We start from the raw sequence: 288358 nt of genomic DNA, 5'->3' as shown, positions 1-288358 counted from the left end.
TTTAATCTATGGTCCAATTTTGTGCCTGGACCACAATACTGATAGCCTGGAATGTGTAGTTCAAATGGCAGCTTGTTTATAATGTCATTAACCAACCCCCGACCCTCAGAAATATTCCAAAATTTAGGTGGTAGGGTATTAATAATTTTTATAAGATATCCAATGCCCTTAGTGTCATTCACTATAAAATTAGACAATTTGGTGCTTATCATGTCCATAATTCCAACTTTTTCATTGTAAAAATTGTGGTTGCCAGCATTTTCCTCCCCAGCTATCACCAATAACCTATCTACAAGTTTCCTGACATCATCAACCCACACAAATTCTTTGGGCAGGGTGTTGTATTGTTTGATTCCACTGCCAGTCTTGATCTGTGACCATATGGGCTTGATTAAATTGTTGTATTTTGCTCCACTGCTAGACTTGACTCTTTTTTGTGTGGGATCATTGTTCTGGTATAGAGCATCTGATTTTATTAATATTTCTTTGTAATGCTCATAATCTTGATCTGTATAGCTGCCAGGTCTCTTCCTAGTCATCAATTCCCACAATCCAGGTGTGCCAAGATATTTAACAAAACCACCTTTTTCTCCAAGATGAGATTCTGAATATACAATAAGATCATCTCCCATAAATGTTATTCTGAAATTGCCAATTCTATGTATGATGCTACCATCACGCTCTGTGTCAGCATATAAGCCAAAGACCTCATCTTTGTTGTCTTTAGGTGTGCTTAAATATTTTTGAGCAAGAAGACCCAATTCAATAGGATCCTGAGTAGCTTCAATTCTTCGAGGAGCAAAAGGACTAGGTGTATGAATACTAGAAAGTGGGGTGAATGGATAATCTAATATGTTCCTAGCAGCTACAGGTACAAGCTCTGTGATCAAATTTTGATTTTGCTCTGTAACAGTTTTGATATTTTTACCTAATTCACTAATAGCATCAATAATAGGCTGTTCTGTTTGTTTGTGTTTTTCATAGATTCCTCGGTTCTCTGATTTCCATCCCTTAAATCTTTTTACAAGATAATCTCTTAATTTAAGATCATCAATAATTGGCCTTTTCATGGTTATTTATATATGTTTCAATGTCTAGAAAATTGTTAATTTTATTTCTATATTTACCAGTATTAGGTGTTCTTGTCATATCAATTGTGACAAACCCATAGCTGTCCTGGTTCCAGCACCTACTGCAAAACTTATTGTAGCTCAAGTCCCCACCTACATATTCATCATGTATGTGTTTGAGGTTGGTATGATCTTGATGAAACACACATATAAAATTGCTGTTGTCTCGGATCAGCTGCTTCGGAATTTTAGAAAAAGTCTGTGCCAGGTAGAAACAATCTATGTTTTTGTGTCGGCCCTGTGTAAAAAAATTTCTAACCTTGTTTTGATTATCCAGTATAATGTCATCACACACAACAACAGAATTATTGAGACATTCATTGAGTGGCTTAACATCTGGTTCAAAAGTGGCAATATCCAGTCCATCATATAGCTTCATCAGCTGCTGATATTTTAATTGCTCCAAGCTCTTAGAGAAGACATACAAGTGCCTGTTTTTCCAGTCTAACCAGTTGGGTGCCAATAAAAAAATATCAATCATTAGTGTAGTTTTACCACAAGCCGATGGCCCAACAATAAGACATCTAATATTATCAGGCAGCAACTTGCCATTTCTCTTATTCTGCTGTTCAGGTTCTGGCAGCCTCTTTATAACATCCCAGGTGTTCATATTATCAGTTTGTTTGCCTCGATCCAGCTGTGTTCTGTAAGTCCTAGCCATTTGACAAGTAACTTGTTGCTTTTTTGCGGATGATTTTTTCTATGAGATATGTATCAGGCTATTTAGTTTTGGTGAGTTTCATAAAACCTGCCTTTGAGAATTTCTCCTCGGTGGTCTTTTATTATATAAGTGTTAAGGGTCCCAGGTTTAACTTGAACCACTGTAAATAATTCAGTGCTCCAGTTTCTTGTAAAGCCTCTTTTGAATAAGTGCTTATATTTGCTGATTCTTACTTGATCACCAATCTTGTATTTGGCTTTTCTTGTTGTTGGCTGGTATCTAGGATAATAAACAGTGCTGATCAATTTTTGCTCATCAGATGAAGTTACTTCAGAGGGTTTCATGTTGATTGTGGAATGGACCGAGTTGTTATATTTATGTAGAAGTTCTGGAAAAATATTAATCAATTTATAATTACCTTGAAGTGTAAATTGTTTATACATATGATTTTTTAGGGTTTTGTTGAATCTCTCTACAATTGAGGCCTTGAGATCACTGTAACTCGAATAATGTTGTATTGACTGGCTTTTAATAAATTGTTGGAACACAGAATTATAAAATTCTTTGCCATTATCTGTTTGCAAATAGCGCGGTGATCTTCCACTCTGATTGATGATTGTACTGATGGCTTCTGTAACACATTTTCCAGTCTTGGATTTGAGTGGCACAGCCCAGGCAAATTTTGAAAATGTGTCTATTACAGTGAGTAGATACTTGTAGCCCTTGTTGATTTTGTCTAAGTTTTTCAGCTGTCCACTTGCCATCTCAATCAAGTCGCTCTGCCATAAATCATCTATGCCTTTTGTGACTACTGGCAGTCTCTTATAATTATGTCTGGCTTGTCTGTGTAATTCATCAACAATAATTTGTCTAGACATAATATGTAAACAAGAATATTGCAACTATAGGGTGTTCAGCAGCTGATACTACAGGATTTTCTAAATATAATTTGTCTCCTATTTGTATATTAAATTCCAGAGAGCCATCATCTTCAGCATAAGATGTTTCTAATTTATTAGGATCTGTAAAATCCTCTAACTCTACACTGGTGATTTTTGGTTTGTTGTCAGCATTTGTTATTGGATATTCTTGATATCTTCTGATTTCAATATGCGATTCACAGCTCTCTTAATATTTTTAAGTTCCTGTGATGTAGGCAGATTTCATACAGTATTTTGCAAAGATTCAAGTGCCAATTTCACATCATTTAATTCAGAAGCATCAGCCACATTTTGTATAGCATTTTGGAGCAGGGCTATATCTGCCTGAGTGGGTGTTGATTGTTGTAAAATTTCAAGCTTTGTTTGGATATCATCGATCAAGTGATGAAAATGAGATAGCTCAGATTCAGTGTTGAGGTTTTCAAGTTTTGTGATCTGTTGCTGGACACTGACAAGAGTATCTACAATGCCAGGCAAGCGGGATTCTAGAGTTTCTTGTACATTTGCCAAATCACTTTGCACTGCTGCTATTGTACCCTCAAGATGGGTTATGGTACTTTGAATTTTTCCAAAATCTTCATATGTTTCAAGTTGCAGCTTAATATTGGCAACACTCCGAGTTATTGCACTCAAAGCATCAGAAGATGGCAAGTTGTTCATAAAATTTTCAAGTGTCTCAATTTTTTCTTTAACCTCGGCTATGGCATTGTTCAAGGGGTCCAGATTAGGTATCTGGAGTGACTGAATCTGTTCTTTTAGAGTGGAAATCACTAGATCAAAATCTTCTTGTGATTTTATTGGAGCTGTGCCTGGACATTATTTATTTGCTCTTCCAATTGTTGTTTCAATTGCTCAGAGTTGGTGGCCTGGGTCTTAAATTTGACTTGAAGAGCTGCTACAGCTTCTTCTAAACATTGAAAATTATCCAATGTGGCCAAATCAGTATATTTCTGAAGCAATAATTTGAGTTCAGAATCAATTTTAAGAAGAGGGTCCATGCATTGTGATTGCAAATTTGTAATTTCTAGTTGAAGACTGGCATTCAGTGTGGTTTGTAAAACTTGTAAATCACTTCTTAATTTCTTGACTCTGACATCAAGCATCAGAATCTCATCACTGTGATCTTCACGTCTTGTATAGCCAAATATATCATTAGGCATTTTTGTTTTAGTGGTTATTTATTATTGAATATCTAATTCTTAATTCTATAAAAAAGGGTATAAGCTTGTCATAGGATCCCGGGACCTCAATATATAAGCAGTCACCAGCAGAAACAGTATAAACAGTGCCAGAAATCATGTTTGAGTGCTTAATTCTATAAATATTTCTCCCTATTGAAATCTTGACATTACCCTCAGGGGTTGTAATAAATTGCAATTGTCCACCTACAGGTAATTGGTAATGATTTAAATTATTGTTAAATATGTACAATGTTTTACCTGTTTCATCATCAACATCTGTAAGTATGCTGTTCAGATGAATAATTAACAAAGCACTTAGTTTAGATATTATATCAGAAGAGGGTTGTGGTGTTGGCAGGTCCATAATAGCCTGTTTTTTGAACCCAAATAAGTTCATAGGCATGTTTATTTATTTCAAATCATGCTCTGTCATTGGGCATTGATTGCCATTTTTCAAATCACAATGACCCCATGGTAGAGTATGTATGCCACATGACAAAATACATCTCTTATCATCATGTGTTTCCAGAGCCACTTTTCTTACAATATTGCTAGTCAACAAGTGATCCACACTCTGAATTCTATTTTCTGATGTTCTGATTGTGCTACATGATTTGAGGCAATTTTTGTAATCTTCAAATTCAAGCTCTTTGTCTACAGTCACTCTGCCAATGCCCTTGGCTTTTTTTGCAACAACACCACTACATGTTTCAAAACTGTACATCTTGGCCCTTAACCCAGCAAATGACACAATAACATCACCAAGTGTCTCATCTTTTAACTTGCCAGGCATCTTTTTGTTGTGGTGTTGAATCTCTGTATGTTCACTGGTATCAAAGTATTTAAACAATTCAGGCTGGGACATATCTTGATAAACATCTTCTGTTTGAATATCAAGAACAAAACTATCTGTGTCCATGTACATCAGTTTTACACGATCCTTATAAAAAGGCTTCAACACATCATAATACAATTTTAACATGTGTAATTTGGCCAATTCCAATATCACAGCCCCTACATAAATAGGCTTATCAAACTTAATCTTTGTTTTTTTTTCATATTAAAAAGTGCCATATTTTCATCATAAATTCTTCTATAATTGAAATTAGGCTTTGCAATCAATTTTTTGCTCCGGCTGGGGTCAGTAATTATTTTAACATCGGTATGTTTTCTGACATTTTCAATTGTTTTGCCATACACAGAATTGACCATCAATTTAAACAAGGCCTTATCAAATTGGCTCATTGCAGATGTTCGAAGCTCTGTGTTTGTATCAATGTATGGCTTCAACCATCTTGAGTGCCTGAACCTCAAAACTTTGCCAACTTTGCTCACTTGAACACCATGTTTCATCAGGAACTGGAGGTTTTTGTAATATATGACATAATCCTGTTTCGGCTCTAGAGTCATCATCAATTTCTTCTGTTTAGAGCCAGGTGAGCACTCAACCTCAGAAATTGGGGGCAGATCAGAAAATGTGTTGTGTAAATTATCTGGAATTGTCAGATCAACCTCTAAGAACAGACCGTAGTTACTGTCATCAAAATCCTTAAGATTCTCAATATTAAAATCTTCAACCCACTCAAGCCCTGCATATGGCAGTTTTTTCATCATAGCATAACCATAGAGGCTGTTGGCATCCACATACAGTATATAATTTGATGGCAGTGCTGGATCATAATCAGGAATATATTTGTTATTAGCTCTGGCATATCTCTGAGAGCATTGCACCATGCCCCCTCTTATACATTGTTCCATAAACAGATACATGTCTTGATCTTGGATCAGATCCAATTGCATTTTAGTGTTTAAAAACATTGCAGACCATGCTAGGCCCGGCGCACTGTAAAAATACATTGGATCCAGCTTATAATTTTGCATGGAAGATTTTCTGAATGCTTGAAGTATATCAGCTAAGAGGGTCACATCAAGTTTTAAATATGCCTTGTGATAATCACCAAATGTCTGGCATTTTAAATTGTTCCACATCAACTGGGCATGGTGATAATCATCATCAGTGATTCCAGATCCTATGATTTTGCTGTAAAACTCTTGTTGTGGTGGCAGAGCACACTCATCAAATTTAGAAAAATCTGTAACATAGTCATATGGATATACACCCTTCCGCCTAATTAATTTCAGGTCCTGATTTGGAAACAAAGCACATGTGATTTTGAATTGATCATCAGATAATTGAGTGGCCAGTGTAGCCAGGCTAGCCGATAAAATTCTGTATGAATCAAGAAATCTTAAGTGAATAGGAACACCATTAACTTTAATTATTTTGCTAATAGCAATATATTTCTCATCATTTTCTGCTAAAATATTTAAATTCTCCTTGTCAAACCCCTCGTACCTGATCAAATGATGAAAATCATAATTGGATGCACCATGGCAAAATATAGGGACAAATTTTGGTCTCTGGATCTTAATATTACAACTATTACACAGATCCATTAAGAATTTACCATCTGTATGAGAATGGTGATGTACCTTGTTATTTGTATCTGAAAATTCAGAATCACATACCGGGCATTTTTCTGCATTGTTGAAATCTTCATTCTGTTTCTCTGTTAAAGGCAACATGGGTTCTGATTTTAATAAAATATTAGATGCTATGTCATGGCACTCATTTTCTATTCTATGTGCAAATTTTTTGATGGCATCTGGTCCCATGTATAAATATTCTTTACTAACAACACCATCCTGTACAACCACATAATAAAAACTAGAAGGTTCATTTAACTGGTATGGTGTAATTGAAGATTCATCAGGATCTGGGCTGCAGAATGCAAGGGGTTTGAGATTTGATTCAAAATCACAGACTATATATGCTGGGTGTTCCAACAAGGCTTCAAATTTTTTGAATTTGGCATTTTCACTTGGATTAGGCATTACCACATGAACAGGTTTATAATTGCCACAGTATTTTAAATGTTCAATTAACTTGTTTTTAGCAATTTCTGCATTTTTTCACGAACCCCATTCACCATTTTTTGACCATCAAATACAGTTAAACATCTTCTGCACAACTTAAATATTCTATTAGATTTGTCTAGTTGTGTTCTGACTAAAGCTTCAAGATTATGTATCAGAGTGTAATGGTGTGTGCCATCCCCTTCAATTAAGAGCAGATCAATCGGAACAGCAGAATCATCATCAAATGTACTGATTCTGAGAGGTGCTATCAAGCAATTGCCACGGCCAGTAGAACAAATAAATACATTAATAGATAATTGTTTACCATTGATATCCCGGGCCTTTTTTTCAAATTTATCAATATTCTGAACAGACATTGAATATTCTAAGCCCTTCATTGCTTCATCAAAATCATTTTCATGCTGTTTATAATAACTTATTCTCTCAGGATTCCTTAAAACTGGAAACAAAGCAGCCAAAATACACCACAAAAAGCATTTCTGGTCGGTATTTTCTATGTTAACCACGGCTTTTTTGTTTTTAATATTGGAAGGTAATGGCAGATATGTAGATCCTTGTAATGGGTTGAATTCAGAAATATTAACATAGAGCTTGTGTGGAGAACCGCATAGGCTCCATCCAGACTCTTTTGCAGCAAATTCAGAGTGTTTAATATTCAATTGATCTATCAAACTGCTTATTATTTTGTCTGAATTTGTATTTGAATATACAGGTACAGTTTCTGTTATGTGGGGCTGTGTAAATTTTGTGCCATTTGGTTTCTTATATTGTGTAAACAATTTGAGAGACAGCTTATAAGAGCCATTTTGTGCATTTAGAATTGCCTGCACATCAGGATTTATACTGTTCAAAAAATTCTTAATACCACATCTTGGCTCTGATACAAAACAGTGATCCCTTAATTGGCCATTAAAACTGCTATGGATAGGTGGTGCATAGCGTGGCTGCTTTGCCGGTCTAGCATTAACAGGTGTTTCATGCTTTCTTTTCAGACCAGATGTAGATGGTTGTGGGGGCAATGTTGATGACTGTGCAGAGCAAGTATCTTTATGTTTATATAAGAAATATTCTATGCTATATTTTCTATGGCATTTAGGGCATATTTTAGTGGGAGTTCTGCATTTGTCTGGGTTACAATTTTTTTGGTGCCTGGCCCAATTGGGGCTGGATATATTTTTATTGCATTGATTACAATATTTTTGATTTGGCATTTTTGTTGTTTATTATATAAGATTTCCTGGGGTCCAAATCAAAACTTTATACTTAATAAAAAATATCAATTGGGTTCAGCAGTGTGATTTGTGTGTGTGTATATGTGTGTGTATGTGTGTTAATATTTTTGGTTTTGGTATTTTTGTTGTTGGTTTATTATATAAAATTTCTTGGGATTCAAATCAAAATTCTATGCTTAATAAAAAATATCAGTTTGGTTCAGTGCAGACAAAAAAAACTGCATAGCTCTATGTCAATTAGTTCTTGAGATATTAATTATTTTGTATTTAGGAACCACTTTGGCCCCCCTGCCAAAAATTGGCTTTTATTGCATCAGTGTATATTGTTTCTATGACCTTACTTGGGTTTTCCGCCAAATTATATGCTTCAAGTCTCTGGTGGAGCCTGTTCAGGTTCTATCCCCCGCGATGTGGGTTCCTCTGCCGATCCAGCAAAGGTGAGGAATCTGCACTGTGCTCTGGCTTATATAGATTTATAGAGCCAATAGAAACCTTGCTTATTTAAACCAATCAGAAAACACCACATCATCACATTATGTCATAACCAATTAATCAGAAAACAACACATGCCTAATAATTTATTGCATAATATTATACAACATGATGCAATAGAAGTGTACCGGGAAGTAAATATGTATGGATGTGGGTGGGTGTGGGGGTGGGTGGGTGTGCATCTTGGCTTAGTTTTAAGTGCTGTGTTCAAAATAAAAATATAGTGGCTGGTAGCTGTATACAAGCCAGCAGAATGCCCTTCTTGTTGTATCCAAGCCCTATTATAATTTTTGTTTCTGCATTCTGTCACTAGTTTTGATCCTAGGACAGCTATATTTATGGGGGTGACTCTGCATGGCCCCCAGAGCAACATACTGAAATTTTGAAAAAATCGATTATTTTATTTTTGCAATTTTCACTAGTTTTGATCCTAGGCCAGTTATATTCCTGGGGGTGACTCTGCATGTTCCCCAGAGCAACATACTGAAATTTTGAAAAAATCGATAATTTTTTGAATTTTGATTATCTCTGGAACCATGAATCCTAGAGACATGGGGCTTGGTGATTTCTCATGGGCATTTCAAGATGCAACTTTTTGATCTCTATAAATTTTTCAAAATATCTTGTTGTTCTCTAGATCTTGAATAACCTGCCTATTTTTCAAGATAGGAGCATGGGGGTTGCATATTTGAAATCTAGGGGCTGTTTAGAAGTTTTGTTAAAAAATCGATAATTTTTTGAATTTGTGATTTTTTCAAAAACTATCAGTGTTGGAGACTTAAAATTTTGCAGGCATATTCTAGGCATGATTCTCTACATTTTTGTCTCTATAATTTTCCTGATATATGCAATATTTAAGCTGTAAATCTCTGATTTATGTCTGTTCTATAAATAGAATTTTCTGAAAAATGCAATATTAACAATAATTTTGATTATCTCTGGAACCATGAATGCTAGAGACATGGGGCTTGTTGCTTTAACATGGGCATGCCGAGATGCAACTTTTTGATCTCTATAATTTTTCAAAAATCTCTTGCCGTTCTCTAGATCTTGAATAACTTGCCTATTTTTCAAGATAGGAGCATGGGAGTTGTTTATTTCAACTCTAGAGGCTGTTTAGAAGTTTTGTTAAAAAATCGATAATTTTTTGAATTTGTGATTTTTTCAAAAACTATCAGTGCTGGAGACTTGAAATTTTGTAGGCATATTCTAGGCATGATTCTCTACATTTTATGTCTCTATAATTTTCCTGATATATGCAATACTTAAGCTGTAAATGCCTAATTTTTATAAATAGAATTTTCTGAAAAATGCAATATTAACAAAATTGTTAATATTTTGAAATCTATACATGCTATTGGTGAGCCCAACTTAAGAGTTCAGTATGGGGCTTATGGGGACAGTGTTGCCGCATGGTGCGCAGTGGAAGAAGACTCCGGCGTGCATCGAACTTCTGCTGTAGTACACGCCGCAACAAAAGTTAGTGATTAACGGAACGGGTACTGTTCAATACAAGAATACAAATCCTTTCGCCATGATTTGATGGGAAGCTGTTCTTTCATGCGGCTGTGGTACAGAGTAATGACGGTCCATGGAGGGAGATTTGCAAATAACTCTTCCCGAATATACTTGTCATACGTCTTGCTGTCCATTTCATCGTGTACGTTGGCCGTGTTTTTTCCCTTTAAGTCCACTTTTTGCACAGAAAGGCTAATCGGGACTGGACCTACAGTTTAAACTGGGATCCGAACCACTATATGCCTCCAAAGGGTATCAAACCAGGACGTTACCACTGTGCCATCGGAGAGGCCTGTTTCACATTTCTCGGCACACTGTCTCGTTTAAGACAAAACCGTGTTCATTACCGGCATGCACCAAAGCAAATCTCTCCCCCCGACCTGTAAGTGCTCGCAAGCAACTCGTAAGGCCGCACAGAAAGTCTTGTTGTGTCTTTATTGTTTTGTCCCTCTATTCGTTTTGCACAGCAGCAGCTCGACAGTCATAGGCGGGTCTAGATTATTTTTTTCTGGGACGTGCACAGAATATGCTGTAAGTATTACGTAATATTGGAAATATAATGTGCAGATTTGCAACTTATTCGACACATCAAAGAGTGCCCTTATATCAGTGTTGTGCCCAGTGTTTTCGAAGGGGGAGGGTGTAGTACGTATACTTTTTAGTAGCTGGTCCTCATATGCCATCTTCTCCTGCTGTTGACCCTCTTCTTTTAGGAATACTTATCCAAGGAGGAGTTATGACCAGCATATATGCCCATTGGACACGTCACGTCATTCACATCAATATAATTGCAAGGGTTCGTTCTAGGTGTAATTTGTGGTCAGATGAACTAATCGGAACTGAGCCTTCAATGTATAATTCATCGTAGAATGTACCTCCACCAGGAAACTGAACCCAGGGTCCTTCGATTCTAAGGGGATAGCATTAGCAGAATTTCCGTCGTCGCATTATAATCAAGTGATCCAGGGTTCGATACCTGCTGGAGGCACATAGTACTTCGTATCTCACATAAAACTGTAGGTCCAGTCCCAACTAACCTATCTGCGCATAAAATTGGACTTAAAACTCAATCAATCAATTATTAGTAGAGGTGTGAAATAAAAGGAGTTCTATTGTATTTTTACTCATATGAAGGATACTTACAGAAAGGAGACTGACATTCTTTTAACTATCTAGGAAAAATGGCTCGATCATTTTTTTTATATCTTTTAATATAACGCTCTCAATACTTTTCATAATACTTAGTCATCATTTTGGGAGGGGCAAGTGAACCTCCTCCCGAAAAATCCGGCAATGTATTATATACAATGTGCCTGGGAAGTTTCGCCGCACATCGCCTCGTATTAAAGTTATATTCGAAGTCGTTGGATTTTGCGTACCTCTTGACGCTTTTTCTGCTCGTTTGGTGTTGCAAGAGGACCTTTAATCGCTTCGCTATTAATTTTGTAAACAGTTTTGAACGAAATTCCAGTCGTTTCAGCATTTTCGCTTGCAGTCCAACTAACACTTTTACCGGGATTTTTCTGCTTGAAGTATATTTATATTTATTACAATTTGTCTCTCTTTACTTGTAAGACTCTGGACACTTTTATGCTTGATAATACCACCCCTTGCCATTTTCCTGTTGTAGAATAATTATAATAATAAATTCCTTCAAGAAATACCCAAAATGAGAAAGCGCGTAGGCAAACAACAAACCACTTGACCCCCGACAGGAGCCGCCTATTCACGAACTTTTGCCTGGCCATTCCCCGCCCCCTTCCCTTTTCCCAACACGTGTTTGCAGCAAGTGGCAACCGTCGGACGGCTGTTAGTTTTAACTCCCCAAATCGCGGTAAACACAAGAAAGGAAAACGTCTTTTTTTGATGGTCCGAATTGCAAAAGAAGGTGTAAACCATCAAAGCCTTATATTTCCTCTGGTTTTTGCTTATTTATTATTTTCTCTTCGAATGATAACGACTTTTGTTTCTGACAGAAACACACTTGTTTAGGGGTGGTGATCTCAAAAGTAAAAGCCCATAAGGGCCCATACTGAACTCTTAACTTGGGCTCCACTATAGGGCACTATAGCAGTCACTATACTTAAGATATCAAAAAATATCAAGAGGGGTATATTTTTGACAAGTTTATGGACAAAAATCTCACAGATGTGGCTTTTGTAAGTAAATGTAGGCAAATCAATCTGAGGGGCTCATCATTTCACGGGAAATTCCCGAGGGTATTTTTACAAAAATCTTGGATTAGACAGAGTTCCACACTTGAGCAAAAAGCTCATATGGGCATGTTGAGCTAGTTTTAAGTGTAGGCAAATCTGCCTGAGGGGGGTTCATCATTTCTCGGGTTTATAATAGCATCAATTACACTACTATAGGCGGACTCGAATCCATGCCGTCCTGCAGTCGGAGGTCACGGAGGAGGACTTTTCTTATTTTACCTTTGGCTAATCGCGACGATGAGGATGAACAACGAATAGAAAAATCAAGAAGGTCACGCAAAATTGAAATTTTTACACATCCTTGCATCCTTGCATTGAACTCAAGTTTGAAAAAGGGTAAAATTAGCATGTTCTGAATTGCTACACATATAAATAGTTATTTCATTAATATTTGTCAATGTCTTTGAAGCAGTACACAATTATCGCTATAGTATCATAATTCATGATCTTATATATAAAAATATCCCGTTGAACGTGTGTCAATTCATTTATTTGTTTATTTTTTTTTATAAATTCCATGTGCAGAACAATGTAGCCACTAGGCTATATACTGCTATTACAAATAATGTTACCATGCTCTTGTTTAATGGAAGGGATCATCTAGTATGGAGGATCGAACGTGCTTTCAAGAACTCTAACCAATACATTATGCCCTTTGTTTTCTTGGAGCTACTGTTCCTAATTATTCTGTAGCCTCAATATTGTAAACGTTATCTGCAAAAAAGAAGTTAAATACTCAGATATAGCTCTGTACTTCTAGAATTACTTTATACACATGCATTTGAAATTTAACTCTGAATTTCTTTCTTCGTATTAGTATATCTAAGCTTGTGAATATATTTTATTTGTAATTTTATAACGGTTTCATGAACATCTACGAAATAGTTCCTTATAACTTGAAATATGGTGAATAGATATGAAATGTCTTGAAATTAATTTTCGACCACTAGATTTTGAATTATGTGTGATCCGTTTCCAGTTATTCATTGCTTAAACAAACGTTTTAAAACTATGTGGAATTTTCATTCTGGGATAAGTTTCTTTACTTGCTACATGTATCCGAACTACACTCTGTCCCACTTATCTCTGGAGCAGGTGAACGAAAACAAGTATCTGAGCAGCGATGAACACGTGAGAGGAATGGGATTGCGTGGAGGGAGGAAAGCCACTGCAGTTACCAGCCTTCCCAGCAGCATGCACTGATTCGCTCTGTCCACTCGATATAACCTCCGGTTGACCAAGTTGCCAATATAAATAAATGGAATACAGATTGTCTTCGAGCTTACATTGTTAAAAAGGAGCGGAGACACGTATTACTATCCCAATAATTATTCAATACGGTTTTTTGTTTGTCAGGAATTATCACTTAAACTATTGCATGTTGAGCTGGTGCCTACCTAGCCGCCTCTGATGAAATCTACCATTATTCAGAGTCTCTTTAAAATTCGACTCTGGTCACTTGTAACGTGCTGGATGCAGACACTATGCATCGAAGCAGTGTTTTGCGATAAGAAGCGGCCTTGAATAGCGTGAGTGAGTCACTTTGATCGCGAGCAAGCTAGACTACCAAGCTTGTCTGCCTTTGAAAACCAAGTCATTTTTTTCACGGTTTCCGAACGCGATTGCTATTGTAGAAGTATACAGGGTGCTCGGAAATTCCCCTTACAAACTCCAAGGGCTAGTAGAGGGGACTGAGTAGACAATATTTGGAATAGCAACCCATGTCCGGAAACGTTCCGTTTCCGTGCTACAACCATGACAATGTGTCGGATGTGCCTGTGTTGGTATGCAACCGGGTAGGCAGTACATGACTTCAGAAGATCACCTGATGACCTAAAGTGTAATCACTTATTACAACCATGTCAAATGAGGTGTTACGTAAGGTACAGAATTGAATGATGTGTGACAGTACATAATACAAACAAATTTATTTGGTAACAATGCCAAGGGAACAACAAAGAAACGTACTATTCATGGATCACAATAACACTTGTGTCGACAGTGAAACGCAACAATTTGTTTCTGTCTTCTGCACTGGATGTGTCGCATACGGCACTGCTCAACTACAACAGTGGCTCGATATGACGACCACCAACGTCGTTACACACATTATACAGACGAATCATTTTCCGGTACAATCGCTCCATCACACCGGTGTCTCGTTAGTCTCTTGTGCAGCGACCAGAACTCGTGCCAGCAGTTCTTCCTCTGTCCTTACATGAGTCTCGTACACCATACTCTTCATACGTCCCCACAAGAAATAGTCCAATGGCGTTAAATCCGGCGATCGGGGGGACCACACGATTGGATCACCTCGGCCTATCCATATTTGCCCGAATCTTCGGTTAAGATGTCTCCGAACGTCACGTGTAAATTGAGGCGGTGCGCCATCGTGCTGAAACAACAGTTCCTGACGGACGTTCAATGGTACAGCATCCAAGAACAAGGCCAATACTTCCTGTAGGAAGATCAAGTACGCGGCCCGTTAGCCTGGCTGGATACCGCGGCAGGGTAGACGTTACGTGCCATCAGGTGATCTTCTGACGTCATGTACTGCCTACCAGGTTGCATACCAGCACAGGCACATCCAACACATTGTCATGGTTGTAGCACGGAAACGGTACGTCTCTGGACATGGGTTCCTATTCCAAATTTTGTCTACTCAGTCCCCTCTACTAGCCCTTGGAGTTTGTAAGGGGAATTTCCGAGCACCCTGTATATTCTCTCAAAAGAGCAAGAAAGGAAATTCGACTAATGTTCTCCCGTCGTTTAAAAGCAAATATTATCTATTAAACGAAAAGTTCACGATTGTCAATAAACGGTTTAACCTATCTGAGCATAAGGTGAATGTAAATACTAAATTTAATAGAAAGGTTCTCCAAAATTTCTCTTCCACTGTCTACGTAAGGTCAGTACCCAGGGGAGGGGCCATGATGGGCCATGCTTCCCCCTCGAACCCTAAAATATTTAACTGTGAACCTATAAATAAATAAATTCGAAAATAACATCGTCGATTTTTGAAATGTGTAAAAATTTCAATTTTGCTCTTGTATAAATGAATCTGTTTCTTGCGCAAACGTCTTCAAGCTGCAATATTGGGTGGTTTTAGTTTTATGATCATTGATGCAAGGCTACCAGACGTCCGATTCACCGATTTAGTCAGGACAGTACGTTACTTTCAATCCCTGTCCCGACTTTTTCGAACTGCAGTCGTGATGCGAAAATGTCTCTTTATTATTGTTTTTTTTTTTTTTTTTTTTTTGTTAACTCACAATTAGACATGTTCTTTATTGTATGAATAATTCTAAGTACGCAACATAGAATTATCATGACTTTTTAATGGCGTTCGCACTATTTGAACTATTTTGTAATATCTGTCTGTCTGTCTGTCTCTCTCTCTGGTCTACGTCAATGACAGAAATGCAAGCAATATTCTTATTTATTTTTAACCCAATTAAAGGAAAGTGTAAGGATTTAAAAGAAATAAGAAAGATCATCACTGTTGCTCTTCCTTAGAAATTAGAAGGATTTAGTCCAGCACCTTAACACAGTGTCCCACGAGTCTCTCTTGACTAACACTGTCAAATGTGAAGTGAATAAAATTTTCCGCCTGTTTACGTATAACGTTGCACAGATTTGGTAGTTCGCAAACGGTGTAATTATTTCGTGTTATCTTACGCAACAGCAAATACATTTCATAAGACTGTTCTGGACACAAGACTTGCATCAGTAAACAAGCATTTTGTCTGTTACAGTATCACAGGAAAAGAAAATCGTCCTGTAATATTCAAGCCTCTAGATATTTTCTATTAGTAATGTCTAATCACAATAATAAGTTAGACGAAATAACTCGCATTTTCACAACTACCAATATTCTCGTTTTTAATTACTTCGAAAATTATTTCTCGAAGATATCGGTTATACTACAAGAAAGCAAATCAAAATTAAAGTAAAAGTTCAACTACACGTATACCAAACGACATTTACAATATTGGAGGGACAGAACACTTAAAAGAAAATATTGTTTCATTCGAAGTTAAAGGCGTAGTGTAGTGGTTATTCTACCTGGTTTAAGGAGCTAAAGGTTGTAGGGTAGTGGTTACCGTTCAGGATTGTCAATCTGATGGTCGTAGGTTCAAACCCTTCCGCTGGCAGAAAATTTTCGTAAGTTTTAGACATATCCCATTGTGTTCATTGTCCACGCCGTGTGAAATGGAAGGATTCAGTTTGGAATTAACGATGGGGAGAGGGGAAATATTGAATTACAAAATCTCCATTTCAACGAACCGAGAAGTGGAGAAAAATTGAATAATTCTTATAAATATTAAAAATTACGTTCATTTTTTTAGTGGTGTAATCGCAGGTAAAATCAAAGATCTTACATGGAAGATTTTAATTTGCTCTGAACTCAGCCAAAAAGGCATTTCGCACCGATCTAATATATTCTCCAATACATTTCAAAATGTTATTGAATGTTTCATGTCGATAATTTGACCAATGCATCCATTCTTGACGCTCAGACGATATTTTCTGCAACTACCTCTTCTCTCCAGTTCCTTCTCCTTCTTCTCTCCCCTCTTTCCGTTCTGCTTTTATCTCATATCGCCTTCCCTATTTTTCTCGCATCTTATCTCCATCCCACTCTTCTCCACTCCTCTTATCTCCTTTCCTGTCTTAGATTTCCGACTCCACTGCACTATTCTCTCTTTTTCGTTCTTCTCTTTTTCTCTCCTTTACTCTACTCTCCATTTCCCTCTTCTCGTCTCCTCCTCTCCTCTCCTCTCGTTTTCCTCCTCTTTTCTCTTCTTTGTTCTTTTTTCCTCATCTCTCCTCGAATCTTTTTCCATTCTCCTCACTACATCTCCTCTCCTCGTCTATCTTATCTTTCTTCTCTCCTCTGCTTTTCCTCTTCTCCTTTCGCTTTCTCTTTCTCCTCTCCTTTGTGACCTTTCGTTTCCTCTCACCTCTTTTCCTTACTGTAGACTCATCAGCGATGAAATACTAGAAAACCTATTTTTTTCTTTCAGAAAGAATTTTGTCATTTGCGATATAATAGTTATATTTTTAATAATTTTATACAATAATACTTGTTTATATTTCTTTCGCGTATTTTATAAATATCTATTGTGCATGTGGCAACCCTGAAATTGAGCCTAATTCTGCACGCAACCCACCAACGGCTTGTGTAAATTGGGTTGCCTAGTTTAAAATGTCGTTGTCCTAAAACTTTTGAGAGACACTGTACCACAGCCGCATGAAAGAACAGCTTCCCATCAAATCATGGCGAAAGGATTTGTATTCTTGTATTGAACAGTACCCGTTCCGTTAATCACTAACTTTTGTTGCGGCGTGTACTACAGCAGAAGTTCGATGCACGCCGGAGTCTTCTTCCACTGCGCACCATGCGGCAACACTGTCCCCATAAGCCCCATACTGAACTCTTAAGTTGGGCTCACCAATAGCATGTATAGATTTCAAAATATTAACAATTTTGTTAATATTGCATTTTTCAGAAAATTCTATTTATAAAAATTAGGCATTTACAGCTTAAGTATTGCATATATCAGGAAAATTATAGAGACATAAAATGTAGAGAATCATGCCTAGAATATGCCTACAAAATTTCAAGTCTCCAGCACTGATAGTTTTTGAAAAAATCACAAATTCAAAAAATTATCGATTTTTTAACAAAACTTCTAAACAGCCTCTAGAGTTGAAATAAACAACTCCCATGCTCCTATCTTGAAAAATAGGCAAGTTATTCAAGATCTAGAGAACGGCAAGAGATTTTTGAAAAATTATAGAGATCAAAAAGTTGCATCTCGGCATGCCCATGTTAAAGCAACAAGCCCCATGTCTCTAGCATTCATGGTTCCAGAGATAATCAAAATTATTGTTAATATTGCATTTTTCAGAAAATTCTATTTATAGAACAGACATAAATCAGAGATTTACAGCTTAAATATTGCATATATCAGGAAAATTATAGAGACAAAAATGTAGAGAATCATGCCTAGAATATGCCTGCAAAATTTTAAGTCTCCAACACTGATAGTTTTTGAAAAAATCACAAATTCAAAAAATTATCGATTTTTTAACAAAACTTCTAAACAGCCCCTAGATTTCAAATATGCAACCCCCATGCTCCTATCTTGAAAAATAGGCAGGTTATTCAAGATCTAGAGAACAACAAGATATTTTGAAAAATTTATAGAGATCAAAAAGTTGCATCTTGAAATGCCCATGAGAAATCACCAAGCCCCATGTCTCTAGGATTCATGGTTCCAGAGATAATCAAAATTCAAAAAATTATCGATTTTTTCAAAATTTCAGTATGTTGCTCTGGGGAACATGCAGAGTCACCCCCAGGAATATAACTGGCCTAGGATCAAAACTAGTGAAAATTGCAAAAATAAAATAATCGATTTTTTCAAAATTTCAGTATGTTGCTCTGGGGGCCATGCAGAGTCACCCCCATAAATATAGCTGTCCTAGGATCAAAACTAGTGACAGAATGCAGAAACAAAAATTATAATAGGGCTTGGATACAACAAGAAGGGCATTCTGCTGGCTTGTATACAGCTACCAGCCACTATATTTTTATTTTGAACACAGCACTTAAAACTAAGCCAAGATGCACACCCACCCACCCCCACACCCACCCACATCCATACATATTTACTTCCCGGTACACTTCTATTGCATCATGTTGTATAATATTATGCAATAAATTATTAGGCATGTGTTGTTTTCTGATTAATTGGTTATGACATAATGTGATGATGTGGTGTTTTCTGATTGGTTTAAATAAGCAAGGTTTCTATTGGCTCTATAAATCTATATAAGCCAGAGCACAGTGCAGATTCCTCACCTTTGCTGGATCGGCAGAGGAACCCACATCGCGGGGGATAGAACCTGAACAGGCTCCACCAGAGACTTGAAGCATATAATTTGGCGGAAAACCCAAGTAAGGTCATAGAAACAATATACACTGATGCAATAAAAGCCAATTTTTGGCAGGGGGGCCAAAGTGGTTCCTAAATACAAAATAATTAATATCTCAAGAACTAATTGACATAGAGCTATGCAGTTTTTTTTGTCTGCACTGAACCAAACTGATATTTTTTATTAAGCATAGAATTTTGATTTGAATCCCAAGAAATTTTATATAATAAACCAACAACAAAAATACCAAAACCAAAAATATTAACACACATACACACACATATACACACACACAAATCACACTGCTGAACCCAATTGATATTTTTTATTAAGTATAAAGTTTTGATTTGGACCCCAGGAAATCTTATATAATAAACAACAAAAATGCCAAATCAAAAATATTGTAATCAATGCAATAAAAATATATCCAGCCCCAATTGGGCCAGGCACCAAAAAAATTGTAACCCAGACAAATGCAGAACTCCCACTAAAATATGCCCTAAATGCCATAGAAAATATAGCATAGAATATTTCTTATATAAACATAAAGATACTTGCTCTGCACAGTCATCAACATTGCCCCCACAACCATCTACATCTGGTCTGAAAAGAAAGCATGAAACACCTGTTAATGCTAGACCGGCAAAGCAGCCACGCTATGCACCACCTATCCATAGCAGTTTTAATGGCCAATTAAGGGATCACTGTTTTGTATCAGAGCCAAGATGTGGTATTAAGAATTTTTTGAACAGTATAAATCCTGATGTGCAGGCAATTCTAAATGCACAAAATGGCTCTTATAAGCTGTCTCTCAAATTGTTTACACAATATAAGAAACCAAATGGCACAAAATTTACACAGCCCCACATAACAGAAACTGTACCTGTATATTCAAATACAAATTCAGACAAAATAATAAGCAGTTTGATAGATCAATTGAATATTAAACACTCTGAATTTGCTGCAAAAGAGTCTGGATGGAGCCTATGCGGTTCTCCACACAAGCTCTATGTTAATATTTCTGAATTCAACCCATTACAAGGATCTACATATCTGCCATTACCTGCCAATATTAAAAACAAAAAAGCCGTGGTTAACATAGAAAATACCGACCAGAAATGCTTTTTGTGGTGTATTTTGGCTGCTTTGTTTCCAGTTTTAAGGAATCCTGAGAGAATAAGTTATTATAAACAGCATGAAAATGATTTTGATGAAGCAATGAAGGGCTTAGAATATTCAATGTCTGTTCAGAATATTGATAAATTTGAAAAAAAGGCCCGGGATATCAATGGTAAACAATTATCTATTAATGTATTTATTTGTTCTACTGGCCGTGGCAATTGCTTGATAGCACCTCTCAGAATCAGTACATTTGATGATGATTCTGCTGTTCCGATTGATCTGCTCTTAATTGAAGGGGATGGCACACACCATTACACTCTGATACATAATCTTGAAGCTTTAGTCAGAACACAACTAGACAAATCTAATAGAATATTTAAGTTGTGCAGAAGATGTTTAACTGTATTTGATGGTCAAAAAATGGTGAATGGGGTTCGTGAAAAAAATGCAGAAATTGCTAAAAACAAGTTAATTGAACATTTAAAATACTGTGGCAATTATAAACCTGTTCATGTGGTAATGCCTAATCCAAGTGAAAATGCCAAATTCAAAAAATTTGAAGCCTTGTTGGAACACCCAGCATATATAGTCTGTGATTTTGAATCAAATCTCAAACCCCTTGCATTCTGCAGCCCAGATCCTGATGAATCTTCAATTACACCATACCAGTTAAATGAACCTTCTAGTTTTTATTATGTGGTTGTACAGGATGGTGTTGTTAGTAAAGAATATTTATACATGGGACCAGATGCCATCAAAAAATTTGCACATAGAATAGAAAATGAGTGCCATGACATAGCATCTAATATTTTATTAAAATCAGAACCCATGTTGCCTTTAACAGAGAAACAGAATGAAGATTTCAACAATGCAGAAAAATGCCCGGTATGTGATTCTGAATTTTCAGATACAAATAACAAGGTACATCACCATTCTCATACAGATGGTAAATTCTTAATGGATCTGTGTAATAGTTGTAATATTAAGATCCAGAGACCAAAATTTGTCCCTATATTTTGCCATGGTGCATCCAATTATGATTTTCATCATTTGATCAGGTACGAGGGGTTTGACAAGGAGAATTTAAATATTTTAGCAGAAAATGATGAGAAATATATTGCTATTAGCAAAATAATTAAAGTTAATGGTGTTCCTATTCACTTAAGATTTCTTGATTCATACAGAATTTTATCGGCTAGCCTGGCTACACTGGCCACTCAATTATCTGATGATCAATTCAAAATCACATGTGCTTTGTTTCCAAATCAGGACCTGAAATTAATTAGGCGGAAGGGTGTATATCCATATGACTATGTTACAGATTTTTCTAAATTTGATGAGTGTGCTCTGCCACCACAACAAGAGTTTTACAGCAAAATCATAGGATCTGGAATCACTGATGATGATTATCACCATGCCCAGTTGATGTGGAACAATTTAAAATGCCAGACATTTGGTGATTATCACAAGGCATATTTAAAACTTGATGTGACCCTCTTAGCTGATATACTTCAAGCATTCAGAAAATCTTCCATGCAAAATTATAAGCTGGATCCAATGTATTTTTACAGTGCGCCGGGCCTAGCATGGTCTGCAATGTTTTTAAACACTAAAATGCAATTGGATCTGATCCAAGATCAAGACATGTATCTGTTTATGGAACAATGTATAAGAGGGGGCATGGTGCAATGCTCTCAGAGATATGCCAGAGCTAATAACAAATATATTCCTGATTATGATCCAGCACTGCCATCAAATTATATACTGTATGTGGATGCCAACAGCCTCTATGGTTATGCTATGATGAAAAAACTGCCATATGCAGGGCTTGAGTGGGTTGAAGATTTTAATATTGAGAATCTTAAGGATTTTGATGACAGTAACTACGGTCTGTTCTTAGAGGTTGATCTGACAATTCCAGATAATTTACACAACACATTTTCTGATCTGCCCCCAATTTCTGAGGTTGAGTGCTCACCTGGCTCTAAACAGAAGAAATTGATGATGACTCTAGAGCCGAAACAGGATTATGTCATATATTACAAAAACCTCCAGTTCCTGATGAAACATGGTGTTCAAGTGAGCAAAGTTGGCAAAGTTTTGAGGTTCAGGCACTCAAGATGGTTGAAGCCATACATTGATACAAACACAGAGCTTCGAACATCTGCAATGAGCCAATTTGATAAGGCCTTGTTTAAATTGATGGTCAATTCTGTGTATGGCAAAACAATTGAAAATGTCAGAAAACATACCGATGTTAAAATAATTACTGACCCCAGCCGGAGCAAAAAATTGATTGCAAAGCCTAATTTCAATTATAGAAGAATTTATGATGAAAATATGGCACTTTTTAATATGAAAAAAAAAACAAAGATTAAGTTTGATAAGCCTATTTATGTAGGGGCTGTGATATTGGAATTGGCCAAATTACACATGTTAAAATTGTATTATGATGTGTTGAAGCCTTTTTATAAGGATCGTGTAAAACTGATGTACATGGACACAGATAGTTTTGTTCTTGATATTCAAACAGAAGATGTTTATCAAGATATGTCCCAGCCTGAATTGTTTAAATACTTTGATACCAGTGAACATACAGAGATTCAACACCACAACAAAAAGATGCCTGGCAAGTTAAAAGATGAGACACTTGGTGATGTTATTGTGTCATTTGCTGGGTTAAGGGCCAAGATGTACAGTTTTGAAACATGTAGTGGTGTTGTTGCAAAAAAAGCCAAGGGCATTGGCAGAGTGACTGTAGACAAAGAGCTTGAATTTGAAGATTACAAAAATTGCCTCAAATCATGTAGCACAATCAGAACATCAGAAAATAGAATTCAGAGTGTGGATCACTTGTTGACTAGCAATATTGTAAGAAAAGTGGCTCTGGAAACACATGATGATAAGAGATGTATTTTGTCATGTGGCATACATACTCTACCATGGGGTCATTGTGATTTGAAAAATGGCAATCAATGCCCAATGACAGAGCATGATTTGAAATAAATAAACATGCCTATGAACTTATTTGGGTTCAAAAAACAGGCTATTATGGACCTGCCAACACCACAACCCTCTTCTGATATAATATCTAAACTAAGTGCTTTGTTAATTATTCATCTGAACAGCATACTTACAGATGTTGATGATGAAACAGGTAAAACATTGTACATATTTAACAATAATTTAAATCATTACCAATTACCTGTAGGTGGACAATTGCAATTTATTACAACCCCTGAGGGTAATGTCAAGATTTCAATAGGGAGAAATATTTATAGAATTAAGCACTCAAACATGATTTCTGGCACTGTTTATACTGTTTCTGCTGGTGACTGCTTATATATTGAGGTCCCGGGATCCTATGACAAGCTTATACCCTTTTTTATAGAATTAAGAATTAGATATTCAATAATAAATAACCACTAAAACAAAAATGCCTAATGATATATTTGGCTATACAAGACGTGAAGATCACAGTGATGAGATTCTGATGCTTGATGTCAGAGTCAAGAAATTAAGAAGTGATTTACAAGTTTTACAAACCACACTGAATGCCAGTCTTCAACTAGAAATTACAAATTTGCAATCACAATGCATGGACCCTCTTCTTAAAATTGATTCTGAACTCAAATTATTGCTTCAGAAATATACTGATTTGGCCACATTGGATAATTTTCAATGTTTAGAAGAAGCTGTAGCAGCTCTTCAAGTCAAATTTAAGACCCAGGCCACCAACTCTGAGCAATTGAAACAACAATTGGAAGAGCAAATAAATAATGTCCAGGCACAGCTCCAATAAAATCACAAGAAGATTTTGATCTAGTGATTTCCACTCTAAAAGAACAGATTCAGTCACTCCAGATACCTAATCTGGACCCCTTGAACAATGCCATAGCCGAGGTTAAAGAAAAAATTGAGACACTTGAAAATTTTATGAACAACTTGCCATCTTCTGATGCTTTGAGTGCAATAACTCGGAGTGTTGCCAATATTAAGCTGCAACTTGAAACATATGAAGATTTTGGAAAAATTCAAAGTACCATAACCCATCTTGAGGGTACAATAGCAGCAGTGCAAAGTGATTTGGCAAATGTACAAGAAACTCTAGAATCCCGCTTGCCTGGCATTGTAGATACTCTTGTCAGTGTCCAGCAACAGATCACAAAACTTGAAAACCTCAACACTGAATCTGAGCTATCTCATTTTCATCACTTGATCGATGATATCCAAACAAAGCTTGAAATTTTACAACAATCAACACCCACTCAGGCAGATATAGCCCTGCTCCAAAATGCTATACAAAATGTGGCTGATGCTTCTGAATTAAATGATGTGAAATTGGCACTTGAATCTTTGCAAAATACTGTATGAAATCTGCCTACATCACAGGAACTTAAAAATATTAAGAGAGCTGTGAATCGCATATTGAAATCAGAAGATATCAAGAATATCCAATAACAAATGCTGACAACAAACCAAAAATCACCAGTGTAGAGTTAGAGGATTTTACAGATCCTAATAAATTAGAAACATCTTATGCTGAAGATGATGGCTCTCTGGAATTTAATATACAAATAGGAGACAAATTATATTTAGAAAATCCTGTAGTATCAGCTGCTGAACACCCTATAGTTGCAATATTCTTGTTTACATATTATGTCTAGACAAATTATTGTTGATGAATTACACAGACAAGCCAGACATAATTATAAGAGACTGCCAGTAGTCACAAAAGGCATAGATGATTTATGGCAGAGCGACTTGATTGAGATGGCAAGTGGACAGCTGAAAAACTTAGACAAAATCAACAAGGGCTACAAGTATCTACTCACTGTAATAGACACATTTTCAAAATTTGCCTGGGCTGTGCCACTCAAATCCAAGACTGGAAAATGTGTTACAGAAGCCATCAGTACAATCATCAATCAGAGTGGAAGATCACCGCGCTATTTGCAAACAGATAATGGCAAAGAATTTTATAATTCTGTGTTCCAACAATTTATTAAAAGCCAGTCAATACAACATTATTCGAGTTACAGTGATCTCAAGGCCTCAATTGTAGAGAGATTCAACAAAACCCTAAAAAATCATATGTATAAACAATTTACACTTCAAGGTAATTATAAATTGATTAATATTTTTCCAGAACTTCTACATAAATATAACAACTCGGTCCATTCCACAATCAACATGAAACCCTCTGAAGTAACTTCATCTGATGAGCAAAAATTGATCAGCACTGTTTATTATCCTAGATACCAGCCAACAACAAGAAAAGCCAAATACAAGATTGGTGATCAAGTAAGAATCAGCAAATATAAGCACTTATTCAAAAGAGGCTTTACAAGAAACTGGAGCACTGAATTATTTACAGTGGTTCAAGTTAAACCTGGGACCCTTAACACTTATATAATAAAAGACCACCGAGGAGAAATTCTCAAAGGCAGGTTTTATGAAACTCACCAAAACTAAATAGCCTGATACATATCTCATAGAAAAAATCATCCGCAAAAAAGCAACAAGTTACTTGTCAAATGGCTAGGACTTCCAGAACACAGCTGGATCGAGGCAAACAAACTGATAATATGAACACCTGGGATGTTATAAAGAGGCTGCCAGAACCTGAACAGCAGAATAAGAGAAATGGCAAGTTGCTGCCTGATAATATTAGATGTCTTATTGTTGGGCCATCGGCTTGTGGTAAAACTACACTAATGATTGATATTTTTTTATTGGCACCCAACTGGTTAGACTGGAAAAACAGGCACTTGTATGTCTTCTCTAAGAGCTTGGAACAATTAAAATATCAGCAGCTGATGAAGCTATATGATGGACTGGATATTGCCACTTTTGAACCAGATGTTAAGCCACTCAATGAATGTCTCAATAATTCTGTTGTTGTGTGTGATGACATTATACTGGATAATCAAAACAAGGTTAGAAATTTTTTTACACAGGGCCGACACAAAAACATAGATTGTTTCTACCTGGCACAGACTTTTTCTAAAATTCCGAAGCAGCTGATCCGAGACAACAGCAATTTTATATGTGTGTTTCATCAAGATCATACCAACCTCAAACACATACATGATGAATATGTAGGTGGGGACTTGAGCTACAATAAGTTTTGCAGTAGGTGCTGGAACCAGGACAGCTATGGGTTTGTCACAATTGATATGACAAGAACACCTAATACTGGTAAATATAGAAATAAAATTAACAATTTTCTAGACATTGAAACATATATAAATAACCATGAAAAGGCCAATTATTGATGATCTTAAATTAAGAGATTATCTTGTAAAAAGATTTAAGGGATGGAAATCAGAGAACCGAGGAATCTATGAAAAACACAAACAAACAGAACAGCCTATTATTGATGCTATTAGTGAATTAGGTAAAAATATCAAAACTGTTACAGAGCAAAATCAAAATTTGATCACAGAGCTTGTACCTGTAGCTGCTAGGAACATATTAGATTATCCATTCACCCCACTTTCTAGTATTCATACACCTAGTCCTTTTGCTCCTCGAAGAATTGAAGCTACTCAGGATCCTATTGAATTGGGTCTTCTTGCTCAAAAATATTTAAGCACACCTAAAGACAACAAAGATGAGGTCTTTGGCTTATATGCTGACACAGAGCGTGATGGTAGCATCATACATAGAATTGGCAATTTCAGAATAACATTTATGGGAGATGATCTTATTGTATATTCAGAATCTCATCTTGGAGAAAAAGGTGGTTTTGTTAAATATCTTGGCACACCTGGATTGTGGGAATTGATGACTAGGAAGAGACCTGGCAGCTATACAGATCAAGATTATGAGCATTACAAAGAAATATTAATAAAATCAGATGCTCTATACCAGAACAATGATCCCACACAAAAAAGAGTCAAGTCTAGCAGTGGAGCAAAATACAACAATTTAATCAAGCCCATATGGTCACAGATCAAGACTGGCAGTGGAATCAAACAATACAACACCCTGCCCAAAGAATTTGTGTGGGTTGATGATGTCAGGAAACTTGTAGATAGGTTATTGGTGATAGCTGGGGAGGAAAATGCTGGCAACCACAATTTTTACAATGAAAAAGTTGGAATTATGGACATGATAAGCACCAAATTGTCTAATTTTATAGTGAATGACACTAAGGGCATTGGATATCTTATAAAAATTATTAATACCCTACCACCTAAATTTTGGAATATTTCTGAGGGTCGGGGGTTGGTTAATGACATTATAAACAAGCTGCCATTTGAACTACACATTCCAGGCTATCAGTATTGTGGTCCAGGCACAAAATTGGACCATAGATTAAACAGAGGTGATCCTGGTGTTAATCTCCTAGATGCTGCTTGTAGAGACCATGACATAGCATACAACACACATTCTGATCTTGACAAGAGACATGATGCAGACAAGAAATTAGAAGAAGCTGCATTTGGTAGATTTGTAAGCAAAGATGCTTCTTTAAGTGAAAGAATAGCAGCATTGGGAACCACCATAGCTATGAACACCAAACAAAAACTGGGGTGGGGGTTGTGAATATGTATATAATAAACCTAGGATGAAGGCCAAGGGTGTTATGTATCAGGTACCTTATGCAGGTCTTAAATCTCTTAAAACTATTGATAGCCTTTTAACCAAAAAGCAGCGCAAGAAAAAAAGTTCTTGTATTGCCAAGGGCCATGGTATGAAATTGTTGCTTAGCACCCCCAATTAAAAAAATTACAGCAATCTAGAAAAAATCACATGTGGGTGGATTTATATTTACTATCCCGGCCATCTTAGCTGCTCTCGGGGCTGTGGGGAGCTTGGCTGGGGGATCAGCTGCCATAGCAAAAACAGTAATAGATGCCAAAAAAAATAAGGCAGAATTAGATGAGCAGAGGCGCCATAACCTGGCCATGGAGAAACAAGGCAAAGGTGTTAAGAGAGCCATGAATAAGTTTAAAAAAACAAGAGCCGCTTCCAAACCAAGATATTGAAGCTTTAATCAAGCCACTGGGCATCAAACATTTTAGAGGTGTGTACATGTCTGATTCTTTACCAGAACAACCACTCAACAAAGAGTGTGGCATTGTTAATTTGGATAAGTACAAAAATCAGGGCACTCACTGGATCTGTTATCTTAAATATTTAAAAAATGAGGCATTTGTGTTTGATTCATTTGGAGGTATTCCACCTGAAAATTTAGTAAAATACCTAAATTCAGCTAATCTTTATTACAATAATGCCCGTGTTCAAAATTTCAAAGATGTTAATTGTGGACATCTGTGTTTATCTGTTCTTAGATATATGTCTCAAATAAATAAACCATCAATTGAAAATTTTCAAAAAGCCCTGTGGTATCTGAAACATCATGGGGGTATTCCATCTCACCAGCCAAAATTCAATATTGAAACTTAGATTACATGATGATATAGTGTATCCCAAAACAATAGCTCTCAGAGCATTTTATGGCATGTACTTGATCCCCAATATTACACACCACAACAACACAATTGCAGTTGGGGATCAAAAAATTGTCATCACTCCAGGGCAGTATAATCTGTCTACTCTAAATGCTCAATTACCCAGAGGTATAGTATTAACTCAAAATTCTGTCACTCACAGAGTAGAGATTTTATCTGCTACAGAGACAGTGGATCTGGGTACTATAGGAGAGCTGTTAGGCTTTGAGAACAACACAAAACTTGAACCAGCCATCAAACACACTGCTATTAATATACCTAAATTCTTAGCCATAGAGACTCTAAATATTCACTGTAATGTGGCCGAGGGTATGATCACCAAATCAAATGGCATAGGCACTCACAAACAAACTGGCATCATTGCAACATTCAAACCTAATTCTGAATTTATGGAGCCCATCATCTACACTCCATCCCCAACATTATATTTTCCTGTGTGCCATAATAGAATAGATTACATTGAGTTGATGGTCACTAATGAAAAAGAAGAATTAGTTGATTTTGCTGGAGCCACAACAACTGCAATCATAGAGATTAATATTTAAATAAAAATACATACAAAAAAAATGGAAAATATTGAGAGTTATGAGCTACAATCATTCCCTCCAAACAGGAGGACATTTGCAAATTTAAATCAACCCAACACAGAGATTGAGGTTGATCTTGATGTAGGGGGTGGCTTTATACACCCCACAGAGCGGATCTATACATTAAGTTTGATGTTGTAAAGCTCGATGGTACAGATTATCCGGCAAATTCAAATATAAGATTGGTAGATAATTTTGTGCCACATCTGTTCTCTGAAATTGAGATCAGAAAACATGGTGTTGTTATAAACAGAGTAGATTATCCCGGCATTACCTCCACAGCTTTGGCCACACTAAAATTATCCAAGACCGAGGCTTCTTACTACAAAATAGGTGGATTTGAGGCTGGTGATAAGATATTATCTAAAAACCACACAGTGCTGTTCCCCATGCGCCTGTTGCCAGGATTCTTCTCAGATTACAAAGATATTATGTGGAAGGGTGGTTTAAGAATCACATTTAGAAGAGCTGCCAATGATAATAATGCTTTGATGAGGTACAGTGCAATAAACTCTACAGGGGAAGCTCTGCCTAATACCCTACCTGATGAGGGCAAATGCATTATTCAGACTATGGAGCTAAGAATCCCAGTTGTTGAATATGAAGCCAGTTATGCTCTTAAATACAAAGCAGATATAATAAAAAATCCACAGATTCCTTTACAATTTTATACATATCAATGTGTACAGAAGCCCGCAACTGGTACCTATTATGAGTTTGATGCTACAAATTCATTCTCCAGTATACAATATGACATGCCAGATTTTGTGGTGGTACTGTTTCAGACTGGAAGACACAATAATCAGGAAAAAAATTCAAGTAAATTTGATAGCTACAACATCAAGAACATATATCTTAAAAATGGCAGAAATGAGGTATTTCCTAGAGAAAATTATAATTTAGACATGTCCAAGGATGATTTCCTCAAATTATATGAAGCATTTACAGCATACAAAAGGGTCACTACTGGCAATACTGACATGTATTACACACCAGATGAATTCAAAGCACAGAGACCCATGTTTGTCATCAACACTTCAAAAAGGAAACAAGTTGTGGTTAATGACAGGACAAACATTAAAATTATCTGTGAATTCCACGATACACTCCCTGATGACACCATATGTAGTGTTATTCTCATAAGGGAAAAATCATATGTTTATGATGTAAGAAATGAGAGAGTCACAGAGCAATTCTAGAGGGGCTCTGCATATTACATTGTTTTAATATTAGATAAACAAATTGAACCTGGTATCCAATTGAACTTAAACCGGAAGTAAATATGTGTGGGTGGGTGTGGGATTTTGGTTTAATTTCAAGTATATCCAAAACAATATCAAAAGAGGCATATTTTTGACAGGATTATGGACAACAATCTCACAGAAGTGCCTTTTGTAATTGTAGGCAAATCAATCTGAGGGGGCTCATCATTTCACGGGAAATTCCCGAGGGCATTTTTACAAAAATCTTGGATTAGACAGGGTTCCACACTTGAGCAATAAGCTCATATGCTCATGTTGAACTAGTTTTAAGTGTAGGCAAATCTGCCTGAGGGGGGTTCATCATTTCTCGGGTTTATAATAGCATCAATTACACTACTGCCTATGCTCACTCTCTAGGTTCTCGGCCTGTGTATGGGACCGGTGGCAACCCACCATCGTGAAGAAATCGGGGAGCTACGAGTGAGTAGCGTAACCCGGTCTCGGAAATCTCCTATGGGGCATGTTCCTGGGTAAACAAAAAATAATCGATCAGACAATTCGATTATCGAAGGCATTAAAATAACCTCCGGTTGACCAAGTTGCCAATATAAATAAATGGAATACAGATTGTCTTCGAGCTTACATTGTTAAAAAGGAGCGGAGACACGTATTACTATCCCAATAATTATTCAATACGGTTTTTTGTTTGTCAGGAATTATCACTTAAACTATTGCATGTTGAGCTGGTGCCTACCTAGCCGCCTCTGATGAAATCTACCATTATTCAGAGTCTCTTTAAAATTCGACTCTGGTCACTTGTAACGTGCTGGATGCAGACACTATGCATCGAAGCAGTGTTTTGCGATAAGAAGCGGCCTTGAATAGCGTGAGTGAGTCACTTTGATCGCGAGCAAGCTAGACTACCAAGCTTGTCTGCCTTTGAACACCAAGTCATTTTTTTCACGGTTTCCGAACGCGATTGCTATTGTAGAAGTATATATTCTCTCAAAAGAGCAAGAAAGGAAATTCGACTAATGTTCTCCCGTCGTTTAAAAGCAAATATTATCTATTAAACGAAAAGTTCACGATTGTCAATAAACGGTTTAACCTATCTGAGCATAAGGTGAATGTAAATACTAAATTTAATAGAAAGGTTCTCCAAAATTTCTCTTCCACTGTCTACGTAAGGTCAGTACCCAGGGGAGGGGCCATGATGGGCCATGCTTCCCCCTCGAACCCTAAAATATTTAACTGTGAACCTATAAATAAATAAATTCGAAAATAACATCGTCGATTTTTGAAATGTGTAAAAATTTCAATTTTGCTCTTGTATAAATGAATCTGTTTCTTGCGCAAAAGTCTTCAAGCTGCAATATTGGGTGGTTTTAGTTTTATGATCATTGATGCAAGGCTACCAGACGTCCGATTCACCGATTTAGTCAGGACAGTACGTTACTTTCAATCCCTGTCCCGACTTTTTCGAACTGCAGTCGTGATGCGAAAATGTCTCTTTATTATTGTTTTTTTTTTTTTTTTGTTAACTCACAATTAGACATGTTCTTTATTGTATGAATAATTCTAAGTACGCAACATAGAATTATCATGACTTTTTAATGGCGTTCGCACTATTTGAACTATTTTGTAATATCTGTCTGTCTGTCTGTCTCTCTCTCTGGTCTACGTCAATGACAGAAATGCAAGCAATATTCTTATTTATTTTTAACCCAATTAAAGGAAAGTGTAAGGATTTAAAAGAAATAAGAAAGATCATCACTGTTGCTCTTCCTTAGAAATTAGAAGGATTTAGTCCAGCACCTTAACACAGTGTCCCACGAGTCTCTCTTGACTAACACTGTCAAATGTGAAGTGAATAAAATTTTCCGCCTGTTTACGTATAACGTTGCACAGATTTGGTAGTTCGCAAACGGTGTAATTATTTCGTGTTATCTTACGCAACAGCAAATACATTTCATAAGACTGTTCTGGACACAAGACTTGCATCAGTAAACAAGCATTTTGTCTGTTACAGTATCACAGAAAAAGAAAATCGTCCTGTAATATTCAAGCCTCTAGATATTTTCTATTAGTAATGTCTAATCACAATAATAAGTTAGACGAAATAACTCGCATTTTCACAACTACCAATATTCTCGTTTTTAATTACTTCGAAAATTATTTCTCGAAGATATCGGTTATACTACAAGAAAGCAAATCAAAATTAAAGTAAAAGTTCAACTACACGTATACCAAACGACATTTACAATATTGGAGGGACAGAACACTTAAAAGAAAATATTGTTTCATTCGAAGTTAAAGGCGTAGTGTAGTGGTTATTCTACCTGGTTTAAGGAGCTAAAGGTTGTAGGGTAGTGGTTACCGTTCAGGATTGTCAATCTGATGGTCGTAGGTTCAAACCCTTCCGCTGGCAGAAAATTTTCGTAAGTTTTAGACATATCCCATTGTGTTCATTGTCCACGCCGTGTGAAATGGAAGGATTCAGTTTGGAATTAACGATGGGGAGAGGGGAAATATTGAATTACAAAATCTCCATTTCAACGAACCGAGAAGTGGAGAAAAATTGAATAATTCTTATAAATATTAAAAATTACGTTCATTTTTTTAGTGGTGTAATCGCAGGTAAAATCAAAGATCTTACATGGAAGATTTTAATTTGCTCTGAACTCAGCCAAAAGGCATTTCGCACCGATCTAATATATTCTCCAATACATTTCAAAATGTTATTGAATGTTTCATGTCGATAATTTGACCAATGCATCCATTCTTGACGCTCAGACGATATTTTCTGCAACTACCTCTTCTCTCCAGTTCCTTCTCCTTCTTCTCTCCCCTCTTTCCGTTCTGCTTTTATCTCATATCGCCTTCCCTATTTTTCTCGCATCTTATCTCCATCCCACTCTTCTCCACTCCTCTTATCTCCTTTCCTGTCTTAGATTTCCGACTCCACTGCACTATTCTCTCTTTTTTCGTTCTTCTTTTTTTCTCTCCTTTACTCTACTCTCCATTTCCCTCTTCTCGTCTCCTCCTCTCCTCTCCTCTCGTTTTCCTCCTCTTTTCTCTTCTTTGTTCTTTTTTCCTCATCTCTCCTCGAATCTTTTTCCATTCTCCTCACTACATCTCCTCTCCTCGTCTATCTTATCTTTCTTCTCTCCTCTGCTTTTCCTCTTCTCCTTTCGCTTTCTCTTTCTCCTCTCCTTTGTGACCTTTCGTTTCCTCTCACCTCTTTTCCTTACTGTAGACTCATCAGCGATGAAATACTAGAAAACCTATTTTTTTCTTTCAGAAAGAATTTTGTCATTTGCGATATAATAGTTATATTTTTAATAATTTTATACAATAATACTTGTTTATATTTCTTTCGCGTATTTTATAAATATCTATTGTGCATGTGGCAACCCTGAAATTGAGCCTAATTCTGCACGCAACCCACCAACGGCTTGTGTAAATTGGGTTGCCTAGTTTAAAATGTCGTTGTCCTAAAACTTTTGAGAGACACTGTACAGGCTTCCATGCAACGAGTTTCAACAATCGCAACCCGAACTATGATTTGAACAATTGAAACATGGTGCAAATTAATGTATTGTTATGTTGGACATATTTTAATGCAAATTTACATCACGTCTATGAACTGGGAGAAATATTAGATCGATGGATTTACGGCTTCAATCGTAATATTTAGCAACGTCACTAAGGATTGAAATTTACAATATGATCATTCTAGTGCTAGTGTTACTTTTTGTTACATTTTATTCGAGAAATGCGATGTTTCCATCCATATGTCTATTTCGGTATATCTGCACGAGAGCCAGAATTTAACCAAAGAGAAGAAACTTTTATTCCTTCTGTGATTGCGATATTGAGATACGAGCTTCCCATGCCGCAGACTCTGAACTAGCCAATTGATCATGGCCGTATATACGGGGAGGATTTAACGGGTCCAACACCCTCCATTTGTTTAGTAAACATTATGCACTAATTGTATTATAAAATCTGTAGGCATTTGTTTGTTTCCTATCTATGTCTTGTCATGTTTTTATTTACCTTTCTTGTTTTTACCTAAAACCATTTTGTCTTGTTTTTGTTTGTTATGTATTACAGTTTTCAGTGTAAAATGGCCATTACAAGTGCTGTATATGAAACTTGGAATAAATAAATAACATCTCAAAACATTTCATTAATAGGTGTCCTCAAAAAATAAAAAATAGTAGAAGCTAACATACGTAAAATAATGAAAATAGTATCCATGTTTATAAAAAGTAAAGAATACCATTTGAGATGTCCCGCTTGCTCTCTCTCTCTCTCTCTCTCTCTCTCTCTCTCTCTCTCTCTTTCTCTCTCTCTCTCTTCCTCCACTCCCCTTTCTCTCTCCCCCACCTACCTCAAAACAATGTGATATTGTTAACTATAATAATAAGTAATCACGTAGTGAAGATGGTGTTTTTCACTTTGTAAATCGCACAGAACTCGTCCACAAATCGGCATTCACTGACCCCTCTCCCGAGCACAACCTCAAATGCTAATGCAACCTACTTCAAGTCATTGTAAATTTATAAAGTGATAATACTAGAGGTTTGATAAAGGCAAATAGTAAGATCAGTTAAGTTCCTAGTGGATTATAATACAATCGAAAAATTGATAATTTAAATATATTTTAGCCACTCTCAGTGGTATTATGTGACGTCATAATAAAATAAGACAACACTGTATTAACCATCAAGTGGCCAGGTACATTCACGGACGCAAATGGAGTGAGTCATACATCCCAGAAGTGTCTATGAACTAATGTGCGTCAGAAAACGTTAAAAAAGACTGTACCTACAGATTCATTAATGAGAGGGATTCAGTTGATATCACCTGTACAGATATAGCCTCCTATTGTATTGCATTTGTCAGAGTTGGTTGATTTTCAGTTGGTTACTTTTATTATTTAAGTAATATAAATATCGTCACAATGATAAAAAAACCTGTGTAATCAATAGTCAGACACTATTAATGTTAAAATTTCATGTTACCATACCTAATAGTTTGTTTTTGTGAAAAAAAGGAACATGATGTTACGACAATTAGGCTATCATTGTCAAGATAGCCAATTGAAATTCCCCTTAAGGCACCCTCAAATAAATTTGTCTGCGCCCACCTATGATCACATGGAGCTAGAAGGCTGGTCATTGAAAGTAGAACTACAAATCTAGAAAGATCTAGTGCTGCTGAATCTAACATGTGATTCATACACAATTTCCGAGTATCATTATGCTTGCATAAAAATTCTAAGAATTCCTCACGGAATGGAAATTACATAATGCAAAACACATTTGTGTGTTAAATATAGTGTTTTAAATTCCTCGGTATTTCTTCCAGGAAGTGAGAAGAATAAACACCCCTCATACATGCAGGAGATGAATGTTGTCGACTTATCTCTTGCAATCATGAACTTTTTGTCACATAGGATATGTGCAACGAAAAATATAACCTTGTAATGAATTCTAATACTGTACTACATTTCGAGAGAGCACCTCTTCTCTCGTCTTAAGCGAACAAATTTCATCTAGTTGGCCGGTGATGGGGATCGAACCTGTAATTTTATAAAAAATCCGTTCCGAAATCAAGCACAATTTTTTTAAATGCAATTTCCTTCAAAAGAACCAAGTTATAATCATAACAATAATATTTTTTTATTCAGCGGGCGAGGTTCAGCCACTTGCTATTCTACTACCTAACCATTGACAGTATATCATGCAAAATAATATTGATTAAAGATAATACAGTAATTAAATGATAATACATACACATGAGGAGATCTGAAGATAATTCAACTTACCATATGTATAGGTTTGCATAAACCCTCTAAGACACTTGAAGCTGAGAATAATGATATTAATATTAATGTCATTTATGAGGTAGGTTGAGGGAAAAACTTGAATTTTCTTGGTAGTGTGCCAGTTCTACTATTCTGCCTGTTGCTTGCTCTGAAGTCTTGCAAGATTCAAAAAGGAAAGAAAGAAATCATTTTTCCTGCAATCAAGGTGGTAGATTTTTTTTACCGCCATTCATTCTATCAGCAGCTCAGGTCCAACCCAGAATAACTAGATCCAAAACAATGACCTTTTTTCCTGTTAGTATTCAGGTTACCAATAAAGGTCTTTGCCTAAAGCGCTTTTCCAGCACGTGGTGGAAAGTTGCGAAGAATTTCCTCCTGAATAACTGTGCAAGTAGACCAATGAGGATGCAGTGTATTCCTTTATACAGGGTGTCCACGCTAGAGGGATTGAGAAATAAGGGATAATTTCTAGTGAACATAAATTTTTACTTTTACTTGATACAAAACTCACCGAGTTTCAGATGATGTTCAATGCAACTCGATATGTGCACCTTTGGTGGCTCTGCACACATGTAAACGGTTTTCAACTTCCCGCCAAGTGTTCTCTAGCATTTGGGGAGTCACAAGCGCTACTGCATTTGTGATGCGGCCCCTCAGTTCCTGCAAATTTCTTGGTCTGTCACCTTGATAAACAACGTCCTTAACATATCCCCAGAACAAAAATCCAAAGGGCCAAATCGGGTGACCTGGGTGGCCAGGCAAGGTGTCCTTCTCTTCCGATCCACATATCGGGGAAACGTTCATCCAAGAAGTCACGCACCTGTCGATGATAATGGGCCGGTGCTCCATCTTGCTGGAAAATCGATCCTGGGGGAAATTGGTCTATGGCGAAGTTCTGCAACATGTCCAGATACACATGTCCTGTGACTGTAGCCTCTAAGAAGAAGAATGGTCCTATGACAGAGTTCCTCGTCAATCCACACCAGACATTCACTTTAGGCGTGTCTCTCTCATGTTCTTGAATAACATGGGGAATCTCTGAACCCCATATCCGGCAGTTGTGCCTATTGATTTTGCCGCATAAATGAAAGGTTGCTTCATCCGAGAAAACAATGTTGTCCAGATACGAGTTGTCATTTTCCATTCGCAGAAGCATTTCAGCTGTAAAATGTGCCCTAAGCGGACGATCATTTGGTTTTATGTGGTGATGAAGCTCGATCTTGTAAGCAGTCAAATGGAGTCGCTTGTGTAAGACCTTGTGAATAGTCGATCTAGGAATTTGAAGTTCGGAACTAGCTCTTCGGATAGACTTCCTTGGACTCCTTGCAAATGCCGTTCTCACACGTTCGATTGTTGCCTCATTCACAGACACTTTCGCATGTTTGCCGGTTTGCGGTAGTAAAGAACCTGTTTCTCGGAGTGTTCTGTCCCATTGGAGAATCGCTTTATGACCAGGTGGATCCACATTCCACGTACGACGAACACGGCGTTGAACCCGAGTAACAGATTTCTCTTCTGCTAACCATAACACGCACTGAACTTTCTGTTGCGGTGTCCACATGTTTTCCACTGCGCGATCGACTACTGAATGGCGCCTGGCTTCCTTTCGAGACAAAAGCTATTGACGCGCATGCGCGACCGTGTAGCTGTCTGAAAACAGTGTTGCACAATCTCGGAGAGTTTCCCTTTCCTGTCATATGAAAAATACAGCAATATCCTTATCTGGTTTTAAATGGCGAGCATTTATTTCTCGATCCCTCTAGCGTGGACACGCTGTACAGGTGTTATATCTAAATGTTCCTTTAGTTCTTCATGCCAAGCGTCCAACTTCTCTACCTCAGAACTTCAGGAAACTTAAAAATGGGTAAGTATGTTATGTCAATTTGGGTGCGGAGTGCAACAGGGGCTCGACCTTACAACCGAACCAGGAAGTTGTTATCTTTGAGCAGTGACGTCATCAGAGAATTATGGAGTTGATGAAATGCTTTGATGGTCATGAGGCTACCACCAGTTGCGCCTACTTATATGGGTTTGTAGGGCTCGAGCACACCCAATAATTTACCTGCTATTATATTTCATTTTGGAAATGAAGTCCCCGAGCAAGTGAAAACAAAATGTTTAATCATTTTACACCTAAAGAATTCTCACTAATTACTGACTGACTGTTATTAAAATGTTCCATAATAATTTGTAACTTGTATCTAATATAACACTTTTCAGTGTCCTGTATTATTTACACTATTCCGCAGTCACATCGTTATTAGAAAAGTAAGAGAGAATAAGGGCTTATAACCAAGATGAGGATTGGTAGGACTAAGAACGCTGACACCGAAAATAAAGAAAATAGTCACTAAAAGTGATGAAACCAACAGATTTCTTATTTCCCCGAATTAGGCCCTCACAAATCAGGTATCTGTAAAATAGGCACTTATGACAAAAATAGGCACTGTATAATATTCATATATTACTCTCAGAAATAACCTGAAAAGGCTTTTAAACCTAAAGGCTTACATTTTCTGGCCAAAGGAAAAAATAATGTTATGTTAAATCCTCAGACTACTCAGGACATATATATTATTGCATAAAATTATAAAACAAATCTCAGATTTCAGCCCACCCAATGGTTTTTAAAAGTTGGCGCCACTGTCTATTTCTTTCTACCTCTGAATGAGGGGAAGATAAGAAGGGAGCTGGAATTGTTTCATATTTCCATTCTAGATTATTTTACCTTGCTTTCATCTTGCGTAGGTTAATAGTGACGGCGAAGGTGGGCAGTGCATTTATGAAGTAGACATATTACTATAAGAACGTTGAAACTCTGACTTCGTAGCGCACTAAGTTAAACACACCCTCACAGAGCCTGGCAACTGTTTCGTGTACCCGCCAAAGAAACTAGCGTTTGAAGATAGTTATTTGTAATGCAGTTACTTTTTAAAGTAATATTGACTCTGTTACTTCTCCAAGTAATTAGTAGCGAAGTTATGAATGACTTTTACCGTTACTTTTCTTAAGACATCAGCATGGAAGTAAAAGTTCTTCTGCCAGATTTTTTGCACAATCTTGGACAAAATGCTCGCCTGAGAGAATGTGTGAGAACAATGTCATACGTTTATTTCCACCATCACAACTGTATGTGCCTCAAGTATATTTATTTCAAAACGCATAGGACAGCACGAGTTAATAAAAAATAAATATAATTTTAATCTTAATATTCCAGGTAAAAGAGTTTACTTTGAATCTTATCACCTATAATATTTTTATATTTAAGGGCATCAATTTTATTACCAATTCATAAAATTAACATTATTGTTTTGGTGGCCACATCACTGAGAGAGATTTTCTTGAAATCAATGCACTAAACAAGTAATACGAGTTTTAGACTAGATTAAAACAACTCTAAAAGTAACTTAGTTACTTATTAAAGTAATAATAACCGGAGTTGCATTCCATATGAATGATTATTTTTTTAGTTAGAAAGCTGTACAGTCCTCAGCGTTTGCAGGATTTTTCCATAGTGAGCAAGCATATCAATTTTCACCAAACACTGCTTGATATTATAAGTGTAATATATAATTTTAGCCTGACATTGAATCTCCCTGGGGCAATGACCCATATTGCACCCTTCGGTGCATCTGTAAACTTACTCTTTTATACCTAACTTTCCGAACACAGTATTGCCTTCTGGTAACAAAGGAACATATTTTTATAATCTTCTACATATCTCGTCTAACGTAACGAAGAAAATCAAAACTTTGGAGGAATTCTTCTTGAATTGAAGCAAACTTTGCCTGCATATTCGTGCCATTTTGTTTCAATTATTGAACTACGTGTTTGCGTAAACGGAATAAATTAACATGGCGGTGGGAAATTTGTCTTATGTTTGTCATTGACATCCCATCACACTTCACTATTTCCACTCCAATTCAAGCCCAATTACCTCCCCTGCGAAGAAACCACCTTCCCTTGTAATGTTTCACTTAGTGTATCTGTTAGTGTAGAATGCTGAAATGTCGGGTTGACTGTAATCTAATCGCATTCAATTCACACTGTTAAGATTAACGTGAAGAATGAAAAAGCGAAAGAATGATGATAAGGAATAGCAAATCAACATAAATTTGTTTCACATGTCAATATTAACACACTGTTTTCTTTGTTGACAGGAAAGCTTACGATAATCTGTTCGCTTCTCATTGTGGTGATTGTGATATCACAAGCAAGTCCCCAAGGAGGTAAGTATTCGACAGCTACGATAGCATATTGTGTATTAATTCTACTGACAAATGGTACTTAAATTATGGCTACCATCCTTTCAGAGCGCTAGAGATGCCAAAAAGTTATTTATTAGCATGCAATGTTAATTGTACATTAATCATCGTCTTCTACAATATGTGCATGTTCTAACACTACGTTCTCAGATAGTGCATACACCAGTATACCCTCGACTACAGCCCTGAATTATGAAGACTGCATTGATTCATATTGGTTTCCAATTTGGTTCTTTGGTATGGTACTATTATGTTGTTCCACTAAATTCTCTGTTATTCATTTAATAACTGTTCGTCTATTCTCGGCCATTCAATTTCTTCTTTCCGCGTTAATTTCTTGTTTTCACATGTGCTCTTCTCTATAACGTATCCAGATTCTTGGTGGTTACTTCGTTCCAGTGGTACAGGAAAGTTTTTCATTAGAAGGGGGGGGGGGGGACAAAATTCAGCCTCCCATACGTGTATATATATATATTTATTTATGTATTTATTTACATACATACATACTACTTCACAGGCAGTGACGTGCACTGAGGAGTAGCTAGTCTAGCAGAGATAGATCAATCAATCTCACATCTCGAATTATATTCAAATCACAATATTTATTGTCTTGTTAAAGCCACCACAGCTCATATGCAACACCTTCTTTTCCACGCACTTCTCGTCCATCGGTGTTCTCCGCGGGCAAAGCAGGCTGGATACCCTAGCTCGCTCTTCTTCAGCCAGGCCAGTTTCCAGGTAGAAACGGCCGGCCCAAGGAAAAGGAAGATTTCTACCTCTACTTCCCTTGCCCCCACGCCCCCCGCTGCAATGGTTGAAAGCCCAGGCTTTCAGGTCCCCCAGTCTATCTCCTATAGGACAGATAGGGGATTGGTTTGTCATAATTTTTTTATAAATCCTCTAAAGAACACAGGGTAAAATTTTCTGCAGTACTTATGTTCTCTGTATTTACACAACCTTTTACACGTTGTACAATATGTGTGTATGTATATATGGGATGTAGTTTTATTATTTATAAAATGGGAACGTGTTATGTGCAGACAATAATGTTATGCTTTCTTTCTTTTTTTCTTTTTCAAATATGGAATATATAATGATTAAATTACAAATATGTGCTCAGGCTCTCTCTGACTCTCGTTTTAGTAGTATTTTATTTAAATATACTAATATATTGGCCTGTAACAGTCATAAATACGGATGTATTTATTTGGGCAAGAGAACGCGTGTTCATATTGTTGTTGGTTTGGTTTATTTTACTTCGCTTTTCTGCCACATTTGGTTATCGCGAAAATGAGGATTGAGTGATGATATGATGAAATTGGTGAAGGGACCTCATATGAACAATCCAAGCCAGGATTCGAACCCGTGATGAGTGCGCATTTTTGTCCTATGTGTTGCAGTGAATAATGAAATAATTTGGAATGAAAAATGTATCTCAGAACTCAAAAGTCAAATGAATATCATTGAAGAAACTACAAAAAAGTGTGTTGTGTTTTGTTTCCTGTCACCAAATCAACCAAGCGCGGGGGAGTGGTTATCACAACGCGCTACGACACCAGGCGTTCCGAGTTCGAACCCCGACCCGGGCATGGGCGTTCCCTGTGCTCGTCCCTTCATCAGTTTCATCGTATCATCTTCACAATAAACCAAATGTGACAAGAAAGCGACGCTAAGTAACAAAAATGAAATCAAATCATTGATTGATTGCTCAAATTGGTTTATTTTACTTCGCTTTTCCGCCACCTTTGGTACAACAAAATAGATGAAGGAACACACACAAAGAACACAAATGGCCAATCCGAGATTCTAACCCAGGATCTCTGGCTTAGAGTCAAATCAAATAGTTTTTTTTTTATTTTCGAATGTGGGTGGGGGTTACGTGTACTTTTTTCTAGTACTCATTCATAATTTTGCAATCTTTTCCTGTTATTGACATTCTTCTGTTTTGAAGGAATACTGGCCCTAAAGGGAGGAGGGTTGTAAGGACATGGTAATGTAGATTAATATAAGTTGCACAAGATAAAAACCAGACGGTGAACAATTAACATATTTAATATAAACTGGACGTTATGTCCGAAACATTCAAATACATTGAACCCATGATATAGCAAGAATTTCACAGAATACATCTGCTTATGATTTATCTTCTTCTGGCCGTGAAGACCAAGCCTTGTAGCCATACGCTTAATACCTGGACCGTATCATCCCTCCAGGTGTCCCATAAAAAAAATCAGGTATGCTGATGACCGTATCGATCTGGTGGGCGGCGAATCCTGGTAGACCTTCTCGGAGATGAGTGAGGTGAGCTAGGACCTGGTCCTGGGTATCCGGCTCTGCCTGGGGTAGGTTTTGATACTGTTCCACCGGGGTTGACTGAATTTCTATTTGGTATTGTAACGTTGAAGTCGTCGTCGTGTCACGTGAAACACGTCTCTTCAACCACCTGGGATGTACCACTCGTTTGATTCCATCTTCCAACATTATCTCGTAGAGGATACTATCCCCAATTCGACGAATGACAACTCCTGGGATGTAATTTGGAGTACCGTGCTTAGGTGATTGAACCCAAACTGCTGAGTTGATGGCGAAAGTACCATATCTCGATGAAGAGTCGTTCTGAAACTTTGCTGACTTCCTCGGCTTGAACGGAGATTCACTCGACAGAGGCACATGGTTTGGTTCCCACCAAAATCTGGGTCGGTGTTTCAAGACCGAAAGTGCTGGTAGGCTTCCTTTTCCACCCAGTCGCGTGTTCCGAAGGATGAAAAGAAGGTTGGCGATCCCCATATCAAGTTCAAGCGTGCTCAGATTCGGTTTGTCAGTTATAAGCTTGACAAGAGCGGTTTTAACAGTACGAACGTATCGTTCGGCTACGCCGTTGCTAGGGCTGTGATAAGGCGGTGAAGTAACATGTTTGATGCCATTCTTAAGACAGAAGTTACGAAATTCGAGAGAAGTGAACGTTGGGCCGTTGTCGGATACGATAGTATTTGGTATCCCTAGCGTGGCGCAAGATTGCATAAGCCAGCGGATCGTTTCCTTTGTGTCCAATGTGTGTACAGGCCACACTTCTGTCCACTTGCTGAAGGCGTCTACTATCAGTAGGAACTTACGTGCTGCAAAGAAAAAGTGGTCTATATGCCATCTCTCGTTCACGTACGAAGCGAGAGGCCATGAAGAATCGGGTCCGTTGCGGACCTTAGGAGCATTAGCTCGGCATGTATTGCAGCTCGCTACAAAATCCGTAATCTCTGCTGACATGCCTGGCCACCAAAATCTGGATAGACACAACTCTTTCATACGAGTTGAACCTATGTGTCCATCGTGTAAAGCTCTAAGAACTCCATTCCGTTTAACTGTGGGAATGATAAGTCTACCCGACCACATGAGCGTTCCCTGCTCGTACGTAAGATGAGCTCTTCTTTCGAAGAAAGGTGCGAGCTTCTTCCGTTCGGTAGACGTGTCGAGTTTATCTGAGACAACTAATGAGAGAAGTGGGTCTTCTGAAGTGGCGTTCTGTATTGAGTCTCGAGAAAGAGGAGTTACAGCGTCTTCAATGGACCCGAAATACGCATTAAGTTCTTCTTCTCCGGCTGGTATTGTGTCACGTGCTTGCGTAGGCAACCTGCTTAGCATGTCAGCTACTTCTACCTTGCTGGAATGAATTATATTATATCGGTATGAAGATAAAAGGAGAGCCCATCTCATCAATCTATTGGACGAATGTTTCGAAATGGCTCGATCCGGAGAAAAGATAAACTTTACAGCACGTGCGTCTGTAACAATCTCGAAATTAGATCCGAGTAAAAATTTGTGAAATCGCTTGATTCCGTGAACTATGGCTAGAGCTTCTCTCTCTACCTGGGAGTATCTCCGCTCCGTCTCACTGAAGGTGGTAGAAGAGCAGGCGATGGTCTGTAGACTGCTATCAACCCGATGACACAATTGCGCGCCACAGCCGAAAGGAGAGCCATCAGTGATAAGTACAACTGGCTTTGTTGGGTCGAAAGGCACAATAGGATTTACCTGTCGAAGTTCCGCCATGATGCTGTCGAACTCGTGTTGACAGTTATCGTCCCAGTTCCAAGAGACGTTTTTCTTGAGTAAAGAAAGCAAAAAGTGAAGTTTCGAAGCTAAGTTCGGTACAAACTTTCGATGAAAGTTGATCATCCAGATGAAGGAACGTAATTGCGATTTGTCTTGAGGTGGTGGAGAATTTAGGACGGCCTCCAAGTTCTTGTCTGACGGCCGTATACCTGTGGCGTCAATCTTGTATCCTAGGTACTCGATAGATGAGGCTAGGAATTGGCTTTTGCTGGCGCTCGCTTTCACATTGTGTTTGGCCAGACGACTCATGACATCACACGTGCGTGTGAAGCATTCTTGCAATGTTTCACCTCCGACGATGACGTCATCAAAGTAGAAGGAAACTCCGGGAATGTCATCTAGAATCTTCGCTAGGACCATTTGAAACAGATCTCCACTTACGTTTATGCCAAAAGGTAGTCTGTGAGGTTTATATAATCCCCAAGGTGTGTTGACGACAGTGATGCGTTTGGCAGCTTCAGAAAGTTCCAACTGTCCGTAAGCCATTTGAAGGTCAATTACCGTAAAGTATTTACACCTGGCCAACTTAGAGAAAATATCCTCGACTCTAGCAATGGAAAACTTGACGTTTTCAGTCATTTTATTCACCGTTCCTGAGAAGTCAGTGCAGAGACAAAGTGAGCCATCTTTCTTGGTAACCACGACAAGTGGTGAGGCCCAATCAGAATATTCGACCGGTTCCCATAACCCTGCTTTCACTAGATTTTGAATAGAATCCTGAACACGGTCTCGAATACCGTAAGGAACTTCGTAATGTCTACGAAATATCGGTGCAGAGTTGGATCTCAGTGGTATATCGACCAAGTAAGGTGCAATTGGCTTGGACAAATCACCATCAAAGATTTTCTCGTATCTAGAAGAAATTTCTCGCCTTAGGTCGTCGGCACCAACGTTAGAAATAGTACCTCGTACTGTGTTAGTTGAAAGAACACTGGCTGTAACTAATAATCGCCTCCAAGATGTTTGAATAATGTCCAACCATGTACGACCCATCAATGGATATAAAAGTTTCTCCTGACAGAAAGACAGGTAAAGTATAATCCCTATTGTCTAAGTATAGTTTGACGGATGTTTGTGCTGTAAGACGTACATATCCTTCGTTTACACCTCGTAATCGTAGGCTAGAATTACATTTAACATAGTGTGGAAACAACTGATCAAAATACTTCTCGTTGAAAAGAGTAACAGCAGACCCAGTATCTACTTCACATTTAACAATACACTTATTGATTTCGAGATTTATTATGAAGCTATCCGAACTGAATTGTTGCTCCAAAATGTGTTGAGTAGAAGTAACCAGTGAGGAATGATGCCTGAGCGCATCAGTGTTGAGATGGTTGAAGCTGAACGTAGACAACTCATCGGATGTTGTGCTCCGTGAGGTTGAACTGGACGTTCTATTCACGGCTCTATCTTTCTGCTTCTTTCTGCATCGTATATTCCAATGACCTTGTCGTTTGCAGTAGCTACAGATTGCGTTTCTTGCCGGACATAGACCTTGTGAGTGATTCTTTGTGCAGTTGCCGCACTGGGAGTGAGGATTATGCTTTGTACCAGTTGAGTTCTGAGGTTGATTGCAGCTGTTCTGCTTCATTTCTCCCGGGCGTGAACTCGTCGAAGGGTCTGTGTGGCGATCTGGATTCATCCGCGTCAAATTTCTTGAGCTGGTGACAAAAGTCACAGAATCTGCATTGTACTTATTCGAGAATAATTTAATTTCTCGTTCTAATAATTCCCAATGCAAAGCAATTTCTTGACATTTAGCAAAGGAAAGATCACTTTCAGCTAATAATCTTTTTCGAGTACTGTCAGATTGTACACCAACAAGAAATTGTTCAACAAGTGCCTCATCTAAATACTGCTCATACGCACATTTGGCTGCTTGTTGTTTGATTCTCACTACGAATTGAGTAACGGATTCTCCTGGAGACTGAATACATTTTCGAAACTTGAACCTCTCTGTAAACTTGTTTGTTTTGGGCCTGAAGTGCTGAACCATTTTGTCGTGAATGACAGCATATGTTAGATTATATGGCATTTCAGGAGCCGTAATATTGCGAAGTACTTGGAAAGCCTTAGGACCAATGACTGCTAATAGAACTGCTGCTTTTCTTTCATTTGCCACATTCTGGGCAAGGCAGAGTTGATCAAAACGCATGAAATAACTCTCGATATCTTCATTTTCTTCTGCAAATTCGCTGAATGTAATGTTGAGAGCCATGTTGTTGAAACGTCCAATTACGTTAACTGATAGAAATCACTGGAAAATATAAAAGTTACGATGTGTAAATGAAACTTGCTTTTGTTTAAGCGTGAACAAAATTAGCAAACTGAATGTTACCTGTAAAACACCGTCTTGTTGATTTGCTACATGAAATCGTACTTGTCACTATCCCGTGCCGATATGATTAGAATCCTTCAAATCTTCTGTTCACTGTCCGCAGCGCCAAATTGATAGGTTCGGAGTGAAGGACATGGTAATGTAGATTAATATAAGTTGCACAAGATAAAAACCAGACGGTGAACAATTATAGCAAGAATTTCACAGAATACATCTGCTTATGATTTATCTTCTTCTGGCCGTGAAGACCAAGCCTTGTAGCCATACGCTTAATACCTGGACCGTATCAGGTGTGGTACTATTATGTTTTTCCACTTCTAAGTACCGTTGGTAATTAAAGGGTATATATGTTTAAGTATAGTTTTCCAAACACCCTCTAACAAAGTTATGGAAATTATGGGTGAGGTACAAGAGTACATTGTACCCCCAAGTTGGTGTGTCGTGTCTCGTCTCGTTTGTGTAAGTATTTCGTTTCGAAAAATTCCATTTGAAATATTCAAAAGAAAGGAGGCCAATCATATACTCTTCTGATGAAGATTTGTAACTTCGATTCGACACGACCACTTCTCTTAGTTCTCTAGAGAAATGTATTTCCCTTAAAAAGGTGCATTCTCTGCAGGGTGATTTTCTGAGAGTAAATTTTATCTGATTCCATCGTTCCACACACATTTTAAACAATTTTCATCTCCTGAAAGAGGTTTCTAAGAACACAGGTCAATGAACTATAACTAGTAGTAACAAGCAAAATGCAGTAGAATAAGTTTACAATGATTTGAATTTCTGTGGTAAGGAAGATAATGGTTATAAGTCATAAACAATATACACTTTTTTATTGAGCGAATTGAAAATAGGTTATTTTAACAGTAGCGCCTTGCGTCTGTCAAATTATCCAAAGGGGGTACAGGGGGTACATCTGGATTTACGGATTTAGGGGTACAGTACCCTCTTCAAAAATTTGGTGATACAATGTTCCCCAGTACCCCCACCCCCGTTCCTGCGCCACTGGTTCTTTCACTTTCACATGGAATGTCGAATGTGCAGTTTTTACTGGTTCTATGGGGACAAGGATTGAAAACAAAGAGCTAGAATGAAATGTTAAAATTCTTCTCTTGTAATCCTTGTAATAAAATATATTTTCATTCACTTTCTTAGAAGTTGTATGTTTGGGTCTGTACTTGAAAGCAACATGAGAGTTTTATATATTGATATTCTCGGTCATCCTGTGTTGTTACAGGTACTTGATTACGCATTCTCAGCAGGACTAAGTGGAAGTTTCCTAGACCCTTGCATCAGGGTACATTGTCCAGCATGCCAGCGCACAGTGATCCAGAGTGCCGAAAAACATCGGCAAAAATCTGAAGTTTGCCATTTGATCCCTAAATCCATACAAATCTGTAAGATTCATACTTTTAAGGAATATGGACACTTTGGGTCCCCACAATTTACGCGAACTCGATTACTTACATTTTTATACAAAAAGTATAGTTCTGGAGTAATCCATTGTCACGGGTGGGACACACGGACTTCATTTTTTATATTAAAGTAACTATTCTACTGATAGTTAAGCAACATTTTTCTTACAATTTCTGTGGAATGAAACATGAAAGTTGATTAAACATAACTACCCTAAAATACTTTCCCAGAATTGTAGCTACAACTGATGATGAAAAATAAATTATTTAGGACAAAGAAAGAAGGTAATTGAGCTTTGAATATTCTAGTGGAGTTGAAGGGTAAATGTAACAGTTAAAGGAGATATGAGTTGTGAATTGGATGGGGCACAATATACAGCTATGTAAACGAAAAAGTTAAAATAAACGAATACACTGGTTGAACACTATTTTGGAACATATGTAAAAAACGTACTACCTTATAACTAAATTAAGTATCAATTTCTATGCAAATGACAATTTTAGATTGTTCACTCACAAGATAGGATTGCATTTAATATCTAAAATTTAGGTTCAGGTGCACTTTCACATGAAATGCTCCTTCTAGATTTTTGTACAATACTAGGGAGCATATCACTTAAACAGTTCAACAAATAGATAAAATAACATCAATATTAAATATAGCAATACTAATAATAATAATTAAAAGTATTGTTAAAATGTATGTATGCACAATGCATGTCTTTACTAGGAAAACACAGGCTTCATGCCAAATTACTTTCAAGATAAATTAACGTATTTTAAGCCATTAAATAATATTTATTCACTAGTTTCGATGACTTTTCTACTCTTTCCTCCGTGAATTGCACTTTGGGCAAATGTGAGTTCATTTGACTTTTTTTCTAGCTTGGTTCTTTAGTTTTTCGCTTTTTGCTTCTCTCATTACTTTCTTCTAACTTAGCACTTTCCTTTTCAGAGTTCGTACGAGTAGAAGAAAAAGCAACTGCAATTACCTCATTCTTTTCAAAAAAATTATCTTCTATTCGGCGACTGTTTTTATTTTTTGAAATACTTTGCTGCAGAACCAACTAAAAGTTAAAATATACAAAAGAGTAATTTTGCCTGTAGTATTATATGGATGTGAAACTTTGACCCTTACATTGAAAGAGGAACATAAATTGAGAGTATTTGAAAATAAGATCCTTAGGAAAATATTTGGACGTAAAAGGGATGGGGAGACAGGTGAGTGGAGAAGGTTACATAATTTAGAACTACATAATTTGTATTCATGTCCAGATATTATTAGAATAATTAAATCAAGAAGACTTAGGTGGGCAGGCCATGTGACACGAATGGGAGAGGAAAGAGGAGTTTACAGGATTCTTGTTGGGAAACCTGATGGTAAGAGACCTGTAGGAAGGCCAAGACGAAGATGGAGGGACAACGTTGAGATGGACCTAAAAGAAATCGGTAGGGATGGAGAAGAGTATATAGATCTTGCTCAAGATAGGGACAGATGGAAGGCCTGTGTTTCTGCAGCCATGAACCTTTGGGTTTAAGAAGGCTAGAGAGTTAGTTAGTTAGTCTTAGCTGCAGAACCGCGACACATCGACACCAATTCTTAACATAATTTTCGGAGATATTATTAGGATCTATAGAATCTAACACGAATGGGTAAAAAAAAAGGCTTAATTTGATCACTCCTGTCTTCACCAGATTTTTCACACAAAGAAACCCGTTATTTATTCACACATTATAAAATAAGTTGCACCACACGAGTGGGAGGAGTTCGTATTTAGGAGAGTGTGAGAGGCAATTTAGAGCTAAAATAACCATTAATTGCGCCTTTGTGAAAAATTATAGGGAGGATGTTGATGAAATTTTGGAAAGTATTAGGGGAATGTTGGGAGCCTCTCCCCCAATCCCCTTGCTGAAATATTTTCAAATATCGCTCTGTTACCTCTGTGGCCAAAGTCGAGGACTTGACATCCGTGTTGCCCGACCCTGTGGCCGAGTAGTTAGCACATCGCGCTGCGACGCCAAGGGTCCCGGGTTCGAATCCCGGTCGGGCTTGATTGTTTGTGAATGTCCATTCATCAATTTCATCATTTCATCACTCATCCCCATCTTCGCAAATTAGCCAAGAGGCACAAAACGCGAAGTAAAATAAACTAAATCAAATGAAATCAAATCAAAATTGACATCCGTGTTCCTTTGCGAGTGTCTCCATCAATTTCACAGTGGTACTTATCCTCATAGATACAATTAGTCAGAAGAAGCAGATAAGCGGTGTACAAGAAGAAAAATTAAAATGCAAAATAAGGGATAAAAATTGAACATGGATTCAATAAAGCCATCTTGTGATAGCTCTTAACTAGAAGTTTACATATTTCAGCTACATCTGAAAGGTTAACGTGGTAAAGGTATGTACTGTTTTAGTTCAGTTCACTACACCTTACTCGTAGAGAGAAGAAAGAAATAATGTAATAGTGCTCACAGGCCTCGCAAAGAGCTCGCAATGCAGCCATCATTGCAATCTATAAAGCCAGCTGGGAAGTTAGCACATTCAGGTGTTCTATATGTCCAACTAACGGTAATTACTATGGACGGCAATCAATCTGGAAAGATGGTGAAAGGCTTGAAGAAAGTCAATGCTTGTCCGGAATATCAGGATGAAACCCAGCAAGCGTGTAAAACCTGAACTGCGTGTAGGATACGAATCCTGAAAAATCTCACAACAAAGGGGAAGGCAGAAACATTTAGGAGGTTGTTGACCTTTGGGGTCCCTCTCACATGTTGCTGTGTGCACATACGGGAATGTCCTGAAATGAATTTTAAGAAGGAAGCATTTGCTGAAATTGAAATTATTTTGGTAATTTCAGCTTTTTGACCATGGCATGCACAATACAGAAACTGTGTATTTCTCACCAGAACAATTCCTCCCTGAAATCCCTTTTTCAGTATTTGCCTTAGCGGCACTCATATCAATTATCTTTGCAGTGAAGTCGGGTTTCTGTCGTCCTGTGGGACCAGAGCAAGCAGGCATCTGCATCTCAGAGTGCGTTGGAGACGGAGACTGCCAGGGAGACCTGAAATGCTGCAGGAATGGCTGTGGAAGGACGTGCGAAGCTCCTTCTGGTGACACAGGTAATAAATGAGACAGGCTGAGGTAATTATGGCCTGTGTTGAAAGTTTCCTGGTAACAAATGATGGAAGGTTCTTTTTGGTGAGATGATGTCTTTCGGGAGCTAACTTCACAATCTTCATCACGGACTGAAGATAAAGGTGAATGAATGTTATGCAAACAGCTGACTTCACTGTTTCTTAAACTTTCTAAAACTTTAAACCCTCTCACAAGTCTTAATGAATACGACTTTCGCTCCGGAAGACGGTCTTGGTATTCAATGGATAGACACTCTGTTCTTAGTGTAATAACTTTTTCCCGTTTTCCGACAGATAGTCAAACTGTCTGTGACAACCGTGAAAATGTACTGCATAGCAGCATGCATAGAGGATAAAAATTGCATCTCTCGAGGGTTCGTAGTGTTGAAATGAGGCCTAAGCGAGAAAAACGTTTTTGAGAGAAGTAGGTCCTTGATATCCTCTGCACTCTGTGAAAGTTTACTTGCTGTAGGGTGATATCCTGTGTATATTGTTTTGAGAATGAAATCCCTCTGAAAACCTGTTTTATTTCTCTTCACGTCCCTGCTTAGGCATATGTCACCTATCATGTAGAATGTAAAAATGTTAAGAAAACTATTTTGTTGCCATAAGATAATTACATTACATAATATTTATTTCAGTAAAATCAGGTTCCTGCCCCAGGGTGCCACCAGGCCAGGTTGGAGACTGTCTCGAAGCCTGCAGATCCGACAGCTCGTGTCCCGGTGCACAGAAATGCTGTAGTAATGGTTGAGGACACACGTGTCAGAATCCAAGTAGATAAATTGTACATAATCATCTAACATTTACATGTATAGCTGTACTGTGACAACACTATTCTATTTGACAAATATATGCAATATCTATCCATAAAGTAATAAATACTGTATTGGCATTTTCAAAACGAGTAGCTCGTGTTAAAAGGTTGTTCCTAGATGTTAAAAGGTTGTTCCTAGATGCATTATGATTAACAAGACATCTGTATTTACATAAAGTCAGTGTTGAAATAAACTTCAATATTGATTTGTACTTTTTGTTGCTTTTTTCCTATATTGAAATATTCTGTATAATACCAACTTGTTCACAGTGTAGAAGAAAACATTGAATAATTAAACATTGGAAACTTTGTTGCCAAGAAATGTCTTTATAATGTCGGAGAATATTTTGGGTGAATGTAATTTTTGTTCAAGCACAGGAAATATTCTTCTAATCAGCCAAGCGTAATGATAGCTTACACTCTACAAAAAAGATATTTGTAAAGAATCGTAGATATTCAGCTAAACTACAAAAGAAAATCTAGTAATTTTTAAGTTAAAAGTACAGAAATAACACAAGTTATTGCTTTGTACTACGTACTTGTATATATGTATCCTGATTTTTTATAATTATATGTCCAATTTATTGTATTATATATCTAAATTTTATTTTGATATATCACTGTATGTTTGAATTTGCCTCCATCGGGTTGTGGCTTTAAAGAGGAATGACCACAAAACGTTTTAGTATTTTCATATTTTCATATTTCTTCCCGGATGGTGACTCTGTTGCCTTGTAATCAAGGATTCCAGGCTTGATCCTGCTTGATGAGACTCATTGAACAGGATTTTGGGGACCACTGTAAACTGTAGGTTAAGTTCCGATTAGCCTACCTGCGCATAAAATGGAGTGAACTACAAATTTTGACAAAACATAATGTCGGAATTCGTTGTAATTGTTCTTTGATTAACAGATTAACAGCTAAATCACGTTGAGCCTCCAAGGTTGGTTAGTGGTAACATCGTCGTTTTATAATCAAGGGGTTCCGGGTTCGATATCATAGGTGGAGGCACATAGTGATTCTGATCCAACTTTAAACTGTAGGTCCAGTCCCGATTTGCTAACTCCAACCCAATGCACAATCTTGAGAAAACGTCCCAGTCCTAGCCACATGTAAGCGACTAGTGACACGTACTGGTTGTCGTGTCACTTTGGTGCGAAAGGTTGCATTGATATGAAGGTTAGCTTCAACTGACAAGTGTCGCTTCAGTCTGGAAACTCCCTTACGCAGAAGTAACTACACGGGACCATTTTGTCTGTTAAGGAAAGACTTCACTGGTTAAGCGCTATGGAAAAAACGGCCCAGTCTGAGTGGCACGCAAGCGACATGTGAAGCGTGCAGCTTCTCGTTTTTCTTGGGTTCGAAAAGTCGCTTTGGCCTGAAAGCTACCCAAGTTACATGACAAGAGTGTCAATTACGCACTCTTGCGACAGACAGACAATTGCATTAACAGAATATTAATAGCAAATGAATATTTTATTATATTATTACATCTGTGTACACAACATAACGATATATTATCGATGAATTGAGACTCCAGCGCTTGTGTCTTGCAACTCTGCATCATGAAATAAGCCGCCTAATTGCGGGTGCTTGCATTCTTCAGGTTTCTTTCCTCGGATTTTTTTGCATAGCACGGCTTTGAAGTTGTATTGTGCTTGGTCCTGGTCGTCATCGTAATAAACCTTTAATTATAAAATATATAAAATGTTATTTTGTGGTCTAATATAAAATAATTTAACGCTAAAACCTACAAAAAGTAACTTTGACTGGAATATTACATAGATGGGAAACATGGTTGTTTACAAAGAGAGACGAAAAATAAATTAGAAGAATTTTTTAAAAATCAAATTCTTTGAATCGTATGTAGACCCTAAAGAGATTAAAAAGCAGGTTATTGAAGAAACGTACCTAATTGTAAGCATATTATTATTAGAATATTTTTAAATGAAGAAGAATTACACGAGCATGGTAAGCAGTTGTAAGAGTTTACGGTGGTTTTGATGGGAAATGCAATAGTAAAAGACTCGTCGAAAGGCAAAAATTAATATCGTTGGTCAGTGTTGAGATTGATCTCAGGAAAATTAGCTGATGTGATCACAAAGGTTACTCTGCTTAGGGACCAATCCTCTATCTGCAATTATTTACCCAATAGTTAGTTATTTATAAAGAAGATAAGAAAATATGCTGAAAGATATAAATAGCCTTATGGAAAGATAGGCAGCACAAAGACATGTATTATCAAGTAAGTAGCTGTTCGGTTCATTATTTTATTGTATGTCAGAAGAGCAATCGCAACTTGAGGAAACTCATTTAATTGCTTTAGCTAACAGCAAGACTCATAACTGGGACTGTCAAATTGTCAAATAATTCCAGTAATATGATGTTATTGTCCAAAAAAGAAGTTGGTTTTCAGAGACACAAGTAGATGGATTAAAATTATAAACGTAGCCTATAATAAATTCCAATGCCCAATGAGAATTTCCGTGGAGGGCTATTGTATGTCATGTTGATCTCCATCGCTTCTGTTTTTTTTTAAATTCAACCTTAGACGACTAAAAGGATGGTTGAGTCTAGAATATTTAGTAAGAAGTGTAATTTAATAGTAGTCTGAGCCATACCAAATGATACACGCTCGCTGATTGCACATTGATTCCCCAAATACACGAACTGGAAGCGAAGCTTACCCCATTGAATTCTACCCTTGGCACGAATGCTAGAGGTGGGTTCAAGCAATGTGTTCTTCCACCATTGGCAGCCAGTAAATCGTCCGTCTCGTCGCAAGATGCACATTCTTCAGTCTTATCGTAGTTCAGACTCAGCTGTTTGGCACACTGGAAAAAAAGTTTTAATGCTTGAAAATATTTTTCTTATTATTAAGCAAAGTTTGCTAGTATACAAGTAAATCTTCTAAAATAATTTGCAACAACTGTTTATTCTAAAGAAGAAACAATTGGAGTTGCTTTCAACATAACTGGAGATTACGTGTAAGTATATGTGTTTGGCTATAATTGTAGTATTATTATAAACTATGATTGTTTATTTATATATTAATAGAGATCTCTTTAATTTTAGTATGATCTGTGTTTATTATGTCTATGAAAGCGTTCAGTTAAAGATGATAAATGGTTAATGTAATCATGTTATTTATGGTGGAGTGGTTATATTGTCCCTTAATCAATATCATCACATCCTCACTCATCTTTATGTTCGCAATTAGCCAAAAGTGGCAGGAAAGCAAAGTATAATAAACGAAATCAATCAATCAATCAAATACTGTTATTTACATGGAAATTAGATATGAGCAGAGGACTTTATTTTGTTAGGAGGAACCTGGCCCGTAGTTAATGTTCCACGTTATACGAGTATTTGCACTATCATTGTAATAAACCGTTTGGATACGACCGTCAGTGGCGTTTCCTTGCGTTGACAAATAACAAAAATGTTAATCATCCACCCCTATCTTTTCTGTGAAATACAAACTATAAACTAAATTTGTCAAACCTATCTTAAATGCCTTCTGAAGTACCACGGAAGGAGATAAAAGTCAATATATTTTTTTATGGATGATCTAACTCGGCACTTGTAATAAGGAATTCCACATTATTGCCTTATACAGAGATTCTGCATTTCCCTATGTCATAGGAATTACAGTTCTTGTTTTGCAAAAAACAGATGACAATAATCAAGCTGTATAATATTTCCCTATCTTTTCTTACCTTTCCATTGCACTACTCTATTTCAGTCTTCCGTTGAGTATTCAAGAGAAAGTTAATTATACCAGGGGTGGCAAAAAATCTGTTAAATTTGAAGAAACTAGAAATATGCTCTTCAAACTCATAGCTTTTCACTCGAGCCTCACAAAAGATTCAAATCAGATTTAGTTCAGAATAATAAGTGTATCCAACAGTAAAATTCGATCAACACATCCACCCGCAAATCCAATCTGAAATTTCGTCGAGTTATTTCCTTTCCAAAATGTCTCTCAAAACTGTTTCCAGTACATTTTTTTCCTTTAATACGCGTACATGTGAACATTGTGAATTTAGGACAAAGTCGACCATTGTTAATCCCTTATTTCTTCTCCACATATGAAAGCAAAGGAAAGCACATATTTTTTGCACTGCCATCTTAAAATAATCGTAAAACAAGTTTAAATGTCAAATAGTACCGACGCGGAGTGGAAAAAGACAAACAGTTCAAAATGAACACAAATTCTTAAATAGCTTAGCACATGGGTTGGAGGCACAGTGCTCATGGCAACCATTGTCTCAAAAAGAGAGAAAGCGTTGGATATACACGTAGAAAAATGACTGTACAGTCACTTTTCTTCGGAGAAAAATGAATATCCAAAGAATACCAAGTAATTGAAAGGGCAGCCAAAAATGCCCTTACAAAAATGACTCCCCACTTTATTTACTACTAACTGAGGAGGGATTCACTATTCCCCGTAAAGAAATAAATGCCAACTTAATTTACTGCTAACTGAGATGAGGAATGACTGCCACTAAAATTATTATTAAATGAGAAGGAAGTTACAATTCCATCGTAGAAAAATTACTGTCCAATTAATTTATTATTATGTGGGAAGAGAGTTACAATTCCCGGTAGAAAAAAGACTGCCCACTTCACATCTTATTAACTGAGAAGGAAGTCAAAATTACCCTTAGAAAAATGACTACAAACTTAATTAACTACTAACTGAGGAGGGAATCCCAATTCGTCGTAGACAAATGACTGCCCAACTAATTTAATATTAAATGAGGAGAGGTTTACAATTTCCCCTAGAAAAATACCTGTCCACTTCATTTACAACTAACTGAGGGCGGAGTCGCACTTCCCCGTAGAAATATGACTGCTCACTTAAAATCCTACTACCTGAGGATGAAGTCAAACTTCAGGGTAGAAAAATGACTATCCACTTCATTTACAACTAACTGAGGAGGGAGTCGTACTTCCCCATAGAAAAGTGACTGCTCACTTTAAATCCTACTATCTGCGGATGAAGTCAAACTTCTCCGTAGAAAAATGACTCCTCACTTAAATTCCTACTACCTAAGGATGAAGTCAAACTTCCCAGTAACAAAATTTCTGTACACTTCATTTACAACTAACTGAAAACTGATTCGTACTTCCCCGTAGAAAAATGACTGTCCAGTTCATTTACAACAAACTGAAGAGGGAGTGGTACTTCGCCTTAGAACAATTATTGTCCACTTTATTTACAACTAACCGAGGACGGAGTCGTATTTCCCCGTAGAAAAGTGACTGCTCACTTAAAATCCTACTACCTGAGGAGGAAGTCAAACTTCTCCGTAGAAAAATGACTGCTCACTTAAATTCCTACTACCTAAGGATGAAGTCAAACTTCCCAGTAACAAAATTACTATACACTTCATTTACAACTAACTGAAAACGGATTCGTACTTCCCGTAGAAAAATGAATGCCACTTAAAATCCTACTACCTGAGGAGGATGTCAAACTTCTCTATAGAAAAAGGACTCCCCACTTCATTTACAACTAACTGAGGACGGAGTAGTACTTCCCCGTAAAAAAATGAATGCCACTTAAAATCCTATTAACTGAGGAGGGAGTCAGACATCACCGTAGGAAAATGACTGTCCACTTCATTTACAACTGAGGACGGAGTCGTACTTCCCGGTAGATAAATGACTGCTCACTTAAAATCCTACTGATTGAGGAGGAAGTCAAACTTCACCATAGAAAAATGACTGTCCACTTCATTTACAACTAACTGTGGACGGAGTCGCTCTTCGTCGTAAAAAATTACTGCTCCTTTAAAATCCTACTACTGTGGAGGAAGGCAAACTTCACCGTAGGAAAACGATTGTCCACTTCATTTACTACTAACTGAGGACGGAGTCGCACTTCCCCGTAGAAAAATAAACTGATCACTTAAAATCCTACTACCTAAGGATGAAGTCAAACTTCCCAGCAGAAATATGCCTGTCCACTTTATTTACAACTAACTGAGGACAGAGTCGCACTTTCCCGTAGAAAAATGACTGCTCACTTAAAATCGTACTACCTGAGGATGAAGTCAAACTTCCCAGTAACAAAAATGTCACTTGATTTACAACTAACTGAAAACGGAGTCGTACTTCCCAGTAGACATATGCCTATCCACTTCATTTACAACTAACTGAAGACGTAGTCGTACTTCCCCGTAGAAAAATGACTGCCCACTTTAAATCCTACTAACTGAGAAGGAAGTCAAACTTCAACGTAAGAAAATGACTGTCCACTTCATTTAGAAATAACTGAGGACAGAGTCGTACGTCGCCGTAGAAAAATCACTGCTCACTCAAAATCCTACTACCTGAGGAGGAAGTCAAACATCTCGGTACAAAAATGACTGCCCACTTTAAATCCTACTAACTGATTAGGAAGTCAAACTTCACCGTAGAAAAATGGCTGTCCACTTCATTTACAACTAACTAAGGACGGAGTCGCACTTCCCCGTAGAAAAATGACTGCTTACTTAAAATCCTACTACCTGAGGATGAAGTCAAACTTCTCCGTAGAAAAATGACTGTCCACTTAATTTACAACTAACTGAAAACGGAGTCGTATTTCCCAGTAGACATATGACTGTCCACTTCATTTACAACTAACTGAAGATGTAGTCGTACTTTCCCTTAGAAAAATGACTGCCCACTTTAAATCCTACTACCTGAGAAGGAAGTCAAACTTCACCGTAGGAAAATGACTGTCCACTTCATTTACAACTAACTGAAGATGTAGTCGTACTTTCCCTTAGAAAAATGAATGCCCCCTTTAAATCCTACTACCTGAGAATGAAGTCAAACTTCACCGTAGGAAAATGACTGTCCACTTGATTTAGAAATAACTGAGGACAGAGTCGTACGTCCCCGTGTAAGAATGACTGCTCACTCTAAATCCTATTACCTGAGGTGTAAGTCAAACTTCTCCGTAGAAAAATGACTGTCCACTTAATTTACAACTAACTGGGAACGGAGGAGTACATCCTCGTAGAGAAATGACTGTCCACTTAAAATCCAACTAACTCAAAAGGAAGTCAAACTTCACCGTAGGAAAATGAATGACTGCCCACTTCATTTACAACTAACTGAGGACGGAGTCGAACATCCCCGTAGAAAAATGACTTCTCACTTAAAATCATACTAACTGAGGAGGAAGTCACACTTCACCGTATGAAAATTCCTGTCAACTTCATTTATTAATAACTGAGGAGGAAGTCGTACTTTCCCGTAGAGAAATGACTGTTCACTTAAAATCCTACTTCCTGACGATGAAGTCAAACTTCCGTGAAGAAAAATGACTGTCCACTTCAGATACTACTGAGGAGGTAGTCGTACTTCCCAGTAGAAAAATGACTGCCTACTTAAAATCCTACTAACTGAGGAGGAAATCAAACTTCACCGTAAGAAAATGACTGTGCACTTCATTTACAACTAACTGAAGACGGAGTCGCACTTCCCCGTAGAAAAATGACTGTCCTGTTCATTTACAACAAACTGAAGGGGGAGTCGTACTTCCCCGTAGAAAAGTGACTGCCCACTTTAAATCCTACTAACTGAGGATGAAGTCAAACTTCTCCATAGAAATATGAATGCCCACTTCATTTACTACTAACTGAAGAGGGAATGACTGCCCACTTAAAGTATTATTAATTGAGGAAGCAGTAATAAATCTGTGATAGTAAAATAACTAGCCACTGAATTTATGAGGAGAGAGTTACAATTCTCCTGCAGAAATACACTATGTGTATGAGTGCACTCTTTATTTACGATACTAACTGAGGAGGGATTCCCAATTCTCGTTGAAAATTGTTTAATTCTGAGGAGAGTGTCATAATTCCCCGTAGAATAATGATTGATTGATTGATTTAGTTTATTTTACTTTGCTTTTATGCCACTGTTGATTAAATGCGAAGATGGATGAGTGATGATGATATGATGAAATTGACACTCACAAACACGCATGCCCAGACCGGGATTCGAATCCGGTACCCTCTTGCGTCCTAGCGGGATGTGCCCATAGAAAAATAACTTCGCAATTAATTTACTGATAACTGGGAGCAAGATAAGTTTGAGATCTATTTTTTTCACAAACTGATAATAATATATATTTAATAGTACCCTAATGCTATAAAAGGGTGCCTGGATGATGACACCTTTTTGCAAATTTTGCTCATTTTGTTCGTTCGGCACCCTGTTTGACCTTCTCCTCCTCCCCTCTTCCATTCATGGTTCTGCACCTGAGTGCACTTCAAGAAACGCTTGTTTTGGACTAACTATATTAACATGCAAGTGCCATAAACTCATAAGATTAGGAAGTAATGCATATTGAAAGTTACCAGGGAGTCAAGTGACACCCCTCGACTTAACTACGGGTCCACATGGCTACTAGACTCATCTCATGTAAGAACTGTTGACTACCAGCAAGTGTACTTCACGAGTCTTTAAGAGTGAGACACAATAATCCGTTATGATTTTCTAAGTTTAACAGGAGTACACGTCCCCCCAATTTTCCGTATCTTTGAATTATTGAAAAGGGACGCGTCCCCCGTTACGCCCCTTACAGTTGGATCGTGGTAGTGCATGTTTGGGAGCAAGTAACATACACATATATAAATTGAGATAAGAGAGCGATGGGACTCAATGCGCTCATTATACGTATATGTCACGTTTATGTGTATGTCATGTATGTCACGTATTATCTCGATTGATCCATCCGCTCGTTTATGTAAGTAAACAGTTGAAAGTTAACAATCGATATAGCTTCGATTATCTATCCATTTAAAATGTGAGATGTCGCCGAAAAAATCGAGCTATTGAAATGGAAGTTGGGTAGCTGGAAATATGTGAAGTTCCAACTAGATACATCATTAACATTTCAATCCAGCCGAAACACATGAATTACCAAAGAATATAGCATAACATTAGATGAACGAACAATCGTCAAACCTGCAAATTGCTTCCCTCGATTCCGTGCAACTTATATGCACGATACCCAGGTTCATGCGACTGGAACCACAGGGTGTGGATTTTTATCTTTCACGTCTGTCCTCTATATTAGTACCGTTGTGTGCTAATGACAGACAGTTTCTTTAGATCAAAAAGGCTAATCGGGATTATACTTGCAGTTTAAAGTACTATCTGAACCACTGTTCAATGCACCTCCACTGGAAATCGAGCCCAGCATCACTTGATTACAACAAGACAGCAGTAGCAACAACAACGGAGAAGCCACAGCACAAAAAGAAAATATAAACTTGTGTTACAGAAATTGTGGAAATTTTTTAAGCTGAAGCATTTATGGAGTAATTTTTAAAAAATGCTAGAGATAATCTAAATGAGCCGAAGTGAGATGAAAATACATAGTTTTGTCTCCACCTCTCATAAACCGTTTTTCGGAACGTTGACCGTCTTGTGTGCCGTTGAAAAAACAAGAAACTGCATATAAACTCATGTTCATTTCCCCCACATGGTTGAAATTTAGCAACTCCATCTCGCACTTTGACTCCTGTTTCAGGTAGTAGCAACTAAGTCTGCATTGACTTTTCTAGGGGAAATTTTGACTCGCTCCTCAGTTAGTGGTAAATTAAGTGGCAGTCATGTTTCTATGGGGAAATTTTACTCCCTCTTTATTTAATAGCAAATTACGTGGGCAGTCATTTTCCTACGGGGAATTTTGGCTCCCTTCTCAATGAGTAGTAAATTAAGTGGCAGTCATTTTTCTACGAGGAATTGTGACTTATCCCTTATTTATTTGTAAATTAAGTGGAAGGTCATTTTCCTACTGGGAATTGTAACTCCTTCTCATTTAATACTAAATTACGTGGGCAGTCATTTTTCTAAATGGAATGGTGACTTCCTCTATGTTTAATCGTAAATTAAGTGAAGTCATTTTTCAATTGGGTATTTTTACTCCTTTGTCATGTAATAATAAATTAAGTAGATACTCATTTATCTTCTGACCATTGTGACTTTTCCTCATTTAATACTCAATTAAATGGACAGACATTTTTCTACGGAGAATTGTGACTCCTTCCTCATTTATTCGTAAATTAAGTTTGCAGTTATTTTTCTATGGGAAATTTTGACTGCTCTTGACTGGACAGTCAATTTTCTATGGAGTCAGAATTACCCATTACAGCGGGAGCTCAAAGCAGAGAATTAATAAAAGTCATCTAAATACTGATGACTAGTTCTATTTATAAAGAGATAGGTACGTTCTTCTATTTTTCAATTTCCTTTGGGCGTTGACATAAGACTTACACACCCAGAGAAAAAGCCACTCACCGCAGTATTAGGAATATTTGGAAAATATTATCTTTCTTGTATTAAGGTGTTATTTGAGATCGAAGTTCAGCTTATTAATAGGAGTAGATAGGTTACAATGTGTTGATTTTTAATACCATGTTGTCATATAACATTGAAATTGGATTTGGATGTAACTTTATTTCAGGAAGTTATTTTGATTATTGGTTCAAATGTATTGTATCGACCTTCGCTGTTATTTAACATGACATAAGTCGTAACACAGTGTGTGTACTGTCAAAATAGTTCTATTAAATGTATATTCCTTTGACCGAATAGTTGGATGCGCGAATCTGGATATTGATTGATTGATTGATTTGTTGTTTAAGTCCACTTTATGCTCAGGGAGGCTAATCGGGACTGGACCTACAGTTTAAAGTGGGATCCGAACCATTGTGCCTCCAGAATCTGGATATTTTAAAGGATTTTATAATCCAATATGATCCATGGGTACGAATCAGTACATATCGTCCTGTTATAAGTTGCTTAAGAGTTTCTATATCATAATTATTTAGCACATAATTTAGAATTGATTTCACATAGTTTTCTCTTTGTAACATTTAAAGTTTCCTAAATAGCCAAATCAATATAACCGATGTTTATAAAAAATAGCCATCATCTTATAAGTTAGGTAGATTACCAACAAAATATATTTCTACTTTTATTGGTTAGGATAGGTCACTATAATTTTGATTAATGTAACTTTTAACTCCCATTGGAAGTCATAAAATAAAAACTCACTATACCAACACCTGCTATCCTTTCAGTTCACTATACTATTTCTTTGTATCTGTAGTAATTTCGTAACAATAATCAGATATCAGAAAGCTCAATTGTTGACATGAACCAACAACCAATTGCGAAAATTTTCCAGAATTAAATTGATATTTTATATTTTACTCGATACTTTTTTGTAGCTTTATTAACTTCTGAGTTATTCAAAGTTAAACATATATCGATTGTTGAATCTCGATTATTTGCTTCCCTTTAATAGTTCATCATATCAACATTCATTACATCACTGTACGTTGGTATTAGGTATATATTTCTGTACACTAAGTTTTATGTTTCCGTCTTTAGTATTTTCCGACAAATCGATAGGTACCAATCGATTTCGATTGTTAACTGAAACGAACAAACGAATAGGCCGATCGAGAAGTTGTACGAGCGCATCATATTGAGAATTTAGCAATTCTTTGGACCCACCAAATTTCTTATGTCTAGTTTCGGAGATATCGAATATTGCATATTCTACCCATTGAAATGGTGAAGTATAATTATGAAAATGTGGGAAGGAATTATAATAAGGTGATATTAGTTATTTTAATTATTTTTTCTACATCATAAGATATTTATATAAGTTAAATGCATATATAAACCATACGAAACTAATTATGCGTGGTGGTCAATCCATAACAAATCAACTAGTAATCTTGTTTGATGTCAGAGATGTATTCTTTTTGCCGTAAACATGTACGAAGATTAGCAAAGAATCAATATTTTCAATTTTATTGGGTCAACCATTGTTGAGTTAGATTATGGAGTTTAATTCCCACGTAGGAATTTTTTAATGCAATTTTCTCTATGTCCATCTAGCAGATACAACCATCAAAATTTAAAATTTACTAGGGCATCAAGCCAATATTTTTATTCCTATATTACGTCTGGACAAAGGGAGCGAATAAGATGAGGGACGGGAGAGAAAGTGCCTGAGAACGGTGTGCAGAAAGCTTCTTGCTGATAATAAAACCCACTTAGGTTGATAGATTATAGTGAGGGTAGAACACACAATTAATATGAAAGGTACATGTGAGGACATAAGGAGAGAGGCTATGGAAAAAGCTTCATTGATGTATGGAAATGTGAGTACAACCTCAAAGGCTCATACTGAAATAAACCTATATTCTATTCTATTCTATTAATTTTGTTCTAAATGAAATGTTGTATGGCTTAATTTAACCCTATTGAGATAATAAATGATAATAATAATAAATAATAACCTTTCTTGATTTGACTATTTATGAAACTGTAAATGCTACAAAGATAAAACTTTGTGTAATTAAGTGGATTTGAAATGATAATTAGTTATGATAGAAAGTACGTATCTTCATTATTTAATATTAAGAAATGTGCAAATACATAAGTTAGTTTCCCAATGTGTATGTTGTAATGAGTATTCTGATAAGTTAAAAACTGTAAAGAATGAATGTTATAGATTTTGTGATTTTATATGTATTTACATAATATATAAAGGCCTATTCTTTTACGACTTCTCCTGTTGAGTTAACTGTGCTTACTCACTCTCTTTCCTGCCTTGGTGGGGTCCTTCGCACTCATCACACAATTAACGAACTCCACCTGCTCCCTCTCGTCCCTGTTCCAAGCCAGGAAGCAAGCCTGTACTTTGTTCGCGGCGCACTCCTCCGGGCCATGCTGGCAGCTGAACGACCACGAGCCGTCTCTGTACACTTGCTGAAATTAGAAGCATTCAATGCCATCGTCATATATAGAGCCAAACTAAAACTATTACCAGTTTCGTTCTTCTGATATGATGTAAGGAATGCAACATACAAATGAAAATGTGTCCATAATTTCAATAAATACATTATTCCTGCTAATGTTAAATATAATGTGAAATTCACATTTGAATGTTTTAAAATTAATATTAAAAGTGCACATCTCCTAGGTTCGATTACGAATATATGAATTCACTGCAGGAATTATATATTCTGTCAAAAGCTGATGATAGAAAAAAATTGTTGTTAATATGCAATTCTCTTCTCGTTTTGACAAGTTACCCTATCACGCGATTAGAATTTTTTTAGTTTCAAATGATCTTCTTTTAAAGAAAATTCTTGTTCTAGAAACTTCACTTGAATATTATATTATAAAATTAAGTTCAATAATTCCATTATGAATTATACTATTATATAATATGAAAGAACATAAACATTTTCAGAAATAAGGCAAGTACCGTTTTAAGTAGTAGCCTATATTCAGTACTCAAATATCGAAAAAATCTTAAGGTGATAGATATTATCTTTATTCTGATTTAAAAAATAATTAATATCTCACGTTGTAACTTTTGATTACTGTAAGTTTAAAAACTTGATTTTAATGTCTGGAAATCTAATGCACTACTGTCATTAATTAGTCTAAAACTTCATTATTGTGTATTCAGCGTCAAAACACTAAATTAATATTAAATTACGAATTACTAAACGAATACGAATGCTAATTCCTTATAGGGTCATAATCCAAATATGTATTATATTATATATTAATCTGCAAATGTACCATATTGCATACCATCGAAGTGCTTATCATGCAATAGAATAACCGTTGTTGAAGATGATAAACACAGCGCGGACACCTCACTGTTTGTGTTTATATAGATGTAAAAATATTGTGCGCACTCCTTGCCTTTCAATTAAATAAATCCTATGTAAAAAGTGCTTTGAATTATCACGAATGAATATTAACTTGAAATGATTAATCTCATCATCCAATTCTTTCTTCTTCACACTTTATCCCGAGTAGAGAGAAAATGTACACTCTCAAATTTATTTCAGGTATATAATCGGTCTTTTTTCCCATAAGTTTTTGACAGGTTAGACTGTGAGATATTTTGTTACTGGATCAGAGCATTACCTTCTCTATCTGTTACCTCAAGATGGTCTTGATCAGAGGCGGCAAGACCCCAAATAATCTAAAAATCACTGAACAACTACTAATATACTTACGCTGGCTTTGCCATAAGGTATGAACTGCACGATCATATACCTATTAAGCTGCTTCCACGTTGGATAGAATTGCTTTCTGATGAAGCGTTTGCTATCTGGACATAGGCTCTCGTAATAAATGGAAACTAATACCTTTGACTGAAAGAGAAAAAGAGGGACTGTTAGTGTAATTCCTTTAGGAAATTCATTATACAATACTTATTCTAAATTTATATAATCATGGAAGGTTTCCTATAGTTACCTCCGACATTTGACCAACAATGTATTTTTTGTTTTCATGGTAATTTTTGAAGGATCACAATCTATTTTCGCTTTGGAACTTGTAGCTTTTGTTTCACAGTTGGAGGAGCAAAGTATAAAGAGAGTTTACATATGATCATAATGCAAATTTATCACACAGCTAGCACTAAAGCGATATTGTATTGCGCCCTTTAGAGTTGTAGCAACATTTCCATAAAATAGATTCAAGTGGGTTCCCCCTGGACATCGTTTAACAACTGGAATTTTTTATCCCTGTCTCTGAAAGTCAGGTTAATTCGGCAGACATTGCGATGTGTGACGGTGTACAGGATACGATTCCTTCGTTTTCAACTCCTTGTACACTTCCTAATTTTGGCTACCACTTAAAATTCTCCGGCTTTCTTTTTTCAATTGTGATTATTTCAAAAAAATATCGTGATGCATTTACACCTATTTTGGAGTATTACTTTAAAAAGGAACTAACAAAAATTTGTTCCAGAGATAATTGTGAACTTTCGTTAAATTTATGGTGGTGTGAATCCTGTACTCATAGTTAACCTCATTGTTTTATGTACATAAATTACTCGATCATCTTAGGAAAAAACTTATTGTTTCAAATGACACCTTTCAACACTAGAACTGAGAATCGATTGACTAAATTTATTAACACATTATTTTTACAAACACACACAGAGAGCTGTAAAAATAATATTTACACTGGCATTTAAGAGCACAATAAGAAACTCGCATCACGCAGAGGTTTGCATTTAATTATTTCTAATTGAAACATATAATTTTGATGCAAATACCAACATTATTTTGCTCAAGCATATAGAGATAAAATATTCACTGAAAGGATTAATAAAAACTTTAACTTTCCAGGAATACTCCGTCAAGTGTGTCTTTTAAGAACACTAAAAAATATTCACAACGTAAGTAACACAGATACAATAGCAACCTGAAATGACCTAAGATAACACACAAATATGCTAAAACAGTTTTGATAATTGTTAATTGTTGTAATCAAAATTGATGTTTCATACTTCATATATTCTTACTTCATATTTTACATACACTTCATTCTTAATCTTTAAATTCCTATGTAACTCTTTATTAATGATTATCTCTTTACTTCATGTTCTCTATGGTATTAACTTCTTTTGAAGATAAAAACAAAGAAAACTATCGTATTAGCAGCACTTTTTATCCAAATCTCAACTGTGAAAAGTTAAGGTTCAGCTTATATTCGCCATCTTGGCTTTTGCGTACTACGTATCATCATATCGCATGCTGTTTAAAAATGGTGCTTATTTCTCATTTTCAAGTTATATTGTAAAGAAAACAGTGAGAGTTATGAAGTGAAACGAAACTACCTTTCCTAACTAGAAAAGGAATGCGTTGAAGGGAAATTCTATACGTGCATATTCTTTTCCAAATACTAGATACATAGAATAAAACTGCTATTGGTAATTTTACTTCCCTCAATCTTTCTGATTATTGTATATTTCCATTCCCCCTCGAACTTTACGGGTGCCGCTTATATCCAGGTCTTGTCCCCCTCGAATTTTTAGGGTGCAGCTTATATCCGAGTTCGGCTTATTTTCGGGACAACACGGTAAAATTATTTTATGGATTAAGAACTTTGATATTATTTACATATTTATTACCACCAAGATATATTTCACCACTTCCGTATAGTCCCAACGGATTTCTTCATTTTTACAGAAGAAACTACTTAAGTGAATGAGTTTCTGTAGCATTTTGAAAGTTCGTGTAGATATTTTCTTTCGTCGTGGAATGTATTTGACCAGGAATTCATGTGTTTTTCAAGAAAAATATCTCTCCGACGCACAAATGCTGTTGCTCTTATTTGCTTCCGTGAACTGGATGTTGCGATGACGTAACCCCCTGTCAGTGTTTCCAACCACGCCGTTGTTTTCCAAGAAGATGAATAAACGAAATATACATTCCTGATATTACAAGGACCGAAAATGTTAACTATGTTTGCTTAACCTCACCTAACCTAACCTAACCTTACCGTGAATGGTTTTTGGGGCTACGCGTGAAATGGTTTGTGGGGCATTTTTCTGTTACGAAGGTTGGAAACGCTGCATACCCACTGATTATCCACTACGCTAGTCAAGCTCCGCTCGCCATATTGTGTGTTATGGAAGCGAAAAAAGGAAGAACAATAATTACTCGTAATGTGAAAAATTGAAATTATTTTCGTGAAAGAAGCCAAATCCCACCTTCAAGAATCTTTCGCAATGCAGAATATGTAAGTACGAATGTTAAAAATTACAAAATAAACGACTGAGAGGTGTTGGGACCATACGGAAGTAGTAATAAAGTTTATTTCTGCAGTTATGCAGTTTAGTCATTAGTTTATAGTTATGCCTTTATATATTTAGATGTATAATATTTACATGCACAGGATTTTACTTTAATTTAAAAAAAAACTAAATTACTTCCAGATTATGTGTTTCTCTTAACAGTCTCTGACAGCCTTGTTTAGAATGTGCTGTTCATCTTGCTACAAGAATCACTGCATGTAATTGAAAATTAAAGATCAAATTACATTTCTTCTGTGGTATAGTTTTATTTTCTCGACGTTTCGATAACACTCTTGTATCTTAATCAAATGCCAGTAATATGTCATGATGGGTGACATGTAAGCATCAAAAATATAAACACTACCAGAAAATCAACGTACACTAATGTATAATATTTTTTGCAAATAACTATTCTCGCAAATGTAGAATTTATGCCAAGCTGCTTGAGTAACATCGTGAAAACTAGAAAATGTATTGTAATCTTTGTTGCAGTAAAATTAAATGCGTTGCTACAAAAACGTTAACAGCAGAAAAAAGGCTTTTGTATGTTTTTAATATCTGTAATTGGGTTGTGTGCATTATGCTTTCAATTAATATAATTTCTAACATAAATTTCTCACTGTCGGCACAGAGTGTACTTTTTATGCACCATCCCGCGCACACACACACAAACAAACACACACATCGTTACGGTAAGTTGGGCACGACTTTGTAATTTAATTTTACACACGATTTACCTATAATAACATACTTCACACACCCATTAGTCTCATTGAAACAACCTTAACTAACACACTTACCTGAGAAGCGGCAACCAAACACTTGGCGATGACTGCAAGGAAGAAATACAGGCTTATCATTACCACCATTAGTGGGACACGAACGACGTGTGTAAAATCCTTGCTTTTCTTTCCTTCCTGCTTCCACGGCTTGATAACCCAAACGGGTTTTAGAGGAATAACTACACGACACTCAGGGGCCTGAAATGATAACAATTGTGATAAATACGCCACATGTTAAATATGGGAGTCTCTGAAAATGTATATATTTTTTTCTTTTCACAGGGCTGCACTACAAGCACCGGGTTCGTGAAACTATGGAAGTGCATATAAGGGGATCGATGTGCAGTTCATTGAAACAAATACAATTGAAACTGCTTTATACGTAACTTAGTTCTGCGTAATTCTGTTTTATACATAAATTACTGGAGGTCCCGGCAAAATATAATTAAAGAACGTGTTACTTAAACTACAGCGCCTTGAATAACGTAGTGTGGAAAACGACCCAAGAAACTGGTTCCCCGAGACGATGACAAGTAGATGGCAGTGCGATCGACCCAGGTGCTAATTTTGTTATGAAAGTAATGCGGCTTAGTTAGTTTTTGGAATATATTGTGTAGATTTGTTTCTCTAGAAAGGCGGTAAGTGAATTGATGGAAACAGTTATATTTGTGGAGTGATTTGCAGTCTCGAAATGGCATTAATTTGGAAAGAAAAGTAAAATAAAATTAATCAATAAATAGCATGCATAACACAAGAAGAAACGTTGCAATGTGATACCGGACGTCAGGTCTTGGACTGTGTATTAGATTTGATATGAGTTGGTGTTTTAAGTCCACTTTATGCACAGTAAGGCTAATCGGGACTGGACCTACAGTTTAAAGTGGAATCCGAACCACTTGTGCCTCCACCGGGTATCGAACCCAGGACCCCTTGATTACAAGCGAGGACGCTACCACTGCGCCATCGGGGAGGCACTGTGTATTAGAGTTTATTTTTCTATGTTATTAGAATATAAATAGTATCCTGAGAGATATTTCATACCGAGGCGACAAACCACAAATGTCGCTTGAAAGCGAGCAGTCGGAAATCAATGCAGCCTTTCGAACCGTAGGGACAAAAGCTCTGACTGCACCGTTTCCTCAAGGAGATTTTACACCAAAGCGACACGCGACAAACGATACGAGGAGATCACACCAAAGCGACACGGGTCCTTCGGTCCAAGGCAACTTTCACACCGAAGCGACACATGTTGCTTGGAAAGGAGCCAATCAAGAGCAACATTTCACATCGTAGCGGCATGACGGGAAGCACAGGCCAGCGTTCGGTTGGTGAAATCCTCAAGCGATAAGTGTCGCGTGCCGCTTGTCGCTTTGGTGCGCAATCTCACTAAAGCAAGACACTCATTGCATCGCGTATGTGCGAACAACAAACCACGGCAACATATTGCAAGCTATTGAGGAAATGGCCCAGTTTGAGCGACGCAGAAGCGACAAAGCGACACGTGTTGCTTATCGTGTCGCCTAGATCTGTAGTTGTAATGTGCGGTTTATCGTGTCGCCTATCTGTTGTTCGCAAGCAACGCTTGCTAATAGACTGAAGGCACCATGTCGCTTGTCACTTAGTTGGGAACTCCCCCTGTAGCGCGTCGCTTCAGTCTCAGCACCCTTCCTTTAAGGAGCTTTCCGACCGAAGTAACAAGTAGCACGCGAATACGCCATATGAACGTGTCGTTTGCTGTTTGGAACCTCATGTGAAGTGTGTGTCACTAGTGTGACAGTGTGAACATCCCGTGTCGCTTTTCCCATTGGTTTGAAAGTTGCCTTACAATCATGTCGATGGCACTAAGAAAGTTTTGTGGGGTTCCCCTAGTCGTTTCATGCAATCATCATTATCATCATCGCCGCGATTAGTTTAAAGCGGAAGAAAAGATACAGTAAATATCAAAAATACAAATGCTTCAGTGTGTATATCTTTAAAAGAAATGATGATGATAATAATAACGAACCTAATTCATACACAAAAATTTAGTTGCCAAGAGCATTCCACGCGTATTTTTTCTCCCGTATTATTAACGAAAGTATGACGATAACAGGACGTGGTCGACTGTCTAGAATGTTCGTTAATATCTTCGCGACCACTGTACCAAATATCATAACAATTATCACATTCATAGAAATGCTTCATGTAAAAGAATCAGACGTTGCAGCGAAAACTCCATTTACTTCCATTATAAGCAGTCGAACACCAAGCACCGGGGTCAACACCAGCGCCTCTAGCGGATCCATTTCGAGGTGGAACCATCCAGAGAGCGCAGAAGCATGCCGTTTTCCACACTACGTTATTCTAGGCGCTATACTTAAACCTTATTTATACGTAATGCGTTTATACGTAATTCGGTGTTATACGTACTAATTTTCATAAAATACAGTTGATTTGTACGAAACCAAGCTACAAAAGTGTACATTTCTTGTGGTTACTAAAACACATGGCGATTTTCAAATACGAAACAAGGTAGGAAGGCATGGAGGCGGTCGATCTCGAGTTGCGAGAAAGATGAGTGTTACACAAAGTTTAGAAGAGGCGAGACGAGGCATGAAATCAGTGGAGAAAGATTTGCCTCACTCGTCGAGAACATGAGACGCATTTTCTTTTGCAAGTAATCGCGATACGAAAGTACACACTATAAAAAGATGCAGATAGCTGACGTTTGCAGTGTTCCATAATAAAAACAGAACATCAGCACCTTGAGTGAACCATTTCAGTTGCAGCTAGTCGGCTATGGCAAACAGAAAGATAAAATATTACACGCTTGACCCAGAAAGTAAAATTTACATGCAACGTGGACACTAATCTACATAAAACTTAAGAATCTATCTTTTAGATTCGTTAATTTGCCACTTTATGACAGAAATAGCCTGTATTACGTGAGTCTTGTTTCTCAAAATAGATGCAATTACAGTATTTTAATAATAATATGGCATGGTATCTAAATCTGATTTGTAAGTAATTCTGAATTATACCTATTATTTTCTCTTCACCTTGACATACGTGTAACTCAGGTTCAACTGTAATATCATTTATGTATCTATTTATTTTGGTAGGTATAATGGCTCATAGGATGTATGCATACATACATACATGTATGATGTGTTTGTGTTTGCTCTGTATGTGTCAACTTCTAATTAGAAATTCTTGGGCTAGGTGTTCCAACATGATGATGAGCTTAACTTTGAGTTTCCATGTTGTAAATATATGTGCGATTGTAAATCATTTTGCTCCACATGGTTGTAATTTTTTAGTTTAATAACTATAAAGACACCATCCCCTCATTGTGTTTCCTGGAAACAGCCTCTTGTAAAAATGATAGTGAAAGTTTTTCGGTAACAGTAGTATAAGCCGGAGACGGATTTCTTAAAATTTACAGGAGAAAAGACGAGAAAGTACTTACAGAATTGTGTTCTTGAGGACTTTCTGAAGCCGGAGATATTGTTTTTTAGAATCGTGCTACGTATTTTGCCTGTAAATAAGGTATTTTTCGTCAATCATGCATCTCCGTTGTGCGATAGATTGTGCCACCATTACCGTCGACTACGTGAATCAAATGTTCCGTGCGTTCGGTTATGTAACCCCCTCACAGTGTAGCAACCACGCGGTAGTTTTACAAGATGACGTGTGAGCGGGTTTTTTGTTCCAATTTAAGGTAACAATGTAGTTTACGTCCTTTTCCTAAGGAATACGTGTCATATATCGTTGGAAAGCTTATTTTATAACGTATATCGTACCCAAGGTATTGGGTAGGATGTATAAATTCTTAGCATAGTAGGAAACAGAGAAAGGAATGCTGAATAAGTAATCAGGCAAAGGTCGGGTGATTGACTTGGAAGTCGTATGTGGCATGAGGGTTGGAATTGTCAGGAGGTGTGATCAGTTGGCGAGAATAGGAGAGAGAGCAAGGTCTGCGGATTGTGAGAGAGGAGCAAAGTGGAGAACGATTATTGGACGATGGTGTGTGATAGATTCGATGCCTGACAGGGAGGTCAGACAAGTGATAGTTGAGAGGACAAGCTAGAAATAATCTCCATATATTTGTAAGGCAAGTAATATCTTTTCTTAACCAATCCATATCGGTTCAGTCATGGAGAATATAAAACCCATATCTAATCTAAGCTAATTTCTATCACCATTCCTTTAAAAGATAACCTCTTGCATTTATCACATTTAGGCCAAGCGAGTGATAACCATCTGAGAGATGAATGAGGAATAGCTACATCACCCAATTAAATCTAGAGGTTCTAGGTTCGATCCCAAACGCAGCATGGGAGTTGCGTTACGTGGTGGAGGCTGCTTAGGGCTTCTCATCCATTTTTTTGCAAATGCTATGCGAAAACACTGCAGTACGTGAAATACTGCGATTTTCATCTATTTCATTCCGAAATATGATGAAAATAATAGAGCCTTCTAGCTTTTATAATTATGTACGTGCGATATGGCGCCGGAATTTTCACTTGTTATCGCTTCACGTTGTGTTAATAATCAATTATTACCAAATATCAAGAAAAGAAAGCAAAAGGTAGGCCTAGCAATATGCTACGCGGTAAGGCGCAAATAAATAAGAGTAGAGTTTTGACTAGGTTATTCGGCGATTGGCTTGTGAAAACATAAGAATTGACATTAGGATGTTGCATAAAGGTTGGTTAAATATTTTAAAGATGTGTTCGGTACTGTCGTCACTCTGTTACGCGATTGTTGAACCTAACTTATCAAATTTCCGGGAGAGTAAATAATTGCTAATAATGTCCTGTCAAAGCCACAGGGGGGTGAGAAAAGAAAACAAGCAACTTAGTGCTAATTTTAAGCTAATCAAGCATTTTTCCTGCACATAGGCTATTCATAGAATCATGGCGCAATCTAGATTTATCCACCCCAACATTCTCGAAACTATCCAGTTTCAAGGTAACATTCACGAGAATGTATTAAAATTCATTGACAAATTTGAAAGTTTAGCTATTCTTAATGAGTGGAATGACTTAAAGAAAAGGCAATTGCTACCGGCATTTTTGGCTGATTCAGCATTGGAATGGTTCAATACTTGGAGTCGAACTCAGGAAGCACAGGATATAGATTTTGTAACTTTAAAAACTAAAATTGTGGAAGAATTTACGGAACCGGGGGATACTTTTCAATTAGAAGAACAAATCAGATTACGCTTCCATCAGGAAAATGAACCTGTTTCAAAATATGTGAGAGAAAAACAGTTATTGTTATTAAAATTAGATCCTGCCATGGACATTAGTGAGCAAATTAAGCAAATAAGAGGGGGTTTACAACCTAACTTTATGAAAGAAGTTTATAACAGGGAATATGATTCAGTGCATGAAATGTTACGAGTCCTGAAACATGTTGAACAATTCAAATATCTCGTGCAAAAACGTAAAATTCTAGAAAGTGAATGTGAGACAATGAAAGCTCTGTCGTGTTCTGAATCGAGTCGAGCCTACATGCCGACTCAGCAAGCTATCACGTTGCAGCGCACGGTCAATGGTCATGTTGACATAAGTTATTCTCAGGCTAATCGGGAGATCGAGGAAAGATTAAATGCACTACAACAAGACCTTGATCAATTACAGTCGAACACGGGACTCCAATCTCATGAGTCAGATTTAGTTTTGCAATTCCAGAATCTTGAGGCTAAAGTAAATGCACTTGCTGAACATCGGAAAAAACATTCATTCACTGAGTCATCATTCTCATATCCACTTAGAGAAAATGTTCCTAGAAATAGAAAGAATAGGAGAACCTATTATCATAATAGTAATCATAGAGCTCAGAACATAAATACTTGGCATAACAACCACAATAATAATCTCGACACACAGTCGCAACGTTCGCATAGGGGGCGATGGCGCAATGGCGGTAACCCTCGATTTCAGCGTTCGCATTTTTCATCCTCATCGCCGCGAACATTTTTGGAGCAACAACAGGGGCGCGAAGATCCAAACAACCATACTAATCAGGTTGTTAATGCAAATCATTCTACTTTTCGTAAGAACAGAAGCAATTTTAAACGAGTAAGACCTGCATATGACGGGGACCTAGGTGCAGGGCTATCAGGGAAAACTCTAACGGTCTCTACTTTTCCTTCTGAAGATCTGATTTACATCAATGTGAAAGTAGATGGAGAAATTCGACAGTTCATCCTGGATAGTGGAAGTCAAATTTCGGTAACTGGAGATAAGAACATACCAGTCAATGCCAAGCGATTTAATATAAATACTGCGATTAGAGGGGTCACTAATAGTCAACTGACGGTTAAGGAAATTGTGTTACTACCATTTTCTATACATAACCAAACATTTGTTCATCCATTTAGAATTGTTAAGGATTTTAATCAAATTACTATATTAGGAAATGATTTTTTGAAGGGACAAAAGGCTAAGTTAGATTTTGAGGAAAATAAGCTTACATTGCATAGATTCGGCACACCTCCTAGAAACCAAATTAAAAATGAGAATAAGAAAGCCTTTGACGTGTCAATCAAAGTTTCCCATTTGTTACATCATGTTTTGCAACCAGAATTTGTAGCTGCTAAAAAGATAAAAGTGAAACCCAGGACGCATTTGTGCGTTCCATTGAAATTGGCTAATTCATATGACAAAGATAGGACACTCTTGGAACCGGACCTACAGTTTCAAGAGAAAACGGGATTGATGGTTGCCAGAGCAATTATTAATCCGGATTCGAATCTTATTTGGATCACAAATCCTTTAAATTATAATGTTACTATTAAGAAAGGCACTATTATCGGGAAAGCTGAAACATGGGATAGGCCAATCATGAGTAACAATAATGATGAGAATAAGGATGAAATTGGTGAACAGGCACAGGTTTTTGCGACGGAAGAGTCAGGGAACGTCAGTGACACACGGGCGGACCCTAGTCGGTTTGATGTGAATCCGAATTTAGAAGCCCAGCAAAAGGAGCAACTTTTGGCTGTTTTAATGAAATATCCACATGTTTTTGCGTGGTCAAAGGATGATATAGGTAGAGCCACGAATTATAAACATAGAATTCAACTAAAAGATGACACAGAATTTCACTTAAAATCCTACCCGATTCCAGTTCACCTTCGTGATGAAATTAAAGATCAGATTGAGACTTTATTAAAGCAAGGTGTTATTTCACCTACACAATCACCCTTTAACTCTCCAGTTATCCTTGTAAAGAAGGCAAAGGGGGGTTATAGATTATGCCAGGATTATCGCAGATTGAATGTTTCGTCTGTATTTGACGCTCTGGGTGTGAATAACATCAATGAAATATTATACAATATGGGGGGCAAGAAATACTACTGTACGGCGGACTTGAAGAGCGGATTCTTTAATATTCCTCTAACCGAGGACAGTAAGAAATATACAGCATTTACAATACCAGGAATGTCACAGTATCAAATGAACGTCGTGCCACAGGGCCACGTCAGTTCATCAAGTGCGATGACTCGTTGCATTCACCTTGCTTGCTCAAATTTGGATCCCAATCATTTTGCCCATTATGTGGACGATTTATTTTGCTTCGGAAATACCTTTGAAGAAATGCTCGTAACTCTGGAGAAAATGTTACAATGTTTACAGGCTGCGGGATTAAAACTTGCGATAGAAAAATGTCACTTCGGCTACACTGAGGTTATTGCTTTAGGACATAAAATTTCAAAATTTGGCTATCGGATCAATGACAAAATCATTGATTCTATCAAGAAATATAAGACACCGACAACCGTGAAACAAGTTCGCACATTTCTCGGATTAACATCTTATGTCAGGAAGTTTTTAAAATCATATTCCGAGATGGCACTTCCCTTGCAAAAATTGATAGGAAAAAAGAAGAAATTTCTCTGGGGGGAAGAACAGCAAACTGCGTTTGAGAGGTTGAAAGAGGCTTTACTTACAGCTCCTGTATTAATGGCATATGATCCATCCAAAGAAGTAAGGGTATATACGGATGCAAGCAGTAAGGCTATTGGCGCGGTGATTTTACAACCGAATGGGAACGGTGATTTTCAGCCTATTTCCTACTGCAGTAGAGTTTTAAAAGACCATGAAACTCGACTTTCAACCATCGAGCAAGAATTGTTGGCAATCATATACGCATTTAAGTCATTCAGATTCTTTTTACTTGGGAGACATTTCGAATTATTTACCGACAACCAAGCAATCACATTCATTCGCTCCTCAACGCAACTTTCAAACAAATTGTTTAGATGGTACACGTTGATGGCCGAGTTCGATTTTACGCCCATTCACTGTAAAACTACACAAAATATGGCGGATGCTATCAGCAGAGAAACAGAACATGATCCACAGGGAGAAGACGAGGAGCTTCCAGAGCCACGTACATTGTTATTATTAGATGAGACAATTGATGTTGCTATACACCAACGAGAGGATTCTTTTTTTGGAAATATTATTAATATTTTGGAAGGAAAAGAAGACGAGGAGGGCAACAACCCACCCAACCCCTCCCTGCAGAGGCAAGCCTGCTATTATGTTATGGAAAATGGACTTCTTTATAGACAACATAAACTGGGAGCTACGACTAAAAAATTATTATGCATACCGAAGTCACTTCGCAACACTGTTATTGAGACATTACATAGTTTACCAGCTGGAGGAGCGCATTACGGCTTCACTAAAACATACAAAAATGCGTTGGATAGGATTTACTTTCCATTCATGAAGAACCATATTCAGAAAATGGTCAAGGAGTGTGTAATTTGTCAGCAGAATAAGCGCATAAAAGGAGCACCATATGGAGAACTTTTAACGTTCAACTCACAGAAACCATTCGATAGAATCGCTTTAGATTTTAGCGGACCGTATCCACCAAGTGGTTTGCTCCGCCATAAATACATACTAAGTGCAATCGATCATGGTACTCGATTTTTAATTGCTCAATCAGTAGCAGATACTTCAAGTGAGACAGCAGCTAACTTCCTTTTTGAAAATGTAATTTTACGCTACGGATGTCCGTCTCATTTAGATACAGACAGAGGTACTTCATTCACAGCTAGTTTATTTAAAGAACTATCGGAGAAATGTGGAATCCATCTAAAATTCGCTCCAGCAGCTAATCACAATTTAATTGGATTATTGGAACGATCACATGCTATTTTACAGGGACTTATGAAAAACTTCGTGAACTCAAAACACACAGACTGGCTTTTATACTTGCAATCGGCCGTGTGGTCATACAACGTTAATTACCAGGAGAATTTGAAGAACAGTCCATTTTTTCTTCTTCATGGATTTACGCCTAGATTAGTCTGGGAGAGCGGACTACATTTAACGCCCAGTGTGAATGTAAACAACGAGATGAGATTCAAGATTCTCGAAAAAGCACGAGAAGCAGCTTATGAGTCTCTACAGAAACGCCACCGACAAGCAAAAAAGTACTACGATAAACGTCATCAGTCCATTGAATTTACGCCAGGAGAATTGGTTCTAGTATACGATGGCAGTCATCGTATACACACCGCTAAATGCTTTTCAGGAGTATATAAAGGACCTTGTAAAATTATAGGAAAAGAAAATCCCAATGTTTACAAAGTGGAATATAAGACAAAACGAGGACAGACAATCGTGGACTCAATTTCGGTCCAGAGATTGAAGAAATACTATGCTTCGGAATACGGTAGCGGCGATGACAATGTAAATGGTGATGAGACTGAAGAACAGCAACAGCAGGAGTGAATGAGTGAGAACATACCTTTTACCCTGTACGTAACTTCCTTTTCAGTACTCTGATGCACTAAATAAATTTTACATCTTGCAAATATTTTCTTTAAACTAACAAACACTAAAATTATGTGAAATATTATTGTTTAGCCCTTAATAATTGCACGGCAGTGTAAAACTAGTTATTACCACACTAAAATCATTAGTTATAAATCGTAGTCATCGAGGTTTCATAATAATGAACAACAAGTACAGTAACGCGCAAAAATAATAATCATTAATATTATTGTATTCACGGATAGTGAACAAAGGGAATGAATGTAAACAGCGCGCAAGAAATTTTCCTCAGGTTTCTGTAGGCCTGCAGAGAACTGATGGAAATAATCTTTTGTGAACTACAAAAGATAAATAGTGTAAGTCAATAATAGACTTTAGTATTTTTTATGAATAAAATGTGTTAAACACATTCGATAAGGAAAATGAGAATTAAAATTCTCTATGATTTAGCGTGGTTAGTCAAAATAGGGTTTAAAGAAGTACATATTTTAATATTTCAATTGTTAAATTTAAGTTAATTACATTTATAATTTTAATAACTAAATAAATGACAGAAATATGAGATTATCAGTTTTATAAGATTTAAATAACGTTAAATAAAGAGAACAGTTATAATAAGAGCTGACTAGGCATACAGCCAGTAAATTATTCAATTAAACGAGCTACAGATCAATAATAACTAAATAAGTATTGCGATAATAATAATTATAATATAGATAATAATAATACGAAGAGAATAGTGAATATTTTGGTTCTTGGATAATTATAAAGCTCAAATGAAATGTATCACATGGAAATAATATAAATATTAAGATTACTTTTATAATTTTATGCATTCTATGTTAAGAGTTAATTATTTTTTATATCTTTCTTACATAACTTTACATAAAAGCTAGATTAAAAAAAGCTTTCATTAAACACGTACATTACATTGATCCATCTGATTTGGGATATTTCATTCCAAATATCACTCTACAATTATTGAATGTTATAATCAAGTTGCTTAGAGTACTTCCTAAGATATTTTCCCGTATTGTAAAATCCCACTACCATAAAATTTCCCTCACATGTATTTCACATTCTGAAAACGATATCGCAAATCAGCGTCGAACGTCTTCATGGTAAATTATCTGTCGTCAGCAAAAGGATAAAGTTCAACCGGGATGCAACGGAAATGTCCTTCCTCCTTAAGCAATGGGGAAACTTGAGTTACATTCAGAAAGACAGAATAACAGAAGAAATATGCAAGTTAGGCATTCTATTCGTTTCTTGCGGCCACGATATCTCCCTACATCGGCAGGAGCAAAATTCTCTTTTGACATGTAGTAACCAACACGTTGCAAATTAAACAGCAGATATCTCACATTCCACATTAGCGGGGAACTGAATAAACTGCCGGCAGAGCATTCTTTCAACTCAGGTTATCAACTCGAAAGATACGAGGGAACATGGAATTTTATGTCTGTTCAGAACGCTATTTCTTTGTGAGACAACATTTGGAATCTACATTGGAATTAACTTTTCATTTTTATATCATTTAATGTTAGGTGCATATGCATATAGTTACACACTACCAATTGTCAACTTTCATTGTTTTCTCTCCATATTTTTTTTTGTATTCTTAGGCTGATTGCAATATCATTAGGGGAGAAAGAGTCTATAATGGACAACGAAATTTCGGATTCTTAGAATATTATTTTACGTATTCCAATTGTCATGGACACTATCAGCAAGTTGTGTATTTTACATTTAATCTTTATTAATGACGATATTTTATCAATATTATACAAACAGAAGGACGATCATTCGACACATTATTTTTTTAGGTAATATTTGAAGTATTTCATTTCATTCAATTGTTATTTATAGATATTTTCAGTCAATTTAAGCGTTCATATATATTCAGAAACCAATTATAATTTAAATTTCGCAGTAGTATACAGTATACACTCATAACATCTTCAAGAGTATTTACAGCATTACATTCAATTCATATGTAAAGTTCAATTTGCTTTTAGTAATTATTAGTAGTTATATTTATTTATTTATTTTCTCCGGATTGTAATTATATTTGGTGTGTAAAGGATGGCATTAATTAGAATTTGGGTAATTTATAGTAAGAGTAAATGTTATGACTGAATCGGTACTCCTTTTCAAATTCCATTTCCTAAAATGTAACAACCCTCAACTAAAAGATTTTTCATACTTGTAATATTTACAAACACTATTTTTTTAAAAATAAGGGTGACTTAGAGGCGCCCTTGTCTCAACAAAACCTCTACACATACCGACATATTAAGTTCTCTCACACACACAACATTACACCAACGATCAGGAGGAAATGCCTGTTCGGTATATGAAGCAAATTTCCTTTCCAAAACCTACCTGAATTGCCTCACAGATATTTCAAATTTTAACGGTGAAATGAACATTTTAACAATATTATGAAACCATGTTAACAGTCCTCAGTTCAACTTTTCCACAGACGTCCACGTCTAGAGATGGTCACCAGCTAAAACCTTGGAGAAATAAGAAATCAACACGATTTACACCTGAAGGACGCAGAGAAATTATTTTGATATACGAACCTTCTTAAGATTTTCTCAAGAGTTTTATTTCTGAGATTTTTCTTTTATTTTTTTCGACACGTGGAAACAGGAATTACAATTAGACCTTTCATCAATTTTAATTACGCAGTTCAGCGAAATCAGTCGATAAGCACCAAATCGTTTAACACGGATCTCCTTCATTCTATTCTAATTAACTCCTACTGAAGTCAAGTAGTAGTGAGACCTGATATTCAACGCTGATAATACATACATCGATTTGAAAGAATATTTACATACAACTAAATACTTCACATTCACAATTCGACGATATGCAGTTCTCTACTATACGTTTTTCTTCAATGACAATATTTGTAGCTGCAAAGTTAATGCATCAAAGTGAAAAACATTTTTCACGGCCACAAGGAACTAATATATACATATATACGTGGTTTAGTTCAAGAAGAAACTTCATTGCTATGCGCAAAGACTATTAAGTGATGATAACAAGAGTAAAATAATGGTATTTTACTTGAACTTTTTGTGAGAATCAGGTTAACTCAAGGATTATTTTATGGACAAATGTTAGTGCTGTGATTTTATCTATCGAACACTATTATATTCTTATTTTCAAATACATAAATTCATGTACATATATTATTATTCAAGGACAGTTATTGATACAGTATATATATTTTGATTAACTTCAAATTTTCTAATTAAATATTTATTGTGATAGTTGACATATATTATAAATAAAAACGACAGCGATATTTAAATGATACAATAAAGTAAGAGACGGTGAAATTTACATCGATAATGACATATGTGTGCAAGTGTAACTCGGATGAGTATCACAAACGTTGCTGATTTTGTAAATATTAACTTCCAAATACATAACAGTGTTGTACAGTGTCAGTGCTTGCAGGATCAATTACACTACTTCGCTAGTGTGTCATTGAGACATAAATTTTGACAAGATCCATTCTTGTGGAACAATGCTTTTATAATTTTCTCACGTGGTGTCAGAGTGTTGCATGCTTATGCACGGACTTCGCTACGTCATCATGTAGTATTGGAACTCAGATGTGTAGCGTAAGCCTCTCAATGAATACGCGCACGAGCAGATTGTCAAGTTAGCATAACAAACTCACGTGCCAGTGTTTACCTTTTATATGCTTTACGCAGACATGTATTTTTTCTTCTCTTTGTTTCTATCGGGACTCGTGATATATCTATATTTTCAGGACCTATATTATTCCATTTACATATATTCTGGGTAATGGTATGTTATTACAATATTTTTAGTACACTATATTTTATAATAAAAAAAAATCTCTCCATAGAAAGGATCGATATGGAATACAACTTTAAATCTTTCATCTTTAGGTGAAAATCAAAGGATTTTCTTTAGGGGGTAGAGGAGCGTATCGTACCCAAGGTATTGGGTAGGATGTATAAATTCTTAGCATAGTAGGAAACAGAGAAAGGAATGCTGAATAAGTAATCAGGCAAAGGTCGGGTGATTGACTTCGAAGTCGTATGTGGCATGAGGGTTGGAATTGTCAGGAGGTGTGATCAGTTGGCGAGAATAGGAGAGAGAGCAAGGTCTGCGGATTGTGAGAGAGGAGCAAAGTGGAGAACGATTATTGGACGATGGTGTGTGATAGATTCGATGCCTGACAGGGAGGTCAGACAAGTGATAGTTGAGAGGACAAGCTAGAAACAATCTCCATATATTTGTAAGGCAAGTAATATCTTTTCTTAACCAATCCATATCGGTTCAGTCATGGAGAATATAAAACCCATATCTAATCTAAGCTAATTTCTATCACCATTCCTTTAAAAGATAACCTCTTGCATTTATCACATTTAGGCCAAGCGAGTGATAACCATCTGAGAGATGAATGAGGAATAGCTACATCACTCAATTAAATCTAGAGGTTCTAGGTTCGATCCCAAACGCAGCATGGGAGTTGCGTTACGATAAGGAATTGAACAACGTAAATCCCAAAGGTGGGAAAAAATTTCCTGAAAGAGTAAATCGAGAAAAACCCATGTTGTCCGGATATGCGTAATTGAACATACTAAGGAATTTTTTAGATAATGAAGCACATATTTAGGGGTGAAATGAGTGCTAATGGAACCTAACCTAACAGGCCTAACCTAACCTCGTAGGCATACCTCGACCCCGTGAATGGATAGTGGGGTTATCGTGAAAAGAAAGTGTAAAAAGAAAAAGGTACTTACCCGAAGAGATGCCGGGTGCCGCACCACCATCGCGCACCGCGAGCGCAAAGAAGCAATCACCATGCAGATAAGGACGTAAAATAGAGTTTAGCCTCGATTTTCGCTTAAAAACCTTTTGTGAAAAGTTTGTGCGGCATTTATCGGCGCACCGCGAACGCAAAGAAGCAATCACCATGCAGATAAGGACGTAAAGTACAGTTTAGCCTCAATTTTCGCTTAAAAACCTTTTGTGAATAGTTTGTGCGGCATTTATCGGTTCATAAGTTTGGAAACACTGCACATCAGCTGACGATACTGCATATCAGCTGACGATAAACAACGTGAGTCAAGATTTGCCAGCCGAATTAGCAACGACCAATAAATGATGATAATGTTAAAAGTAACGTGTTTTTCATGGAAAAAAAGTGATCGCCAGCTTCAAAAATCTTCCGCTATGCATATGAGGTAAGTAGCAATGATTTTTATTTGAAAACAAACGAGTTTAATGTGTCTCCGGCTTATCTAACGAACACTTTAATTTAATATGCATAAAAAACTGCAACCTACGATGGAATTTAGCATTAAGAGTTTTTGAGCTGTAAGTCCAATTCATGCATTGAAATGCCAATCAAGGCTGGACCTACAGATTGGGATCTGAACCGAACGGTGCCTCCACTGTGTATCGAATCCCGGAACCCTCGATTAGAAGGCAAGGACGTTACCACTACGCCGTCGGGGAGGCAACGAATTTAACGTTAAGAGAAAACTACTCCCAACATGTAGAATTTTACTGTCATTGTGCATTTACCAGTACGGTTGACTGGTCACCTTGCGAAAGCCTAAAGGCAAGGGGAGAGGGAAAACCTTCTCCCCCACCCCTTCATTCTCATCCTTGCGCGCAAAGGTACGTATTTTTAACTTGCTCGGAAATGCTCTGCGCGGAACTGTCACGAACCGAAAGTGGTATATTTTTTCGAATACCAAAATCGAGGATTGATGAAGGTACGGTGTTCGTCAATCTAAGCGAAATGCTGTCCCATTAGTTAGTTGACACGTTCTAAACTTTTGATCTCTCTTATATTTTAAAATATAAATTTTCAAGCACATGTAATCGTGTTCTGCTCTAGAAAAAAAAACTCTGACGCTACAACTGATCAACAAATTGTGGTCTCGACCTACAATCAAACAGAAATGTAAATTATTATGAAAAGTTATGTAAAAATGCTGGAAATGCTTAGCTACCTTTGAAATGAAGGCGGTAACATGATGTGTGCTATGGGGGATTCCATTTCGTACAGTAGAAACAATAATATAACCATGGTTCGTTTTGCTTCTTTGAATTGCTCTATTTGACTTCGCTTTTCGTGCCACTTTTGGCTAATTTGCGAGAATGGGAATGAGGGATGATACGATGAAATTAATGAATGGACACTCACAAACATCCATGCCCAGGCCAGGATTCGAACCCGGGACCCCTAGCGCCGTAGTGCGATGTGCTAACCACTCCTCCACAGGGGCCGGCATGGTTCCTTTTGCAATCTACTTGGAATTATTATGTGAAAAATGTTGAGATTATCGAAAGGAGAAATTAGAAAGTTAATGGAAAAGAAAACGCAGTTCATCATTATTATCTGGTAAGAAGCAATACGATACTCACATGAGGTTTCTTGATCTAATCCTATCTTCCAGTATCACGGGATTCAGATAACTAGACGATTACAATACTGTGTGCTGTCTAAATTACTTTATGTGTCTAATGAAAGAGATTTCGCTACTTACGTCGTAACAGGTGTCAGCTGTTGTATATGTGTCATAGCCCTAATGTCGACTGCAGAATGAACAGCACAAAATTGAGCGCGTTTTAATAGGATAACTACGGTGCATCCGGTGTTAGGAATGGAGCTGTGCCAAGGGAGCAAGGTTGCAATTGTCACCCTACCACCCAGAGAGCAGAAGCATAGTTGGAAGTAAGATTGGTCAATAAAGCATATATATATATATATATATATACACACACACACACACACACACACACACACACACACACACACACACACACACACACACACACACACACAGCACAGAGTGTCATTTTAATGGCGCCCACGGACCACGGAAACGTACAGAGGACATCAAAACAAACAACTTTTCTCAGTAACATTTTTCTCGTTGGTGCGTCGTTTCGGCGCTACAGTCGTTCCAAAAAGCCTGTTTTACCGCCATGATGCACCAAAAAGAAAAATATTACTGAGGAAAGTAGTTTGTTCTGATGTCCTCTATACGTTTCCGTGGTCCGTGGGCGCCATTAACATGACACCCTGTATATATATGTTATAAGTAGATAGAAGAAATTCAAGGGGAATTGTTAGTCCCATTCACATGAAATGTAGAAGACATGCATGACACAAAGGTTTGGAAAAGATTATGTCATTTCAGAATGATTCAAAAAGGTTTAAAAAAAATTAAGAAATATTTCGAAAATTTAATGATAGATTCTAAGAGACAATTGAAACTCACAATCGGCAAGTGTCTTTTCATTGAGTAAAAATTTTGGACAAGCTTATAAAGACTAGGAAATTTAGCCTTCATTCTCTTATCTGGTTTACTTTGCTGATCGGCATCTAGGTTAGCATACAGAAAAAAATATTTTTGGAGAATTGCGCATCAGTTTTTTCTATACAAAACATATTTACATTCGTAAGTGCAAAAGCATTTGTCCATGTGCTGTATACATGTTTACGTTCATTGTAATTTTCATCTTAAGACCTTGTAGGGAATGCACACTATTTGAGTATTGCAAACAACGATACCGATTGAGCCAATGCTTCCAAAATATTTTAACATTCTCGTTGAAATTTGCTTATCCTTGGCCTCCCTTTCTTCCAGTTATTGCGGCCAGACACCCTTTCATATTATCCTAAAGAAATGTTGTAGCAATGAAACCCCTATTACTGACATATGTATACTGTCATAATTTCATGAAGTGGTTCAACTTTGAATTTGAAAAGAAACATATTATGGGAGGTATTGATGTAAGTGGTCCACTCCGAAGGAAAGGTTTTCCGAATGTCTACTAATACAAGTGAGTTGCATCAGTCCAGAACATTGACGAATACTAATTTTTGTTATTCTGTAAACGTTCAACGTGTATATAACATTTATCTATTATGAGGACTACCAGAACAGAATGGAGCCTTTCAGATAGCGTAGTGGTAACGTCGTCGTCTTGTAATCAAGGAGTCCCAGGGGTTCGATACCCGATGGAGGCACATTGTGATCTCATCCTACTTTAAACTGTAGGTTCAGTCCTGATTAACCTTTCTGTGCATAAAGTGAGCTTAAAAGCAAACGGAACAATTTTACAGCTAAGATAAAGGAATTCGTAAAGAGAATGAAATCGTCGAAAGTTTGTTTAATTACCGTCGTTCTTCTTCCAAGTTTGACTAATCGTGACGGTGAGGATGAATTATGATTTTGGTGAGAACATCAGAAAGAGCATGAACATGAAGATAACTTAATGGTGTCTCAAACAAAACATTCATTCTTCTAGACTAAATATGATGATTCGAAAGGGACATTCTGAGATGTTGGGATGTTAATAGACCAAAACCTTTTTTGAGACGAAATCGTGGCCAGATTGTTCATACCTTACCTACAAATATTAAGACTGTAAATCAGATAAATATTACATTTTATTAGGAAGTATTATTACTGAGCTGAGATAGCTTTCTCTAATCATTTTGTAACTTGAATCAGGGAGGAGAAATAGTGGTCCAAAATTCTATGGAATTATCAATCAATTGTCTCTTACAAAAAACAACAACAAGCATACAAGAATACATTCCTGGCACTCGATAAGGAGATATTGTAATATCCAAAAAGTTAATAGAGCATGAAAGGGACCTATTCAACATATCTTACCTTAATTCTAGCAATGCATATCTGACAAGTCTTCGTAAGTCCAGCAAAGTAAAAAAATGAGGGAGATTTATCTAAAAGCGTTTAGTTAAACACACCTTGGAGTTTCACATGTGCAGCGCCTCATAGATACACATGGAAACATTTCCATGGTTATGGCAATTGTTAAAGAAGTCAGATAATTACTTGTTTTTTTAAAAAATTGTTTGGCATTGCCATGGATATTGGTATCATATAAATTTACTTCTGAGTCAGCTTAGTTCTAATGAATACCGGGTATAAGCAATAAAGTGGTCATATCAAATATATTGTAGGATTGCAGAAATATTTAAAATAGGAGTGAATACTTGTTGCAATTGAAACAAAGGAAGGATATTAATAATACAAGGTAAGCAGTTAGAGTATAGAACAACAACTAAAATAAGTATTAAAGTAAAGAAAAAGATCTATCGTAGAAAATGCTGGCAGATATTGATTAAGATAATAACATGAATCTACAGTAGCTAGGCTAGACATTCATGGGTAGAGGGATAAGCACTATGGATTATATACAGGATTCTAGACTTTATTTCGTTCTCAACCGGGAAATAATGTCCATCATTGAAAATAAGTTGTCCATCATAGTTATTTAATATTCTCTCTTATTAAATTTCAACATAACTAAATTTTACTCGTTAATTGTAATACTGAAGTGGCAAATGTTAGTGAAAATGGTGGAAATTGGAATTGCAAAATGATGTTTTTTGAAATTTTAATACATAAAATTTATTATACAGGGTGGGCCAAAAGTCAGGTGACAGCATAGGAAAGGCTGGTGTGTTGGAGGTCCACTTTGGCTACGTATGATGTTTGGGGGGAGGGGCAAACCCAAGGACACATGTGACCACCCCGGGCGCCATCTTGGAATCCGCCATCTTGAACGCAACTTAGGTTTCTTAAATGGAAACATAGGCATGTGGCATATCATTTCCAATTGTTTTTTCGTCAGGAGTTCAATGCCGCAAACCGTTTTGTCCTATCGTGACCCTTTTCCTAATTATCGCCTGTTTTATCTATGCAGGTATCACCGACTGAATAATATTGCTGACGACCGAAGAACGTGTAGGGATCATCCTCATGTGTGGAAATCGGAGCTCGCGTTTGGTGGCTGCAGAGTTTAATGCATTACACCGCGATAGGGAGCCCATTTCCCACAATGGTGTTGGCCAAACTCATCAGCATATTCTGAAAGACGGGATCTGTGGCCGATAAAGCCCGCAGTGGTTGCCCGAAAACATCAACAGATGAGGCAACCACTGTGGCTGCCCTCGCATCCTTCTCCAAAAGCCCCAAAACGTAGCAATAGACGTATCGCCCTTGAATCTGGAGTTACCAGAACGTCCATACGGAGGATACTTGCCTTTAACAAGTGGCACCCATACAAAATTCAAATGCACCAGCATTTGACAGAAGCGATCCTGATCGTCGGGTACAGTTTGCCGAATGGGCGACGGAGGAACTGGAGACCAACCCGGATCTCCCCTTGCAAGTGTTGTTCTCTGATGAAGCACTTTTTTACGTAAACGGAGAAGTGAACAAACAAAACCACCCTTACTGGAGTGACAACCCACACAGGATTGATGCATTGCGGATAGTTGGTTCCGAGAACGTTATGGTATGGTGTTTTATTTTTGGCACGATGATCATTGGCCCATTTTTCATCTTCGGCACGCTGACCGCCGACCACTACCAACGACTGTAGGATGAGGAGATTTTTCCGTCGGTTTTGTCGGAGGACGGTTCATACCCAACGTTCTTCCAGCAGGACGGAGCTACTCCCCACTACGGACATTGTGTACGGGACTACCTGGACCAGCAGTTCCCTGGGAAGTGGATCGGGCGTCGGGGACCGGTAGAATGGCCCCCACGGTCACTGGACCTCACGCCTCTCGACTTCTACCTGTGTGGTCACCACAAGGCCATGGTTTACGCCGTGAAAATCCAGAATTTACAGCATCTGGTGCAGCGGATTGTGAATGCCTGTGGTGCTGTGCGTCCGGAGACATTGCTGGCTGTGCATGAGGACTGGAAGAGGCGTGTGGCACAAACCATTGTGCACGAGGGTGGTCATTTCGAGAATGTGTTGTGAGGAGACACAAAGAGGGAAAGACAGGCCATAATTAGGAAAAGGTTCACGATAGGACAAAACGGTTTGCGGCATTGAACTCCTGACGAAAAAACAATTGGAAATGATATGCCACATGCCTATGTTTCCATTTAAGAAACCTAAGTTGCGTTCAATATGGCGGATTCCAAGATGGCGCCCGGGGTGGTCACCTGTGTCCTTGGGTTGGCCCCACCCCTCAAACATCACACGTAGCCAAAGTGGACCTCCAACACACCAGCCTTTCCTATGACAATGCTGTCACCTGACTTTTGGCCCACCCTGTATATTATCCCTTAACAGTATACTGTGTAGTTATTGTTTATTGTACCCTCTGACAATAAAGTTCGGTGAATGATCCTGAATATCGAAAGTAGACGAATTCTTAATGAAATCTACCTTACTGTCCTTCGAAGTAGTGCCCTCCCATGGCTATGCACCGTTGAGAACGGCTGTTCATGTTCTGGAAACTTTTAGAAAAGTCTTCTTTTGGGATGGTGTTCAAGACCATCGTCACGTTCCGTTGGATGTCCGGAATATCCTCAAATCTCTGACCTTTCAAAGCGATTTTGAGGCGTGGGAAGAGTAAGAAATCTGGAGGATTCAGATCTGGCGAGTATGGTGGATGGTCATTTTACACCAGCCCCTTCTTAGCCAGAAACTGTCGGACGATAGTGGCTGTGTGAGGGCGAGAATTGTCGTGTACGAGAAACCATGAACCTTGTTGTGAGTACTGGGGTCGTACCCGTCGTAGACGTTTCATGAAATGCCCCAGAATTTCAACATACCTAGCAGCATTCATTGTTGTTCCCTCCGGTAGGAATTCCTTGTGGATCATGCCACCACTGTCAAAGAAAGTGATGAGCATCGTCTTGATGCGTGATTTTTGCGCCTTCCGATGGGGTGATGCAGGAGAACGCCATTCCATGCTTTGGCTTTTCGTTTCAGGGTCGTACCTCACACATCAGCTCTCATCCTCTGTTTCTTTGACTGTCTTTCCCAGCTTAAAACAAAAGTGATTTTTTGATCTTTTGTTCGTTAATTTTACTGCTATCACTGACTTGGGTTTCACAGAACCGGACGCGCTAACAGGCAGCTGGCAAAACACGTGCCACACGGTACACCTTTGACTCACAACTAAACACCTCCAGCCTCTTACTGTCGACACCTGTCGCTACCTGTGCACGGCGGCTCGTTCCACCAGTGTTGCCAAGTCGAGCCCAGCGCCTTCATTCACCGTACTTTCTTGTCAGAGGTAGATAGATTATGACACTATATTATAACAATCCTTTGGTTCCCCCAAACCACCACTCCTTCTGATTCCTCTCCAAATCAAGCATTTGAAAAACACACCCTTGCATAGGCCCTCACTGTGGAATCTGAGCCCAGGACCTCATTTTATGCTTCTATCTCGAGATATTGAACAGGAATAGGGTAGGTTCCTATAAAAGTACGGGGTCTTGAAAGAGTACGCAGTGCCAATTTCCAAAGTTGGCAGCAGAATTTTTGATGGTAGCTTCTACGTTAGCAAGCAGCAGTACGAAAGGTTGTGTATGAGCATAAAGGAAGTAACAAGCGGCTGGCAGGGACTTAGTAATTAACAGGTAAGTACTTTCATTCCATGTCAGTGTAATATTACGCTTGTAGACTATAATGTCTGCCCAATAACGCTAAAACGAGAAGACAGTGAGTGTGACCTGTATAGTAAATATCTGTGCACGCCTTGAGAATACATAGGTGTGGATTTCACATGTCTAGTCTGATTGATTCTGCCATCTGGTGACCATGCGTTGTCCTCAAAGAGTACGCATTGAACAGTACCCAAAGAGTTTGCATGCGTACTCTTGAGGGACAGGGCAGTTTTTTCGAAGTAAAATTTCTTGAATCTGTAATATTTTTTAAAAGATGTCTGAGGTCACAATTTCTCAATACTTTTCTGTAAAATTAGAAGAATTTACATAGATTGAATCACAAATAAAATGAAACTACAGTATCCTATGTGCATAAACTCATACGTAAAAACTTTGTGACAATAGTTATTATTTCATCTACAGAAAATATGCCAGGCTACAAAAGGAAAACAAACCGTAAGTTGGTGGAATTCCAGGAGAAAAACAGTCAGTGCTCAGATATTTCAATTCAGCCTCTTGAGGATGATGTTCACTGTCGAAGTGACAATGGCAGCAACAGACAGTCAGAAGTTGACCTACGAGTATCTCCTTCTGAATTGTTCCCCCTGCCCAAAGCCAAGCATAAGTTGAAGCGCAGTAGATCCGAAAATAAATCCGAAATGATGACATCATCACCATATCGAGCAACATTGGAGTGTGCATCATCCCAAAGTACGGAGCCAAGTAAAGGAGCCAAGCGTTGCAAAGGGAATAAGCGCTTGAAATTTGATGCTGCTGTACCTTCCACATCTACAGACCTTCAAGAAGTTATCAACTGCCCAGGATGCCACTAAATCTACGGGGATCCAATTACAGAAGACTGGATTCAATGTGGAGGTTACGAGCAATGGTGGCATGAAGCTTTCCTGTCAGTGTGACATGTGTTAGAGGTTTTATTTCCTTCATCTCCACAACACTTTGAAGTGCGTATTTTAAGTGCTTACTTTTAGAGGACGTGTTGCGAACTCTTTAAGGACTAGTCCCCTAAGAGTACTATTTTGCATCCATTTAAAAAGATAATTGTATATCCTATATTTTGTTTCCATTCATTTTATTTTTAGTTCCATACGAAAGTAAAGATACTACTTATGAAGTAGGTGCAGTTATTTTGTGTTTCTGTTTGTTTACGTTCCCGTAATATGACTTTAAACACTAAGTGCGTACTCTTATAGGATCCTACCCTATACATGACTTTGAAAATAGTTACAGTCACTGCAACGATACATATTTCCATTTCTCAGTCATTTTTTGTAATGTTCAAAATCTATGTAGGCTACTTTTTAATATACATATGTAACAAAACTCATCAGAGTTTTACTGTGTAATATTGGCTATTATTTGGCAATACATTGAACTGTGTCATACTTTAGAGCCGGATATTTGCGTGATCTCCCCCATGATCATTAGATGATCTTTGAGCGGGTGCTTAGCATTTTTTCCAATTTCTGGCAAATTACTCGAATTACCTCCATTTGCTCCAATGACCGACAAACCCACACAAGAACTATGTTCTCCCAGGAAGGAAAGCAGTACTTATTTCTCTGTTTCAAACCATTTTCATCATATCATTGCTGAATCTCGTGAACGAATGATTGAACTAGAAATCCATATGTGGAAGTGTATGTCGAAACTACCCGGAACTTTGATCTTCCTTGCTATGTCGCTATGCTTGGTATGTATGTCATTAATTTATCTATATTCATTAAGGCTCGGCTGGATCTCTGGCCAACACCAGGGCAGCTGGTTTATTCTCCTTTCGAAAAACCACTATGGTATTCCAAAATTTTAAAAAAAATTACATACGCTTAGAATTTCTTCTAGAGCATTCTCGTGAATATTCGTGTGCTTTGCTTTCGCTGTTGTCTAGATATTATCAATAGTTTAATAGACTTACGTAGCCACGAAAATATTGAGAAACTTATACCCTGTCCCAGCTAACTGTGGAGGAAGGCCGCGCATAGCGTCAGAGAAGCGAAGGAAATCGAGTGGCCAGAGCGAAGCAGTAAACGCTGCTGGGAAGGCTGGTAACTGCAGTCGCTTTCCCCCACTCCACGCAATTCCGTCTCTCTCGCGTCTTCATTGGTGGAGCCGTCTCGCGTCACTACTTGCGCAGAGACTTGTTTTAATTTTCCTGCTCCACAGTTAGCTGGGGCAGAGTATAATCACATAGGCTAGTAGATAGAAATCAGAGGACACTCACGTGTGATGCTATCAATGCCAATTTTAGGAACTTCGTTATTTTTTTTTAATTTTTCAAAAGTTAAATTAGTTTTAAGTCATCTTTACGCTTAGATCGGGACTGAACCTACATCTGAACCACCGTGTAACGTAACTCCACCAGGGATCAAACCCGGAACCGCATGAATACCACGCAGCGTTATCACGACACCAAAGAGAGGATCTTAAGATTTTTAAAGCAATTCTTTATAACTCATGACACGTATAATGGTAACTATGAATTGTGCTAGGCACGTGTTGCATTCTTCTTCATTTGAGATCTACCCGTGTGTGTTTCTCCCCAGGAAATACACTGTTGCGGAGACGATTGTAGTGTAATCTTAGACATACCGTCGTAGCTCTATGTGCTAAGCACTCCGCCACGGATGCCGACGGACGCATATTATAGAGGCGTAGAGAGATTTACAAATTTAAGTAAACTACATTTCCTGAACTTGAGGAGCAAAGCTTATACTTTTTTTTCAGCATCATTTTTGTTACAATTGGCCCTAACTGCATGATTCAGGCGGTGCAAGAATGCAAGGAGACCAAGTCACCATCCTGTAACCACAATAACTACCCCTTATTTATAGTAGGTCGACTTTGTTTTTTGTGCACAGATACCTTCGAGGTACGAGTTTGGTATCTCATTCTACGAAAAATCAAATTTCCCCATGGCTACTCGTTACTCGGCACTTTCATTTAAGTTTTTAATAAATACATTTTATAGTATAGTGCATGATTTAGGAGGAGCAGGAGAGAAATATGGTCACAAATATTGTGATCACGATAAAAAGTAAACTTAAAACTCTTGAGCCGAAAGTTTCGTAGTTGCTAGATAATTCTAAGGACTGTTCTAGTCTTGCATTTGAGCGAAATCGGTAAAAAGATTTCAATATAGCAAACTTTAAACTTATATTAACAAGCTTCGAAAAATTTAGTTGGCTGCACACAGAATCGTAGCATATCCGCTCGGTTTGGGAATAACGACCCTGACAAAACTTGTAAGTTATACAAATAATTTTATTTCAGATGTCAAAATATATTCCTTGGTGTTTGTGATCCGTGATAAACGTGGAGAAAAGGAGGGCGGTAACGAGCGAGAGTGCGAGGTAAGAGGTTTCGTAGGTTCCGTTCGTGCAGTGGGAAACCTCTAGTAATTTGATTAGTGAGTCACAGTGCAGTTTGGAACGTACCATACTCATGCCAGAGAAACAGGATATGGTTCAGTGAAAGGTTCTGTCTTATCGCACAACACTACGGCAACCTTACGTTCAGACGTCAGACGAGGAATACCTATGTTGTTAGGTTAGGCTAGCTAGGTTTAGTTTTATCAGCATACATAATACAGTTGCAATGTATTTATGCTAATAGAACCAAACCTAACAGACCTAACCTAAGAACAGAGGTTGCCGTAGTGTTGTGCGATAAGGGAGACCCTTCAGTGAAACAGATGATCCCTTCTCCTTCTGTATTGTTACCCCTCAACGCGCACGACTGCTCCACTCCCGCTATGCAACTGACTGGCCTTGGGTGCACTGCACAGAGTGGTCGCTGGCCTCCGCAAGTGCAAGCGAAGTGCTCAGGCCTGAAATACGGAAAAAAGTAATCGTTGAAATAGAGCCACGGAACTACAACATTGCTTACTACGTGTACATAGTTCCTTTCTAAGATTTGCGCATACAATGCAGTTTCTTTCTACGAAACACTCCCCCTTGTTCTCACTTTTTTTGTTGTTTCCGCTCGCTTTTTCTGTCCGGTCTATTTTAATGTGTGCTTGCATGTGTCTGTGTTTTTTAACCATCCAACCCTTCTAGTACATGTTCGCAATCCAATTAAATCAAATGATTATTTGTGTGTAATGGAATATAATTAGTTATTTTCGAGGATATTCAGTATTAGACTATCTTAAGAGGCATTACTATAAAAAATAGCCCTGCAAGAAAAATAATGTTTGTGAAAATATAAACTATACATTTTCAAATGGCAGATGAATGTCTTAGTATAAAATGTGCCAAATTCGTTTTATGATTATGGTCCACTGCTGGGAAGGTTGGGTTCAAATTCCTATTACCTTTTACGACATTGTCCAACACATGAACCTTAACCTTCATCTGCTAGTGAGCGTACGTAATAATATACACAATTCAAACTCTTACATATCTAGTAGGCCCGATTAAGACGAAATTGGGCCTGATGCTGCAAGTGGCAACAATCGCCAAGATATTGCAAAAAAAACGCAGCTAAATTACTAAGTAAACTGTTTAACGTAAAATTAATAGCATTAACTTGAAATCTTCGGTGAACAACAAACACAACGACGTTATAGTTACGTCACAGCGCAAAGAATAATAGTAACTGTATAATAAGTAACGCTGTGTCTAGGCGTCCGAAACTGGGGCTCCAAATTTCATTCTAAGATTTATTTTCAGGTTAATATAGCAAAAGAAAACTGTTCAGCTTTCGGAAAATTCTCGTCTGTTTTCATCTGGGCCTATTTCAGTAATGGGCCTAATGCTGCAGCATCAATAGCACCCACCTTAAGCCGTCACTGCATGGCTGTATATAAGGGAAGGGTTTGACGAGTACAGTTCTCCCGCATTTTGAATTAATTATACATTCAAATCAACGAAGTGTAAAAACATTTCATTGATTCAAAAGTTTCATACTGTAAAAATAGTATACAGTCAAACTTGGATAAGTATATTTTAATCAAGGAAACTTATTCACTTCATAATAGCTGTTTAAGAAATGTTCTTGGCAAAGAATAAACTGTTATCGGCAATAAACCACATTTTATTTCTTAATTTTTTCAAAAATTGTAATTTTAATAGACATTTTGTAAAAGTTTTCAAATAAAATGTGCATTTAACACAAAACTATAAATATAAACAATATTGTTAAGTATAATATACTAATTAATGTACATGAAGCTAATATTTACATTAAAGTCTTCTATAAGTTTATTAGCTCCCTATGAGACCCATGAACTTCAAGTGAATAATTCAGATTGTGCACTAGTGTAGCAAAACAAAAACGAATAAAGAACCTTATGTGTGAGAGAGGAGACAGATCTAATATACTATAGTTTAGCAGGTAAATCATATCGTAAAACAGAGTCTATATAAGGAAAATACTAAAGATTGTGAAATAAAAGAGAGAGGAGGACACAACAAATAGGAATATTAAAGGCTATGTATTTCAAAAAGAGATGATATATCTGTATTATATAATTTACGTAATTTTGCTCTTTCATGACACGTACTTTACAGACTAAATGGGTTGCGCTAAGAGTTAGGAATAAATGCAGGTTGATTTGATAAAATCGGAAAACTAATACTGAAAGATTTACACAATGGAGAGGTCCCGTATAAAAAGAAATGTATGAAGCTGAAATTTAAAAAATGGTGCAAAGTGGTAAATTGTGTTCGTGAGTATAATGATGTAGAAGAAAATATAATATTAGGAAACGAAGTAACCACTTCACCACTTTTATGAAGTGATCAAGTGATTACAAGTACAAAACACACCTAACTTCTTTTTATGTTATTATTGTATGTACAGGACTTCCAAATTACTAACAGATTATTATTCAACTTTCCAGTTACGTAGCAGCAATGGCGAAGAGGATCATGGGAGTTCTCATTCAGAAGAACATGGTATGTATAACATGAAATACGCAATAACCAACATAGGCCTACTGTATATTTGAGGTCCTGAGAAATTCAAACGATCCTGGAATAAGAAATTTAAGTACATTTTTTGACCCCTTATAAGACCTAGGATTTTTAGGTTCTAAAAAATGTGCTTTTAAGTTCCTAAAATAGGCTCTAAAAATCCTAAAATAGGTTCTAAAAATCCTAAAATAGGTTCTGAAAACCTTAAATTAGGCTCGAAAAATCCTGAAATAGGTTGCAAAAAAATTTAATTTGGTACAAAATTCCTGAAAAATACTGATTAGATACAAAACAAAATTTCACAAGAACCGTAATAACCAAATATTAATTCTCTAAACTAATTTTCATTTCTTTATATCATTTTCAAAATTATCTACAAATTATTATAATACTGTACTTGTGCTGTTACAAAAAGTTACTTGTTGATTTGAAAAATGAATTACGTATGTATAATTTGCTGCACAATATGAGGGTGGCTACTAGCTTGGAATTCCTTAAATTCCGGGAATTACACGTGAATTATTGGCTCCGTAAATTATGCGTGAATTATTGGCTCCGGAAAATATTCATGAATTTTGGCAAAACATAAAAAAAGTATAACCGGATGTTTTCCCTTTTCCAATTTTTTCTCCGTAGACGTGAAAAATTGCAATTTGTTATTAATTCAAATCCCATTAAATGTATACATGTTTATAAATGTCCTGGGGCAAGTTTCTCTAAGTTTAGATTTTATTTTAACTTTGTTAGTGTCTATCTGAGAGACGGAATATTATTACAAAATAATATATCTTGAAGTTGATTAGGTAAATTTTTTGGTACATTGGAATCATACAAACCCTTTGCATTGTCTGTGTAACGGAGGGTGTGAGTTGGTAATACGTAAGGTTGGAATAGAGAAAACATCTGCTTGTATCCTTGAATTTTTGGAAAATTCACCTTGAAAACAAAGAATTTTACTTGAATTTTATAATGGTCCTAGTGACCATTCTTTTTGCATTATCCACACTCAAACTCCACCTTTTTTCTGTGAGGATCATTTTATGTGCTGAAAATTATCTTTCAATAGAAACATATTCAGTAGTGCAATTGTAATCAAGGGGTTCCTGGTTCGATACCCGGTGGAGGCACATAGTAGTTCGGATCCCACTTTAAACTGTAGGTCCAGTCCCGATTAGCCTTATTGTGCATAAAGTGGACTTAAAACACCAAATCAATAAATCAAGGCAAATTTGAATGCTGAAACATTACTTTGCAAGGCGTGAATGCCAAAAACGATCAAACTGTCACGAGAGTGAGCAAGGCCGCACAGATCAGAAGTTTGCACTTGGGACTGTGCAGGCAGTAGAGACGACTGGCTGCCAAACTGAGAAGGGGGGGGGGTCAAGAACAGTTTACTTTATCTTAGTAGGCAAGGCTTAGCATTAAAATGTATAGTACAGGGGTAAAAAGTAGGGGGAACTGTTCCCTTTCGCCGCCACTGTCCAGGTAACAGTGACGTCAGACATTTTTTGTTTTGTTTAAAGCTTTGATAAACATCATATACTTGGAGGGAGGGAAATCGACAGAAAACATGTTTCAAACACTCCAGTCATTGAATAATTTCGCCACCAAACCTAGTAAATAAACACATCTGTGAAATATAAAAATCCTGTAAAACCTAAAAAATATAAAAACCTAAAAAAAAGGTTTAATTTAGGCACATATACCTAAAATAGGTTCTAACAAGCAAAATAGGTTATTTTAGGCACTATAAAACTTCGTCAGTTGTTTCGTTTTTTCATGAAACGCTGACGTAACTTGATATTTCTTATTTACCTGCAAAGGAAAAATAGGTTAAAAACCTAAAATCAGAGGTCTACTTATAAGTAATATAAATTCATGATATAATGGTAAGAAAAACATTTTTGCTAAACTATTTATTTTAATCAAGTATGCGATCTAAATATCATTATACATTAAAGAATGACATGATAATAAAAGTGTGTATTCTGAAAGTATATATGATATCCCCTTTCTCGCCTAAATAAATTTTGTTAAACCCATTGTTTATATTTTTGTATTAATTTCTCTTCGCATCTGTTTCAATATATGTATATCAAAATTATTTGATTGAGTAAGGAAAATAAGTGTGGTCTTCTGTTTATAATACTTCGATATTACAGATTTCGATGTACACAGAGTATTGGGCCAATTAGGAGTATTAACCGAGGAAATGAAATTGCATGTAACGATAATTAAAAAAAATAATAACCATTATCAACATGTCACTCATTGACGGACTTGGTCAACACCCAGCCTTAGATCCAACATAGTAATTGTTTCAAGTACAGTAACTATACATAGAGACATGCGTGTACAGATGAGTTAGGAGAGACACTCACTTCCACATAGCCCTACAAAAATTAATCACGAAATATGTTCATTTCATTTGATTCAAAAATCTGAATATGTTTTTAATGTTGCAGTAAAACTGCTCGAATAACATTTTTTTTGTTAATTTAGTTCTTAGTAATTGATTTTTACCGAAATTATTGATTTTGCCTCCATATACTCACTACATTTATTTACTGCTTTGAGTTGTTACACATGATGTAAAGCCTTCACACTGAGTAATACTACAGTTATACAGGTATAATTAGATATACATCATTACATCATACATCCGCATCGAGTCCTTCACTCACACGACTTCCATTTTCATTTCTTGTTCTGACCCTGTCAAACAATAGACTGTCGACTTTCTGTTCCTGTTCCTTGTAGGATTTCAGTTTTCGGTTCCTGTGTAATGTCAATGGATTCATGAGATATACGACACTATTTTGTAAATAAATCCTTATTCCTGCAGTTTTACATTTCATGGTCTTTTTATATTGCGAATTTACATTTCCGTGCGTATCCATATAAAATCCAAATTAAATTAGTGGCGGGGATAAATCGGATAACAGGGAAAGTAGTGAAATAGGAAATGGAATTTTTAAGCGTATCAGACTCTTATACAGTGTAATGCCCTGGATTCTTAGTTATTTAGTTAAAATGTGTTTGTTCGTTTTTTAATTTGACAAATATTTATGATGTCATAGACAACTAGTGCCAGATGGACAGATAAACTACTCTAGATGTACCAGGACCTGGCAACATTAAAAAAATTGAGAGATTGATTAACAAGCTAAAATCACTATAGAAACGGGTGAATAGTGGCAGAAAAATGTCGAAATTATTATAATATGAGGTTTAAAGTTCATTTGATTGCTGTAAGTGTGTGTTTTCAAAAATATACCTTACATTAAGATGAAGTAGTACGTTTTCATTTCCACGCCTTGTGATCGCTGGAGTCTTTTGACACGACATGAGGAGCGAAGGGAAAATTCCAGGTTAGACTGAAAGGTACGTAACAGGAATTATTTGGCGCCCAACGTGGGGCGTGAAGTGAAAAATAATTTCGATCGTCGATTAGTGAAATAATATTCGCGTGTGGCTTGAACTTTTTGATTCGCTTGCGGTTTCAGATTGGTGATTTAGTTTCTGACTGCTGAATCTTCAGAGACTTTCGCGGGTAGCTTCAGTTTACGTTTTGTGCGTCCCAAATTCAAGAAGTATAAGATGGCCCATTTGATATGCTGCCAAGATGTTAGCAGAATGGAGGAAGAAATGGCGCAGTGTTACAAGTGTTCAATGGAGTTTCATTTGAAGTGTGCCGAGTTTCTTTAGCCTAAAGAGTCGTATTCAGCAGAAGAGATGAAGTGTAAGAAATGCCATCAAAAGGCAATACCGAGCACTGTAGGAAAGGAGATTACATTGAGGATGTGTTACGGCTATTGGAAGCGCAAAGAGAGGAAAGGAAGATAGAAATGGAAGAGAGAGCTCGGAAATTAGAAGAGAGAAATAGGAAATTAGAAGAAAGGAAAAATGATAAGGAAGATTTAGTAGGAATAATTGAGGACGGAAGGATGAAAGATAGGGAAGAGAGAAAGGCAGATAAAGAAGATCAAGACCGTAAATTATCAGAAATTTATCAAAAGATAAGTCTTCTAGAAGAGAGTAGGGAGCTCGATAAAGAAGAATTAATTTCTAATTGTAAACGAAATAAGAACGACTTAAGCAGAGTAATAGATGAGGAAAGAAAAGCAGATAAAGAAGAACTTGATAAAAGGTGGGGAGAAATTAACCAACAATTAAATGATCAGAGAGATAAGCTAGGTAAGGAAATAGATGAAAGGAAAGAAGAAAAAGAAATGGTCTTAGGAAAACTTCGAGAACATGAAAGGAAGGAAGAAGAAAGGAAGAGCAGATTATCGGAGTCCTTAGAACATTGGAATTGGATAAAGAAGAAAGGAAAAAAGATAAAGAGGAGCGACAATTAGAAAGAAGGAGAGGTATAGAAGAAAGGCAACAGGAAAGAGCTAAGGAGAAAGAGGAGAGAGAATATGAAAGAAAGAAAAGCAAAGAAGGCAGAGAAAACGGGATTAGGAAGAAAGAAAAGGTAGTATTATATGATGATACGAATTTCACTGAAGATAGCTCTACATCCTCTGAAGAATACTCACATGCCAAAGGGTCCGATACTCGAAATTACACCAAATACACTACGTGGCACCAAATCGATGAAGTAGACTGCTCGGTGTTGCACTTAGTAACCACCTAGACGAGAGAGTGCAAAGAGAGTCAAAAAGTGCAGCGAAGTAGACGGGGCTAGTGTAGCAGTCATATTTACAATAATAGAATTGATCAGCCAACATGAATTCGATAGCATTGAATGGATTCCCTACCATCTTCGAAGATTGTTTCCGAGAGCTTGTAGCAAAAATTCACTCAGTCGTTGCGAGTGTACAAACTCATTCAGCCTTGAGTCTGTCGACTCATTGTTCACGTGCGAATTGGTTACGTGTCCAGTTACGCCAACCTCCTTGGCGGAGTGTTTAGCGAAACGCACTACGGCAGAGATCCTTTGCTCTAATCTCGGCCTGATCATAGGTGTACTTTGTGAGTGTCCCTTCATCAATTTGCCCATGTTCGCGATAAGCCAAAAGTGGCAGAAAAGCGAAGTAAAATAAACCAAATCAATCTTCATCAACTTCCTGGACAGACATCGTATCTACAAACACTGTATTAATACCATAAGGTTGGAAATTTTTAACCTTCTATTTCATATCCTGTTATTTTATTGCCTAAAGTTTGTAAATTTAGGCTACGAAAACCCTGAAAATAATAGTCTTATACAGGGTGACTGGTAATTAGATGTATTCCCTGAAAGGGGTTAAAGTAGAGACAATTTGCAATAAATTTGACCATATGATACCCCGTCCGAAAATTAGTAGTTTTCGAGATAATCAAGTTTCTATTGTTTTTTTCTAAAAATGACAATTTTCCACATAAAAAGATGAATTGAGAAAAAACTGATAATTGTAGGGAACTTATTTAAGCGTTTTCTGATAGCTAACAAATAAGTGGTTCGTTTAAAAAAAAGTTTTTCCCAAATAACAATCACATGTAAGTACCGGGTGGGTCTAAACTTACAAGTGATGATAAAAAAATGCACTCTTAGTTTACTTGGCAACGTATTAATAACAAAAATGGTATGACACGAAGCGTACAAATTACTTAAATTACTTCCTTGAGTCATCAGCTATCCAACAAGGTACAAATGTTGCTAACATTTACATTTGTGTACAAGAAATAATACTTCATTCATCTTCATGTGTATGGAATCAATGAACAATACAATTAAAGAACATTACACGTCTTGCTCAAAGTGGGCACCTCCGTTACGAATGCAGGCACGTAAGTTTTTACGGGTCATTTGGTCTCTTAACTCGTGATGTGATGGTGGCCTTGACGTGTTGACCAGCTGTTAAGATCCTCTCCCTGAGCTCTTCTTGCGAGTTTACCGGTGCCTTGTCATGTGGCTCCAAATGTAAAAGTCGCAAATTGTAATTTTTAGAAAAAACAATAGAAACTCGATTATCTCGAAAACTACTAATTTTCGGACGGGGTATCATATGGTCAAATTTATTGCAAATTGTCTCTACTTTAACCCCTTTCAGGGAATACATCTAATTACCAGTCACCCTGTATATTAAATAACTATATGTACTGAAATGTTCAATATTTAGTGCGTTGTCATGAAAATATACCAGTGTCATACATTTTACGTTAGATATGAGAATATATTTGAACTTGAAAATGTAATCTTCTATGATCAAATTATGGAAAAGTAATTTATGTGTACAGGATATCAATAATTTTAAGTATTTCATACATATATTTCAACAAATACTTTATTCAAAATGTGTGTACTCCTGATATATTTTCGTTACATTTATATTGCATGCAAATTCTTGAAATACTTCAAAAATGTATTGTTCAGGTAAGAACCTACGAAATGTATTCTATCATCTCATATTTGACTTAGTTTATTATCTGTTCTGATCTTATAATTTCCTTCATTTCTAAAACTTATACGTAAATGATACACTGATTTATGAATATATACAGTGCCGGCGATTAGGGAAAGCGAAAGGGAGGGGGGGGGGTCAATCGCCCTCCCACTTTTTGTCACTTTTAGCCCCGCACTGTGCTAAACATTGTCTACCAAGGGAAGTAAACTGTCTTTCCCCCCTCAGTTTTGGAATCCAATCGCCGCCACTGAATATATATATGTATATGTGTTTTGTGTTTGTGTATGTTGCTTAGGCACATTCTCTTTGTGTCCATAAATTTGTCATCAATTACAAAATAAATCTTTTGCTGTCGGCTTCCATTTTCAGAATCCAAAGATGGTCATAGCAATCATGGAGATGAAAGCGTAGAAAATGTCCATATAAATGTAAGTATAATTTTATATAAGTATATAATTTAATGCTAATATAAATATAGTTTGTTGTATTGCATTTATAATTTAACAACTGTAAAGTTTTGTTATAGAAATCACAAAAGCATCCGATAGAGGTGGCTTACGCATTACTAGTCAATTCATTCAAATATTTGTAACTCCCATAATAGACCTCAGCATAAATGCACTATAATTTGTTGTAGTTCAATGTATGCAACAATATTGCCGACAATTTCTGTCACTTTTATTCAGTTGTCTGTAGCGATGAGATGGATGACGAATGCAACGATTATACTGTGTTTTTGTCTTATTCTTTACTTTACCTGATGTGAAAAGCAGGAAACTGAAAGTAGTTTGTAAATTGCCAATATGAAAATATGATGCTGCTGATGATAATTACACCATTACTATAGTGGGTTAAAAAAAAAACAATAACATACATATCGCCTAAACCATGTCCTCTGTTTAACATAATAATAAACAGAAAATAGCTTAAAATATCGCAGCTGTAAAAAATATAAAGAATGATCTGTATTTTTTTATAATACCTACCGGTCTTGAGTGTTCTTTAATGTTACTCTGACCCAAGAAGCTGCTACAAATATAGTACATGCCTTGTGACACAAGGATACCTGGACAAGAGCAAGTAACTTCCCTGATGAGTTGGCAGCGCTAGGAATACGTTCTTGCAATGGGAATGTACAGTGGGATCCATGAGTATTACCATGTAAATTGTCCATGACTATTTTCATTAATTTTTCTCTTACACCCTATGTGTTCTTAAGGGATGATTTTTTATGTATGCTGGTGCAGAAGTTGTCAACAGCTTGTTTTGAGTTTTCTTTTAATTCTTGAAGCTGTTATTGGGTCAGATAAGGTGCACGAACATGGTGATGGACAATTTGCAGGGTAATACTCATGGATCCCACTGTACGAGTGTCCAACATCACAATCTGTGTAAAGATCCTTCGTATCTTTGAGGTCGGCAAACAACTATTACTGAGAGATAATAATAATAATAATAATAATAATAATAATAATAATAATAAAACCTCGGAGTGATGAACAGAAAACTTCAGTCAAGTAGTAGTAAAAAACTCTGAATTATCAGGTAACCTAGACATGAAAAGTTATAAATCACCTCTCCGTAAAGACCCTTATTTTAGCTTCATTGACTAAACATTTTTTAAATGTTAATTCGAATTTTCATTGCAGTGTGCTCTAATCAGAAAATGCAGAATTTATCAAAACTACAATTGATTTAATACAACGAAGTACAAAGCAAGTGTTTGGCAGACTGACAAGAACATTTAAATTATTTGGGATATACTGAAATTAATACGCCAAGTTTCAGTGAGTATACAAACGAAAGTTGTAAAAAAATACTTCCCAAGCACAAGTCATAGTCGTATAAAAATTTCAAAGGGACAACAGCCGTTTATCTTAATGATTCCATAATAGTAACGTCACTCAAAAGGTCAGATTTTTTCTACTTTCATTGAGCGAAGCAGAAATTTTCCAGAAAGTCACGTCACCGATAGTATTATGAAGAAGTTTAAACTGAATGAAACGTGCGATGATTAGCTACAAAGCATTTTCTCTGACGATGAACTCGTATAAATTCGTCTTCAGAATCTCCAAGATGCAGAAAAAGGGTGAAAATACGGCTGTGATTCTAATTCTAATTGGTTCTAATAGCACGATTTGTAGCAAAACCTGAAAAAGAATATTGAAAACAGGACCCAATAACTGATTTTATGATATTTCAAGCTTTTCAAATTTTGGTTTTCGATATATACACTATGAATTAATTTTTTTGGATCCCCTCATAATTAATTTTTCCAAGGACACGGTCAGGGCTATGTTCACTGACAGCGCCTTTAACAGAATGAATTGCACACGAAATAACAAAAATACGTATATGTCTTGCTTATTTACGAAAATAACTTGTAGTGATATGAAATAACCAAACGAAATTGTGCGAATCACATCAAGGTAAGGCAATTTTGACACCACAAATTCTTGCGCCCCTAAGCTCGGATATACTGGGCCTAGACTTACATCTGGTCTGCGTGTGTGTATGTCTCTGACGCGATTTTCTCTCCACTTTCCTCTCTATCAGTAATTTATCTGTCTCTTTTATCCTTCTCGTATATTTTTAATATCTCACAAGATTCTTCCTGTGGTTGAATTCTGTATTTATTCTAGAATGATTTTATATCATGGCCAATGATATTGGCCTGAAAATGCTATACGTGAAATTAACATATATTTCCACCAAGCTTTCTGAAACCTCGGAAAATATGCGAACTAACCGGCCTCCCCCACCCCCTTCTCTCACTCCCGGTGTTTGCTCTGGCGCTGGTCGGGCAAGGACCTTCCCACTTCCGCTGACACAGTGTTGCTAATTTTACTCTCTTCAAGAATTCGAGGAGTGTTGTTGATGTGCGTAGACGTGTTTTTGAGTAAGTGTAAAATGTCGAAAGTTGTGCACAGCAGTGAGCGAAATTTGCTACTACGAATCATCGAGAAGTGTGAAGAAGAGAAAAGAGACGGGTGGAATTATCCTCGCGATCAACCCCTAAAGAGAGCAGTATATCTAACGGGACGGTCGGAGTCATTGCTTAAAAAACTGAAAAGAGAGAAAAAAGATTTACAAACCCCTGACCAGAAATTGTCAACTCCTGGTAAATGGAGACGTGCTCGACAAAATAAGATTGTCATTGACGAAATGGATAAGTGTATACTGCGAAGGAAAATCCATGAAATGTACGTAGTGAAAAGAGAAGTTCCTACAATATTGAAACTTTTAGCTATTGCTAAGGAAGAAATTAATTATCGGGGGGGGGGGGGGCGAGAAACATTACGGAAAATTATGAAACAGATAGGCTTTAAATTTAAAAAATGTAGAAACTCTCGCTTAGCTCTGGTTGAACGAAGCAACATTGTGGTTTGGAGAGCAAGATATCTTCGTGCGATCAACAGATTCCGCAACGAAGGGAGGCCTGTTGTTTACATTCATGAAACTTGGATTCATCCTCATTGCAAAGTAAAAAAATGTTGGCAGAGTGAAGATGTGTCAGGTGTCTTCACAAACGACAGTCCGGGACAGAGACTTATCATAAGTCACGCCGGGGGTTCCATGGGGTTTGTTCCAAACGCCCTTAATATATTTCAGGTCAAAACAACTTCTGGCGGTTACCATAACGAAATGAATTCCGAGAACTTCGAGAAGTGGTTGGAACAGAAACTTATTCCGAATCTCCCACCTAGATCTGTCATTGTTATGGATAATGCCTCCTACCACTCAATTCAAACCAATAAAGCCCCGAACACAAAAAGTAAGAAACTAGAGATTCAAGAATGGCTATTAGAAAATAACATCACTTTCGATATCGAACAAACAAAGCCAGAATTGTTGCTGAAAGTAAAAAATAATCTTCCCGATCCGGTATATCGAGCTGACACAATTTTGAAAACCCACGGCCACCACGTCCTTAGACTTCCACCATATCACTGCGACTTGAACCCGATCGAGTACATATAGAGCACCATAAAGCGTAGAGTTGCCTCACGAAACTTAAGTTCAAATTTGAGAGAAATAAGGGCTCTTACCGAAAGTGCAATTGACAGTGTCACAGTGCAGGAATGGGAATGTATGTGCCAACATGCCATCCGTTTGGAAAAAGAATACCAGAGGAATGATGGAATTCTCGAAGATGAAGTTCAAACGTTGATTATAAACCTGGAATCGGGTTCCGAAAGTAGCGATGTAAATAGCGACAGTGACAGCGAAAGTTCGAATTCGGATCTCTCCGGCATAGACACCTTATAATCTGCCTCCAGGCCAACTGGAGGCAAGAACCCAAAAGTAAGTTGTTTTTTTTTTTTACATATTTTTTTTTATACTTTACATAATTTAGAATATTAATGTTATGTGTTTAAATTGTAGATATCCTTCTACGAGACAGCTGGCGTTTTTAACTTTAGTGTCCCCCTCCCTCCTCTCTCTTATGCTATGTTATTTGAATTACCACATCTAGAAACGAAACTTAATATTCGGCCTGCATATTTGTTTACTTGCAAACCTTTCACGGCACACGCCCACTTCTAGATTTGGCAACACAGGGGGAAAACACGTGTTTCTGCTATCCCTTCCCTTGCCCCAGAGTTCCCGAGCTCCCCTCCTAAACATTCGACACTAGCGCCACTTGTTTCTGGCCAGGGTTTCAAATAAGTTGGTGGATCTATATATATGTAACTTCTGTTTCAGTAAGGAAACTGGCGCCTCTTTATGATAATTTTTCAGAAAAGAAGTGAGATTTGTTCAAAGTTTGCATCACCTATGTAATTACAGGAGTACTGCTGTGTCGAGCCTCCTTATACTGATATAACTAGGGCCATTGACGAGTGTTCAGGAAAGGATGTGCATACACCGACCACGCCAAGGAACTGGGGAGGTAAGCGTCCACTATTGCTTCATTGGATATCTGGTAAACATCTTTTACGCAACTTCCTTCCTCTACCACTGGACCCTTATCTTACTTCAGCACGCCTGTCCACGCTCGAGTCAAGTGCTTGCGTCGTTGATCAAAGTTAAACCTTCAATTAAATATGTCTATAGAATGAGACTCCTTAATTTACTCTGGGCTAACTGGATTCAATTGATAGTCGTGGGTAAAGATTAAAGCACATTTTACTTACTGACTTACTTAACTGACCTTGTTAATTTACTATGTTAACACAGGTGACACAATACTCTAACATGGACACTTTCACTAAGTCGTTCCCGAACCTGGAAAATAACAGAAAGAAGAGGGAAATAAAGTTCTAATTTACCGCGTAAGCATCTCCTTCTCCTTCGGTGGACTGCTGTGTCAAGTACGTACAGTAATAAAGGAAGCGTTAGGAAGCGTATCTCAACCAGCCGTAGCTAGGAACGGGTCGGGAGCACCCGTGTAATCCATATGACGAGAGCCAGTGGTCGAAGTCTCGGATATTGTGTATTCTTGTGTACCCCCACACACAGCACTAAGGCCAGAATCGGGTCAAGGTAGAATGGGTAAACGGTCGGATAGAAGATGGAATCCGAACCAAGAAAGCATGAATGTTTCCTCACAGCTGTAGAAGGCTATTTTAGGAAGGTTTTTTGCTGCTATCCCAAGGATTAGTCTGCTTCCTCTGGACCTCTCTTTGAGAGATGCTCTCACTTCAAAAACTGGGCACCGACTGAAAGCTGTGCTGGGAACAGCTGCTCATATAGAATCTGATTGGCATGGCTGTATCAAAAGTCAGAGCATTAATCGAAGCCTTTCCTTTTTAAAGTCGTATGAAGTCTGCCCAGCAAGCGTGATTTACGAACAAAGAAATCAGGGTTGTGATGAAGTTTTTGTTCCTCCATGGCAAGTTTCAGAATAAGATCCATGGTGCACCCAACAGGACTCTGCTCCTTCATACGTAGCTGTGAACAAAGTGGGTGGCACAGTTTAAACGTGGTGAATTATCGACAGGTGATACCTCCTGGGCAAGAAGACCAAAAACAGTAACCTTTCCCCAAATCTTACTTACTTCTTCTTCCCCTTCGTGCTGTTAGGTGTCGGGGTCCTTCAGCCATCTACTAAATCTCTTCTTATCTTGTGCCATTCTCTTAACTCCAATTAGTGTCTTCTCTCTTTTAGTAACCATCTCTGACAGGTATTGTTCCTATTCTATCCGAAGTCTTCCTCTTCGTCTCCTTCCTTCTGGTCTCGTTTCCATTACTTATTTAGGTTTTCTTTCTTCTCCCATCCTCATGACATGGCCATACCAGCCCAGTGCTCTTCTCTCTATTATCTCTTCAATCGATTCTAGTTGTAGCTGTTCCCTGATTTTAATGTTCCTGAATCTATCTTGTTTGATTTTTCCTACGACTCTTCTGAGGCATCTACTTTTATGCTTATTTTGGAGCGTTAAGCTTTCTATGCCATAGAACATTGTTGGTATAATTATAGTTTTATAAATCCTTAATTTAGTATTCTCTTGTACCTCCTTTTTTCCTACTATTGTATTGCTTATTTGGTAATATATTTTATTTGTTTTCAGAACCGTGCTATTTATTTCTTCTACTACTTTTCCATCGTCTGTTATTATTGTTCCCAAATATTCATATCTATTCATTTGTTCTAGCTGTTACCTTGACATTTTATTTCCAATCTCTCTTCATTTCCATGCTTTGACACATGCATTACTTTACTTTTCTTTGGGTTTACTATCATCTCTCTATCTTCTATTGAGCTGGCCCATTCTATTACTGCATTTTGTTGTGATTGTACATAAACTGGTTTCAGTTTCCTATTTCCAACCTTACATTTTCGAGTTTTTCTTGTACATTGCTTATATATTTGATCCATTAGAATTATAAATAGTAAGGGGCTGAGGCTATATCCTTTTTTAACTCCTTTATTCATGTTAAATTCTTTTGATTTCTCGCCTCCTATTCTCAATATTCCTTTAACTGTCTTGTAGACACTTTGTATTCTTCTTACTAGTTTTTCTGAGGCACCTTTTTTCTGTAATGCTGACCATATTTGTTATCATGGTACTGTGTCGAAACCTGCCTTTAAATCCAAAAAGGCTACAAATAGTTATTTTTCTCTGCTAAGGAATTTATCTATAACTTGTCGTAGCGTGAAAATGTGATCTTGCGTTTGTCTTCCTCTTCTGAAGGCTGCTTGTTCTTCTTTTGACTCCTCCTCTACTTCATCTCTTAAAAAGGTAAAGGTAAAGTATTCCCCTGTGCATAGCACCACCCCATGAAGGCGTATAGGGGGTGTGGGGGTAACGCCCCACACTTTCTTGATCCGGTCGTGAGTGGGGGTGATGTGATCAGCATCACGCCCCTGACCGCCTTTACCCCCCAGGGTTTCCCCCAGGTACCCATGTTATTCGACGCTGGGTGGGCGCCGGGGCCGCTTTCACCGTTAGAAAAGTTCCCGGATTTGAACGGCCGGGGATCGAACCCGGACGCGTTACCGACTGAGCCACTAACTTACTTTATAAGATTCTTGTGTATATTTTTAGAACTACTGAACATAGACAGATTTCTCTATAATTTTCACATTTTACAGTGCTACCATTTTTATGGATTGGTATGATCATGTTTCTTTCCCAATCTTTGGGTATTTTAATTCTCTTAAATGCTTCATTACAAATCTTCCACAACCATTCCATAACTTTGTTTCCTCCAATCTTTATTAGTTCTGAGTATGCCCCGTCTGCTCCTGCTGCTTTTCCTAATTTCACTCTCTTTATTGCATCCTCTACTTCTTACATTTTTATTTCATATCTTCCATCCTCTTCTACATTTGAACTCTCTATTGAATCTTATTCATTAATCTTCCCATTTTTATCTTTAAATGTGTTTTCGTAATACTTATTCCATGTCTTCAATATATCTTCAGTGTCTGTTTGGATCTTTCCTGATTCATCTTCTATGTTTCTTATTCTCTTCCCATATTTTCCTTTCATTGCTTTTACTGTCTGCCAGAACTTTCAACTATTCCCGTGATACATGTAGTTTTTCTCTATTTCTAACCCAAACTCTTCCCATGATTCTTACTTTACTTATCGGACTGCTCTTGCTTCATTTCTTCACTGAACATACTCTATCCATTTCTCCTCTATTTTATTTTCCATGTACCTCTTCCATGCTTGTTTTTTCCTTTTAACTATGTCTCTGACCAAGTTATTCCACCATTTTGATCTTTTCTTCTGATTTACTACGGTTGTTAAGTCAAAAGTTGTTAGCTATCTTAATCAATATTCTCTTTAGAATATTCCATCTTTCTTCTAATTCTTCTTTATCTTGGTCCTGGATACTTAGCTCTCTCTCTCTCTCTCTCTCTCTCTCTCTCTCTCTCTCTCTCTCTCTCTCTCTTTTGCTCAATTCTTCCTTCACTTGCCTTTTAAATTCCTTTTACTTACATTCTGTCCTTAGTTCTCCTATTTCAATGTTTGTGTACTTTACTTTTTTTATAGTTGTTTAATTCCTGAAATCTTGTTTTCACTATTAATAATTTATGTTCGGTGCTTAGTTCTGCACATCTGTACACTCTGGCATCTTGTATTGCGTACCTTGTATTATCTGTGTAAGTGAAATAATCTATTGCACTTGTTGCTCTTCTCCCTTCTGCTACAAATGTTATTTTACGTGAAAAAATGTATTTCCTATAAGTAAATTATTGTCTATACAATATTCAATCATTCTTTCTCCATTGCTATTTTTCACTGTTTCTACTATATGCTTTCCGCTTTCCCATACACTCGTTTCCGCACTTTCCGCAAATCATTGATCAAATTCATGACCTGATTTTTGCGGATCGCCAAATATCAGCGAAATGCATGACAGAGACTCTGGTCATTCACGGGAATGCGATCGTTGTCATAATTCACTATGATCTGGGCATAGGCAAACTCTCAGAGAAAAGGGGAGCCAAAATGACCAAAAGCGCGAAAGAGTGGAGGCATCCAGGAGAATCGTGTCCCATTTTGAACTCGCCAACAATTCCTGTCAAGAATTGTTACCATGGACGAAATCTGGTTGTCATCTGATACAGAGAGAATGCAATGGATGTCGATGGAATGGCGGCACCTAGCCCCAAAAATTTCAAAGCACAAACGTCTGCAGGGAAGGTTTTTTGCTTCATTGATAAGGACGGCGTGTTACTTATACATTAACAACTCAAGGACCAGGCAGTTAGTAGAGAGTACTACACATCCTTTTTCACCCGACTGAAGGAGATTCGGAAGCAGCAAGGCCGTGAAAATCTAAAAAAAAATGAGGGCCTTATTCCTCCACGACAATGAATCTGCTCATCGAGCATTGAAGACAATGGCACAGCATGACTCCTGCTTTCAATGTGTTGATGATCCCCCTGTTTCCCCGATATAGCTTGGTCAGACTATCCTCTCTAACCCCAACTCGAAAAGGACCTGACGGAACGCCATTTTGCATCCGATCAGGAGGTGATCGCTGCCGCGCATCGTTGGTGTGAGGAGCAAACTTTCAGATTCTTAAAATGGTCTGCGAGCATTGTGGCAAGAGCTATGAGCTATGAGATGTGTACGTTGAGTAACTGTGAAATTTCATCATTCCCACTGTATTCCTTCTAGGTAGGGCCACGAACGTTTCAGCATCCCCTCGTATACACATATACACAGGGAATCTAAAAAATAAGCGGCATAACTTCAGGAATGTGGTCCTCATATGCAAACAACGAAAATAGTTTATGTAAACATAGGTCCGGAAATGCTTGGTTGGAAAGCTATAGGCTTTCACAACACGTGCTAATCGGAATGTCTTTGACTCCTACAGGTGGTTGACTGCAACACAGGTACTGTTTAACACAATCTGGTAGTTGTCTGGTTAGTGGTACATGTTGAATGGACGTTGTTGAGACCATGTACACAAATCAGGAGCAATGGTAGAAGATTCTGGATATTGTGAATGCGATTCCTGAAATCAGCGCACGAAGGTTAACAACGCAATGGATATTACTCGTTCAACAATGTGGAGAGTGTTTCGAGAACAACAATTGTAATCCTATCATCTGTAACGTGTACAGGCGTTGTCACGAGCAGATTACCCTGCGCGAGTAGTTTTCTGCCAATGGTTCTTGCAGCAATGTGCTACGACATCTAACTTTACAGCCTTAGTACTCTAAGTCATATATATGTATATGTCTGTTTGAGACACGTGTCGCTTGGAAGCCAACACTCAGTAATCAATGCAACCTTTCGAACCGAAGAGACACGGCAAGATGCACGTGTCGCGTGTCGCTTACGTATCTCTCGGACTGTCCCGTTTTCTCAATACCGTGCAGCGTGTCGCTTCAGTTTGTTGTTCGTGTATGCGCAGTGAATGCTTCATTGCAACGAGCTATATTTATACTCTGGAAGATAGCCCAGCCGGGATCATATTTGAACCTCTAATTTGCTGATATAATATAGTATCGATATGCACAATGTTTTAAGATTGAATCACAACGTTCATCTCGCTTTATCAAGTTTTTTGATGCAGTTATCGACTGTAATTTGCCTTCAACATCGTGTAAAGATGCCGTGTTTTGGTTATTTACGACGTGACTGCTTTTATTTGAAAAAGCCAGCATATGGAGGCACTTTAGTCCAAAATATATTAGTCAACATGGTAAAGTACTCTAGTGCATCATTTCTCAACCGCCGGGCCGCGACCAGTGCCCTCGTATCAACTATACTGAGCTGCGAGAGGTTCTGTTGAAAATGATTGACAACTTTCATAATCCCAATATCATATTTGAGTTGTGAATTTTAGTTTTTTAAGTCCATTTTATGCACAAATATACTTATCAGGACTCGACCTCCAGTTTAAAGTGGGACCCGCGCCACAATGTGCCTCCACCGGTTATCGAACCCGGCATCACTTAATTACAAGGAGACGACATTACCACTTCGGCATTCATATTTTTATATTTGTCAACAATTCTACAATCAAACTATTATTACTCTTTATGATTATGCTCGAACTAATTTTTCAATATTTAATTTCATAGGTAAATGTTAATTCATGCATAAAATCTTAAATACTGTAAAGATTTACAAGAAAAATTCTTCGACTTAAAAAAAATACCGTGACATGGTTTCACGAAGGTTGAGAACCATTTCTCTAGTGTTTAGGTATTCCCTTTATTCAGGCTGAAAAGTCTAGCGTTTACAGTTTGAGGTCAGTGCATACTATTATTTCTCAGTTTTGTCATGCACAACATGCCTCTCCCTAGTTTTAATAACTTGCATACATTTTACAACGCAATTTACATGCAACAATGTATCTTGTTACGTTTTTTTCGGGTGACTAATAAACTAATTAATGCAATTATATCGGTACAATCATGCAAACTGAGCAATGAAACCAGTGTCGCGTGCATCTTGTCTCTTCGGTGTGAAACTCTCGTGTCGCGTATCGCGTGTCGCGTGTCTCTTCGGTATGAATTCTCCCTTACAGTACGTCTTGTTTGCGCATGCAAGACGTAGCTTGTGGACCAGAAGAGTGGACAAATTTTAGAACTGCGCACACGCGGAAATTGTCAACCAAAGACTGAGCCCCAGAGCATAGATGTCTGCGCAAATCTCAAACATCTTCGCAAACAAGTCTGTAAGTGTGAATGCTCCCCTCAGTCTTTTGTGCACCTGTTGCTCAGTTTCCCTTCTACCCTAGTGCTGAAACACTACTAACGGAATTCGAAAATCTTTCTTTCTTTCTTTCTTGATAAATTCGTTTTTGTACAACGATGACCAATCTTCGTCAGTATTGACGCCAGCTTTTGGCGGAGTTCATTGACCTCTACAATAAATGTCCGTGTTTGAAGCGAGTAAAATCAAAGAACTACAGTGAAGAATTAGGACTAGGAGAGCTTAATACAAAAAATACATAGAGGTCGACGCTTCAGCGAACAGAAATACAGTAGTAAGGAAAATCAAGTCCATGAGGACTGTTTACCGAAAACAGTTGGCTAAAGTGAACAAACCAATCAGTTCGTTCTGGCGCTGGGAATGGTGATGTTTACAAGCCAATGTTAAGGTATTTTCATTTATTTGGATTTTTGACTGATCAAGAAACTACGAGAGAGTACGAATTCTTCTCTGCCTTTCCAGGCTATTCGCAACGATAAGATGTTGATTTTATTAACTCTGTCGCCATATAATCAAGAGGCTCCGAGTTCAATCTCTGGGTCGGGGCACATTAAACAGTGGTTCGAATCCACTTGAAGTTATAGGTCCAGCCCGGATTAGCCTAGCTTATCACATCGTGCTATGACTCCAGATGCCCCAGGTTCGAATCCCGACTTGTTCATGGGTGTCTATCAATTTGATCATACATCACCCAGCCCCATTTTTGCAATTAGCCAAACATAGTGGGAAAGCGAAGAATAATAAGCCAAACCACAAATGATAAAAAGGTGGTACTTTACCTACTTTACCCGATCTCCATGGCAATACTGTCAGCGTTACGCGCTAGAAAGCCAGAAGTTCCAATTTCGAACCATGATCATAATCACATCACCATTTAATCACTTCGTCATCCATTCTCATCGTCGCGATTAATCCAAGAGGTAAAAGAGCGGCATAAAGCAGTGCAAATATAAATAACTTGTACATTGTTATTAATTTATTATTTATAATATAAATATTTTTAAGCAAACTGAATTATAAATACATTTTCATAATACTCGTGGAATCATCAAGAAAGGGTATTTATGTTAACTTTTTATTTTTGAGCATTGAAAAGTATTCTACAGAATTAGGAAAACTAATCTTTAGTGAACTATTGGAATAGTTTTTAGGTAGTGTTAATATAATATTAAACGTTTACAAAGAAGGTTTATTTATACACCATATTTATAAGAGGACATGGGTGATAAAGCACAATGTTCTCACTTGTTTCTCACCACGCAATTCACGAGGTAGTAACGTCACATGAGAAAATTGGTGCATTTTCAGTAGTAAATGCCTGTACCATCCTGAATGTCTCGTGCTCTTAAGGCTCGGCTGGACCTTTGGCATGCAAATGGGCGAAATTTTTCAAATTTTCCTCTCCATTCGAAAAACGTCTTGGATATTTCAAAATATGTAACATTACATCAGCTTAGAATTCCATCTAGAGCATTGACGTGAATTTTCATGTAGTTTTCTTTCATTGTTGTCTAGATATTATCAATAGTTTAATAGACTTATGTCATCACAAAACTATTGATAATATCTAGACAACAGTGAAAGAAAACAACACGAAAATTCACGTCAATGCTCTAGAAGGAATTCTAAACTGATGTAATGTTTCATATTTTGAAATAACCAAGAAGTTTTTCGAATGGAGAGGAAAATTTGAAACATTTCGCCCATTTGCATGCCAAAGGTCCAGCCGAGCCTTAAGACGTTTAATTTGCCTACTTTTTGGAAGACAAACTGCGAAAATTGACAAGAGTAGCACTTCCTCGATGATTGACTTCGAGGAACTGAGTATGAAGAACTGTACAGCAAGACGTAGCGTGTGGACGCACCAGAACTGCATCTTGTCCTGTACAGTTTTGAACTGCGCAAGCAAGACGTACTTGAAGACGTAGCTTGTGGACCGCCCTTTAAACAGCTGCCGTCATTGTTCGGGAAGATCGCCGAATAACAATAGATGAACTGGCGGACGTGTTACACATTTTCTATGGTAGTGCGTTCACCATTCTGCACGATCGCTTGCACATGAGACGCGTATCTGCAAGATGGGTGCCGAGATTGCTAACGCCTGAACAGGAGCAGGTGAGAGTGGAGGTGTGTCGGGAGCTTCAGCGTCTGGTAGCGGAGCATGGCGAGGCCTACCTGAATTCCATCATAACTGGTGACGAGAGTTGGCTTCACCACTACGATCCCGAAAGTAAACAGGCGAGCACAGTCTGGAAATCACCGAGTTCTCCGACGCCAAAGAAAGCCAAAGCGAATAAGGTAATTTCCTTCTTCGACTACTGTGAAATGGTCGGTCTACCACGGTAACTGGGCAGTATTACGTGACAGTATTGAAGACCCTGGCTGAACACATCCGTCGAAAACGCCCTGAGCTGCATCCATCTGGTTGGCGGCAACACCAGGATAATGCACGCCCTCACGTTTTGAACGGTTGCCCAATATCTGGCTCGACAAAACATTGAATTTGTCCCGCACCCTCCATACATCTTGCTCCATGTGACCCAATTTTGTCTTCTCGTCTGAAATCGGAGCTGCGGGGAAAGCGTTTCGATTCACCAAAGTAGTTCTGATGAAGCCGGAGGCGGTTCTGAAGACGATGTCAAAAGACGGGTTCCAGCACGTCTTCCAAAACTGGCAGACGTGTTGGGCCAAGTGTATACAGCTCGACGGGGACTATTTCGAAAAAGACCAAATCAACTTGGACCCTGCCTAATGTTTTTCGTAAGTAAAAAATGCATTATCATTCTTTTTTTACAAGCCCTCGTATATACAGGGTGATCCGTTTGAGATGTCAGTAAAGTAATCTGTTATGTTCAACAAAATATTTGAATTTATAGACTGTTAATGGTACACATGTGTAGGAGAGTCACAAGTTTTGTGTCCCTGCACATATGCATATTAGCTCTGAACGTGACGTGTAACACTCGAAAATTTCGCATACCATCCGACACACTGTGCACGCTGTTGCGGAGTGATCACCCTTACCACCATCTCTGTCTACCTGTCTTTCATCGATTTCATCTAATCATCATTTAGAGAAGAAATACAGAGGGCCCATAGTACTAACATGATCGATGCAATTTCACCTGTGTCCCCGGTTATGTGTATCGCCGAGAATTTGTAGAGAATTTGTACAGGGATGTTTAAATTTCCAAGAACAGGTGTCCCTGTTATAAACACCTCGGTATACGTTTACTGCTACCTTTAGACGTGCATACGATCTGAAATGGAGAAAATCTGTCTTACAGTAATGAGTAAAGTACAAAGGGTATATACTCATCGGGAAATTGGTACCTCCATGATAACTTACTACCGAGGGGGGTTACAATTACGAGAGTGGTTTCTTTTTATTACCAGGGTGAATGTGACTTTAAATCAAATATTTATCACAGAGGAGAAGATACCCCCCTGTAAGCTGTAAATTTTGTACCGATCCTCATTTGCAATTTGAATGATGGCACGAGAGTAGTAAATCATATAAAAATATATTTCTTATTCTGTAGATATCAAGATTTACGATAGCACGAACATCAACTTACAATCTGATTTTAATACAATAAGAAACTGGATGGTTAGTAACAAACTTGAAATAAATAGTCACATCCTTTTCGGAATTTCGCACGCAATAAAAACATGAAATATAAAATACAATAGAGAATGTACAGAAAAGGTTCACTTCATTTTCGTATTACAAATTCAAACTTTACAGATATAATGATGATTATAATGATATATTAGATGAATTAAATATTGAGAGCTTGTTAGAAAGAAGAAACTTTCGTAATAATAACTTTGTACATACATAACTGGATATTCCATATTTACACTCTATGATAATATATACGGGCTAAACACTATTCACTTAGAAAAATTACTATGTTACCAGTATTATACCCAATTATGTAAACAATAGACATGTTAATGGTATTTTATCAGAATATAATTATTATAGGAAGAATGGTAAATAATGTATATACTTTATGTTACATTTTTATTGTGTGACCTTGAAATTTGTGTCTTTTATGAACATATTTCAGTATGTAGTTGTCTTCATAAAGATATTTTTTGTGTAATTTGGATAAATCTGTTGTCCATATTTTGTATGTATTGTACAGTGTCTCTCAAAAGTTTTAGGACAACGACATTTTAAACTAGGGAACCCAAATTACGTAAGGCGCTGGTGGGTTGCGTGTAGAGTTAGGCTGAATTTCAGGGTTGCCATATGCACAATATATATTTATGAAATACGCGAAAGGAGTAAAACCAAGTATTATTGTATAAAACTCTAAAAAAATATTAGTATTACATTTGTCGCAAATAAGAAATACTTTCTGAAAGAAAGAAAATCGATTTTCTAGTATTTCATCGCTGATGAGTCTACACAAAGGAAAAGAGGAGAGAGGAAACGAAAATTGACAACAAATGAGAGGCGAAAGGAGAGCGCGAGAGGGGAAGAGGAAAAGTAAAGGAGGGAAGAAAAGATAGGACAGATGTGGATAGGAGAAGTAATGAGGAGAGAGGGAAAAGATGCGAGGAGAGATGAGGAAAATGGAGCAAAGAGGAGAAGAGAGGAGGGAAAGAGATGAGAGGAGAGGAGGAGAGCAGAAGAAGGAGAACATGATAAGAACGAAAAGAAGAGGAGAAGAGTGCAGTGAAGTCGCAAATCTAAGACAGGAGAGAAGATCAGAGGAGTGGAGAAGAATGGGATGGAGACAAGAGGCGAGAACAGGAGGGAAGGAGATATGACATATAAGCAGACGAGAAGGAGGGGAGAGGAGAAGGAGAGAAGAGAAAGGAGACGAGAGGAGAGATGAGGTATTTGTAGAAAATATCGTCTCAGCGTCAAGAATTGATGCATTGATCAAAATATCGACATGAAACATTCAATAATATTTTAAAATGAATTGGAGAATGTATTAGATCTGTGCGAAATGCCATTTGGCTGAGTTCAGAGCGAGATAAAATCTGCCACGTAAGATCTTTGATTCTACCTGCGATTATACGAATAAAAACATGAATGTAATTTTCATATTTATAAGAATTATCCAATTCTTCTTTATTTCTCAGTTCGCTGAAATTGAGGTTTTGTTATTTAACAATTCTCCTTCCCCCATTGTTAATTCCAAACAGAATCATTCAGTTTCACACTGTGTGGACAATGAACATAATGGGATATGTCTAAAACTTACGAAAATTTACTGCCATCGGAGGGGTTTGAACTTACGACCATCAGGTTGATAATCTACAACGGTAACCACTACCCTACAAACTTTCGTTCGTGAGAACAGCTAGGAGGAGCTGACCAGTGTGAAATGTAGATGCAACTCTCCTCCTACACGTAATGTGCAAAGAATACTTGTTTGTAACAAAGAAAACGAAGGTAGTACGAATCGGCGCAAACATTTAATGGAGAATTGCGCATGATAAAAACTTTTCATTCGACATTTGCGGAGGTATCCTTGCATTGAACTGGAGTGGGTAAAGGGGTAAAATTAGTATGTCCTGAATTACCATAAATATAAATAGTTATTTCATTAATATTTGTCAATGTCTTTGAAGCAGTACACAATTATCGTTAGAGTATCATAATTCACGATCTTATACGTAAAAATATTAATTTGAACATGTGTCAATTCATTTATTTGTTTGACCCTCCCGGTGGCGCAGTGGTAGCTTCAAGGTGTAGGTAATCAATCAGGTAATCAAGGGGTCCCGGGTTCGATACCCGGTGGAGGCACATGGGACAGTGGTTCAGATCCATAGGTGCCGACTCCATGGGGCTTGGGGGGCTCGAGCCCCCCCCAATGTTAACGATGTGGGGACAGAGCCCCCAAATAATTGAAGACTAAAATTGGTAAACGCTGTAAGTGCCACAATAATTCAAACACCGTTTTCCACGTTAAACTGTGAAATGTGCCATGCTTTATAATGTGGTAAACGTGAAATGTGGCTGGTAGCCCTCTAAGTAGTTCAAAGGGGGTGTAAAGAGGTTACTAGTGTGCACGTTCTTACGGGCTGATGTGCGGAACGATGCGATTTCCCAACACTTTCGCTTTTGGCACTTACAACGTTTACCACTTTTAGTCCTCAATTTTGCTTAAGAGGATCTAATGTATTATTTTGCCTCTCTTGCAAAGTTTACTCTGAATTGCACGAAATGAACTTAACTTTAAATACAAATTTGAAATGTTCTAGACCATCAAGTTTGGGGGGGGGGGCTGAAACGCTAAACCATCAACTCTGGGGGGGGGAGGCTATGACCAGAGACAGCAAAACATATGACTTATTACTATATACTAAGTATGTAATTACGAGTATTGTTAAAATTTCTACTAAAAAGAGTTTCAAAAGACGATGTGCATGAACTAGGAGAGTGGATGGGATGGCTACAAATGGCACTTACATGACATTCAGAACGAGATCATTGATATATTAGGGAGATCTGTATTGCGTTCCGCGGTAGCAGATATTAAAAATCGCGAATATTTTCCTATTATGGTTGACGATACTTGTGACATATGCAACCGTGGACTATTAATATTCCGCATTCGAACTGTAAATAAAAATTTTGATATTTTTGAGGAATTCATGGGCTTTTACGAGATTCCGAACACTGAGGCCAAAAGTTAAGAAAGGGAGAGAGTGAGTCATTCATTAATATATATCAGTGATCAGAGGCCCCCCCCAATAATTTTGACAAGTCGGCGCCCCAGTTCAGATCCCACTTTAAACTGTAAGTCTAGTCCCGATTACCCTTACTGTGCTTAAAGTGGACTTAAAACACCAACTCAAACCAAACTCATTTATTTGTTTAATTTGTTTTAGTAAATTCCAGATGCAGAACAATGCAGCCACTCTACACTGCTATTACAAATAACGTTATTATGCTCTTGTTGAACAAAAGAAGAATTAAGAAAAAAGAACACGTCGTTCACAACAGCTACCAATATTATGTTTTTTCTTCATCACTTCGAAATTTTTTTCTCGAAGATAGCTGCTAATACAAGGAAAGCAATTCAAAATTAAAGTAAAAGTTCAACTACATGAATATCCAACGACATTTACAATATTGGAGTGACTGAATATATAAAATTATTGTTTGAACAGAAGGTAAAGGCATGGTGTAGTGCTTAGAGTTCTGAACTGGGCATCTAGCGGTCCCAGGTTCGAGTCCCTTTACGTAGTGTTCTTCTTTTTTTCTTATTTTATTAAACAAGAGCATTATAACATTATTTGTAATAGCAGTGTAGAGATGCTACATTGTTCTGCATCTGGAATTTATTTAAAAAAATTAAACAAATAAATGAATTGACACATGTTCAAATTAATATTTTTCCGTATAAGATCGTGAATTATGAAACTCTAACGATAATTGTGTACTGCTTCAAAGACATTGACAAATATTAATGAAATAACTATTTATATTTATGGTAATTCAGGACATACTAATTTTACCCCTTTACCCACTCCAGTTCAATGCAAGGATACCTCCGCAAATGTCGAATGAAAAGTTTTTATCATGCGCAATTCTCCATTAAATGTTTGCGCCGATTCGTACTACCTTCGTTTTCTTTGTTACAAACAAGTATTCTTTGCACATTACGTGTAGGAGGAGAGTTGCATCTACATTTCACACTGGTCAGCTCCTCCTAGCTGTTCTCACGAACGAAAGTTTGTAGGGTAGTGGTTACCGTTGTAGATTATCAACCTGATGGTCGTAAGTTCAAACCCCTCCGATGGCAGTAAATTTTCGTAAGTTTTAGACATATCCCATTATGTTCATTGTCCACACAGTGTGAAACTGAATGATTCTGTTTGGAATTAACAATGGGGGAAGGAGAATTGTTAAATAACAAAACCTCAATTTCAGCGAACTGAGAAATAAAGAAGAATTGGATAATTCTTATAAATATGAAAATTACATTCATGTTTTTATTCGTATAATCGCAGGTAGAATCAAAGATCTTACGTGGCAGATTTTATCTCGCTCTGAACTCAGCCAAATGGCATTTCGCACAGATCTAATACATTCTCCAATTCATTTTAAAATATTATTGAATGTTTCATGTCGATATTTTGATCAATGCATCAATTCTTGACGCTGAGACGATATTTTCTACAAATACCTCATCTCTCCTCTCGTCTCCTTTCTCTTCTCTCCTTCTCCTCTCCCCTCCTTCTCGTCTGCTTATATGTCATATCTCCTTCCCTCCTGTTCTCGCCTCTTGTCTCCATCCCATTCTTCTCCACTCCTCTGATCTTCTCTCCTGTCTTAGATTTGCGACTTCACTGCACTCTTCTCCTCTTCTTTTCGTTCTTATCATGTTCTCCTTCTTCTGCTCTCCTCCTCTCCTCTCATCTCTTTCCCTCCTCTCTTCTCCTCTTTGCTCCATTTTCCTCATCTCTCCTCGCATCTTTTCCCTCTCTCCTCATTACTTCTCCTATCCACATCTGTCCTATCTTTTCTTCCCTCCTTTACTTTTCCTCTTCCCCTCTCGCGCTCTCCTTTCGCCTCTCATTTGTTGTCAATTTTCGTTTCCTCTCTCCTCTTTTCCTTTGTGTAGACTCATCAGCGATGAAATACTAGAAAATCGATTTTCTTTCTTTCAGAAAGTATTTCTTATTTGCGACAAATGTAATACTAATATTTTTTTAGAGTTTTATACAATAATACTTGGTTTTACTCCTTTCGCGTATTTCATAAATATATATTGTGCATATGGCAACCCTGAAATTCAGCCTAACTCTACACGCAACCCACCAGCGCCTTACGTAATTTGGGTTGCCTAGTTTAAAATGTCGTTGTCCTAAAACTTTTGAGAGACACTGTACATTCAACAGCTGTTTTAGGCACGTATGCTATTTTTCAATAGTATAATCTAATTACATAATTGAAAATTATCTCTTTAACCACAGGGACATAATCATGGGAGTGGTTTCTTTTTATTACTTCAATGTTGTCGTCGTAATTGCAAAGTTAATCTCTCGGTGGTTGAGTGTATACAAGATTAAATGTGTATTTAGACTGGCCCCTATTGTTGAGAGAAAGACTTAGAGAGAAAACGTATTACGCCAACCTTTCGATTTTATATTTCATGTCTAATTTCCATTTCTTGTTGTTAATGGAGTTGATGAAATATAAAATTGATGAAACGAGAAAAATTATACATTCATTGAGTGCTACGATGACCAATACATCAACAGGGTCGCGAGAAAAGAACATCTTCCAAAAAAATCCGAAGGCGTTAAGTGGGTCGCTATTGGATATTTTTGTTTGGAGGGTTATGAAATCCAAGGCGTACGCAACTAAACTTAACCTACTTGACCTATAGAAATGTATTAGTTGCAATGTTGAAACTGTTGCAATCATTAATCCAGCTATGCTGCAGCATGTGTTTCGTGCAACAAAGGAACAGTGCAGGAAAGTGAGCTAAACTAAAAGATATTGTAATGAACATATTCAACAGGATGATAAACGTTTTGTTCCATTGTTTCACCTTATTCACAAAAATGGATCTGAACTTTATAAGCACACTGTTTATTTTTTGTTTACCTTTTCAGGGAGACCACAATGCCAGTCTTTGCCAACCTATCACTAGACTAGAGCACCTATACTATATCTGTGGAGCAACGTAGGGGAGGGAGGGGATTGAGTGGGCAGAGCAAAGCAGTACACAGACAAAGTAGCCTATAATCATTTCTCAATTTTTTGGAGCACGTACTCCATGTTGTGCGAATATGTGGAATCTACTTCTGTAGGGAACACACACTCCCGATTCAGTGCTTGCTTCCCTGGTGAACAAGTGCTCACATTCATTTTTATGTAAATAAAAAAGCATTTGTAAGAGTCTGATCGCGAGCACATGTGCACATGTGTTTCTAAAAACGTTCATAGGGTGTTTCTAAGCCTCAAAAAAGTTCATAAGGTATATGACAAGTCGGTAAGATACGAACTACATCCTTGAGCACATACTACGCTTCTGTTGAGTGCATGTATGCGAGGGTTACATGGAATATGCATATAAGCAATATTCGTGGACTTTGAGTACAGGGGCCGGCCCCCGTGGGGGAGTGGTTAGCACATCCCGCTACGACACCAGGGGTCCCGGATTCGAATCCTGGCCTGGGCATGAATGTTTGTAGGTGTCCATTCATCAATTTTATCATATCATAATTCATTCCCATCTTCGCAAATTAGTCAAAAGTGGCACAAAAGCGAAGTAAAATAAAGAAAATCAATCAATTTAAGTACAGGGGAAAATTTGGAGGGGTGGAAATAATACATACGATGCTAAAAGTAGCAAGTAGCGTGGAATTTGCGTGCAGAGTATATAATACCAGAAAGCAGGCTAGAAATTGGAAAGATATAGTATGTTGGTGACCGTGTAACTTTAGCTCTGTGAGAGATGGCGTCAGGCCGCTATTTGCCTGTATTATTTTTGGTGCAAGAACTGAAAGCATCCCCCAGAATATTCAACTTTGCTTCTTACAAAGATGGAACTTGGCGAATCGGCAGCCAAAAGGAAGATGATGTACATTATCAAGACTAGAAAATTAAATGTATCCTGTAATAATATAGGAAAATGTCCTCGTCCACTTGCGTGTAAAGTGAAGCTGTTATGAGTTATAATTTCAAAAACTGTTTAACATTTGTAACAATGAACTATCTGAAATAATATGTATGAAAACATCTTTAAATAGAAATAATTGAAACATGTCCTGGTATAACAGACTGTCTTTGATCAATTCGTGTATATTTTTCCAAACGTAACAATGGAAAGGAAACATTTGAATCAACGAGTTATGATCCACACAGGTTCAACGCAACTGCCAGTCCTAAGTCTGGAAAAAACGTGACAGTAAGATTTGTAAAATGATAAGTAGAAAAAGACATGTACAGTGAGTCACATAATTATTCGGACACACAGTAAATTTCTAACGTTTAAGAGCGGGAAGGGAGTGAAATCTGTGTACAACGTTGAAGTTGATTTTCATTTAAAAATGTCATGTTTAGCACAAAATTGGACGATAAAAAGTTAAAAAACGAACAGCAGCAACAATGTAACGAAGGACGAATCCCTACCGTTGCAAAAATAGTGCCACAAAATTATTCGGACACATAGTAAACGTTAACGTAAGTTTGCGATACAGTGACAATTTCGATTTACGGATTGATTGATACTCTGTTCATATATATTAACTCTGGTTTCCTGTAGGTTTCTATAGCAATTACAATCGCGTTTTGTTTAACAAAGTTGTGATATAAGAACATTTTCTATGTAGAAATGGGGCGAAGAGGAAAGGAAAGTTCATTTGAACAATGTCAGTTAGTGATATGGCACCACGCTAAGGGTAACACTTACCGTGCAATTGCCTCAATGTTGAAAATGAAAAAAGTACAGTTGCAGATATTATTAAGCGATTTAAAGATGAAGACAGGATCGAGTCCCACGGTCATACAGGGAGACTAAGAATTTTTTTCCCCCAGAGAAGAGACAGTAATCGTGAGGAAATTTTTAAAAAAAAACAAAGATGAGTGCTCCAATGGTGAGGTAGCTGAGGAGTGTGGAAAGCATAGTCATCCTGAAACTATACGAAGAGTGCTCAGAAGGGCAAACTATCATGGCCGTGTAGCCAGGAGAAAGCCAATTGTAAGTAAGCCAAACAGGACACAAAGACTGGTGTTCGCAAAGGAACACTTAGGAAAGGATCAGACATGGTGGAATCGGGTAATTTTCACTGACGAGAGTAAATTCAATATTTGTGAGTCAGATGGGAGGGTAACAGTGTGGCGTAAACCAAATGAGGAGCTCCGAGGGAAAAATTTGCAAGCAACAGTGAAGCACGGGGGTGGTCACGTAATGGTTTGGGGCTGCATGTTGGCCCAAGGCTTTGGTAAATTGGCTTTCATCGAACAGACAATGGACAGGTCCGTTGCCTTGACATTCTGAAGTCAAATCTAAAGACTAGTGCTGAAATGATGGGCATTCTCTGTAACTTTATGTTTTATCAAGATAATGACCCGAAGAACACTTCCCGCGTAGTACAAGAATGGTTATTGTACAACTGCCCAAAAGTGCTCCATCCTCCACCGCAGTCTCCAGACTTGAACGTCATTGAGCACCTCTGGTGTAAGTTGGAAAAAGAAGTGAAGAAAACACCTATAACCTCGAAGGCAGACCTCAAGAAGAGACTTCAACATGAATGGGCCAACATATCGCCAGTGTACACCAGAAAATTGGTAGAAAGTATGCCAAATCGTTTATCCGAGGTGTTAAAAATGAAAGGGATGCCTACCAGATACTGACATTTCTGTTCGTTGCTTTTCAAGCGTGTTTTCCTGTTTCTCCTTCCATGTGTCCGAATAATTTTGTTTAACCCACAAAAAATGTTTGTTTTGTTTAATGAAAATATTTTACTAATATATTATATTAAACATAATTGAAGATAATTAACAATGTGCTCATATTGTGTTTTGTTTGTTAAATAAATATTAAATATTTATCATCGTATTATATCACGACTACGTCAGTAAATATTCAGAAATCTTATCTGTCCGAATAATTATGTGACTGACCGTATATCAAGATTTTTTTTTATTTTTTATTTTTTTGCATGTGTAATTAAAGGAGGATTCACATTCTTAGTTCGTGACGGTTATTCTAATAAAATTTGTGAATGTTATTGACTGAATATCTGGTGAAGTTGTACGTACTCAGCTAAGTTCCAAATTCAATAATTGACATTTTTAATTGCTATTTTATCTACTATTAACTTAAGCTAAGTGGATGGCTAAGTGAATGTATATTGTCTCCACAATATACTTGAGGAGCATCCTTATAACATAGACAATTTCTTCACATTTTTATCTTTCATATTATTCCAATATAGTTTACATTTCCACAGATTCAATCAGCACACTGTTCCCAAACGAACTACACAGGATATTAAACATGGAGACATGATCTCCAAGAGTGAAATAAAGTTTGTATGAATTTTAATTGGAAGTTGGAATGATCATGCAGTAATTTTACCTGCATGATCATAATATGCACAGCAAATGTGCAGCAATAGCGTAACATTATTCAATCAATTGCTATGATTTATTTCTAATGTAAAAGTAAGATGCAGACTTGAAGCTGTTGTTTCAACATTATGTTTCGGATATTACTTCATTATCATTGTTCTTTCTTTTTCTAATAGAATATAGTCTTACCTTCAAAATAAACCTTCAGCTGAATATTTGCAATGACTTCTCTTGTGCACGCCATTTGCCTAATTTAATCTGTTGAGAATGTAACTATGGAATTGTTTAAAAATTGATTTTGTGTATTCGTCCGTAATAATATTTCATTGTGATTGACTGTGTCAACAATGATCAACATGGCTTGAAATTCTATAGATAGTAACGTACACGAGTATCCATTAATAGTAATTAAAATTGTAGGATCGTTAGAGTTGTGTTTAGTATTGTACTACAAGATATTTCAGTTGTATTAACTCGACTTTGATTAAACCTGTATTAAATTTCAGTGGTTGTTTTGACAGTGACTCATATCCAACCAGATAATCACACCACAGTCGATTTCCAGGAAGAAATACAGGCAGCATCCAAAATTCAGGAGCCACAGAATAAAACTTTTGCGTTGGAGGTGTGTATAAATATATACAATTATATTTTTACATAAACAAAACTGACAAAAACAACACTGAATTTGCTAAAGTGAAAAGGTTCACAACTATGCCTCACTAATTTGAGTATTGTTGAATTGCATTAATGCTTGATCAATATTGAGGCGAAAAATTCAGGCTTGACTAGAGACCGGGTTCGAGTCTTCGAAGAACCTGCATTTCTAGCTTAAATATCTACGTCGATCAATGATAGTTGAACTGCAGTTTGAAAAGAAAATCGGGATATATTTGAATAATTGATAAACATTTTTAGCCGAAATATGTATTTTTGCACGGTACCATGTGGTGTATTAAATGTGACTACCCCACAAAAAAATAGTTCCGCACTCTGCCTCCCCATTCATTTTTTTTCTGGCCCCAGTGCAGTTTGAGGTGGAAATTTTTGAATAAAGTGGGAAAATTTCATATTAATAGGCTTATCAATTTGAAGATTTTTTTATCAGGGGTAATAATTTACTTCTTCCTGGGGATGCTTTTCAAGAGGGAGGAAGTTTACAATGTGACACCGGCATGAATGTTTTTCATAGTGTTTGGTCTTTCTCTAATATACATTCACCTAAGCGGTGTGATATTATACAATGAATCAAATACACACAAATATGAGTTTCAAAGTGTGTTAATAGACATTCTAAAAATAGTTTTCTTTCAATTAAAAAGCTTACTAAATTATTAATTAATATGTTACATATTTTTTTCGTAACAACATATTGTATTAGTTTTTAATTTTATTTTTATTTTTACATTAGGTATAAAATAATTAAGTTCAACTTGTATTTTTCTTCCTTGCAGTGTGTTGCCAAATGTGCTTTCACCAAATTTGGAGTGGTAGGTATAGACTATGTTACGTTCCTAGTAACTTTCCTCACCCTTTACTCCTATAGCCGGGAGCATTGAGGCTCTAAGGGTCTACACTGAAACCTATATTCAGGGTAGGTGCAGAACAAATCCAACCAAAGTCGTGAAATTTTAATGAAATGTTTATTTACTGCTTGAGTACTTACAGCCAGTGGTTGGGTAACTCATTACTGGAACTTGGAGATCAATTGCTAATAGATAATTTCAAACTTACTAGAAAGGTCAAACTAGGGTGGCCCAAACCTAGGTTTTACAGAAGAGCGGCACACACCTATTCACTTCTTCCTAGATTAGACCGTTCCTATTTGGCCAGTCTAGGTTTTACAGAAGAGCGGCTTCCACCTATTCACTTCTTCCTAGACTGACACCAGAATAGACCTCCTTACGGACCAAACCAAGGTAACTTAATATACTATAAGGTAGCGCCATCCGAAAATTGCCGATCATGCACGAGCGCGTGACGTCTTATGGGAGGATCGGTTATGCTCGGTGCCCCTTCGGTTATGTTCGTTCGGGGCTTGGCCGAAGCAAACGGCCGCTATAATTTCTATGCAAGGTTCAGAGAGGGAAAGTGTTTTATTACTTTGAGGAGGGGGAATTATTAATTATCGAAACTTCGGGATGGTATTGAGGCATTCCTTTAATGATTAGTAACATGACTGATTGATTGAGTTGGTGTTTCAACAAGTCCACTTTATGCACAGAAAGGCTAATCGGGACTGGATCTACAGTTTAAAGTGGGATCCGAACTACTATGTCCCTCCACCGGGTATTGAACCCGGGATTCCTTGATTACAAGGTAACGACGCTACCATTGCGCCATCGGGGAGACACTAGTAGTAACATAATTGAAAACTCGCAAACGTATTGTGAAAATCCATACTTTTCAAACTTTCTGATCGATGTGTTACAAAGATAGTTGCGCATGTTCTCATTTACCATGTCTTCATTCTATAATCATAGTATACTATAATTTTAACATGCTAAAGAAGAATTGCATGAATGAAAGAGTTAAAAAAGAAATGATCGTTTCATAGATTTATTTTGTTTATTTGTTTCACTCCGCTTGTCTGCCACTTTGGGCTAATCGCGAAGACAAGATAGTAAAATGTCACGTAATTGCCTTATAACGACAGTAAAGGAAATTATACTTCTTGAATAAAATGTATATTCCGGTTTTATAACATTATGTACACGATATTGAGCATTGTATGAAATAAATACAATGCCCATTAATGAAGTTTTACTACATCGTTCAATTTAATATTTCACAAATATAATGTGGATGATTTTGTACCTTTCTACTCAGTGTAAACAATGGATGTCATACTCTCCTTTCGTGGAAAATTTTCTTTAAAACAGTAAGCTCTTTGTGGTGTAGTTGACGAACTATATACTTGTGCCACGAGCTCGGCATATAGAATAGTTTTTCCTTGTTATAGACGACTAAAATGTATTTGGAAATGTAATAGGAAAATCCAAGGCAAAGTCCAAAAATGAAATTTTACTATTTAACGATTCATACCCTTGTACAGTACTTCATTGTGATTTCTTGTAACTTATTTGCTATATTTTCATTTATGCTTCAGATATATAATATTATCTTAACCTGTTCTAAATGTCACATGTACAAGGGAGAAATATAATTATCAACATTATTACCCTAATGTCAGTGAACATCAAGTTAAATCTAATTAATGATTATCAATTAAATGGACAGAGTTAATAGAAAAACTATTCTCTGAAGAATTAATTATGTCCTTTGAATTCGTAATTTGGCCCAAGTTTAGATTGCAGGGTGATAATCTCTTCATTACACACTTTCCCCAAGATATTCGTGAGTTTTCTTGTTACATTGTCGGTTAGGTTATGTTGAAGATTTTGAACTTGTTTAGTTTTTTTGGTTAAAGCAAGTTGCAAGAGCTTGTTCGTAATCTTTAACTTATTAATTTCTTTATGTAAACGTGTGTTGTTCTTCTGTAAGCGATGAATAGTGTTTTCCAACAACGAAACATTGCTAGCAGTTTATGTACCTACGTCTATTTTTATTTTTTTCGGCGACATAGTATTTAGCTTATTTAAGGAACGTTTCCTTATTTCACACCTTTCGTAGCGTACATTTCCACAGTCTTTATCAGCACATCCTAAAAATGATTCATGTTTTGAAGAGGAAGGTTCAGGAGAATTTGCTACACCACATTCTCTATTATTTTGCACTGAAGTAATATGGTGTAATTTTAGTGATGGCACTGCAGTTGGCTTCAGTACTTTTTTTGTTGGCAAACACAGAAGTTCTGCTCTTAGATCTCGCACATAGTCTTCTTTACAAAAATGGGCACTGCACACTCTCGCATTTTTAATATTAATATTATGTTCTCCATCACAAGCACGAATCCACTGTTTACTTACACGATTATCAACTGGAAATCTATGATATTTTATATCACTTCCTTTAGTTTTTTGGTTATAATTCTCACAGCTTGTTACTGCACAATTAGGCATGATTATAGGTGGAATGAACAAAACAATCTCATTTCAAGAGAAATAATACAATAAAAATATATCGAATGCGACAAAATCAATAACCTGCTTTTTCCGATTTTTGCGACGTGTTAGTAGCTAAATGTGCCCCGCACCAAACTTACTGCACATAGCAACGAGCACCGTCAAACCCGATCCTCCCAGATGACGTAATGCATACGTACTTCACATAGCAACGAGCACCCCCTGGGACCAAACTGCTTCGTATTTATACCCAAAGTTCCAGCCTCGAACACCTGTCTTTAGGTAATTTCTTATTACAATACTCCAAATTAGAACGGAAGAATATTTGAAAAATACATAGTTTGGCAATTAATAATTTACAAAGAAAGTTTACATATTCATTTGAGTTAACAATTATTTCTTTAACGCTGATAAAATCTTACATTTTGAAAATATACAAATTTAAATGTTCCGCCATTATTTAATTACAGTTAGGTTAGTTCATCAAACATTGATAATCTTTGATTGGCAAATCTATATTTACATCATAATAAATGCCCGTTGTCTTAAGCGAGCTGACTTCATTAGATTGTTACAGAAAGATGAATACATTATGTCAACAACGCATATTTGCGTCACAACCCGAGCCATACAACATGTAGTATCATGGACATTAACAAGGACTCGAGGTAACACTATATAGATTTTTCTTTTAACATAGAATCTCAAAGTTACAAAATAAGTAACAACTAGGATGCAAAAAATAGATCTTTTTGATAAGAGCCTATTACAGCTTACTTTTTTATATTCTCAACATAGCCGTATTTATACGATTTATCTATTAATTGTTTATAATGTATTACATATTTGTTGTTACATCGGAATATAGCAACATAGAAAATTTTCACCCCCTCTTTAAAATTCTAATTAGTTTGAATGCACAATTATTTTGTTTCCTATTCTAGAGAACATATTGAGCAATGTCATTTTACTATCCACGCGTTTGTGAAATTCACTAAGATTTTCATTTTTAATAAATTCTTTGCACACACAATTCTTTCATTTTGTCTTGGTTAAATTATTGCCTGTTCGATACATAATTGTAATTTTCTTGAATGCATTTCTATTGTTACTTAGATGTTTCCTTAACACTCCACATCAATTTTCAGTTTCAGCCCAATAAAACAGGCTTACCTGATAGCAAAGAATTGCTAGAATTTATGGTGGAAAAGTACGACAAGCATGTCAATTGGATTCCTGTAGTGAAGAATGTTACAGAATTCTGCCTTGATCAAATGAATGTAAAAGTGAAGAAAGAAGGTGTGTATGTGCTGTATCCTGTATATGTTTATTCATTTTATATGCTCACACTTAACATTTACGAGATGTAATACTCAATAAATAATTTCTCCAATATACGCGTACATAATATATTATGCTCCACTTCCATTGACACAAATTTTTGACATGAAGGAAACTTCAGGCTGAGAAAATGTTTCATTACAATCGTCTCCTTCTGAAATTGTCTAGAGAAAAGAGAATTTCCCTAATTTTCTAAAAGTTTTCACTATTTTTTTTTTTTAGATTTTTTTTCAGCGTCACCATTTCTGGCATCATCGCTAAGTTAATGATTTATCTTTATACAATTTATAGACATGTTTTAGTTTTGAACAAGTTAAACCACCAAATCTTATACTATAATATTATTTTGAAGAAGGTAAGAAATTTTGAAAATATATTAGCAAAATATTTTATTGCGAAATTTCTGCGAGGTTATATTTGTAGGATATTTATTTCGAAAGTAGGAAACCACGAAGCCGATTGATATTCAATACTTATCTTCGTAAAAGACAGAGACAAATTATTTCAGGTATTGAATATCCCATTAGCTATACTGCAATCTTTCAGTCCACTATATAATCTTTGTATTTCTAGAAGTTTTAGAGTAATCACAGGTTCAACTGTTGACACAAATAGACAAACTTACAGACCAATCACGAATATTTTGTTGAAGATATTTTGTTAGTAACTACAAATGGCCTAAATTGTGAATGTGTGGGGCTCTATTTCCGCATCCTGTAATATGTCTTCACGGTCTATTTGCAATATGTCGCAGAGAGTAGCTTCACCTTTACCTTTTACTAAGATCCACACTACAGGGTAAGTCAAAAGTCCCTTAATACCCTCTATAAAATGTAAAGGAGTTATGCTAGGTACCCTGATATAGGCATGCAGCATCTCATGTGAAATAGCTTTTTAAAACTTTTTCAATACAGTCTGTATCACTTCTGTAGGTGCCCTAATTTCAGAAATATTGTAATTTAAATTAACAAGATGTTAAAAATGGTCAAAATCGCACATTTTGTACTCCTATAATTTCGGAAATACAAAAGATATGTATCTGCCACTTTGTATAAGTTGCTACATCAGGTGACCCTTTCAGTATGCCAAATTTCAAATGAATCAAAAATTTAAGATTGATGACCTTGATGATTTGACATAGAATGACTCGAAGTAAATTGTTATTGCCCAGTTTTGACAGCCAATCCCCGCCACTGCACACACTATATGGCTGTGTGTGTGTTTGTAATAGAAGTAGAGCAGGCCACCCAAACTATGGCAATAGTACTGAGAAAACTTATAATTTTATTTTGAGGCATTAACTTTGCAGAGGAACCCCTACAATGCATTACGCTGTGAAGGAGAAGAAAATACGGTCTATATGACATGCGTATATGGGTTTGACGCACTAATCGGTTTAACCAACAGATTCTTAGTAGCTTCAGCTTCAAAACATTTCATCCTTGCTTGGTACAGTGGGATCCATGAGTATTACCGTGCAAATTGTCCACCACCATGTTCATGCACTTTATATGACCCAATAAGAACTTCAAGAATTAAAAGAAAACTCAAAACAAGCTGTTCACAACTTCTGCATCAGCATACATAAAAATCCATTGTTTAAAAACACACAGAATATAAGAGAAAACTTAATGAAAATAGTCATGGACAATTTGCACGATAATATTCATGGATCCCACTGTACGAAACACAGTTATTTGGGTACACGCGTTTCAATGGTATCCGTATGAAAGCAAAGGTCCAGATTTTGGATCAAATCACTTTCCTTGAGCAGAACTACCACAATTAAACTTGTAATAATCATTTGTTTTTCTTTACTTCTGTTTCAGAGTTTACAGAATGGGAACATTGCTTCCTTGCCAGGGCTTTGTATAAATGTCTCACAGAAGAAATTAGAATGGTAAGTGATGTCTACTTTTGCTATTAGGGCGATTCCATTGTGACGGGTGTGATATTCAGAAAATTTAGTCATTATTTAATTATTTTCTTAGCACCCTCAAATATGCAACTCTATCAATTCATGTAATTTCATTTTCCTTCATGAAAGTTATTAAATTTCAGAACATTCCTCCTCCATCACAATTTTCAGCCACAGACAATACATTTTTTGTAATTGTGACGGGTGTGTCACTTCTGAGACTTGACTTCCTTAGTCTTTCAGAAAACTCTGTGAAATATATGGGTTTACTGAAACAATATTATTTTATTTTCACAAAGAAAACTACTCGAAATTTAGATGCTTTTAGTTTTTTTTAAAAATATTACTACATACCTTTTCATAAACATTGTTTGCCTGTGACGGGTATGACAAATTTTGTGACGGATGTAACATCATGCACATTATTTACTTTGTAGGATTATGAAACAATAAAAATGATCATAAACAGATTCTTCAAACTAATGTTTGTTTCAGATATAAAGTAGGATACTTCAGAGCTTAAGGTATAGAAACAATAAATGACACAATTAGAACGAAATTAGAAATAATTAATTTTTCTTGTGGTATAATGCTAAGTATGCCATAATGAAACTAAATTCAGTGGAAACACCACACATAAAATCCCACTTCTACTACAAAAAGTAATAGGTTTGAAACAAAACGTTATTTAGAAGCAATAAAACTAATATTTGCATTAATAATTCCAAATTCTGCATAGTTTCCCCATTAATTTCATACGTAATAAATGATACTTTCAATAAAAATAAATTAACCTTGTTTGTCCACTTTCAAATGGAATGGCTTATTACACTGGGGAACAAAAAAAAGATTTTATTTTGCGGCATAAAGTTTAATAACAGTTTCAGCACACAAAACAGCTGTTATTGCCAATTGTATGATTGGTTCAGGTGAATTGACTCCAGTTATCAAAATAAACACACCATGGAAAATGTAGGAGGTAAAATTACTCTACGCTTTTCTCGGTAATATCAAAATTTGATAATGGGCTGAAATTCCCACAATAAACTTATTTATTTATTTGCAAATTGTTGCTAGGCAACTTATGAAGCATTGCTAGGCAATATATCGGACACTCAACAAACCTTAAGGAAGAATACCAAAACATAAGAATGGTTTTAGAAAAAAATTGAATATGGTGAACATAAGTGGCTCGTGTGTGTGGATTTGAAGATGGTGATTTTTTTTTACTAGGACAGCAAAGTGGGTACACAAAGTATCCCTGTTTCCTATGTTTGTGGGATAGTCGTGCTAGAGAAAAGCATTGGACGATAAAAGTTTGGCCTCCAAGGGAAAATATTAGTGGGAAAAGCTAATATCATTCATGAACCGCTGATAGATAGGGACAAAATCATCCTTCCGCCACTGCATATTAAACTTGGGTTGATAAAACAGTTTGTTAAGGCCTTAGATACAAGTGGTGATTGTTTCAAATATATATGACACACTTTTCCAGGACTAAGTATTGAAAAATTGAAGGCAGGAATCTGACGGACCACCACAAATTCGTACACTTATAAATGATGCCAATTTAACAACTTACATGTCTTACATCGAATCTGAGGCCTGACTGAGCTTTGTGTTTGTCGTCAAAAACTTTTTGGGGAATCACAGAGCAGAAAAGTACCCCGATATAGTTGGAAATATGTTGAAAAATTTTGAGAAATTGGGAGCTAATATGAGTGTGAAGATACATTTTCTACATAGCCACATTGACAGATTCCCTGAGAACGTTGGTGATTTTAGTGAAGAACGGGGAGAAAGGTTGCATCAGGATATAAGGATAATGGAAGAAAGGTACCAGTGACGGTGGGATCGCCACGTGATGGCCGACTACTGTTGGAGCTTACAGAAGGATTGTCCTAAAAAGCAATACAGCAGGAAATCGTATAGAAAACGTTTCACATAGTTTGTTACTTCATTGTGTACATATTTTCTTAATTATTTTGATCATAGGCCTATATAAATCTATTTTTATAATAATGATTGTAATCACAAAAAGAAATATTAAATTGTTGTTGGAAGTTCATTTATATGTATGTCTTATGTTTCCGCCATTTTGGTTTAGTTGCATTTATTTCATAAATTAGAGCCAATTCAGGAAATATATCATTATATCATTATTCAGCAGCATGAAATTGCCCTAAATTAGCTCTGAAACACTGTGCCGCAATTTCACTGTTCCCCAGTGTTATTAATATAGGAATTCCATTTCTTTCTTTGTAACTTCATAACATCTGTAAGATACATTATATCTGTGTTGCGGAAACTACCTCCTTCTAAAGAAATTATACATACCTTCACAATCAGTATAATTTATCACTAAATTGGATTCGTAATTCTCAGAATTCAAAACACGCGATGACTTGAAGTGCGTTTACATAATGTAGAAATTTAATGTATGCAAAAATTAGTTCCAATAAATAATTATCAGAGTTCCCTTCTGGATTTAATATGGTGAATTTGTTTAATTTTCACATCTGAATATGCTAAAATTTAATTTACGATTATAAGAATTTAATTTATTTAGAACTATCCGGGTGAAAAAAAATATATCGTATTTTTTACAGTGGAGGCAGCCTTCGTTTGCTTGTATGAACAGCATTGCCTTCGAATATCAAGATACCTAAATTTATACATTAAAACACTACTTAAAAATAATTTTAATGACATATTTGACTAAATTTTCAACAAATATAAATTTACTCAGGTTAACAGTTCGGTTCAGTAAATCAATTGTCTTCTAATTATGCTAACGACACGATATAAATGAATGATTAGGGACTTTGATTTTTCGAAATACTATTGTTTCTCAAAAATACTATATTTCAAGGAAGTTTTGGGTGTGTTCAACGATCAGCCTAATCAAATGTTGCATACATATTAAATCACCATATAACCAAAATTGGACGAAATATGCAATGTCTATATATTTGTTAAACCTAATTTTGCGCTTGGGGAGTGGAAAATTTCACGTTTCAATGTTCTTGACTGCTCATTTGAGTTCCAATTCTTGCCCAAACATTAAAATTGTGGTTGTGCTTCTGGCTGTAAAAGAATATACTTTTTTTAAATGCGTAAATATTATTAAAAGTCTTCCTTGGAGTTGATTGTCCTCCTGGAAAAAAGTTTGTCACCTCAAGATTCGCCCATGGAAATAACCTATGCCACCAAATTACCTTACTTACTCTACCCTTATTTCTCAATTCAATTCACACCGATATTTATGCACTTATCCCATATTCCGTTACCACCACCCTTACCTCGACCAAATTCTCATTTCGTCATTTGCAAAACGCTTGCCGCCAATGTGAAGGTTGAGAGGATCACTTAATGTGACAAATATTTCTCACCGTTAACAGGAAGCATCTATTTATATTTAAGAGTACAGCTGTACTATGACAATATTTGTCATGGCTGTGACATTTGTAAAGTGAATTAAGGCCGATTGTGCCGAAACTGCCCATAGATGGCATTTGAGTGCTGAATTTACCTTGAACCGAACATTAGTATAAAGATTTGACAATAGATGGCCTCAAGGTACTTTATGTGAAAATTAACACGAATGTTTGTATAAGTGTTATAAATAAGATTGTATTGTGTATACTACAAAAAATAATATTTAAATTAGATTTTGAACATTTAAAATATATCGCATTAGTAACGTACGTTGTGGTATTGCAACAAAAGAGAAACTTTCGTCAACACCGGAAGACTGCACAATAAAAGTGAACTGGTTCGAGGAACGGGTCATCGCACCCGTTACCTGTGCATAAGCGGTGGATTGGAAAGAGCAGGAATCGGAATCGAGGGAACTGTTCAGGGACTCGGTCCAGGAGAGAGGAAAGAATCTTGGTGGATGTAAAAAGGAATTGGACGAAGCATCAATGGAAATCGAAGATAATGGGAAGTGTAAAGCAAAGGCATTATTCATCATGTATTTGTTCCAGTTGGTGAAACTGTAATTGACTGTTACTATCGTGTCCGACCTTAGTATCCTGAACAGAACAGTTGGTTTCTGCTCTACGATAATGCATGGGAGCGAGCAGTGGTTGTTTATTTAGGTTCTAGTCCAAAAACAAGTGATTGTGTTGAATCGTCTTCTCTACTCCTAAGATTCATCCCCTGTGATTATTTCCTGTTCCCGAAAGTGAAACTGCTGTTGAAATTACGCACTTTTGATGAACACCTCCAACAGGTTGTGACGTCCAATCTCCAAGTCATACCACATGAAGTTTTGCAGATGTTGTTTCAATAGTTGGCCAACTTTGTGTAATAAACAGACAATGACCAAAAAATGTGTTTGCCTTTTATTTAATAACGACTGCCTCATTACTTAATTGTCGAACTGTGTAGGTAACTGATTAGTATAACCTCATTTTTTTAGTTAAATATTTCACTATCACATGGCAAAATAATAAACTCATTTACTTTTCTTTTTCACTTTTGCAGAATTGTCCACTAATTTTTACACACATGTGGGGTAAGCATATTGAATCATACATATTGAAGGATATATTTCATAACTATACATATAAACTATTGCAAGTCGTATTTTAAGAGTACCAGAAGTATTTAATGTTAAAAGAGTTACATTATTTATAAAATAAAATGCTCTTGCCTCTTTGAACACATTCACATTTTAATTATGTTCTTCATGATTCTTAAAATACGATTTTTGAATTTACTTATACAGTGCGTCCATTTCGATCTGCAGCCGAGAGATCGGGAGAAACGTGGCGGGCGGCGCTGACGGAGATGCCGACATTTGAGCCCTGTAATGCCCGCTTATTTTTGTGGACATCTTGCAAAACGAGCACTAACCTGTGTTATAACACGCAAAAGTTCTTCTGTAATTCTTCCAAGTTCCACCCTTATATACACAAATAAATACGCTTTAGAAATTATATTAAGAGCCACAGATAATACTCTGTAAAACATTTTAATCATAGTTTTGACCAGTAACGTCCTGCTTAAGTTTATATCCTTGAAAGAGTTTTGTGTCGATGGGGATCGTTTGGAGGTTTCGAATGTGCAACACTGTATCAAGATTACGCTGCAGACGAACCGTTAAAAGCTAATGGTGTTCGTGAGCTTCCTTGCAATCCGAAATCTCCTAGCTCAAGTTTTTTGTTCCTTCGCGACTACAGAGCTGTGAATATAGTGGCAGGCAGATGTAAACCAAGAGCGTGTTAATTTCGTACTGTGCGTAAGAGTGTTATTCTTGGTTACTTGCCGTTACTTGTTTGTGTTATTGCAGTGTGTATGTGTGTTGTGTCAGTCAGACGATTGGAATGCCAGCCGCAAGGTTCACGTTAGAACAAAGAATTTTTATGTATGACACTTACGTGAAAACAGACTCGTGTCGAGACGTGTGTAGGAAATTTGTACAGAAATTCCCAGGCGTGTAGGTGGACATCACTTTGAACAACTCTTATAACACAGGTTAGTGGTAGTTTTGCAATATTTATATAAATGTCTGCATATGTCCATAAAAATATGCGGGCATTACAGGCCGCAAATGTCGGCACCTCCGTCAGCGCCGCCCGCCACGTTTCTCCCGATCTCTCGGCTGCAGATCGAAATGGACGCACGGTAGTTACACCATAGGCGAATAAATAGAAATCTCCCAAGATAGTATGAAGCTAATATGGCATTTAAAAGTTTTAGATTTTGTATTTTATAACAACTCTGGGATGATAATAAAAAAAGATAATTGTACATGCTTCTTCTCTGCATTGCCTCCCCGATGGCATAGTGGTAACGTCGTTGCCTTGTAATTAAGAGTTCGCAGGTTTGATACCTAGGGGAGGCACATAGTGGTTCTGATCTCACTTTGAACTGTAGGTCCAATCCCTATTTGCCTATCTGTACAAAAATGTACTTCAAACTTAAAACACGTTCTCTTCTTATACCGATCAATATTTTGAAAGAAAAAAAGACGTATTGTCTTTATGTTTAGTGTTCATAATATATTAATATTATCACTTGTGGTATTATTTTAATCAAATAGCTAATTCTAAGAATTAACATATGAAATCTTTACACTTTAATAAAGTGTATCGTTGAAGAGCAGGACGACTTTGGTTTTAATTCTTCACATAATTTCCCCAAAGACAATCGTGTATATTATATTTTTTTATATTGTCTCATATTGCAGAAAATGATACGTGCAACCCATGGCTTAAAGGTAAAGTATAATCACTTATAAATTACGTTCTAAATAAAAGTTTTACCATTGCATATTGCTAGATCACACTTTTAATATTATATATTGATTTGTAAACATGTGTCACAACAATAACATATATTTTCATCAGACATTTGACATATAATAGTTATTTTATGTAGATTATATTATTTTTTTCATTAATCTCCAATTTCCTCAAACTTGAAAAAACTGTGGACGGTGATAGGTGAAGTGTTTGCTCCTAACCTGAAAAAGAAATTCAAAATTTTGCTATGAACAGAAATATGTGAATCTATTTATTAAAAATTCAGTGTTCTTTTACGTAGGTGAGAAAATTATGCTGTAAAACACTGACTCATGCTAGAAATCAGTCAGATATCAATATCTGTGAGCGTTTGTGGGTGTATTCCTCATGGATACTTAAAATAGTTTTGAATTATTTTGGGGATATTTAAAAGTTGCATCTAATATGTAAAATTGTTTATAACTCTTAATTCCTCAAAATTCTAGAGTGACTTGGCAAGCAATTCACAATTGGAAAATACGAATAAAACACAGCGGTAAGTGAACATTATAATTAACATTTTTTTAATTGATGTAATTTTACTTTTTCAGGTGATACGATTCTAAAATCCAACAGGCCTGATTAAGATTGAATCAACTTTACGAACTATAAAATATTATGGGTATAGACAACAATGTCTGACGAGAATTAACTCAACATGTATGTTAATAAATAATTTGATTTATCTACATGTTTTGATTCATGAATTCGACTTCCTAGCAATAGTTTTTTATATTCCAGGTTATTTTCCAAATTTGATATGAAACATTAAATATGGAGAACTGTATGCTTTTAGATCATGTAAAATAAAGGAATTGCTATTTAGATACCTTATCCTTTAACTTTATTTTTTAAAACTTCCACATGAAAGTCATTGGTTTTATGATTACAAAAATTGTAACTGAAAGAATTATTAATCTGTTTTATGTAATCTTAATTTGTTGTAAATAGACAACCTCTGTGATGGAGTGGTTGGCACAGTGTACTACAGCGCCAGAAGTCCCGGGTTCAAATACCAGCTGGACATGGATGTTCTTTGTGAGTGTGATATCCTCACTGACCCTTATCGCCGCGATTAACCGAAATTAACATATCAAATTAGTTTCTTCAAAATATTTTCTTGTGCTCTTTAATTTTGAACACCCTATATTTAATTTAACATCCTTATCCATACAAAGGAGGAAAATATATCCTACGTAATTAAATAAACCTTTATTTGTACAATATGTAAATGTATAGTATCACAGTTTTGAATGTTTTGAACTGTATACTTCATTGCCATTTTTAGTTTACTCTTGTGTTTCATTTCTATAGAAATTTTCAAATATATTGTACGTCCCAATTAAATTTTATTTATAACTGGTAACATCTATCTTTCTTATTGCATTTTGAAATATACATAACTCCCCTTACATGACCCCTCTCCCCTGGGATGAAAAATATATAATTTTATAAGGTTAAGTATGTCATGCGACTGTTATCTGTTAGTTTTCAGATGTGGGTTATTTAACTTTCGCAGTAAATAGAAAAGGCCAAAGAAACGGACTGAATCTAGAATCAAGTTACTCACCAGCAATTTTTTATGTTTTCTATTTTACCCTGAAGGTTCAACGGTCTATTTAATCATTACTTTTGTAAAATGTTAAAAAAAAACTCGGAGAATTTTTTTATTGATTTTCATCGTCGAAATTCATAAATACATGATCTACATGAAACCAGTGCCGTATTCTATAACGCACGAAAATAGTTTTCTTGATCATTCAAAGCTACCGTAACAAAAATCAATTGAACATACATAACAGAAACTAATGAAAATACCTATTTGACATGGACAACGACATAATACAAATTTTCACATCTATACTTTATTGAAGAGAAATTGTACAGGGAAATAGGACAAAACTAGTTTATTTATTATTAGTCACTCACGACTGGATCAAGGTGTGGGGCGTTACCCCCACACCCCCTATACGCTTTCATGGCGTGGTGCTAAGCACAGGCGAGCACTTTTTTAACTTTTTTTAGTCAACAATTAGAATGCAAATTGGAACAAGAATGTGGTATTCAGAAACATTCTCCATAAAATAGACTTTCGTTTCCAAGGAATGAAGAGTACGCTTTTGATTTGAAGTCAATACGCCAGTAACCATTGTCGATATATGATGTGTTGATAACAGAGAACGACGGACGGCAGCTCGGACCTAGAATGACACTAAAGGCAGCGGATGAGCGAGCTGAGCCAAAGATGATCGATCATCTTGACGCCTCTTCGTCTCTGAGCAGTTTCGTTGAAATAACTTGTTTCTATGTGTCTGTGCATCTGGAATTATAGGTCATCTTTGATGTGCGACGTCTCATAATCATCAATTACCCGGAGGTCTAAGAGGACGTGCTCTGGCCAATCCAGTAATCCAGGTACTCTCACAGCATGAGATTTTGTTGTTATTTCTCGGGCATGTACGTGGCGGGGATTTTCAGCTCCAGCAGCAAAAATGTGTGCGGACATCTGACGGCGGTGTCCAGTACCGTGCTCGTCAAGGTCCACCGAGGGTTCAACTCCTGCCATCACTGCATCGTGGAAGTCCATGAACGGGAGCGTCACGTTGGTGGACATTGGGCTCTATAAAGAAACTGTACTTGAACCTCCTCTTAATCACTGATGTCAGTTTGACTTTTCCCTCGCGAAAGTTAACCTCCAAGCATGGGCCATGTAGCTCGTCTCACGCAACCTCAGCCTTCGAATTCCAGTTGACCTCCGGCTTCACACGTGCTCAACCTCTGAGTTCCATTTGGGAATCGGCCGAACAAGTCCTCAGCCTCTGAACTCTATTTAGGAATCTGCCTAACACATCCTAAGTCCCTGAACTCCACTTAGGTATCGGCCGAACACATCCTCAGCTTCTGAACGCCATTTAGGCATCAGCATTACACGTCGTCAGCCTTTGAACTTCATTTAGGTATCGGCCGAAGACGTCATCAGTCTCTGAACTCCACTTAGTCTAACAGGTCCTCAGCCCCAACTCCACTTAGGTATCGACCGAACACGTCCTAAGCCTCTGAACTCCATTTAGGCATCCGCCGAACACGTCCTCAGCCTCTGAACTCTATTTAGAAATCGGCCTAACACGTCATCATCTTCTGAACTACACTTAGGTATCGGCCAAACACGTCCTGAGCCTCTGAACTTCATTTGGGCATCTACCTCACACGGTCTTAGCCTCTGAAGTTCATGTGAAACTTGGTCTCACACAACCTCAACCTTCGAGTTCAAGCTTAACCTTCGGACTCACACGTCATCAACCTCCGATCTACATTTGGACTCCGGCCTCACGCAGCCTCAGCTTTCGAATTCCAGGTCGATCTCCGACATATCCAATACATGTATATATATATATATATCTGATGATATCTAATCCTATCTAGTAGGTATACATTGGATATCCATATGTCTGTTCATGGGACATCAGTACAATGTTTTCACCTGAACAGAACGTCATATGGTTTTTATTTGATTCAGATATGATGTGGATAAGAAAAGTATATATTCTGGAGTAGAACTGGTCCTAATGCGGACATTATCTAAACACCCTTTGTAATTACCAGTATATTTTCAATTCATATTTATGGAAGTGATTATGCTCTAGCTCTCAGATCCATCTGAAGTAGAGTATGAACCGATTTCAAACTTATTCAATTACGTAAAAACACTACAACATCCTCTATGCAAACAGAGAGACAAAAATGACAACTTTCTGCTGGTTTATTTCGTCACTCACTGGACCAAACAATGCGCCTATGAACAAAGTTATCTTCGAGCGATGTTTTTGGAACTTGTGATTTAAGACACTTTGTGTCACGATGATTGAAGCAAAGGGAAATGTGTTTTAATACATTTCTAACTCATTGTAAAATGTCATGTATTATTTTGATAAAAACCCCGAAACTTCGGATTATGATAGTGAGAAAAATTTAATCTTCTCTTCCCTAAAATTAGTATACTCACGGAATTGCCTCTTTAATTGATATCTGGAACATTCTATAGAGAATATTCAAAATGCAAGTAAGCTTTTAAAAATATGCCAAAGGACGAGTGTTGTTCCCAAAAGTTGTTGTGGCCTCACAAACGTAATTCCTCCCAACTTCCCTTAAAAATAGGAAGAAGAATCCAAACTATTTGGAAGATAAAAAAGCAAGCCGAATTATTTTTTTAAAAATTACATTTAGGGAAAAGGAAACTTTGACATTATGCAGTATATTTTCCATTTTCTAAAAACAATTTTAGTACACTTACATGTTTACCGTGCCCCAGTCGCGTATCCAGAATTTCCGCTGGGATTGGTTGTATTTCTTCCATTGTTGTTGTCTCCGTTTCCGCGATTTCTGTTATTATTCTTTTCTCTCCTTCTCTTCTGGCACTGCTCTGAAAAAGCATATTCATTTGAGAGCCTATGACTAGAACTAAAATGAAGTATACTACAATGATCGAAATAATAATGTTTATTAATTCTTATTTCGATGGGCATACCCATTTCTAATAAGACTATATAAGACTGTACTATTTAAAGAATTGGAGTTTGGTGTAAGTTTAAATGTGATACCCATTTTCTGACCAGCTACGAAAAAAGTGAGTGTAAACAACTACACGTGACTTCTGAGACATCCTAATGGTTGTTCCAATGGCAGCTTGCAGGATTCATGCGCGTAGTGTATATTGAAGTTGTGGGGCCTTAGACAGTGCTTTTCACGGTCGAGTTGTCCGTGGATCGACGGCTAGCGCGGCGGGCAGTGAGAGCGCGTCTGCCGGCATTTAGACCCACAGCTGTACGCTGACGTTGGCAGTGGACGCGACAGTGATTCAGTGTACAGATAGCTGCTGTCCAAGTTTCACATGTTTGTGAAGTGTTAAGGTGTTAACAATTTATTTAGATTGTCTTATTTTAGTTTACGTATTACTAGTGCTTTTCTGCAGTCTAGGGGTGCCCATGGGTGGGTTTGCGGACGCAGGTTGCCTCCACACAACGTTTGGGAGGAATTTTTTCATTTGCTCTTTTTTGTGAAGGAAATTTGACTGAATAAAATTTTCAATATTGGACAGAAGTTGAACAAAGTTAAGTAAGTAGAAGGGAGGAGGGGGGAGTGGGTAGTGCTCAGCACAGGCGCAACCACAAATTTTTGTCTGGGGGGCAAGTACCAGGATAAACATACCAATAATTTCTTGTGGGGAGATTATTAATTTTGGGGGGACAGCATAAAACTCTTGATCATCAATGTTAAGTCTTAAATTATCACGGTAATTCTACTGGGGGAGATGAGCATTGAATTGTAGGGGGGAACTCTCGAGAAAGGGGGGTCATTTCCAGATATTGGATATCAATGTCAAGTCTTAGATTGGCACAGAATTTTTGTAGAAAGGAGGGATCGAACTTTAAAGTTTGGGAGGTGCAAGATTTAGCGCTTTGGTATACATAATTCGTATGCTGATCATTATTTAAACTGTCAGTTTTCTATACCATTTGAAAGTCGTATGGATTGATTGGATTTGGTGTTTTAAGTCTAGTTTATGCACAGTAAGGCTAATCGGGACTGGACCTACAGTTTAAAGTGAGATCCGAACCACTATGTGCCTCCACCGGGTTGAAATTCCTATGGTATCAAGTGGATTTTACTCTGGATTATTAGCTAAGCAGGGTGGCGGCGGGTGTCATAACCATCCATCCGCTTTTGTTCTTTCACTCCTAAAACAAACATGGGATACATGAAAAAGTACATGTATAGTACATATATAAATACATATATAGCGTATAAAGTTGCGTCCTTTGTTAACGACCATTTCCATGTGTCTAAATCTTTTTCTATATGAAAGGTCACAGCATGATGAACTCATCTCCTTTCCCTCAACTTCTTAAAGAGGGGGAAAATCGGTAATATTCATTATGCCTTTAATGTGATTAATGAATAAGTGTGATATGACTCTCTTCATTTAGTAACACTTACTTTTATTATTCCACAATAATAGTTGTTCTTTTCTTTCTCTGCTCAATTATGCAGGAAAATTTACTTTTGCAAAATTGACAACTATTAATTTAAGTTACTATATTTGTGATCAATTAATATGTACAGTCACATGGACATTGTTAAAGACTGTTCACTTTCAATCAGGATTTTACAGTGCAAAAGTGTTTGTAACTCGAAATGTTTGCATTGTGTCAAACACTGTTTATAAGGTACAAAATAGGATCTCACAACTATGTTTATTATAAATTAAAACTAGTCATATGTATTAATTTTCAACATTGCAAGAGTTCTTAGTGATTTGTAACAATTATATCTGTGATATTCCACACCATTTCAACAATGTGGATACTGCTGAATCTCATTTTTGTATAGTAGGTGCTGGCCTTAGCATCAAGAGTATATGTCACGTATGATTGTGTAAATGATGTTACTTTTACATAGCTGACATGTGATATGTGAATGTTACACATATGTGTGTACACTGAAGCTAATATTTTGTGCCTTCTTCTTCAGTGAGGCATGTTTTTTGGTGAATGATTGTGTTCATTGGTTTTTATATTGCTCATAAGATTTGGTTAAAGTTTCGTGACACAAAGGTGGCAATTTACAAGTCATTTTGCCACAGAAAAGAGAATGAAAGTTTGCGGTGGGTAATATAATCCAAATGACTGCTCTTCTCTTTCCACAGACAACAAATTACACATTATTTCATGATCATGCCTTTACATGGACTAATCACAATAGGAAGAAATACAAAAAGGGGTTAAATGGTAAACAAGTTGTTTTTACATTTTTCTAGAGACTTAGAAATTGTACTAAAGAGCTCATGGAACGAGTTGAAATATTTGTCAGCATTAAATAGTATACTTGTTTGTTTTTTTGTCTTGAAATTTAGCCATATTTGTGTGTGTGTATGTGAATGAACTAGGAACGAGGTTTTTCCTTAAGTTGCTTTTATAATTCTCTATTCTTTTATTTTACTATGCTCTTTGTTTCATTTTACTGTGTTCTTTGATTTTTATATTTCTTCTATCTTTTAAATTGGTATTATTTTTTATATTATTATCTAGCATTTGCTTTTCTCTTAGGTAAAAATAAGTTGTGTAACATTTTAGAAAGTTTAATCTCATTGATTACTAAATATGCAATGTGTAAAAGTACCCTTTCCTATTTCAAAAACCTGATGGATGTTGAAATAAAGTTAATATATTTTGTCATCAGTGCATTTGTTGGTTTGTGTTAGCATAAGCCCCAATAATAGTAACAATTTCAAATATAGTGTGCTTTTGCTTTTGTCCCTTTTTTCAACACGGTATTTGTTGATTTGTAATCTGGAATTACAACTTGTCATGAAGTATTTCAGTATGCTTTTCTTCTTTTCTGAAAGTTCATATTTCATTTCAAAAATAATCCTCACATTATTTGCACTTACTATTTTAATATGGTTTTGTTTTTCATAATTTGCATATTTGTAAGAAAATTTGTGTAGCATAAATATTCATTTCATATATTTGTAATGTATTATATTTTTAAAAAAAAAAAATATGTGTGTGTATTTATATTACTCTGCTGTGGAAACTATTGAGGAGTGAAACTGTTCCTACAGGAAAGTTTAGTGTACAAGCAAAATAACTATTTTTATTTTACACATTGTTGTTTGTTATTCTCTCTTCTAGAAACAAGTCATATTTTGTGTACATCTGAAGGTTATGATAAAGTATCATTCTTAGTTATATGTTATATAAGGTATTGATAGATAGCAGAGATAAAGTTTAAACTTGCAAGAAATGCTTCATCAAAAAACAATTTATTTTGTAGATTAAATAAAGATGAAGAAATAAAATTCATACACTCTCATTTGCTTTTATCATGTAATAATTTATTTTATTCTTGAAAACAAAAAACTTTCCAATGTTTCATATTCAGAATCTATGTAGCTGAGTTGTTGAAAGTTTGAAGTAGATTTTCACTTTAGTCAATGAAGCTGTGGATGTGACTGCACTCTTTTACTCCCCCCTTCCCTCCCTGCCCCGCACCTCCACCACATATAAAGTCTAAGAGGGAGATCGTTGATGGGCTATGACTGCCTTTAGCCACTCGCTTGCTAGGCGAGAGGAACGTTGTAAAAGGAAAGGGGGGTAGCTCTGGAGAGCAACGTCGACACACAAACTGCAAGGGGACTAGCCCCGTAAAGAAGAACACACGGACATATATTTAAAAACACTACCTTTGACTGAACAGGCAGGGGAAGGAAAGACTAGGAATGTTCGTTACCTGGAGTTCTACGGCGATCTCTTCTCCGCAGGTCCTTGGATCGACGTGGTCCTACTCTGTAAGAAAACGGACGAGGGAGCAACTCCCGGCTCCAAACTCTGTAGTTTCGTATACCGATAGTCTAAATGATACTTTAACTTTCGATCGTTCGTTTACTCTTTTTTCTAAACTTATGATGCTTGTGGAACTCTCTCGCGATAACCGGATTCAACGTAAACTGAAAACAACTAGAAACGGAGTTCTTTTGTAACTACTTCATCTGACGGAAAACGGAAGACAACTAAGACTGATATTTTCTCACGCGACCTATTTAAATGAAATTCGAAATATCGGCCGTTACGACGGTTGACTCGATCGCGTCCTTTGGCAACGGCAATTCTGAGGAAGAACGCTGATTCCTGATTTCATTTCTCTAATGCCATGTCAGCGGAGTTTTTCCAACTCCGCTGAAGGACGCTGTCGCGGTGAGCTCTTTTTCAATGCTTCAGCGGGACCCTTTTTATAACGTGATTAGCTTATTTATTTATGATGCCCGGGTCCTAGGTTCGATTCACGTCTGCGGCGTGATACGATAGTACATATATAAATATAGCACCGACTACTGAACAAGAAGCACACCGGTAACTATTCGTTCTTTGTGTTGCTTTTCTGCTACTTTACGCTAATGAGAATGAGTGATGGTTAGACACAGCATTAGCTACGGGGGAAGACAAAGGTGCGACACAAGCCCAGAAACAAAGTGGGTGCTGAACATGGGCGTAGTTAGGTAGGGGCTAGAAGGGCACTTGCCCCCCCCCCCCAAAAAAAAAAATTGGGTATATTAAAATTTTCAAGTTAGGGGACCTGAGGAACAAAGTAATAAAGAGTAATGTTTGTAATTTCGTAAATGTCACAGTTGTTTAGCAATTAATCCCGGACGATATTTTAATGGGATGGAAAACTTTTCGAGTCTCTTCCCCCCAAAGTTAAGCCTGAGGTTTGATTCTGCTCCCTCAAAATTAGGTTCCAAGTTACGCCCATGACAGTGATGATTTCTTTAATGATAATGACATGAATAATGTTAGCCCCAGTTAGCCCCCTCCCCCAAGTGGACGGGCGAAACTCCGCCTATGGTGCTGAAAGAGCAAGAAAAATATAAATTTGAAGGAGTAAAGATCGCGGCCCCTTGTGGCAATATAAATACACGAAAATTTTTTTGATCGCTTCGCTCGCAATGCTTCTTTCGTTGTACAAGGCTAAATCGAAGGATCGCTGAACAGCATGCTGGATGTGACCTTTTCTGAAAACCTGTATATATTTTTTTTTTACCGTATCATGATGTATGTGATGTATTTTCATCGAATTTGAAAAAGTTGAATTCAAGATGGCGGAACCAAGATGGCGATTCATAATAAGCTTAGGGGGGTCCCTTGTGGAGTATGTCACGGGGACGATCGCCATCTTGGTTCCGCCATCTTGAATTCAACTTTATTATTTAAAATGATAGGTGGGTCATGTGATACATGACCATAGACTAGAATTTCGTCAGGATATCAAATCTGAAATGAGATATCAAGTAACTTCATTTTGTGAAAAGTTATTGGCAACTGAAAGTGATGTTTACCTGTTTGTTGCAGCTGCTGAACCATGCCGTTAACAACTGAGGAACGCATCCAGATCGTCAAACTGTGGGGTGGGAGAAGTGCCCTTGCAGTGGCTGCCGGTTTCAACCTGCGTCACATCCAGAACGTCACCCTGTGTCACATGTTGCAATGGCACAGTTATTAACCAAATTCGAGGAGACGGGCACGGTCTTGGACAGACCGCGTAGTGGACGACCGCGGACAGTCACGGATGAAGCACAATCTACGGCAGTGTTGGCCCCTTTGTCAACGTCACCGCAGCGAAGCACACGTCGTATAGCAATGCAATGTGCCATAAGTCACAGTTCAGTGTACAGAGGCACAAGTGGCATCCGTATAAGGTGCAAATGCAGCAACACCTCTCCGAGGACGATCCAGATCGCCGCGTGCAGTTTTGAGAGTGGGCTATCGCGCAAGTACGGATAACTCCAAACGTCGCTATGCAGATGGGATGAAGCGAACGTCAACGTAAATGGGGAGGTGAATAGGCAAAACATGCGCTATTGGTCGCCTGACAACCCCGCATGGACAGATTCCTCAAAGAATGACCGGTGCAGGGAAGATCATGGTGTGGGCAGGTATATGGGGAGCACGGATAATCGGTCCTTTTTCATTCAAGGAAATTTAAATGCGGAACGATACCTGGGGATGCTACAGGAACAGATACTGCCAGCGCTGATGTCGGAAGATGGTACATTTCCCAGGTTTTTTCAACAGGTGCGTCAGTACCTGGATGAACAATTTCCTGGGGCATGGATTGGTCGACGTTGGCCCGTTGAATGGCCTGCCCGATCACCAGACCTAACGCCAATGGACTTCTACCTTTGGGGTCACGTTAAGGCTATGGTGTATGGTGTGAAAATTCGTGATCTTCGTAATCTGGAACAACGTATCATGGCTTCCTTTGAGCAAATTTCACCAGATACCTTGCTCAGTGTCCACAGACATTGGGAGAAGTGTCTACACACGTGCATTGCTCAACATGGACAACATGTGGAGCACATTCTGTAACAGGTAAACATCACTTTCAGTTGCCAATAACTTTTCACCAAATGAAGTTACGTACATGAAATCTGATTTCGGATATGACATCTGACGAAATTCTAGCCTATGATCATGTATCATATCACGCGGTTCCAGGGGGCCCTCAGCCATTGATATAATAGAGGGTTCGTATATACGTATGAAAGAAACAAACTTAGTTACTCAGGGGTACAGGAACGAAAACAATATATAGAGGTAAAAGAAAAGTTAAATTCCCTGTGCATATAGCACCATGTCATGAAGGCACATTTATGGAATGTGGGGGTAGGGGCCCACATATTTTACATGTCGGCCATCTTGGAAGGAATGTAATCAGCACCACGCTGCGGCCACCTTTGCCCCCCCGATACCATTTGATATGAGGCTGGGTGGGCTCTAGAGCCGCTTTATGCTGGTCAGACAAGAATCAAATCAGGCTAGAATTTCACGAGAGATGCAGGGGTGAATGTTTCTTCAGCCTAGCTTTAATCAGGAAAAAAATATGACTGCATGATTGTAACAAATGTATCATTTTCCAGAGGTGAGATAACAGTGTACTACTATATACAGAAGGTTGTTTCACGTTGATGGTAACGATTTCGATCACCAAGGAGCAGCACGTAGGCGTAGCAGAGAGCAGCCAGAGCCAGTAGGACGAAAGTACTGTGTGTTGACTTGCAAAAACGATAGTTGGTGTGTGAGTGAGTGTTTATATGGCACCAAAAATTCCAGTATTTTGGGAGGGGTACATCTGTGCACTTTCCGACGTTGGTTATAGTTATAGCCAGATAATTAAACAGTGCCACATGAAAGCATTCCATGTGTCAAAGAAGGGCATCAATGCAGTATTGAATCGCCATAAAGCTTGCACTGTACCTGTTGCTGGAACCAGTCAAAGTGGGCCTCGGACATATCATAAGCCCAAGCGTTCCTCCGATGTTGTGCGGAAAGTGAGATCCTTGGTGCGATGTGAAAACCCTGCAACGCAAAGAGTGATTGCACAGGCAGTGCAATGTTTCCCTGCAACTGTAAATCGCATCATAGCCCAAGATTTACAACTTGTGGGGAAGCAGAAGGCTCAAGTTCATAAGTTGCGTGCCTCACATGTCCAGGAGAGGAAGACCAACAGTCGAAAGCACAACGAACGACAACTGGCAGGGGACCGCTGGAAGTATGTGGTGTCCCTGAATGAATCATGGGTGTATCTGTCGGGATGTGGTAAAAGAAGGGCCATCTACTATCGTCCACATGATGCAAGAGGTCGATCTGAGTGGGTACGTGAATGTGCTGAAAGTTTTCCACGAGGGTTCATGGTTGTTGGTGGTTACTGCCATAACGGCAAACTTCCACCGCGCAGAGTGGTAAAAAAGGCTAAAATAAATGCAGCCTATTACCAGACGAATATTTTGGAGCCACTTTACAGACATGAAATTACTTCTCTCTATGGCAGCGACACATTTCGTGTTGTCATCCACCAGGACAAGGCTTCCAGTCATACGGCAAAGTCCACGCAGGCATACATGGATCGGATGGCACGTGAAACGGGCATTCATGCAATCCCCTTTACAGGCATCCCTGTGAAATCCCCCGATGCCTCTTCCATGGATTTTTGTGGGTTTCCGTTGTTGAAACGAGCCTTGGGAAGCAGACGGCCCAGCACAATTGAGGGTATTTGGAAAGCTTGTCAGGAGGAATATGATCTTTTGGACCAATGTGTTCTTCGACGCAGTCTCCTCCAATGGAAACTCCGCTACAGGGCCATTGCTGCAAGACAGGGGTATCACGTGGAGCACCACCGCTCGTGGCGTCATGGTTTTTCTTAAGGTCAGGTGGGCTCTAACTTTGTTACCATGGACATGAAACGACCTTCTGTATATCACATAACCCCTTTCCCATTTAAAAAAAATTGAGTTGGGTGGGTGTAGGTAGAGGAGGCTTTGGGTAATATTTTTCGGGGAGGCCCAAGACTTGTAGATCCGGCACTATTCTGCAGGTTTGGTGGTTTTGCAAGAGAAATGTGCCATTGGAATAAATAATGCCAGCAAGCTACGTGGAGAATGTGTAACAGCAAGTGTTGCTGATAAAGTACACGCTACTTGTCGTAAGCGGTATACGAACAAAAAGACATTGAACGTTTAAAAAATGTTATTGTGGATAGTAAACCCTCTACTTTGAAATGAAAATGCAGATCAAGTGATGGTACATTCAACAGTAAAACTGATTACTTTCTATGTGGACAATTAATAGACGTTAGTAATAAGCATTATTCTCGGTCAGAATTTGTTACTGTCAGGACTGATACGTTCCCTAAAACAATGATAGATATATATATGTGAGAAACGATATGACACGTGAACCTTAGATGTAAAAGGCCGGTTGGAGTATTTTCAGAGTGACCTACATGCAGCAGATTGTGTGTACCACCATTCCTGTAGTACAAATTTCCGTATTGGTAAAGGTATTCCATTCCAATATAGAAGAAAAGATGTCTTACACAAGAAACTGAACGCTGGTAGTCCTGAAAATGAGTTGGTAACTGAAGCATTCTTTCGAGTATGTTCTTATCTTGAATAAAACGAAGATGAACAGTTTACAGTTAGTGATCTGACTTCAAAAATGGAATGTTTTTTTTTTAGAAGGTTCGAGTAACACTGCTTATGCACAGCGATATATGAAACAAAAACTGATTCAGCACTTTGGTGATTCTCTCTTTATATGTGAACAGAAAGGAAAGCATGACATTGTTGTACTTAGAGAATCTGTTAATTTCATTTTAAGGAATCATTATGGAAGGCAATGCAGCGTTGATGAAAACATTGAGAAGATGCGTATAATTGAAACAGCACGTTTAATCAACGGTGAAATAAAGACTACAGTGAGCAATAAAGAGTGCTATCACTCAGCACAGGATATAAACATACAACAATGTTTGGAATACCTTCCTCCTACCCTGAAAGTGCTATGTTCAAATCTGTTTACAACAAATGATGCTGAAATGATAACTGCTTCAATTGGACAGTGTATTTGTAGAACCAGAGCTATAACAGCACCGCTGCAGTTGCTGTTCAAATGAATTCGCACTTCCGTTCTAGATACTCTATTGACACATTCAATCACTTGGGCTTCTGTTCTTCATACAGTGAGGTCACAATGTTTGAAAGAAATGCAGCAGTTGCAACATGTGGAAATTTAATTGAACTAAATGGTACAGAAGCTGTACTTTTTGCCGCTGATAATGTAGATCATAATGTCAGAACCCTTAGCGGCGAAAACACATTCCATGTCATGGGTATGATCGCTTCAGTTACTCCAAGTATGACAATACCAAGAATAATTCCAAGAAGTAAGATCTCCAATGAAGTCATAAAGGATGTAGCAAAAGTGAAGATTCAAGAATATGTAAAATTGAAAAAATTGGTAACCAACTTGACATTTGAAGTACTACACTCCTATGATATAACTGATGGAAATAAATACCTACTCTGGCTAATGGCATGGCACTTCAAGACAAGTACACCAAACTGGTCTGGAACAATGAAAGTGATTCACCACTCCCGTGATGTAGAAAAATCATCTTTGACCATACTCCCAATACTGGATTTGCAGCCTACTGATATGACATGCATTTTATCTACCTTGAAGTACATTTGTGGTATGTGTCAAACTCAACAAATAACTGCTATCGGCACATTCGACTAACCAATATTTTGGAAAGCTAGAATTATTGCTCATGATGGCAGATATAAATCGGAATTAGAAGATTTAGTAATTTTATTGGGCTCCTTTCATACTTTAATGAATCTCCTAGGTTCAATTGGAACTTTGATGGAAGGATCTGGTCTTCGAGATGTATTGCAAGTAGTTTATGGGGAAAATGCTGTTAGTCACATGATTAGAAGCAAAGCTGTCTCAAGAGCATTTCGTGGCCACATGTTGGTAGATTCTGCATTAAGGTCCTTGATACATGAAAATGTATTTGGTAAGCAAAGTGATTTGAATGAAGGCTGTAATGGTTTAGTACAAAACATCTTAGGCTTACATGAAGAGCTCTTCAAAAAGTCAAAATCTATTCACGATGTTGAATGTTATGAACCATTACTTCAATTAAAAGAGCTTATGAAAGAGAAAAGGGATGACCTTAAGAAAACATCACTGACCAGTAAAATGCGAATACAGTATCAGTCAATGGTTTCATTGCTGCGTAAATTGGTTCAAGCAGATCGAACTGGTTCATGGAAATTGCACTTAGATGCAGTTAATGAATGTTTACCCATATTTGCAGCAGCAGGTCACACAAATTACCTGAAATCTGGGTACATTTGCCTTCAAGATATGCAGCAACTTCCACAGAAGAAACCCTGTGTGTTTGCTTCATTTCAAAATAGGTTACATGTAATGCATAGAACTGATAGATCTTGGTCAGGTCCGGGGAGTGGCCTTGTCATAGATTAAGTGTTAATGCATACACTCAAGACTACTGTGGTTTGACAAGAGGCAGTGGCTTTACAGACATTCTCTCAATGTCTGCATGTTGTGAGTTTAATATTTCAATGTAGGATTATCATACTCAACAAGTGACCAGCACAAGGAAATGCATAAGTCAGGACTATTACGAGATAGAGCAGATGTGAAAAAAATAGTGTTATTTCTTGAGCATTGCTCACCATTTAATTCTGATTCATCACTTAGAAATATAGTTACTGGAGTTACCTTTTATGTTGATAAGGTTAATGTTCATGATGCAATTGAAATTGGCAGTGGAATTGTTGCTAAACTTCCTGGAAACTATTCATTTTCGTACACCTGTAAAAGATCTGATAAAGTAAAAACACTAGCTTCAATTGCAAGAGTGAAAATTGATGACACTGACGATTAAAGCATTGACCCATTACTTTTGTTTCAACGTCTAATTGTTGTTGCAAGTAATGGTGATGTCAACCTTGAAGACGCATTGCAATATGAACTTTGTGCATATCCAACATCTCTTTTCGAGTCCCCAACAATTATCAGAAAGGGCGAAAAGTCAAAACTCGCACATTGCATCAACAAACATATTAAGAACATGACTGATGGATCACAGAGTGAGCAGATGTCAAGTACCCTACAGAAGTATCGCAAGAGCCAACTAATTATGTCTTAGATAGAGGCTCATTACTTCATCGAATGCCTTGGAAGACTGGAGTCATATACGACTCTATCGCAAGATCGTATGCAGACATTACAGTAAAAATGTATGGCTCAGTCACAGTTGTTTTTTATGGATACAGTGTGAATACCCCATCCATCAAAGATTGCGCCCATAGAAGACGAGGTATGAACTCAAAACTATCACCCACAGTGAATTCTCTCCAGACACTCCTTTTATTGGCAAGAAAGAACAATTTCTGCAGAATGCTGTGGACAAGACCAGGATAATACATCTCATTGGTGAGCACCTCAGTAGACAAGGATGCCATATTATTTATGTTAATGACGATGCTGATGTTGACATTGTGCTGGAAGGTGTTTCATCGTCTATACATTTGTCTTGGGAGAAGATACTGACTTGCTCATTCTGCTTTTGTACCATTCCTCGAACAGTGTTTTTTCCTTACATTTTAGAAGTAATATTCAAGTATCCAAGTCATTTTCGACATATGACATCCATGCTATAAGAAATATTCTAGGAGTTGATATGTACAAGTATTTGCTTTTCCTGCATACAGGCTGCGACACGACATCACACATTCATGGAATTGGCGACACCACTGCATTTAAAAAACTTCTTACTAGTAATGACCTAAAACTACTAGCAGAGATCTTCTGCTCAGAGAACAAGTCTAAGGACGAAATTGAAGAAGCTGGCAAGAAATCCATGTTCTTACTTAATGGAAGCAAGAAAGATGAACCATTACATGTGCTACGTCATTGCATCTTCAAGGAAAAGGTAGCGTCATCAAATTGCTTTTTTAAACCAGAGAGGCTGCCACCTACTGCATCAGCAGTGAAGTACCATTCATTCCGATGCTACTACCAAATATTGGAGTGGATAGGAAAGCAAGAAATGGTTGATGCATGCTCTTGGGGATGGTTTGTGCGGAACAATAGTATTTTCCAAACTATTATCCGTTGCAAGTGTACAAAGGAATGTGGAACAATGCAATGTAGCTGCAGAAAAAATTGTCTACCACGTACAGATGCTTCTGGACAGTGCCAGGAATCTAGCTGTGTTAACTTCGTACACGACCAATATGAGTAAAAATAAAACATTAAAATACTGACCAAGGCAGAATTTATTGTATAGAAAATATACACACTAAAAATGTAACGTTTCCACTTTCTAACAGGGTCTTCTTCAGACGAATATTCACACTAGAAACGTTACCTTTCTAGTGTATATATTTTCTATACAATAAATTCTGCCTTGGTCAGTATTTTAATGTTTTATTAACATGGAAGCTAGGCTTAACAGTGTGACCAATATGAGGTTGATTCAGAAGACTCCGATATTGATGAATGAGTGTTCATATTTCAGACCTTACATCACAATTCTTTGTTCCTCATTTACTTCATTTCTTTTTTTTTGTCATTTTGGAAAATAAAAATAAAAGTTCAACTATCACAGGAGATTTGTCTTTACCATGGAAAAGTAGCCTAGAAACATGTGTCACATTCACTTGTTGGAATAATTAAAGTAAATTTTAAGTAATTTCCCGTAGATGGATTATTGCGGATTTTGGATATACATTGTAGCACATATTATTGAGACCAACTACGAAGGGTTTGCTTCTGTTACAATTTTTTCAAGGTTAGCTCCATTTTTTTCATAGTTTGATCTGACTATGATCAATATATATTTTTTTATTTATTTATTTTTTATTTTACCTAAAGTTTCAGATACAGTACTGAATGACCATTTTACACTGAAACAGTAACAGCAGGAAAATAACAATAACAACAACAACAAAATAGAGTACAAGATGGCACTGAAAACAAATCAAAATTAAACATATATCGTTAACAATTTTCTAAAACTTTGTTCTGGCAAGAATATGTCCACATTTGGAGGCAGGTTATTATATGAGTGTGGAAGCCTGTAGAAAAGAGACCGCTGTAGAAGGGAGAGACTTGTGGTGGGATTGTGGAAGAGCTTAACATTGCGGTTGGCCGTGTGGGGACGCGTAGATGAAATTTGTTGAGCAGAAATTCGGATTTAATTTTACCATTCATGATTTTGTGCAAGAATTTCATGTCTGCTAATTCGCGACGAGTGTGTGGTTGTTGGATATTGAAGACAGACATAATGTCTGTTTGAGAAGGTGCCTCAGAGAAGGTATTCTGTGGCGAGCAATGGCGAGGAAAAAGTTGAGGACAGAATCAATCCGGGAAAGATTTGTTTTTGAAGCCATGGTCCAGATAGGAGAGCAGTATTCAAGAATGGGGGAGATAAGGGATTTGTAAAATATGCTGATTGATGATTGGTTTTGGATTTCAGTGAACCTGTACAGAAGACCGAGAAGACGCATTGCTCTTTTACTGTAGTAGTGTTCGTAATGTGCTCATTAAAGTTTAGTTTTTAGTCGATGATAACTCCGAGATCATTTTGAGAGGAATTTTTTTTGATGGGATTGTTTTCAAGATAGTAAGCAGAATCGAGTTTGTTTCTTCTTAGGGAAATGGTGAGGCAGGAGCATTTCTTAGGATTCAATTGAAGTTTCCACTGGCGACACCACACAAGTAGTTCTGTAAGAGCTTGCTGTAAGATTAAAGCATCGTGTTCTGATGAGATATCTGTGAAGAGTTTACAGTCATCGGCAAACAGAAGTATATTTATAGGGAGAGAGGACAGTCTGTCGGGGAGATCATCCATGTAAAGAAGAAACAAAAGTGGACCTAAGACGCTCCCTTGGGGAACTCCAGACAAAACAGGAAGAAAGCTGGAAGAGGTGCCAGGAAGGATAACACGCTGCTCTCGTGCACTCAGATAGTCTTGTAGTAAGGATAGAAATTTCCCATGGATATTAAATCTGGAATAATTAACTAATTAATTAATTAAGACAAAATAAGGCCTTAATTATCAAATGGACAGGGACCTGTTTCTCAGATTTTATTTACATTGACTTCGTTCTTATAGATGATCGAAAATGGATAATTTGAGCTGGTGTTAAGGTACATTAAGTGCCCTCCCAGAAAGAAAAAAAAATACCACACAAAATGGACCCTATAGCCTCTTCGGTAACCTGCCACGTTGACGACATCCATAACAACTGTGCTGGACTGGAGTTCGACACGGGTGTCCCTTTGTTGTAAGTGTCCCTTCTTCACATTCTCCAAATCATAATTCATCCTAATTATCCGTCACAACTAGCTAAGAGTGGCAGAAATCAATTGTAGGTATCAAAAACAGAAATGGGAAAAGGAAAATATACCCTTGTAGATACGATCTTTCTAAAATGATGTTAGAACAGAATGGTATTTGAAATTGTAGAATGTCCGGGGAATATATGCAACTAATATAGAACATCACTGTTCTTGTAGATTAGGCACACACAGGAGATGTAGAAATTTTCAGCAAAAAATGCAATAGAGCAATGGCACGGCATGCCAGAGACCCAGTTCGAGTCCTGCTCGAGCCTGCATTTTTCGCTGAACATTTTTATTTATCGCTGTTCTGTTACGACACTTCGTGCCTTAAAAATTAAGCAGGTGAAAGGTAGGGGGGATTTTGGAAATCCACATATTCCAGTACTGTTGAACGTCTAAGAAGTAATTTTTGCATAACTTTGTTCCAGTTATGCCGTGTGAGGCGAAATTCTACAAAGGAGGAGAGGCGAATATAAACTGCGTTTAAATGCACATAATTTGTCCCGTCAAAATTAGGGTGAGTACTAATATTTTGGGGGGAACTGAAAATTTTAACCCCTCACAATATATCTATGCATATGGCCATATGACACTTGCTTGAACATGTGTTAATAACCCCTATCAATAAACTTTAATGTTAATGACAGTTGACTAAGAGTACCAAACATACCTGAAATTTTGTGTTGAAAAAATTGGTCGAAATCCCACATTTTCAACCCTGTGATGTCGGAATTACAAAATATATGGATCTGCAATTTTGCATAGATTCCTACCTCAGGTGGCCCTTTCAGTAGACTATGTCAAATATCAAAAAATTTTAAAAAATGTAAGGTTGAGAACCTTGTTGATTTGACATGGAATGAGCCCTCTGTGACAATTCAGCCCCATCCAAATATTTATATACTGTGAGGAAGTTTTGTATCACTGTTCTTTGCCCCACGGACATTCTAAACTAAACACACAGTCATGAAATTAGAAGGGTGGCATAAGTTCACGCTTTTGCCACGTCGGAGCACAACCTCGCGTGTTCGGAGGTTTAAGAGAATGAAATATCTTGTTGTAGAGTTTGTCTTTGTAATCCATGTGATACAAACTGGCAGTATTTGCTCGAAAGGTCAGAGATGACACAAAGTGCCCGGAGAGAGTTACGTAAATTTTATTTTCTATATCTTCAATATTTTACTGTTATCGATATAATAAATTGTGCAGGTAATTAATTATATATAAATGAAATTGCAAATTGTGGAGTAGCAGCCGCTTTACAAGCGAGGAAAGTACGACACGAGAAGATATAAAATACCACAAATCTTTCCAACAGTGATTGAGAAAATTTTTATCCCTATTTATGTTCTTAGTCACTAGGCAAATGAAAATTGAACGTAATCGTACTTTTATGAGTACTGAACACGACAGACGTTTATGTAAATTTCGTGAGAACATGACAAAAAGTTAGTGCTTCGGAAATCTCCACCACTTATTAAGATGTAACGATTCTCTCAGGAGATAGCCTATTCTATATACATGCAATTATGTTCATTGTTCGTGAAAACACCATTTAGAGACATATATACATACACTTATAAATAGGCTATTAGTAACGATGTTATAAGGGTGTTTCATAAAGTGCGCAGTTTTTGAAAATGCAATAACTCAGTCAAAATTGCAGGAAAGTTGACATTTTGTTTTTTATTATTTTACACATTCACTACGATTTAATAATTTAAAAGTTAAAAGTGTCCGGCATATGCCAATATGTGATTTAAAAGTGAAAAATGATGTCTGGCATATGTCCACCTCCGTTTTGTAAGCAGGCAGTAACTCGATCTGTGAAGTTCACCATGCCTCTTGTGCAGACGTCTCTGTCGATTGAACCAATTACCCGTTGGATTTCCATCTTCAATTCGGGGATTGTTTAAGATTTTGGTCAGGAGGTGTGATTGGCCCCTTAGTTTTTGAAGATGGGAACGAAAATGCAGTTACGGTAAACGGTCCTCGTTATCGGGACATGATACGAAATTTTGTGTGGCCTGCTCTGGATGAACTGGATACCGTGAGTATGTGGTTTCAGCAGGACGGGGCTACCTGTCACACATCCAACGAGACAATAACCTTACTGCAAGAAAAGTTTCCGGGCCGCGTGATCTCGCTTCGTGGTGACCAGGAGTGACCTCCGAGGTCTTGTGACCTCATCCCATGTGATTTCCTTTTATGGAGTTATTTGAAGTCACAAGTGTACAAACCTCAAACAATCCCCGAATTAAAGAGGGAAATCCAACGGATAATTGGTTCAATCGACAGAGACGCCTGCACAAGAGTCATGGTGAACTTCACACATCGAGTTACTGCCTGCTTACGAAACGGAGGTGGACATATGCCATACATCATTTTTCACTCTTAAATCGCATACGGGCATATGCCGGACACTTTTCAATTTTAAATTATTAAATCGTAATGAATGTGTAAAATAATAAAAAAACAAAATGTCAACTTTCATGCAATTTTGGCTGAGTTATTGCATTTTCAAAAACTGCGCACTTTATGAAACACCCTATAACAACAAGATAATTTATGTGTTAAAATGAATGTGAAATGTTCTCTGTACTTACATGTTACGTATCTTTAAAATATTGAGTTACAAACCTGGGCTAAGTTTTTGTTGATTTGGACATTTCTGTAATGAAAAATTCGAGTTCCATTTTAATAATATTTCTTGTTTTCACATTGCTATATATACCAAACACTATACTATATTACCTTAATTCTAGGATAACTATAGTTAGCGATTTAAAAAGTTTTCTTTTGCTTGAAAATCGTTGTCATAATTACAGATTTCTAAGTTAACTGCTAGATAGAAATAAGAATCTCTCTTTTTCTCTTTCTGTCTGTCTCTCTCTCTCTCTGTCTGTCTCTCTCTATCTCTCCATCTCTTCCCTTTCTCTCTTACTCATTTCAGTCATATATTCAAAATATAAATCACATTTAATATTATTGTAAAATTTCATTTGAATTTTATTAATTTTGTCGTTTTTCAATAGAAACAAAGATGTCATGATATAATATACATCTACAACAAACTAATAGTTAGTATTGCTATTCCTTAAAACAACTAAAATTCAAAAATGATGTAACATTTAGTTCTGTTTTGTGCGTATTATCTTGTTTGTATAGAGATCTTAATTTTATTAGTTTTCAAGAAAGTCAATGGTAAATATTTGTATCTAATTTCCAACATTTTAGTTCCTAATTATTTTAATAAGAATACATTAACATCAAAAGTAAGTACTCACGCTCTGCAGCCTAGCATCTACAAATCTCTCAAGGTGCCTGGCCAAATTACATTGTCTCAGCTTTCCTTTCTCTGTTTGACCTGGCAAGAAAAATTCTGGTCAGTTCTGACTTTTGTTAAATTAATAGTTTTGCTGGATTCCTTTTTATGCTGACTCAGAACATAAATTCAGATTTTCTCTATATATGTCTTCATATCTTTTTAACAGAACAGTTAGGGACGATGATATTATTCTGGTTTTGAAGTCCACAATTTTTCACTCTTTATTTCTAAGCTGTTATCTTGGGAAAGTGGTTTATTTACTATTTATTAAAATCGAAGATTAGTTTCCACACTCTGAAAGCAAGTTTCAAGTCTTTGCATACAAATTTACAGAAATTTGTTCAAGAAAATTTCTGAATAATGACATCACTTTAGTTCATAATTTTTGTAACATAGCTAAGTTTACAAATCAATCATGGAGGATGTAGAGCACTAAATGTATCTTACCTTCATTTCTAATGCTTTCAATGCGTCTCTCAAGCGGCTTCAAGCATCTATCTGTTTCCTTGGATATAATTTCTTCCCATCCAATTCCGTTGTACGTTTGAGATTTGAAGCGAATATAGATCGCCTTGACAGGAATTCCATCGGCATCCAACTGAAAGACAGAAAGTTCTTAATTGGTACACAGTCCTAATGACTTTTTCATGTGGACACCTACTTAATAAAACATCAATTTATCATCCCCTCATTAAGAAATATTTATATGCATATTTTTGTTATTTACCGTCGCTTTCTGCCACTCTTTGTTAATAGTAACGATAACCATGAGTGAAAATAAATGATTCATAAATAGATGAAAATGATCACGAGACAATTACAGATAAACCTATACCTCGAACCTAGAAATTTCGGTGGCGAGATCGAAAATTGACCACCACTTACTTGAAAATGCGCTTTGTAAGAACTCCGTTGATGTGTTTATCCTTACATTTATAAGGGTAAATACCATAATCAATGCAGATCGCTTGTGGGCACATTAACACCAGCATTATATTCGTTCTCCTCTCTCACACTACAGATAAAGTTATTCTAATACAACTCTGGATGCATATCTCTCTCTCTCTCTCTCTCTCTCTCTCTCTCTCTCTCTCTCTCTCTCTCTCTGTGTACATACGTGTATGTGTGTGTGTGTGTGTTTATATACACATGTGTATATATATATATGTATATATGTATATATATACCTATATGTATGTATGTATGTAAGTATATTTAAATATATATCTGTGTGTGTGTGTATGAGCTGCATGACTTTCCCATTATTATAATAGATATTATTAATGCCAATACACCAAGAAGAATTGTAGAAAGTGGTGCAGGAACTGACTGAATCGTATATCCTCCATTATCAGCAGAAATTGCACGCGCTTGGACGTCTGTAGACTTGAGCCCTTGGTAATCACAAATGAACTAAAGATATTGGTATTTTAACTAAAAAAGCAAGAACCTAATAAGTTATTTTTCATTGTGCAAAAACTAGTGGGCAGATTAACATGCACTAATAGCTATTGATAAATATTTATTCAAATATGGATTTAATAATTCCAAAAGGACAGTTCCAATTGCCTCTGACAAAGTGCTCGTCTATCATTGCATTTATTGACTTCATGCACAAGCACAGTACAGAGTGATTCAAATGCCCCTTGACAACCCCTATAAAATGTAAAGAAGTTAGGATTGGTACAATTGGTCATGATAGAAACAGGAGAGGCCTAGGAGGAGACATATTGGTGTGTTCCAAGCGACCGTCCACCATATTGGAGGCCTCCATATTGAATTCAACTCAATTTTTTTAAATGGGAAGGCGGTGATGTGATATACATATGAAATCAAGCTACAATTTCACGAGAAATGTAATAGTGAAGGAGGAACACATTGAGATCGTACGTCTAAGGAGAGAAGTTCACGTGCCAACACCCCCAATTACTCCAAAAGTTCCGAGAGACAGGATCAGTCAACGACAGGCGACGATCAGGACGTCCCATAACTTCAACCGACGTGTTAGGAGCATTCTGGCACTGTTTTGTCACACCTGGAAAATTAGTCATTTGTTACAATCATGCAGTCATTACTTCTTCTGAGTAAAGATACGTCGAAAAAATCTTCACCATTGCATTTCTCGTGACATTCTAGCCTGATTTGATATGTCACATCACCCCTCTCCCATTTAAAAGGTTTGAGCTGAATTCAGTATGGTGGACGTCCGCTTGGAACACACCAATATGGTTCCCCCTAGGCCTAACCTGTTTCTATCATGACCATTTGTACCCAGCTTAACTCATTTACATTCTATAAGAGGTGTTAAGGGCCTTTTAAATCATCCTGTACATCTACATGTTCAAGAATAACTTTAAATTTTTTAGCAGAGTTTAAAGGTTCAACGAACAAAACACAAATACCTTTCTATAGTGATTAAATTCACGTTGCACTCTCTCCTTCTTGTTTTTTTCTAAAGTTACGAACTTATTTAATATGATAAATAACAATGACCCTGTATCAAAATTAAAATTAAGACACAAAATTTTAGTTCATAACTTCCAGCAAATTGTCACTATAATAAATTTTCTGTTATTAATTTGTGGCATTTATTTAATAAATATTTTAATTTTATTGAATTACGCTAGTTAACCTATTATTAATATACCAAGAATTCTTCCAATTAAAAGAAGCATGGTTATAGTGGAAACATCTTTGACTGTCTCAGATTAGCAGGAGAAAAATTGGATGCCAAGTGTTTGTCCACGTTATGAATGCCATATACTTGACGATTATTATCATATTAAGAACTATCTGATTACCCGGCGTTGTCCGGGTGTTTAATGAATTCTAACTACAGCGTAAAATGTAACTATTTTCATTTACAGGTATTTATAAGAATAAGTACAGTATACAAATTATCAAGTAATATATTTTACAAATTCACTATAATATAAATCTAACAAAAATTTATGAACAACATTTTTAGTTCCACCTCAAGGAGCAAGAATAAATAAATTAAAAGGCATTGGGAGTGTCATTATTCATCTTAGCGACACCAAAAACTATGGATTCCACACTAATATCGGTCGTTTTCGATTATTTTTACATGTCACCCATTCCCACCCCCACCCCTAGTGGTGCCAGAGATATCTTACTTCCACAGTATTTCTTTCGAGATTGCAAGTGATAGGTGTTCCAAGTTTGGTTGAAATCGCTCTAGGCGTTCGAGAGTTATGCCGGAACAAACATATATACACACATACATAAATCCATTTTTATATAGCCTACAGGGTGACTGGTAATTAGATGTATTCCCTGAAAGGGGTTAAAGTATAGACAATTTGCAATAAATTTGACCATATGATACCCCGTCCGAAAATTAGTAGTTTTCGAGATAATCGAATTTCTTTTGTTTCTTTAAAACATGACAATTTTCCACATAAAAAGATGAATTGAGAAAAAAACTGCTCATTGTATTGAACATATTTCAGCATTTTCTGATAGCTAACAAATAAGTGGTTCGTTGAAAAAAACCGTTTTCCCAAATAACAATCACATGTAAGTACCGGGTGGGTCTAAACTTACAAGTGATGATAAAAAATGCATTCTTAGTTTACCTGGCAACTTATTAACAACAAAAATGGTATGACACAAAGCGTACAAAATACTTTAATTACTTCCTTGTGTCATCTGCTATCCAACAAGGTACAAATGTTGCTAACATTCACATTTGTGTACAAGAAATAATACTTCATTCATCTTCATGTGAATGGAATCAATGAACAAAACAATTAAAGAACATTACACGTCTTGCACCTCCGTTACGAATGCAAGCACGCAGGTTTTTACGGACATTTGGTCTCGTAACTCGTGATGTGATGGTGTCGTTGATGTGGTGACCAGCTCTTAAGATCCTCTCCCTGAGTTCTTCTTGCGAGTTTACCGGTGTCTTGTAAACTAATTCTTTCATGTGGCTCCAAATGTAGAAGTCGCAAGGCGTCAAATCAATCGGGGGATTGAGCTGGGCAGTCATCATGCTGATAAATCATGTCACGTCTTGTAGCTAGAGGCACATCCTCCAACAACATTGCCATCCCGTTCCTCAAAAAATGTTCATAAGTGATGTCATTTAAGATTTTGGGAAGGAAAAATGGCTCGATCAAATGATTGTTGATGACACCCATCCATACTTCTGCCTGGGCGTGCGACAGTGTCTGGTTGAAAATTACCCAAAGCAATGGATTGGCCGAGGTGGCCCGATTCCCTGGCCGGTTCGATCCCCCGATTTCACGATTTACGACTTCTACATTTGGAGCCACATGAAAGAATTAGTTTACAAGACACCGGTAAACTCGCAAGAAGAACTCAGGGAGAGGATCTTAACAGCAGGTCAACACATCAAAGACACCATCACATCACGAGTTATGAGACCAAATGTCCGTAAAAACCTGCGTGCCTGCATTCGTAACGAAGGTGCAAGACATGTAATGTTCTTTAATTGTTTTGTTCATTGATTCCATTCACATGAAGATGAATGAAGTATTATTTCTTGTACACAAATGTGAATGTTAGCAACATTTGTACCTTGTTGGATAGCAGATGACACAAGGAAGTAATTAAAGTATTTTGTACGCTTTGTGTCATACCATTTTTGTTGTTAATAAGTTGCCAGGTAAACTAAGAGTGCATTTTTTATCATCACTTGTAAGTTTAGACCCACCCGGTACTTACATGTGATTGTTATTTGGGAAAAAACTGTTTTTTTCAACGAACCACTTATTTGTTAGCTATCAGAAAATGCTGAAATAAGTTCCATACAATGAGCAGTTTTTTCTCAATTCATCTTTTTATGTGGAAAATTGTCATTTTTTAAAGAAACAAAAGAAATTCGATTATCTCGAAAACGACTAATTTTCGGACGGGGTATCATATGGTCAAATTTATTGCAAATTGTCTATACTTTAACCCCTTTCAGGGAATACACCTAATTACAAGTCACCCTCTATAGAGAGAAAAGTGAAACGTTTTTCTTACCACATTATTCTTTTCAAGAATACACTTCTCAACACATTGAAGCTGAAAAATAAAAAGAAATACATTAGCTCCAGTATCTGTTACTCTAAGCTCTAGGCAACGATGAAAAATCAAATAGTAAATATTTCAATATGTAAAATTAAAACTAGAAATAATTCAAATACTACTTAGATGAACAATACTTATTACGTAAATGCGATTCTTGTATTTGTTCTGTACGAAATCATCAACGTGTATTGTTAATTATACCTACAAGTACGTACAATACATTCAATCCATACCAAAAATTTAAGACCACCTTGTCATGTGTTTTTCAGACAAACAGAGAAAGTACATATGCGAGTGCTTTTCATGGAATAAACACTTTAATACAAAATTGGAATTATTATGTAATATTATTGAAAGGTACATCAAGATCAAGAAAGTGTAAGGGCATATTAATGTACTTATAACTAATAGATGCAACTAAAGGTAGAATTTGTAAAATCATTAAATCTGAACTTTCAAAATATACTTGGAAACAAACATTTCTTCTGAAATTAGATAAACGAAGTGTGAAATTTTAATAGTCAATAGGTCCATCTTCAAGTTTCAAGCACATTTGCACACGTTTTCTCATGCTGCGGACCAATTTCTGGCAATCTTGGGGCGTAATCTCATTCCATACTTCGGGGTGTAAGGGGGGCCTTGCACGTAGTACACGCAATTGTCAACCTCACTTCAACGAACTACACCCTGGATTGCATTTTGCAGACGGTCAGTATAATTTTGTTGTGTGTGTTGTCCTGTTTTTTTGTCCTTGTGTGTGCTGAGTGCACCTTTACAGCCTCAGCTTTTAACGAAAGTCAGAATATTTTAATATTTTAGTAACATGACACAGCAATTATGCTATTTTAGTTATGGTAATGGGTTGGACCCCGTATAATGTGACGGGTGCAAAATAGCCTCAGTGCTGACGCACATAATATTTTAATTCAAATTCATTCCATACTTCGGAGATCTGTTCACGAAGTTCCTGGACATTCCTTGGCTGGCGTCTGGCTACACGAAGACCAATGGTATTTCATAGGTTTTCAATAGTATTCAGGTCCGGACTTCGTGCTGGCCAAGGCAACAATGGGATTTCCCTCGCTTGAATCCAAGCCGTTGTTGCTGCTGACTTGTGTCAAGTCACGTTGTCCTGCTGGAAGACAAAGTACCCGTTGTGGAGCTTCTAGGCGGACGGGAGCATGTTATCTTTTATTGTTTCGATGTATTCTCGTGAATCCATGGAGCCAGGAATGAATCTCAAAATCCCGATCTCTGAAGCAGACTTGCATCCCCAGATCATGACTGATTGACCCTTACCCTGAAAAGCTTGCACGAGACATTCGTGGAGAAGTCTCTCGGTTTCTGTCCTCCGAACTCTCACTTTTCGGAAGCTGTACAGCACGAATCTCGATTCATCACTGAAAAGGACCTTATCCCAATGTTCCATGGACCAGCTTCTTTTATTTTTGCACAACTTCACACGATTTCTCTTATGTACATTGTTGAGCAATGGCTTTTTGAGAGGAGCGTAAGACGCAAGTCCACATTCCCCCAGACTACGCGTAATGGTCATCTTCGAGACCTTTTTATTAGTGGAATCTTCAAATTCCCTCATTATCGCTGGAAGATGGGCTTTACGGTTATTCTTTGCCACTCTCGCCATAATCCGGTCCTCGCGTACACACGTTACCCTGAGGCGGCCGCAGCGTGGTTTATCAACCACTGTACCTTGCTGCTTGAATTTGTTTATTGTGTTCGCCACGCAGGTTTTACTCACATTCAATGCAACTGCAATTTCTCTATGAGACCTATTGCATCTGTACATATCAATTATTTGCCATTTCACGGCCACGGGCACAGATTTTTTCCCCCATTATCACGTAGCTTGTGATTCAAACAGCCTGTTTATTATCAATCGTAACGAAAACAGGTTTGGACTTGCACAATGCTGCTACTCGAGACATGTCTTTCTGCACCATCTATTGACACAAATTTCAACTAATGACTGACAAAATTTGTTTACTCCAGCGCAGTCGCTGAGGAAGATATTGTTATCTGAAGACCTCTCAGTTTTCGCTGTATTTTTATTATTTTTTTTATTTTGCGAATTGTAGAAAAAATATATAAAACACGAGAAAATTTTGTTGGATTTTCTTTTTTTGCACCAAAAACCTTCGTTCATGTTCAACAATACTGGAAAAAATTCAGTACGGTCATAACGACGTCCGTCGTTCATCTGTACTTCAAAATGCTGGATTTTTCTGTTAAGAAATTTGATTTTTCACTTTCGTATCTCAAGAACTACAAGACGTATACCAATATTTTTTCGGCAATATACGCCTCACACACTATATTACTTCCAAACAATTTCACTCCATATTTGTACCAAAAACTTTCGGTCAGGATTCATTTATATGAAAAACGTTGGTGGTCTTAATCTTTTGCTAGGGACTGCATTTCAGATTTCTAGATTGAATTTTCTGTTAGGTGAAAACACCGTTTAATGTAAATAATATCTATATTTTCATTTTGCTGCTACTCATCACTCCAAAGATATTGTATTCAACATAATGTTATTCTACATGTAAGTGATTTCTTTACGTCGCCTATCTGTCGTTATTGGCTAACCATAAAGACATATTATTATTATACAGTATGTCACACAGTAAACCGCAAGCACAGCACCACACGTACATGTCGGAGCAGAATTGAGTTTAAATTTGGTCGAAGGAGATGCGTGATACTTGATTCTGAACAGATTGATAATTGAACTATTCCAAATGGTCTATGAAAATGGAATATAGCGTTGCCCCCATTAACCAAGTTGGAGTAAACCTATTGTAGGATGTAAGTATATTGAGAGATCTACTTGCCAACACAGGTAGATAGAGAACTGATGCTGAGAAATATGCCAGCTGCTACTTCTCAATATTCAAGGGTATTTGGTAAACCTGCAAAGCGGTGGTACGCCGGGATCATACTCCCCTTCCCACTTCCCTTAAAATAAATCTTCGGGTGGCAAAGTGTAGAAACTAAAGAAAGATGGCAGATTTCCACTTGTATAATTTTGTGTGCCGAGACTGCACTGGCTAAAGGAACACAGTTGATATGTGATCCTCATTGATTGTACTCTTGCCTAAAAATAATATTTCAAGAACAAATTGACACTTATTACATATTATAGGCATTCATAAATGTACTCCAAATGTTACAGGATGTGCTAAATTCAGTATTCTACTAAAACAATTAAATTATAAATATGAAGTTTCAAAGTTTCATTATATATATATATATATATATATATATATATTTATACAGGGAAGGCCAAAAATATGTTACCACTGAAATGGATATGTCTTGGTTATGGTTATACCTGAAACCTACACTTTCAAACCTGTGATGACAGCAAATAACACATATCAATTACATATCAACTACAGTTTCCATATTACATGTTTCCAACTTGCAAGGCATATAAACTCATCCTCCCTTCAAATTTCCATAAAGTGGTAACATATTTTTGACCCTCCCTGTATATAACGGGTGTGATAATTAATATTGATATTTAAAAATATATTTTCTTACATCGTTCCTCCTACGTGAACGTCTTTCGGTTGTGGTTTCGGGCATAGCTTGTCTTCTTCTCCTTTCACTCTGCTCTTCATTTTCCGTCTCTGGTTCTTCTCCTCCTTCGATATGTTCGTATTCTGTCTCTGTGTACTCAAGTTCTTCCACGTATTCGGCATTTTCTCTCTGTTTTTGGCTTCTCTCTTGATATTTTAAGCAAGTAATATGTAATTAATGTATTTACATAGAAAAATTGTATCTAAATAACGTAACAAATTTTCATGCACCCCCGTAGTTCCAACACAATTGAGTTATGGTTGAAATGAGAGATACTTTTCTGAAATAATTATGATGGAGATTATTGGCTACTTCTATATTTAGGAAAGTATTCTGCGGGTGACTTTCATTACAATACAAATTTTATTGCTTTTAAAATTTGAAATTGTAATAGATTACGTCACGCATAAGTTTAACTATCAGTGCCATTTTTCCGTTAATGAGCTGCACCGGGTGTTCCGTTCAAATCTCCCTAATTTCAATTAATCGTAGAAAAGAAAGTATGAATGATAGAGCAATGAAATTTCAGAGAATCGAAGAAAAACTCATAAATTTTATTTTCCACACACTAATACACCTTCACATGTGCCCGATTGGTAGCACGAACAATATCCAGTCTGTATTCAACTACTTGCCATGTTCTCTCCAACATGTCCCCTGTTACCGTTGCAATCGTATCACGTATGCGGGTTCGTAACTCTGGGATGTTATTGACTGGAGTCGCAAACACATGATCCTTGACGTAACCCCAGAGGAAGAAGTCCAGCAGAGTGAGGTCAGGTGAACGTGGCGGCCACCGTATCGGTTCATCGTGTCCAATCCAGCGATTAGGAAATGTCGAATTGAGGAACCTCCAAACATCCAGTCTCCAGCGTGGGGGAGCCCCATCTTGTTGGAAGATGATGTCCGGTTGTAGAGCAACTACCTGGGGGTACACAAACTGCTCCAACATGTCTAAGTACACAGGGCCTGTTAGAGTATCTTCATTGAAAACAAACGGACATTAGACAACACCAAATATTCAATTTTGGGCTATCGCGTACATTTTCTCTGTACAGATGTGGGTTTTCAGATCCCCAGATCCGTACGTTATGCCGGTTGACAATCACCGACACGTGAAACATTGCTTCGTCTGAAAACTAGACGTTGTCAAGGAAGTGAGGATTCATGTCGATACGCTGCAGCATTTCCATACCATTCTTTGCGATGCAGCTTATCATCTGGCTTCAATTGTTGCACAATCTGGACTTTATACGGATACAACCAAAGCCGCTTGTGCAGAACCCGATGCATTGTTGTTGGAGGCACATTGAATTGCCTAGATGCCTGGTGGATGGATTTACTCGAGCTTCTCCGAAACCCCGCTCAAATTTCTTCCACCTTTTCCTTTGACACACAACGACAAGCTCCACCAGATTGCTTTAGGACACTGCCGGTTGTTAGAAACTTACTAAACCACAGCCTAATTGATTTAGCATCAGGTGCAACTCCTCTGTACACTCGTCTGAAATTTTGTCTCAGCATACCACACCACTGCATGCACACGTTGTTGAACAGTCACCATTTTTATTTATGCGACCGTGGTGCTGCGTAGTGAGCAAACTGACAACTTCAAGTCATGAAAACAAAACTTGAAGATCTGTCCTTTCATTTGGTGTTACAGTTATTACACAATTCATCGTACTTCGTTCACAGTAATTAATTGAAATTAGGGAGATTTGAACGGAACACTCTTATTTTAAAGCATTAACTCAAATTCAATATTTCTCATTCTAAAAAGCTTATGATTTTGTAACGCTTGGTTTCTGATATCACAGTTCGATTTCCGTCGGTCCGTCCATGTAAACGAAAACGGCTTAGAGATTACTAGTCTTACAGAGATGAACTTGCTAATAAATTGTTCAATTCAACATTAAATAAATCTGTTTTTCCAGCCCCATGACCTTGAGATCGGTGTGTCGGAACTGAATAAACTTCAATATGTTAATATTTAGTTAAATTGTTGTAAATATTAATGTAATGCAATACAAACTGTTCTCATTGGGCCATTCCTATCTACAGTGATGGACAAAAGTAATCATACAGTGGAACTGAAAGGAAGAAAGGACGAATTGCAGCAGCTAGGAATACAATAAGGAAGTCAAAACTGTTAATGCTTTACCATGTATGCACCAAACGATATATTGACAACAAAAATAAATAACAGATGCTGCTTGTAGAAAAATAAAATACAAAACATTCTCAATACCCGCTTCTTTGGCTGGACAAAAGTATTCATACACCAACATAACAGTTCACTTTGAAGAAAAGAAAGAAACAAATACCATGTCGTCATAATTTAGTATGCATTCCTCTGTTATGGAGAATAGCTGTCAAGTCTCTTTTGCATAGAATGAACAAGAGGCGTGGTTATTTCAGATGTAATATTGTGCCACTCATGCAAAATGACCTCTTTCAGTCTATTCTTGCTTGTTATGTCATGTTTTCGGAGTCTGGTTTCCAAATGGCTCCAAAGATGTTCAATGGGGTTAAGGTTGGGGGACTGAGGTGGAGTTTTGAGTGTGTGGGGAGTATTATATAACAACCAAAGGCGGACAATCTCAGCTGTATGTTTAGGGTCGTTGTCCTGCTGGAAGTAAAAATCATTCCCAAGACCCAAATGATCGATACTCTGCTGCAAATTGTTCTTCAGAATATCCAAATAGACAAATCTATCCATAGTTCCCTCAATAAAGACGAGTTCTCCAACACCTGAGGCTGACATACAGCCCCAGACTATAACGCCACCACCTCCATGTTTAACTGTGGCCAAGAGATTTCGAGACTCAAGCTCAGTATTGGGCTTTCTCCACACCAAAATTCTACCATCACTACGGATAATATTAAATATACTCTCGTCCGTAAACAACACTTATCCCAGAAGTCCAAACTTTTACTCACATACTCCTTTGCAAATGTTAATCTGGTCTTCTTGTTCTTCTTACTGATGTATGGCTTCCTTCTAGGTACCCTAGCTCTGTACCCTGCTCGGTTGAAAAGCCTTCTAATACTTCTTGAGGACATTTGTTTTCCCAAGTGTTCGTGAACATGTGCCGACACTGCTGACGATGTTAATTTTGGGGTTTTCTTGATCATTCTCAACAGTCCTTGTTTCTCTCTCGAAGTAAGTTTCTGAGGACGCCCAACCCTTTCCCTATTTATCAGCACTTTTGTGTCATTATATCGTTTGATGACACTTTGCACAGTCGCACGACTTCTCCCAACTATGTCTGCGATTTCAGAATATAATTTCTTATTGTGGTATAATTATATCATAATTCTCCTCTCTTCGATCGTGGTTTCCTTCCCTTTGAGGCCCATTTGACTTCCTGCAGCACGCCAACACCAAACCAACCACTTCCTTACACAGGTGCAAGTGCAGTAAACACATATCTGGCACTGAATGATGGAAACGGTTGTTTCACGAACTTTTTTGGGGGTTTATAACCTGGCGTATGAATACTTATGACCATCCAGAAAGCAGTTTATCTAAGGATTATCCACATTTCTCACGACAATTTCAATTGTATGCACACAATTGCTTTGCGTTTCTATTCTTGCCATTCCAATGGAGCATATGTGCTACAGACTTGACTTGCCTTTACGGTCTTCTTTGTATAATAACATGTTTCATTCAGACAATGTCTTTGTATGAATACTTATGTCCATGACTGTACATGGAATTACATTTTATAGAAAGTCAACATTCAGCTGACTTTTGCAGTTGTGACATCGCCTGAAGTAACAAATATAAATTATAATCATTTGAAATCATCGATTAGGCTGCCCTTTTCTCTTCTAGTGAACATTCGAAACTAATCGATATACATGTATCGATTACTGAGAAACACAAACGGCTATAACATTTAATACACTGTTAATACAAACTTATTGCAGCATCAATGATCTGAATCGGTGCTTTAGTACACTAATGGAAGTCGAATAATAAATGCAGAAAAATAATTTCGTGTACCAGAAGACTTAAGAAGTTAGATGTCGTCTTTATCCAACAATTGATTACTCCTAAATCGACTTAATAACACTTTGTAACTCGAAAGATCTATACTATTATAAATCAGTTAATTATATGAATTTAACCAGACATTTTCAGATTTTTACGTACTATTAAGCATATTGCGCTTGCACAGTAGTTACAGCTGCAAGTACTGCTGACATTCTTTCAATTAATCGTAAAATTAAAATCAGGCAAGAGGGGTACGAAGAAAGTATGATAGACTATTACGTGTCCCTCCTTTGTCTTGTTTATGGGTGTATGTTACGCCCTCCCTTGCCCGGGAAAACAAATGCTACCACTACCTAGATAGAGGCGGCATAATCTCCCTCGGACAAGCGAAATAGCGTTACGGTACAGGTTAAGTTCGTGTGTAGGAACCGGTGACCGACAGTGCATAGTGATAAGCCATATCGAATAAAAACAAAGACATATGTACTTTCAAATTACCACCTCTTTACCTGTAGCCGGGAAGCGGCTAGCTGCATACCTGAAAATCACGGGTAGCGACATGCATACGAAAATGATATAGCCCAAAATTAACATGAAAATAAAAAGTATATTCTATTCATCACCAACAAAAAATGGAATTATTACAGGTCCCCACACTTGCACTCTCACATTCTCTCTCAGATTCAATCCTCATGGGGTCATCGACACAAGAAATTATACATGACATGTACAGGTTTTATCACGACAAGCCCTAATTATTGCATTCTCAATTAATTTTATCTTACTTTTTGTCTAATCAGGTCATTTGTGATTTTGCTCCAGTGCTACTTAAATCCTAGCCAGCCCTTACTTAAGTTCACCTTTTGTTTTTAAAAAAGAAACTAGTCGGCGCGGTGACCATACATTACTTGACCAGTATAAACAAAGGCGTCTCAACGGAAATTACATTCACGTGGGCGGACGTTTTCCTTTTACAAGACCTCACGTGGTTCAAACATAACAAATAACCTCCGTTGAGTGACGCAAACCTATACTCGCTAGCAGGCGGGACTTAAACACTTCGCCGCGACGAGCAATTCACATTACCAGGCAAATACTTTTACTAAATAATCACACATGCGGCCTGACATAGCTAGCATTGACACATAAAAAATGAACAAACCTCCAGTAGATTAAACAATTAAGTGGGCGGCGCTTTCTCTAATAGTACGCACTGAAACAAATACAAAGGAGCACAAACAACAATAAATTTAAGACCATTAAAAAAATATCACAAGGAATAAGAAAAATTGACCTGAGACGAATAAATTACAAATGGCAAACGCGACGGGAGTTTGGTATGAAGTTCGAGTTGAGTGGGCGTTTTCTAAATGTCGACGAATTTCAAGGGCGTTCTCTAAATCAATCGGACCGTCACGTGTTAAGGTTCACACAGATGAATACTTTACCATCTCTCAGCTTCCGGGGTGCATCCTGGCGTCTTTATGGGCGATTGAAAACACATAGTATCCACGCGAAAGGTTTCTTTGGTCGCGACGATGAAGATGCGAAAAGGATTCAAACACCTAGTTCCCCGGCTCCTCTTCCTCTCGGGATCGGTGGATCTCCGTGGTATGGCGCGGTTCGGACGTCGCATCTGAGCGGTCGTTGTAGGCGTCGTCGGCGTCGTCGGGGCGTCAACATCTCTCTCTACGTCTCTCTGTCGCGGCTGGTAGGCGTCGTCGGCGTCGTCGGGGCGTCAACGTGGCGGATGGTAGGCGTCGTCGGCGTATCAATAGGGCGGCGTTCGACGTTCTCTCTCTCTCCATGGCGGCGGATAGGCATCATCGGCGTAGTTTCTTCTGACGTCGGGCGAATCGACGTAACGCCCTCATCTCCTTTCTTCCTCTAGCCCGCCATAGTTTCCGGTGTTCCTTGTTTCTCAAAAATTATAAATGGCGTAAGGTAATCACGGAAACACGGTTTCGCTTCAACTTCCCCCAGCGGTTGAGGTAGGCGCACTCGTGTAGACTTACTGCCTATCACACACACTGGTGTTCGCACAACACAACAAAGTCCACTGTACACGAAAGGTAGCGCGAAGGTGCTCTCGTTCCAAGAATCGCGGCAAAATTGTATATGGAGAGTTAGCACGGAGCTGCTCTCACTACAAGGATCGCGGTAAGACTGTGTATCGAAAAACCATGTCCTTCGTTTTATTTGGATTTTGAAAAAGGACGCTAGGCGCACGTTGGAGCGACGCTTCCGGAGAGGTTATTCCACCACGCTCTATTGTCTCCAAACTAGGACGGACCGTGTCCGAAGTTTACTCAGACGGATTAAGCTTCCGCCTGGCTGTCGCCCATAGCTGAATTGCAATCGCTGTCCACAAACTGATCAATTAGAACCGATTTGATCTGGCGTCCGTAATTGTCGCTTGATCGTGACGAAACTCCACACATCCGTCCTTGCACACATGCCGCTGCGCTGGTATAAGTTTCACATGAATCTGACCGTTGGAAACCGAGATATTTAAATGTTTGTCATTACGGTCGAATTTCCTTAGCTTTAGACGCATAGCGTGACCCTTCAGGTGCTCACCCTTAACACACGCGAAAGTCTCGTTCCTCCCGTCGGCTTGAAAAAAATCAAATATGTAATCTTACAAATTAAAACACTCAACACTTTGAATCAACACGTCTTTTTACCGCTACATACATGAATAATAATAATGATAATAATAATAATGACGGTAAATCTGACTGTCATAACCTCGCCCCTCTCCTTCTTCCAAGGATTTCGTAAGCGTGAAAAATTCGCTCTACACAGGGACAGAATTTTTTTGTTACAAATCCTTGAACACTCTGTATATAATATTGACCAACAATACATGAACACCCTGTATAAAAATTGACAAGCAAATACATGAACACCCTGTATATAAAAATTGACAAACAAATACATGAACACCCTGTATATAAAAATTTACTCTCTGAACGGCACGGACACTGTGACCTTCCAGATACATAACATATATAATAACACCCTGAATATAAACATAACACGAAGAGTATGTACACAAAACAAGAACAAGATGTGAGCATTTACGTGTCAGCTTGCATTCCTACGTCGCTCTTACTCTCGTACAGTGCTGTCCACTCTCTGCGCTTCTCATCGGAACAGTTCCACCTCTTGCAGTTCTCTATATGCTGGGGTGCTATGGTCTTCCCAGACGTGCAGTCCACTAACTCCAGAATATTGGCGGCGAGCTTGCTCTTGCAGAAGTACGGACCATCGTACATGAAAAAGAGCTTCTTGATTTTCCCTTCAATTTGAGAGCTAAGTCCGTGATTTTTTACGAATGCGAGGTCTCCAGTTCGAATCTCGGCGCCGTCTCTTGCCTGTCTTTCATTGGCCTTCCTCCTGGTTTCTCTCGTCCGTTCGACGGCCATCAGGATCTTTTGTTTGACAGTTGGGTCGCGGTTGTCCTCCCTCAATCCAAAGTGACGAATTACGTCTCTCCGAGGTGTGCTGCCGAATTGTAGCTCTGCTGGCGTGAACCCAAGGGTGTCGGATTCTGTGTTGTTTAGGAGGAGTACAATCGAGGTGACGTGCTTGCTCCATTCCTGATGCTGTTTATGGCAAAATAATCTCAAGAGGCGGTTCATTTCACAGTGCATGCGTTCGACCTTGTTTGCCTGCGGCCTGTAGCTCGGGGTCCATATGGGCTTCACTTCGTATGCTTCCAAAGTGTCCCTCCAGAGGCTACTTGTGAACTGAGCTCCGCGGTCCGTGAGTATGTAGCGCGGAGTTCCGAGGTGTACAAAGTAATTTTCAGTAAGCTTACGGAGCAACACTCTCGTCGCGGTTGACCTGACTGGATACGCAACTAGGAAACGACTGCATCCATCCATAACTGTGAATAGGTACTTCGTGCCGTCCTTGCTCTTCGGGAGTGGTCCCACGCAGTCTGCGAACAACACTTCCCGCGGTTTCTCTGCCACAAACGATGTTGGGTTTTTTGCTGCTCTGACGCGGTTAGGCTTAGTTTGCATACAGATGACGCAATCGCGCACCCATTTCTTAGCGTCTTTCCGCATCCCTTTCCAATAATAGGTACTCTCGAGGTATCTCCACATTTTCCTCCCCCCGAAGTGACCTGATTTGTCATGCGCTTCCTCCAAGATTTTCCTTCTCGCTTCAGCTGGCACATATACCCTCAGGCGCTCCGGGTTGTGGACATCCGTCTTGCACAGGATCCCGTTCGCGACGACAAAATGCTCTTTCACGCGTCGCTGGCGACGTGGATCTGCGGGTTGCTGGTCTTCCAGGATACTGAAGTACTGTGCGAGCTCGGCATCTTCGTGTTGCATTTCTATAAACCGCCCGCGGCTGAAGGTTGTCAGGTACAGGGAATCGAACTGCATCAAATTTACGTGCACTTTTGTTAATCTTTCCCCCCAACGTATCTTGACAGGGCATCAGGCACAACATTCTCTCGCCCTTTCACATACTCCACCTCGAACGAGTAGCGCTGAAGGCGATTGCTCCACCTCGTTAGTCTCCCACTCCAGTTTTTCGCGCGGTGCAGCCATTGGAGATTCCGGTGGTCTGTTCTCACAATAAAGTGTCCTCCGGCCAGATAAACATGAAAGGTTTCGATGGCCCACACCACGGCCAGGCACTCGAGTTCTCCGACGGTGTAATTTCTCTCTGCCCCCCGCAGGGAACGACTGGCGTACTGAATCACACGTTTCTCCCCCTCCTTTTCTTGATACAGTACTGCGCCCACGGCCGTGATTGAAGCGTCGCACTGGACATAAAAAACGTCAGAAAAATCAGCGTGGTAGAGGCGAAGCTGTTCACAGACGGCGTCCTTTAGTTTATCTAGGGCTCCTTGGTGTTGATCCGTCCACTTCCATGCCTTTCCTTGTTTCAGCAGTTCAAATAGGGGTGACGCAAGTTCGCTGAAGTTCTGTATGAAGCGCCGGTGCCACGTAAATATCCCTAAAAGGCGCTGGACTCCTTTCCTTGATGTCGGGGGCTCGAGCTTCCTTATTGTTTCAAACTTCACTGGGTCCTGCCTTACGCCTTGAGCGTCTATGATGTGGCCCAAAAATTGCACTTCCGGTTTAAAGAAAGCCGATTTCTCGAGTTTAATCGTCATTCCCGCATCTCGTAATTTAGTGAGGATCATTTAGATGTTCGAAATGTTCTTCCACGTTTCTTGAAAAGCACAAGATGTCATCAACATACCACAGACAGAAATCTTTCACGTCGTCTCCGAGCACTTCCGCCATGGCGTACGTGAAAGCTTGCACGCCGTTAGAGATTCCGAACGGAACGACGGTAAACTCATATAAGTTATCCTCGAATCCGAAGGCTGTATAAGGCATGCTCTGTTCGCACAAGGGAACCTGCCAGAATCCAGATAACATATCGATTTTTGAGAACACGTGTTTTCCATGGAACAGTTGTAGGGTGTCCTGTAGTTTTAATGTTCTGACGCGTTCCAGCTTACACCTCGTATTTAGCGCGCGAAAATCTCCGCAAATTCTGAGGCTATTGTCAAATTTCTTCACCACGAGTAGAGGATTCAAATGTACTGAGCGTGATTTCCTTATTACGCCCCACTCCAGCATCTGCTGCAGCTGCCGACGCACTTCCGGTCGATGTGTAAACGCTATCGGGTAAGGCTTACTGACAACTGGACTTTCTCCCTCGACACGGATTTCATGCGTATACTTCCGGCACTTTCCTGGCCTTTCATCAAGAACGACGGCATTATCCCTCAAAAGATTGGCGAAAACTTGCTTTTGACTCGCCGAGAGATTCTCAAATGAAGCAACTGCGGCGTGCAATCTTTCCTGTACTCCTTTGTCGCGGTCGACCTCTGAACATAAAGCGACGACGGGCTGGAACTGGCCCTCTTCTCCTGCGCCTGACCTCCAGAATTCGACGTTAAACTCTTCGTCGCGATTATTCAAGGTTACAAAGTGTCGACCGATGTTAAGCACAGACGCATACCGGCTCAGGAAATCCATTCCTAGCAGCAGGTCCACGGACAATGACTGGACCACCAGAACCTCAACCTCAACGTGATGTTCATCCAGCGTTGCCTGCAGAATGGTGTGACCGAGGGGCCTCTCCCTCGCTTTGCCCGAGAAATCGATGAGTCTAAAGTCTCGTACGTGCCGAAGTTGTGGCCTGCGCACTCCCTTTGTCACGCGCCGCCAAGTTGCCTCCGAGCATAAGCTTGCCTCACTTCCCGTGTCTAGGAGCCCCATCACAATTTCATCGCCCACTCGCAGTTGTACATGTGGCAATTTCGAAGACCAGCGGTTCTCGTGACTTTCCTCGGCATCTTCGTCGGCGTGGATCTCCTCGTCCAGCCAAGCGGCACGAATCCTGATCGGCGTGGTCTTTGTTACATCCGGGTGGTTCGGCTCAAGCGAAGGTGGATCAGGTGTAGTCTGCCCCGCATCCGAGCCCTGACGCGAGACTTTTATTAGTTTCCCGGATGCTGGTATCCCGACGGTCCTGGCCTGGGCGAACCGCGTCTGGAATTCGGCCTGGTCTCTTCTCTCGCTGGGCTCCGTTGCGTCCTCGCTCCACGGCGTCCTGCATCTCCCCGATCTGACTCCGGGCTGACCGACCTGCTATCCGCGTGGCGCTGATAAAAGCCATCCCGGACTTGGCCGTTCTGAAAGAAGCTGTCGTTCCTCCTTGGCGACGCACGAGTCGGACCTCCACGCCGTCTCCTGCCTCTGAACGGGCGTCTTCGTCGCGGTGAAGGTGGATCTTGCAGCTGGCGGTTCCTTTCAGCCCCTGGAGCGTGGTGCTGTCCTCTCCATCCCTGCTCGACTAGATGAACGCGCAGGTGTTTATTCCGGTGCGACGAATCATCTTCCGGTCGGCGCCGCTTGCTAAACTTCTCACCCCTGGTTTTCTGCCTCTCCTCCTCGCACTGAAACAGATTTTCCAGTGTGAGGGACATCGCGTCGGCGTCAAACACGCATGCTCCATTGAGATGACGACGAATCTCGTGTGGGAAATGGTACACCAGAGCGGCTATTATCTCCGCCGTGGTCATTTGGGGTTGCAGAGACTTGAACTCATTGTAACGTTTCCAAAAGTACTGGGCATACGTGAGTCCTCTGCCCCTGTCGTATCGTTCGTTTCGCACCTGCATCAGCATCCTCTCGACCTGCAGGGGACGTTAAAAATAAGTGAGAAACGCTTCTTTGAACTCCTCATATGAATTGAAGTTCCCCTCGTTCCTGTCCATCCAGTTCTTGGCCCGGTCCTGCATTAAACCTTTCAGAATCAGAAGCCTATCCTCGTCTGTCAGACCTAACTCACGGGTGGTAGAATTAAATTCCTCGAGGTACGTGGAAGGAAGAATTCTGTCAGCACCCGAAAATTTTTTGAAGTGCTTCCGGTATTCGGGCGGAAACAGAGCTCTCCTGGCGGACGATGGGTCAAAGTGTAAATTTTCCTCCCCCTGCTCGCGGCGCGGACTCAACCGTGGTGACGCAGTGTCTTCTCTTCGAAGGGGGCGGGGCGTTCCTGGAGCTCGCTGGTCGCTTTCCCCGTTCGAACAAGTGGCGACGTCGGCTGCCGGTGGTGACGTCAATCTGGGCTCCCGCGACGAATGTGAAGTGCCGCTGCTAGTTATGCTCAGTTGACGCACTTTCATCTCGAGGTCCTCAATCCGTTCGGAATTTCCTTCAGCTCGACCTGAAATTTCTCTCACTTGTCGCCCCAGGGTGTCTATGCCACGGTCACATGTCGCTTCCAGCTGCACGCATTGTCGGGCCATCTGCTGCATACCTTCCTCTTGGTCGCGCACGCTCTGAGACAGTGTTGCCATCTGGTTTTCTTGCCGGTCGATCCGCACGTTGATTCCGGCGATTTTGGTTTCGACACGGGATTCGCATTCCTGTACCCGAGTGACGAGTTCCTGCGTAATCGCCTCACCAGAAGTACGGATGGTCTCCTGGAGGCGGTCTTCCGTCACTCGCATCTGGGTGCTTATGGCCTCTATCTTGCTTTGGGTGGCTTCCATCTTTGATTCTAGCGAGGCTTGGATTCCGCTTCGCGTAGCTTCCATCTTTGATTCTAGCGAGGCTTCGATTCCGCTTCGCGTAGCCTCCATCTTGGCTTCGAGCGAGGCTTCAATTCCGCTTCGCGTGGCCTCTATCTTCGCTTCCATCCGCAGTAGCATCTCGATGATCTGTTGGGAGTTGGTACCACTGAGGCTAGCTGCTTCATCGACCCGTTCTGCCCTTCCCGGAGATACCTGTTGCGCGCTGGTCTCATTGGCTTGCCCCCCGCTGTTCGGTAGACTGGTTTCTTCACGTGGACTTAACGGGAGATCGCATCGGGAACAAACCTGTCTAGCTGTGCCGACATTTTCACTTTCTGGGAACTCCTCGCTGCAAACATCGCAAATCACCCTTACGTCACTCATGTTTAAGTTCTCGATGCGGCGGTTGCGCAATTTCATGAAATCAAATATTCAACCCTCGGTCGATTCTCAATGCTCGCTGACAAGCGTAAACGTGAGCGCTCACAATATATACCAATATATGTATTTAAACAATTCACAAACGAAAAAAGATAAGGGCGGTCGATTCCCCTTTTGCCAGAACTCAACTTAACGCCTAATGCCATATGCCAAACAAAAATTTTAAAATGCCTAACGCCTTAAGTAGCTGCCCTACTACCTTAACAAAACAAACGCCTAATATCTCAATTACCACCTCACGTCAAAAATAACACAATAAAATCTCACAATGAAACACAGTTACATGACACCAAAATACGCCTGACGTAGCCCTTACAAAAACGACCTATGCACCTGCACTGAGGGTGCTTTCGATTTAAAATATACCGGTCCCTGTGTTCGCGGCGCCAAAATGTATGTTACGCCCTCCCTTGCCCGGGAAAACAAATGCTACCACTACCTAGATAGAGGCGGCATAATCTCCCTCGGACAAGCGAAATAGCGTTACGGTACAGGTTAAGTTCGTGTGTAGGAACCGGTGACCGACAGTGCATAGTGATAAGCCATATCGAATAAAAACAAAGACATATGTACTTTCAAATTACCACCTCTTTACCTGTAGCCGGGAAGCGGCTAGCTGCATACCTGAAAATCACGGGTAGCGACATGCATACGAAAATGATATAGCCCAAAATTAACATGAAAATAAAAAGTATATTCTATTCATCACCAACAAAAAATGGAATTATTACAGGTCCCCACACTTGCACTCTCACATTCTCTCTCAGATTCAATCCTCATGGGGTCATCGACACAAGAAATTATACATGACATGTACAGGTTTTATCACGACAAGCCCTAATTATTGCATTCTCAATTAATTTTATCTTACTTTTTGTCTAATCAGGTCATTTGTGATTTTGCTCCAGTGCTACTTAAATCCTAGCCAGCCCTTACTTAAGTTCACCTTTTGTTTTTAAAAAAGAAACTAGTCGGCGCGGTGACCATACATTACTTGACCAGTATAAACAAAGGCGTCTCAACGGAAATTACATTCACGTGGGCGGACGTTTTCCTTTTACAAGACCTCACGTGGTTCAAACATAACAAATAACCTCCGTTGAGTGACGCAAACCTATACTCGCTAGCAGGCGGGACTTAAACACTTCGCCGCGACGAGCAATTCACATTACCAGGCAAATACTTTTACTAAATAATCACACATGCGGCCTGACATAGCTAGCATTGACACATAAAAAATGAACAAACCTCCAGTAGATTAAACAATTAAGTGGGCGGCGCTTTCTCTAATAGTACGCACTGAAACAAATACAAAGGAGCACAAACAACAATAAATTTAAGACCATTAAAAAAATATCACAAGGAATAAGAAAAATTGACCTGAGACGAATAAATTACAAATGGCAAACGCGACGGGAGTTTGGTATGAAGTTCGAGTTGAGTGGGCGTTTTCTAAATGTCGACGAATTTCAAGGGCGTTCTCTAAATCAATCGGACCGTCACGTGTTAAGGTTCACACAGATGAATACTTTACCATCTCTCAGCTTCCGGGGTGCATCCTGGCGTCTTTATGGGCGATTGAAAACACATAGTATCCACGCGAAAGGTTTCTTTGGTCGCGACGATGAAGATGCGAAAAGGATTCAAACACCTAGTTCCCCGGCTCCTCTTCCTCTCGGGATCGGTGGATCTCCGTGGTATGGCGCGGTTCGGACGTCGCATCTGAGCGGTCGTTGTAGGCGTCGTCGGCGTCGTCGGGGCGTCAACATCTCTCTCTACGTCTCTCTGTCGCGGCTGGTAGGCGTCGTCGGCGTCGTCGGGGCGTCAACGTGGCGGATGGTAGGCGTCGTCGGCGTATCAATAGGGCGGCGTTCGACGTTCTCTCTCTCTCCATGGCGGCGGATAGGCATCATCGGCGTAGTTTCTTCTGACGTCGGGCGAATCGACGTAACGCCCTCATCTCCTTTCTTCCTCTAGCCCGCCATAGTTTCCGGTGTTCCTTGTTTCTCAAAAATTATAAATGGCGTAAGGTAATCACGGAAACACGGTTTCGCTTCAACTTCCCCCAGCGGTTGAGGTAGGCGCACTCGTGTAGACTTACTGCCTATCACACACACTGGTGTTCGCACAACACAACAAAGTCCACTGTACACGAAAGGTAGCGCGAAGGTGCTCTCGTTCCAAGAATCGCGGCAAAACTGTATATGGAGAGTTAGCACGGAGCTGCTCTCACTACAAGGATCGCGGTAAAACTGTGTATCGAAAAACCATGTCCTTCGTTTTATTTGGATTTTGAAAAAGGACGCTAGGCGCACGTTGGAGCGACGCTTCCGGAGAGGTTATTCCACCACGCTCTATTGTCTCCAAACTAGGACGGACCGTGTCCGAAGTTTACTCAGACGGATTAAGCTTCCGCCTGGCTGTCGCCCATAGCTGAATTGCAATCGCTGTCCACAAACTGATCAATTAGAACCGATTTGATCTGGCGTCCGTAATTGTCGCTTGATCGTGACGAAACTCCACACATCCGTCCTTGCACACATGCCGCTGCGCTGGTATAAGTTTCACATGAATCTGACCGTTGGAAACCGAGATATTTAAATGTTTGTCATTACGGTCGAATTTCCTTAGCTTTAGACGCATAGCGTGACCCTTCAGGTGCTCACCCTTAACACACGCGAAAGTCTCGTTCCTCCCGTCGGCTTGAAAAAAATCAAATATGTAATCTTACAAATTAAAACACTCAACACTTTGAATCAACACGTCTTTTTACCGCTACATACATGAATAATAATGATAATAATAATAATGACGGTAAATCTGACTGTCATATGGGGAATGTGTAAAATGTGCGTAATATATAGGGTGATCCGTTTGAGATGTCAGAAAAGTAAACCGTTGTGTATGTACAATAGGTTAATGTACATATCTCTGAGTAATTTGCAGAAAGGATGTAGCCTAAGTTTTGAGTGAGTGCAGGTTTACAAACTTCAGCCGCGTGGCGCTAGCGTTCATGGTAGATAAAGATAGTGGTCACGCCACAACAGCGCACAATGTATCGTATGGGATGTGAAATTTTCGAGTGTTACATGCACACTAGTACATCCACATGGCTGAAGTCTGTAAACCTGCACTGATTCAAAACTTACACCCTTTCTGCATATATTACAACAAACTGCTCAGAAATACGCACATGAACCTATTGTACAGAACGGTTTACTTTTCTGACATCTCAAACGGATCACCCGGTATATTCGAAGCGTTAATCAACAAATATAAATTTTCATATTTGGGGGGGAAAAAAGAACCGAATTCCTAAATCGCTTAGTGACCAACATGATTAGTCTGTCTTTTTATTTTCAAGTTAACTATCAAAACTAATCGATATGCACATTAATTTCAAATTTTGACAGAATAATACAAATAAAAAATTTAATGGAGTGTTAATACGAATTCATTATAATTCAGTATAATTTATCTCAAACGGTATTTTAGTCTTCCATACAAACAATGTGCTATTTTAAGCAACAACAATGATAACATAATTCAAGTTTATTGACTCCCATCAGCATTGGCTCGAAAACAACTGCCAGTAAGCGGCAATGAATAGTTGGATGCCACTGTCAGTGTGGAGATATTTAATGAATTTATCCAGTTTTGCGAATTAATTACAATGTGTTTCTTTTAAGTTGATCCTTTGCTTTTAATAACATATTAAATAAATTTAGTAAAATGTATTACGAAGACAAAATTCACTGAAGCTAATTATTATTATTTATTAAATACAATAACTTTCATGTCATTTACCAACTAAATATTTCAAAATTATAGCTATCGCAATCGACATTTTTCTATGTAGGCGGGTTTTTCTTTCATATGTTATTAAGAGATGGCAGCACTTAAGCTTACAAGAAATATATATAGCCTTTCTTCAAGTTTTCTTTACTTTTCTCTTACAAATAACACAGTTGTAAGAGAAATTTATAATTACTTGTATGGATGTTTCTAACACTTTCTACTACTGAATAAGCTTACAAACATCCCAAATAAGAATACTATTGTATTCTTCATATTTATTTCATCAAACATTAACATTACTAACTAAATTAGAAGTTATATTACCGAAACGTAGAATTGGTTTCTAAGAAACTGGATCAAATGCACTTACTCTCTTGCTTAATTGCATATATTCATATACGGACAAGTCGATCATACTGCACAGAAAAATACTTAAAAGTTTTCATTAACTCCTGCACCTGGCTCACGTAAAATAATTGTAAATGATTTGATTGTTTTCTATAGCAGTGGCCGCGGAACGGGTACATTGAACCCCCAAATTTTTCAGTAACCGCCCCCTCCCTAAATTCGGAGATAGAAGTTGTACCCCTTGTACCCCTTCAAACAATTTTCTGGACGCAAGGTGTTGCTTTTTAAAGAACCTATTTTCTAAAAGCTCAACACAAAAAAATTACATTGTTTGCAAACCTTATCTTCCTCTCCAAAAAATTCAAACCCGTGTAGATTTTTTTGACTACATTGTGCTGGCTGCTAGTTAGTTCACTTAAGCTGTGCTCTTGAAAACCTTCTCAATGACATGAACCTTGTTTAAAATGTGTGTGAAACGATGGAATAAGATAACATTTATGGTAGACCAGGGCATTACGGATCAATTTTTGCTTTACAACCATCTTATTGCCTATCGAATAATGTTAGCGATACAAAACTTTAGCAAAAAAATAATTGTAGTTTCTACTGCATGTTCACAGCATCGTATGAGCCAGAAGTTAATAACAGTTTATTTAAAAATATTTTGTTAGACATTGCATTTGATTCGTTTTACCCCGAAAGCATGGGTAAAACGGTTCACTAACGGGGCAATTAGAGATCATTGTAATTTTAAGTATAATAACATAAAAAACAACCATGATAATAAAGCAAGTGCTGGATTAAAGTGGAGGAACCTGACATATGCCACACACAAATTAACAGCATTTACACAACGGTTATACCATTTTACTGCAGGACTGTCAACGAATCCAGTCTCCCATTTGTGTAGTTCTTGGGTCTTCGTATGAAATGTGACATAATCTGCAAGGATTTATAGAAAATGTCTATACAAAAAAAGAAAAAATCTGCTTTCTTCTTGGCTTCTTGTTGTTGCGTCTTGTTTTGCCTATATTTCTTCAATGTGTTGTGACGAAGTGACGTGCAGTGTTGTTGGGCGCTACTCATTCTGTGGTGATGGCAATAAACGTTGAACTTGTTCTTGTGCGTCATGGCCGATTTCTCTACTGCAACTTGGTGCAGGCTGTTGATTCGATGAGGTGCTCCTCAGTTGCTACTAAACCTACTGTTCTATCTGCATTGCCATCACTAGCAATTAAATGTAACTTATGTGCGGGAATTGCACGCCGGTTTAGCGGGAAGATCTAGCTTATCTCCGTTAGAAGAGATACTGTTAAGTAACACTAAGTTAAAACCTCTAAGGAAGGTAGATCTGTTTTGGGTGATCCGTAATGCCCCGATTTGCTTACTTTTGAACATGCCAAATTAAGTAGGAATAAGTTGAGTTAGACATATCATATACTAACACAACAAAATAATACATCCTACCTTCTGACATGTGAAATAATGAAACCCTTACACCACTACATTCTAAAATGAAATGTTACTAAATGTCGCAGAACTTTTACATTTCCTACTTTTTTCGCACAGTCTTCAACAACATGCTTAGCAACGATCAATTCTCAAAACGGGCTTCTTTGAACGGCTGTAGCGTCGAAATGGTGGACCAACGAGAAAAATGTTACTAAGAAAAGTTGTTTGTTTTGATGTCCTCCATACGTTTCTGTGATCCGTGGGCGCTATAAAAATGACACCCTGTATAAAACCTCCACCACCCACTACATATACAGGGTGTGTCATAAGTAATAGCGCAAACTAACACAGTTGAAAATACACGTTAATAGAAGCAAAAAAAGTCTCAGTAAACGTGAGTCTGCAAACGAACCGTTTTCGAGATAATTGCGAATGTGTGGTTACAAGCCGCCACTGACTTCATTGTTTGTAAACGTCGTCCTAGTTGGTAAAATGCTAATGATGTGTGCGAATGTGTTTGGTTAGAAGCCGTCACTGATTGCATTTTGTAAACACAGAGTGCTTTACTCCTTGCGTGTTCCGAGGTTTGCTCTTTGTTTACAATACAGAAGATTTCCGAGAGGTGGCGTTGTAATCAAACAGGATGGATAGTTACAATCAGTACACAGTCTAATCGTACTGTGGAACCTTACAGCAACGAAGAGCATGCGGATATGCATTTCATGTATGGTTTGGCTAACGGCAATGCACGAGAGGCTGCACGCTTGTACTAAGAAAAATACCCTACTCGAAGGGACCCCGAGAGTCGCACATTTAGTAGGGTACATCAGCGCCTTCGAGAACATTATTATTATAATTAATATTATTACTGTATTATTGGCATTTTACCAACTAGGACGACGTTTACAAACAATGAAGTCAGTGGCGCCTTGTAACCACACATTCCCAATTAACTCTAAAACGGCTCCTTTGCAGACCCATGTTTACTGACTTTTTCGCTTCTATTACCGTGTACTTTCAATTGTGTCAGTTTGCGCTATTACTTATGATACACCCTGTATATACACACAGGGTGTATCAGAAGAGATAGCTCTAACTAAAACTGTGAAAATTCACGATAGAAGAAGGAAAATAAACATAGAGTCGCAAGAGAACCGTTTGCGAGATAATTGCGAATGTATTGTTACGATCCGCCACTGGCTTTATTGTTTGTACACATCGTACGCTTGTCTTCTTGCGCACACCACGGTTTCTTTGTTCGAAACTGAGCACTGGAAACGGGGCGTTGTAAACAAACCATGCGTCCTGTACAGGACGGAAGGCATAACAGGTGCATCACTTGTAAGCTCACGATGGGTATAAACAATCAAGTCAGTGGTCGATCGTAACCATACATTCGCAATTATCTCGCAAACGATTCTCTTGCGAATTTATGTTTATTTTGTTTCTTCTATCCTGAATTTTCACCTTTTTAGTTTGCGCTATCTCTTCTGATTCACCCTGTGTGTGTATGTGGTGTGTGTGGGTGTGTGTGTGTGTGTGGGAGGGTGTGTGTGTGTGTGTGTGTGTTCTCTCTTTCTCATTTTCTCTTTCTCTCCCTCTCTCTCTCCCTCTCTCTCTCTCTCTCTCTCTCTCTCTTTGTGTGTGTGTGTGTGTGTGGGTGTGTGTGTGTGTGTGTGTGTGTGTGTGTGTGTATATATATATATATATATATATATATATATATATATATATATATATATATATATATATATATAAGTTCTTATTAAGAGTTGTATTATTTAGTAAGAATTCAGTGTAAATATTGCTTGAAAATATTCTTTTCTACGTTCGATTAATATCTCACCTTCATTTTTGCATTCTTCTCTTTGACGTTCTAGATTCTCGTCCATTTCGGGTCTGTTACAGCATCTCTGAAAGGAAATTTTAAAAAATGGAGTATACACATACACTAATAACAACCTCACAGTCTCTCGAACATAACCGATACTCTTTATAGAGTAATCGAGAAACTACATTTATAATTAGCAGAGTTACGTTTGCACTTAATTCAGTCTTCATAAGTCAATTTTTAAAAGTAACTATGTTATAGTTATGACGAGTGGAACTCTTCCTTCCTAAGGTTGTTTGTTGTGGTGCTAATAACAGTGATGCCCCAACTCAGGACGTCCCAATTCAGGAACTATGACGAAAAATTCCAAATTCAGGAACCGATATTTTCAAGTGGGCTATTTCATAAATAACGCTCTGGCGCCAATCAAGGGTGACACCCCACTCCGGCTTGGAGCACTCAACAGTGCCTCGACAACGGACTGGCGAGTTTAGATCTACCCATGCACGTCCTCAGAATGTTTCACAGGTAGGCGATTGCCCCCTTAATAGTTTGCTGCTCTCAAATCACACCTTCAGTTTGAAGTTATCATGTTCCTTCGAGTCACTTAGACGACTGTAAACTACTAAAAATCAATGAAATGTTTGCAAGTATAGGTGTGTTTCACCTACGTCACAAACTGTTGCATTATGGGATCGAGCAGCCATGATTGTGGCGGATTCTTGTTAAGCATTCGAAATTCCAGCGGGCGGGCGGGAGATTTGAACCTTGTTTACGGTGGTATACTTTGTGCATTATTAGGTTGTTTAGGTCTGACAGGAACTCACGTTTATCCTAGAATTTTCCCAGAAAGAACAGAAGGTGCAATTCACGGCACAGAATTTTCCGATTGTTGATTAGAATACGCCGTGATGGCGAGAATAAATCGTGCCAACATTAATGAACAAAAAAACAGTACAGAGCGGTGGGGTGAACATTTCTTTTCAGGTAAGTTCATATATGGTATTTCTCTGCGACTTTTAGTACAAATTGCTGCGTCAGGGGGCAACACCTGTGCTACAAGTGCACGTCTGTATGTAGAGGAAATGATGAAATTTAACATGTTGGCACCAGGTATCTACGAAAAATTCTGCAATGGACTCTAAGGCAAAGTGACCGGTTTAGAACCGGATTTTACCATATCATATTAGTTCAATGTATTGACAGTGGCGGTGATTAAGGATGGGGGTATGGGGAGCAGTCCCCCCTATACACATTCTTTGTCCCCGCACTGTGGTCTCTTAATCCTAAGCCTTGTCTACCAGTGGATTTGACCCAAAATCATCTGCCCCAATTCCATTTTCAATACGCTTCTCTCAGTAGAGAGTAAACCATACTTGCCCCCCCCCCCCACCTTCCAGCTTACCTAATCGCCGCCACTGTGTGCATACATTCTTAAAAAAACAAAAACAACATGTAGGTTACATACGCGACGTGAACGAAACACTGCATATAACAATGTATTACGTTCTCATCAATATCATAATCGCGCTACGACACCAAGGGTCTCTGATTCGAATCCCGGGCTGAGCATGGAAGTTTGTGAGTGTCCATTCATCAATTTCATCATATCATCACTCATTCCCATCTTCGCAAATTATCCAAAAGTGGCACAAAAGTGAAGTAAAGTAGAGCAAATCAATCAATCAATCAACCAATATCATAGGAAATGGAACACGTAAATTTAGGGAAACACATGACTCTGCATTAAACTACATATCTCCTCAACCCCTGACTCAAAAGGAACGAAACAAAGCCAATCTCTAGAGGAAATCATAAGCTATGAATTAGGTTCAGTGACTTTAGGACGTAAATTACATAGTTTATTATATATTTGCTGTTTTTTGTGTCAGAAACCAACTTTTACGCTAATTCTAAAAATTAAGGAAAATATTTGAATCTTTCTAATTGAATTAAGATTTATGGTAGCTCTATCAAACAAAAAACATAATTTAGCAAATTTTCTGTTCTTTCATTTTGGTCATCTTTAATTTTTGTGTACAATGCACCGTTTTCGAGATATTTTTATTTTATTTTTAAGTTGAATTTTTGATGGCAATTTTTCCAAGATGGCAAATTTTCCCCGAACATTTGGATGGCGGATTTCTAATATATTATTCACTATACCATTCCGCACAATATGGCACAAAAAACATTTGTGTTGCAATTATTTCCGGGTTGGGCCCTTTTTCCCGTTATTTCCCTCTACAAAAAGTATTATGCAGTGTGTAAGGGGTGATTTCAGTATCAGTCAATTAACACTTCAAGAGATGTTTTAAATGACGTAGGAGACGGTATTATTTGTATGATATTTAAAAATTTTGTTTAACAATGACCTCCCCTTTCCACACACACACACATAATTTACCTTCATTTAATACTGTTCAATTTTTAAAAGATGGTCTTTGTTTACAAAGCCCCTGATAACCCATGAGCCCCCCCCCCCCTGATAACCCATGAGCCTCCTCTGGAGATCAGTTTTAGCTACGGGCCTGTATCAAAGTATCTCAAATTGATTGATTTATTTGGTATATTTTACTTCGTTTTTCTGCTATATTTGGCTAGTCGTTAAAATCAGTCATGCTCAGGCCGAGATTCGAATCCGGGACCCCTAGCATTGTAGTGCGTTGTGCTAACCACTCACTGAGGCCTGCATATCCCAAATTGTTAAAGCAAGGAGAGAAATTACTGTTTTTGCACAACTCAACATTACTGAGCTTGAACAAACGTTAAAAGGAAGCTTAGAAGATAATGGCCGAGTCTTGGAATTTTCAGTCAATCTGTACTCAAGGTCGTCGATGACGACTCTCCCACCCCTAGCGGGAAACATAGGTTACTTACTGGATGTAAATATTTCAAGCAGAATCCGAACCACCAATAAATACGAAAACAAACTGATTCTATGTAGCTGGTTCAAGTAAATAAGCACATGTGAACCATAGTTGGCCTTTTAGTTGCAATTTTATGCAATCTTACCGACATTTTACACAGTACTAACAACAAACGCGCACTTGGCGCTGGCGTAACGAACGCTGCGTGGTGGGTATTTCCTTGCAGAAGACAAACAGCTTTGCCGCAAACATGACTCGCTAAAGGAAAATTCTACAGCAGTATCTCCGAGAGAATCGTTCCAGAAATATTCCAACCAATGGAACGCTGAAAGCGGAATGTACGTACAGTTAAGGTTTTTCTCAAGACGGCAAGTAGATTCTGAGAACATTAGAGATCTTGCCTACACTTTATTTTGCAAATGCGAAAGATGTGAATTTGAGAACTGATACAAAAAGGAAATGATCGAATTAGAAGTTCAGAAATAAAATCTTTTGTAAATAATTTTCACTAATTATTTTTATATTATCAATTTCAATTAAGTGTGTTTTTCTCTTTCAAATAACAAAATAATTTAATATTCTATGAATTTCAATCTCTCTTTTTTCACAAACCAAATCGAATTATTTACAAAAAGCATTTGTCTTAAAAATAATGTTAAAGATAACTATCTAAATATGAAAAATATTGTTTTAAGGGTTCAGTTCGTCTAAACTTTAAATGAAACATGCCAACTAGTGTTTCTTAATTTTGTAATATATAAAATAAAATACAATTTTTGATTCAAGAATATTTGAAAAAAATATTGTTTTCTTCTGAGTAACTATTTTATATGTCTTATATTGTTTTATTGATTATTATGAAAGTTTACAGTACGGGGAGTATATTTGTGAAAACCGCACGTAGATAGGTGCCACCTTTTCCAAATAACTTATATAATAGAAAATCAATATGGTGGACTCTTCTCAAGAAGGTGGACATCAGCATGGAGATATGTCTATAGTGATTGACTCCTCGATTGAAATTTGCTTAAATAGTACAACCTTGGTAACAATGAAGTTCGACCAGAAAGGAATACGTGATTAAATGCACAGAGGCATAGGCGGTGGAATGGGTAACCCGCAGAAGTGACGCATGTGTGTAAGAGGAGGTGTGTGAGCAGGCAAGAATCGTGATCCCAGCATGTTGCACCCAAGGTCACGTAAAGAACGAAAACGGGGAACTATACGAGTGACATTGAACTTCGACCAGGCACCAGACCCATACGAAAAATTCCAGATAGTGGCGCATTCGACGGAAGCATGACGTCACGGACACGATAAGGGAGTCCGCCGTATATAAGCGCGTGCTGTGCACCGAGGAACCGCAGTGCATCATCACCATGGCCAGGGGCAAACCTATTGACAACACCGTGAGGAGAAGAGTGGTGGAGTTGCAACGGGATGGACTCAGTGAACGGGAAATAGGGCGCCAACTGAACTTACCCAAGTCAACCGTCCACTGCATCATCAAACACCACCAAAATACGGGTACTACAGAGCCAGGTAAGGCCCCCGGTCGAAAACGCCTGCTGAGCGTGCGTGACGTACGGATATTTAGGCGCTATATCCAGACCAACAATCATGTTTCTGTGGCCGAATTACGACTGTGGACTCGAGAACGCTTTCACATAGAAGTGTCAACCAGGACCATTCGCCGTTACCTACAGCGATGCGGTTACCGAGTGTACAAGGCGAAACGTAAACCCTTCCTTTCCATGTTGAACAAAGGCAATCGACTACGGTGGGCACGAATGTACCGGGGATGGACATTTCGGCAGTGGAACAGGGTTTTGTGGACGGACGAATCCATTTTCAATGTTGTGTACGGGAAAATACGGAAAACAGTCATTTGTCGGAAGGAGGAACAGAATGAAGCAAAATGTTATGCACGTCGGGTACAGAAACCTGCGTCAGTGATGGTATGGGGATGCATGACGGCATCTGGGGTTGGCCCACTACACGTCTGTGAGGGCATTGTGAATGCACACGCCTATACACGCATACTGGAGCGGCATCTTCCCACAGTGCGAAGGCACCTGTTCCGCAGTCGGCGTCTCATCTTTGAACACGACAATGCCAGGCCTCATACAGCGCGGCTGACAAGAGAATGGTTGACTCGCCATCACGTGCGAACTCTGCCATGGCCACCATCGAGTCCCGACCTCTCGCCCATTGAGAATGTGTGGCGTGTTCTTAAGCGACGTGTGCAAAAGAGGGGACCCACGACAGTGGCTGCTCTTATCGCCTGCCTGTAGGAGGAATGGCACCGCATCGATGTGGAATACCTTGAACGACTCGTCCGCAGCATGCCCCGACGCATTGCCACAGTTATTCGCCGACGGAGCGGCGTCACACCATGGTAAACAGGATCCCCTCTAACAGTGGTCGAACTTCAATGTCACGTGTAGATGGACGAAAATGTTTTATTTTGTGTGGACACCATACATTGCTGCGTTGCAGCGGAAATTTATGTTTTCCTTTGTTCCATGTAGCCTGCTGAATAAAATATGTTCAGCATGTGCATGTGTTCTCCTTCTTTCACAACGCACTCCTATTTGTGACTGGTCGAACTTCATTGTCACTAAGGTTGTATAATAAGTAATCCTACTGCCACTCTCTTCTATTAGCCCCGTGACGGGCTACCCCTGCTCTGAGGATGATGAAATACAGGTGGGTTAGACCTTGCTAGATTGAGGTAGTTGAACTACCATAGCCCGCTACGATCCTTCCAGCTTCGGCAATCTACCAGTCCCTATGTTATCGCAAGAATTTACAATTTCTGCCGCTACCCACCCAGTGGCACTATTGCCAGACCATCTGCTTCTACCAAAGACGATTCTAAAGCAGGTGAACTTTACGACTGAGAGACTTGTGATTTAAGAATTTAGGTCTTTCAAACATTTCTGTCGTTGAAGAAGCAATGCAGTTCAACACAATTGGAACGACGAATCTGCAGATAAGTTCACTTATGTCTTCAGAATGTTCATTATTAGTGGAGCATAACAATACCTTGCACTTTCTCAAATCCAGTAGTAGGCTCTGAATGTTCTGCAGGTATCGCTTTAACACACTCTGGGTAAGAGAAGCACAGCATTTTCGATTAATTTTCTGATTAGTACACGAAACACCAATAAAACTGGGCGATGGACTTTTGTCAGTTATAAATTAGCTCCATAAGTGCCGAAGTAGAGGATGGGGTATATTTTTGTGCGTTGAATTTTCAGCAAGGCATGATTTCTATAATTTTCTTCGTTACAAATCGAGCAACAAGCAAGGGTAAATAGCTGTACCGATTTTTGTCGAGGAGATCAAAAGCTAATAATAATAATAACGTAACAGAGTGATTAAATTATGCTCTGCAAAATGTAAATAACTTGTATATGGACAAAATGCTATGACACGTAGGCGTAGGGGGCATTCCCTCTTGATTATTTGAATGAGTTGGTGTTTAAATTGATTGATTGATTTGTTTTATTCTACTTCGATTTTTGTGCCACTTTTGGCTAATTTGCGAAGATGGGGATGAGTGATAATATGGTGAAATTGATGAATGGACAATCACAAACATTCATGCCCAGGCCAGGATTCGAACCTGCGACTCCTGAGTTGGTGTCTTGAGTCTACTTTATGCACAGTAAGACCACTACAGTTTAAAGTGAGATCCGAACCACTATGTGCCTCCACCGGGTATCGAACCCGGGACCTCTTGATTAAAAGGCGATGATGATACCACTGCGCCATCTGGAAAATTAGTCGTAAAATTGTCAGTTAGTTCTTTCCGTTTTTACGTGTGAAATCAAATAAACATCCAAGTATATATTCATGGCGCTCCATCGGCAAGCGCTGTTGGCCCCCTGAACGGAAAAAGAATTATTTTCACTACTCGAAAATAATTGTGTGTCCCTTCCGCCCGGAAAAAAAGGGTTCGTTTGCATGAAATTACCTTATGGAATTCAGTTGTTTTCACACATTCTCGATCTCGGACATAGTGGAAGTGATGTGATCAGCACCACAATTCATCCAACAGCAGCATTACTGGCAGAAAATATTTCCCGAGATGACCCCTCGAACCGGGTACCCCACGTTGTAGGCTGAAGCCCTAACGACTGGAGCACCGCTGTTCCTTCTTCCTTAAGTAATGTATTCGAAATTCACAGCAAAGTGAAAGAATTATTTCACTTTTAAAAGAATACACAGTAGTAGCAGAATGTGAGTGGCTTCTTCTCGGCATGATATGAAAGCACGAGTCATTTTTTGGCAAAGTTGGATATAATTATTCGAAGTTTCTTTTGGAACAAATTCGAAGTTAATATGACTATCATGCATTATAATACCAGGCACTTTGTAGCATTTCACTACTGTTTCCATTTTACGGTTACATTTTGCGGCTGTTCTTGTTTTAACTTCTATTAAGAGACGTTCGACTTTATCACTTTGTAGCAATAGGAAGCATAACTTAGAACATACACAAAATAACAATTGAGCATCTGCTCAATAACAGCGTTAATTCACACAGGTGAACATGCAAATTCAGCTCTACACAAAATCGCATTTGCGACGGCGAAGTGCCGAAGCTTGAAGGATCGTAGTTGGCTATGATACTACAAACACTAAACGAAGTTGATAAAAATTCTTTAAGTTTATTTATCTTCCTTCAAAATTATTCAAGAAGGAACATCCATAATTATTTAAAGAGAAGCATCTTATTTTGTATTAATGAAACAATTACATCATGTTATAGTTATAGTGTAGCTTTCTTGCTATAGATTTAATTGTAACTAGATCTTGAGAAAAGAAAATATAGTTGTAATTAACTTACCACATCTCGTTTAATTCTTACAGATTCTTCAAGGTATGATAGGAATTCGCCTCTCTCCGATCCTGGAAAAATGCAATTACTTATGTATACAGGGTATCTCAAAAGTAATAGCGCAAACTGATACAGGTGAAAGAACACGATGATAGAAGAAAAAAAAAAGTCTCAGTAAACATTGGTCCGCCAACGAGCCATTTTCGAGATAATTGCGAATGTGTGATTACAAGCCGCCACTGACTTCATTATTTATAGCCTAAACGTCGTCCTAGTTATTAAAATGGTAATAATGTGTGCGAATGTGTGGTAACAAACCGTCATTGATTGCATTTTGTAAACACCGAGTGCTTTACTCCTTGCGCGTTCCGAGGTTTGCTCCTTGTTTACAGAAGAGAACATTTCCGAGAGGTGGCGTTGGAATCAAACAGAATGGATACAATCAGTACACAGTCTAGCAATGAGATCTCCAATGACTTTTCTTACTGTATTATTAGCATTTTACCAACTAGGACGACGTTTACAAACAATGAAGTCAGTGGCGGCTTGTAATCACACATTCGCGATTATCTCGAAAACGGCTCGTTTGGGGACCAATGTTTACTGAAACTTTCTTGCTTCTATTATAGTGTACTTTCACCTGTATCAGTTTGCCCTATTACTTATGAGACACCGTGTATTATACAAATAGGTATAAAAAAATCAAAAGCATGTACTCTGTGCGAAAATGATTACAAGTTTAGGAATGCTAAAGTATATTTTCCTAGCATTTTGTTAATAATAAATTCCTCATTGGTTTTGAGTGCTGAACATTCGATATCATACCTATAATGATCGAACTGGGGAAAATTTAAGAGGATAGAAAATGGTGTTGAAAGTGTAATATTTCAAGCACAGTCTATGTGTAAATACATTGTTCATTTAATGCATTTAATGCAAGTTTTGCAAGTGACTTCACAGCTCTCTTCTATCCAGGTTTGTTTCTTACATTCTTATAGAAACTTTTTTACATCTTAGTAAATTATTCCGCATACAGAACGTTCATGTAGATCATGGTTTTCTTGTTTAGTGTTTTAAAAGTGTCCACATACACAAAAGTCTATCGCTATTTATACAAAAATTTGGTGCGTTTAAAATCTTGGTTGCGTGACTTTTCGGATACTGTATGTATTGCCTAACTACCGACGATAAGCAAGAGTCAATAGCACATTGGCAATTGACAAGTTAGAGTTAAGGAAAACGCACATAACGCCATGCACAGAAGTGTGTATTTCAGCCTATCGGTGAGTTATTTTTAATACAAATGACTGTACTTCAGTGAGGCTAATTGTTTGCTGTTGAGTATAGTATTATTGTTTCTAAGTAAACTTAAAATAACTACTGCCTAATACCATATCTCCTTCGTGTCAATATCTGTTCTTTTCAGTTATGATTAAATTAGTAGTGGTATTTTTGTTAATAAAATGAGTTTTAAACTCACCTTCCTCAATTTCATGAAGTCCATTTCCGAAAACAGCTGTTGCCTGAAATACAACATGAAATTTAATAATCTACTTCTTTCTTAAGCTAGTATGCGTGTGTTGATTTCATAAGCGCATTCAGTAATTTTGTATTAATGATATAGGAAAATATATACAATAGTTATTCTGTTGCTCGATTTTCTTCAGGAAGATGAAGTTCAAAGAGGGTCTCTGATTTCTGTAACAACTATTCCATGTTCTCGAATTTGTTTCCGTAATACAAACGATTTTGTAGACCAAGTTAGGAGGTAATATAAACTGTGTAAAACTTCTATATTCTTAGTTTCACCACCTTTTTTCTATGAAAGAGTTAATGGAGGATCTACCTAATACCTTTAGGGACTCCCCAGTAACGTACTGGCTAACACAGTCACCTTGTAATCCCGAGTTCGATTCTCGGTGCAGCAGTTCGGTTCTCACTTTAAATATAGGTCCAGTTTTAATTTTCCTACCTGAGCATAAAAACTGAACTATTATATTTGGATATATTTCATTTTGTTTTATTTTTGTTGTGATTGAATGGCGGTTTCTTTTTTTTTTTTTTTTTGCTTTCTTTTTTCAGATATTTAACGTATCACAAACACCTTCGAATGCTGCTAGTGCATCTTGGATCATTTAGCACCTGTATCTGTTGTTTTACTTTCTTTATTTAATAACACTTTTATCAGTAACTGAAATCAATAATTTTTTTAAAAAAAATATTAAAGATGTTTAATTCAATTACACAACCAGCACTATACTGCAGGAGGCCTTAGAAAGAGCGTCTCGCGGGCGAACAGCAGATGTCGCTCACACACTATTGCCGATACTCTCGTGTCGTCTGCTCCTCAGCCGAACAAACAGGACGAGTTAGCAAGAGGCAGAGGTCACTCACCTTTCCAGAAGGGTGCAGCGAGCTAACTGTGGCAACCGGGCTCGCTCCTTCGCGGACCTGATTGGTTCTCGCAGACACACACCCACATTGTCGTCTGCTGCAAGCCCGCGAAGCGATCCTTTTAAGACCTCATGGTGTATAAAATTGTATGCACTACATGTAATATTTCTTAAGAAATAGATCGAAAGTTTTAAAAACTTACATAAAAATGTTAACTTAAAAACTATAGTTAGAAACTTAATATTTAAAATTATTAAATATCATTTCTTCTCGAATTTTAAAACATTACAAAAGCCAAGTCAATTCTGTCACTTCGTGTTAACGTTTGTATATAATTTTATAAAACAAGACAGAAAATAAATCAATGAACAATTAGATAAGCATACAGTTCTGCTCAGGCGTAGTCGCTAAGTAAACAAGGGTTCCGGGTTCGATACTCTGTTGAGGCACATATTGGTACGGATCTAACTTTAAACTGTTAGTCCAGTTCCGATTAGCCTATCTGTGCATAACGTTGTCTAAAAAAACTAAAAAAAAACCTCAAAGAAACGTTTTATAAACACAGTTCTGGCGTGTAAATGGAAAGGGCAGGATGTGAGGCGAAACTAATATTGAGAGTCAACAACAAAGGCAGAGCAAATTGTTTCGACCGATCTGTACCCATCTATGTAAAAGACAATAAAATTGGGTTACAGTGATCAAAGCTCTGAAACCCGTTGTTGCTATTCGACAATTGGTGATTCTACCTTTCGGAGGTAAGTTAGAAGAAAGTCATGAAATTCCCAAGGAATTGGTAAGGAACCAATGAAACAATATTTTGAATTGATGTTTTAAGTCCAATTGATGCACAGATAGGCTAATTGGGGAGGCCCTCAATGAAACAATATCTAGCGAGAAAAAGCATTTCTGTTTTCATATAGTAATAAAACCATGTGGGTACACATTAGATATAGGGTTAGGTGACAGAGCATCCCTTGGCTGAACCTCGCCCGCTTAATAAAGAAAATTTATTATTATTATTTATTATCTCTTCTGTCCCATCCTCTCCCTGCTGTATAGAACAGTGATATACAATATATTTGCTTGACTTTAAATGTAGTTCATATCTTCCTAGGATAGAAGCTTGTTTACAAAATCGCAAATATATGCTCTGAAAGGTAGATATCCTATTTTACGTTTTCCCGTAACCCTAACAATACTTGTTGATCCCGGCAAAAGTGTTAATTCGGAAATTCACTGCACATGGAACCATTCAGATCAGGCAAAGAGGCAAGACTGTATACTGAAGTAGTTGCAGCTTCCCACTAAAAGTACTCTGCTTGCATGTTTCAACCTGCTCAGACAAATTTCTCCCTTACATACCTCTTCATACATTATAGTTAATAATTGGCTTACAATGCCACTCGCATAATATAATTAATAAATACGTATATGCAATAATTCTAGTTACATGATGGTTCAGTAAAAAGTAAATATTTATTTGTAACTAATAATGAAAATTTGCCTGTTTCGACTAACTTCCCCTTCAATTTAATATACACACTCACAGAGTACTGTAAATGTCAATTTCTTTTTCAGATCCCAACCAAAGATATTGGGGCCCAAATTTTGGAAAGAAATGAAAATCGAGCATTTTTAAAGGCGAAACTGACAATAGAGCTCAAATATTTTCTGCTAAAATTATATTAGGGCCTCCCGATGGCGCAGTGTCATCTTGTCGTCGTCTTGTCATCGATACCCGCTGGAGGCACATAGTGGTTCGGATCCCACTTTAAACTTTAGGTCCAGTCCTGATTAGCCTTACTGTGTATAAAGTGGACTTAAAACACAAACTCAGACCAAACTCCACTCATATTATATTACTTTCTACTTAAAGAAATCTTAACTTTGATTTTTGTCCAAAACCGAATATCAATTTTGGCTCAAAATTTCAACCATTTGCATTAGAGATAGTAAACAAGGTACAGAACACAAAATGCAGCTTGGAATGTATGTACACTGAAAACAATATTTTTTACTCTATCATTTTTCTTAGATCATTTATCAAATTTATCGTAACTATCTGCAAGGCCCAAAAATGCCCAAAGTCATAAAAACAGATCCCCATTTTTAAACTAAGTTAAATAAAAATAAAACAATGCCGGTTTTCAACTACTCTTGGATAAGAGGTTACGACAATAAAAAAGTGAAAGTGTCAATAAGTGGTCGAGAAAGGAAACCAGTGCTGGACAATTTGGTATGGATTGAATCAATATGTATTGAATTCATTGCCAGTTCTCCATTCTCCGTATAGATAAAACATAGTTTCTGTATCGAACTTCAATTGAGCCGCCAGAAAAGGAGAAAATGAATTATATTTTGTAAACTTGCGGAATGCACAAACAAAATAATAAACATATCAGAATAGCATTCTTATAATCCTCAAGGCCATCTTTTGTGCAACGGTATGCATCCGGTGAATAGCTTTTTGACATTTGCAGACTGAAAGCTCATTTCAGGAAGTTGCGACAATAACGCCAGATTTTGTTATCCACAATATATTTGTTGGGTAACATAATACTCTATCTTTTCCCAAATAAAATTTTCTTCATAATAGAACAGAGGAAAGGGAAATCGAAAAAAAACAAAAAAACAAACGAAAATACGCGTATACCATGTTTGTAAAACTCATATAATGCCTCATACCTGCCCATCCCAGTTTCTCAGTATAGCTACTACCTACCTACATGATCAAATTTTCTGACGCCGTCCTACAGTTATCTGACTAAAAAGTTAAAAAGTAGCTACATTCTCAACATCCTTTTGGTTTTAAAACATTAACTGCAACCCTTACAAAACGATGTAAGGGAAAATAATTTGTGTCAATCAGTGCTGATATTATTCTAAGGAAATTATTCAAAATAGCTTACAGTCATGTGGTCTAATTCAGCACATTGCCGTAACATGTGACAAAACCAGTACATTTGTTTTTTCCTGCCTTGTGAATAATTTCTGGGTATTCTCTGCAGCTACATATTTAATTGTTGGTCGGATGCCTGGATTGTTGTATTTTTACATATACATCTTGACGGTCCAAAAATGTTAAGTATTACATATTCTTTAATGAACTAAGCAACTAATTATTAACTAATTTTGTTGATTCAGACCTCTCTTGCAGAAAACCAGGGATTCTCACGGAAGAATAATGAAGCTGCGCCATCAACATTTTTGTAGGATTTATTCCTCATAAAAATGAAATTCAACATGTATATATTTTTGTAAAATATATGAAAGAAAAAGGTTACACCTTGGTACCGTGCTTCAATATGTAGGATGAGGCGAAGGAAGGGGGTAATCAGAATATGTTTCCTCAGTAATTCCTTTGCTTTCGCTGGTTTCAAGTCACTTTTGCTACTACGTGCATCGTATTTAATCTGTTAGATCAGTGGTTTCCAACTTCAAAAGGTCCGAGGGCCAAAATTATATCCAGCAGTTGATAGGCGGGCCGCATTTTTTTTTTTTGGGTGGGGATTAAAAATTACAAAAATTTGAACTGAACTGAACTGAAAATGTAGTACTTTCGCATGACCTAAATTTCTAAAATGAGGCAATAAAACAATGGAATTACAAATCAAAATTGTATAATTACAATTTATTTCACAAAAACCCAATACTTATTGATGAATTGAAAGAAATTAAAGACACACCATACAAATAAGAATCCTTCATAGTAAATGTTCAATGTAAAAATTGAGCCCGATCTGCTTCTTTTATTAAAGTTGTATTTGAATTTCTGTATTTGAAAGTCTCAGAAGGTGAAGCAGTGAAGAATATGCCAGTCGGCTTCTGTAGCGGTTCTTGATGAACTTCATTGAAGAAAAAAACACTTTCACATGTGTATGTGCTGCCAAACATCGATGTCATTCTTTGCCCAAAACTACGAAGGTTTGGAAAGCGTTCCTTTGACAGGTATTTGAAAAACTCTGGCCCTTTTTCTTGCCTAGTTTGAAGGAACACATCGCCTTGCAAATCACGCAATTCAAGTTGGAGAGAAGCTATTTTAATTTTCAATCTTACGTTTTTTGGAGATATTGCTCATTTCGATATTTGCACAAACTTTAACAATCAGTCACAGTACAATCCGAGTTGGAACACTGGAAATCTCTTCGTGCGTAGAAAAACAGATCTCTATAGCGCCTATCTGCAGTTTGTTTCTGAACACAAAGAGTGAAGACTTCGCGGAAGCAGACGAGTTCATTCCACATAGCGAAGGGATGGAATGCATGGTGTGAAGAGAAAGTTACGTCACTTTAGATTCTTCTGATTATCATTATTGACTGCAAAACCAATTCTACCTTTGATATTGTCTTTCTTCACAGAGCATCCGTTCCTTCAGTAAAAAAAAAATGTATTTTAATAAAAATAAATAAAATTAATGTATTTTGCAAACTGGCTTCGCGGGCCGCAGGAAAAGGCAACGGGGGGGCGCATGCGGCCCGCGGGCCGCCAGTTGGAAACCCCTGTGTTAGATGAAGAAAGATGAAGGGGGGCTGCAGGTCAAGTACAGTGTGCAGTGAAGCTTTGAAAAAGTTACTTTCAACAAAAGGACTAGTAGACACACTTAAATACTTAATGGGAAATATGACATGATCTGTGGGGACGTGCCATTGACCTTGTCACATAAATTTATGTGCTTTTATGTCTACTGAAAAGCAACATGTAAGAATAAGTGAACTAATATGAATAGTTTAATGTGCAGGATTAACCAAGAAAAGGGTTACGAATATAATTTAATTTAAAAGTTAAATACCAGCAAACTATATTTTTTAAAATATAAGAACTTTAATATTTTTAAACCTACCGCTATGTTATTTTTACCCTAATTTAGTTAATTTGGATCATTATTTCTAACTTTTTAGTTTAAGGGAATGATCTTAATTGTTAAATTATCTTATTTTCAGAGATGTCTCCACAATAAAAAATATTTGAAATCACGACAGCAGCCCTACAAGATGTGGCAAGAGAGAGAGGCAACGATGGGAGAGAGAAGAGAATTGGAAAGTCGAGTATTTTACCCTTATTTCCAAAGGTTGACGCCATGCAGGTAAACATCTTTCTCTACACCTAGAGTCACTTGTGAGTAGCGTCCGCGAGAGTTGATTGGTCATTTCTATCTCGGGAATAAGTTACATCCCTCAAAACCTCAACTCGTGCAAAGTGCAAAGTACATGTTACGTACGTGAAATGGGGAGTGAATAGAATGCAACTATTGAACTGTGAATTCGGAACTTTGTAAATTAGTGGAAGCTCATGTTGCGTTTGACACGTGTAACATATCACGTAGAGGAACTTCATAAACTGTTTTGACAAATGTAGGTCAGTAGTAATCATGAGAAATCAGCAATGATATCCGCAGGGATATAAAGTAAGGATAATGGATGACGATGTTCTTTTACCACTTTAACGCGACGTGCATGTTGGTGAAGCAAGTAAGTGACGTTACGACATATAGGGTGGCCTCATTTCATTCAGAAACCCCTATAGACATAAAAGGAAGTGCTTAATTACAATTTAGCAACTCGTTAATTAACAGCATCTATTGATTGTTTGTGGCATGTTCTCGTTATGCTCATATTTAGAGATAACTGTCAACCAACTCCACGCGTGAATTGAAATTACGTATGCGTAATCTCGACGACGTAAATGACGCCATAAATGTGAAAGATCATTACCAGTCTTTACCCCCACCCCTTGCATATTTTTCACTAGTCATATCTCTTTCCGTAGAGTGTCTAACTGTGAAGGTACCCTTTTAACAAACTGCAAATAAGTAACTAAATGCAATAAATTGTAGAAACTGAGTGGCTTCAAGACCTCGTGAAAGTGTTGCATCAATAAATGCTATTGTACCAAAGAAATATATTTATCTTGTTGCGCAGGCGCAAACTATTGTATGTGCGTATGCATTTTCAATTATGTTAGGATAAAACAAATTGAAGTAATTCTTTATTATTGTGAGGATTTAAGAATTTAGTGTATGGCACGAACGAACGAAAAGTATGAATACGTCGTAGACAATGTATTAATCGAAGCAATGATTACGTTGAACTTTGCAAGTTTGTTATTTCCACTTGTAAGGAGTTCACGTAGGCGACTATTGTGAATAAATCGTTGTTCTTGTTAAAATTTTAAATCGGTGCTACTTCATTATGACAAAACTAAACTTGCAAATACCTGCACCTGATTTATCGATTAGTTAGTTGGTGGTGGTAGTAGTACAACAGTACCATATAATAACAGTGCGTTTCTTTTACACCTTGTTAAGCAAAATTTATGTTCTTGCGATTTCAGGCTGTAATTGAAAGTGATGCCGCATTTGTGAAGATATCACTGCGTTGTCTGATATCCCCAATAAGGGGGTATAGAAGCGAACATTATACCCTATGTTCATTGCTTCTACCGAAAGATTTTGTTCTATACTTTGTTCAAGGAGTTTATACACGGACCTTTCGGGCATCCACAAATTAGTATTGCTCCAGCCACAAACCAAGTATACGTTACACAAGTTAGAAATAGAATGCTTTAAATGGGATAGTGATAGTAATAGTAATAGTCATGTTTTCACCACTGTCCCATGTTAGGAACACTCGTCCTTACTGAGGACATGGGCAAATTTGCATATTATATTGAATGAAACGATGATAGTTGAAGGTTTTGTTCTATTACCATATTATGAATGTTAAAAACCTTAAGATTGAAAGAAAATTTATCAAAATTCAATCTTTTAAAGTTCAAAATTGTTCCGGGTTATATGACTGTAGTAAAATAGAATTCTACAAAAATATGATAAACATAATCCCATATAAAACTCGAGTAGCTGCAAATTACCCATTTTCATTGAGACATTTTTGGTAAACACCAAAAAACTGATAGTTCAGCAAATTAACACTATTTTGCGATTTGGTACACGTAAAATTGACTACAAAAGAGACGAATTGTTGTTTTAAGTCTACTTTATGCGCAGATAGGCTAATCGGGACTGAACCTACCGTTTAAAGTAGGATCCGGACTACTGTGTTGTGAATCCACTGGGTAGAGATCTGATGATCAGGGAACATCAATTTCCACTACCGTAAATATGACCATGACTCTTTTTAAAGTATTAACGACTATTGTAGTTTTTATGATTCAGTTCTAAAACAGATTACTGGTTGAGCACAGAAGTGCAATCTAAAATCATTACTTTACGTTGCGTACTTATTCTAATTTAAACTTGATTTTTCTTCTTTTTTGTTTGCTGTAGGCCAATGTGTGAATAGTGTGTGTCTGTGTTTAATATAACAGGCTGTTACTAATCGTGATTATATCTCTAACCACACTACATAAGTTACAACATGAATGTTTCATTTTGCGATAAAATAAACGGTCGCTTCCCGTTTCTTTTCAATTAACAGGCATTGGAAAACTTTAATGGTATAATATTGCGAGCTTCTAAAAGTGCAAAAAACATTTTATACAGTTTCATTATTTTATTCGGATGAAACCACTTTCTGGCAACGTTTTCCGGTGTTATTGCGATTACGGAAATTAAGATTCCTAGTGACAGAAAATAAATTCAAAACATACATGCACACAAGTACTACACTGCATGTTTTTATTAGAATTTATACCAAAAGTTATAAATGTGACAAAGGGAATCAGAACCGATGCTTCATTTAATTTTCAGTGCAATGTTGGCGTATTACCGTATTTAAGTGCATAATCGTCACATACATTTTTTTATTCTGTACAAAGTTTGGTTCATAACTTTTCGTTGATTGCGTAATCGTCGCTTCGCAGGACACAGCAGATTCATTTTTTGTAAGTCCATTCTTCGCAACACTACAGCGAACTGTAGTACATTGTCTCAAGTGTAATATTTCGACTATCGAATGTAATGCACAAATCAATAACAACTAATGTGTTATTTTTTTTATACCGGGAAAATGTTTGCTAATCTTCTACGAAAAAATAATGTGCGTCGATTTGGGCTATCCAATTTTAACATTCGCAAGTATTCCGTGCATCCTAATCTTGGACCAACGACAGTTGTTTACTAATAAATTATTTCAAGCACAGCTAATACCGGCAATTTTTTTTTTAAAAAGCTTCACATAATGGTGGCATCACACCTTTTTGCAAAGGAAAAAATGTCATAAAATTTGCGACGATTATGCGGCGAAATATCATAAATTATCTTTATCGTTTTTCCTTGTAATGACATCCTAATGATGTAATGAATACCAAAACGAGAGCACATTTTTAGGGTACTAATCAACAAGGTGAAAAGATACCATTTAGCTACTGTTGTTCTGTCGGACGGACATGTTACACGGATGGACGATCCGTGTAACTTATCAGGAACTACCAGAACTATTTAGAGAAATGGTGGGCTTCTACATCCACAAAAAAACTGTTCCGTCTTTCTATGAGAAACAACAGTCAGTCTAAAGTGACCTGTAGATATCTGAGGATGTGAAGATCTGTAATTTTCTAAAATTGAAGATCTACCAAATATTATTTAAAGAGACGAAAATCATTTGGATTCCATCGTCCTAAGTATCAATATTTCTAATTTGACGTTTCTGGGCTGTGAATTATTAACGTCATGAGATACTCTTCTCGATCGGTTCTTCTATTTCTCTCTCATAGTGAACAATCGACACCCATCAACTTCTAGAGATGCAAAGATATAATGCAGTGGGCGGACAGATCTATCTCGTATTATCTTATTGTGACATAAACTCTGGTCCGTCCAAGAAAACCAAATAATCGAAAGTCAGTAATCGATATACTCTCGACCTTTCGATATCTCAAAATACACCAAGCATATACAAGGGAGAGTCAAATGAAAATCTTAATTTGTTACTGTTTCTTATCTAGTAGATTTCTGTATGTAGAATTGCACAAGTTTGCTGCATTTTAGCACAGACCTATTGGTGATCTACGTATATTTTCAACTTTGAGTTAGTGCCTGTATACCATAAGAAGAATATGTATTTGGGGTTCACGTGCAGTCACTTATGAGCCAGTGTGAAGGCCATTCCACCCATCTGCCTGCGAACTGAGGCCATTGTCGAACTGTCTCCTCCATTAGTAAACTTGCTGGTGTGGTAAGCACGCACACAGATTTTGAATTTTTATTTGCCGAGAAATTTCTGTAAGTTTTAGGCTGATAAAGGGCAAGAAATCACTCCTCTTCACTGGTGCAAGTGTGTATAGGAGGTTATAGGAGGTGCCATATTTAAAATAAAAAAATAGCATTTTGAAGCTCACTTGATTATTGTTTCACCCTTGAGGTCGTCTTGTAAATAACAGTTGATACCTCATGTAAATCTGAGCTGTATAAAGTCTGCCCTACAATTTTTATTGGACTTTTAAGGTTTTCATTTGAGTCTTGTGAAATATATTCTACTGGGCAGTTCATTGGCCTGTTGAGTCGACAATTGAACCAGTTGATACGCGTATCTCTTGACAACGCACAGAATACAACAGCTGCATGTATGGAATTTCGATGATTGAAGGAAGTACCAAGTTTCTGGATAATGAAATATCTATCTGCCTTTCAGTGTGAGTGGAGACAAACAACAGTAACAATCGACATTACAGTGACTTGCCGCTAAGAAGTAAATATAGAGTAATAATTTAGTAAAAACCATCATTATCTCTACTTAGCTATTTATAAAACGAGAGAAACGATTATACAATTTTGAACAACTAAATCAGATTTAAATATTATGTCATTACGATAACTTCTATTTCAATACGGGTAAAACACTTTCTATGTTTACATAAACAATGTAATATATTTTTAAAATATTTTTTCTTCAGTATTCTATTAAAACTTATTATTTTTACGTGGGTTGTTAAATCCGAACTTCATTCACAAGCAGGGGGATATTTTCTTAAAATAATATAAAATTCAACATTTATATATTCTTCTAAAATAGTATATGTAAAAAGGTTTACACCTTAGTTGCGCCATATTTAATACATTAGGTGAAGAAAATGAAGTATTTATTTAGGGGGAGGTCAGATCAAGTATAGTGTTAAGTAAACCTTTAAAAAGCTATTTTTAGTAGACACGATGTCGTAATGAAATACTTTATAGGTCATAGGGCATGGTTTGGGATGGAACGTAATACATGATTGGAGGGGGACGTGCCATTGGTCTTTGGGGGAGGTGGGCACCCCTGTTCTCAAGTGGTCGAAATGAAGGTAAATCATTAACCTGACCGTGACACGTAATTAGAAATTCGAATTCTTTGTTTTGGAGGTGGTTCTAGAATTTTCGTGTTATGTTCGTAGGATATCCCCACATACTTAGAAAAATGAGAATTGTAGAGAGTTCTTTTTAGATTTTACAATTCATAGTAAGTTCATGTACAGCCATCGGCAAATATAATACTAGGCAAATTGTCCATCACTATTTTCATTCTCTTTTATGCTACGTCCTGTGTTGTTTTAAAGAATGGAAATGAATTGATTCGAAACAGATGTTCTCTCTGCTTATTGACATAATTATTTCAATTTATAAGCATCACTGTCTGGGAAACAGACTGAATGAAAATGGCGATGGACAATTCACATACTATTTATTTTGTTGTTGGGTGTACATTTTAGTAATGAATGACTTAATGGAAATTATAATAACATTCTTTAGAATATGGATATGAAAAATTATGGTTTGTACACACGGAGTATATCGCGATTACACGCTAAACGTTGCTCTAAGTTGCTTTAATATGCGAAATAAATAAAAGCAATAGCTGTAATATTTCTAGGTACTTACTGCAACTAGAAACCATGCTAACATGGTAACGACCTCCATCTTCCGCAGTTCAACTACAACGAAGGTAACAGGTTGGAAGTGCGTGGGTTAGGGATAGCTTATGACCTTCGGGTACATTAATATAACAGAAACACCTGCTATAGATTGGCCAGATAACTGACAACTGCGACTCATTTCCGTAAGTATTGGATCTCTGTTCTTTCGGAAGTAGGAGCATGGCATATCATGCAAACACACACGCACACATGAACAAATATATACTTACAAGGGGAAGGGAGTGAGGAAAAATTATTTTTGTTCAACATTTATTTAATTAACAAGGTTTCTTACATGTTGGGAAGGAGTAGTAAGGAGGTGACTAGAGTGTGTTCCGTTGCCTGCTCCCTTAGAGTCATTATCCATAGATGTACAGTTACCGACAATAAAAATGGGACACCTACGTAAATTCTGAAATACTTGCTTCTCTGCAAAGCGTTATGTGTTTTGCGTAACTCTATGGCGTTAAGTGAATTTTAATAGCAAATTTTCAATTTCAACTTCTACCACAGCCGTTGAGCTAGGCAACACACACAACATCTTGCAGAGAAGCGAGTATTTCAGGATCTATAACTCAGGTGCAACCTAACTTCACAGTGACGTCGTAACAGCATGGCAAAACTTAACAGCGTTCATACTTTCACTGTTTGCACTCGGAAAAAAGAAAAACAAGGGAATGAAATTCAATAGATTAAGATACAAGGGAAGGAAATTCAAAATGTCACAATGCGAGGATTCTTGCAGAATATAATAACGTATAATAAATAATCATTAAAATGAGCACGATACATAAACATAATAAACTGTACGAAACTGATTTGGATTCATATAATGAATAAGGGATGGCAACGCGCCTTCGAACGGGAAGTTCGCGAGACTTGAGCACAAAAATATAGTTCCTTACTTGAAGCACCTTGCATCGTATACAGTGTATAACAGATGTTAGATTCTGAAAAACCTGTTGAAATGAAGAGTATCTGGTACGATTGTTTTGCTGAAAGTCAAAGTTTAAAAAAATATGCGCGGGTTCGTTGACCCGAATCTCGGAGCAGGGTTGCAGGTCGAAGTGAGGGTAAGAGCGATTCTACATTTGTCTGCTGGTTGCCTCAGCGAGCGAAATCCGGGCAAGTGTTTCGCTTCAATCGCTTGCATGTTACTTTAAATCGCATCGTAAAGGGAAAACTTTGAATAGTCATATAGGAAGGGGGTGTCTGTAAACGTATTCGTATTTGCGACGTACTTGTGAAGAAACGCCAATTTCAATTGTCACAAAAACGTTTAGGGGCAATGGGAAAACTAAATTTCCAACAGTGGGAAAAGTGGCTGCCGCAATTGATTGATATCCTGATCCATAAGCACATCAACAATGAGGCGTATTTTGTACGACCTGGGTTTGTATTGAGATAACGAAGCGTTCGTAGACAACATTGTTGCTTGGCTCCACCAATATCTGCCAATAAAGCAATATCGGATTGCTGTGAAAGAAAAAACTTCAATACATGTATGAGACATGAGTTAATGTCGGCCTTCGGCCATCTGTAAACAAAGCTTGGGAGGGCCCAACAGTTGTTTCACATTGCAAGCATGTATTTAGGGGGTGCATGGGAATCGGACCCCCAACACCCGAAATACTTAGCAAGTACTAAAATTAAATATTCAAAATATAATTGTTTAGCATTTGTTGTACAATCGATGGTTATACCCCGCTGAACTTATTGAAAGGCAAGGAATTTGGCTCATACGGCTTACAAAGATTTATACACACTACTACGTATGATAATATGCATGAAATGTTAATCACCAAATTTACTTTTCGTCAATTCCAATAGGCAATTGGAACCGATCACAGTACAATTATTTTTGCCTATTACAATATAATCTAAGACCTTATTTTGTTTTTCAATAAATATTTAATTCTATGTCTATTTAACATAAATTTCCTTGCCAGGGCTGTTGCTTTTACACAAATATTGGCGATCTTAACTACACTTAAGTTACATAATGGATAGATGTTGTTATAATTCTTGTACCATTTTTTACCTATAACAACAATGCAATATTAATTAATTACATATTGAAATAATATTATTTTAATTCAATATCCCCGAAATGTATTTCTAGATACGTGCCTGTCACATTGGTAGGCTATGCTTTCCATCTAGGCTCAGAGTTCAGCTCTAAGCGAAAAATGGAAGGTTCGTTGTTGTGTATGTCGGAAGCGAAGATGGTTTTGTGGAAAGCGTTTGTTTGTTGTTTCATTCGAGAAAAGGCGTTGAGTCAGCGTTTTGATATTCTACCCAAACTGCAACCAAATAGAGTAATTGTCATGGATAATGGATTATCCGTATCATTCTGTTGGCAATGAGAATGTACCAAACAATGCGTCGAGAAAAAGTACACCAAGAGTGGCTTTCGTAGAAGACTGGCAAAGGTTTACTTTATGTCAGTACTTCGTTTATTACACGTATTCAAAACATTAAAAGGTCGTTAGTTTCTCAGTCCAAATATATTTTTAACTTTGTAATTTGTTTATCTTTCCGTGTTCATATTTCGTAAGCGCCAAGCATTGACATTTCTTCGCATGACGATCAACTGCACACAAGAACGTTCCGCTCCTCCTATGTGCTTTCTCTGCGGACTCCGAGACGCAAATGTGACGAGAGAAAATTTTTCATGCTTCGCGCGGAGTGATACATCAAGTTGCAGTGCGGTCCCAGCTGACGTCACTGTCAAGATAGGTTGCACCAAGGTATAGGTGTCCCATTTTATTGCCGGTGACTGTACATCGTGAAGTCGACGCAAGCATCTTCATTCACCATCGTGCACCAGAGCTTTCATCAGATTAAACCGGCCTCCTCGATCGCGTAGTGGTAACAAGTTTTCGTCACCGTGTAATCAAGGGCTCTGGGTTCGATACTCGGTGGAGGCATATAGTGGTTGGGATTGCATGTTTAACTATAAGTTCGGTCACACACATAAATTTCAGACCAGTTTAAACCAGACGTCATCATTTGCACCAGTCTGCAGAGTGCGGGAGGGCATCAAAATTACGTCGTTTGTTGTGAAAGAGAATTAATTTTGTTCATCCTGTATTAATTACCAGCGAATTCTACGCCCATAAAACGCAAATGAACGAGATGCTGGCACATGTTGCCGTTATTTTAAATAGTAGTAGGGCCTTCACTTGATGCAAAATAAACTAAAATATTCCAAATCATTGAAGCATGCATTGTTGTTCTATTGCAAAGAATAGAAAAGTCTCATCATCATCATCTCTGTTGATGTTCTATTTTTGGCAAATAATGATAATTTTATTTATAATAGACATGTAAAATGAGATATCGAAATCTGAAATCATGTGTTTTTAATATATATATATATATATATATATATATATATATATATATATATATATATATATATACGTATATATTAACTGCAACTAATTTCAAAAACAGAACGTAATCTGGTTTTCTCAAGCGAAACTACATCAAGCCATTACTTGTATTAATATAATGAACTAAATGAAATATTGTACGGCTTAAATGTAATCCTATTAAGATACTCAATAATAATAATATAAATAACAAGTCGTTGCAGAACGACGATTACTTCAAACTGAAGCAATGTTTTTGAGGGGAGTTAGCACTGTTTGGGGGGTGGGGTGGAATGGTCTTACTTGCCCCTCCCTGGTGAAAAAAGTCCTGTAGGCGTTTATGGACTTCAGTGCAATGCAGTTACAAAATAATGTTTCAGATATTTAAGAAGGGATGTAAAGATTAATTGCCCTCTGTCCATCCCCTAAGGGGGAGGTGCATGTACTCACTGCCCCTTATTTGTAAAGACTTAACTGCGACTCTTCTATCCATGTAGATTGTCACGTAGGCAACTTCTTGCTGTTAGCACACACTCATTTAACAAGTGCAAAATTTTGCTTTCAAGTTTTCTTTATAAACAAATAAAAAAATTGGGAAGATGGTCTCTTTTTTTTTTTTTTAGTACGAGACGTCTGAGCCTTTCGACTTTTACATTTGGAGTCACATGACAAGACACCGGTAAACTCGCAAGAAGAGCTCAGGGAGAGAATCTGAACAGCTGGTCAACACATCAAGGACACCATCACATCACAAGTTAAGAGACCAAATGTCCGTAAAAACCTGCGTGCCTGCATTCGTAACGGAGGTGCCCACTTTGAGCCAGACGTGTAATGTTCTTTAATTGTATTGTTCATTGATTCCATTCACATGAAGATGAATGAAGTATTATTTCTTGTACACAAATGTGAATGTTAGCAACATTTGTAGCTTGTTGGATAGCAGATGCCACAAGGAAGTAATTTAAGTAATTTGTACGCTTCGTGTCATACCATTTTTGTTATTAATACGTTGCCAAGTAAACTAAGAGTGCATTTTTTTATCATCACTTGTAAGTTTAGACCCACCCGGTACTTACATGTGATTGTTATTTGGGAAAAACTTTTTTTTCAACGAACCACTTATTTGTTAGCTATCAGAAAACTCTGAAATAAGTTCCATACAATGAGCAGTGTTTTCTCAATTCATCTTTTTATGTGGAAAATTGTCATTTTTTAAAAAAACAATTGAAATTCGATTATCTCGAAAACTACTAATTTTCGGACGGGGTATCATATGGTCAAATTTATTGCAAATTGTTTCTACTTTAACCCCTTTCAGGGAATACATCTAATTACCAGTCACCCTGTATAATGTTACACTTACAGTTCATGAAGAATCAATCATTTTACGTATCATTAGAATGTTGCCATCCTTCGTGCGTCTGCGTTCAAGGCTGTGGCTTCATGTGCTGTTTCCAAGGTTCTCCACAGATGGCAGGCAAGTCCAGTATTGTATCTATTTAAGTAATTTCAATCAGCTTCCGACTCCTTTGATAGCCAGTGTTGCTCACAAGAGATACAAAAATTAAACATTCATGTTACATAAGTGCAGCAATAAGTTTCAAATAATAAAATCCTACTAGGGCTCGAAATGGAAATACTCATGAAATGGAACACTTTACTTTTGTTAACAAGGTGGTGGCTTTTTTACGTGATTACTGGATAGCGTAAACCCCAAGGTTACCCATGGTTGTGCAATTACACGTTAAAAAATATTTTCTACAAGACACGTAAATTACGCGTAAAAAATATTTTTACTAACTGCCACATTCACATCATAATTAGCCTCTGCAAGTGTATAATACGCATGAAAAAGGAATTTGAAGCTGTTACTAAAACTTCGAAATCCAATCCAAATATATTGTCGATAAATCGATATGTTATGTTATAAATACAAGTACTAGTGCAAGACGTATATATCAACACGTTTCTCAATTTATAAAAATATGTGAAAGAACAGTGCTGTTTTTTTTACAAAATCTGTTTGTGGTGGTGAAGGCGTGAGGTGGCTACATAAACAATCTTCAGAAAATAATGATTTTGTGCTGAAATATGTAAGAAAACTAAAGATTTAAACGTAATATAATTAAACTATTTGATATTACTAATTTACTAGTAAAACCAGTCTTCTACGAGAAGTAAATTACCAGAAAATTACGCGTAAATTACGTAAAAAACGCAACGAGTAAATTACCTTTGCCAACCCTGAGGGTACCACAGCGATGAGATTAACGACTAGTGAATTCACGCGCTGTATTAAAATGAATAATAATTAATATTAAAATATTTACATAAACATCGAATAATATAAAATACATTGGAATATTTTAGAAATTTCTTCCCTTTTTAAAATTTACATCGCCAGAAATCGTGAATGGTAGTCAGCTGGGATTTTTTTTAAAATTAATGAACCGGAAGGATCTGTTACCATTTGTGACGAGACGGAACGGGAAGGTTCATATTATTCACGAACCGGGATGCCGTCCCGTTCCCTCCGGTCCATTTCGAGGCCTTATCCTAAACAACTTTCTTTCTCTTAATGTTAAGCTAGGTTCATGGGTAGATGCATAAGTTCGTAGAGTTTGTTTTCGGTATGGCAACACTGCGGTGTTAGGGGTTTATCATATAACGTTTGCAGTGGCGGCGATTGGGTTCCAAAACTAGGAGGCAAAGTGTAAAAAAGTGGGCGGCAAGGACAGTTTACTTTCCCATGGTACATAAAGTTTAGCATAATGCATAGGCATGCTGAAAACCAGGTTATCCAATGCATGTTGTGGACGATTGTCTCATTCCTGAATGGCAGCGTGTATCAGATCACGTAGGGTTTGTGGTGGGTGAGGGCGGTTTGCAATAGCACGTTTGAGAAGGTGCCAGGCATGTTCGATACAATTCATATCGGGGAGACTGCTGGCCAGTCCATCAGACGGATTGCATGCCTTCGAAGGAAAAAGTCCACTGAACGGGCACGGTGAGGACGTCCACCAACGGGAATCCTGCACCAACATCCTGCGCAAATCCCCTAACGACGGGTCGAAGAACACTGTCCTCGTATTGCTGTGCATCTATAGTACCCTGTATGTGAACTAATGGCATCCGACGACCCAATATGATTCCTGCCCAGAACAGTGCCGAACCACCCTGTTGCTGGAAGCGTTCCACCATGGACGATTCATTGAAACGCTGCCCATTTGCTCTCCAGACACGTATAGTGTTGTCATTGGGGTGCAGACTAACCCGTACTTCATCTGTGAACAGTGTTTGCGACCACTGTTCCCGGGTACACTTTTCATGTTGTCTAGCCCATCTTACGCGTAGTGCCCTATGTCGTGCAGTAAGTCGGGGAGCAATCAAAGGTCGACGGGCATGAATCCCTATATCGTGCAGTCGGCTTTGCACCGTTTGGGTGGACACCATGATCCCTGAGGTCTCAAGGAGCTCCTTCTGGAGTTGGGTCCCTGTGGACGTAGGACGTCTGCGCGCAGAAATACGGATATGCCTGTCATGTGCAGCCGTTGTTTTGCGTGGTCTTCCTTCTCTGGACCTATTTGCTATTGAATGGGTCTCCTGGAATTTCTTTCACACTCTAGAAACGTCACTTTGATTACAGCCTACGTGCTACGTTCACTTGCTTCATACCTTCCTGTAGTAGAGTCACTATTCTGATTCTATCTACTGCCGAAAGTGTGTTTCGTGGCATTTCTAAAATGTAAACTCACACCACGACAACCATTACAACCTTCCTTGAGACGTCCAGTGCTTTATACTCCCCCATCTCACGAACTGCGAGACAATCCGTGGGTGAATCGCGAGGTTAAAACGTGAAACATGCTTCAAAACCCGGCCACAGACATGTACCTGCTCTTTTGTGTGTTGAATTGGCCTTCGGTTGATGTGTGAGCTTGAAAGGTATGGAGATTTGTGGCGTCAGTGATGCAGAATATGAAAACCTGCAGTATGCAAAACTTTTTTTTGACCAGTATATATGGTTTCAATCTCATTTTCTTTGAAGGGGATAAAAACATCCCTGGCAGGGATAAAAATAATTTCCTTTTGCCGGGGATAAAACTTCTTGTGTGGGGAAAATCCCCGGCATCTCCCCGTTAATACGCACACTGGCTATTTTTGGACTAAAGAGCATGGAATGTCAAGTGGGAGAGAAAACGAACACTTCCTATTCTTCCGTCTGAGTTTAACTTAAGAGCAAAGGTGGCTCGAAACATTTGTGCCGTGGGCATATTTCCGTTTTGCACTTAGGTCTAGCCATCGATCAGGCCAAGACTCCATTAATGAGCAATTACACATTCTAATATCTATCCGTAGGATGGGTACTTCATTTTGAGGATTTTATTATATACAAGACATATATTTTTAACGGTTAGACCTTGAATCAAGGGCGTGCCATGAGAGGGTGAACATTCTTAGTTAGTGCATGATGATATCGAAACCAGACGAGACTTCGTTAAAGTACTTCCCATCCATGGGAATAGTCAGGTAGGGGGCAAGGGGGTCTAAGCCCCTCAGAGCCTGACATTAACCCCCCCCCCCAAACGCATGCGGTATATGCACAAAATAATTAAGGACAATTTAAACTGCAGAAACAATTAGGGCGATGGATTCATCGTAAAACTTTCTTATGTTGCTCTTGTGGTGAGACAGTCCCTCTCGCTCACAGAATTTTTCTTTTGGTGCTAACATGTTTTTCTGTATTTTTCGTAAGTATATTGGTCTCCTAAATGATATTATATACTATTTTTTTATACATTGTGTGTGTAAATATTGAAAAATCGGATGTTGGCAAATGAGGTAGGTCACTGTGAGTCAAGAGAGCTAATCCTTTTGTAATAATACTACATATGAATACCATTAATACACACTTCTGTTGCAATATTGACACATTTATAATGTTTATTTAGTGCCTGTGGTACATTACATTATATAATAATATATAAGTTAGGTAACAACTTATTAGAAATTGTACCGGGTGTTTCAACAGAAACGCCGTAATTTCAAATGACCCTAAAAAATATTTAGTATATTCACACTAATAATTTGTATATGTTATGATTGACGAAAGTCTAAAATTTAATTTTTGGCGACCTATAATCCACATGAACGAAGGAGACACCTCTGTACGAACAAAAGGTTTTGGTACGATGGTGTATCGAAACGTGGCTTGATTGGACATTTCTTTTTTGATGGCTATGTCTCATCAGGAAATTATTTGCAAATGCTGCAGGAATACTTCATTCCTGGTCTTCGACGGAAACGTTGTCCAATTCGTCAGCAATGGTTCCAGCAAGACGGAGCTAGGCCTCATACAACTGAACCTGTCCTGACAATCGCTACACACATTTATTTCAAAATGGTTTAGAATAGCCTCCAACTAGCCCTGATTTAAACCCGTGAGACTATTTCTTGTGGGGTTTCCTAAAGCAGGGAGTTTTCAAACGAGGACTGCGATTACTAGATGATTTGAAAGCAAACACCGAACACTGTACTGCACAAGTTAGTCGTGCAACCCTTGGTCAGATATTTGACAACATGTGCAACCAGGTGCAAGAAGTGATAAATCGTCAAGGTGGAACATGCTTTCCATTAAACTTTTGCGTTTTCTCTATCAGATTATGTAATTATATTTTTTGAGTAGTTATCATAAATATTTTAAAATGCCATTCGAAATCACGGCATTTCTGTTTAAACACCCGGTATGAAGTACATTTTTTGTAGATAATAGCAATGCATGATAAAATATATCATCTTTACATGAATACTGTTCTCCTGGTTTGGATGAACATAATATTCTATCCTCATTATTTCCCATGACAATCTCTAAACAATTATTTTTCGTGTTAAAACATAGTCCATCACATTGTGAACATTGAATCCTGCAATACCATGAACAATCTCCCATTTTACAGTGTGACTCTCAACCATGTGAATGTTCTGGCATATGTTGGAGCTTATCGTAATGCACATATTTACTTTGCGTCACTTCAAATATATTATTCTTTGGACTTGTACTATCTTTTATGTTGTTGCCCTCTTGAACTAAATCCTCATCTTCTATATTTGGTGACCTGGGCGTCCCATTCTCACAAGGGTACCCTGTTTCCTATAATCATTCCTCATAATTAGAGCTTCTGAAATGTCTCGTCTGAAGTTCAACAGATCATTTGTTTCTTTTGGAGATTCTCTCCCACATAGCATATATCTCTCTCTCATATTCCAGCTAGGTTTTTTATTATTTAGGTTATTTTATTCCAACTGCAAATCACTAAGTAAACGAAATGAAATATTACTTCCAAGGTCCACTTTCATGATTTGAAAAATATTCATTAAAAGAAAAAAACGAAAGTCCATTATGTCAACACCTCCCATTAAAGCGCTCTACTCTATTGTCATCCATGTTGTGCGGATAAATCACTGACTGTCATTCAGTTCTCGTGGCAATTTCATCACGTCAAAATTTGACATCTTTAGAACCTGCAATAGAGGAAAAAATATAAGTAATTCCTTACCTTCATAAATTGTAAAAATAACAACTAATGAAAATTTGAAAGAGATACGAATAGCACACACAAACGCCATGTCGTCCCCCTCGCACACACGTCATCCCCTCACTCACGCCATGCCCACCCCACACACACGCCATGCCCCCCCACACACACCACGCCTCCTGATACATACGCCATGCCCTTTGACACACACGCAATGCCCCCTGACACACGCCATGCCCCCTTACACACGCCACGCCCTTCCACACACACGCTATGCACTCTGACACACACCATGCCCCCCTCACACACGCCATGCCCTCTGACACACACGACATGCCCCCCACACACGCCACGCCCCCTGACACACACGCCATGCCCCCTGACACAAACGCCATGCCCCCTGACACACACCAAGCCCCCTTTACACACGCCACACCCTTCCACACACACGCCATGCCGCCTGACACAGGCCACGTCCCTCCACACACGCCTGTGTGCGTGCGCATACACACAAATACACGAATACAGCGACTTGCCCAAGATTTTCATAGTTCCATAGTTCTTCTTACATTTTAGTTCCTATTAATATTTTTTTAAAGAAAATTGTGAATCAAAAGGAAGGGTATAGCCCCTAGCACTAATCCCTGGAAACTACAATACATACATTTGGATAAAAAAATAACTTAAAATACAGAACAAACCCACTGAAAACCTTAATTTGTGTACATTTACGTGTACCAAATAGCATCTTGTAACAAGAATGGCTTACGAACTCATTGCTTTATTATTTTAACACATAAGTCACAATGTTGGCAAATAACGACAACAGATATTTAAAAAATCTAGCTGCCCCAGAATACATGAATTTCACAAAATCATGTGTGGCCACATTAAGTTGAACATTAACATGTATTAGTCACATCCTCTATCTGAAAAAAAAATCCTACTCCTAATAACAAATAAAAGCTTACTCATGAGTGGAGCAATGATCTGATCGTTCCACACACCTCATGAATGACGTCCTCAAGCCTCCAATTCTGTTATAGTTTCACAACGCCACCAGCAGCAACATCGAAAAACAACATGTCGCCAACTGACCGATTCGTGATTGGAAGAAGTCGCCTCAACCGAAATCTTCTGAGCACGTTCTAACATTGCCTTGGCAAATGACATGGTGTGGGAAAGGGATTTATGGAAAGAAGTTCAAATTATGTTTTCATGCCCAGGGTTGACAATTTTTTTTTTTTAAAAAAAAAAGAAAGAAACAAAGCAAACAGTTCTTTTTTTGTTTTAAACATGTTTTAAATGTTTGAAACAGTGTTTGAAACAAGAAAAGAAAAAAACACGTTTTAAACAAATAAAACTTTCAAAATATAATGCCAAGAAGACTTATTTTCTACGAATAATGATTAATAAGAAATCTGTTAATCATCCAAGGATGGGCAGTGTTCCTATTATAAAGTAAACCCTTTACTAACTTCTTAAAATATACGTCAGTCTTAAATCTCGCTTGTAAGCTGTTCAAGAAGCTTCAACTAATCCACAGTTGCCAGGCCGCACTGAGTCCACGTGGTAGCTACTCTGATGTTGTTTATTTTTTTAAAAAAAATAATAAGACATATAATTGTGAATGAAACTAAATATTGACATTATCAACAATGTGCACATTTTGCAGTGTTTTAAGTGAGGAAGTAAACGGTTTCATCCATGTAGTATTCAATTTAAAAAAATATTTTAAACACCTGTAAAAAAAACAAGCATAGCCAGGTATTTTAAACGTGATCCACGGGTATTGATCACGATATGTGTTTCTCTGTTAAGGGGGTTCTAAAGCCATGCTAAATCATAGACCCAAATTTCTAAGGATAACCGTACAACTAATATAGAGTCGGTAAGGAAGAAATTTTCCGATATTAAAAGATTGTTTTATTCACTAGAACATGTGAACCTTATAATTTTGTTACGATTGAAGGGATTTAAGTAAATAACAGAAAATATAAGGTCTCCATCATGTTCAAACTGCTGCGTACAGATGGCGCTGAAGTGGTAGTTTTGTTAATACCGGTGCATTTTCTTTCTTTTATGACTAGTATGGAAGATTTCGTGGTGAAACAAAGATCACATGTTCTTCCCGCAAGCATCTGAAATACTATGTGAAAAAAATGAAAACATTTCGTACCTTCAGAAAGTAATGGGTATCATTAAAACTTTTGAAGTGGCGTTTCGTCGCAATATACTCCGTGGTGCAGATATTAACCAACACTGTTGCCGAGATTTCACTCCGTGCTTTCTAACGATATGATCAATCCAAGTTCTTGAAAGAGTGAAAATCAAACCAAGCTACCAGAGGATATCGAATCCCGTACAGATACGAGAACAAGGGAACAAATATTCCACGGAGGATGTTAAAAATCTGAACAAGCTCGAAGGTAAGTCTTAATATTTAATTGCTTGTTGCTTAATATTATCCATCAAAAGCAAAATGTTTGAAATATAGGCAAAAAGTATGATTTATTTATATGTTGAAGAAATATCTTCTGATGTAATTTCGGTGAGAATATCGCTTGAACCTATCAATTTCTTAAACACTGCATGACTTTCTTTACTTCCAAACGAAGTTGATAATTCTTTGTAAATGTAAAATCAGAATAGAATGTTATATTTTACGTTAGGCATAATCCTAATAACTACCGTTTTGAGATCATTAATATAGCATAAATATACGTAGCTTAATATATATTATATTTGATATAATTAAATCAATATTGCATAAAATGCTCTATTTTCATTCCTGTAAGTTAATTTCCAAACCTAGGAAACTCGTGCTATTCACATGTACGTACAACATCGGAATGTTCATTACAAATCAGTAGTTTGTTTAAATGTTTTTTACTTTGCCCTTGTACATGGTTGAAACGAGTACTTTCTGACCTATTTTCTACAAGAGTTTTTCTCTTTTTATTTTTGAAGCAGCTCACAAATATTCATATGTATTAAGTAGGTCAGGCTAAGTTAGGTTTGATTCGAATAGATGTAATGTGAGATCCCTGAATGTTTGCAAGTTTCGGACACAGTTCTGTTATCTTCCTTTAGAGATACACGTCAGAAAACCGGTTCTGTAAACTGTATTAAGCTCTTCTGTTTTCTTGTCCTTTTATAATTTAGGACGGCTCCTAATGAGAGTGCATTTCGTCCAATAACTTGATGCTGTATATATTTAAAGTGTAAAAGTACACAGTTACGAGACTAAAATCTTACCGTCTATCGAACACAAGTCTGTATGTTTACTGAGAATTTCCAAATGAGTACCCGTATAGATAAATGAAGATACTAGTTTCCATACTTGCAAGTACAAGGAAAATAATTTAATTGTGGATGACACAGAGCTCCATAGAAATCATAATTTGTCCTGATTATGCTACATATATTTGGTTCAATATCAGATTGGATTTCAGTAGCCGTTTGTACTAAATAGTTTACTTCGAATATCAGTGAGTATGAAGCTTGACTAGTTTTTCTCTCAGACCTATGACTGATTGATTTTGCATGGATGTCTGATATTATTATTAAATTCAGTTAAATGTTTTAAAAATGCTTTCTTTGCTTCTTGGATGGTCCACTATGTAGGACTCCCGTGTATACAAATTTAGCCTGATTAACTTTACCCCACAAGGCTACTTCTGACATCGATATTCTGACCTAAAAATATCACGAACCAGTTTGTCTCGTCCATACCTTTCATTTGATATATTACATGAACATATTTGGATGAGTTTGAAATTTGACCTTTTATGGTCAGAATATGACCTTGAAATGACCTAAAGTCGAAATTTTTGGTGGCATCCACCCTAGTTTTTCTGTCAGACCCATGACTGATTGATTTAGCATGGATGCCTATTATTAAAATTCCATGCAGATAAAAGTTTTTCTTAAGCTTTTTTGCTTCTTGGCCGGTCTACTATAATAATTCAAATAAAAATATAGTAGGAACTGAATTTCCATTTCATAATGTATTTATGTTATTTTACCTGCAACTTCTGCTCCTTGGGACAATGATGATGAATAATGATTTGATAAAATGGATGATTGGAACAGAAATAATGATATAAATACATACATGAAACCAGGATTCGAACATGGAGGAACCTCATTCCATATAGCGTTGCAATCATCACTCTACTATGAAAATATTTCTAACAATTATTTTGCAAATTTCTGTTTTAGGCTCATCCTATTTAACATTCATTATAAAGTTAGATCACTGAAGTGAGCTCATATCGTGAACCAAACAGGCTTTTAATAACAGGACGATATCGTTAAGCATTATAGTGCCGATACCATTCTGACTACCATGCTAAAGGTCCCGGGTTCGATCCCCGGCCGGTTCAAATCCGGGAACTTTTCTAATCGTGAAAGCGGCCCCGGCGCCCACCCAGCGTCGAATAACATGGGTACCTGGGGGAAAACCCTGGGGGGTAAAGGCGGTCAGGGGCGTGATGCTGATCACATCACCCCCACTCACGACCGGATCAAGAAAGTGTGGGGCGTTACCCCCACACCCCCTATACGCCTTCATGGCGTGGTGCTATGCACAGGGGAGCACTTTACCTTTTTTTTTTTTTATAGTGCCGATTGGATCCATTATTTTCAAATCCATTTACACAACATCTGTAAGTTCCATTATTAACTCAACTTGTCTAAGGTTGAAACAATGTAATATCAATATTTTTTAAACATGTTTTGTAAGTTCATAGTCTCATATACGATGTTAAAATTATTTTTATTTCTTCCTTTTGCAGATGAGCATTTGAGAAACTAATCTACTAATTTACTAGAAATGAAGAGTCCAAAATATGCTCAAGAAATTATGTTTCAAGCCTTAATAATATCTGATAGCAAGTGGTCATCAATTGTAAATTGTATATTAGGGGAAACTGGAGAAAGAAACAGTGCAAGGGGTGTGACTTACTTGTCTTGTCTGTCAAGCATTGGCAAGCATTCATTGATATTCTTGCAAGTTTAAATTTTGAGAGGTATTTTCAAAAATCCTAAGGAAATAAATTTCTTCCTGAATACGATGATGACTTGCATAAAGCATATCTCTCAGACAGTGGCGGCAATTAGGGGGAGGGGCAGATGGCCACCACTTTTACCCCAATACTATACAAAACCTCATCTACCAATGGAAATTAAAGTGTCCCTGCCCTCTCCCAGTTTTAGAACCCAATCGCCAACACTGCTCTCAGAGAACGCAATAATGTTTTGCAGGGTACGATAAAGAAAAATAATAAATATGCATTGAAACAACAACGTAGATATGATTTTATATATCCCGAAAATCTAGTTTTAGTAGTCCCTGTAAATATTTGTAAGCTATTGAACTTCTATTCTAATGGTATTTATTACTGTATTGTATCTTCCTTCGAAATACGTTCTTTAAATCTGCTTTATACACAGAAAGGCTAATTGGGACTGGGCCTACATTTTAAAGTGGGATCAAAACCACTATATACAGTCACCGGCAATAAAAATGGGACACCTATATTCTGAAATACCTGCAATGCGTTATGTGTGTTGCCTAACTCAACGGCAGTGACAGAACTTGCCATTAAAAATTTGCTATTAAAATTCACTCATCGCCGTAGATTTAGACAACGCACAAGACGCATTGCAGAGAAGGGAGACTTTCAGGATCTAGTTGTCGCATTTTTATTTGACGATCACTGTACACTCACCGTCTATCGAACCTGAGACTCCTGTATTACAAGGCGGTTACGTTACCACTTTGCCAAGGGGGAGGCTCAACTTCCCTCGCAATTCATACCAATATGTTGCTGAACTCGATGATATATCAGCAGTGTGTGAATAGTTATATAGTGTTATATGGTAAGTGTTCTAATACAAATAAACTTGGGATACATCCTGGCTCTTGACGAAAAAAAATACAAAATTGTCCTCATGGTCTCGAGATTTTAATAATCATCAATTGATTGATTGATTGATTGATTTGCTTTATTTTACTTCGCTTCTTGTGCCACTTTTAGCTAGTTTACGGTGATGGAGATGAGTGGATATGATGAAATTGATGAATGAACACTCATGAACATCCATGCTCAGGCCAGGATTCGAACCCGGGACCCCTGGCGTTGTAGCGCGATGTGTTAACCACTCCGCCACCAGGGCCGTCTTTAATAATCGTCAATTTACCCATTCTTTGAGGAGAACATTTGGTTCAAGTTAATATTTCTTTCCATGCAGTAAAGTAATTGTACAATTTACTAGTTAGGTGGGCAAATAACTGAGTTACAATTACTAATTTAATAACGTAAGTAGTTTACAGTTACTGTTACTTGAAAATGTTACTGATACTTCCAAAGATTCTACATCAGCTGCAGAACTGAAAACCAGAATAGACCAAATCCGTAAAGAAATATGAAACAGGACATTGTGTGGTGACATGACATGCAAATAAATTAGATGTGCTACAAAACTATATTTAATATTTAACTATTATAAAAATAACAAATATGTCTTCTATTGTGTATCCAGGATTCTTCTGACATTTTTCTTTCAAAATCACGATATTAAAACCCAGTAAAAATAAGGGTCCAGAATTACAAGTTTATTCACTTGAAGGATAAAAGATTGAGGATCGTTAGAGAGCGCTAATTTTATAAATATTTACAAAATATTCACTGAAATTCTGCAAATTTATAAAGAAAATCTGGTAACGTCACCGATAAAAGATATAAATGTGTTCAAGTACTGTCATATAACGTGAATTCTACAGTCAACACAGCTTTCGCTTCAAACGTAATTGCAAAATTTTTCAATTATTTCTTCAATTACTCTCCTTACTTAATGCATTTCGTGTTTGAACTAACTACAGTCATCTTTGAATGGTCTCTTCTGCTTTCGAAATATTAAAAGAAATACATAATACAATACAAGGGATTTTATATTACTATTACGACTATTACTATCTTCCTTTGCTGATAAATTGTTGTAATTTTTTTAATAAGAAAAATCTGCTAAACAACGTGACGTCATATCCCATCAAGGAGTACCCTAATCGACCAACCTGTATGTATCTACCTTGATTACTCGGAGATATGGCAACATGGCCCTCGGTTGCCATGGCAAACGATGCTGCCATCTGTTATCGAAAAATTACCACAAAATTGCCTTTAGTACGGCCTTAATTCAATATACATTTTCAGTCACTAAACAGATTTCTATGCACAGTAAACGGAATTACACGCATTGAATGAAAAGGTATCGTTGCAGAAAACACGCAAATAATCACAAACTATCAATCATTAAGTATCAAAATGTGATTTAAACAAGTCTGAAAAGAAAACATGTTTAAAACAATGTTTTAAACGTTTTAAACATTTGTGAAAAAGTAAAGCCATGTGTTTTAAACGTTTAAAACAAGTTGTTTAAACCACTTTTGTTTTTATGTTAACACTGTATTCCAAGCCGCTATTGTTTCAAAGCAACAACATTATTTTTTAACATGCCCTCCAGTGTGGAATATCAATAGATATAACGGTGATAGTAGATGATACTACACTTGGGAGCAATTAATCACTCTTTTAATTGACATTAATGGGTTTTTAATTCATTATCGAGGGGCGACGTTATTGTTAATTAATCAAGCGGAAAGTGTAGGGGAGGGGGAGGGAGATGAGTCATGGATGACTCATGCGCACGTGGGAGATTGGAATTAATTGTTTTCCATTAGTGAACAAAAGTTATACTATTATGTATCCCGTATTTATTCTAACCTAACCCTGTTGTTGTACTTTATATATGCGTTACAGCCGGATATGACTTATGGATGCCTCATGCACACGTGTGAGTTTGGAATTAAAGGTTTTCAATTAGTGTACAATAGATACTATTATGGAGTCCGTTTTCGACCTATTCTAACTCTATTGTTGTACTTTATATACGCGTTACAGCCGGATATGAGTCAGGGACGATTCAGGCTGGCGTGGGATCTTGGAATTAATGGTTTTCCCTTAGTGCACAATAGATACTATTATGGAACCTGGTTCCGGCCTATTCTAATCCAAGGAACCAAGTTCCGGCCTATTCTAAGGCAGTTGATGCTTTTTTATACGCGAGAATGAGTCAAGGCTGATTCATGCAGTCGGGAGGGGGGAAACTTGAAGTTAATGCATTTTATTCACTAATGAGAAGACGGTTCGGGCCTATTCTAAGCCAATTGATGGAGTCAGGCGAGGTTTGCAGTCGTCGATGACGTCACAATCGGCCATTTTGGCGTCGGTGGCGACTCATATTTGGTATAATTAAAGATTTATTCGGATTCAACCCGCCCCAAAGTGATCTGGGGTAGAATATATTATAACTCAATATGTGGCGTTACTCTTATGTTCGCTTTAAAGGCGAAGAAATTGAACGATGTAGCCTATATGAAAACGAAGTATACGGGCAGAATGCATGTTATTAATAATAATTGCTCTTAAAAAAGGCAAGAACGCGTCGAGTGCAGAGTCCCCTAGCGGACGAATTTGCACCAGAAAAGAAGAATATTTCCCCCTTCACTCCCGAACCGCGAGGAATCACTGCCGGCCGAAAGGAGAAAAGAGTCCATTGTTAGGTTCCCCCTCGGTCTCCTACCGAAACTGATAGGATAATAATTCGTAATGGACGTCGCGTGCCGCCAATATTTTAACACGCTTGTATTGATTTTTTTGAGGATCCATTTTTTTTTTTTTTGCGGAAGTAACTTAGGCGGGTTTTCTTCCTCCTTTCGTAACATTGTAAAGACTATTTGACCTAAAGCGTAAGGAATTTGGCTGAACTAGGAACAATCCGGCCCAGTACCTACAGATTAAAGTGGATGCGACCCACAATTTACCCTTATTTCTAGGTTTCGAACCACGGACCTTTGAGTATTGCTTTATAAGCTACAGGATGGTTGTTAATGCGTATTTTTTACGTAAGATTGACCAGATTTTTTACTCTTAGGGCCAATATTTCACATTTTCCGCGTATTTTTACTTAGAAAACACTATTTGAACGATTGAAGCGAAAGTTTGTATTGCAATTTAGACACACGAAGTGTGTTTCTTCAACTTTTAACTGCTTATTCTGCAAGTTTATACCAATTTTTACTCAAATAACACTATTTATACTATTCAGGCAGGAGTTTTTATTACATTTCGCACTTACAAAGAGATTTTTTCAACTTTTAACTTATTATTTACAAGCGTAGGCTTATTTTTTCAGTCTAATAACACAAATTCATCTATTCAGGCTACATTTTTTTATTGCAGTTTAGAGTCGCTGAGATTTTTTCTACAATTTTAATTTTGTATAAATTAAATGCACTAAAGAAGTACAATTGTTTGGTTTGAAGGTAGTGAATATATATCAAAAATTGAGTAAAACTTTTCATTATAAGCAGTAAATTAAAGAAAGTTTGCCTTAGAATAGTACAAAATAGCTTACTTATTAGATTAATAACAAACTCTCTGATGCTGTAAAGTATTGACTAGAGCTGAATGATTCAATTACTGTAAAATATTAGTCTCTGATTGAAGTAAATAAAGTGGAAACAATATATTTTGTTTGTAAAATATGGTTGTTAATTCCTCTGATAGCAGAAATATCAACTTTATAATTCTTCATACATTCTGAATAACCTAACTTGGACACATAAATTAGTATTAAGTCTTAAAAATTAATTAAGTTAAACTGTAAAATAAATTACCTTGGTTCTTCAAGATAAGCATAAGATAATAAGAAATATTGAAAGATTTTCCTTTTATTCGTTATCAATAGGATGCCAGATAGTGTAAACCAGTTGTTATATTACTAATTTAATTAATTGTTAATCATGTATAGAGCTTAAGAACTGACTAAATAACATAAAAAAACATAACATTTGAAGGAAGTAACAAGATATTTTTTAAAAAGTACTGCTTTTTCCTAACTTTGTCGATTAATTCCTAGTACCTTTGTCAAGGTCTAAAAAAATACTTATTTATTTGGTACTTGTGCTATAGTCAAATAATATGTTATTAAAAATTAGCTAGTAGTTGGTGCTTGGATTCTCAATAGTATGTACAATCAGTGTTCTTGCTACATTTAGCACCTAATATATACTGCTGGACAAAGAAAACCGGACACTAATATTTGACATCTGAATTGCAATTACTTATGAATTACGCTCTCAGTTTGGTAGTTTTCTGTAACTTTCGTTTTTGTTCAAATTTAACTTATTAATGTATGTAGAACATCCTCAAAGTTTGTTTCCTGTTGAATATATTTCCAATAATTTAGTTAGCCTTCGAATCAGAATGTATGCGTTATCACAAAAAATGCAAGTGTCCGGTTTTTTTTGTCCAGCAGTATACTATAAATTGAAGTCTAGTTAGTGTTGGGCTGTAAGGTGTTCTGGTACATGTACGAGTAGTTACTTGAAATAGCAAATATTGTCTGTGTAACTGGTAACCTTATAGTAAAGCAATCAAAAATTCAACTTCGTTTCCTCGTAGTACTCCTTCTAAGTGCTTCTTGCAGTCTAATAATGCTCTGGCGTGTGTTCCTATGCCTCCTACAAGCCTCTTAAGGTTCATATTGTCCTATGAATTGTCACTATACGTGTTAAGTAGCCCCTTTACAACCTAAGCATTAAGCTTCAATCAATGGAATTTAGTCCTCAGGGACATATAGTGATTGTAGTAAAAAAATAAGCCTCGTATGATACAGTATAGCACACACAAATAAACCCTGGTATTAATCAAACACTCAAAAAATCAGTAGTTCATGAAAAGTACACTGAATAAAAACCTAAAAGGCTAAATAGCATGGTAAGAAAAGTTTGTCAACTAAACCTAAGGGTCATATAGGCGTCTGCTAGCATCGTCTTGCCCTGTGCTTTGTCATTATATTGTTAAATTGTTATATTTAAGGGGAAGAAAGGAAAAATATTAATAAACGTCGAGTTATAGAACCCTTGAGTAGTATCAATAATACTTCCCGTCTGTTCTCATCGATTTTCTGTCATTTTTAATTATGATTAATGGCTTTTTTATTCATTATCGAGGGTGAGGCTATTGTTAATTAATCAAGCGTCACGTGTCGGGGGTGGAGGAGGAGATGAGTCATCGATGACTCATGCACACGTGTGAGTTTGAAATTAATGGTTTTCCATTAGTGCACAAAAGATACTATTATGTATTCCGTTTCTACCCTAACCTAACCCTATTGTTGTATTTTATATATGCGTTTCTGCCGGATATGAGTCATGAGTGCTTTATGCACATGGAGGAGTTTGGAATTAATGGTTTTCCATTAATGTACAAAAGACACTATTGTGGACTTCGTTTTTTACCCTAACCTAACTCTATTCTTGTATTTTATATATGCGTTAGAGCCGGATATGAGTCACAGAAGATTTATACAGACGAGGGAGTTTGGATTTAATGGTTTTTCCATTAATGTACAAAATACACTATTATGGAGTTCGTTTTCGGACTATTCAAACACTATTGTTGTACTTTATATATGTGTTTCAGCCGGATATGAGTCACGGATGATTTATACAGTCGGGGTACTTGAATTTATTGGTTTTTCCATTAATGTACAAGCCATTTGATGGTGTCGGGCAAGGTTTCCAGGCGTCGATGACGTCATGTGGCGACGGTGGTGGATTATATTAGCTATAATTAAGGATCTGGATTTACCCGAATTCAACCGGTGCCGATGCGATCGATCGGAGGTAGAAGATATTATAACACAATACATGGCGTTAGCATATGTTCGCTTTAAAGGCGAAGAAATTGAACGATGCAGCCTATATGAAAACGAAGTATACGGGCAGAATGCATGTTATTAATAATAATTGCTTTTAAAAAAGGGAAGAATACGCTTACAGCAAGAACCTGTTACGTGGTTGCATTCATCGTCACCCCAAACCGCGAGCGATCATTGACGCGTGAGGGGAGAAACGACTCTATTGTTATGTCCCCCTTACGGGAGCTGAACGGTAGGCAGGTGCCGCCAATTTTTTTTACACGCGTGTATTGATTTTCTTTGAGGTTCCCAATTTTATTTTGTGGAAGTAATTTACGCGTTCTTTTTTCTTCCGCCTTTTATAACATTCCAAAGACTATTTGACCTAAGGCGTAAGGAATTTGGCTGAACTACGAACAATCAGTTCCAGTATCTACAGGTTAAAGTGGATGCGATCCACTATTTGCCCTTATTTCTAGGTTACGAACCACGGATTTGATTATTGACTTATAAACATCAGGATTCACGTAAAATGGACCAGATGTTTTTACTGTTAGGGCCAATATTTCGCATTTTTTGTGTATTTTTACTCAGAAAACGCTATTTGAACGATTCAAGCAAGAGTTTGCATGGCAATTTAGACACACGAACTGTGTTTCTTCAACTTTAGCTGAAGTTTAGGTTTATTTTTTTACTCTAATATCACAATTTCATCTATTCAGGCAACATTTTTTATTAAATTTTGGACTCACAAAGACATTTTTTCAACTTTTAACTTGCTATTTTAAAAGTTTATTTCCATTTTTTACTCTAATATCACAATTTCATCTATTCTGGCAGGAGTGTTTATTCCAGTTTAGACTTGCAAAGATAATTTTTTCAACTTCTTTTATTAATTTTTCTATTTATTGCCTTTTGTATCTTATATTTCTTAATTCTTAACTTTGAGTTTTGTTCTTTATTTAAAAAATTCTCTAATCACTAAGGAAGAAGTACTTTTAAGTAAAACTGTACCCACAAACTTTATTATTACTATTATTATTATTATTATTGTTTTTGTTTTGATGTAGTTGTTGAATCTTGTTGTTGTTGTTGTTAGGGTTTATTGATTTCCACTACGCATTTTTTGGTTTGCTTCTTAGGAAAGTTTGTTTATTTTAGAGTTTCCTCGGTATTTTTTTACTGTTAGGTAGGGTAGGTAAAGTTTCCTAAATATATGAGTAGGATTCCATATATTCTTGCTCTTACATGTTTTTCATGTGATGTGATCACCACAACTCTCCAAGTGCTTTTACTGCATGTTTCCATTTTTATTGAGGCTTAGTAATTCCTAGAGCCACTTTATGCATGAGAGAAAGCTTGAAAATTTCGATCTCAGATAACCGTCCACCTTATGTCAGAGTATTTTCGAGTATATTTTAGACTTATTATGGGCCAGTAGAATATCACGGCTTGCTTAATTTTTAAGTATTTTGCGCAGTTATTGTATTTTTGCTTTTGCTTACTAGATAAACTGTATGAAATGTTTAATATTTTTACTTTTTTTTGCACTTATAAGAGGCCAAACTTTTACTGTAACTAAAATTATTATGTCTCTAGGCACTGAAACCCCTTTACCAAGAGTACTATAACTGAATGTTTATTAATATTGTTTCTTTCATCCCTTAAATATAACAACTTAACAATATAATGACAAATCACAGGACAAGACGATGTTAGCAGATGACTACGTGGCTCTTAAGTCCACCTGCCAAACCTTTTTACTATGCTATTTACCCTTATAGTCTTTTATTCGGGGTACGTTTCAAGTACTATTGACTTTTTTTGAGTGTTCGATGAACACCAGGGGTTATTTGTATCTGTAATGCTGTATTATTCGAGGCTTCTATTTATTATTCTACAATCACTATATGTCCCTGAGAACTAAATTCCACTGACTGAAGCTTAAAGCTTAGGCTCTACAGCATGTTGAATGGTTAAGCACTGGTCAATATGAATTTTACAGAGGCTAGTAGGAGGCATAGGAACACACGCCAGAGCCTTATTAGCGTGCAAGAAGCACTTTCAGGGAGTACTACGAGGAAACGAAGTTGATTTTTTTTAGTGCTTTACCAGTTACACAGCCAATATTTGCTATTTCAAGTAATTACATGTACCAGAACATTTTACAGCGCAACACTAACTAGACTTCAATTTATACTTTATTAGGTGCTAATAATGAGAATGATAGAAGGACGTAAGGCACAAAAATTATTTAGCGTAATAGTTAAGATGAATTATCGTCAAAGTATATCGTTTTGGACTGTGTTTTAAGTATGTGTAATATTGGACTGTGCTTAAGAAAGTGTAGTGTTATGTATATGCTTGTGCGTGTGTAAGGGCAAAAATATGTATGTGTGTGTGTGAGTGTGTGTGCCCGTATCTATAGGTTAGATTACCTTTCTTATATGTAATTTCTCTTTGTATTTTTTTATTTCTCTGTAATTTTTTATATATTTTTTTTCTTCCTTTTTTTTCAATATTTTAATTATTTCATATTCAATTTTTTTGTAAACATGGTCAAGTGGAAGAAAAGGCTCCACAGCCTTAACTTCGCCATGTAAAAGAAGACGAAATAAATAAATAAATAAATGTAGCAAGAACACTGATTATACATACTTTTGAGAATCCAACTATATCAGGATTTTTTTTATGTAAGTATATTTTTATTGATTACTAACTTTAACAGACCAATCAGGAAGACGACAAAATTCACTAAACTTAGTACTATAGTGTAGGTGATTGCATGAAAAGTAGAAATTATAACAACCACAAGATTTCGCTTTTTTGCTTTTGTGACTAATCGTGACGCTGAGGATGAATGGATGGCCAAAAATCTTAAGGACTGGATGTATTTTACCACTACAGACGCCTATGTAGAAACACTAGAGTACTGTTAGCTTTCAAAATTGAGGTTATACTGTACTGTTTCTTAAATATTTTGTATTTGGCACGTTACACTTATATCCATTTCAGGACAAATATTGCTAAAACTCTCAAATTTACTGTGTCGAAGTTGATATTGCTGCTATCAGAGGAATTAACAACCCTATTTTACAAACAAATGGTATTGTTAAACTTTATTTACTTCAATCTGAGACTAATATTTTACAGTAATTGAATCATTCACCCCTAGTCAATACTTTACTGCATCAGAAAGTTTGTTATTAATCTAATAAGTATGCTATTTTGTGCTATTCTAACGCAAACGTTGTTTAATTCACTGGTTATAATGCAAACTTTTGCACAAATTCGATATATCCACTACCTTCAAACCAAACAATTGTACTTATTTAGCGCATTTCATTTATATTTCTTGTAATTAACTTATGTTTCTTATAATTAACAAACTAAACTAATTACTTTGGCATGTTAAAAACCTTATTTTTTACTATTTCCTATTCTATCAGGTTCTATATTGCTGTTTTTATCAACTTATGTAAGACCACACTCTGGTAAATACACATATATTCTCTTTTATACACACGCACGCCACACACACACACATTTACACACATATACGAATATACATCTGACGTTTTTCAATATTTTGGTATGAAGTTTGCATCCACGCTATTCAAACAAGGGCAGGCAATGTAGTATTTATGAGTATTGGTAATCCCAAAGTGCTGTTTTTTGGTGTCCATGTTCAGATGAGAGTCTGCTATGTGCCTTTTGCAGGGGTTTGCATGTGAAATGTATGCATATTGAGCATTATTGAGTGTGTATGCTTCCAAGTTTCGCTGTTATTTTCCTATAATTCTGCGATACTGTAGAGAGTTCTCTCTTTTCAAGCAGTTTTCTTTCATTGATTGGATACTTTTTGGGAACTTAGCATTTTTTTATGTTATGAAGCAGATTGTTGTAGAATATTTTGCATGGTCTTTTGTGATATTGAGTGGGTGCTGTAATGGTAGTAAGTATCTTTCCTTCTTGTGTTGATGTTCTTGTGTAGGTTTCCTATTTTTGGTCAAGTTGCAGTACTTAGAATAATCGCTATTGTCTTATTGATCTACGAAGCTCCTTTGAATAATCATTTACATGTGACCCTATACTCCACGCTGTACTTTGTTCGGGGAGCTATCTTTTGAAGCCTTAGCATTCTGCTAGTACAGTATTATTAACGTAGAGGTAAATTAGTTCTTGAAAATACGTATTTTTCTGATTAACTATAGTCGCTTAGTTGTTCTAGCAGGTATAAGTAGTTACTGCTGATGTTGTTAATTTCATATTCGCAGGTGCTATGTATGATGTACCTTATTTGGGTAATTATAATTCTGTACTGTAAATAGCCTTGGCTGTCCATTTTATTCTTATGTTGTTGAGTTTCTCCATAAGTAATGCCCTGTTTACTCTATTCTATGCCTTGTGGCTGCTCGATAATAAGATTGTAGGATCCACTGCATTATTTTATAATTATGTATTCAATTTTTTAATTTTGTATAACCAATTTTGACCTGGTTGTTTAATCGTTATCATCACTTAAATAAATATGATTATTATTATTATTATTAGAACAATACACAGTTAATTGCACAATATTATATAACAATAAACAATTATTAGTAACAGAAACTTGTTGAAAACTGTAACTTGAAGTGTAAATATGCTAACTTATGTTATGTTATTCTAGAGCTAATGTATTTTATTCGTGTAACTTTGTACTTTTGTATTTGACTTAGTGCTGTATTAGGTTTCATACTGTGCTCAACACATAAAATAAACGATTATTATTATAATCGACACAAATTCCATGGGCATTGGACACAGACTTTATACTCTCACACAACACAGACTCTATACTGTCCTCAGAAAGCGTTTACATTGACCGAGTTTACGCGCGAGTGAAAAATCGATGGGAGAGGAAGCAACTCGGTCGAATCGCTGTCCTCCGCGGACAGCCACTCGACTGTCCTGACTACTGGAGCGAGTACTGGCTCCAGTACGGGGAGAGTAGCTCGCTTTACCCTACTCGCTCCAGCTACTCTCCCGTCTACTCGACCAATGCAAACCAGGCTTTAGTGACAGTGACGGAGCCAGTGTCTCTCATTTTGTGATGTGTAATGGCAAGGTATTGTGCATCAGGATGCACCTTCATTCACAATAAATTCTTGGTTAAACAGATTTTGGAACCGTTTCTTTTTTATGTATATAGATCTCTAATCCGGACACCCTGTATATTGAAGTGGAACTATTCTGACTGGAATTTTGCTGTGTCCGAAATGGAATATACCAATGGAAATCAGCACTTACCAAATGAATGACATTGGCCACATGAAACTCTGATTCTTTAGATCCAGTCGTTGTCAACTAAAACCAAATTTTATATTTTTCAACAATCCTGGACATAATCGAACCAATATTCCCTGTGACTATGTCATAATTTATTTATTAATATTAAATATTAAATAATAGAAAGCTATTTTCGAGTAAAATTGTTGGGATCCGGGACATCGACTTATTTTTCCTTTTTTTACTGGGCTGCGGGCTCACTGATTTAATTACATTAGTGAATGACACTTACAAAGGAACACCTATTTTTAATTCAACTTGAAAAAAGGACTATATAGAAAATCAAGAGGGCATTTTAGTAGACCGTTAATAATTAGTTATTATGTCCGAAAAATTTTGAAACGAATTAAAAATATTAAAGCCTAAATTCTATTACAAAAGAATAAAAATAGGCAAAACCCCGAACCATAGTGTCTATTTTGCAGTTTCAGTGGCAAGGACATACACGACACTAGCCAGAGATGTTTGTAATGGAATTACAATAGAAATCAATGTATGAGGGTTGTTCCATATGTGTTTTCGTAAAAAAATCTTAGATCATATACTTTTTGGTTCATTACTGCTTACACGACAAATAATAATAATATAAAGAAACGGCCCCTCTGATACAGTGCATACACATTTCCAGGTTATGTACTTCGGACGAACCAAGTAGAACTTTTTGATTGATTGATTGATTTGGTGTCTTAAATCCCTTTATGCATAGTGAGGCTAATCGGGACTAGACCTACAGTTTAAAATGGGATCCGAACAACTATGTGCCTCCACCGGTATCGAACCCGGGACCCCTTGATTACAACGCGACGACGCAAGTAGAACTTTTGCAAGGAAGTTTAAACTGCTTGGCTGGTATCAAATTGCGTCTTCATTTCTTGACCCAAATGTACTTCAACTTCTGGGTGAGGCAGCTAAACGGGTAAAAAATTCACAAAAAATTGAGAGAGCAAATATTAGTTAATTTTTGAACATGAATGTACTGTACATGAGTTGAAATTGCTAGTGTACGTGACAAATGTTAATATTTTTTTTTAATATGGTGTCAGTAAGATGGCGTCCTTGGTTTTGCACACATTGTTGGAGTCTCGGAGTAAATCCGCCCATGACGTTATGCTGACATATTGGTAACCTTTTTCCTGCCTGTCCTCGATGACTATGTCCCAGATGAAGAAGCACTCTTCCAGCAAGATGGTGCAACTAGCATATTGCATTCACCCAATTTGACGGCTCCTGACTTTTTCCTTTGGGATTACCTCAAACCTAAAGTATTCAAGGACAACCCTCCAAGAACCAGGAATAATTTGAAGGAGCGAATTCGGCAAGAGATCCACAACATTCCGTTGGAGATGCTACGATGGGCGGATTTACTCTGAGACTCCGACAATGTGTGCAACACCAAGGACGCCATCTTACTGACACCATATTAAAACAAATGAACATTTTCAGGTAAACTAGTAATTTCAACTCATGTACACTACATTCATGTTCAAGAATTAACTAATATTTGATCTCTATTTTTTGTGATTTCTTTTAAATCTTCCCGTTTGACAGCCTTGCCCTATATTTATAGCAACATTTGTAGGATACAGAAAAACCGAAAACCGGTATAAAATAATTCACGCACAATGATTTAAATTGGGGTTTTATTTGCAAGAGAACTACATGATTTAGAAAGAACAGAATTCAGCATCCTTAGTTCTTTCGTAAATCCAATCCATGTAAAACGAAAGATCTACGTAAACGCCCGGAGAGTTGGGCCTTGCGCAACCCAGGCCCCACGAGACAACTCCTGTGAAAATAATGCAAAGTTAGTCTAATTTATAAATGTAACATTCGAAACCAAGGTGGATAGATGACAGGTGTGTCAAGTAAAGGCGGTGAAAGGGCATTGGTTAACGGTTAACTGAAGATCACTTCATACAGTTTCTAAAAGAAACGTAAGTGGAAGTGCAACTAGGCATATAATGTTCTTAATCAGAAAAGAAGAAATATATCGAAATTAAACTGTGGTCAATTGCGAAATCACAAGCAAACATACACAGGACAACTATGATCTTCTATGGGCAATTTTTATGTAATTTATGTCTGGACTGGCGTGTGCAATGAGCACCGCCTCCTGGTAACAGGACACAGTTGCCAGTTCCTACTGCATGCAGTACCTCCATCCTGGAATTTGTTTTTTAATAAAAAAAAAGTCCCGAATTGACTTGAAAGCCCCTATGCAAGTTATCGTAGTTGTGGGGATGTTTTATGAGAATTTTCTTAACTGGAGGAAAGCATCACCCCACGTCCCTCCAACTTTGAGCACTGCTGATCCCACTGAGTAAAAAAATCTGAGGGCGGCTTTGGTGGTCACATCTAATACTCCAACAGCATTCGCCGACCACCGTGGTGGAGTGGTTAACACAGCGCGCTACCTGGGCATGGATGGTCCTTGTGACTCACCGCCCCTAGGCACAAACTTAATGTGCGCCCTTCTCAAAAGAAAAGTAGTAACTTATTTGCACTGACCCAATACGTAAGTTCCGTCTGAATATGTGATTGAAAATGGTTCCCCAAGGTCCAAACAGATTTCTGCCTTGTTAAGAGTGCCAACTCGCAGTTTTTGTGTTCTTCAGAATTTTCGTGTGATGCTAGAATATTTGAAATGTTTTTCCAGTCTGAAATGCCGCGAGTTGTGATGTTTGTCTTGCCCTTGAAGAACCTGCATGATGCACAATAAACGGCACCAGTGCTGCACGAATATACCAAATAATTCCGCAAAATTGATTCTCCATTTACAAGTTTACGAAAAAAACACTATTATTTAAAAATCTTGTCTTACCTGCTATGAGTCTTTGCGATTTAGAAAAATCGTTTTCAGCATTCTGATTAATTCCACGTCTTAGAAGAATGTCAATGGCCGCGGTGGCTCAGTCGGTCCAGTCTGGCGAGAGCTGCGATACAAGGTAGTTGTGCGAACGCTCGCTCGTACAACTCCCGATCACGCGTACGCGTAGCCAGTGCTTTACGTAAGTGTCTTGTGGAAGTTTAATACATAGAAGTCAAATGGCGATTAAAAGGGTCAACACTCTGAAAATTAATTTCAGCAATATCAGAGACAAACCCACGTCGACGGGATTACACCAATGGATAAACGACACATTGAAACTAACACCGGATCAGGTCGTGAGTATCGAGTTAGATCACTTTAGAAAATGTTTGTATCTGAAGCTAGTTTCGAAGCTTGTGTGTGAACGCTTGTTGAATCAATCGAATGGATGTTATGTGTATAATGATTCGGAAGGTGCCCATGAGGTTTTAATGACATGGGCGGACAGTGCAACAGTAATAGTTCGACTTCATGTGATCCCAAGTGAATTAGACGATGACCCGATACGAGTAGTGTTGAACCAATATGGAACCATACATACATTAGTAGATGAGAAGTATAATGATGATCATATATATCCAGTACGTACGGGCAGAAAAATTGTAAAGATGACCTTGACCCGTTCAATACCTTCTTACGTGTCTATAAGTGGAGGGAGGTATTGGGTCACACATAATGGTCAAGCTAAGACTTGTGCAGCGTGCGATTCCCAGGAACACTTCTTCAATCAATGCCCCAATCGACAGCGATCATCAGCAAGAGTGGGTGACAATTCGTATGCAGGAAAAGTCCGACCCATCCCGTATAACCTGAACAGCACAGAAGACGTGATCACCAGTGAGCCTACAATACTCTCGGGTGTAACGACCAAGAAACAAAACGAACCACCTGCATGTGTCAGTGATGAGACAATACAGGGTGTTCCACAAATGTCGACCAGAAAAGAACAAATTGCGTCAAATGAGGAAAGTACTGAAGAATTTATGGAGAGTTCAGTGTCAACCAAAGACGAGGATCCCAGTTTGCCGATCACCAACACTTTTAAGGAAAGAGAACCAAGGGAAACACTTGAAGATGCACCGACAACAGATGAAAATACCTTGCAGATGACTACCAGGGACCAGTCTCTCGCATCATCACCTACAGTGGGGAGGCAGAGACGGAGGAGGAATCGTCGCGTCGAATCGATCAATGGCCCTCCAGCAAAGAAACCAAGTGAACAACGTTCCCCTTCGCAAGTGAGGGATAACCTGTCCCAAAGTGTACCCAACAATCTGGAAACAACCCTTGCTCTTGATGATAAACATATGAAGAATGGCTCTACAGAAAGTCTGTAAGTACTTTTGTTATCCAACATTTGACATAAAAGATGTGTTATTAACTAGAAGTGTTCATGTTCCCTTCTCTCGCCCCCTTTTGTTGGTATTGAGTGTAAGAGAAGGTTTTGTTTACGGGTTGAGTTAAGAGATATATTTAACAGAAATGTTAGTGACTGGTACTTTTTGGTGTGTATTTCTATTACTTGTCACGAATAACCTAGATTTGAATACCATAAACAATATGGCGCAAGATACAATATTTCATTTAGCCACGATTAATATAAATAAATTTACCTCGACAGTAAAAATTAAAGCTTTCAAAGATTATTTAAAAACTTATGATTTAGACATTGTATGTATACAGGAAGTCGGTATAGAAAACCTTGAGGTAGGAATAGACTATGTAGTTTATAATAATAGTAACCCTCAATTTACAGGAACGGCAATAATTGTTAAGAAAACTATTCCTGTCTCTAAGGTATTATACCATCCATCAGGGAGGATTACATGTGTATTTGTGGGATCGGTGTGGATATGTAATGTATATGCACCCTCGGGTACTGCAGCAAGGAAGGAGCGCGCAGACTTTTTTAATACCCCTGTTGCGACAGCATTAGGAGGAAATCGACAACATTTGATATGTGTGGGCGACTTTAATTGTACTTTGCGAAAAGAAGACCAAAACCCCGGATTTAATCCCTGCGACAGTTTGCAAGCTCTAGTGAATGGGTTTAAGTTAAGTGACGTATGGGAGAAAAAACACCCTCACGAGTCAGGCTACACATATATAAGAACCGACTCGGCAAGTAGACTGGATCGATTTTACGTAACCAGCAGTTTACTTTCACAGACTAGAAGAATAACTGTACAACCAACATGTTTTAGTGATCACCTTGGAGTAAACATGAACATTCAGTTAAATATAGCTCACGTTAGGAAAGGTCGAGGATACTGGCGTTTTAATATACAACTATTGCAAGATTCCACATTCCGTATGGAATTTGAACAACAGTGGAAGAAATGGGAATCCATGAGTTTGCGTCAGAAAGATTTGATTCAGTGGTGGGACTCTTTCCTCAAACCGTCCATAAAATATTTTTGTCAACAATACAGTAAACAAAGAATGTCTGACTTCTACAAGAAATATAATTTTTATTATGCTGTATTACGTGAACTAGCCCATAAAATAGAAAGTGACTCCTCACAATTGCCCGAATACAAGAAAATGCAAGCTGTTGTCTTGAAGATGTACAACCAAAACTTACAGGGATACAACTATCGTAGTCAGTTACCTATGTTCGATCCTACGGAACAACCAACATTATATCACGTGTTAAAGGAGCGACAAAGAGAACAACGGAAATTAATCACAGAAATAGAAGATGAGAATGGATGTAAACATACAAATTCAGCGGATATATACCGATATCTCGTCAATCACTTTTCCAGTAAATTTAGAGCCCAGTCTACCACAGAACCACCAGATCTATCGATTCTCGCCAATTACATTCCGAAGATAACAAAAGAAGACAACAAAATGCTGGAGCAACCCTTTACAATGGACGAAGTAAAGCAAGCGGTAATGACAGGAAAGAAGAATAAAGCGGGTGGAATTGATGGCCTTCCCATGGAACTATTTCAAACCTTTTGGCCCCTGATGAAAGACTTAATGACAAGATGGGTAAACGACGTTTTTCAGGGTCAACGGATGGGTCCCTCAAGCTTGTTAGGAGTTATGGTGTTGGTACCGAAACCTGGCCGCTGTCAATCTGCACAACATTACCGGCCAATAACGTTGTTATGTGTAGACTATAAAATTTACGCACGCCTTCTTACGAGTCGTTTGCAGCTATATACACATAAAATAATTGGTAAACAACAACACGTATTTGGGAACAAAGGAAGAATATTTGAATTATTAACTACCTTGAGGGAAATAGTAGCCTTAACACAAGATGAAAAGGAATCTACAACAGCAATTTTAGCATTAGATTTTGCAAGTGCATTTGATTCCATAAAACATGATTATCTATTTGCATTATTACACAAAATTGGATTAGGAGATAAAATTATCGAGGCGGTCCAAGGTCTCTATTTCCAAGCAAGAGTAAAACTTAATTTAAATGGAACGCTGACGAAACAGTTTCCTCTGCAACGAGGCCTCCGAGAGGGATGTCCATTCTCACTTCTCGCCTTTTGTTTAGCGATAACACCTATTATAAACTGGCTACAGGATGAGGTAAAAGGAATCGAACTATATTCTCAAACACACCGAATCCTGGCATATGCAGACGATGTGACTATAATACTTCAAGATGAACATGACCTGAAATCAGTACAAAAAATACTTGAAGCAACACAAGAAATAACGGGCTTGACGGTGAATTACAAAAAATCGAAAATTCTACAACTAGGAAAGCACCCAGCACATTGTTATAGATCCTCTGTCTATGAGATTGTAAAGAACGTGACGATATTAGGAATAGTTTTCGGTACCACCTTAATAGAAACCAAAGTAAAAACATATAATCAAGTAGTGACACGCCTCCGACATGCAACTTTTTTAGATCGGAGACGGGAATTATCAATAATAGCCAGAGTAACCTATGTTAATGTGTTTCTCTTTTCTAAAGTGTGGTATGTGGCGCAAGTCTTAGAACTCCCCAAACCGAAAGCTGCTGAAATACGGCGTATAGCAACACAGTTTATTTGGCAAGCACATGTATTACGGGTCGCGTATGAGACACTGTGCCTACCTGAACGGTTTGGAGGACTTAACCTGATGAATGTTGAAATAAAAGCACAGCCACTTCTAATACACCGCAACATAAAACAGTTATTGAGTACAACACAGAATCTGACAGGGCATGTGCTACATTCTTACTTACGCGATGTCGAACTTACAGCCCCTGTCTTAGTGCCTAAATTAACCAGTACTCTCAACTATTTTCAAACGACGATGGTGGAATTTACGTATTTACTCATAGCATGCCCGCAATTACAAAGTGAAACAATTACGGGTAAATTCTTATATCGAATGCAGTTACAAAGACGACGAGTGATGCCAAGAATACAAACCGTACACCCTACTATCCAATGGTCAAAAGCATGGCGTAATGTAACTGCACGACACATACCTACACCTGTGCGATCTATGTGGTACTTAGCGGTGCATGACAAAGTCTTGACAAAACAGATGGCGCTCCGGTTACAATTGGAAGGGAACGAAGAGTGCGGATTTTGCAATCAAAGTGATACTTTGAAACATAGACTCAGTACGTGCTCCGAAATACGTGATGATTGGCAATACCTTTCCCAAAGACTAGGAAAAATGTGCCGACTTCCTGCCAACTACCTTACAGTAGACCACATCCTACTTCCAGACTTTAATTTTTATCCAAAAACCAAATTACAGGCTGTGCAGTGGATTATAGCTCAGTATGTGTATTATGTTTTAAAGAAGAGACCAGCCAAATGTGAAGAATCATTACAGAATTATGTACAAAATGAATACTTACAAGTGAACAATTACAAGAGAAGTTTGTATGCAAACTTTTTACAAAATGTACTAATGTAAAAGAAATAGTGTAACTTTGGCACGAGTGTAGCTTAATAACAATTGATTAATGTACTTCATAATGTAATGTAATATCTTATGTAAACTCTGAACATACTGAAATAAAAAAAAATAAAAAATAAAATAAAGTCGGTAACGCGTCTGACTACCATACTAAAGGTCCCGGGTTCGATCCCCGGCCGGTTCAAATCCGGGAACTTTTCTAACGGTGGAAGCGGCCCCGGCGCCCACCCAGCGTCGAATAACATGGGTACCTGGGGGAAACCCTGGGGGGTAAAGGCGGTCAGGGGCATGATGCTGATCACATCACCCCCACTCACGACCGGATCAAGAAAGTGTGGGGCGTTACCCCCACACCCCCTATACGCCTTCATGGCATGGTGCTATGCACAGGGGAACACTTTACCTTTTAGAAGAATGTCAATTGTAGACTCATTCAGACACCACTCGGCAGGATCGTCACTAACGAAATTTGCACTCTCACTGTCACAATCAGGAACTCCTACGAACTGAGGGGACACTACCTCAGGTGCACTTTCTTCCTCCACTAAACCCACAATATTTTCGACATTTTACGTTTCACAGATGTAGCCGCTTCCACTTCAATTTTTGGACTGCTTTCGGAAATCACTTGTTCCTTTCGCCTAAAAAACGTGTCCACTGTACCAAGCTTTTTCTGTAAGGTTGCTTCTCTTTCACGCTTTTCGTTTGCAAGTTTACGATAAGCCGCCCCACTTAACTTTGTTCGCTTCATGCTGCCTGCTGCATAAAAAAAAAAAAAATCGCAAACGCACTAGCAACAAACTGAATGCACCAGCCAGAGAATCCAGTAAGACAAAAACTAGTTGCGGTCCACGCGAAAGCTGCACTCACTCACTCACTTATCAGCAGTGTTTATGTGTTTTGTTTTTTTTTGTTTTTTTTTAAGACTGGCATTTAACTGGCCATTAACAAACGCTTAGTGGAAGATCGAGGGGTATGTATTTACAAAAACAAATCAACAATGGCTGGACGGCTTGCATTGTCATTGTAAGCGATAAAAGCCACAGCACGGTTTAAAAACAAATTAATTGGCGCCTGAAGGAGGCAGAGTAACGAAACATTTTTTGATAACACATAAATCCGATACATCAAGGTTTCTTTCGTATGAAGCGAAAGTGTTGCAAACCGTTGATTTGAAACATTGGTTTCATAGGTCTAAATTGTCACTGTGTACGTAAGACACTTTTTATTATTCTTGATATTCTGAAAAAAAGATTTGCCGCCCCCAAGGGTTGCCGCCCCTAGGCACATGCCTAGTGGGCCTAGTTGGTAATCCGCCACTGATACTAGCAGTTTCAATTGTATAACTTTTCAAAATAACAAACACTTAATGCGATTTGAAAAATGAAATGATTTATTAGTTAATGTATGATAATTTATAATACTGTGACGTTACGCATTGAAACAGAACCGAAATCATTTTTAAGATAAAAATTATAATATTTTTGCGGTACCAAAAAATTCATTTATGATAGATATCCTTGTTCGTATTGTTAGCAATTCTCGTTGCACTTTGCATACTCATACTAGAACTATACTAATGACTACACACTGTGGTGTGATCTACGCTAATGAGTATAATACAACCAAATATATATTTAATGTTCCTAGGAATTGATACTCGTGAGACAAAAGTTTATTCAGACTATAGCTACACAAAACTACTCGTAGATGAAAATTTTCAATAATGGAAATGTGTAGCAGGAAATCGCCGCAGGTATGGTTGTAACGTTGTAATTGATTAATTTTCAATTAAATGTAATATTCAAGAAAAATCTTAATTTCTGTTGTGGACGTAATTCTGTGATGTTGTGATGGACCCGTTAATTATTTTAAGAGTTACTGTGAATCATTTAATGCAATTTTTATGTTAGGTATTGCATTCTAATACTTTTCTCTAATATGTATGCTACTTTACACTCTACTTTGATGTGCAATCATAGACAGAACTAAAAATTTACATATTTTGTGTTTTGTCATCTATATTCACACATTCCTCTGTGTTCATCTACGAAAGAGAATGTTACAACTTACCTCACTCAGCGCTACAACCAACCCCCTTGGTGCAGCAGGTTGTAACAATTGCAAGGTTACTATGTTTTGTTCTTTAATTTCTCATAAACGGCTCATAGTTTGTTTGCACTTATTGCATATTTTAAAACTAGAAATAAGTAGTTTATTGTGTGTAAAATTTCGTTTATGGACTGCCACGTATACATCGGCAATATACTCGAGAACAAAGAGTGTTACAACCATACCCGATCTCTCCTACTGAATAAAAGTTTATCAAGTGCACTTTTATGTACGTATATTTTATGGGCTATTGGGGTTGGAAGGGAGCAGTTGCATTACTTGAACACGATGAATATGTGCGCGTGCATTTACGATCCCGTCGAGTCTGCATAACAAAACGAGATACAGACAAAGAGAGAAAAATAGATAAGCGAAACGAAATACAGAAAAAGAGAGGAACTAATAAACAAAGCGAGATACAGAGAAAGATAAAAAGAAATAGACAAAACGAAATACAGAGAAAGAGAGGAAGTAATAAACAAAAGAGTTTGCACTAATGCAAGGAGTAAAAATGTTGAACAAGTTCTTTAGGTTCGTTCCCAATCAGCATTAACTAAACAAGCAAACCATGGAAGCGGGCATTACTCCATGTCGAGAACACGAGGAATTACATCCGACGAAGATCGCGTATTTCTCTTTCGCATCCGGGCCTGTACCCAGAATTTCCTTTTAGGGTGGTGAGGCAGAACCGAAAATGTGAAACAAAGAGAAGATCGAAAATTGATTAATTGAATTCGGTTATTTTATGTCGCTTTCTGCCACTTTGGTTAATTGCGTCGACGAAGATGAAATTGATGATTGAACATTCACAAGGACCATCCATGCCCAGGCTGTGTTAACCACTCCACCACGGTGGTCGGCGAATGCTGTTGGAGTATTAGATATGACCACCAAAGCCGCCCTCAGATTATTTTACTCAGTGGGATCAGCAGTGCTCAAAGTTGGAGGGACGTGGGGTGATGCTTTCCTCCAGTTAAGAAAATTCTCATAAAACATCCCCACAACTACGATAACTTGCATAGGGGCTTTCAAGTCAATTCGGGACTTTTTTTTTTATTAAAAAACAAATTCCAGGATGGAGGTACTGCATGCAGTAGGAACTGGCAACTGTGTCCTGTTACCAGGAGGCGGTGCTCATTGCACACGCCAGTCCAGACACCAGTATTCAAGATGGCGGGCAACAGTGTGATCGTGTACACGGAACAGCGTGTGGTTATGATGTTTTTAGTGAAGGAGGGCATAAAACCAGCTGAAATTGACAGAAGACTACAAGCACAGTACGGTGATGAAACACACAGCCGCAGTAAGACATTTGAATCGTGGAAGCTCTTCAAATACAGCCGTACGTATGTAACTGACAATGCCGGTCGTGGTGGTTCCAAGCCCCCAGCAGTCATTCCTGGAAACACTCAGCGCGTGGAACAGCTTATCATTGACAATCGTCGCATAACCTGTCGTGAAATTGCTAATGTGTGTAATCTTTCGGTAGGAACAGCAGAACTGCCGTGTTCTGCATGCTCTGCATAAGAATCTGAAGAAGAATCGGCCTGGTTTGATCACGAAGAGTGTTCTGTTCCTTTAGCACAATACAAAACCTCACATCGCTCAACGCTATAGCTTCTAAACATTCCAGGAAATCGGCTTACAGTTCGGACTTAGCGCCAAGTGATTTCCATCTGTTTGGACCACTAGAAGAATTCCTGGAAGGTCAATATTTCAGCAGTGATGACGAATTGAAGCAGGTTTTCCTAGAATGGTTCAAACGTACTGACAAATCTTTATATGCCGAAGCTTTCCAGCCAGGCATTAGTTAAACGATGGAATAAGTGTATAAATGTAGCAGGGGAGTACGTCGAAAAATAAAAGTAAGTTCCACCCCTTGAAATTAGTTATTTTATTTTATAAACTCAAAAGTCTTGGATTGCTTTAACACCCCACGTAGTTAAGAGATTCTGTCAATCGGAATTCATTTTACTGCAATGTTTCTTCTTTTCTACTTGTAATTGTCTTGAACATTAATATACAGAGCTGCGACCTTAGAAAAACACCAACAACTTTCACAGTATGTAAAGGACATCAACACGGACAAATTTTTCGTGGAAGTTTTTTTTGCTCATTGGGGTCTCGTTTCGACGCTACGTGCCATTGGAAAATAACATTTTATATCCCGTAAGTATGCAACCCCATTCTATGGCTTCTTTCACAATGTTTTAAAGTACAAACAACGGTAAAGATAACAATAGATAAATTGTCCATCGCTATTTTCATTATTTTTATTCTACATTCTGTGTTGTGTAATGGAATATTATTCGGTTGATTCGAGGCAAGCGTTGGCCTCTACTTACAGACATTTTCACTTCAGTTCATTATCATCCCACTGTGGAAAACAACTGAATGAAAATGGCGATGAGCAATTGGCGTACTGTTTCTTTTGCCGTTGGGCGTTCATGAATATTGTCTACAAGCATCCAGAAGTTCACAAAATGTCAAGAAATATGCCTTCAGTAATTTCTCTGCACCTCCAAACAAGGGCGTATCCAGAGGATGTGTCCATGGGGTCCGGACCCTCCCCAAAAGAAATACTTTGTTTTAATACTACGGTAGATTCAGCATACTTCCCGATGAGACACTTTTATGTAGCAGGTATAGAACAATTCTCTATGTGTGCACCGTTTGTGGATTTTGAAATTAACATCCACTAAAAGTTTTCAAGTTTCAATCTTGGTAGTGATATGTCAGCTGAAAATCTGACTTCAGCAAGAAACTGTTTTGGTTCAGTAAGTGAAGTTTGTGTTCTTCTTTTAGAAATGATACTTGCTGAGGTAAATTACTAAAAAAAAAATACATTGCATCATGTACCAGACAGTAAAATTGAACTATTGTCAGTTTGAAACCACAGCTGGAAAATATTGTAATAAATAAACTGTTTCCCTGACACGGTGACAGGGTTACAAGTTGAGCGTAATATTTTACACTGCTTCTGAAAATTTTCAACTGACATTTAATTCCAAGAATAAGAAAACACAAAGAAACGAGATACCTATCCTCGTACTATTATAGTGGGGGGCACTATTGTCCTTGACGGATGGGCACCCCTGGCTGGACCCCCTCCAAATTTTATTTCTGGAAACACCCCTGCCTCCAACCCCCCCCACACACACACACACATATATATATATATATATATATATATATATATATATATATATATATATATATATTGATGCGTTCACTGGTTTCAATTACTAAAACTACGGGGATCGTTACTGTGAATGCTTTAGGGGTCAGATGGTAGAGCTAGGTTACGTTTATGGTCCCCATACAATCTCGCTGACAGGCTTCTGGCAGGGAGTGGAATGATTTCAAGGGATGTGGACGACGTACATCTTACCTCTCGGCCAAGCGGTTGAGTGTGGACGACAGGCGACAGAGCACGGAGTCCTGAGTTCGACGGCCCACGGTCTTCTGGCCAGCACACGCTGGCCTTGAAGTATCGTCCCTAGAAAAGGCACCGTGACGATGGTCTGACCGACGGCTACAAGTTGCGGGCCGTGGTGCCGAAGATAGTCAACTCGCGAATGTACTGCGGTTGCCTTAGGCGAAAGCTTCGTCTCGGTTTCCCGAGCCGGGCTGAGACCTGGAAGGTGTCGAGGTCTTCGCCTGGGTTTCTTCTGGAGGTCCTTGAATTCTGAGACTTGACTGAGACGACTGAGCCTTCACTGAGACGACTGAGCGTTCACTGAGACGACTGAGCCTCGAATTCTGGTGTTTAAGTCTTTTAAGCTGCTGGCAAATACTTCCTAGCTGCTTGGACAGCACTTCCGTATTTGCCAGCCGATGGCGGGCTTGAACCCGGTAGTTTCGAAGAATGCCGTGTCTCCTGACGTCATGTGTTTCCGCTATTTGTGGAATGTTACCTTGTGTTTGTAAATTGTCGCTTGACCGAGCACTGATGTCTGGCGAGAGATTTTACCTTTTTTACAGAGTCTCTCTTGAATCGTTCCACATTCCCCTGCTCATAGAGTATCCACAGGCTTGTGGTTACCCATCGCCTTGAGAAAGATTAAATGAGGTTAGTTTATTTGACCCAACAAAAAAATGTTACATAACAGTATGAAGTAAGGTACCCGTTGGCCGATGGATTACATAATTGATTATCCCTTCACCTGTTGATATGCACAAAATAAATTCTTGCTTACGTTGCAGTGTTCATGCATTTGGAATGCATTTCCTTTGTAGATAAGCAAGATATCAGATTTACACCCAAGAAATTACTGTTTGTTTTTGTTTGTTTTTGTTGGCAGTGTCCATGTACTAGTAGTGTTCCTGACCTTGTGGCACTGAGTATATTTTGGTTTGAAGCACTGAAGTGTGTCGCCACGGGTGACGACACGTAGCTCCATTTCGATGCACTGATTGAAACACAGCCTGGCGGGGGAGGTTAGAGTCCTGGCGTCGAAGGTGTTGGTACTCCTCTGGGCTGCTTCCGGATGGAATGACGTCTGTCCCTTAGCCGAGAGTTGGGGTGATTATAGAAGGAGAGTGTGGGAAATATATTCTTGCGAGTAGTAGATAGACTGTGGGGGAGGGGTGCGTTCCACTTTGAGGGTTTGAATTTGCGGAGCTCCTGATGGGATTGGGGGAGCTTGATGTGTGGGGACTGCCATAGAGATTGTTTGGGGCGGAGGGGGAGGTCGTACTAATGGGCGAGATAACGACGGCAAAGGTGCACTTATAGTTGGAATTTCGTAGTCGTTGACTTTTCGAATGGGTTTTCTACAAGTTTTGATTTTGTAATACAAGTAAACGGGGATTATACTGAGCGTTAAAATAACGAATAAGGCAATGGATAAATATGACGCAACATGACTTGGGGATTGGAGGAGAACATAAGGTGAGAGAGCATTAGCTTTTTTTGGGATAAAAAGTAACGTAATTGAACGAAATATTAGTTTTAGCAATGTGGGATGTGTCGTTGCAGAATAATTAATGTTCACTGTTACATTCTTATTTATTTATTAGTGATTTACTTATTAACTTGCTGTAAAGAATGAATGAGTGACACTAGAATAAAACATAAGTTTATGCACTATTGACATGTGTGCAAAATGTTAGTTGACACGCACCTTCTGCCTTTAGGGCTTTATGTTAGTCCGGTTACAACCCTTTTATCGGACTTCTCAAAGGCTTCTTAGGGGTTAGTAGGATCCAAGCCCTTGCGAGGTCTGTGGTGTAGGATTAATTTTTAATTATCACCTATGCACGTTTGAAATGAAAGATCCTTAAGATCCTTTGCTCGAAGATTTATTTAAACTTCCGATGTTATACAAACACTTTTTCAAACAGACAATTCATCCGGTATAACTTGTAGGCCTAAACCTATTAGTTATACCGAAGTTTATAACCCTGGTCTTTTGATGATGCAGGAGAATGCCTTATTCAGAGTTGGGTTTGTGGAATATCTGCCAAATGGAGTACAAGTACACCAGCCAATCCGAAGATTGAAGCAAGATATTACCCAACGTCCCCTGAACCATCAGCCTTTTGGCAACCAGGAGAATGTCCCGTAGACTTACAAAAGTCTAGCTCTTTTATATCATAATATTGTTTACAATTTACCAAGGTTACTACATAGTTGTTTAATATTTCTATAGTTTCAACATTTTTTCCTGATTTAAGTTGAACAATTCATTACCAATTGTAACATTAACAATAACACATTTTTAAAGAAAATATTCCAACATAGATTAATATAATACAGATTGAATAGTTTTTTGCTTGAAAAAAACATGTGTTGACAGGGGCGACACATAGCGTTCCCCCAGAAGAAAATAAAATTAAATATAAGTGAACGTTATTTAATTTTGTTTTATAACTTTTTTCTCCTTTTTTGTATATTTTCATTTTTCTTTCACTTCTTCTTCTTCATGATGTGAGGCGATGTTTCATTTGGGATCGTCTTCTTGGACTTCATTCTTCATCTGCACTTAGCTTCTGGAGAAAACAGGAAATGGTTTTACATGTTGTTTAACACACTCCTTCGTAAAACTTCTAGACGTCCATTAGCCAGGTCTTCCATCCATTTAGGTTTTCTTCTAGATTCTCCTCTTTTGGAATGGGAGATGGATTTTGTAAAGGAAATACAGGTTGTTCTGCAATTATCTTGCTGTTTGAAGTATTTACAAGTCTCTGTTTGTCAGAAAATAATGGGCAGTGTAGTTCCTCCTCCTCATCTTCTTGATTCGGCAACCCTGGAGCGAAAGCCTTCTTTCTTATATCTTCCTCGGCAGCGGACCTATTGTCTGAATACGATTCCCTTTCAGCCATCGATAGTTTAACACACGAAGTCTTACCATTAATTGCTTCAAAACTATCTTCTTGGTCATCTGGAATCAAACTTTCTTCAACGACTTGTCCCTTCACCGTTAAATATAATTTATTGGCACCTGCGTCCAAATTGATTCTATATCTCTTGAAGAAGGGATATCCAAATAACAAATCTGCCTCTAAATTCTTCACTACGTAGACTTGATCTTCAAAAGTGTTTCCTGCAATTTCAAAAAGAATGGTTCGGCATCCTACAATACGAGACCTCTCGTGTCAAACAAAATCCTTTAACCTTATTCCTGGACATCTTTGCAGTTTCAAGCCTGGTAATCTCTCTCGGAGCTTTACCCAAACATTATAATTCATGACAATTCATGACTGTGCATTCACTTCCTGTATCCAAAGTACATCTTATTTTTAATCCCAAAACTTCTATTTGAATTTCTGGCTTCTTGCTGCAATTCCCAGTTACTTCGAAAACATTAAACAATTTCTCCTCTTCAGAATTTGGACAAGAATTTAGCTCTAGATATAAAACATCTAAATTTTCATTAGTAAATTGTTTGTCTTCTTCGCTCTCACAAACATCAAGATTGTGTCGCGTTGTAGAAGGGAGAGCTTCATCTACAACGACCTCTGGTTTAAATTTGCTCGACTGGTAGAGGGAATTTCCCAAGAAGGAGCTTTAATAGCGGAAGGAATTTCCCATACAGGTGCTCTAGGGTTCAAAGCACAGTCTTCTGGAATTTCGTCAGTCTGTATTCCACACTCTTTCTTACGACACTGGTTCCAGTTTCTTTGATTCTGGTTCTTATTCCAGAATGTCCTTCTATTGGAATCCTTCCTTTGGAATCTTAGATTTCCATTAAATCTTTGGTTGATCGGTGTGGGCCTCTTATCTTCTTCTCCTCCATTCCTCCGGGATAGCTCTAGATTCCTTATTCGAGGTTGAGGATTTCTTCGTTCATCAGTTCGTTGGTGATCGGCTTTCCATCCTTCCATTTGTTCAGACGCTTCGAACTTTCCCAGGAAATTTGTGAGTTGGTCTATGTTGGCGGGATCTCGAGTTAGTACCAGTTGTCGCACTCGTGAAGGTAATTGGCCAATGATTAAGTTCAGCACTTCTGATTGGCTGATGGTTTCCGTCAGATTGCAGTATGCTGCATATACCTCCCAGCAATATTCCTCCAATGGTAACCCTGCACCTTTGCTATAATGTTTATTCCTCAGGGCATTCATTTCCCTCGGTTTTGCTTCAGGTGATGCGTATTGCTTTTTAAATGCAGAGCGGAAATGTTCAAAGGTTTTCCATCTATTTTCGTTTGCCATAAACCAAGCCTTGGCTTTACCCACCATTAGCGAAGGGAGGACTTTTAGTCGATACATCATGGGCATTTTCATTAAATCCATGTAAGTATTTATCTCTTCCAGGTACCTCTCAGCAGATACTGAATTTATTTCTCCATTAAACTTGGTAAGGGAATTGACGTCAGACATTCGGAGAATCCGATTGGATGAATGGTTTAAGTAGGAATCATCTTCTACCATTTTTTCCATAGCGTAGTCTCTAGTTCGTCTCATTCTGCCACTCCTTTTTCGTTTCTTTCTTTGGCATGGTTCAGAATGTTCGGGAGATTCGGAACTGGAAGAATGTGAGGAGCAAGAGGTTCTTACACATATCTTCTTTGGCAGAGTTTCCATCTCTTCATTCCTATTCTACTTGCCTAGTTGCAAGGTTTCCAACTTTGAGGTTAACGTTTTTATAATTTCAACTTGTTGTGTTTGGGCCTCTTTTGTCACTCTTATTTCACCCTCCAAATTTACGGACATTTCCTTTTGACTTTCCTTCAGCTCAGTCATTTCTTGGTTCAAGCTTTCTTGTAGCTGTTTAAAACGGTCATCATCTATCTGCCGATCTTCTCTCCTTCTTTCCACTAGTTCTTCATATTTTTCGTCTCTCTCTTTTCTGATTTCAGCTATCGCTTCGGATATTTCTTTTCCTAAATTTATTTTAAAATCTTCAAACATTTTCTTACTCATTTCTCGTTCCCTTTCTCTTTCTGCTTTCTGTTCAGCATCTCTTTCACCCAAGGTTTCAATCAAACGTGCGAACTTTTGGTCACTCATTTCTCGTTCTCTTTCTCTTTCTGCTTTCTGTTCAGCATCTCTTTCACCCAAGGTTTCAATCAAACGTGCGAACTTTTGGTCACTCATTTCTCGTTCTCTTTCTCTTTCTGCTTTCTGTTCAGCATCTCTTTCACCCAAGGTTTCAATCAAACGTGCGAACTTTTGGTCACTCATTTCTCGTTCTCTTTCTCTTTCTGCTTTCTGTTCCACATCTCGTTCACCCAACTTTTCGATCATACGTGCAAACTTTTGGTCATTTTCTTCCTTGTCCTTTAATCTTTGCTCTTTTCCTGCATCTTTCTCTTTCTTGAAATCAGTCATAAAGGAGATCATCATTTCCCTCCAACTATCATCTGTTGGGGTTGGCGTAACTTGTTTTTCCACACACTGTCTACACTTAACGTCTACCTCCGCTGCTACGTCAGATCCTGGAGTTTTATGTGCGCAACTTTCATGAACGTATCTGCTACAGCCGGAGCATGGTAATAACGTTTCCTCTTTCTTTTCTTCATTCATACAGCAAACGAGCCTCTCCTTTTGCTGCCTGGTCAAAGGTCTCTGGGAACCTATCATCTTTGCTTCTTCTGTTTCTGGAATAGGCTTCTTCTTCTGTTTCTGGAACAGGCTTCTTCTTCTGTTTCTGGAACAGGCTTCTTCTTCTTCTGCTGGGCCACGAAGATCCACAGGTGGTTGCTTCGATGGTCCTGGTCATGGTCGCCAAAAATCACTGACACCCACCTTCTGCCTTTAGGGCTTTATGTTAGTCCGGTTACAACCCTTTTATCGGACTTCTCAAAGGCTTCTTAGGGGTTAGTAGGATCCAAGCCCTTGCGAGGTCTGTGGTGTAGGATTTATTTTTAATTATCACCTATGCACGTTTGAAATGAAAGATCCTTAAGATCCTTTGCTCGAAGATTTATTTAAACTTCCGATGTTATACAAACACTTCTTCAAACAGACAATTCATCCGGTATAATTGTAGGCCTAAACCTATTAGTTATACGAAGTTTATAACCCTGGTCTTTTGATGATGCAGGAGAATGCCTTATTCAGAGTTGGGTTTGTGGAATATCTGCCAAATGGAGTACAAGTACACCAGCCAATCCGAAGATTGAAGCAAGATATTACCCAACGTCCCCTGAACCATCAGCCTTTTGGCAACCAGGAGAATGTCCCGTAGACTTACAAAAGTCTAGCTCTTTTATATCATAATATTGTTTACAATTTACCAAGGTTACTACATAGTTGTTTAATATTTCTATAGTTTCAACATTTTTTCCTGATTTAAGTTGAACAATTCATTACCAATTGTAACATTAACAATAACACATTTTTAAAGAAAATATTCCAACATAGATTAATATAATACAGATTGAATAGTTTTTTGCTTGAAAAAAACATGTGTTGACAGGGGCGACACATAGTGTTGTTAATATTAATGTTATTATTTCTCACTTTTGATTTGTTATTATTGTTAATAAAGAATAGTTTGAAACGAGAAGAATCGAGTATTCCTGAGCCAACAATTCTAGCTTCCTAACATGAATGCGCTTCTTTATTTATGCTTTGTGAGCTTTGTTGTATTCTTCAGCCCAAACTGTGTCATACACACAGCAATTCGGGGCTGTCAGCATAATCTACTGACACAGTGAAGTGCTGACTTTCATTTGATTGATGCGTTTGCTTGATTCTATGCTTTTCCATACGTGGTTCCCAAGGACACACGAATTCTGTGGAGTAAGCATATACGCGATGCACGCTGTTTCAACTAATTCGTATGAATAGCTAGTCTGAAACAATTCATCGTGCTTTCTGTGTTGTTGGTTTTTATGTCTTGTGCGCGTGTGAAAATTACTGTTTCTTGTAGCCATGCTATGCTCGGAAAAGTTTGCTATTCTTTCCGTTTCGTTATTCTGATTTGTGAGAAAAAAAAATCAATCTGGCAACACTGGAGTTGTGTCAATTCCAATATGTATTCACATTGAAATAAATGCTGCGGTTAACGTATGGGAGAGCCATGGATAAGAGAAAGGAGAATTAGTGCAGTGATTGGGTGTTTAGTGAGTTTTGCCGAAGCACAGGGGGGGGGGGCATTGGATCATGTGCCTGGTGAGTACACAACAAAAATTAGTTTTTTTTCTTTTCTTTTAATCTGCAGTACTGTGAGAGGGATCTGTCTGTTCATCTGTGTCAGAGAGATCGCCCTCAAAGCGAGGCTTAAGTCTAGCTATTGAGAAAGTATCGACTTTCTCTCTATTTCGACCATCTTTGAATGAAACCTTGTAAGAATTCGCGTCCATTTTCTCTACTATTTTACCTCCAAACTTGTAATAGATGGCAAAAGCGCGGGGGTGTTTGGGGCAGGTGTATATTCGAGGATCCAAACATCTTGTCCTATCGTATATTCGGTTTATTGAGTAATACTATCCGAATGTTTCTTTTGCTGTAGAAAGCGCTTCTTTAAATTGTCGTGAGCCAACTTGCGAATGTATTTTAACTGTTCCAGCCGTTTTTCATTTGTAGGGGCCGTTGCTTGTGGGGGGGGGGGGGGGATGACTGCGTCTATCAGCAGACGTGGTTCGAACCCGTGCAACAAATAAAATGCACTTTGGCGGGCAGAGTCGTGGAAGCTTATGTTGTGAGCTTGTACGGCAGATTGCAAATAATCTTGCCATTTACCTTTTGTTGTGAGAACGTAGGGCTTAATGATATTCTTAAGGTAATTGAAGGATGCTTCCACTAAGCCGTTTGTGTAATGAGCCGCAGTATTTACGTATTTTAGCTGTATGCCCGTTAACTGAGCTAGCTCATGCATTAGATTTGAGGTATTTGAAGACGATTTATCAAGAACGATCGTAGCTGGGAGACCAAACCTGAGGAAAACACAATGAAAAAGTGCGTCAGCAATTGATTTGGCATCGTGATTCGGAATGGTGGTCGCCACGACGTACCTTGTACAACTATCCACTACAGATAAAAAATACTTGTGACCTTTAGTATTTGACGCAAGGGGACCGCAAACATCTAAACTTCTTCCGGTTCGGAATGCTGTAATGTGTGTTGCCTAGCGCCAGGATGACGCTTAGCTATTTGGCATGGCACACACTTTTTCACTTGGTCATACACATAGCGTTTCATGTCTGGTATGTAATACCGAGATACAAGGTGCCTGTAAGTTTTATCTGCTCCCTGATGAGCGTTCATGTTCTGATTAGCGTGCACAAGTTCGAACACTTCTTTGCGGTTCGCTTTGGGTACGCAAACCTGTTTCTTGTAACCGTTTGCGAATCTGGTAAGCCTATGGAGCAGACCGTTCTCAAGAGTGAAAGAATACGCTGTTTTTTCATACTTAGGGTTAGCTGAGGGGTCGTCTTCTAATATTTTAATTATGTTGCCAAAGTAGGAGTCTTGTCTTTGTGCGGTAGCCATGTCAAAAGACTGGGCTTGGATGGAAAATACCTGGCGCGCCATGTCTTCGCTATCGGAATCAACTTCATCGTCGCGATTAGCCGTATTTACAGGTTGGCGACTTAAGCAGTCGGCCAGTGCATTATTAGCCGACGAAATGTGCTGAATATCGAAGTCGAACTCTTGAAAAAAATGGCCTTCCTTGCTAACAACGAATTATCAGCTTTGGTTGTTTTCAAATAAGACAGCGCATGATTATCCGTAAAAACCGTGAATTTAGAGTTTACGAGAAAATATCTAAAAGTCTTTAGTACATATTGCGCTGCTGTGATCTCGAGTGTGAAAACATCATATTTCTTCTCGGTCTCAGTAAGACAGTGACTACAGTATGCTATTACAGAACGCGTACCGTCTTTTTCTTCCTGGAGGAGGGCCCCAGCGATGCCCACGTATGAAGCATCCACGAATGCGACCTTTTTCTTCCGTGAGTCGTAGCTTTTAAGAACGGGCGCAGTTGTTATCATGGTTTATAACTTATTAAAAGCTTCTTGATGAGTTTCGGTGCATTGGAACTTGACATTCTTTTTCAGCAAGCGAAATAAACATTCCGCGGGGACATGGAAACCGGATAAGAACTTCCGTATGAAGTTAATAAGCCCGAGGAAACTTTTTAGATTCTTCTTCGACTTCGGCTGGGGGAAGTCTGTGATAGCCTTGATAATGTGATCCGATATTCGGGTGCCCTTTTGAGAGACAAGGTGGCCCAAGATGGGGACCTCGTTATACAAATATTTACATTTCTTAGTTCCTAACTTGAGATTAGCTTCTCGTAGTTTGCGAAATACCTTCTCCAGAACATGTAGCATTTCTGTTATTGTGTCGGCACTGCAAATAATATCATCTGTGTAACATGATACTTCTGAAGCTGGAATTTCACATAGTACCTTGTGCATGAGAAAATTCATTACTGCAGATGAAGTCTTCATTCCCATAATTAACCGATTATAGTGAAATGAACCAATGCCTTCGACAGAGAATGCCGTTAACTCCTTGGAACGTTGCGAAAGTGGTATCTGAAAGAAAGCTGCACGTAGGTCAAGCACACTATACCACTTTTTTCCGCCTATGTCAGCTAAAATTTGCGCTGTTGTGGGCTGAGTCAGGCCTAGAGGTTTTAACGCAACATTAAAAGCACGAAGATCGGAAACAAAACGGTAAGAATTATCGCGTTTTTTCACTAAAAGTACGGGATGTCTGTAGTTCGAAAACTGTGACTCACTTAGAACACCGTCTTTGACAAGTTTCGCGATCTCATCTTTCATTATTTCTTGCAAATTAAAAGGAATTCTATACTGTTTGCTTATAATTGGATTGTCGTGCGTTAACTCAATGTCATATTCGTAAGCGTTCGTGACACTAGGTGGATCACCTTCCCATGACATAATATCAGAATAATTGTACACTAAGTCTAACACTTTTTGCCTGTCTTCCTGTGATAGGTCTGGATTTACGTCTATCAGTTTGGGATCAAACTTAAGCTGGCTCGGTGAAGGATTTGCGTTGTTTGTGCATGTAAATGAAAAGTCACGATTAGCCTGAAAAGTGTCAAAATTCATGATGTCCGTGACATCTGTTACTATGTTACATGATGCGATTTCGCCTATCTGTGTACCCGCTTTTAAAGTAACAGGCACGTCACTTGGGTTAATGACAAGTAAAATTCCTGACTGGGACTTTTAATGTATAGTGAGGTACACAAATACCATGAGTAAGCAGTGTTTCAACAGAGGGGGTAAGTAATACGGGCTCGTTTTTGTTTCGTTGGAACGAAACTGGCACGTAGTTCTTTGTACGCGGACATAATGTGATATTTTCTGAAATAACGGCTTTTGTACATCTAATTGCAATTCTGTTAATGACTTCATTAGACACTGTATGTGACGAGTGTTTCTTTTTGATATTCCAAAGTGGAATGTGTCCCAGATTTGTGATGGAAATAGTTTTTTTCTTTTAATGAAATGTTGCATTTCTGAGCTGTTAAAAAATCATTTCCTAAAATGCAAGGCATGCTATTTGATTCAATTATTCTAAATGCGTGAGAGTATTTAAATTTACCTATTCTCAGTTGTAAAACAGCTATTTCAGATAAATTCACCTGATATCCAGTTACACCTTTTATTGTAGTTTTTGCATGAATTATTTTTGCACCTGACGGTACAATACTTTTGCTACAGATGGATATTTGTGAACCTGTATCGATCATGAGCTCGACTGATTTATTGTTAAGGGTGGTCTTTAAATAAGGTAAACTGTCTTTCTCTATCTATGCCTCTGTATGTTGAACGGTACGAGATCAGGTTGGCGCTTGACTCGTACCCCTATTTAGTTTAAAGAACCCTCTGGTTTATAAAAACAAGAATTTGATTCATGGTTTCTTAATCCACAGTATTCACAAGGCTTTGGATACAATGGACGGGGATTTGCGTTTCGGTTACCCCCGCGTCCTCTTGAATTGAAACGGGTTGACCTAGACGTTCCTCTGAAATACCTATTCCCGCTAATATAATCATTTGCTTGAGGCTGATAACAATTGTTCCCCTGCTCTAAATTGTTTTGGTGGGGAGGGGATCCTCTACAATCTATACATTTAAGACGCTTGGGTAAGTCAATACGGCAATGGTTAGAGATACGCATCGCCCCGAACTGATGTGAAATGCAATCGTCGTGGGTCTGAACGCAGCTGGGCGATGCTGCCGCTTTCTGGGTGCAGTTAGAACTAGATGCTATTGGCGTTGATGTGTTTGCAGCGAGAGCCGAGCTCTGAACTGTTGGAGCTAAGTTTGTCATGTATTGAGAACCGAGGGCGTGGTTTGTGGAAATGCTTTGTGGTGTGACGTATGCCGCGTAATGGGATTGTTGTTGAGGGGGCAAGGAAGGAGGGGGCGGGAGTGTTGCGTATATACTGGGAGCAATGTTCGCTGCAGGCGTGGGTGCCGTATGCGATTGCATTAGGGTGACCAGATCCTTACCAGCAAAAAACAGTACACACACATACCATGACAAACTTCCTTCAAAAAAGGAAAGACATAAAGGACAAAAGTTTTAAAAATAATTACTCTTTTATTTGATGAATCCCCAAAGTATATGAGTAGCATAAAACAAAAATGAAAACTAAATGTATTTAAAATTTGACATATTAAACAAACTACAGTTGTGAGCAAAATTTTGTTGAGAACATGTCACTTACATTTTAAGTCTTTAAAACAATTCCAATAACTTCAAATTAACAAATATTTCATAATCAAACGTACCAATATTTAAGTATCATCCTTAATGGTTCTGTACTTTTGCTTCCAGTGAATAGCATGTAATAACTTTGTTTTTTCCATAACCATATCATGGAATTCACTACAGGTACAACTGAAATTATATTTAGTTATTATTAGGTGTTTCAGAGTTTCAGTTTTCAATTGAGATTTCTCAGCAGTCCACATGTTATTCATTAATGAGAAAACTCTCTCATTGGGTGCATTTGTGGCTGGAAGGCACAAACTGAACTCTACAATATCAAATAACTGATAAAAAGAAATACATTTTTCCTGAAAATATTTGAATATCTCAACCCATCTTAAATCTACTCTCATTTGAGCAGTGTTGCATGCTTTCAGTTTTTGAAGAGTAGCATACGCTCTTACATTTGAAATTTCATCAAAGATATAAGAATCATTAAGTTGCTTTCCTGACCATTTGTTGAAATATTGTACGCTATTTTGCACCCTGTCCCATCACAGTCATTTCAGAAAAGGGAGAGGACCACTGCTTAATATATTCAATACAAGTTGAATAAAATGAACGCACATGTTCCTTAAAACTTGACATACAAACAAACTCATTTTCCTCCAGACTTTTACGTTTCGACTGCACTATAAGAGGCAAAAAAGGCAGTTATATCTGTCAACTAATTTTTATTTTAAGTTCTGCAATTAATGCAGAACCTTCTATCATAGAAACATATTGACCCTCTAGAAAGTGAACAAAGTCATTAAAAAGTGCTGCATTGGAATGGATAAAATAAAGCCATATTTCAGATAGGGGGTCCTCAAAGAACATTTTAATGATTGTGAGACACTTGTCCTGTGATAGAAAGTATGATTTCAATGCTGGATAGAGTTTAAGTATGCGCTCTACGGCTGGCAACAAAGAGAGCCACCTAGTTTTGCTATAAGAAAGAAGCTTTGAGAACTCTATCTCCACGAAGTTACAAAATTCACGTAAAGAATGTTCACGTACTGTATATATGTAAAAATATGAGTATATTTTGTGCACCACACTTTCTATGCAAATTGGTAAACAGTCCATTTTTTTACCTTTTCTTGCTCCTCCAAAGTTGCAGTTGGTGTTGTCAGCACATAATCCAACAACTTTAGTTTCAATGTTGTATTCATTTAATGTCTTCAGGATACACGAAGATACAATATCGGACGTTTCACCACACTGATCTTGAAAATCCATTACTTTAACGTGCACTCCGCTCAAAGGAAGGAAGTAGCGCATCAACAATGGAAATAATTTCGTAACTTTATGGTTCGACGAATCTGCTTAAACTGTAATGTAATTTACCTGATCCAACTCTTTCTGAAGCTCTGCAATTGCATAGGGGCTTATCACGTTTGTCACGATCGCTTCACATTTTGTTCTTGCACAAGCATATTGTGGTTCGGAGCACTTCTTAACAAGTTTCGAACTACAGTCTGTAGAACGAAACGATTGATTATGTTGCACTGTATGAAATGCAAAACAAGCTTCTGCTGCTGCCAATTTTTGTTCTTTAGGCCCAAAATTCTTGTTTCGAAAAATGTAGAAAGAGTAGCACCAGATGCAGAAGCAGCGTCGGCAGATTTGTGTTTTACCGTTTGCAGATGTCGTGTTATTTCAGACCTTCCACTGTTTGCAATTGAAAACTCACCTGAACATTTTTCACAGTGAACATCACTATCGCTTTTGCCTCTCTTAAGAAATGAAACCTAAAGAGATTACAGTTCTGAATTAAATGGACATTTCCTCCTAGGAGGCATCTTCACCCGACAGTGTTGAAATACGAGACGTGCACTTCAGGAACGAGACTTCCACTCTACGCGCCCCGGCAACAACTGGACAGATCGGCGCCACCTGACCCTTTTGTTCGCAACTGTCTACAACCTGCTCTCTGCCGTGGTAACTACGCATTGTTCTAACCGGATGTTCATTCTCTCCAGCCCGACCACAACAGAAAAGTATGTACTGCATAAACTGTTGACATGGAAAAAACAAAAGAAAATATAAATAGAAAATAAATATTTGGACTTCGAAGACCGGAGTAGAAATCAGGACATTTCGTAGGACATGTGTGAAAGAAAGGACATATCTTAATTTTATACATGGCTTCGTATTCTGCAGGACAGCCCATCAAAAAAAAGGACTGTACTGCGAAAATCAGTACGGATGGTCACCCTAGATTGCATTGTAGCCTGGTATTGTAAATTCTGCAACGCAGCAGCTTGGTTTACAAGATTTAATGCTTGAGTTTGCTCATCATTTTTCCTAGCTTGAATAAGTGATTCCTGTCGCTCGCTATTTTGCAAAAATGTTATAAGCTCGGAGGTGGATTCAAATTGTTGATGGCCAATCGCCTGAGCAGACCAGAGATGAGAAATGACATTATTTGTTCATTGGTGGCTTGGGGAAAAAATCTTAAAATTAATGTTTTTTTTTCTGACAATGTAGTCAAAAACTGACTGTCCCAGGGACTCTGGTTTCCATAAGAATTTGGGTCGGCTGGGCGGGAGAATAACTGCCGCGAAATAACGTTATCATCTCATCTTTGATCTGCTTTACAGTTAATGTGGCAAATGTGGGCCGAGTTTTGATATCGTTAAAGTACATTAGGGCCACATCTGAGAGAAAGAGGGGTAGCATCTCTTTGCTCTGGTCATTTGTCCACGTGAGGGCAGTGGCCACACTGTCTAATTTTGAGAAGAACTCCTCAACTCGTGAGGGATCTTGCCCGGAGAAAGAGGGTGGGTAGAGGTTAGTGGGTAGGTGTAGAGTCATAGTGGTTGCGGTATGTGGTCTAGGTATCTCGGGTGTACTGGTGAAAGGAATCTTCATTTTCCGTCTGGGAGTTCCCAGACCGCTAAGAAACAGGGGGTACGAAGCTGTGGCCTTAGATCTAGTTAGGGGCGGGGTGGAGGGTTTACGTATTTCTGAAGCTAGTTTTAAAATTTCATCAAGTGATTGATCTAATACGTCATGCAGTGATGTGTTCATTCGTTACTTGTAACTGAATAGGAATGAGGGTTAGGTTGTTTTGGTTGGATAATTGATTTACACGCTCTTAGCAAAATTTTTAGACTTTTGACGTTAATGAGTATCGTTATCGCACCCGAAATTACAGCATAAGTGCATCTCTGTCATCCGCTGATAACTGATATGAATTAAGAAGTTAATGTGGGCTGTATTGGCATGTACGGTGGAATGCAAAAGTTATGCTAAGGTTTCGCACTTTCGCCATAAACTTAAAAGCAATTTGTATGGGAGCGAATAAACTTATTGTTGCGCCTGTTGCAACTATACCATGATTCGAAACTGGGAAGGAGGGGGGGTTAAAATGTTACGCGCAACTTGTACGGGAGTGTACAAAATTACAAGGTAGCCCAAAGCAACTCCACCATGATGCGTTCACTGGTTTCAATTTCTAAAACTACGGGGATCGTTACTGTGAACGCTTTAGGGGTCAGATGGTAGAGCTAGGTTACGTTTATGGTCCCCATACAATCTCGCTGACAGGCTTCTGGCAGGGAGTGGAATGATTTCAAGGGATGTGGACGACGTACATCTTACCTCTAGGCCAAGCGGTTGAGTGCGGACGTCAGGCAAGGACAGAGAAGAGAAGAGTTGGTTGCCCATGTTCAGGACATGTGGAAGACCGTTCAAAACCGACCACGAATTTGTCAGAGACTAGTTCAGTCTGTTACTAAGAGACTTAATGAGGTTATAGATTGTGACGGATGGTGGACACATTATTAAATAGTATTGTAAACAGCAATATGGGTGTAGAAAGCAACGAAAAGTTCCTGTTGCAATTGTAATTTTCTATGTAAAGGGTGTGATTTAACTGAAATAGTAGTTTGTAGAATAATGTGCAATAATTATTTGATGAATAAGGGAAAGAATAGGAACAATACAAAAAAAGAAGAAACTTGATGACAAAAACATGTTTCACTCTATTTGTACTGTGTTGATTTTGTATTTGTTTTATAATATTATGTTCGTAATTTTACTCATGAGTGAAACAGGAAAGACAGAGTGAGAAGCATTTGTGAATAGAATAAATAGGTTATAGTGCTAATAAATAATATTTTAATTTATGGACTAAATTACAGACTACAGAAAAGTGTTCATTCTATATTTAAATACACTAACAAATATAAACCTACATTATTGTCTTATAATAAACACTTCCTCTCCTGGTCTCTTGTAAAACATGGCAAAGGGTTCATTGGCATTGTAAAAGATATCTTGGGTGCATCTAACACATGGGCATCTGGAGAGGGGGGGAGCAAACCGGTTTCTACGACCACCTTGGAAAATGATATTTTAAATCAGAATAAAAGCTAGTTAATATTGTAACCAATAAACAAAATAAATATGCCACCAGAGTAATTAAAGTACAAAATATATGAACCAGATCAAAACTTCATGTTTTCATATTCTACTACTTAATCCATGTTCTACATGGATCCACGAGTTTTAAAAAATTGAATTAGGAAGATTTTGATGTAACAAGTTACAAAACGCAAATATATGATTAAAATTTTGCTTTTTGTTTCAAATATTTTTGTTAAATTAGCTGCGTAAAGGTTAATTACAAAATAAAATAACTACGCATTTCAGTGTATTAAATATAACGGATTTTCATTCGTGTAGTGACTCGAATAGAAGTTTCTCCGAAGGCAATAATAATAATAGCTCAGTCATTAGGGCGTCTGACTACCATGCGAGAGACCCGGGTTCGATCCCGGCGGTGGAGAACCGGGAGTTATTCCACCTGTTCAATCGGCTCCGGCACTTACCTAGCGTCGTATAAAGTGGACACCTGGAGGAAACTCTGAGAGGTAAAGACGGCCAGCGGCGTGGTGCTGTTCACATCACCCACACCTTAGTCCCGGATCAAGAAAGTGTGGGGCATTTTACTTATTAAAACTTTTAAATAGTAATAATAAATATAATAAAATGATAGTGTATTAGTTATAATGATATCTATTATTGTTATTAATATTACATCATTACATTTTATGTCACGGACTCACCATCTCTAATAAAATTCATGACGACTCCCATGCACGCCAAACGTATGAGCTAACATTTTGTTACAGTACGTTTAAAGTCTGCCATCGTGAAACACTGCAACTGATTTCTCTCATTCACAATACGCAACCGACCATTTGAAGTATCTAGCAGCTATGACAGTTTCCGCTCAGTCTTAGTGTTATCGTGTTCGCAAAATTAACGCTCCTCGCCAAAATTTCTTAATTGGAGTATGAAACAAAATCAACACATTATTACTTTTTTTAATGTAGCTCTACGATGGCGAAGATACGTTGCTCGAGAAAGCTGTTTCCATATTAGTTCTCAGCAATAAACTTACTGTCAAGTGCAGATAAGCAGTTGCCTACATTACAATTTCAAAATGGAAATATTGTCCACGGAGACTTGCGCATCGTGTTGATCACAATGTAATCAAATATAAAAGTAAAAAAATAAAGTACTTCCCTGTGCTCTTGGACCAAATCGTGAAGATGTAAAGAAGATGTGGAGTTAGGGTCCCAGACTTTCTTCATCTAGGGCGAAGGTGGGGGTGATGTGATCATCACCATGCCCCTCTGCCTTTACCCCATGAAAAGTGATGTATAGTAAGCTAAACACAAAAACCCATATTTCAAGTATATAAAAATAAATTTGGAGAATATGTGGTGGTCAGTTTGTTATAATCCTGACACATTCTTATGGAAAAATGGTGAATGTAAAAGTTACAAAAGCTAAGTATGAGGGGCAGTCAAATGAAAACCGAACACCTGCTACAAAGTGACAATGGAGTTTTTTTTATTCAAAAGTAATTGCCACAAGTGTTAAGACATTTATCCCACTGGGAGACGAGACGATCAATTCCAGTCTTGTAGAAAGAGGTAGGTCGCCGACGGATCCACAACCTCACCCACTGTTGCACTTCCTCGTCCGAATGAAACCGATGACCACGAATGTCTTTCTTCAGGTCGCCAAAAATGTGGAAGTCACAAGGGCTGTACAGAGGATGTTCAAGCGTTTCCCAGCCAAATGTCTGAAGCTTATCCCTCACCAGATTGGCAGTATGGGGACGGGCATTATCATGCAAAAGGATGATTCCATCCGACAGCATTCCAGTGTATCTTGACTTTATGCAAGTGAGTACTAGTTTCTCTGTATTTATTTACTAAAGCATCTCTCATTTCCCAATTATGAGTAAATAATTTATATGACAATATTGTGAGTTTCGTTATGGATAGTGCCGCATGTCTGAATAATAATAATCAGATGATTTTGAAATGTGCAGATTCTCTGGGTACATAAAAAAATCTATACAGTTGAATTTTGTAATTAACAAGACTGCTGTGTGAAGACAGAATTTAAGACAGATTTGAAATCTTTCGATGACATGTGTGGCTCTGATTGCATAATTTATTTTTATTCTTTGGATTTGTTCAACTTTTCTTTAATATTTTTAATTGATATGGCAAGATAATAAGCTATTATAAGACAACATAAATTCACACACACACACACACACACACACACACACACACACAAACTTCCAGTATGTAACATTTTCTCTTGGGCCAGTCTTTGCACAGTGGTCCAAACAAATTCACCATTAACTAGAAGCTGTGAAAATAGATTCAGTACATGTGTGGTTCAAGAACAGAAAGCTACTACTGGAATATAAGAATACTAGAATTGAAAACTACCTGCGGTTATAAGATGAAAGTCATCTCTTGACAATGTCGTCTATTTTAATTTGTAATAGTGTAGACTTTTTCATCCAGTTAGCTTTATGTCTTTATAAACCTTTATTGATGCCAATTCTCGTTTGAAACTTAGTTTTTGTACTTCTAAGATCTAATTTTAAAGTGATCTTATGAAGTGTTGCATTCTTAATATGCCATAACTCAAGTTTATGAATAGAGTAACAAAACAAGAACCAGAAGTTCAGAATGTTAGCATAATATCTCAAGTTTCAAGATTGATTCATTCTTGCCATTATTAATAAAATGTAAAATGCTGTACACGTTATTTAACACCTTCATCAATCATTCAGCAAAACAGGTTCATAGAACCAGGTTCTGGATGCCATGAAAAGGGGAAATCCTGAAGGAGTTCATGAAAATTAAATCAGATGTTGAAGTTACCCTTCAGTCAGTGCTAGACCATAGTAAGTATGACCTGAATATAAGCAGGGGACCAAGAAGAGAGATTACAAGACACACACATTTACTTCCTGTCCCTTGGATATACTATGAACCTAAGAAACTATGAGAAGTTGCTCTTTGTCAAAACTTTCGACCGTCATTGAAAGGATTTTTAAAGACAACCAAAATAATAAATTTTTTAAAGATTGCAACCACTACCAGATTAGGGTTGGCCACAAAATCCAGGTAATGGGTATACGTACATATTCAAATCATCTGATATTCATTTTGGATACAACAGATAATCTGAATATCCTGATAATTCGGATAGTACAGAGATTGGAATCACCAGCAAATGAACCTGAGCAGACCCGCAACTCTTGTTCACCGCAAGGAGAGAAGGAGCAGAGGGGAGCATGCTTCCTTGTGAACGGAGCTGAGCAGATCGAGGGAAAGGTGTGCAAAGCATCTTAGCAGTAGGTTTTTTTGTTTTTGGTCACTCTGTAGGAAATCCATGTAGTGAAATACGAATACGACAAATAAAAGATTGGATAGCCTGTAAAACAGATAAATGGTAAAACTGCCCAGATAATGAACACATTTGGATATTCGGATAATCCTGACAATTCAGATATCCGAATAATCGGTATATCTTCATATCAGATTATCTGATGTTTGGATATTTGAAATCCAAATAGAAGATTTTCCAACATCTGGATAACATTTTATCGGGATTTCGCTATCTGTATTCCAGATCGCATTAGTATGTTGTAGTAGGTGGATGTAAACAAATACATAATGCGAGTGAGTGTGACTTGCACTTTGAGCAATGAAAAATAAATGTGGAACGGGTAGAATTTCTAAATTTATTAAAACGAATTATGGCATAAGTCCATATTTGTTATAATTTACAGGGTGTATTTTTCAAATGTTATACTATAGAGGATGGATCAAAAGACGATACCGCAGTAGGATCTGCATTTTATATCCTGCCCCAGAACATAATTAGACCATTTAAATTACCTCCCGACGCGTCAATCTTTTTGGCAGAATGTTATGCAATATATAGAGCATTCCTTCATATCCTAGCCTTGGGCCTTCCACAGTCTGTTATACTGACTGATGCCTTGAGCATGCTCCAAATGTTGTCAAGAGCAGGCACAGCAGCCTATAAACTTACGTTCTTTCCTTATCTTATTCAAAGTGCAGCGTTACGGCTCCGAAAACGGGGACAAGAAGTGACCTTTACCTACATCAAGGCACATTAAATCAAAACAAATCTCACGACTTCCTAGACATCTAAGCCAAGCAAGCTCGAACACTCGAACATTCAACCCCCTTACGATTGCCTTATACAAACTTGCTCCCTCGAGTAAAAATGAAAATCCAACACGAATGGGATGAATGGTGTGCACACGAAATACAAAACACAACCACCTATAAGTGGAACACACACATCGGCACACAACAACCTTGGTATCCATCTTTGAAAATGCCTCGGGCAGTGATTGTGTTCATCTTGAGAATGCGCACGGGTCACGTTCTGGTGAATCAACATTTGGCAAGAATACATGCGGTGCCTATAACTTCCTGTCAATGCGGAGAACCAAGCCAAACAATAACGCATCTGTTTTTCCAATGCCCCTTACGACAAGCCCATCGGGAAAAGTTGTATCAAACCCTACTTCGACTAGCTGTTCCATTTCCGGTGTCAATCCCAACCCTGATAAGTCAGCCTCGAGCTCCCATCATGTGGACGCTCTATAGATTCGCACGAAAACACAGCATCTTAATGTAAACAAAAACAATAAGGAAGATCACAGTGTAACATACCCAACAGGATACCCTAACATAGCGAAAATCACGCGTGGAAGTGTATTATGCAAGTGCCATAAGAAATAACAACTGAAGGAGACAAGAAGAAGTAGGAGTCCCGATGGCTAGAAACCGCAAAGGAAAGGTGGTGTGAGCCACGATAAAGCAAGCAAGCAAGCAAGTTTTACTATAGAATGCACATATGTGACTAAAATCATGTACAAAAATTCCTAGAAAAGCATAAAAATCAAAATTGCAAACCTATACCCTGTCCCAGCTAACTGTAGAGCAGATCCGTGCATATTGGCAGAGGAGAAGGAGGAAAATCGAGTGGTGAAAGTGCAGCATTGCCTTGCCTTGTCCTAACCATACATGTACGGAAATTTCGTGGCATGTACAGACGTACGGTCCAGACCTTAGTCCGTACGCTAAATGCACGGCTTGTCAAAATGTGCTTTTGCAGTTATATCCCTAATATTTCTCTAAGCAATTCTTAAACCAGTCGTACGGACCTGCAGATAAAAATACGGTCAGTTTGCAATGTGCGTTTGGTATTATCATTTTCAAAAGTTTGCAATGCTTACAGTGCGAAGGAGGAAATCGGGTAACAACTGTCACGCATTACGCAATCCCGTTTCTCTCACTGTTCATTGATGGAGCCGTCTCGCATCACTACTTGCGCAGAGACTTGTTCTCATTCGCCTGGTCTACAGTTACCTGGTATGGAGTTTACTAAGGAATACAATGTGCAAAATAATCCAGCCATGTGAGGTTCTGTTTTTGTATGTATCTTTTAGTGTAGCTAGAAAAAGTTCTGGGAAACCAGAACGAAACGTCGCAGATAAATAAAATAATAACCACTAAAAAAACACTGTGCTAGATTATTGTGCATCTATAAAAAGTGGTTATGCGAATCTTCAAGAAGAATATAGTAATACAATATGTAGCCTACCTGATAAAAAGTAAAAACCTATGGAAGTAGATTTCTATGTCCTATGTAGTGCTCGAATGAGGTTACATCCCATGTTTGTATACCTACTTACCCAATTTCATTGCTACAGTTAACACAGCATTACAGATACATCTTCATAAACAAGTGCATACACAAAAAAAGTAATATTGTCATGAAATTATCAACTAAATTGGAAATCAAATTTGCCCCTTTCATCACATGACTTACCTTAAATGCGATGAAGCAAGTTTATCAAACATCCTTACTTATTGACTGATAGACAGCCCACAAGGGTGCTTGCATCCTTTCACAATTCCTTAGTCTAAGGGCACAGTGCAGGTGGGTAGTGTTGGCTTGGAAACGATATGATAAGTGGTGGAGTAAAATAAGTGCCATCCTAGAATCTGTCAATCATGAAGAACTTACTCCTCTCAAAAGTTTTATAGAAGACTTCTCTACTTTGACAGACCTTAATTCAGATATTTTAATTCCATTAATGAAACGAGTTTGACTTCAGGGTCAATGAATTTAGCAGAACTGTTACTCTTGTACAGAATAACACCTATTTGACAAAATCATAGAGAACATATGACAAACCCATTGAATTGCATCCTACATAAGTACTTTGTATGCAGCACATCACACGTACTAGGGTTGAGATAACACTAGCCTGAACCAATACGAATTTCTGCTGATATTGAGACATACTTGGAACTTTGGGAATTTAAAAAAGTTCAAAATACATTGTTATTAAATGTGGAAATAAAAGGATCACTTCAGGCTACCATATTTCCATATCCAAAAGTTCATGTGATATTAATGTTCTCACATTTGCTTTTTCACCCATAAAAATATTGTGTGTACCCTGTAGTATGCTATAATAATTTACTACAAACAAGATTTATGATCTGCTACAAACGACCCTGATTGGCAATCATCAATAATCCAATTCCACTAATGTTTACCCCTGCTTGATTAAGTCATCCTGGGATGGCACCTATCGTAATTCCTATTGATGGCATGGTCCATGAGTGTAAGACATCTGAGGATGTAGTTAGGATTCGAATATCCATATTAATCGGCAATACCGTCTGGTTATCTACATCTAAAAGTCTGAATGAGTTTGCTATTATTTAATTTGTTGGGGTTATATATGAGTCAAATTCTGCTTTTATAATGTGCCAACTAGAAAGTCTATCAATCAAAAATTCGCATCCCCTTGGTTCACCACTGAAATTAAAAGATTGCTGAACAAAAAGAAAAAATATTATTATAAATATTTTGTGACAAAAAACATTTCATGGTTTTTGAAATTTGTGTCTATTAGGAAAGCAGTAAAGAAGAAGATAAGAAATGCAAAATTTAATTATTACAATGATTTAAATTTTTGTTTTATGCATGACAAAAATTCATCTTGGAAAAAAGTTAAATCTTCAACATCCAGTGATTCTTGTATCCTGGATCCTGTTAACGGAATTTTAACTGACAAACAAAAAATAGCTGATACATATTGTGAAATGTTTGAAAAGAATTTTTCTCTTCCTTCAAATGGTAATTATGCAAATAGAGAGTGGTCTACTATGCCAATATTTCTTCCAGTTATTGATGAAAAGGAAATCTTAAATGCTTTTCGTAAACTTAAACCCAGAAGTGATTCCGGCATTCAACGCACTCCTAATTATATTTTCAAGAGGTGCAGTAATTTACCTTCTCCTGTTTTGTGCAGCATCTTCAACAGGTCTCTATCAAGTGGTACATACCCTAAAATGTGGAAAGAAGTAACAATTATTCCTATCCCAAAAGCGAGAGGAAACACTGAGGTATCTAATTTTAGACCTATTTCAATTATTAATATTTTTAGTAAGTTGTTTGAACAAATTGTTTTCAAATCACTCTATTTTAATTTTAAGAATAAGATTAGTATCAACCAGCATGGATTTATGGTAGAAAAGATCAATAAGTACAAATCATTCAGTATTCTTAACTGACATCTCTCAGGCTTTTAGCAATAGACACCAATTAGATGCTATTTACCTAGATCTGTCTAAGGCTTTTGATTCTGTGAACCATAAAACTTTGGTTGCTAAACTTAGCAACTATGGTTGTACACCGATTTATTGTAACTGGTTTAGTAATTATCTTACGCACAGATTATTTAAAGTCAGGTTTCAAAATGCTCTTTCCAAACCTGGTTTTATCAACAATGGTGTACCTCAGGGGTTTCCCCTGGGTCCCCTTTTGTTTATTTTATTTCTAAATGATATAGATGTTGTAAAGTATTCGAAATGTCTTTTTTATGCTGATGACTTTAAGCTGTATGCAGAGATTAATGATGTAAATGACCATTATAAACTACAAACCGACATTAATGCAATTAAGAAGTGGTTAGATGATAATCAACTTTCTATCAACTTGTCTAAGTCAGTTGCAATGACCTTCTCACGCAAGAGGCAGCACTCCTGCTACAATTATAACATAGACAATGTGAATCTTAGTCTTGTAGAAGATGTTAAGGATCTTGGGTTTTTTCTTGACAGGAAACTTAGCTTTAAGGTGCATCTTAATCATATGGGGCCAACAAGTAGAAAACTGACAGGTTGGGTCATAAAAAAATGGCAAGATCTGAACAACCTCCACCTTCTCTTACTTATGTACATGGCATTTGTCAGACCCATTCTGGAATTCAGTTCTGTGACATGGAATTTTTCCTGTGGTGTTGGAAAATGTGACATCATTGAGAATAAACAAAAGAAATTCCTTTCCTATTTATATTTTAGATTTAAACTGTTTAAATTTTATAGTTATGACAACCTATTGAACAAGTTAAAAGTTGAATACCTTTCAGCTAGAAGAAACTGAAATGATATAAAATTCATTGAGAAAATTTTAGAAGGTTACTACTCTGTCCCTACGCTTTTATTGAGAATATCTATACGAGCTACGCCGTATAGAGTACGTACCAAAGGTTCGTTATTGACAACATCGACAGATTATAAATATAATGAGTTTTAAACTCCATAGTCAGTAGTAATAATGATTTCCAACGAGCCTAAAGATCAATTTTATTTTAATCATTCATCAGGCCTATTTTAATGACTTATCATGTATTAACTAACTAACTAACTAACTCTCTAGCCTTCTTAAACCCGAAGGTTCATGGCTGCAGCAACACAGGCCTTCCATCTGTCCCTATCTTGAGCAAGATCTATATACTCTTTTCCATCCCTACCGATTTCCTTTAGGTCCATCTCAACGTTGTCCCTCCATCTTCATCTCGGCCTTCCTACAGGTCTCTTACCATCAGGTTTCCCAACAAGAATCCTGTAAACTCCTCTTTCCTCTCCCATTCGTGCCACATGGCCTGCCCACATAAGTCTTCTTGATTTAATTATTCTAATAATATCTGGACATGAATACAAATTATGTAGTTCTAAATTATGTAACCTTCTCCACTCACCTTTCTCCTCATCCCTTTTAGGTCCAAATAATTTCCTAAGGATCTTATTTTCAAATACTCTCAATTTATGTTCCTCTTTCAATGTAAGGCACCAAGTTTCATACCCATATAATACTACAGGCAAAATTACTGTTTTGTATATTGTAACTTTTAGTTTCTTAGATATTAAACAAGAAGACAAAAGTTTAAGAAGAGAGAAGTAACATGCATTTCCTGAATTGAGCCTACTTTTTATTTCCTCTTTAATATAATTTTCACTTGTTAATATTACTCCTAAGTATTTGAATTTGGAGACTGGTTCAAAGGAGTTGTTATCAATAATTAGATTTTGATTATTACCTAACACTTGGTTTCGGCCTGTAAGCATATATTTAGTTTTCTCTTTGTTAACTTCCAAACCTATCTCTTTAGCAATTTTGAAAAATATTTTAGCATTATTCTTAATTGTATTTATATCATCCCCATATAAGTCGACATCATCTGCATATGCTAACAACTGAGTCACTTATCATGTATACTTTAATATATATTTCATTCATATTTTATTGTACCTCTTATTGTATTTAGTATTTCTTTTGTACAGTCACTTCTTTATCATTCAATCTTGTATTATAAATTTATGACTTTTTTGTATTTACATGTATACGTACTGCTGTACTAAGGCCAGCCAGTTGTTTTTCAGCAGGATAAACTAGCATAAATAAATAAATAAAAATAAATAAAATCAGAATATTCATAGCTTCAGTATCATTGATGCCCAATCGTTTTTAGAGTTAGTGAGGGTTGATTGATTTTGTCTAGTAAATATAGTAGTCATAATAATGGAAGTACAATAAAAACTAAAGTGATTGCTGGTATAATTGTTCATATTGTTTCTAGGACTTGTCCTTCTAGTAGCATCCGGATGGTTAATTTGTTATTAAATAATGATATTATTAAATATCCTACTAATACTGTAATTATAATTCAAATTATTATTGTGTGGTCGTGGAAGAATATTATTTGTTCTATTAATGGGGATGATCTATCTTGTAGTCCAATTTGGTATCAGGTTGCCATTTTTAAGAAAGGGCAAACTTATATTTGAAGCTTAAATTCAATGCACTTTTCTGCCATCTTAAAAATTAGTTAGTAGTATTGGAAGTTCTGAATATGTATGCTCGGATGGAGGTGCTGCCTGATATCATTCAATTGATGATGTTTGTTGTAAATTAAATAGTGTTGGCCGGGCACTTGTTATGCCTTTCCAAGTAATGAAAATTATAATAACTACTGCTGTAAATGATAACATTGATCCCAATCTTGATACAATATTTCATGTTGTGTAAGCGTCCGGATAATCTGAGTATCGTCGTGGTATCCCTCTTAGTCCTAGGAAATGTTGTGGAAAGAATGTTACGTTAACTCCAATAAATATGGAAATAAATTGAATTTTTAGCCAATCTGGGTTTATTATTACTCCTGTAAACAGAGGAAATCAGTGTACTAGTGCTGCCATAATAGCAAATACTGCTCCTATGGATAGTACATAATGGAAGTGGGCTACAACATAGTATGTATCATGTAATACAACATCTAATGATTAATTTGCTAATACTACTCCTGTTGTAAATAGAAAAATAAATCCTAAGGCTCATAATATTGATAGGGAGTAGTTGATTTGTGTCCCGTGTAGTGTGGCAATTCATCTAAATACTTTAATTCCTGTTGGTACGGCAATAATTATTGTAGTAAAGTATGCTCGTGTATCTACGTCTATTCCTACAGTAAATATGAGATGTGCTCATACAATAAATCCTAAGAAACCAATTGCTATTATTGCATAGATTATTCCTAATACTCCAAAGGTTTATTTTTTACCTCTTTCTTGGGTTACGATGTGTGAAAATATACCAAATCCTGGTAAAATTAGGATGTAGACTTCTGGGAGTCCAAAAAATCAGAATATTGATATAAAATTGGGTCTCCTCCTCCAGATGGGTCAAAAAATGAGGTATTTAGATTTCGATCTGTTAATAATATAGTGATTGCTCCTGCTAGAACTGGCAGTGAAAGTAATAGTAGAACCGCAGTAATAATTACTGATCATACAAATAGTGGTACTCGTTCCATGGACATTTATATGGTTTGTATATTAATTACTGTTGTAATAAAGTTGACTGTCCCTAAGATGGAGGAAACTCCTGCTAAATGTAATGAAAAAATTGGCAGGTCCACAGATGCTCCAGCATGTGCAATTCCTGGGGATAGGGGGGGGGGATATACTGTTCAGCCAGTTCCTACACTACTTCCTACAAGTCTTCCTGACAAAAGAACGGGGGTAGTAGTCAAAATCTTATATTAACGGGGGTAGTAGTCAAAATCTTATATTATTTAATCATGGGAAGGCTATGTCGGGGGATTCTGAGTATTAGGGGTACTAATCAATTTCCAAACACCCCAATTATAATAGATATAACCATAAAGAAAATTATAATAAATGCATGTGCGGTTACAATTACATTATAAATTTGATCATGTCCAATTAGACTTCCTGGCTGACATAATTCTATACAAATTAGAATACTTAATAATGTTCCAACCATTCCTGATCATACCCCGAAAATTAAATATATTGCACCAATATCTTTGTTAGTAGAAAATAATCATCGTTGCAAGAATGGGGTGGCTGAACTGTAAATTTATTTATGAGTTTTACTCTCATTAATTTTGGCTTTATAGTTAATATATAATTTTGGACTGCAATTTCAAGGTAATACATACAATGTATTAAGGCCTAAAAGAGTGCCCTTTATTTATGACTTTGAAGGTCATTAATTTAAAATTAACTTAAGACCTTAGAAAGACATAAATTGGTTGAACTAGTGGGATTCCATAAATTGATATAAAAATTGTGATTACTGATAATACTTGTTCTTTTAGATTTAGCGGCTTGTTATTAATAATTCACATATTGGTTTTGTAATTTATTAGAATTGAGGTGATGGAGGTTCATAAGCAATAATATAAGGTTAATAGTGATATACTGATTAAAATAGTAATTATTAGTAATTGTTTAAAGTTGGTTATTTGGATAATAACCATTCATTTTGGTAAAAATCCTAATAGTGGTGGAAGACCCCCAAGGGAGAGTATTGAAATAAAGAGGGATATCTTTTTTATAGAGGAAAGCTTTAGTATGAAAAGTTGGTGGGTATAATATGATTTGTTTATTGAAAATAACATAATAGCGGAGGAGGTTATAAGGATGTATACGAGTAAGTATGTTAATCAGGTGTTATCTTCTGATGTTATTCTCAGGATGATTCATGATATGTGGTTAATTGATGAAAAGGCTATAATTTTTCGTAATGAAGTTTAATTTAACCCTCCAATTGCTCCAAAAATTGCTGATATCCCGATTGTGATAGTTAAAATTATGTTTAAGTCATCAACTACGTAGCTAAGTAGTGTTGATGGAGAAATTTCTTGAATAGTTGTTATTACCAAACAATTAATTCATGTCATCCCTTCTATAACTTCTGGCATTCAGATGTGGAATGGAGCTGCTCCTATTTTTATTAATAATGCTAAGATTAGAAGATGAATTTGTATATTAAAATTTATTGAGTTAATTATAATGAGTGCTGCTGTCAGAATTGTTGATGATGCTAGCGCTTGAATTAAGAAGTATCTAAGTGATGCTTCTGTATTTCGTTGATTATTTGGTGTAGAAATTAATGGAATAAAAGATATTAAATTAATTTCTAAGCCTATTCAGGCTCCATATCATGAGGTGGAAGAAATAGAAAGGAGGGTTCCTATTGTGAGGGTCAATAGGAATATTTTTTTTTTTTGGGGTTGTGAGCATTAAGAAGGGAAGGATTGATTATGAACCTTCATATGTGGGGTATGAGCCCTCTAGCTTAATTAGCTTACCTTTTTATTATATATAGGTGTATGACACACTATGGGGTTTGATACCATCGGGGAAAGTTTAATTCTTTCAGTTATAAAATATATAGGATAATAAGAACATGTTAGGTTTCATGTATATATTTTACTCTATCATGGTAATCCTTTTTCAGGCATCTTATTTATATGTTAATTATAGTAGTGGGTTAAAAAAGTTATTTATTGGGTTTTTATTTTTATGGTCAATAAGTAGAATCTATTTATTAAATAATATAAAATATTTCAACATTATCTTTAATTTTATTTAATTTTGAAAGTGTTTGTATCTAACTTAAAGTAATTGTCTTACTTTATATGTAATTTTAATGCTTATTGAGGGAAAAAATTGTGTTCTATATAATATGGGAGTGAGAAAAATTAATAGGGGGGAAATTTTCATGAGATAGTTTCTAATTACAATCTAATTTAATATAATTCATCTTATGTAATAATAAGAACCTCTTTATAATTTAAATTAAAGTTTTTATTCTGCCTTAAATCTCCTTAATTCAATTTCACATATGTATTTACTAAAGAGAGGTAAAGAAATTCCGCCGATTTCTGGTGGGTTGGACGGTTGCAGGGTTAAAGTTTGGTGGTTTGCAGTGCGTGGGTTTGTTTAGTTTAATATAATTTGATTACAGGATTTTAATTTTTAATAATGTTGCCCAGCAAAATTCGTGCCAGCTGCCACAGTTAGACGTGGGGGCATAAATGGAGAGTTGTTGGCTTAATTGTAGTAATAATTAATTTTTATTTGTTAGGTGAAATTTTTAATATAATTTGTTCTTTATTTTTATTAATTCTATAAAGGTGATATATTTAGACTTGGATTAGATACCCTATTATAATCATTGTAAATTTAGCTTGAGTAGTATTAGTTATGATCTTGAAACTCAAAGAATTTGGCGGTGCTTTATTCTATTTAGAGGAACCTGTTCCGTAATCGATATTCCACGTTTTATTTGACCTATTATTGTAAGTTATCAGTTTGTATACCGCCGTAATTTTAGGATTTAAATATATATTTTCTTTTTTTCCTTTGTAATATATTTCAGGTCAAGGTGCAGCTTATTAATAGGTGGAGATGAGTTACATTGTGTTGATTTTGATGGTATACTGAAAATATATTTGAAATTGGATTTAATTGTAATTTTGTTTTAGAAAAGTATTTTGATTTATTAGCTCTAGGGTATGCACACATAGCCCGTCGCTCTCATTTATATAGGTGAGATAAGTCGTAACATAGTAGGCGTTCCGGAAGGTGTGCCTGGTTTGGTTAATATCAAAATATTTCTATTAGATAGAATATTCATTACATTGAATAATTAGTCATGCAATTCAATATATTTTGATAGGGGTTCTATTACTATTTGATTTCGTTTATAAATAACAGTTGGGCTGAAAAGTTCGTAGGCTGACTCATAGATGGCGTTACTAGAATTAAATCCATGTGATTTTTACTTAGTACTAACCTTCAAAAGATGCGTGTGTAAATTTCACAGCTGCCGGATAATTAGTTCGTGAGATATAGCATTGTGAGTGAAGCAGCTTTTGTTATTGTGAAAAAATGGATAAAAAAGAATTTCGTGTGTTAATAAAGCATTGCTTTTTGGTGAAAAAAAAATACTGTTGAAGCCAAGGCTTGGCTTGATAAACATTATTCGGACTCTGCACCAGGAAAATCAACCGTTGAGAAGTGGTTTGCTAAATTTAAACGAGGCGAAATGAGCATCGAAGACTATGCACGCAGTGGATGCCCCAAAGAGGCTGTTACCGACGAAAACATAAAAAAAGTCCACAAAATAATTTTAAATGATCGTAAAGTGAAGTTGATCGAGATAGCTGAAACTTTAAAAATATCAAAGGAACGTGTTGGACATATTGTGCATGAATATTTGAACATGCGAAAGCTGTGTGCAAAATGGGTGCCGCGCGTGCTCACAATCGATTCGATCAAAAGCAACAACGTTTTGATGATTCGGAGCAATGTTTAGCGATATTCAACCGTAATAAACACAAATTTTTCCGTCGATATATTACAATGGATGAAACATGGCTCCATAACTACACTCCAAAGTCCAATCGACAGTCAGCCGAGTGGACTGCACGTGATGAACCGAATCCAAAGCGTGGAAAGATGCAACAGTCGGCTGGCAAGGTTATGGCATCAGTATTCTGGGATACGCATGGTATTATATTCAACGATTACCTCAAAAAGGGCCAGACCATCAACAGCGATTATTACATAGCGTTGTTATTATAAAGGATGAAATCACGAAAAAACGGCCCCATTTGAAGAAGAAAAAAGTGCTGTTTCATCAAGACAATGCACCGTGTCACAAATCAATGAAAACGATGGCAAAATTATATGAATTAGACTACGAATTGCTTCCCCATCCACCATATTCTCCAGATCTGGCCCCCAGTGACTTTTTCCTGTTTGCAGACCTTAAAAGAATGCTCGCTGGAAAGAAATTTAGCACTGATGAAGAGGTAATCGCCGAAACTGAGGCCTATTTTGAGGCTAAAGAGAAATCGTACTATAAAAATGGCATCGAAAAATTGTATGACCGCTATAATCGTTGTATCGCCCTCGAAGGCAACTATATTGAATAATAAAATCGAATTTTGTCAAAAAAATATTTTTTACTATGTTAGCCTACGAACTTTTCAGCCCAACTGTTAGGTTGTATATGAAAAAGAATTTTATATTTTTTTGGTAATATGCTTATCATATATAAATTAGTTTGTGATAGATTAGTAGTATAGTATAGGGATTTATTAAATATTTGAAATATTAATTTTTATTCTAGGTGTTAATAATCGTACCTTTCCTATCAGGGAGGATTAAATTTTAATTGAATATTCTTTTTTCTGGAAAGGTGAGGAGCTAGTAAGGTTAATTTTAAGGTGAGAGTGTTATATTTTTCTGTTAAAATTATTATTTGTAATAAAATGTTATTCGAGTTATATCTAATTATTAGGGAATTATATTTAATATAGTTTTACATTTTAATATGTTTTATATTAATTTATATTATAGTATTAATATTTAGTTATGACTTGGGGGATGTGCTTCTGGTTAATATATTGGTTATAACTTTATAATAAATATTATATTTATTGGTTTGGGGATTGCTAGTTTTTGTAATTTTGTTATAATTTATTGGGATTTAGATAAAAATTTAGTTTAGTTTGACTTATTTACCTAATTATATATTTTAATTAGTTTGATTTAGAAATTATGATTCTGAAAGTATATTTAATTAATTAATTAGAGGAATTAGGCAAAACTTTATTCTTGCCTGTTTATCAAAAACATCTTTTCATGGTTTTATATGAAGTATAACCTGCTTAAAGACATTTGTTTAATGGCCGCAGCAGTAATTTGACTGTGTGAAGGTAGCATAATCATTAGTCCTTTAATTGGGGGTTAGAATGAATGGTTGGACGAGGAGTAAGCTGTCTTTGATTAAGTAATATATATAATTTTACTTTAAAGTGAAAAGGCTTTATTTTTTTAAGGGGACAATAAGACCCTATAGATCTTTATTTTCTTTTATAATATTTTTGTTAGGATTATGATTATATATGTTATTACGTAATATTTTGTTGGGGTGATGGGAAGATAATGATTAACTCTTTTTATTTAATATTCAATGATTTTTGTTATTTGGATCCATTATTAATGATTGAAAGAATAAGTTACCTTAGGGATAACAGCGTAATCTTTCTTGAGAGATCATATCGACAGGAGGGGTTGCAACCTCGATGTTGGATTAAGATATCATTTGGGTGTAGCATTTCAAATTTGATGATCTGTTCGACCTTTAATTTCTTACATGATCTGAGTCCAAACCGGCATGAGCCAGGTTGGTTTCTATCTCTTAATGATTTAAATGTTTTAGTACGAAAGGACCAAATATT

The 288358-nt window shown here is 37.5% G+C and overlaps 4 protein-coding genes across 8 annotated transcripts; 2 read left to right on the top strand and 2 right to left on the bottom strand.

Annotated features, from left to right (window-relative positions):
* Positions 1-54037: 54037 nt before the first annotated feature.
* On the bottom strand, positions 54038-88610 carry LOC145995337 (GILT-like protein 1). Of its 3 annotated transcripts, none has more exons than XM_083131950.1 (6): positions 88478-88610; positions 70015-70194; positions 66642-66779; positions 65200-65370; positions 55257-55403; positions 54038-54254 (listed from the first exon to the last, which is right to left on the bottom strand). In XM_083131950.1, the coding sequence occupies exons 2-6, from the start codon at positions 70081-70083 to the stop codon at positions 54087-54089; spliced, it is 693 nt and encodes a 230-aa protein (XP_082988076.1). In that variant the 5' UTR covers positions 70084-70194; positions 88478-88610; the 3' UTR covers positions 54038-54086. The 3 variants fall into 3 exon arrangements, with proteins under 3 accessions (XP_082988076.1, XP_082988074.1, XP_082988075.1); XM_083131948.1 differs by lacking the exon at positions 88478-88610 and adding an exon at positions 86336-86383; XM_083131949.1 differs by lacking the exon at positions 88478-88610 and adding an exon at positions 86214-86300.
* Positions 88611-93872: 5262 nt separating this feature from the next.
* Positions 93873-143492, top strand: LOC145995336 (uncharacterized). Of its 3 annotated transcripts, none has more exons than XM_083131945.1 (11): positions 93873-93959; positions 98109-98163; positions 104946-105004; positions 109368-109470; positions 129803-129906; positions 130736-130771; positions 134455-134605; positions 136477-136547; positions 141057-141087; positions 142765-142794; positions 143410-143492. In XM_083131945.1, exons 1-11 carry the CDS (start codon positions 93876-93878, stop codon positions 143442-143444), a joined length of 759 nt encoding a protein of 252 aa, XP_082988071.1. In that variant the 5' UTR covers positions 93873-93875; the 3' UTR covers positions 143445-143492. The 3 variants fall into 3 exon arrangements, with proteins under 3 accessions (XP_082988071.1, XP_082988070.1, XP_082988072.1); XM_083131944.1 differs by having other exon boundaries at positions 129788-129906; XM_083131946.1 differs by lacking the exon at positions 142765-142794 and having other exon boundaries at positions 129788-129906; positions 143410-143482.
* Positions 142843-215112, bottom strand: LOC145995335 (uncharacterized). The gene is made up of 11 exons (XM_083131943.1): positions 214998-215112; positions 203274-203316; positions 201803-201864; positions 194090-194156; positions 174095-174279; positions 170480-170521; positions 165911-166061; positions 165423-165502; positions 164776-164806; positions 147150-147278; positions 142843-143040 (listed from the first exon to the last, which is right to left on the bottom strand). The coding sequence occupies exons 1-10, from the start codon at positions 215034-215036 to the stop codon at positions 147154-147156; spliced, it is 825 nt and encodes a 274-aa protein (XP_082988069.1). The 5' UTR covers positions 215037-215112; the 3' UTR covers positions 142843-143040; positions 147150-147153.
* Positions 215113-253098: 37986 nt separating this feature from the next.
* Positions 253099-253455, top strand: LOC145995104 (protein GVQW3-like). The gene has a single exon (XM_083131639.1). The coding sequence runs from the start codon at positions 253099-253101 to the stop codon at positions 253453-253455; it is 357 nt and encodes a 118-aa protein (XP_082987765.1).
* Positions 253456-288358: the final 34903 nt, after the last annotated feature.

The sequence above is a fragment of the Lepisma saccharinum genome, chromosome 11 (genome assembly GCF_977018435.1).
Source record: "Lepisma saccharinum chromosome 11, izLepSacc3.1, whole genome shotgun sequence".
NCBI classification, from domain to species: domain Eukaryota; kingdom Metazoa; phylum Arthropoda; class Insecta; order Zygentoma; family Lepismatidae; genus Lepisma; species Lepisma saccharinum.
The sequence above is the reverse complement of the archived record's forward strand: the minus strand, read 5'-3'. Positions and strand labels throughout refer to the sequence as shown.

What these genes read in the sequence shown, in the direction of transcription:
- LOC145995337 (XM_083131950.1), bottom strand. Translation starts at nt 70,083, where the DNA reads ATGGTGGTAATGATAAGCCTGTATTTCTTCCTTGCAGTCATCGCCAAG. An exon ending in GTTTGGTTGCCGCTTCTCAG is followed by an intron (nt 66,780 to 70,014) that starts GTAAGTGTGTTA and finishes TTTCTCTTTCAG; the next exon opens with TCAAAGGTATTAGTTTCCAT. An exon ending in CCACCAAGGCAGGAAAGAGA is followed by an intron (nt 55,404 to 65,199) that starts GTGAGTAAGCAC and finishes CTTTTTTTCCAG; the next exon opens with TGTGCCAAACAGCTGAGTCT.
- LOC145995104 (XM_083131639.1), top strand. Translation starts at nt 253,099, where the DNA reads ATGGCGGGCAACAGTGTGATCGTGTACACGGAACAGCGTGTGGTTATG.
- LOC145995335 (XM_083131943.1), bottom strand. Translation starts at nt 215,036, where the DNA reads ATGGAGGTCGTTACCATGTTAGCATGGTTTCTAGTTGCA. An exon ending in GTTCACGTAGGAGGAACGAT is followed by an intron (nt 170,522 to 174,094) that starts GTAAGAAAATAT and finishes TTTATTTTTCAG; the next exon opens with CTTCAATGTGTTGAGAAGTG. An exon ending in TCAACAAAAACTTAGCCCAG is followed by an intron (nt 147,279 to 164,775) that starts GTTTGTAACTCA and finishes ATGCTTTTTCAG; the next exon opens with AGCAGTGCCAGAAGAGAAGG.
- LOC145995336 (XM_083131944.1), top strand. Translation starts at nt 93,876, where the DNA reads ATGATTGAACTAGAAATCCATATGTGGAAGTGTATGTCGAAACTACCC. An exon ending in TTGCTATGTCGCTATGCTTG is followed by an intron (nt 93,960 to 98,108) that starts GTATGTATGTCA and finishes TCAACTTTCCAG; the next exon opens with TTACGTAGCAGCAATGGCGA. An exon ending in TGTAAAAGTGAAGAAAGAAG is followed by an intron (nt 134,606 to 136,476) that starts GTGTGTATGTGC and finishes CTTCTGTTTCAG; the next exon opens with AGTTTACAGAATGGGAACAT.